The sequence below is a fragment of the Bubalus bubalis genome, chromosome 1 (genome assembly GCF_019923935.1).
Source record: "Bubalus bubalis isolate 160015118507 breed Murrah chromosome 1, NDDB_SH_1, whole genome shotgun sequence".
In the NCBI taxonomy this organism is placed as follows: Eukaryota; Metazoa; Chordata; class Mammalia; order Artiodactyla; family Bovidae; genus Bubalus; species Bubalus bubalis.
The window spans coordinates 117465630-117709422 of NC_059157.1; the positions used below are offsets into that span (position 1 = coordinate 117465630).

A 243793-nucleotide genomic window follows, 5' to 3' on the forward strand; every position below is an offset into this window, starting at 1 on the left:
TACCACAGCCATGTTTTATTTCTTGAGCTCAATGGGGAGAGATAGCACATATAGGCCCATAGCTGTCTACCATGAGATACTGTTATCTGTGCGTATATCTTACATCGGACACTGACCATGACCATGAACCTCTCGAGGAAGGAGAGGTCTCCAGGAGATTGAAGAGCAGGTGTAGTGGGAGTAACTCAGTGGGAAGCTTAGAAAACTAGGAGTCATGTTCTAAGAGTAGGGTGTATGCATTTGTCATTTCACAGGTCAATTCTGGCTCAGGTAAGATTCAGGGCATGACACCTATAAACTGACTCCTCTTGTTTTTAGAATTTTTGTGAGTCTCTTTTAAGGTGTCATATTAAAATGTTTAGAGAGTGAAACATTTTACTTCTCCAAAAGACTTTCAAGTCTTTTCCTGAAGAAGACTTTCAAGTCTTCCCTGAAGAAAATTCAGTCTTCAGGGACTGGAAGAGTAAAAAATAAACAAATCTCCCTCCAAAAAACCTTTCAAAAACTGAGTGGATTGGATGCTAACGTCTAGCAGTAGAATTTCAGGCATTGAGGACAGGTCAGGGGAGAAAAATTCTAGTCATAATACATAGGCAGTCACCAGCTGTACCTACCTTTAATCCAAGCCTTCTGTCTCCAGCCCTTCCCAGGTCAAAAGAGTTACCAGCGCTCTGTGAGTCTGCTCTGCCCCCAGGAGGTGACAAATGGGCTCAGAAGCTCCCCGACCAGAATGGGTACATGGAAAAGCAGTTGGTCACTCCTTTGTCAGCACAGTTTGGCTGTGACTAAGCGCATATTCATTCTTTGTCTGCAGCCTGGTCAGAGCAGGACTGGTGAGCTTAGGGCCTGCACAGAGTCAGAGGACTGCCTGTGTCCACCCTCCCCAAATGAGGGATTGGTTGGTGATGACCAAGACCAACCCTACTGGAGGATGCTATGGAAATCTGACATCTCTGCATTCTGCCTAAAGGCACTGTGTCAACAAAGTGTTCTGTGCATGGGAAACAGACTACATGGGTCATTTTTGCACCTATGAGTTATTAATGTGAATAATCTCTCTACTTTGCCAGGCTTAGAAGCTGAGGTTGTTGGCATATCTTTTGACATTCATTTCTCAGCTCAGATGGCATCACAACAGCCATATACCTAAAGATGATTGCCTTAGTTACCATCCATCCCATATGTTTTTAAAAATTTCTTACTTACCACTTTTCACAATCTGCAATTATCATGTTTACTTATTTGCCTAAGTATTTATTATCTATTTGTCCCACTAAAATATGGTTTTCCTGGACTTCCCTGGCAATCCAGAGATTAAGACTCCACACTTCCAATAGAGGGGGTGTGGGGTGTGGGTTCAATCCCTGGCTAGGGATATACAATCTCACATGCAGCATGGTTCAGTCCCTGGGTCGGGAAGATCCCCTGAAGGAAGGCATGGCAACCCACTCCAGTATTCTTACCTGAAGAATCCCATGGACAGAGGAGCCTGGCGGGCTGTTACCGTCCACAGGGTCACAAAGAGACATGACTGGAGTGACTTAGCATACATACTCACATGGTGCAGCCAAAAAAAGAATGTAGGCTTTCTGAAGATGGGAACCTTGCTTTTTGGTACGTTCTTGCATCTTCAGAGTTTAGGATGATGCCTGACACAGAATAGACACTCAAAGTAAATTTTTATTGAATGAATGAGGGAATGAGCAAATGAATAAATGCCCTAGGGCCCAAAAAGAATCAGTCATGGAAAATGAAAGTAGAATCCAAATAAATACAAATATCCTAATTAATGTGCTTTGACATATTCAGCTAAGATTGCCTCCAATTTGCTGTTTCTGCTACATTTCTACAATTTACTACTGGAATATCATCCCCCTCATATGCATATTCATTCTCCAAATAGAGAAACTGATGCCCAGCAAAGTGAAAGGACTTGAACAAAACTACATGGTTAGTTACAGTGATGACTTGAATTTGAGCACTCATTTCTACCACAGAAGAAATTTACAGGATAATTTTTTTTTAACTTTTTCTGTTCCTTTTGCCACAAACAACAACAAAACATCTGCTATGAGAAAAATATTTGGGACAAAGTCAGTGTTACATTTGAGAAGACAATAACTTCTCTATATGGGGCTGTAGTCAAGGAATAGCTACTATGGCGGGACTTTTGGCCAAGATTGGTGATCCTCTATGTTATTAGAGACTAGAGTAGGATGTCCTGCTTCCCAGGGCTACCAGACACATGAGATGTCAACAACAAGGAAGTTTTGGACTCAGACTCTGGTTATTTTTAGCATTAGGAATATGGTTTCATATGGCCAAGCGGCAACTCTACCAGGAAGCAGGGAACCTACTGACTTCATGAGGCCTTCCCAGCATCTAGAGCCATCTGGACAAAGACAGGACAGGAAGCATGAAGAACAGAAGCTTTTAACACCCCCTCTTCCCTTGAGTGTCTGAGGCCTCCTCTTGATTTGAGGGACAAATGCCGATTTTATGTACTTAATGTGTTGATTGGAAAACCATAATTTCTTACTAAATGTGAATACTTTCTCTGTGTTCAGCTCTCCCTTTGCACATTACAGAAGGGTTTCCCTGATGGCTCAACGGTAAAGAATCCGCCTGCAATGCAGGAAACGTGGGTTCAATCCCTGGATCAGGAAGAGCCCCTAGAGAAGGAAATAGCAGTGTTTCCCAGTGTTCTCACGTGGTAAATCCCACAGACAAAGGAGCTTGGCAGGCTACCTGGGGTCACCAGAGTCTGACACAATTTAGTGACTAAACAACTGCAACAACGCTATAGAAAGTATACCTTGCTCATTCATTCACTCCTTCTTACTTTTTACTCTGAAACTGTCATTCCTTCTGAAACTTGTTTTGAATTATAATAGGAAAGTATGATTGCCATTGAAAGGAGAAGGAATTTTTCCCTTTCAAACAAATAAAAGCCCTGAGGTACCAGATCTTCTTGTAAGTAAGTTCACTGCCAACCTACAGCAAAAGAGTTACCCACAGTAAAGGGAGACTATGAACACTAGTGTTTTACAGAAGAATAGTCTAACTTAGAGACTCTTTCTTTGCTCTCAAACGTACCTTACCTTCATTGATATTGTTTATCAATAATGTCTAGTATTGTACCAACCACTTCCACCACCATCTTAAAAAAGACAACTCCCTTAAAGTCACCAAGAACAGCCAGCAGGTGGCTACCTGAGAGAAAAATTTTCAATACAGAATGATGGTTCCCTAAATGTTAAACACAAACTGAAAAAAAAGTAATTACAAAGCAATTTAAAATTAAGAAAAAATTGTTATTTCAGCATAATAAAAGTTAACTATTCAGGGAGTAAAGAAACCTTGCGAAAACAGAATCAAAGAACATTCCAGAAAACATGATTTTAGGCCACCAAATTCAGTATGGTGAAGAAACAACGTGATAGTTTTCTGCCTGAGGGACAAAGACTGGTAACTCCTGCAATGTGTTCAGTTCTCTGCTCAGGGGACTGGTTTGACTCATTATTAAAATTATGCCTAAGAACGCCAACAGCTCACTTATTAGCTTTGACAGGAAAGCAGCTCTTCTTGTTCTTAGGATTACTGACTCCAAAGACAAATCCGATGTGTCAACGCTAAATAATCTCCTTCACTCCTAGTCATTGGTTGGCCTTTCCCACTAGATGATGAGGGCCTTAGCGCAGGGATGCAGTCATTCAGTTTTGTTTCCCTCACTTCTAGTACAGAGGAGTGGAGTTAACACATGGACAGGTGTGAAGCCTGCCTCAAAAGTCAAATTCCCTTTAAATGATACAAGTGAACTTACAAAACAGAAAGAGACTCACAGACTTATGGTTGCTTCGGGGAAGGGAGAGTTAGGGAGTTTGGGGCTATCACGCACACACTGCTATATTTTAAATGGATAACCAACACGGACCTACTGTACAGCACATAGAGCTCTGCTCAATGTTATGTGGCAGCCTGGATAGGAGGGGGATTTGCGGGAGAATGGATACATGTACATGTGTGGCTGAGTCCCTTCACTGTTCTCCTGAAAGTATCATAACATTGTTCATCAGCTGTACCCCAATACAAAAAAAAAGTTCAAAGTGTGGGGAAAAAAATCAATTCCCTTTATTTTAAAATTTTATTTGTTCTATTCTTTATACCTATCTTTTTGGCATTTGAAGGACTTTTTAAACTATTTTGACCAAAAGCACCTTAGACTTTAGCTTATAATAGATTTGCACCATTTATGAAGGATGATATTGTTAGTTCCCTTGGGGCTGTTATTTTTCTTTTATTTACTATGAGTCAAGATCTTCAAATTGCTAAATAATATTCTGGATTCTGAAATGTTAATTACAAGTACTGCTGCTGCTAAGTCACTTCAGTTGTGTCCGATTCTGTGCAACCCCATAGACGGCAGCCCACCAGGCTCCACCGTCCCTGGGATTCTCCAGGCAAGAACACTGGAGTGGGTTGCCATTTCCTTCTCCAATGTGTGAAAGTGAAAAGTGAAAGCGAAGTCGCTCAGTCATGTCAGACTCTTCGCGACCCCATGGACCACAGCCTACCAGGCTCCTCCATCCATGGGATTCTCCAGGCAAGAGTACTGGAGTGGGGTGCCATTGCCTTCTCCAATTACAAGTACTACAAATGATAAAAACGAACTTGTACCAAGTATTATGGATGACTGAGAGCAAGTTATTTCAAGTATTTACAATTAGAATCCACCCACAGACAACGGTTTTCAGAGAGTCCATATAACCTCCACATCTCATCCGCAGCTATGTGTCCAGCTGCCTGCAAGGGCTCCATCCCCACCTCACTGGGGCTTTGCTGCTCAGGCTTCATCAAGGGAAACTGCCAACATTACCTATTTGAAGCAGATTGTCTTAGAGTACACCTCTAACGTCTGTGGGAATCCAGCAATTCCATCAAGAATAAGCAAAACAAAAATGTCAAACATTAGGCCAAAAAAGCAAAGGATGCCTCCACAGGTGCCAAGAGTGCAGTGCTTTGGGTACACTGCTTTTAGGAGAATCGACGTGGAGCCTCATTAAGTTGCTCACAGTCTAGAGAGGAAGATAAACAAGAAAATCAACCATTACAATGTAGGATTAAGAAGCCTCATAGGATTAGGAGCTGTAATCGAGGTGAGAATTGGGCACTGGGAGCACCAAGCAGGGGCACCCAACCCCAGCCTGAGGGGTCAGGGGAGGTTTCTCTCAGGAGCAAATCCTGATGCGCCTTTGGAAACACAAGCTGAAGGCAGCCAGAAATAGAAGGATGAAGAGGCGGCATCCCAGGCAGAAGAAAGACTGTCACTCGAGAGAACTCAAAGAACTCAGTAGATCTGGGGCCCATGGTCTATGGAGGAGCAGTGGAATATGAAGCTAGGTAAGTGACCAAGGTCAGATCACCCACAGCCTTGTAAACCACGACAAGGAGTTCCGATGTCAATTTGAAGGTGAAGGGGAAGGATTGAAGGATTCAAATCTAGGAAGTAATAGAACTTGCATTAGAAAAATAAAACCAGAATGCCAGCTTACTAAGCCACAGTGAAAACAGTCCCTAAAGAGTAGATCAGAAGCTGGAGTCCTCTGGGAAGCTAGTGCTCTGCCTTCAGCTGGCTGCAGGGGATGCCAGGGTGTGATGAAGAAGTTGGTGAAATTCAGACAGCAGGCTAAGACCACTCCACACATGATGTGGTCATATTGGATTAGGGTCCACCTTCACACATCTACCTACCACCTCCCAGACACCTTCCTCCTGGGAAGGACACTGTTCTGAGCTGAGTGATGGCCCCGGCAGCAAAGGAAGATGGAGAGAGACAGGTGAGCATAAAAGTGGGATCTTCTGTGGGGTGGCTGTTGCACTAATGTGTGTAATGTTGAGGGTCTGAACTAAGGCAGTGGGTATGAAACGGACAAGGCAGACTTAGGATGTTCTTAGCAGGCAGAATCAGATGGACTTAGGGACCAACTGGATGTGGGAAGTGATGGGGAAGTAGGTGTCTAAGATAAATGGTTACCAGAAGGTGTAGAGGGAGAGTCAAGGTGTGAAGGCATGTTTGTATGGGAAGATAACTAGACTCATGACCTGCTTCCTGCTACCTTTTAGGATTACCTCTTGCCACTGCTGAGTATAGATCCTTTTCACCTGCTTGACTGAATCACTTGCAGTTTCCCAAAGGTGCTTACCCTTCAGATCTTAGTCCCTTTGTACACATAGCTCCAGATGACATGATACGCTCCCCTTCTCCCTTCCTGGATGACTGCAACTTACCAGCTCACCAGTTCTGTCCAGCCAGCCTTCTCTGGCCCTTCCCTTGCTTTCTTTCCTACCCAACTGTTATGAGTTGAATTGTATCCCCCCAGAAGATACATTGATAATTCTAACCCTCAGGACCTGAGCATGTGAGTTTATTTGAAAACAGGGTCTTTGTCTATTTAATCAAATTAAGATGAGGTTATTAAAGTATATCCTAATCCAATACAACTGCTGTCCTTATAAGAAGAAGAAAATGCCACATGAAGACAGAAATACATGGGTAGAACACCATGTGACAATGGAGGCAGAGATTAGAATGATGAAGTGGCCTAAGGAAAGCTAGGATTGTCAGCCACCGACAGAAACCAGAAAGAGCTAAGGATGGATTCTGCCCAGAGTCTCAGAGGGCACACAGCCCTGTTGACACCTTGCCTTCAGACCTCTAGCCTTTAGAACTGTGAAGAATTAAGTTTTGCTTTTTCAAGCTGCTTGGTGGTACTTTGTTACAGCAGCTACAGAAAACTAATATACCAACTATTACTTTGTGCTCATATTTCCATATTTATAAATGCTATATGTCTGTGCAGGCATTTACTATCTAGTCTGGTTCTTAAAACTATGAGCTTATCTTTAAAGATAAGAATTCTTACACATCTTTGTACATACTGCACACTGGAACAATGAAGGCTTAATAATGAATATTTCTTTCTTTTCATTTATTTATTTTTGGCCATGACATGTGGCCTATAGGATCCTAGTTCCCCAACTGGAGCTAGAACCTGGGCCCCTGCCGTGAAAGCATCAAATCCCAACCACTGGACCACCAGGAAATTCTCAAATATTTCTTATATGAGAAAAAAAAAATGAGTCAAAGTTCTGGATGCAATTTAGAGACTGGCAGGAGCTTAGGAGATGGCTGCAATTGAAAGGGGCAGACAGAGTATTTATCTGATATTTTAGCTGATATGAGCCCGAAGGAGTTTTTACCTTGGGGTACGGGTCAGGGTAGTGGGAGTGATGATAAAGGAAGCAGCCTTGAGAATCAAGGAGAAAGGCCCACCCTTCCTTCCAATCCCAGGGTTCCATGACACATGGGTGAGCTGCCAGCCATGACTTATAAGAGCTGCGTGGGAGAGAAAAACCAGAATTCCGCTAAGGTGATGAATGCAGGCAATATTCTGGTAAAGTCATTTGGAGTCTCAGGCCAACACTCAGCATGTATGCCATAACAACAGACCTGCTTGGTATACAGCCACTCTTCTGAGTCTCCAGACTGTTCCCCATCACTTGGCCGTCCTTAGGTCCCCCAGTGAGCCCAGAAACTAAAGGAGGAACACTTGCCTACCTGTACAATGGTCATTTTTCTTTCTGCCTGTTTGGAGCTAGTCCACACCGTTTTGGTTATCCAATATTCTGAGCAGCTTGTTTGTGAGGCTTGGAAGCTAGAGTGCCAGCAGCAAAGGCAGTGGAGGAGAATGAGCACTGAGATGCCTGAAGGTGACAGTGGGGAATGAGGTCTCAGGTCCAGGGAGGCTGGGGGTAACAGGCTTGCAGGCCAAGTGAGTGGAACTGGCCTTGGGTGTCTAACAGCTGGTCCATGGTGCCATGTGAACTCTCTAAAAGCTGCCTGAGCTAGGAGAGAAGCATGCTAGCCTACTTGGCTCCTGGAAGCAGCTGGCTCAGAAAGAAAGGGTTTGGCCAGGTCCCAGAGCCTGGGAAGATTGGAAATGGAGTTTGATGCCTGTGTGGGGGAGGTGGGAGCAAAAGACATTTATGCTAAATTCCACTGAGAGTTATTTTAGTACTGACTTTATTACATTCTAATTCTTCAAGAAATATAATCTTATATTTAATAAGTGTGCTAACTTGATTAACCAGAAGACTTTATTCCTGCCCACTCTGTATAAATTTTCTTTATTTCTGTGTTCTGCTATGGAAGGAGAAGAAATATGAAACAAAAGCAGTTAATGTGTTTATGTGTTCTCTTTGACCCTGAAAGAGCTGGAAGGAATTTATCCTGCAGGCTTAATTCATTGTTTCCTATTTAGAGGGATTTAGCAAGATCAAAGTGAGTTTCAACTATAGTCACCCATGAGGTCTACAATCCTGCACTGTAGCCATTTTAGCACAGAATCAAATATGCTTCTGGACTTTCCTCTGAGATGTGGCAAATATAATTCATTGCCTTTGATAAGCTCAGCTGAGCATTGTAATTAGGAATGTTAGAGTGTTAGGGGTACAGTGGATCTTCATAAAATTAAGATAAAGTCAATGTTTGCTACTGCTGCTGCTGCTAAGTCACTTCAGTCGTGTCCGACTCTGTGTGACCCCATAGACGGCAGCTCACCAGGCTCCCCCGTCCCTGGGATTCTCCATGCAAGAACACTGGAGTGGGTTGCCATTTCCTTCTCCAATGCATGAAAGTGAAAAGTGAAAGTGAAGTCACTCAGTCGTGTCCGACCCTCAGTGACCCCATGGATTGCAGCCTTCCAGGCTCCTCTGTCCATGGGATTTTCCAGGCAGGAGTACTGGAGTGAAAGTCAATGTTTACTATGGGTCTATCTTGGGCTTCCCAGGTGGCGCTAGTGGTAAAGAACACACCTGCCAATGCAGGAGACTTAAGAGATGCAGGTTCGATCCCTGGGTTGGGAAGATCCCCTGGAGGAGGACACGGCAACAAACTCGAGTATTCTTGCCTGGAGGATCCCATGGACAAAGGAGCCTAGCAGGCTACAGTCCATGGGGTTGCAAAGAGTCAGACAAGACTGAAGCAATTTGGCATGCATGCAAGGGTCTATCTTGGACACAGTTGGGTTTCCAAGTAGGTCAAACATTAATGACAAGCAAGTAACAAGAACATTCTAGTTAGTTACCTACAATACAGCAGCATAGGTGCCACAGTTTAAAAACAAAGCTCTAGGGACAAAGCTAGTATTCACTTTGGCTTCATTTTTAGTTCAATTCAGTTCATGACGCTAGCTAGAAAACCCCACATATGAGAAAAAGTGAAAAGAAAATTCCTCTGTGCCCTAGAATGTTCTTGATAGGAAGTATTTTTTTAAAGAAAATTGTTGGCCATCTTCAGTGTTTCCTGCTTTATGTTTCACAGATGAGAACGTTTGCACTGAAACCACCCACTAATGGAGGCCCACTGCTGGCTTCCCAAATGTGAGCTTTTCTTGCAGTCTTCCCATCCAGCTTTCCTGACTGCCAGTCCAGGCAGAGGAAACATCTAGTCACCAGACACAAAGCTCTTGTGAGGGCTTTGTGGTTCCTAGTGAGGGTCCCCTCTCCACTTGCTTTAGCCACAGAAGAATGAAGAGGGTCTGGACTCCCAGACCACAGGCCCACTTCATAAGAACACCTGATGATGCAGGGGAAGATCCTTTATGAACACAGCAATACTGCTCTCAAAGAGTACAGATCAAATTAAAACTGAATGCATGTATGTGGGAACAAAGAATTTTTTTAGAAAGGGTTCTAAACCTAAATTAAAGAATAGTTGCTGTCGTTCAGTGTATGAAACCAAACCATTGGTGGCACCTAGAAAAGGACCTGGCACATAACAAGCCCTTGATAAAGATTTTTGACAGACTGTTGTTGACAGACAACCCCTCCACACACTTTAATGCCGTCTCTGCTTTATTCAGCAGACTCGCTTATCTCAACTGTTTCTAGCATTATAGCTGGTTAATAACTCACTCTGCCATGTGGAGCAAGATATATAATCAGATAGAGTTCCAAGAAACTGATATTTTTAAGGGAACCATTGATTGAGGAAAATTTCAGAAGTATTTATTCTATTTATTCACAGATTTGACCAACATTCATAGGGTGCTGCTCATGGGCGGACACGGCATCTGTTACGTTATACTGTTGTGGAGCTGAGAGAGGAAATGCTCCTGAAGAGGCCACTGTGGGAGAGACAGACAGGCACTTGGAGAATTACGATACCACAAGACAGAGGCAGGCAAATAGTTCCTCAGGATCCAGGTGGAGGCAAAGACTAATTGCCTGAGTGGAGCGGGAAGGAGGTGACCCTTGAACTGGGGTAATTCCAGGGCAAGAATGGGGGATGGCACTTCACACAGACTAGTAGAGCATGAAAAAGTGAAGGAACATGGGGTGCTTTTGTTACTGAGCCATGTTTGTTCTGCCGGTCCTGCAGCAAGCCAGACCACTAAGACGATGAGGTCTGTAGCAGCAAGAATTGATTTGTAAGGCATCCAGGAGACGAGCCAAATCTCAGATATGCCTACCAAATGCTTGGGGCTCCGGACGTTTATGAAATAAAACTGCATGATATCTTGAGGTGTGGGAAGTATGGGAAAAGGTGATTGGAAAGGGGTGGTAACTGTCTTTCTGTGCAGGTGTAAATAAGCTATGGGCCTCTGCACATTCAAAAATGAGGGCAGTGAGCACCATTTGAGGGTAGAGTGCTTGACCCTGTGATGTCAGAAGGTCACTGAGTGGACACTCACTTATGTCCAGCTCAGCTTAGACTAGATATAGCTGACTTCAAGTTTCTAGAAAACAACTCTAGCAAATACCTTATTGTTTAGGCTACATGCTGCATGGAGGACAAGCGAGTCTTAAAATAACCTTGAATTAGTGAAGGTAGGTGAAATAGATTTGACTCATGGCCACAGTTTCTTTCTAGCACCTTGAGAATGGTAGTGAGACTGGTCTGAAGAACATAAAGAGAAAGAAAATGGATGTGAAAAGACAGGGGGCCTAGGAAGACAGATAGGGCCAGATAGTGAAGGCCCAAGGAGTTTGGACTTTATCCTATGTCATAAGCAGTCACTGAAGACTGAGCTCTTTGAGTAAAAGACAAAAGGGGGGAAGGGTCTAATTGCTCCATTTCTAACACTGCATCTGCCAAAGCAGAGTTGATTTTATACATTATATATCATTACATAACATGATTAATTTTTTTTAGCATGACAGCAGTAGTAAGATGAATGGACTGTAAGGAAAAATGGATATCAGGCCCAAGACCAGTCTAGAACTGTTAACAACAGTCAAATAAAAATAATTAAGATTATGGGGTGGGACGGGGAAGGAGGTTCCAAAGGGAGGGCTATATGTATACTTATGGCTGATTTATGTTGGTCTTTGTCAGAAAACAAGAAAATTCTGTAAAGCAATTATCCTTCAATTAAAAAATTAATTAATTAAAAAATAAGATTACATAGTTGATAAATTTCAAAGTAGAACAGATGCAAGTGAGCATAAATACAGTTTTTAAAATAAGAAGTCTTCCCACTGTAAACAAAGACTATAGGCTTCAAAATATATTTAGGGTTTTCCATGAAGTATTTATACCAACATCACATGTATTCTGAATCAAAAGTCTATACTCTTTATTCCATTATGAGTTCACAGAATAATAAAATGCAATAGAATCTGGCAGTATTAGCGCAACAAAATTACAATATATGTCATTGCTTGCTTACTACGCACAGTAATTTACAAACCAGATCCATTGACACTTACGGAAAATTTACAATGACAAAAAAGCTGAAAGATTTTTGGCAGGCACAAGAGACATTTGTAGCCTAGCCAAGAAAATAATTCACATTTCCTACTTACAGTTTCAGGGTTCTTCATACTACTTATCCTGCCTTCTTTTTTCTTTCTACTTTTTTGTCTGATAGGTTTTGAAAAATATAAGTACTTTTCTAGACTTCCTCAATTTAACTAGTTTTTACAGTGTCAGGAAAATATCTAGGAACTAATGAAACCTTGTGTAGTTGACAGGTGTACCTATGCTATGCGGATCTTCTCAGAAAAGTATCTTGGCAGTGTTTCGTGGTGTGTGAAAGACATCCTTTTCATAGGCATCTTTGAAGAGATGACAGACAGTGCGGAGTTGTAACTCAAAGCCATTTTTAAAGTAAAAAGATGATTAGTCTCTATCCTTGGTTTTCTTTCTCTCTCTTGAATCCTTTGGTATTTTTGTTTAAATAATCTTGCCCCTGCTACCCCAAATTTCTACCAGGTACTATAAAATCTGTGATTTCAGATGGTAAAGAATCTGCCTGTAATGCAAGTGACTGGGGTTCAATCCCTGGGTTGACAAGATCCCCTGGAGAAGGAAATGGCAACCCACTCCAGTATTCTTGCCCAGAAAATCCTTTGGACAGAGGAGCCTGGCAGATTACAGTCCACGGGTTGCAAAGCATCAGACATGACCAAACAACTGATACTTTCGCTTTCACTATAAAATCTGTGATTTTTCTTGTCCCATGGAGGGATTACAGGAAATGAAAAAAAAGTGCTATTCTTGACAAGTAAAGAGCTGCTGCTGACTCAGTGGTCATTAAGGCCCAAGCCTTGGGTATTTTTCCAGAGGTTAGGGGCAGGCACTAGTGCTCCTCTGCTTAGTGAGCCCTGGTGATGACGTAGGCAGGCTGGTCACAGAAGCCACTTCTAGCTTGGAATACTGTTCCTGGTGGGAAACGAGGTGGTATTGGCCTCAGTGGCCTACTCCAGTGAGAAGAGAGCCAGCTGGCTCAGCTACGCAAGGAGGTACATTCAACACGGCTCCTCTTCTCCTCTTTATGTGTAGCACTGAATCAGCAACCACGATGAGGTCTTCAAAAGAAGAGCAGAGGTAACTAACAGGTAATTCTTAAACATGTAGATATTGTTAAATATATATTTCGCTTCAACAGCTATCTCTAGAAACTGAAACCGGAATAGAAGATTCCATCCACAATCCATCTCTTGGCAGCCAAACCCACACAAGAAATTTAACACAAATACAGCCAAATTCAGTGCTTGGGCTGTCATTTGGAAACCTTCTTTGGGCCACACTAAAGAGTGTTGTTGTTGTTGTTCAGATGCTAAGTCATGTCCAACTCTTTGTGACCCCATGGACTGCAGCACACCAGGCTTCCCTGTCTTTCACTATCTCCCGAAGTTTGCCAGATTTATGTCCATTGAGTCAGGGATGCTATCTAACCATCTTATCTTCTGCTGCCCTCTTCTCCTTTTGCCTTCAATCCTTCCCAGCATCAGAGTCTTTTCCAATGAGTTGGCTCTTTGCATCAGGTGGCCAAAATATTGGAGCTTCAGCTTTAGCATCAGTCCTTCCAATGAATCTTCAAAGTTTGTTTCCTTTAGGATTGACTGGTTTGATCTCCTTGCAGTCTGAGGGACTCTCAAGAGTCTTCTCCAGCACCACAATTTGAAGGCATCAGCTTTGGTGCTCAGTTTTCTTTATGGAAGAATCTGCCTGCAATGTGAGAGACCTGGGTTCAATCCCTGGAAGAAGGGAATGATTACCCATTCCAGTATTCTTACCTGGAGAATTCCATGGACAATGAGCCTGGCAGGCTACAGTTCATGGGGTTGAAAAGAGTCAAACATGACTGAACAAGTAACACTATACTAAGGACACTATAGTAAGGAGTAAAGTGGTTCAATTATTCTAAAATATAAAGAAAAACTGTACTGGCATTCATAATCTTGCAGTCAAGCTAATATTTCATTAATGTTTTTACACAAGAAAGTCATCTTCATCCACATTCACTTTTAGTGGGGTTGGGAGCAGAAGAAATAATACAAGAGGCAACAGTTTGACTTTTGATGATGGAAATATTTTTTCAAGATTCTTCAGAGAACTCTATATCATTCCCTGTTCCAGTGTTTTTTATTAACTGTAATAAAACACATTAGGTCACACTGTGCTAGCCCTTTTCATGAGTGTCTCAAAGCAAGGCAGTGCTTAATTTAGAGCCCAGTCATGTTAGGTCCAGGGAGGTGACTGCAGGGTCCAAGCAGGAACCAAGCAATCTGCCCCAATCTGCCCAATAATTTACAACATGAAGAGAAGTTTTGTGTATTCCTTTGAAAACAGGATTACCACCGCGGAGCGGGGCTCCTGCTGACAGAGAGGCAGTGCAGGTGTTGGAAACTTGGATGGAAAGAACTCAGGAAGGGAGGTGACCATCCAGCTTCCCCCTGGATGAGAAGCCTCTCTCTGCCCCAGGGGCTGGGCAGGGCCATCGGGGTGTAAAGAGCACAAATCCACCGGGCAGTGGAAGACCTGTGCTTAGGAACAGAGGTGGCTCCAGGAGAGGAGGTGCCAAGAGGGGCTGTGGAGGCGTCTTCGGAACACAGACAGCTCTGACTAGCAAACTTGTTGCCTTCCTGCCCTTCCTACTCACTCCCCTCTCCACTGTCTGCATGTAGTAATTATTCCTTTACTGAGGCCCTGTTCCAGGCCAGAAACACAGCTACAGGCTGGGGCCAAGGCAATGAAAACAGAGTAGCTTCCCTGGTGGCTCAGTGGTAAAGAATCTGCCCACTAATGCAGGAGATGCAGGTCTGATCCCTGGGTTGGGAAGATCCCCTGGAGAAGGAAATGGCAGCATTCTTGCCTGGGAAATTCCATGGACAGAGGAGCCTGGTGGGGTACAGTCCAGGCATTGCAAAAGAGCTGGACACGACTTAGCAACTAAATAGCAAGTTTTCAGGAATCCTGCAGTTGTTTCTGAGGAGCTAAGTTCTAAAGTAATGAACTAAGTGTTGCTCTTCAGGGCACAGAGCCTGTGTTAAGGGAGACTAGGTTTGGGGCCAGGAATAGGAGACCTGAATGAGACCATTGCCATCGGGGTATGAAACAGTATCTTTACCTTCTCTCCTCTCATTCCCCATGCCAGTGGCCAGATGTTGCTGAGAACCAGGGTGTCAGATCAATCTAAGGAAGAACTTTCTGACTCGGAGCTATCCAAAGATAAAATGAACTGTGTTGAGGGGTGGAGAGCTCCCAGCCACTGGATTTGTTGATGAGTCTGGATAGCTAACTGGTGGATTAACAAGGTCCCTTCTAGACCTAGTAGTCTGTGAATCCACAGGGGGCTGGTCCACTTGAGGAGGTGGCAACTCTGGATGAACTAGTCTGCTGCTCGGACCTGTCATGAGGATAATAAGAAGGCCTGATCAAGGAAAGGGTGATGGGCTGCTATATTTAGGATGGATAACCAACAAGACCTATTGTATAGAACATGGAACTGTGCTCAGTGTTATGTGCCAGCCTGGATGGGAGGGGTTTTGGGGGAGAATGGATACATGTATATGTATGGTTGACTCCTCTCGCTGTTCACCTGAAACTACCACTATATGTTGATTGACTATACCCTAATACAAAATAAAAGTTTAAAGTTTTTTTTTAAAAAAGGCAAAGGGTGATGGGAAAAAGCCTGGTGATGAGGGAGCTGGGGATGAAATATAGGAGCAGAAGGGGAGGAGTATATACAGCTGCCATAACAAAGTACCACATACTGGGTTGGTTTTAAACAACAGAAATTTAATATATCACAGTCTGGAGACTAAAAGCCCTAAATCAAGGTGTCAGCAGGCTGGTTCCTTCTGTGAACTCTAAAAGAGAATTTTCTCCATGCTTCTGCCAGCTTTGGGAAGCCCCAGGTGGCCCTAGGCTTATAGATGCATCGCTCCAGTCCTCTGTCTTCACATGGCTTTCTGCCTATAAGGACACCAGACATACTGGATTAGGGGCCCACCCTACTTCAGTACAACCTCATGTTAACTAGTTACATCTGCAGTGACTGTATTTCCAAATAAGTTTAGATTCTGAAGTATTGGAGGTTAGGACTTCAATATAACTTATTTTAGAAGTGAAGTGTTAGTCGCTCAGTCGTGTCCAACTGTTTATGATCCCATGGACTGGTGGTGGTTTAGTCGCTAAGTCGTGTCCAACTCTTGCAATCCAATGGACTGTAGCCTGTCAGGCTCCTCTGTCCATGGGATTCTTCAGGCAAGAATACTGGAGTGGGTTGCCATTTCCTTCTCCAGGGGATCTTCCCAACCCAGGAATCAAACCCAGGTCTCCTGCATTGCAGGCAGATGATTTACCAACTGAGCTATGAGGGAAGCCCATGGACTAGAGCCTGGCAGACATCTTTATCCATGGAATTCTCAGGGAAGAATACTGGAGTGGATAGCCTTTCCCTTCTCCAGGGAATCGTCCTGACCCTGGGATCAAACCTGGGTCTCTCACATTGCAGGCAGATTCTTTACTGTCTGAGCCATCAGGGAAGCCCTAACATTTTTGGGGTGACATAACTTAATCCATAAAAGGAGGCAACTTGCTTAATCTGAGCCCTCTGCCTTTCCCACCTGTACAACTTGAGTGCTGGCGCTGCACGGAGAGAGCCTGTGTAGCTGGAGTGGATACCACCCGCTCCGCTGGCCTGAGCTTGACTTGAGATACGCCTGAGTCCTAAGAGTGTTCCCAGGGCTTTAAACTCCTGCCTTTCCCTAGAACCCAATTCTCACAGCAGCCACAGCACCTACAACCAGGATATACACATATCCTGGCCCATTACAGCGTTGAGTTCTCTTTTCCTCTCTCATCCAAGTCATCCCTGGTATCTTTCACACCCAGGCAGAGATAAGGTGAGGAGACTGTGTGTGGGAGGGTTTTTTTTTTTTTTTTTTTGTATTTCTCTTTTGAGACTCATCTTACAAAGACCTAGACAGTCTCAGAATTTTTTGGCCTATTTCACAGTGTTGGATGGCTCCTTACACTGAGTTCCCAAGATTTGGGGGGCGGCGGAGACAGATGCTAAACCACCATTCTAGGAACTTCTGCCAGCGACCCCTTCCATGGGATTACCAACACAGAGGCAGAATGGGGTAAAATGGAGAAATATCAGACCAGAAGCATAAGTCTGAATGAAGTTCTACGACCACACACTACAGATGGGTCTTGTAATAGTGGTGGTTAGGTCACTTCTCTCTAGCCTTCAGCTTTTCCAATGGTAAAAAATGTTAGACTATTTCAATGTTGATGTTCTATGATTTCATAAAAGTCAATATTCTATGATCCCACAATAGGTCTCTAAGGACCGTTCCAACGCTGACATTTCATGACTTTATAATGGAGAGTTAAGCTTTTTATGGTTGTTAAATGGAAGGAAAGAAGAGACACTGCATTTCTCTGAAAGTCAGTTAATGTCTTTGGGGAATGATGTCACCTTTGAGCCTCAATTTTCCGATCTACAAAATACAGAACTAACAATAAGAACCTCATGAAGTGGTGGGAGCGACGGTGCTTGGAGAGATTTACCATTCGGTACAGAGTCAAACTGTAAACCTCTCCTAAGGGTCTATCAAACAGCTCTCAGAGCCCCAGCCGCGGTTGGCGCTAACTCCCCGAGAGGGCTCGGGGAGGGGGCGGGGCGAGGAGGTTGGCATTGTTCTTGTCCCGCCCCCACCCCCGCCCCGCCCCCGCCCCGCCCTAGATATCGCGAGAGGGCGGGCCCGCTTGGCATTAGCGTCGGCGTCGTTCCGGCGCTAGGCCGGCTTCTCTCCGCGGGCCACGGTTAGAGTGCCGGTGGCCAAGGGCTCGCGGAGGGCCGCCAGCCACGCGGCGTCGGCTAGACGCCAGAGCGTCCGAGTCGTTGTGTCGTGACAACAACTCTGGTGGCTGTCTCCGCGACAGCAGGTGCGGCCGCTTCAGCCCCAGGCGGGCTCGGCGGCTGCCTGGCGAGTTTCTGCTCGCGCCCAGCCCTTTCCTTCCTGAACTCGGCGCCAAGCAGCGACGCTGAGCCGACCGCCGGAGCAGCAGGCAATGGCGGCCTCGACGGCCTCGCACCGGCCCATCAAGGGGATCCTGAAGAACAAGAGCTCTACGACTTCCTCTGTGGTGTCCTCGGCCGAACAGCCCGGCAAGAGTGTCGACGAAGAGCTGAGGTGAGAGCCGAGAGGGGCAGCCGCTCGTCCACCGGGTCAGCCTGGGAAGCCCCACCTTTCCCCCGGTGCCGTTGCAGACCCCCAGCCGGACCAACCCCAGATCCCGAGCCCGAGCGCGGCCGGCGGGCGGGGCGGTTGCGTAGTTGCGGCCCCTGCGCGGCTCAGGTCTCCCTCCGCCGGCCAGGCTTAGGGGTGGAGTGATTATAAAGAAGGCAAGAGCCATGACGTTTACTGTGTGTTTGTGTGTGTGTGTTTAACATATATACATATATAATAATTTTAAAACATACATCAGGATCTTTAAGCTTTTGGAGATTGGGAATATTAAAGAATCAAATTGAAGTTGTAAAGCTTCACCTGTTAAGAGTTATTACTTCACTTCGTATCCGAGTGTCTAAAATTCAGTAATTAAAGTGCATTTTCCTGGATTGGAAATCCTTTAAGATGCAGTCGTAGACTAATAAGAGACTCCTCCGTAAAAGAGATTTCTCCATTTTTCTAATTGCCCTTCCTCCACGGTCATTCCTTTTTAGGTGAACATTATCGAAAGAAAAGCATCGTGCCACATTCACTCCCTTGGGTCCTGGTTTGTCATTAGCTCTGCATTAAAAGAAACAGACATTTCCCCAGTCTGATCTATGTTTAATGGAAAGCTACTTATTGCTAATTATTTTTGAATCTGCAACAGGAATTTGAATGTTTTCTAGTCTTTGTTCCTCTTGAAAGACATATTTAAACTCAGAACAGTTCAGAAAGTATCAAGTTAAAATGATGCCATGATAATTTAGTTGCTTTCGCATACTCGCAAATACGTAAGTGAAAAGATGTTGACCTATAGTATTGTATGTGATAGTAAATAATTGGTAACAACCCAAGGTCCATTAAGAAGGACTAGTGAAATATTAATTATAGTACATTAGTATAATGGGAAAATAGACCAGCCTTTTAAAAGAATGAAATAGATGTTAATGGCTCAGAGAAAGATACCCAAGGTGCAGTCCTCAGTAGGAAAAAAAAGGATGGAAAACTGATAATATATAGTGTAAAATAAAACACTAGGTTAGAAGTCATAGAGGGGATAGCATATAAGGACTCTTACATACTGGAAATAAGGCTTAAGAAAAGTTGTTGAAATCTGTGAAGTCATAAAGCTAAAATTAGGATGTTCCCGAAAACTTTGAATATTGGAACTAGGGCACACCTGTTTAAAAAGATCATTTTAGAGCTCTAAAAGGAACTACAGTTTAGTGATGGTGTTGTCTTGAGGAAAACATGAAGTAAGATCATAGCTTAGAATCGTGGCCTTTGGGGGTTGGAAAGGACCTAGCAACTCTCCTACTCCTGGGTGTTTGACTCTTACATTCTCCGACATGCAATTTTCCAACCTCTATTTGGGGTAAGCTGCTTCAGATTGGGGGATGTAATGGGACTAAAAAAACAGAATCTTACCAGACATAGCTGTAACAGGAAGACTAAGATAGTCTAAAAACCAAACTATGGAAGGCTCTTACATGACTTCAGGGTATTCGGCGGCAGCACTGTGGTTCTCAGTAGCATTTAAATTATTTAGTTATTCTCCAACGTGAGCTTCTTTCTGTTTGGCTACCAAGTAGCTGCTTAGATTTTCTTCTGTCTTTCCCTACTTCTGTTTATTCTCAACCTGTCTGCTGTAATTTCTGGTGGCCCCACTCTGTGTATTGGCGTCTTTATATAAATTGATTAGGATTTACCTTCCAAGTCCTGCCTGGAAAGCCACTTTACTAGACTAATTTACTTACACAGGGCTGCTCCTTCTCTAGAAGCTGCTACCAGGGCAGATTCATTTAAGAGTGGCCTTTTTCAGGGCGGTTGGCCTTGACTTGTCTAAATTAGAAGGTTATAGTCCTATCTTCAAAGGGAGCTGCCAAGCCCTAATTGATTGAGGTTTATGATGTTTGGTTCTAAGTAGTAAAAGGCACGGGTTTTTTCATGGTAAGTGTTGTATGACTATAAAAGAAATAAAGTAATTCTTTTGGTAATACAATGTACATTGTTATTTATGTCACAGTTCATACAACCAATATTAGTGACTTTATGAGAGCGTCTTTGAATGCAAACAATGAAAGTATAGTTGAACGTATTTGAAACAAACTTTTTGTAATGTTTAACTTTAATGACACCCAGTATTTTTCCTTTTGTTTATAAAGGACTGAAATAAATAGCTCTTTCAATTACAATGCACTTAAACTTAAGAAACTAAAAAAATATAGTGTAATGTTCTGTCTGTAAATGTTGGAACTAGAGTTTAAGGCAAAATAATCTTATTAATTAATGTGAAAATGACTAGGAATTTAAGTCAATTCTCAGTGTCCTGAGTAATTACGTTCTGTAAAGTCACCACAAACGCTGGATTAGTTCATGCTGAACTGTTAGTCCTAGAAGAAATATAAAAATAGGTTACTGTAAGCTGGTGGTCACAGCATTTTCATCACCTTTTAAAAATTTGTTTGTTTAAAGACACCTAATTTAATATATATTGATTCATTAACATGGAACACATGGCCAACAGCGCTATAACTCATACCTGAATGAAGAAGTTTGTCTAACGCATATTTTCTCCGTAAAGCACTTCACAGCTTTCTTGGGCTTAGGAGCACTAGATGGCAGTTAAGCACTATCCTTGGGAGCCATTTTGAACAGCCAGTTCACCAAAAAAGCAAAAAACATGGCACTAAAGAGGACTGTGAAAAGGACACATTTACAGTAAGAGAGCTGAAACAAGGTTTAATCTCAGCTGGGAACATGTGCATGTTCAGCTACTCAGATTTTTCCCACTCTATGCATGTGTGAAAGAGAGAAAGCTCCTCCAGTATTGATTTTGAAGTTACAGGTAAATTTTAGCAAGTAGGCAAATTTCCAAATACAGAATCCATGAATAACCATTCCTTTTATTGGTGCCTTTATCATGTGAAATACAGTGGTGGTTTCCCTTTTCTGCACAAACCACTCCCCCACCCCATCAGTTGTAAGAGGGTATAACTTAACGTTTATGTAACACAAAGAGATGTTACTAAGGGGTTTTTAAGTCATAATTGAGATGTGCTATTCTGTGGTCTCTCAACTTTTTGATTGTGCATCATTTATTAGGAAAAAGATAGGAAAAAAGATAGGAAAAAATGAAATATGTTTCAAATATGTTTGTTTACAATTAGATAATATGTCAAGGTTCAAAGTATACTTAAAGTGAGGTTTATATACTGCCATATTTCAAATAGTCTTCAGGACTCTGTTAATACAGTGCTTGTCAAACCATCTTTTTTAATGTCACAGTGCTGTTATTTTCTTATTCTTTATACTTTGCATTGGTACTGTTATCCTCAATGAGTAGTTATTTCAGGTACCCCTTTCTGAGGGTTAGTTCAATTAAAACTGGATAGAATCCACATAAAATTAGGCATAGATAATCTCAGTACACTGTAGCACACTGCTAGTGTTAAAATACCACTAGTTGGAACACCACTATCATCCCCATTATTGTGGGATTCCCATTCTTTCTGAATACTTTGAATATTGTAAACAACCTGTGAATGTCAGACGTAACAGTTACAGTGAGTAAGTACATGTACTTCATCAAAACAAGACATCATTGATTTTAAGATGTACCATGATTTTATGTCACAGCAAGAAAAAAAAAATGCTGCCAATTATAAGATGTCATCCATTTTAAGATGTATTTTGTTTTCAGAAATATTAAAAAGTGAGAAAAATGTGCATTTGGGATTGTTGAAAATATAATGTTAAGTGTTACTAAATTTTGTCTTATTAGAAGTGTTTAGGGTTACTGTTTAGTAATGGGGCCGGACGCCTGGGTTCAGATCCTGTTTACTACTTACTAGGTCTGTGACTTAAACAGTGAGTTATTCATTATAATCCTGCCTAGTTGAATTATTAAATGAGTTACTAAATGTAAAATGTTTAACACAGTACTTCAAATGTTAGTCTTATTCTATTAAAAGTATAGAAACCTAATTTTCTGTACTTACAGGATTGTGTACACAGCATGCTTTGGATTCACTGTGTTTAATTCATATTCAGTAGTAGTCTTAGGTAATGTGGCAAATTCTGCTTGGAAAGATTGTGCTTAATTTCCTTTAACATAATTTTATGTAATCATACTTCAGCTTTCTCATTTTCTGCCTATAAAGGGATATTGAATATGGTCAAAGGCTCACTGACTAAAGTTTTCCAAAAGTGACTTTTATTTACTAATTGCTTTTATTGTTAAGTCTTTAATTGTTCAACCTTAAAGTATTGTACTTTGTCAACCTATAGAAGTTGAATCTTCATTTAAGAAAGAACCATTTTTTGAAATGTGGGCTTAAAGTTTAACACATTGAAGTAAAATCCTGCTTCCAAACTCGGATAAAAATTAGAAAGTCACAAGCAACAAGAAGTATGTAGGTCTTTGAGATGGCATCATATGAGTTATCAACGTGAAAGTGAAAGGTGGTGACTTTTTCTGGTGCAGACTGAGGCTGCAGGGAGCCAGTCACCCGAGAGGGAGCAGCTGAAACCAGCAGGGCTGTCACCCCCCGGCTGGTTTTCAGTGTAAGTGCTTGTGCCACTGTTTTTCCTAAGTGCTGTTAATGGCCCGGTGAAGGTCATAGGAATGGTTGTGGTAGTATTGGGATTAAACTCAAATTCACTCCTTGGATTTTGTTGCTCAACTGATGTTAATTCTACCAAAACTTAAGAGATGCTAATTCCGGTATTCTTTGTCTTCGCAGTTTCTCTGGCTTCACTACTTTTCCTCCTAAGAATTTCTAACGTTCTTTGGAGCCTGTTGTTTTATGCCCTTATTTAAATTCATGGTTTTGCAAGATATTTTTCTCGATCTTGCCAGTGTAAGGATTTCTTTTTCTCATAGTATTGTGTTGAAGAAGTAGACTGAAGCTTTGGATATATAAAACTTTAATTCTGTTTATAGTAGAAAGTAAATGGCAAGCAAAGTACAAAAAATAACCCAACAAGGTGGTTCTTTATAATATGGTTTATACCTTATATATACCTTTGAGTTATATATAATGTGTTTAAACCTTCTCATAAATTTGAGTGTGTTCTTTACATTTATGTAGCTATAAACAACTCAAATTAATGAGAATGTTTCCAGCAAATAGGCAAAGGATGCAAACAGTTCACACAAGGAAAGTAAAATAAGCATTTTTTTCCATTATTTATTAGGTAATAAGCAGAGAAACCAGACATAAAGCAGTGTTTAAATATCAATTTATACCTGCTCGGGTGGGCAAAATACCCAGATACCCAGTCCTGGCAAAGTTTTAGCAATTATTTGGGGACATTACAAACAGCGCTCTCGTAAAAAAGAAAAAGGCTATGTGGCAACATAGAGTGATCTACAGAGCTCTTCAATTTGACCCAAATATGCTTGTCCCTAGTGAAGTGAAAGTGAAGTCGCTCAGTCGTGTCAGACTCTTTGTGACCCCTTGGACTGTAGCCCACCAGGCTCTTCTGTCCATGGGATTCTCCAGGCAAAATACTGGAGTGGGTTGCCATTTCATTACCCTAAAAATATCACTGAATAGAATATGCACAAACATTTCTGCTTTAAGTAGGAAGACATTGGATCTAATCTAAACATTTAACATTAGGAGAATCGTTTATTATTGAATATTATGCATGTAATACTAAAAAGGTAAAGACTAGAAAATACAAGCAGCTTATGATAAAATACATATACTGATGTAGGAGCTATTTTTATGTATACTATATGTACTGTTTTGTCTATACTTTTATATACTGTGATAGCTTGGGTATTTTTTCTTATGTTATATGGAGTGGAAAGAATATACAGAAGTCAAAATTATTAGTGGGTTAAGGTGCTAAGGTTGTGCTTATTAAATTTTATCCTTAATTTTAGGAAAATATGTCTTATATCCTACAGTTCTTTTCTTCTATTGTTTATCTTGCAGAACAGATTTACAGCATTTGAGGGGTACCTTTGTAACTGCAAGGGCCATATTCATTCTTCTAATGATGAGAAATTTGTTGTTTTTAATTAAATATTGCTAGCATTATTTATTTTTACTGTGAGATTAGGACACACTTAACAAAGTCATTTTGTATATGTTTATTTTTAAAATATTGTAATGTAATATAGATACATCTGTCTCTCTTTCATCGACTACACTAAAGCCTTTGACTGTGTGGATCATGACAAACTGGAAAATTCTTAGAGAGATGGGAATACCAGACCATCTCACCTGTCTCCTGAGAAACCTGTATGCAGGTCAAGAAGCAACAGTTAGAACCCTGTATGGAACAACTGATTGGTTCAAGATTGAGAAAGGAGTACAACAGGGCTGTCTGCTGTCACTCTATATAACCTATACGCTGAGCACATGATGAGAAATGCTGGGCTGGATGAGTTAGAAGGTGGAATCAAGATAGGTGAGAGACCCATCAACAAACTCAGATACATGGATGATACCACACTAATGGCAGAAAGTGAAGAGGAACTAAAGAGCCTCTTGATGAGGGTGAAGGAGGAGAGTGAAAGAGCCAGCTTAGGACTAAATATTAAAACTAAGATCATGGCACCCAGCCCCATTACTGCATGGCAAATAGAAGGGGAAAAGGTGGAAGTAGTGACAGATTTCCTCTTCTTGGGCTCCAGAATCACTGCAGATGGTGACTGCAGCCATGGAATCAGAAGACGACTGCTTCTTGGCAGGAAAGTGAAGACAAACCTAGACAGTGTTGAAAAGCATACGGTTGTACAATAATATGAATGTACTTAATGCCACAGAACTATACACTGAAAAATGGTGAACTTTGTATCATGTATATTTTACCACAATAAAAATATGAAGGAAAAAATTGCTTAGTTTTAAATGGGGACACTGTGGGCATTTTAGTGTAGAAAGCAAAAGAATGTAAAGTCAGGCTCACTTGCCATGAGTGGGCCCATGTAATTTTTAAGGTGACTTAGAATATGAAGAAAAGAATATGATACTAAAATTTTAAGTGTGTCATTCTTCAAGAGCATTTGAAGATCAGGCATTGGAAGATCTAGGAAAATTGAAAATATCTGCAGTAAAACATCACCAGTGTGGAACAAATATGGAAAGGATGATTTGAATCAGTGTAAAATCCACATTCTTTTTAAAGTAGTTTTAGTTTCAAGTATATAATCAAGTCATAAATTGTATATGTAACAATGTTGTTGACCTGCAGAGAGGTCGTTTTTGTCCTTTTTAATGAGTAGATAAGGGTTTGTAATTAAGGCATTATTGATCATCTTAGTAGTTGTGCAAGTTATTTTGTTGGATAGATACTAATAAATATTCATAAAACACTTAGAAAGCATTTCTAGTTTTCGTAAGTAGATTTATCTCAGGTGATCTGAATATACCATTTCTTAGCAAATTAAAAAAAATGAAAATAAAAAGATAAAATCTTAGAAAACTGAACTGTAAGTTTATGTACAATCTAAATCTTCATTAATAGTATCTGAATTTAGTGAGATTTTCTCTGTAGTTTTATGTTCTGATTCTTTTGGTTGTTATGGTATCGGTGGTGGTTTAGTTGCTAAGTTGTATCCAACTCTTGCAACCCCACAGACTGTAGCCTGCCAGGTTCTGTCCATGGGATTCTCCAGGCAAGAATATTGGAGTGGGTTGCCATTTCCTTCTCCATTGATTGTTATGGATACTGCTAAAAAAAAAATTAGGCCAAGAAAAACATTCCTGTTGTGTTTTTTTCATCAAACTGTTAAAAATATATGATGGATCCAAAATCCTTAACTGTTGAGATCAAGCAATGTATAAATTCCAGTTTTTGCTGTTGTTCTATAGGCTAGATGAAGATGAAACATGTCATAATAGTTTTTTATAAATGCCCAGTGAAGAATCTGAGTATTCCTGTGTATCCACAGTTTCTGCATCCTGAGATTCAATCAACCATGGATCAAAAATATTCTGGAAAAAAAAAAAATTCCAGAAAATTAAAAAAAACAAAAGTTGAATTTACTGTGTGCCAGCAGCTATTTATTTGCATAGTTTTTATATTGTATTTATGACTATTTATATTTATTAGGTATTATAAGTAATCTAGTAATGATATAATGTATATGGGAGGGTGTATGAGATTATCTGCAGATACTCTACCATGTTATAGAGGAGATTTGAGCATCCTTGGGTTTTGGTATCCATGTGGGTCCTGGAATCAGTACCCCAAGGAACAACTGTGATGTGTTTTTAATATATGGGCACTAAGTATTCTATGAAATATTTACTTACATTTTATTATAGTTACTTATAGCATTTACCCAAGTTAGTTTCTATTCCAAGAAAGTAGATGTGAAAATAGAAGTTAGCAATCAAATAGAAATTGAAATGTGATATTTGGGTGTTTTTTGTCTTTTACTACATTAAGGAAAATTTAAAAAATTTTATTTTAGTAAAAAGTCCCAGAAGTGGGATGAAATGAACATCCTGGCGACCTATCATCCAGCAGACAAAGACTACGGTTTAATGAAGATAGACGAGCCTAGCACTCCTTACCACAGGTAGTGTTTGTGCACAGCATTCCTTTTCTCAGTTGGTTTTTTTTTTATATTTGTTACTGGAACACTAATTAATAACCTACCTGCATATTTTTGTGTAATAGTATAAATAACATGGAACTTTATGAAATCCATTTTTTATGTTACAGTTATAGGATTAGATGTATATTTATTGCACCTCAGTCGTCCCTAGCTGCTAATGATAGGCTGAGATTAGTGACTTCTGCCTTCCTTAAAGTAATCTATTTGTAAAAAGGAAGACAAGAGTTGGGCTTGTTTACTTCTTCTTAAGTAGATAGCAGGGCCTTATTCATTCTCTTTGCAGAAAAGGGATAATTTCACAGATGGTTAACTCTTTTTTAACCCATGCAAAAAAAAAAGTGGACATTACTGCTATCTCATGTCCTTATTTTTTAACTTAAATGATATTGTAGTTCATATAATTGCATTGGAATTGTTAGTTTTGAGTCTTCCCAGAATTTTTTTTAATGAATATTAAAATGATAGTGTGTGGCTATAGTAAGTATGAAGACTAATGCACCAGTAAACATAATGGGTTTCTAAATAAGTTAGAAATACTTAATTCAGATCATGCCTAGATTGTATAGAAAAAAGATTTTCAGGACTAAATATTTATGTTTGTCACTGAAGTAAGACAACAGAAATCCAGAAGTTACTGTTAAAACAGAGTTAGAGGGACTTCCCTGGTGGTCCAGTGGCTAAGACTCTGCACTCCTAATGCAGGGGGCCCAGGTTTGATCCCTAGTCAGGGAACTAGATCTCACAACTAAGACCTGGCGCAGCAAAATAAATAACTAGATAGATAAATTAAAAAAAGAAAATAGAGTTAAATTATGTTTTAAGTCAATGGACGAAACTTTGGAAGATGAAATAAATTGATGATAGCAAAAACAGTAAAAACAAGAATAAACATGAAGATTGTGACAAAAGGAGGACATAATGAAATAGGAGTACAGATACTGAAACAATAAATCTTGAAGGAAGAAATAGACATATCATTTATGAAAGTGATCCTCCTAATTTGCCCCTAATTACAGATGTATACTTTAAAACATATCTTGAGTTTCATTGTACCAGAATCCAAAGTCAATGCTTTCTTCCTTTTCAGTAAAGGTAGTAGAAATCCCTTATCTGTGTTGCTTGGAGATACATATCCTAAAAAAGTTAAGATCGAACATGATTAAAAAAAAAACAAAACAGGTCACACAGAGTTGGACACAACTGAAGCGACTTAGCAGCAGCAGCAGCCATTATTTTAAAACTGTTTATATTTAAATAATAAAGATAACCATTTTTTTTGCCATTAAGTGGAGAGCACATTTTTCATTAGAAAGTAGATTGGGAAAGCTAAATAACTTTTAAACTTCCTAGGTCTTAGTATCTAATTTTGTTATTTTACTTAACCTGTATCTGCATAGATCCTTTGTGTCTTATCTTCAGTGAAAAGAAAAGTGTTAGTTGCTCGGTCATGCCCAACTCTTTACGAAACGTGGACGACACGTGGACTGTAGCCCACCAGGCTCCTTTGTCCATGGAATTCTTCAGGCAAGAATACTGAAGTGGGTGGCCATTTCTTTCTCCAGGGGATATTCCTGACCCAGGGATCAAACTGGGTCTCCTTCATTGCAGACAGATTCTTTACTGTCTGAGCCACCAGGGAAGCCAGGTTAATGTGCAAATACATATTCTAAAACCACATGGGATTTCTTTTGAATTAATTGTTCCCTCCTACTGTATAGAATAATTGAAATGTTGATTTCTTTTTTTCCCAGGTGATTTGTTTTCAATATTTATTTTCATGATTGCAGTAGTTTGGTTTTTTTAAATTATTTGGAGGCTTTTCTTGATTGGTGCTATACTTTTAAGTATTTGCATTTAATAGAAACAATTTAAAATTAAACTTCAAAGATGACAACAGAGCCATAAATATATTGATAATCTGGTCAGTAGCATTATGTTCTCTAACTTGTTTTCCTGCTTAAAAAAGTATAGTTCAAGTATTAATTTATAGTGTGTTTGTCATCTTAGTATGGTAGCTGATGATGAAGATGCATTGAGTGATTCAGAAACCACTGAAGCCCTGACCCCAGATATCTTAGCTCGGAAGTAAGTATTGATAACTATAAAGCATATTCCACAACTGTAAAGCTGTGTTTAATTTTGCAGAGTTAAAGACATTTTACTTTACTTGTACAAGTGTAAATAAAAAGCATGTGCTAAATGAATTAAGTTTTATCTAGATTTTTCATAGCAACCTGTATAGTCTTATTTCTAGGTTAAAATCAAAGTATGTAGATGAGTACCAGAAGCTGGTACACACATTCTCTATGTTAATTTCCTGCATAGAGGTTTTTTTTTTAATATCCTCTACCTGGGTATTAAAGATACAAGTGAGATAGGTAAAAATAAGTTGAATTCCTAAAAAAGTTCTGTTCCTTTGCTGTTCATAGATTTGTCTCCACTTTTCTTGTTTATTATTTTCTATACCTATTACCATTCTCTGGCTTTTTTTTCCCCCTCATGAGGTTATGGCTAGCATACTAATATTCTTTAGATGCTTTTATGAGACTCAGAAGTTGAATAAGACACTCAACTAATATAAGGCAGTCATAATGTTGATTGCTTTGTAAATTGTTATTATATAGATTAACTGCTGCTGCTGCTGAAAGCTTGGAACCAAAGTATCGAGTTCGTGAACAAGAAAGCAGTGGAGATGAGGATGGTGACCTCTCACCGGAAGAACGAGGTAGTTTCTTTCTTTAACTCAGATTCTACTCATGTGGGTTTATTGTATGTCAGCTTTGTCCCCCCTCATTTCAAGAAAATATTGCCATCTCTGAAGTGACTACAAGTGTTCCTTTCTTTGTACTAAGCATCTATACTAGGTAGATGCTCAGTAAATGTTTATTAAATTAATGTGTTTAGAGTCATTGAGTATTTGGATAATCTTAAAGTGGATCGCAGTAAGAGCTAATTGCTTGTAGTTTTTTCTGTATTAAGACAGTGGTGAAGTTTACCAGATGAATCAGACTTGGAGTAAAGATTTTTTATTAGGTCCCATTGAACAAAAAGAACAGTAATGTCATAGGAAAGGAGATAAAAATAGTCCTGTCAACATTGATGAAAAAGGCTCTTTTAGTCCATATGGTGCATACACAGTTAAGCATTGCTACCTATTCATGTTCCTGTTTTTACAAGTATTAGTGCTTATCTGTAGAGGTAAGGAAAGAAGAAAGCTGTTTCACTTTGTTGCTTTTAGTAATTTTGAAGCATGTGAATGTGTGACCTCAAGAATTAAAAATTGCATATATAATTTGTTTTCAATACTTAAAAGGGAAACCAAGCCTATGTATAGGGTGAAAGGATGCATGAAAAAAGAAAAAAAACCTTAAAAAAAGAAAGATTATTACTTGAAGCCTTGAAATGTGGAAACTATCTGTACTGTAAAGAAATTTAGAAATTCTAGAATTAAGATTGCAAATATTTGCTAGTTAGCTGTCAGGATTTTTGTCATGCAGCTACAAAGGTAAAATTGGCTATTCCCTCCTATCGTATTTAGAATGTAGTTTATTGAACTAAACAATCTGAGCCAAAAAAATAAAAACCAACAGCAACAGTCTGAGCCTAATTGCTATACAAGAGAGAAATCTTATATACAGCGTGATCTCAGGTTGTATTATATTGATGATACTATCTATCTTCTGCCCTTGGTGACTTCCTATTTTCCGAAAATATACCCCATGAGGCCCTTGAAAAGAGTTTTCAGATAGAAATTGCTCCTTGATCTTGCTAATTCCTTATTCTCTGAAAACATGATGTATTGAGAACCAAATTTTTTTATTCCGTCACCAGCTTTCATTAAGGAATTTTCCCCTCAAATTGTAGTTCCATGAGTTAACCAGCAGGGGGAACCATTTTACCAGTTAGAGTTTTCACAAGTTTTTCATGTTCCCAGTAGTAGAATTACTGATACCGGTGATTTTAATGCTTTTAAACAAACTATGTGTCTGAACATCCTTGTTTATTGAAAACATTTTCAGAAGATTTTATCTTGTAACTAGTTGCATAACCATTAAAATATTGGCTATAGAATCAGATAAATCAAAGTTTACACTCCAGGTATGTCGCTTATCTAATTTGCTTAATTTCTCTGACCCTCAGAAATGATCCTCATTTCTAAATTGGAGGCTTTAAAATATTTAGATTCATTAAATGAAATAAAGAATTTAAAGCACTTAGCACTAGTTCTGACATACTGTTGCTGCTGCTAAGTCTGCTGCTAAGGCGCTTCAGTCATATCTGACTCTGTGCGACCCCACAGACGGCTGCCCACCAGGCTCCCCCGTCCCTGGGATTCTCCAAGCAAGAACACAGGAAATACTAGATTTTAATAACTTAAAATAATTGGTATATTCTGCATTATATTTTGGAAAACAATAAAGGAAAGTATAAAAAGGATAATTTACTTGCCAGGTTCAGTGGATAGTTGATTATCATTATAGCCGGGCCTGAAACCTTAAAATTTTTGTTTTGTACTCTTTTGTATTATGTTGCTCTGCCATACAAAGATTATAAGTAAAATTAATACTCAAAGAAGGTTGAGACCACTTGTGTTAGCAGCTTTCTATAGAATGAATATATAAATCATGTAATAAATTTTGAGTATTCCAAAATGAAAAATATCTCTAACAAGCGAAACCCAAGTTTAATATCTCTTAGAATTATGCATAGTTGACCTTGAACAACATGGGTTTGTTCTGTGCAGGTCCAATTATACTAAACACCTGCTACAGCAGTAGACAATCTGGTTGAATGCACAGATGCAAAACTGCAAATATGAAGGGACAACTGTAAGGTTAAATGTGGATTTCAACTGTGATGAGAGTAGGTGCTCCTAACCCCACATTTTTCAAGGGTTACCTGTATATTACATCATTAAAAAAACAATGAAAATACAAAGGGGGAAATCAGAAACCTTTGACCAAGGGGATTAAGTTATAACTCATTACTTAATAACCTTTTAAAATTATGTAGTAAATCTGCTGTGTATGTGGCAGAATTTTACTGTATCTTCATATACTTTATTGTCTAAATTCTGGATCATTTTAAGAGCGAAAGAGTCACTTTTATAGTTCCACTAGACAATAGGCATAAACTCAGCTTCCTGGGATGTGGCCATTCTAACTAGTGAGAAAACAACATATGCAACAAAATATAATTCATCTTAATAAAATACACATTTTTAGAAAAAAGTCAAATTATAAAATGTTAGTGATTATTTAAGGAAATGGATGTGTTTTAAGATTGTACTATTAAAAAAAATTTTTTTTTCCAAGTTACATTAAAGAGAACGTGTATTACTTTGTACTGAGAAAAAGTCTTATCTTTTTAGTAAATATATCTGGTAATGGAGGCAGTTAGAACCAATTTTTGTTGTTTTTTAGTATTGGCTTTTACATTGTCTGAAATTCATCACTAAAAATTTAGTCATAAGGATTTGGTCTTTTATTGATTTTTTTTTTTTTAATTTTACTTTCTTCTAAAATATGATACTCTCAGAGAGTAAAATCAGAAAAGTAACTTAGAAAAGAAGAAAGATGCCTGGCAAGATCTTGGTAATTTGAAACAAATGTTTATGGGATGATAAGATGGATATTGATTTCAGAACTTTCCTCTCCCAACCCAAATAGAGGCTGAAAAGTATTTGATCAGTAGTGACATGAACTGTAAATACCTGTTTTTAAGACATAAATAAGTGTAGATGATAAAAACTTAGAGGGAGTGACTTGCCTGATGGTCCAGTGGTTAAGACTCCATGCTTCCACTGTAGGAGTTGAAGGTTTGAGAGGGAATTAGAGGACATTTAGAAAGTACTTTGAATAGCCTTATTTAAAGAGATTTCTCTTATGCCTTTTTGGCACTAAAATACATTTATGAATACGCTAATAAACCTATGGTGAGTGAATTTTAACGCTCTTTACAAAATGAACAGTGGCAATTTTATGTCAATCCCTTTTTTGTTTTTTAATTTACAGGTCTAAGAAATTGTAAAATATTTCTTGATAAACAATAGATCTTTAAAGTGCTATCTATTGATAAAATTGGTTGTGTTGATTTACAGCTATTTTTATGCTTCTGTGATGACTTCATGGACAATAAGCACTTTTAAAAGGAAGTTTTTCTTAATTGTAAAAATAGAAAATTGGAGAATACTAAAATCACCCCATAATTCCTTGATCCAGAATTAATGACTGTTAATTGCCGGGTCTTATTTTGTGTGTGTGTATATGCACATGTGCATTCATGCAGCCTTTGTACATAGTATACGTATATGGTATTATAGTTTTCCTTTATTCCATTCAACTCTGGAGAATTTTCCTGTATCTTTAAGTTTCGTTCACAAATATAACTACTAAAAGCTCTTAGTCTTCTATTAAAATGGACATATGAACCATCTAAGGCAAAGGTTGGTAAACTTTTTCTGTGAAGAGCCAGGCAGTAAATATTTTAGATTTTGAGGGCCATATAGTCTCTAGTGCAGCTACTCAACTCTGCTACTGAATACAAAAGTATATTTAAGCATTGCAAAACAAACAAGTGTGACTGTGTTCCAGTAATATCAATACTTTACTTACCAAATAGACACAGGCTGTGGTTCGCCAGTCTTTGAGCTAAAGACTTCCTATGCCTACTTTTTTTTTTTTTTTAATCTTGTAGAAAAAAAGCGACAGTTTGAAATGAAAAGGAAGCTTCACTACAATGAAGGACTGAATATTAAGTTAGCTAGACAATTAATCTCAAAAGACCTAAATGATGAGGAGGAGGATGAAGAAATGTCAGAGACTGCAGCTGGAGAAAGCATGAATATTGAAGAATCAAGTCAAGGTTAGATGTTTTGGAAGTATCACTGAGACACTTGTGATCGTTTGTGCCTAAGTAATATATTTTGTTTTGCTTGAAACTTCGAAGAACCTCAGAAAATTTTGCTATAATTTACTTTTTATGCCAAAGGGTAGAAAACTTCAACCACTATGGGCCAGTTTGAAAAAAATGTTTTTATGCTCAAGTTGTCTTAAGTACATAGGTTGTGCTGTATGTCTATGTTGTTTGGTCTACTGGCTTTAAGCAGTGATGTCTATCTTCATATTAAGATATACTTTATTTTTAATGTTTCAGATCATATTTTATTTGTTGTAACAATGTCAGTTAAAACTTTTAAAAGAAACAGGTTTTTAACATAGAAGATCTGTTTTGACATCCCTTCAGGTATAAAGTATGTCATATCCTTCCAGTGTTGACTCTTGACTGTTGGGTTGACAAGTTATTGGCCAGTTTTTGTTTAAGTCTCAAACAACCTGCTCCTGAAGCCTACCAACTCTTGATCAATCATAGGAAATCTGTTTTTATTTACTTTTAATAAACTTATTCTGGCATTCAACAAAGGTGAATCTTCTATACCATTAATGCAGATTTTATGCCCATCTGCCTACTGTGTACTGCAGACTGGTACTTTTGAATGAATATGTAACTTACTTTTATGTGTTGTGCCTTAGATGGTTAAGTCTTAAGAAAGTAAATAATTATTATATTATGGTTTTGGTGAGCATATGAAATGTAAGTGATTTTTATGGAAGAACCCGATGACTGTCTCTCATTATAACATCAAGATTACAGTATTTTTTTGTTACTCCATGTTATGCTTTTGCTTTTCAGTTTGTTTCCTTTTGATTAGCACTTCCTTTTGATTTTATTCACTATATTCTGTTCAGCTTGTATTTAACGTGAACAAACTCTTATCTTGAGTGATTATTGCTATATGTTTCTCTTTACTCTCTTTTTAAATTTATTATCTATTTTTAGGTGACCTATTTCTATATCTTGGTGATTTCTTTTGTATGTTGTATTCAGCATAAACATTTCTTTGGTTATAAGTTTTCATCAATTTCTACTCCCACTTTCAATATCCATTTGTAGCAGCTCTAACAGAGCACTGGGAATACCCCTCATTTGCTATTGGAAATTTGTGCTGGCACTGCTGTGTCAAAGATTAAAGGGATTTCTTTTTTAAGCCACAGCTTTTGAAAAATAACTTTGGCCTTTGTCTGTGGTATATTTAAGGAAATATTTTGCCATTTTTATATTGTAAATGCAAATCTTCTATAACTTTGAATATTTGAGTTGTCATAAATTCTTAGCTTTCCATTTGTGACTTACTCACAGAAGTGTTCAGTGTGAAACCTGTTTGTCCTACCACTAAGCAGATACACCTATTCTGCTCTTTATTACAGGGTATACAGATTCTTTGATATTGTTCAGTCTGCATGAACTATGTCTTGTTTTTTAGATTTTTTTTCTATTCATTTATCATCTGTAGCAGTGGAAGGGAACTTTAGCTCAGGTGGTTCCAAGTTTGGCAATACTCAACAAACAAATGATGTTGCTATTTTTTCTTATATCATTGCAGGATCTGCTACAAGTGACCAACTGCAAAACAAATCACAGAGTTCATAGAAGAGATTTTTTTCAACACAGTAATTGTCAAATACAAACTCTGTTACTATAATATACTGCTTCTTGTTCTCTACAATTCATGACTTAAGTACCAAAATACGTACCAGTTATTATATATTGCCAAGAATTAAATAACTTAAGAGACTAATTAGACTTAAAATGCCTAATTGATACATATATTCTTGTGCCTAGTACTTCACCACAAATACAGCATAATGTCATCCAAAACTACGTTACTTTTGTAAGAACACTGGTTAATTTGTATAAGATATATAGCTTTTTATGCTTTAGAAATTAATATCTTTTGGGGAGGGAGAGGGGATCTAATTTATTTTCTTCACTTCTAGATGTGATAGCTCTTATAAAAGGTTGGGTTTTTAAAAAATCAAGATCCAGTTAGAACAGCAGATCATATAGGCTGATAAATATATTCAGTCTGAAAAGTATTTTAACAACGTGTCTTCAACTTGTCTGTTTAATTGAAAAGGAGTATGTTATGAGTTACTGTTGCATTTTCTGGCATATTACCTTTAAAATTCCTGTTGAGTTTCTTTTATGTTTACAAGGAAAGGATTAAATTTTTTCTCATCAAAACTAGTTTTTTTCCATAAATAAATTGTCAGGTTAAATTTGCACTAACGTCTGCTCTGACTTTTTTGTACACTCCATGGGCAGACTTCAGATCAGTCTTTCAATAAATATAATTCTAATATAGTTTCAGCATTCCCTTTATATACCTGTGTTAAACTCCTGCCTTTGTCTCGTACTCCTTTCCACACATACGCACAGAATTCTTTACCTTTATAATGGATCATAAAGATTGTCATGACATTGGAAACTTTTCCTTTTCTCACATACTCTGTCATTTGCTGCAACAATGAAAATCTTACTTTGACTATTAATGCCTATTCATTCTTCTAATACATGGAGAAAATGAATAGCATCGGTACTAGACAGGAAATACAATTCAGCTGCAGAATTTTCTACATGTCTCTGACTTACAGCTTGCTAATTAAAGTGCTATTATTAGTTTATTGTTTGACTTACTTAGACCTTAGAAAACAACTGAGGTTTTTTTGCATGATGAGAGAATTGTGTGTAACCAGTGATATGATAGTTCCTGAATGTATAAACAGAATTCTGAACACTTTTTAATTTAAAAGCTTAAAATAGTTCCTGCTTTAAGGAAATATGATAATGTATACTATGACAAATGTTCTTTATTCTTCTAACACAATAAGATTTGGACTTTTTCCCCCTAAAATGAAGTGCAGTTCCTGTGTATCTTAGCTTACATTTCTAGTCAATTATTTGTATTTTAATTTTTTGTTAGTACCGAAAGAATCCATTATATGAGCAGACTTTTTAAGTAATTTCTGTATATTGTATGTTTGAATTGGCTTTTATTGAGCAGCTTATCTTCCACTTGCAAGCTTATGGAAATATCAAATGTCAAAATAAGTAAAAAGTGGGAGAATTATTTACTGTTAGAAGAATGTTTTTATTAGTTTGGATGTCTTCTTTTTTAATGGAATCTAATCAGTACTTCTGAACTGCAGGTATAGTGTTCTAACTAAAACATAAGCTAGTAGTACCACTGATTGATAAACTAAATGGTGTTTATCCCTACTTTCTGAATTTAGAATATTGAGGTATTCTCTGTTTAAACTTGTCTGGGGGTATTTAAGCTTATACATATATGTGTACATATGTTCATACACACAGATCTCTGTTTTTGGTTTTCTCATTTCAAGTTCTTAGGAAGTATTCATGTGCTCTTTATTTGTAGAAATAGCTGCTATACAAAGAAGAACAGGTAGGAACTTTAACAACTGATCCTTTGGTGTTTTCTACAAATTATTTGTTGAAACTTCAATCACAGGCAAACTTGCATTTCTGGTTTCTGGAAATAGATAGTTATCTCTGAGGAATAAGACATGGCAAATAGCATGCTCAGTAGAATTTTAGGTAATTGAATGTGACTGAGTAAAATTGTTATCATTGTCATGAGTTTCTAATTGATGTGGTATTGAACTATACAAAAAATGAACCTTTATGACTCAAGTTATATTTTCCTTTGGAGAAAGTTATCTGTCAGTGTTCAGTTCTAGCCAAAGTAGATTTTACTTTCAGTTTTTTAATCAGTATCTCTTCTCTGCTTAACTCTTGATGTCATCTTTTCTGTGTATTCATTTTTCAGTCTGAAATTCAGCAGTGATGCTCTTTAAAAACTGAGACATAAAATGGTATAAATGGATTGTTAAAAATAACTTCAAATTGAAGATTAAAGCAAAGTGCCATTTTTCCCTAGACTTTCATTTTGTTTACATTTTTTCCTCTTAACATTAGTACACTGAACATATTGTAATAAAATACGGTCATATGACAATTGCTTGTGTGTGGATTTTCTTTTCTTCCTGCCCAGGTCTTGTGTTGTGGATACCAGAAGAGGGTCTTGGACTACACTGTGAAAGTGATTTGTTTAGTTGCCCAGCATTGTGCTTGGTGTCTTAAGATATAATCCTCAAAACAACCATGCAGAGCAGGTATCTTACTAAGTGAGGAAAATATTCTTGGCCAAATTCTTTGGTTTCAGTGTTTCATACATGCCAAATGACAGGATATAACTAAATTTCATACTCTCTATTCATGCCTTTTTAGGTGTAGAAATTCCTTCATTTTTGAAGTTGTACCTTACAAGTAAACTTCATTTGGATTTTTGATACACATCGTGTGCTTTAGGAGTAACATTTTTCAGGTGTTTAGTTTGAGTTTTTATATTACTTTAATCTGAAGGAATTTGGAAATTTTATTTGAGGTTTACACACCATTTAGGAAAAATCTTAAAAGCACAGTTATACAGTGGCAGGAGATGTGCAAATACATGTGATTAGGTTGTGTTCCACAAGTTTGTTTCTAAACAGGATGTTTCAAACACAAAGCATGATTTTTTTTCATAGACTCTGTTACAAAGTAAGTACCAAGCTAGCCTGTATAAACATATGCCTAAAGCAGCATTTTTCAGTGTGTTCCATGAAAAGGATTCTGTGAGCCAAATATGCTTTGCACTTGCTGTAGGCCTTATTCCCCTACCCCCCAGATTTATAATAATGTACCTCATCATATTAAAAGAGTCTGAGACATCCTGCTTAAGGAACCTGTTTAAAATTTGATTTAACTTAGTGTTTTTTAAAAACATTTCACAACTACCCCAAATTCCCTTTTCCCTCAAGTAACATCCCAGATAGGAGTAAAGAAATCAGCTAGAGCCTCTAATACATGAAAATTGAACTTATTCCTAAAAGAAGAGACCAGTGTATCATTGATAGAGGGAAGACATGGTAGCAATAACTGCATATTATGGATTGTATGTAATTTGCCAGGCCTAAGACTTAATTTTTAGTAACTTATGCAAGAAACTATAGAATACATGTCCAGGACAGATGAGGGTGTGGTTGATGTGGTTGGTTATAAGCTGTTGTGGTTTAGTATTGATATGACTGTTGCTGAAAGACTTGGTGCTTTAAGCAGATTTCCTGAATGCCTTGTCCTCCCCGTCAGCTCACATAACTGGTTGACAGGAGCACATTTGCTACTCACTGGGAAAATAAAAGAGCAAATAGCAAGTGTGTCTGGTCTGTGGCTCACACCCCTAAGCCTTGGTTAGCTTCTCTAGTGTTTAGGGGGAGAAGTGTTAGGGGTTTTTGGCTCCTACACTTCAAATTTGGGGTTGACTCATCTAGTTTTTTATTTGAGGAATTATTTGGGGGAGGTAATGCTGAGAAAGGAGGTAAGTGAGGGTGGATTTGGCAAGTGTTTAGTCATGATTTTATCTCAACTGCCCAACCTGAAATTTTTAGTAAGTCTGCCAAGTGAGTGTTTTGCATTTCAGTTCTATTACCAATGGAAATTAATTGGAAGAAAACTATACATTTTTTGTTCTTTGTTTGATTCCTTTGGATTGATGACTGTTGAATAGAAATAGAAGAGGATTGTACAGGCTGATCTTTGGCATCTTAACATTATTTGACCTCACTTTTTAGGCAAGGAATTATAAGCAACTTTGCAGTATGCCTTGATCTAGTAAATGATTCAACCTGAAAAAGTATTAACCGGTAATAGACCCTACAACCATAGAAATGAGAAAGTTTAGTTATATACTTGTTCAGTTACACACCCTGGTAAAAGATATTTTCATCTTCCTTTGTAAAAGAGATGCCCATGTGAAAAATACTCAAGCACTTTATTGTAGGGCATCATGCCAAGCTAATTGAGAAGTATGGACATAAGATTTGCCCTGCCTTTAAATATATTGAAAGTTACACGTATTTACGGAGCAGAGAGCACACGTTGGGGGAACAAGGAAAGAATAAGCTACACACTTACCTAATTCTGAGGAAGCCTTTCTTGTAGAGTAGCTTAGGCTAATTATAATTAGCACCACCTTGTTATATGGCAGATTCTTATGCAACTTTCTTAAAAGTAAAATTTCTATAGTGACCTATAACAAAATTGTTACTAAGCAAGATAGACACCACAGAAATCAACAATGTTAAATGATCTTTTTTTTTTTTTTAAGAACTCAATCTAAAATGTTGAAGTTGCAATCTAAAATTGCAGAAGTTGAAGCAGATGTATGGATTGTTGCAAATTAAGCTTCTGCTGCCATTTTATTTTTTCCTGAGTCTAGTTGTTGGGGGAAAGAGGTGGGTTGGGAGGGTCTGAGTCAAGACCACAATTAACAGGACCCCACTGTAGTTTGGAACTATCAGGAAATGTGCTGTGGTCCAGTGCTGACTTTGAAAAGCAGTCCGTCCTTCCTCAAGTGGGAGCATCTTGAGTTGGTGTTTTTTTGTTGTTGTTTTTTGATAAATCAAAATTTAAATTTTAAAACCAGCCATGGGAGTGGTGGGGTAGTGGGAAGCTGGCTAGACTGCAAAATGAATTGGACCCAGATTAGTATTCTTTTAAGTTTCAAACACTGTTCTGAAGACCTAGACTAGAGACATCTGAAGTTTTACAGTCTGAATGAGGACATACTGATACATGTAATGTTAAGAGGAAAGCTTTATTTTTGAGAAGATTATTAAATATGTATGAAGTACAAACTGTCCAGCCCAAGCTGGACAATGTACATAATTGTCATTGTATAATTATGTACATGTTGCTGGGTAATGTACATAAAAAGGTAAATAGAAGATGGTTCTTAGTAAAAAAGGTATGCAATTACTGTGGCCAAGATCAAAAGGTAACAACAGAGGGTTCGGATGTCTATTGCTTACAAATGATGTCTCACATATATCAAATACACATCTAAAATTGAGCTCTTTATCTTTCCTCTATTAATTTCTCTGTCCTCTGCACATTCTCCCCCAAATAACTTAGCACCAGATTATTTCTCAACTTTGATTCCTTTCATTCTCTTATATAGGCGAAATCATCCATTAGTAAACCCTTTTGACTCTACCTCCATTATATATAGACTTCGCTGGTGGTGCTAGTGCTAAAGAACCCTCTTGCCAATGCAGGAAACTTAAGAGACTTGGGTTCGATCCCTGAGTGGGGAAGATACCTTGGAGTAGGGCATGGCAACCCACTCCAGCATTCTTGCCTAGAGAATCCCATGAACAGAGGAGTCTAGCAGGCTATAGTCCATAGGGTTGCAAAGAGTCAGATATGACTGAAGTGACCTAGCATGCACATACTCTTGGTAGATCCATAGCATCCTTTATTCAGGGACTTATTAACTCCATTACTAAAACATTATTACTCTTGCTTCCCTGGTGGCTCAGTTGGTACAGAATCAGACTGCAAAGGACACCCAGGTTCGATCCCTGGGTTTGGAAGATCTGGAGGAGGAAATGGCAACCCATGCCAGTGTCTTGCCTAGGATAATCCCATGGACAGAGGACCATGGGGGGCTATAGCCCATGAGGTCGCAGCAGTAGGACATGACTTAGCGACTGAACCACCACCACTATTCAGTTCAGTTCAGTCGCTCAGTCGTGTTCAATTCTTTGCAACCCCATGGACTGCAGCACACCAGGCCTCCCTGTCCATCACCAGCTCCAGGATCATGTCCTGGAGTCATGTCAATACTCAAACTCCTGTCCATCGAGTTGGTGATGCCATCCAACCATCTCATTCTCTGCTGTCCCCTTCTCCTTCTGCCTTCAATCTTGCCCAGCATCAGGGTCTTTTCACATGAGTCCGTTCTTCACATCAGGTGGCCAAAGTATTGGAGTTTCAGCTTCAACATCAGTCCTTCCAATGAATACTCAGGGTTGATTTCCTTTAGGATGGACTGGTTAGATCTCCTTGCTGTCCAAGGGACTCTCAAGAGTCTTCTCTAACACCACAGTTTAAAAGCATCAGTTCTTCAGCGTTCAGCTTTCTTTATAGTCCAACTCTCACATCCATATGTGACCACTAGAAAAACCATAGCTTTGACTAGGCAGACCTTTGTTGGCAAAGTAATGTCTCTGCTTTTTAATATGCTGTCTAGGTTGGTCATAACTTTTCTTCCAAGGAGCAAGCATCTTTTAATTTCATGGCTGCAGTCACCATCTGCCGTGATTTTTGAGCCGTAAAAAATAAGGTCTGTCACTGTTTCCACTGTTTCCCCATCTATTTGCCATGAAGTGATGGGACCAGATGCCTTGTTCTTAGTTTTCTGAATGTTGTTTTATGCCAACTTTTTCACTCTCCTCTTTTACTTTCATCAAGAGGCTTTTTAGTTTCCTCTTCACTTTCTGCCATAAGGGTGGTGTCATCTGCATATCTGAGGTTATTGGTATTTCTCCTGACAATCTTGATTCCAGCTTGTGCTTCATCCAGCTCAGCGTTTCCCATGATGTACTCTCATATAAGTTAAATAAGCAGGGTGACAATATACAGCCTTGACACTCCTTTCCATATTTGGAAGCAGTCTGTTCTAAGTCCAGTTCTAACTGTTGCTTCCTGACCTGCATACAGATTTCTCAAGAGGCAGGTCAAGTAGCCTGATATTCCTATCTCTTTAAGAATTTTCCACAGTTTGTTGTGATCCACACAGTCAAAGGCTTTGGCATAGTCAATAAAGCAAAAGTACATGTTTTTCTGGAACTCGCACTTTTTCGACCGCCACTATTATGTATCTTAAATCTCTCCCCTTCTCCAATCCCTACTGCAGTATTATTGTCAAACCACCATCAGACTTTGCCTGTACCTCTACCACAGCCTCCTAAGTAATTGGTTTTCCATTTCCATTGTGTCCCTTTCAGTCCATCTTCTATAACAGCAAGTATTGCTGCATTACTTAAAACCCTTCAGTGATTCCACTGCCATCCTTAAGAATGAGTCCAATTTCTTAGAATGGGTTAACAAGACTGCATGGAAAGACCCCCAAATACCTCTTTAAATCTTTTTGTTTCACTCTCCTACTTAATTATTATAGTTGTACTGGCTTTTTTTTTCCCCAGTTCCTCGAGTTCACTAAGTTTTTCCCCTTTTCTAGTGCTTAGGCACTAGAAGATTACGCTGCCTGAAATGCTCTTCAATAATTATCCTTATGGCTTTTCTTCTCATTATTTAGGTTCAGACATAACCTATCCAGAGGTGCCATTCCCTGACCATCTTATTAAAAAAGATGTCTTTCCTATGGTTTTCAGACTCTTGTTTTCTTATCTGGTTGGTTTGCTTTGTTGTTGCCTGACTCCCTTACTAAACAGAAAGCTCAAGGCAGGATCTCTTTTATGCTTACTACACAGTATTCTCAGAGATTGGTATAGGTCATCTCTATAGAAGCCTCAATGAATGTTGAATGAATAAAAGGAAGATAGTTGTTTATAATGTAATTTAACTTTTCTTTCCCATTACTCTTTAGCATCTTCATATACTTAATGTTTGAATATTAGAACTGGAAAAAATTTTAGAAATCAACTAGCCTAATGTCCTTGTTTTTTCAGAGAAGTCAACCAAAGCAAAGAGAAGGCAAGATTACCCAGCTGGTTTTTGGCAGTTCAGAGTCTAGAATCTAGTTTCTCTGACTCTGTATTTTCACAAGAAATCTCACCTTGGATTGAACAACTGTGGCCCTGTCTCCTTGGTGGTTGTATTTTTTTCATAGCGGAGGTAGTTAAGAATTAATTCATTATTCGGGATTATCTGAAAATGGGTTTATCCACCCAAGTAAAATTTCTCACAACTGAGTTACCCAAACTCTGACTTTTTGTTGTTGTAATTAACATACAATATTGTATTAGTTTCAGGTGTACAGCATTGTGATTCTATATTTTTATACATTATCACTACAGTAAGACCAGTTACCATCCACCACCGTACAAAGTTGTAATATTATCGACTCTCTGCCCTATATATACATTACATCACTGTGACTCATTTATTTTGTGGCTGGAGCTTTGTACCTATAAGCATGTTGGAAGTAAATCTTGCTGAAGAATGATGGATTTTCCAATATTCACATACCAAGGACCCCAGACATAATCTTTACTCACTGACTCTGGTTTGTTCATATCAACATTGATTATTGTACTGTCTGAAATACTGCCTTGCCCTCAAGAGCACGTTGAATGGATTTTTCCCAAGCCTTAGCATGCTGTTCTTTTTCAGAAGTAAGGCATCTGAGGGTAGTAACCAGCTTCTTTCTGGATGTGGCCTTTGTGACTGTTTTCTTTGATGCCAGGAGGCTTGTTTCATTTCCAGCTTCCTGTCTTTGTTTCTGGCTGTAATTGCCAAAAAGCTCACACCACAATAAAATGGGTTATTACTGTAATGCAATACTCCTTGAACTGCCAGCCCTACCTATCTTAGGAAAGTCTTTAACACTTTTGAAAAGGTATCAACTGTTGTGTTATGTGGTCCAACCAGAACGTGAATTTAAGAAGTTATAAATTTTGAGAACGAAGCTGGATACTTAGTTTTCTCTTCTGCACACATTCCAGAAAATTATATATGCTGATGAGATTCTCCTGAAGAGTTAAAATGGAAGAGCAAACTTTACCTTGTTCTTTTACCTGTTTTTCTCGATTAGTTATATAAATATAAGTAAAAATGTGATGACTTCTCAATTATTTTGAATGATGGAAAGATCACTTGCTGGATTTACACATAGAAGATACCAAGAAAAGATAGAAGTTTGGAACATATCTTGAATATTTCAGATATATGAATATTCAATTTCAATTGAATATTTGAATATCTTCACTATTTCAGATACTAAATATATTAGATGAATTAACACATTTAATCCCCCAAACAAGAGGACTAACAGTGCAAAGTCTTCATTTGATTTAGGGTAACCTAGATCATGATGATCTTCATGAGAACTGACTTCATTGGCCTTGTGAAGGTGGAAGCCACGTTGCAGGGGGCTGAGGAGTGTGTATATAAGGTGTAGAAATTAATATTGCATGTGTAGGCAGCTTGTTTAAGAACTTTAATTGTGAAAGGGAAGAGGGATAAGACAATAGATGTGGAGCAAAGATTTGGATGTTTATAACTGTATTTTAGAAAATGAATAGTATAGACTTAGAAAATAAGGAGAGAAGGTTCATCTTTGTTTATAGGTAAAAAATGCACATGACTAGATAAAGTTTAAAAATTAATCACTAGCAATAAAATTTGAAAAGAGACCTATGAAAGTATCTAATAAATAATCATGCCTTACGGTTCTTGAAATAACTACCTCCCTGTCCGTACACATTATAATGTACACATAATGTTCATTCAGCATCTCATGGCATCATCTCAGGCTGTTCTTTTAATGTAATGCCTAAAGAGTGTAGGTTTATGAGATCTATATTAGTATTTTCCACTATTTTCATGTCATTTGCCTTCAAAAGATCATCTATTTTTAAGCCATTAATTAGTATATAAACAGATGGCACAACAACTAAGAGAGCTTTTTTAGAGTCAGAGGTTTTGGTGTATATTCAATTAGAACCCCAAATGGTATGCTTCTTTGTTCACACATTAACAAAAGTTATTGCATCCAAAATTTAGTTACAATAATTAAAATATCTACTGACAGCAAGGGAAAAAAGCCTACTGAGAAAAATATTTAAAATTATCATTGCCTATCTTCTGTTAAATGAAATTTTGGAGAGTAAATGTGGCAGGTCTTAGAAAAAGAGGATGTTCTGACACCCCAAGACAAAATACTTGAGCACAGAGCTAGACAGCTCAGGGCTAATTTTGGAACTCAAGAGTCAAAGCAAAATTTTTCTAAAGGCTGAGAAAAAGCAGATTTTAAGTTTACATTCTTTTGTTTAAAGTCAATATGTACAAAAGTAAGCTCATAAAATTTCCCTATCAAACAAAGCCATAATTGTGGAGCAATGTCTTCCTATCGCCCATACTATGCAAAGTCATCTTTCATGCCCTCCCTGTCCTTACCCTAGCATCTTCTGAATTGCTAAGCTCTGTTAATTACCTTCAAAATACCACTTGAATCTGTCCTTTTCTAACTTCTGTGTAACTCTTCTCACTCTTATTCTTTCCCAACCAGTCTCATTCCTTCAGTTTTTCCTCTGTCATCCTTGCTAATCTATATCCATCCTATTCCTGGATGTTAATTTCCTTTTAAGACAAATGTAATCATGCATTAAAATATTCCTGATTCGGAGGGCCCTTGGTCCCTATAGCCTACCAGATAAAATCAGTTCACCCTTAGGTCCTTTCTTCCTACCCTCTATATATTCCCTGGGTTTGCATGAAGCTGGACTGTTCTTTTTTCACTAAAATTCTTTTTCTTTTTTCTATCAACCTCTGTCATTCTATTCTTTTTTTTTTGAATTTTTAAAATAATTTTTATTTATTAATATTTTTAGTTTTGGCTGTGCTAGGTCTTCACTGCTGTGCAGGCTACTCTCTAGTTGTGGCGCGAGGGCTTCTCGCTGTGGTGGCTTCTCTTGTTTTGGAGCACAGGCACTAGAGCACGTGGGCTTCAGCAGTTGTGGTTCCCAGGCTGTAGACAACAGGCTCAATAGTTATGACGCATGGGCATGTGGGATCCTCCTGGGCCATGGACTGAACCCATCTCTCCTGTACTGGCAGGCAGATTCTTTACCACGGGAACTCTGGCAGGAAAGGAATCAGGAGATCCTGCTCCAGCACCACCCTCTTCTTCATCTTCTTCAAATTCCAAATTCTCTTCTTCACCAGGTGCTAAAATTCTTCTTAAAGGGACAGGCTGAACATCAAATGGGAATTCTTTATTGTATGTAAGAATATTCTTTAGGATTGGTTTTAGCTTCTTCAGATCTTCCAGTTTAAATTCTTCCTGGGACTGTGTGGACTGTAAAGCTGCACTTCGTAATTCCAAGCATGTTGCAGTTTTGCCTGTGGTTTTCTTTTGTTCTTCTGTGAATTCAGAATTATTGTGTTGAGCTTGGGCCTCTTTTTGTAGGTGTCTTGCTAATATCTGATTCTCATCTATCGCCTCCACCAGCTGGCCCCAAGAGTCGAAGTCGGCGCCTCTCCTAAAACTGGCGCCCCAGCGCTGCAGCAGACTTCGGGTCACCTCTGACATGGCCGGTCCCCACCCGTCCCCTCCCGCCCCTACCCCCAGGAAAGGCTGGGCTCTAGGGCGCCATCCTCCCCGGGCCTGGCCCCGACATAACAGGGCCAGGAGGAACCACCTCGGCCACCGCCGCCGCCCGCCAAGGAGCCGCCCAAGCCCATTTGCCGCCACTGTCATTCTGTTCTATTCTGTCTTTTAGGTCAAGAGTCACTTTTTTCATTAAGCTTTTTCATGTGGTTTTTTTTTTTTTTTTTTCTTTGAATTCCTGTAATGTTATTTCTCCCTTAGCACATTCTGTGTTATAATTGTGTATGTATCTGTCTTCTAGTCCCTTGGACTAAATATGTCTTGTATTTTCTAACATATAGGAAGGTGCATGACATGTTTTAATTATTCTTGAACCTTGAAGTATATTGACTAATGAAACATTAGATTGTGATTCCAATCTGTAATGATGGTACCCTGGGGTCAATTTAAAAGGAGATGTGAGTAGAGGGACCAAGTGGAAAATTTGCATAGGTTCCAGTGTTTTGGATCTGTTTCTCTGTTGGATGTAAGAAAACATTACAGCTGTACTGCTTTTCCTTCATCTCTTGATCTGGGCACCAAGCAAACTTGCTGGATTGCTAATGTATTTACATATGCAGATCCCAACAGATGGGACTTGGGCTACCACAGACCCACCAATTCATATTTGGTTTACTTTGAGCTGAGTTTATTCACCCTATGTGAGGCCTTACCATATTCAAAAGATATATGGGTTAGTGATAACAAGGTCCTTCTCTCAGAAGACTGGAGTAGATTTGGCTTGAACAGCTGTCTGTGTCCAAATGCTGGTTAGCAGAAAAACACAATGATATTTTATATTTCTCAGGGACATGTGGGTCCGTGGAGATAAAAATGGTAATTTCAGCAGATGTGTTGATTTTACTCAGGGAGAAGGTGTCAGAACACTGTACCAGCACCAAAAATAGCTTCTTGAATGTCTGAATTTAGAAAGATTAAAAATAAAAACATTTTTACATATTTTTCAAATGGTGGTAAAATATGCTATGCTTTACACAAGGACTTTTTCAGTGTGCTTATTTATTATTAGGACTTTCTTGCATAACCTAATTGATAAACATTTCTGCCAAGTTTTCATAAATTCCCAGGGATTTCTCATCTGCCTCTTTCTTCTCAAATTATTTACTGATATGGAAAGGTTTGTTTAACAGCATTTTGTTATCCACATGCATCTTAATCCATTTTTGAAAAGAATTTGGTTTTGGCTGCTATTCAATTTCAGGAGAGCAAATTAAGCAAGGTGGGTGACTGAGTAGCTGGTTGGCAGCTGGGTTTTAGAATGGCTTTGTTCTTAATCTGGTTTGCTGCAACTGCATATTACTCCAATTTCATTCTTACATTCAAACAACAAAAATAAGGTTTTGCTAAACACTGTGAAATTAAGGGAGATATGAAATAATGTGACTTCTGGATATGGAATCCCATTAGACTGTTGAAAACATATGATACCTTTTTATTATTACACAAAGATGAAAGAAATATACATTGTAATACCACATATATTAGATTTTACTGAGACTGAAGTCACTTTTCCTGGAAATTGACAAGTAGAATGAAACCATAATATGACATATGTCATTCCTAAAGTGCCTCTAATAATTAGCATGAGGTCCATTATAGAACTGAAAATATGGGTTACCAAAAATATTGACAAAATCTGTCCCTTGGGTTATTAGCTAACCTGACAAATGATTTCTACCTTTCATCCTTATATATTGTATAACATCTGTATTGATTTTTTTTGATCAGGTTCTTGAAGTGTCTTATAAAGAATGTTATATACATACAGACTATTACAGATACCTTAGAAAATCAGAGAGCGTCTTTCATAGAAGGTATGTATATCAAGTCATTTGGTGCAACGAAACCAAATCCTCAAGCAAAATGGGAATTTATGGCTCACAGAACTGTAAAGTTGCAGGGGTAGATAGGTCTGACTTTAGTTGTGCCTGCATCCTTGGCAAGGCTGTCTCCACCTTTTGAGTCTGCTTCTCTCTGTGCTGGCTTCATTCTCTCCACCTGATGGTAGAGTTGGCTGCTGCTTCCTGATCTACATCATCCTTAGAGGCTTGAGATGCTAGAGAGAGAACACCCTGTGCACAAATTCCAAGGAGGATTCTGACTTGGCCCAGTCTGGATCCTGTGCTTCTCCTTCTTGGAACAGTCACTGTCTATGTATATTGGAGAGAGGGGGCAAGAGTGAAGCTGGTCGACTGCAGATGTAGAACTCCGGGCAAACCTGGCTCTCATCTTAACTCCTCATCAGGGCTACATGGACCAAGAAGAGTCACTGGGGAAGAGGGAGGGCTGGTCCCCCGGAGGAAGGAACCATAGGCAGATAAAAATCTTCAGTGTGCTTAGTCAAACCTAAGCATATTCAGAACATCGGAGGAGGCTAATTTCATTTATTGTTTGAATTCTTTATTTTTTAAGAATTACTTTTTTTTTTTTTTTTTTGCTGTGCTGGGTCTTCATTGCTATGCATTGATTTTCTCTAGTTTCGACAGGTGGGGTCACTCTTTGTTGCATTGTGCAGGCCTCTTCTTGCAGTGGCTTCTCTTACTATGGAGCACAGTCTCTAGGTTCTCGGACTTTGGTAGTTGCAGTGCATAGGCTCAGTAGTTTCGGTTCAGGGGCGCTAGAGCACAGGGCTCAATAGTTTTGGTGCTCGGGCTTAGTTGTTCCGGGGCATGTGGAATTTTCCTGGACCAGAGATCAAACCTGTGTCCCCTGCTTTGACAGGCAGATTCTTAACCACTGGACCACCAGGAAAGCCCCAAATTCTTTATATAGAAGAAATATAGATTTAGTTTTTCTGTTTAAAAATATTTTTCATTTATATGTAAATTTTTCTGTTTTAAAAAAACTTGCAGATTCTGAGTTAGTAAAGTCTACCTTAATGAGCTCAATTGGTTGTATAACGGTTCGGTTCAGTTCAGTCACTCAGCCGTGTCTGACTCTTTGTGACCCCATGGACTACAGCATGCCAGGCTTCCCTGTCCATCATCAATTCCCAGAGGTTGCTCAGACTCATATCCATCAAGTCAGTGATACCATTCAACCATCTCATCCTCTGTCGTCCCCTTCTCCTCCTGCCTTCAATCTTTCCTAGCATCAGGATCTTTTCCATTGTGTCAGTTCTTCACATCAGGTGGCCAAAGTAATTTAGAGTTTCAGCTTCAGCATCAGTCCTTCCAGTGAATATTCAGCATTGATTTCCTTTAGGATGGACTGGTTGGATCTCCTGCAGTCCAAGGGATTCTCAAGCGTCTTCTCCAACACCACAGTTCAAAAGCATAAGTTCTTCGGCGCTTAGCTTCCTTTATAGTCCAACTCTCACATCCATATATGACCACTAGAAAAACCATAGTTTTGACTAGGCAGACCTTTGTTGGCAAAGTAATGTCTCTGCTTTTTAATATGCTGTCTAGGTTGGTCATAGCTTTTCTTCTAAGGAGCAAGCGTCTTTTAATTTCATGGCTGCAGTAAGCATCTACAGTGATTTTGGAGTCCAAAAAAATAGTCTCTCATTGTTTCCATTGTTTCCCCATCTATTTGCCGTGAAGTGATGGGACCGGATGCTGTGATCTTAGTTTTTTGAATGTTGAGTACAATTTGGTAACTGAGGGTAATAATTGTTAACATTTATTGAGCACTTTAGTTCTAGAAATTATTCTGAAGATTATCTATGTAATATCTCACTTAATCTTTAAAACAATCCTAACATGGTAACTATTGAACCTGATGCTCCAATTCTTTGGCCATGTGATGCAAAGAGCCAACTCACTGGAAAAGACCCTGATTCTGGAAAAGATTGAAGGCAAAAGGAGAGGACAGCAGAGGATGAGATAGTTAGATAGCATCACTGATTCAATGGACTTGAATTTGAGCGAACTCTGGAAGATAGTGGAGGACAGAGGAGCCTTGTGTGCCAAAGTCCATGGGGGTCACAAAGAGGCACGACCTAGCAACTGAACAACAGAAACAACTATTACCACTACTATTTTACAAGTGAGGAAATTGAGGCACTGAGAAATGAAGTAAGCTGTCCTAGGCTACACATAGTAAGTTGTGCATCCAAGATTCCAACCCAGGCAGCCTCTAGATCCCATGCTGTTCTTAACAGATGTGCCATATTGCTGCCCAAGTCCATGTTATACCTCCATTATCTACTGTGTGTGTTGCTGTTTGCATAGCTTTGCTTTCATTATCTTCTTACTACATGCATAATAAAATCCCAGCTCTCTGCCATGTCCTGCAGAGCTATGCATGACCTGGCGCTTGCCTACCTCTCTAGTATCATCTATTACTATTCTACTTTGCTCACTTCTGGCTATTCCTCGGATATGAATCCCAAATTCATTCTAACCTCAGGAACTGAACAAATTCTGTTCCCTGTGGCTGGACTGCCCTTCCCGCAGCTCACTGTCTAGTTTTCTGGACTTCCCTTTCGGTCCAGTGGTTAAGAATCTGTACTTCCACTACAGGGAGCATGGGTTCACACTCCCTGATTGGGGAAGTGCCACATGCCTTGTGGTGCAGCCAAAAAAAGAAAAAGCTACATAGTACATAATTAAATTTATGATACTGTGGAAAAGGTAGAATTGTAGTTATAGAAAACAAACAGTCTAGCTTTCTTTTTCTTCAAGTCTCTGTCTGGTGTTACCTCCTCCCTGATCATTCTATAATCCCTGTCCTAGTTTATTTTTCTTCATGGCACTTATCACTGTTGAAATTATCTACTTATTTGTTCTTATATTTCTCAATCCTCATTTCCACTACAATGCAAACCCCATGAGGGAAAGGATTTTGTCTCTTTTGTTCATGACATGTTGCTGGGATCTAGAGCAATGCCAGACACACAGTAGGTGCTTTGTAGTTACTGAATGAATAAATTTAGTTTATCCCAAGAGTCTATGGGGTAGTAAGGCAGAAAATATTATATCCTTTTTATAGTTGAGATGGTCTCAGAAAGATGAAATAAATACCTTAAGTGCATTGGCTAATGAGTGAATGGGACTAAGGCGAAACTGAAATCCCTCCCTCTTCACTCTCAGGTCTGGACATTTTTCACTGTGCCCCCATGGTCTGCCTGATGTCATCTGTTTTTCTCTTCTCTGCCTCCAGATTGGTTATAAAGCATTTCTGAAATTACTGTCTGTGTAAGTCATCACAATAGCTAAACCACAGCTAAGATGGACTATAGTTTGAGAATTCTTAAATTATTGACACTAACACTTGTTGTTTCTTGACATGACTTTTCTTCAGCTAAAACTTGGAAATATTTGTAAATCTGTGTCCTTTTCTCTCCCACTCCATATGTGGTTAGAATATTTAGCTAAACCCAAATGTTTGCTTAACTTGAAAGAATTATTTCATTTATTCAATATGGATTTGAGGTCCACGCATGTATTTACAAGCTCAGCCCTAGTGGCTGAGATGGTAAAGAATCTTTCTGCAATGCAGGAGATGCAGGTTCAATCCCTGGGTCACGAAGATCCCCTGGAGAAGGAAATGTCTACCCACTCCAGTATTCCTGCCTGTAAATCCCATGGATAGAGGAATCTGGCAAGCTACAGTCCATGGGATAGCAAAGAGCCCAACAGGGCTGAAGTGACTTAATATGCAAACTTGTATTTACTGGTAGAAGTCATTTCATCTCTCTGGGCCTCAGTTTCCTCATTGAGTAAATGAGGATAATAATAGTACCTACCTCATAAGGCTGTTCTGATGATTAAATGAGATTATGTTAAGTGCCTGAGACATAACAATGGCTCAATAAATGGCAGTTATGATCTGTTATCACTATGTTCTGTGCATTCCTTGATGTGAGAATATAATATCGAACAAGCGAGATTTGAGCCCTTCTCCCTTAGAACTTTCAGTCTTACAGGGAAGATAATTAAACAAATAAATACAACATATGTCAAGTACTCTAAGAGGGTGGGGGGAGTGTCATCCTTGGAGTTATCCTTGATACCCTCCTCTCATAGCCCACATCTAATCCATCAGCAAATCACGGCCCTTCTACCTGAACAAAACATCCAGAATTAGACCACATTTCACCACTCTACTGCTGACACCCAATCCTTGATCTCCTCTCACCTGGGTTACTCTATTAGCCTCCTACTTGGTCTCCCTGCCTCCATCCTTGTCTCCTACAGTTCATTCCCCACAGGGCACCCAGGGTCATTCTGGTAAAACCTAAATCAGATCATGGCATTTGTTGTAGGCAGAATGATACCCACCCCCCTCAAAGATGTCCATGTTCTAATCCCTGAAACCTATGAATATGCTACATCATATCACCAAGGGACTTTGCAGATATGATGAAGGACCTTGAAATGCAGAGATTATTCTACATCATTCAAGTGGTCCAAAACTAATCACATGACTGCTTAAAAGTGGATAACCTTTCCTGGCTGTGGTCAGGGAGACAAGTTTACAGAAGAATAGTCACAGAACTGTACATTACTGGCTTTAAAACTGTACATTACTTCCTCTATTAAAAATAGAGGAAGAGGAATGATGCAGAGGCTGACTATACTCTTATTTGCAGAAATGTTTTCTATACGTTGTGTTAGTCATTCAGTCGTGTCTGACTCTTTGAGACCCTGTGGACTGTAGCCTGCCAGGCTTCTCTGTCCATGGGATTCTCCAAGCAAGAATACTGGAGTAGGTTGCCATTCCCTTCTCCAGCAGATCTTCCCAACCCAGGAATCAAATCCAGGCCTCCTGCATCGTAGGCAGATTCTTTACATCTGAGGCACTAGGGAAGCCCATGTTTACTATGTGCCCAATTAAAAATGAGCTAGATGGTTCTAAATGAAATAGCACATGGAATTTTTTGCCTCTTCAAGAAGCTTCCCCAGTAGCTCAGCAGTAAAGAATCTGCCTGTAGTGTAGAAGACTTGGGTTTGATCCCTGAGTTGGAAAGATCTGGAGAAGTGTATGGCAACCCACTCCAGTATTCTTGCCTGGAAAATCCCATGGACAGAGGAGCCTGGTAGGCTACAGTCCACGGGGTCACAAAGAGTCGGACACGACTGAGCGGCTTCACTTTCACTTTCATGGCTCTTTAAGATCGTGACTCCTGATTTAGGAGGTCCTCCCTGTTTGGTTATGTGGCCAAATGTCTTGCTGTGACCTCTAGTGAGTCAAAAGGGACAACCCAAGGAAGCAGTTGGCAAAGCATAAGCCAGAGCAGAGCAGCTGTGGGAGGCTGATTTCAGATCCTAAAGTACCTTGTGTTTCCAAGTTTGGGAGTGGGAGGAAGGACGGGGAAGTGTGAATTGCTTATCTCCATAGTGCCACCCACCTCTGCTGCCGTCAAGAGTCAGTCTACAAGCTGCCGACAACTCTGTGGCAGTGCCCTTGCCCACCCAGGCCCCTTTCAGCTGCTAATTATGGAATCAGCTGAGGAGAACAGTGAGGGCTGGTGTGTCCATCAGAAGACTGGGGGGGGTCTCTGCATGCCTGATGATCATCTCTGTGGAACTTCTTTGCCAGAAGTTGCCTGGCAGGTCAGCTGTGTCATGGGTGGAAGGGAGGGCTGACTCTGGCTAATTATATGTATGTAGCAATCATGCCAGTGGTGATACACACCCCTTTGGTCAGTGGCAGCATGCCACTGATGCTAGCCCACCCATTAGTTTTGCTCTAACATGTCTTCTAATTCTCTGACAGAGGTTAAGAAAGCTGGAGTCAGAACTGTGAGGAACAGGAGCCGTGGTGGCTGGTACAAGAGGTGTTAGACAATTTCTGTTCTTTGAGTGTAGCTAGCTGCTGCTGTTGCTGCTAAGTCGCTTCAGTCGTGTCGGACTCTGTGCGACCCCATAGATGGCAGTCCACCAGGCTCCCCCATCCCTGGGGTTCTCCATGCAAGAACACTGGAGTGGGTTGCCATTTCCTTCTCCAATGCATGAAAGTGAAAAGTTAAAGTGAAGTCGCTCAGTTGTGTCCAACTCTTAGCAACCCCATGGACTACATGTACCTTTTTGGTATACATCAAGATTCAGCAATGATGTACTATCTTTTTATTGTTTAATATTGCTTCATTAATTACATTTTCCAACAAGAATGTAAGCTCCACATTCTTGAAGACGTGGAGTGTAGCTATGTTGTGACCAATCCTGTAGAAACCACAGTTCATTGAAGAGCATTACAGGAGGCTCTGAGGCCCCAGGTGAGGATAGGGTGGTTAACTCTTGTACTCCTGGGCACTGCTACTTCTCTAACAGTTTATTCCTTGTTCTTGATATTTTAGGGTTCCCTTGTGGCTCAGCTGGTAAAGAATCTGCCTGCAATGTGGGAGGCCTGGTTTTGATCCCTGGGTTGGGAAGATCCACTGGAGAAGGGAAAGGCTACCCATTCCAATATTCTGGCCTGGAGAATTCCATGGACTGTATAGTCTGTGGGGTTGCAAAGAGTCGGACATGACTAAGCGACTTTCACTTTCATTTGGTATTTTACTAACTTGAAGCATCGTTTTAAATTAAGTAATTTAAATTAAAAAATTTTTTTCTTTGGCTGTGTGGTGAGGCATGTGGGGATTTAGTTCCCCAACCAGGGCTCAAACCCATGCCTCCTACATTGGGAGTTCAGAGTCTTAACCACTGGACTGCCATGGAAGTCCCACATTATCCTTCCCAGAGCCCACACATCTGGATGTGTAGTTTCAGATTTATAGCATTTGAATAAGCATTTGTTTTGGTGCAAAGGCTGTTAGTAATGTTAACATTACTTTTTTTTTTTTTTAACATTACCTTTTAAACAAGAATACTTCCCTTGTAATTAGATCTGTACCTTCATATAGGACAGTGTCTTCAAAGGAACTGATAAATAGGTAAAATTCATCAGCTCTTCCCTCCTCTTTTACTTTTTTTAAGCAACATCAACAGCAACAAGCCTCCTTGTCGTTAGGAGAGATTAAGAAGTGAGATATGTAGCTTCTTATCTTTTCTAGAAAGGGACATATTTGGCTCTATTCCTACTGTTGATAAAAGCTGAAAAAAAAATTTTAATTTCAGTCATGGAAATAGCTTGGTTTTACCTATCAGTATAACTTTAGCACATGAAGGAAGAAGATAAATCTACTTGGTCACTTTCTACTTCCTTAGCACTTCTGCCAAGAGGCAGTTAAAGGCAAAAGACAGACATTCGGATGAAAAGCTCTAAGTGTTCTTCTGAAGGTCATGGGTGGCCATTGGTAGGTACAGAAAGAATCAGTGAAGCCCAAGAGTTGAGTGCCCCTAGCATCAATGGCAGCAGGAAGGAGACCTGCTTTTCACTGCCATACTCCTTTGCACATATGCAAATGTTCAAAGTATTTAAATCATAAATGATAGTAACAAAACCAAAGTCCTCTAGTATTTGTATTAAAGCTGTATTTTCCTATTTGGAGATACTAAACTTTCTTTAAAATAACAAAAGTAAAGAAAAGAGAGTAGGTGTTTTGAGGCCATTAAAAGAAGTACCAAAATGTCCTTGTTATAATACCACATCCTCATGTGTAAGCACTTGTAAAGACATGAATTCAGCACTAAAGAGAGGGTTCAGGGTTATACATTAGTTGGCTAACAGGTAATAGGAACAGAAATTAAGCTTAAATTTCTCTTGGAACTCAGGGAAATGTTTATCTTTCCTGACTTACTGGTATGAGTTCTTTCCTCTGTTAGTTGGAACAACGTAACAGTGTGTTTTATTTTTAACCTTGTCAAAAAAAGAAAAGGAGCCTACGTTCTTAGTACAACTTTTTATTCTCTTCCCCATAGTTTTCATTTAAAAATTTTTTTCATTTTAAATCTTATTATTTTCTTAATTTAAGAGGCATGCAGGATATAAATGATTAAAATAGAGCAAATAGGTAAAATTTAAAACCCTTTAGGATTCATTTTTCTTGGAATAATAAATCTGAATACTTTTTTCCAATTATAAAAGTAATATATATGTTTACAAAGAAAAGCGATAAAACATAAAGGAATAAACCAAAACAAATAATCATTGCTAATACTGGATTTATTTCCTTCTCTGTTTTTTCCCCAAGAAGGACTTAAAATTTTGAAGTATTCTACTGTATGGATATAATTTATTTAACCTAACTATTAGTAAAAATTTAGGACATTTCTCTTTTTTTCTCCAGAAATAACATTTCAACAAACATGCATATGAACCTATCTGCTATCCTTTTCTTAAGATAAATTTAAAAGATAAACATATTTAGTACTGTGATTGTTGTTGTTCAGCTGCTCAGTCTTGTCCAATTCTTTGCGACCCCATGGACTGCAGCACACCAGGCTTCCCTGTCCATCACTTCCCTGTCCACTGAGTCAGTGATGCCATCCAACCATCTCATCCTCTGTCATCCCCTTCTCCTGCTTTCAGTATTTCCCAACATCAGGGTCTTTTACAATGAGTCAGCTCTTCACATCAGGTGGCCAAAATATTGGGGCTTCAGCTTCAGCATCAGCATCAGTCCTTACAATGGATTATTCAGGGATGATTTCCTTTAGTAGGTTGACTGATTTGATCTCCTTGCAGTCCAAGGGACTCTCAAGAGTCTTCTCCAACACCACAGTTCAAAAGCCTCAATTCTTTGGTGTTCAACCTTCTTTATGGTCCAACTTTCAGGCCATACATGATTACTGGAAAAACCATAGCTTTATATGAACCTTTGTTGGCAAAGTAATGTCTCTGCTTTTTAATACGCTGTCTAGGTTTGTGAAAGCTTTTCTTCTAAGGAGCAACCATCTCTTAATTTCACAGCAAGCACTGTGGTAACTGTTGTGAAATGATCCTTCAGATACATTCTGTGCCTCTACAGTGTAGGAGAACCTCTATACACAGTCTCACCAATGTTTACTTAATTTTTTCCTCCTTATACGTGTTTCCTGTTTCCTTTTTGAAGGTAGTTTATCTTTCCATGAACCAGAGCTTTCAGAACTGTGTGGCATAGCCAGTTATACTTCTTTAAAGAACATGTGCTTTCTTATGTGTTGTGTGGCAGAGGGAAGCCTGCAGGGCTTGGATTTTCCTGCCTCCTTGTGCAATAAGGAAAGCCCATCTCTCACAGGTGTGCTGGTCACTTACTGAATATTAAATATTGAATGGCCCTGACTATCTGCCAGGCTCTGTGCCGCACAATAGGGATACAATGGTGAGCAAAACAGAAGTCTTTGCTCTTGGGAGGTTTACACTTTAATGGGTTGTTTTCTAAGACAATCTTTTCTATCTTTACCATCTGAAAGGGGAGGAAAAGGTATGTATCCTTCTAATTTGCATCCATTTGATTTCTGAATTCAGTAATTTTTTTGTCCATTTGTATTACTTCCATTCTTAAAAATATGACCATGGTCTTTTCCTTCTTTTTATTTCTTATTTGTCAGGGTTAGTCACATTGATCCTTTGCCTCAGTGGCAGACATCAGTGCCCTCTTTCGTCCTTGCTGACTGGGCCCTGACTGTGTTCAGGGGCTGGATGACCAATGGCAGTGGAGCTGGACTTGGTGCCAGGGCTTTTAGGACAAACAGGAAGCAGTGCACTGAGCCTGGGCTCTGGCATGGAATCCCCATGAGGTCTGATAAGTACACAGATGACTCTTGCTGTGCCTCCGTTTCTTCAACTATAAAGGAAAGGAGCTAGGCAGGACAGTATTTTTAGGTTCCTCTTCTGTCTATGACTTGAGGCCAAGTCTGGGGTGGATGTTTCTCACTGGCCCAACCTAGGTCACAATCCCTCCTCTTCTGTGTGAGGAGGGCTGAGAAAGAGAATGGCAGCCATCTTCTGGCTTTGATGGTGGCATGTTGGCTCTGCTAAGTGGAGGATTCCCCAGATACCCAGAGCCATTCAAAGACAGAGTGACTCTATTAGTTTGCTAGGGCTACCATAACAAAATACCACAGGCTAGGTGCCCGAAACCACAGAAGTTATTTTCTCACAGTTCTGGAGTCTGGAAGTCCAAAATCAAGGCGTTGGCAGGTATATCCTGAGGCCTCTCTCTTTGCCTTGCCCACAGGTGTCTTCTCCTTGTGTCCTTGCTTGGCCTTTTCTCTGTGTGTCTACATCCCTGGTACCTCTTCCTCTTCTTGTAAGGACATCAGTCACACTAAGTGAGGGCCCCACCCTTATGAGTGCATTTAACTTCCTAAACGCCCTGTCTCCAATTCGGTCACATTCTGACATACTGGAGACAGAGCTTCAACATATAAACTTCACAGGAACACAATTCAGCCTACAATGAGCAAGGAGTCCAGTTATCTTATTTAGAATAATTCTGGGAAGGGATATTGAAGGCCGGAACCAAGGTTGTAGCGTTGAGGATTGGAAGGTGGGCAGAGATTCAAGAGCAAGAAAAAGTTAACAGGATCTGAGGCTGAATTAAATGTGGTGGTTATGAAATAGACCATAGTCAAATCAAGAAGTTAGGAAGCAAATGCTTAGAATCTTTGGTGTTTTGGATCTATAGGGCTCGTAGCTGGGCAGAGAGTAAGTCTTCTTACTATGTAATAAAGGCGGGAAGATGGGAAGAGGGTGGAAGGAAGAAAAACAGCAGAGGGTGCAGACTGTACTGAAGTACAGACCCAACAGGGACTGTGGTAGGTCCTGTGGTTACAAAATGAGCAATAGGTAACATTTATTGAGTTTCAATTATGAAGATTGTGCATCAGAATCATCTGGGGGACTTAAGCCCCAGCTCACCTCTGGAAAAACTGATTTAATAAGTAGGGCCCACATGTCTACATTAAAACAAACAAACAGAACAGGTCTAAAGGGAATTCTGTTGTACAGCCTGGATGAATCAGACATTGTCGAGCACTGCTATGTGTATCTTATTTACGGAGGGAGCATCCAGGCTTTACAGGGCCTGATTGCAACTACTTCCCAAGGTCCATGGAAAGCCTGCCATCCCCATTCCAGGTGAAATCATCCCATTTTATCATGAGCTCTTTACTTTTGCCTTACTCAAATAGTTTCTCTTACAACAAAACTGATCTTTTTGGATACAGAGGATGTATGCTTCTATTTCTTTCAATGGAGAGAAAGGGTGAGGATAAGAGGAGACTGGGAAGGGTGAGGAGGGTCAGAGCACAAGGAAGAGATACACTTTCCTCTGAGACAGGTGGGTAAGAAGTAAGCAAGATGGGAATGCAGATGAGTATGCTGGGCAGTTCTGGAAAGGGCATTCCTACGTAATGATTCCTATTTACCTTGAAGGCAAAATTATCTACAGATCATGGAGGGGTGGGCCACAGCTTGAGTGGCAAAGTTTGGGAAGAGTCATTGCATCAGTGTGCCAGAGATATGGCAGCAGATAAATGGTACAAAGACAGATGAAACTCTTTAGAATGTAGTGTTCAAGTCTTGAACTACTGAATACAGTGATATAATCTCAGACCTACTGATAAGGTATAAGAAACCTTATTTTCTTCCCCAGGAGAAATGACCATCAGAGTTGAGTAACCCCTTGTGCATGCTCCTGGCCTACAACTTATCACATGTTCCCCACTCTGGTCTGACAGCTCTAGACAGGAGACACTTGTTTATTTCATCTGTAAACCTCAGTGCCTACCACAAGGTTTGGCCAGAGTACACTCAATGGATATTATTGAATGAAGAAGGAATGAGTGAATGTTGAAATCACCTTAGCTGAGGGTAGGAGTTGGGGTGGAACACTGTGAGTCAGAGGCCAAAGTCTTAGATGAGCGTTTATTAGCTGTATTTTATGAGACCCAGTCATCAACACATTCTTTTAGGGAAATTGCCTTGTCTAGTAGTCAGCTCTACCACATCCCCCATCCTGACCCCATTCCTGTACAAGTGATTCAGTTGAGTTATCCTGCCTTTCTATCAGCTTGCTAGGGACCTGTGTGACCTGTCATGAAAAGATGAACTGGGTTAATCGGATTTTCTCCTGGGATCTGGGAATTGGAAAACAGATTAAAATGATAAGCTCCAGGAGCATAGGTTGAAAGGATACATCAAGAATTGTCAAGAAATATTTAGCAGATGTTGTACAGTGATCCTGAAACATTTTTAGGACTTGTGAAATGTTTTCTAATATTTTGAACGTGTTGCCTGCCTTTGAGGATTGGAATGTTTTATATTGAAATCTGACTCTCTGGTTTCTCTAGTAAAATGTGAAAATCTGAAAATGGCAAAAACTGACTGAAGCTACATAGAACACAGGGCACATGCTTTCCCCTTCACTGTGGCCTCCCCCACTCCATATGCTTACACCTGGTCAGCTTCATTCATTTACATTATCTGTTGGCCCCTATAGCCATCTGACAACCAACCTGTTGAAGGAACAAGTAGCAATAAGGGCTTATATATACAAGCCAGGTTCACAGGCGAACAGAATCTCTAAGAGAACAAAGAGGAAACTGGTGGGCGTTGGGGAGTAGGCGAGAAAGAGAGAGGATACAGCTGTTAAGGAGAGGGGAACCAGTGCTCAGAAATGCCTGGGTTTCTGGGCTTCCCAGTTTCAATAGCTGCTCATGGTTACCTTCATCATAACTCCGTTTTCTTGAAATAATTTGCAATACAATTAGCCAGGCTAATGAAGGGAGTTACTAGGAAATTGGTGGGCAACAGCAATGAAGAAAGTAAGAGTGGTTTAGTTAGATGATATTAGCCTCAAAGGAGAAGAAATTCTTCCATGAAGGTGGAATATAAATTATAAGTTCCTGTCAAGAGTTAGACTCTTGGTGATTATGTATTCTGGCCCAGAAGGATCAGAGAAGGAGGACTGAATAACCTCTGCTTGAGTCAAAAGTGTAGTCAAAAGTATTCTCAGATGAAATCAGAAGCATTCTGGGAAGGGCTACTGGTATTCAGGATTCCAGGGGGTTCCGAGGAGGGAACTGGGAAGTCCAGGGAGAAGAAAACTGAAAGAAATTTAAGTTTTGATCATATTATATCCTCTAACTGGGCCTGGAAACTGACTTTCACTGTGTTAAAAAGAGTGGTCTGTATTTTGGCAAATAGAAGGCTTCCTGAAAGAGGTGGCATATGAGCTGCACTTTAAAGAAGAGATGAAAAGGAAGTGCTTCACACGCAGACCGAACCACAACTGCAAAGGCTGAGTTCTAAAGGGAGAGTGGACAGTTTGCAGTTGGTGGGCATCATGGGGCCTGAGTCACCTGCAAATTATTTTTATATCTTGGGGCCTTGGTTTCCATTATTATAAGAGAAATAATATTGTATTTCTTCTGTTCTAGCATTCAGTGTTTATACCCTATCTCACTTTTAATATTTCTTGATTTAGGACGTATCTTACAATTGACACCCCAAAATGCTTGCTTTATAGGGCAAAGAAGAATTGTGACAGTGTTATCACTAACTCAGTTCAGTTCAGTCACTCGGTCGTGTCTGACTCTTTGTGATCCCATGGACTATATAGCACACCAGGCTTCCCTGTCCATCACCAACTCCTGCAGCTTCCTCAAACTCATGTCCATCGAGTCAGCGATGCCATCCGACCATCTCATCCTCTGTCGTCCCCTTCTCCTCCTGCCTTCAATCTTTCCCAGCATCAGTGTCTTTTCCAGTGAGTCAATTCTTCACATCAGGTGCCACAGTATTGGAGTTTCAGCTTCAGCATCGGTCCTTCCAATGAATATTCAGGACTGATTTCCATTAGAATAGACTGGTTTGATCTCCTTGCAGTCCAAAGGACTCTCAAGAGTTTTCTTCAACACCACAGTTCAAAGCCTCAATTCTTTGGCACTCAGCCTTCTTTACAGTCCAACTTTCACATCCATACATGACTACTGGAAAAACCATAACTTTGACTAGATGGACTTTTGTCGGCAAAGCGACGTCTTTGCTTTTTAATATGCTGTCTAGGTTGGTCATAGCTTTTCTTCCAAGGAGCAAGCATCTTTTAGTTTCATGGCTGCAGTCACCATCTGCAGTGATTTTGGAGCCAAAAAAAAAAAAGTCTCTGTTTCCATTGTTTCCCCATTTATTTGCCACGAAGTTATGGGACTGGACCGGATGCCATGATCTTAGTTTTCTGAATGTTGAGTTTTAAGCCAACTTTTTCACTCTCCTCTTTCATTTTCATCAAGAGGCTCTTTAGTTCTTCTTTGCTTTTGGCCATAAGGGTGGTGTCAGCTGCATATCTGAGGTTATTGATATTTCTCCCAGTGATTCCAGCTTGTACATTTCGCATGATGTACTCTGCGTATAAGTTAAATAAGCAGGGTGACAATATGCAGCCTTGATGTACTCCTTTCCCAATTTGGAACCATCACTAACTGGGTATATGCAAATTTAGCTATCCACAGAAAGTTATTCATTTTATAATAAGCTTAGTTGAGTTATTTGCATTGATTGTGCCATGCAGTTTAATTTGAATCTCAAAGTGTCATGTTAAGTGTCTTACAAAAGGTTACACTGGTGTTGAAGCATAGACGTTATACATACAGATGAGTTGTCATGCATCAGGAATACAATTATTGTAGAAATGGCCAACTCTCTAAATTTGACATAATGGTTACAAATCTAGAAGAGATTGTCCTGACTGAAGTGCCTGAGGACACCAAACATTTAACTGTCAATAGTTTCTAGTTATTAAGATAAGCTGTGTAGATTCTAGGCATGTGCAATGTAATTAAAAAAAAAAAGAAACCAAGCTTATAAACAAATAAGAAACATATATAACACTGATATATTCTTTGAAACATCTCAAAAGTATGCTGTTAATTTCTAAAGGTGATAAAGAGATCAAGATATAACTAAGTTATGAAAACCAGTATGCCATCATGCTATACTTAAACAGATGGTCAAAGGGTTATATAAGACTTTAGGCAGTGAAAGTGAGAAGACGTAAACTTAACCTCTGATTATGGTACTGAAGATGAAAGTGGTACAATTATGATAATAGGCAACATTTACTGAATGATTACAATGTGGCACTGTGTTAAAAGCCTTTGGACAGCCTCAAGACAACGCTATCAGATCAGTGGTGTTATCTTTATTTTGCAGTGAGAAAGGTGTCTTCCAAAAGGTTACATTGGTGTTGAAGCATTGACATGTTGTACAAACAGATGAGTTGCCCTGCATCAGGAATACAATTATTATAGAAATGGCCAACTCTCTAAATTTGACATAATGGTTACAAATCTAGAAGAGATTGTCTTGACTAACTGAAGTGCCTGAGGACACCAAACATTTAATGAGGCAAATCCAGCTTACCTCCAGAACCATGATGTTGTTCTAACACCTTCCCTGTGCATTTTCACAGATATGATTTTTAGGTTGGGTTTAAAAGTATATACTTAAATACAGTGTAGCCATGGTACTTTTTACTTACATGCCATGAATCCATGGCACATTACTTTGCCCCCTAAGTTCCATCTAGTCAAAGCTATGGTTTTTCCAGTAGTCATGTATGAATGTGAGAGTTGGACCATAAAGAAAGCTGAATGCGGAAGAACTGATGCTTTTGGACTGTGGTGTTGGAGAAGGCTCTTGAGAGTCCCTTGGACTGTAAGGACATCAAACTAGTCAATCCTAAAGGAAATCAGTCCTGAATATTCTTTGGAAGGACAGATGCTGACGTTTCAGTATTTTGGCCACATGATGCAAAGAACTGACTCATTGGAAAAGACCCTGATGCTGGGCAAGATTGAAGGCAGGAGGAGAAGGGGACGGCAGAGGATGAGATGGTTGGATAGCATCACTGACTGGATGGACATGAGTTTGAGTAGGCTTCCGGAGTTCGTGACGAGCAGGAAGGCCTAGCGTGCTACTGTCCATGGGGTCACAAAAAGTTGGAGACAACTGAGCGACTGAACTGCTGAATCCATGGAATCTAAGAATCAGAAGTATGGGACTGGGGGTTATTATAAGGATCAGATGATGATCTTACAGCGGCTCCTAGAAAAGTCGTGTATCGGGGGTAGGTGTTGCAAATTGGAGTAAATGAGCCTGTATTCTTAGAACTCTCTCATCTTAAAACTGGCAAAGGCTACTGAGAGAAAGGCGTCAGTAAGGAGGAATGTCTTCTGTGGTTTTGAAAGCGGTTCCTCTACACAGAAAGCCCTGCCTTTACATACCTGTCTAAATCCTTCTGATCTTTCCATGCCCACCCCGAATGCCAGCTCCTTCAGAAAGCAGTCTCTGGTTATATGAAAATATAAACATGGGAGATACTTTCAAATCGTTAAGTGATGAAGCCAGTAAGTGAAAGATGGACTGTATCATTAAAGTTATCCGCGCTCCTTTCCTGGCCTCAGTTTCTGTAAACTGAAAGGAAGAGGTGGCTAAGCCTATCTCTTGCCTATCTCTTCCTTTTATAATCTCGACTCTTAACCTTTTCAGATTTCTGCCAGAGCTGCCGTCAAAATCAACTCTTCTTCCTTAGACCTGCAGGCGGCGGCTCCTCCGCGTTGGCAGCTCAGCAGGGCGGGGCTGGAGAAGCAGGAGAGGAGGAGGGGGGCTCTAGGGGAAGCGCGGCGCGCAGCCACGTGACTTCCTTCCCAAGGAGCCTCAGCTGCAGGCCTCCCAGCAACCAATGCGTCCCGCCTAACGACGCCCGTGCATCCTGGTTGGCCTTCGGGAATGCTTGTGGCAAGGCGGCTCCCACGGTCGCGCTGCTTATTGGCTCGCTCTACCGTCGCTCAGGCGCGTTGCCCGAGCGCCTGCAGGCGGTGCGGTCGAAAGCCCCTCCCATTGGCCGCTGGGTTTGTGGCTGGCTGGCTGAGGCTGTCAGTCCTGGGCCGTTTCCCCGAGGCAGACGCTCTGCTGGGGGCGGGAGGAAGAGGGGCCGGACTGGGGCCTGACTAGCAGTCGCTGCCGCCACGGTCTTCGGGGCTGCTATGATCAGCGGACGACTCGCCCTCCGCAGCTCCGCGCAGCGCTAGTCGCGGCCGTGCGCCCGCTGTAGCCGTCTGCGTCCCCAGCTCAGCCGCTCCCGCGGCTCCCTCTGCTCTTTCAGTGTCCCCTGCGAGGCGAGGCGGAGGCAGGATGAAGATGACGGTGGATTTCGAGGAGTGTCTGAAAGACTCGCCCCGTTTCAGGTAACCGGCGCAGCCGCCCGTCTCCGGGCCGGCGTCACCCGGAGCTGGCTCCTCCGGCGGTGGGGGCGTGAAAGCCGGCCAGCGGAACACGCGGGGGGCCCCGCAGTCCGCGCCCTCCGACGGGGCGTGCGGCCGTTGCTGTGGTTCCCACCCGGAGAGGGCTCGACAGCCCCGACCAGCCCTTCGTGAGGGGCGAGGCTGGGCCAGGAGGGGCACGTCGCTTCCTTTTGCCCCTTCCTCGGCCTCTGCTCAGGGCGGTGCGCCCAAGAAGCTGGGCGCACCCGTTTCGAGGAACTGGTGTGCAGCCGCGTCCCCGAAGACTCGTGCCCTTTGCGGGCGCGCGCTCTCCCCTTCCTCTGGCCGCTCGTCCTTTCCCCTTCCTTCCGCCCCTTCTTCGTTTCCACCCCCACCCCTCTTTGAGGGAGCTTGCAGGGCACCCTCCTGCAGTTCATTTAGTTCCTCTTCGCGCTTTTCCGCTCCCCCTATCCCTAGGAAGAAGGACTGGGGGGCGAACTGGAACATCGATTTCTGCTGCTGGCTTGTCCCCGGCCAGGGGGGCTTCTAGGAAGGCGCTGGCGGTTGATTTGTACGGGAGTCGGGGGTGGGAGTGTTTGACCAGCCTTATTCTATCCACTGTGGTCCTAGACTCGTAGGCTTTGCTTTCCACCTAAGCTCTTTGAAGGGGGCACCGCTGTCGAGAGTACCGGGCTGAGGGGTGAGGACTAGGAGAAACAGTGCATTTCTGTTTTGAGAACGGAAGTAGGAGGGCCTTGAAGATTGCATTTCTGTTCCTCTTCCAGCAGCGTCGGCCCGGGAGGGCCCCGGTCACCATCGGATGCTCCCAGTGGATCTGTCACATAAACTGACTTGATGGCACTCCGATTTACATGGGCTGGCCTCCCTCCCTGGAGAGCCGGCAACCCTGAGGGTGTCCAGAGCCCAAGCTCTTTCGGTTGGGGGCATCTTAGAAAACTCTTGAATTGTTTTGAAGAATGGGGTTTTGCTAGGTTGTGTTTTACACTGCATTTATAGGGCTGTCCTTAGGCCTTAAAAATAAGGCCTTCAAAACTTCCGTTAGAACAGTGACATGTCTTGAAAGCGTCTCCTGAGCATTGATGCCCGCTGATCTTTAGGGCAAGCCTGGGTTGTAAATTCCTGCATCCTCTGCCTTGGAACGAACTGTTCTCATCTTTATCAATGTTAATTTGATTTGTCCCCGCCCCCCACACTTTTTTTTTTACCCCAGTAAAAAGCAAAGTATTGTAAAACTTAATGAACTCCTACTTCTAAGACAGTGTCCTTTGGTTTTTGTTTATTTTTTGGTGTTAATTTTATTTGGAACTTAGGGCTATGCTTGTAAAAAGGTACACATGGTGGGGTGGAGAGAAGGATGTTGTTGGTAGTTTTTAAAACTTTATGTTTTGTGTGATTAGACAGACTCAGGAGGTACAAATGGATACTTTACGACAGCTTTGCAAGTTAGATTTCAGGACTATGTGGCAAAGGAAGTAATTTTTAAAGTGTACCTTAAAAAGTTCTATTTTTTGGTGGAATTTTTATTAATGTGACCCAGCTATTACTGAGTAATGATGTAGTCAAATTTTTTTTTTTTTTTTTTGGTCTAAGGAATGTGACTTTGTGCTCAGTTTGTTTTGCATTTTAAGTTTCATTAAAAAAAAGTTGAGAAAAGTTATTTGGGAATGCTTCTAGGTACTGCTTTTGGTCATAAACCATGTTCTGTCTTTGTTTTTGAAATAAAAGAGTAATTGAATGTAAAGTAAGAGGAAAAGATACTGATTAAGTTGTATGGAATATTGTAGTAAGCGTTTGTTAACCTTTAGTATAATATCTATTCTGTATTAATTAAGACATTAGGGATTTTCAAGAGTTGTTTCCAGTATTCCATTTACTCTTGGCTGCAAATTGGGAAGAGAAACCAAGATTCACAGAACTCTAATATATTGTATACGTTTGTGAGACTAGATCAGATTTGCCAGGAAATAAAAGTCTCATCATATATATTCCTAATTATAACTCCATTACTGTGTAGGTTTCTATAGCATTTGAAAATAATATTTCAGAGGTCTTTATTCATATGCTTATGTATAAGAGAAACTTTCAAGAGCATTGTGTACTTTGATATTTTGAAGTATTTGTATCAGAAAATTTGTGACAGTTGGGCTTTTTTGACAGCAGGGCAGCTGTACTATTTATTCCTTGTAGTGTTCTGATCTGTTGTGCTGTTTTAAAACTAATTCCTATTTTTATTATCTTTCACAAATGAATTTGTGGCATTTAAGTCTGGTACGTGGACATAACTGTCTTGAATGTTGTAGAATCAATGTAAATGGCAGCTCCTGCTGAAGAAAATTTTCACCAGTGGTCAAGCTTTAAACGTTGATTTCCCTGTTAAATTGATAAGGAAAACAGGAGGAAAACTGGTTGAAATAGGGAGAGAAGGATATTGAAGTTGCAACATTGTTTTTAGTAATTTGAATAAAGTCTGTGGTTACATTTTACATTCCTGTGAACATTTTGTTTTGTTTTTAGATTGGAAGGCACATTTCTTTGTATAATTTTGGGTTCTCTTAGTTTTTTAAAAGCCACTCTAAAGGTCAGAATCTTTCATTTAAAATCTACAGGAAAGTGGATGCATTTAACTAAGTATACTTTTTAAAAGTATGTCAAAAAAAATAAAGTGGAAATGAACCATCTTGACTGTTTGTTGAAGAACTTTGAACTTGTTTGGGTCTGCCCTAAATTGTATGTGTAAGTGTGCTTTAAAATTTTATAAAAATTTTATAAGAATTGTGCTTTTTCTTTATATAAACATATGGTTCACTCAGGAAGTGAATATTTTGTTTGAAATAAAGAGTCGAATTAATTAGTGGTTTTTGAATTGTGGAAAGAAAGAAAGATAGTGCTAAGTCGTGTCTGACTCTCGCTATCCAGTGAACTGTGGCCTGCTAGGTTCCTATGTCCATGGGATTCTCCGGGCAGTCCACTGGAGTGGATCGCCATTTCCTTCTCCAGGGGAGCTTCCCGACCCAGGAATTAAACCCAGGTCTCCTGCATTGCAGGCAGATGCTTTACTGACTGAGCTACATGGGAAGCTTTGAATTGTGGAAGATTTGCTCTAATTTATTGCCCAAATACAAAAATGTTGCGTCTTTATATGGAACATTTATTGTTTATCCTTAACTGTTTATTTTGCACCATTCTGAAGATTTTTTGTTTGATTCTGTTTCAGATATGATGCTTGATCAGTAACTTAGGATAAAAATCTTAAAAAGATGTTTTAGGGTGAAAGGTTTTAATATGTGAAAGACATCACACGTGTGTGTGTGCACGTGCATATTCTATTTTGCTATTAAGCAAGTGCCAGTCTTGACTGATGTGCTACTTATCCTTCCATATTTAGAACAAATACACTCTTAATAATTGGTAATTTACACATGGAAAATATAGTGGGCAAGAGATGAAGCAAAATGTGTTCTTATTTCAGAAATGGTAGAATGGTGTTTTAAAGTAGTTCTGTCATGAACCAAAATATAGGAATCCAGCTATTCCTTATTGCAGCTTCTAATTCTTCATTTAATGTAGTATCAGCTTAAGTTGAAATAAGGAAGAACAAGCTCTTTGCCAGATCTCATACTCTAGTATGTTTTTACAACTACCATCTCATTTAATGTTAAAATATATTATGATGGGGAATTATAATTTTTGTTTTTAAAGTGTTTAAAAAGATGCCAAACTGGATATTTTGAGAAGTTAAATTGACTTTCTTAATGGTGGACTTTCAAGTGGTGGACTTGGAAGTGAATTCACTCTTTTACTGTGTCTTTCAAGCTACAGGCTCTGTTACAATTGTGTTAACTGTGTGTATGATGTCTTTTATTATACAGATATTTAAAAACTGGCTTTCATGTATTGCCTAGAAAAGTGTTCCCATTCCCATTATTATAGGATATGTTCCATTTATAGCAATTTTTAGTTTCATGTAATGCAACTGGATTTAGTTCTGAGTATGAGGGATAATCCTATTTTATTTTCTTCCTAATGGAGGTCCTTGTCCAGATACCTTTTACTGAATAATCCATCTTTAACCATTGCTTTAAAATTATACACATATGTGCATATACATACAAGTATATGAACATGGGTCTTTTTCTGGATTCTACTCTTTTCTACCAAAGTAATTGTCTGTTCTTCTGCAAATACTGTTAATATATTAGCTGTAACATTTTATAGTTTGTTATGATATCTGGTGGGTCAACTTTTCCTTTATTACTGTTTTTTTCAAAAAATATAATTCTTGAATATTTTGTCTTTATAATATTATAGCTGCCTTAATATCAGAAGATGGTATGTCTTTCTATGTATTTTGGCCTTATATATTTAAAACTTTTTATTGTGTAAAATTTCAATGATGATCCACCTACATGCTGTTTATTAGAGAATTACCTTAGATTGAAAGATACAAATATTAATAGGTTGAAAGTAAAGGATAGAAAAAGATAAATAATGCAAGCAATACCCACAAGAGAGCCGGAGTGGCTATATGTAAATAGACTTTATGATAAAAATTACTAAAGATAAAAGATATTTTATAATGATAAAAGGGTCAATCCATCAGGAAGACATATACTTATAAACATATACACTTAGCAGAGCCTCAAAATACAGGACAGAGAAGGAAATGGCGACCCATGCCAGTACTGTTGCCTGGAAAATCCCATGGACGGGGGAGCCTGGTGAGCTGCAGTCCATGGGGTCGCTAAGGGTTGGACACGACTGAGCGACTTCACTTTGACTTTTCGCTTTCATGCATTGGAGAAGGAAATGGCAACCCACTCCAGTGTTCTTGCCTGGAGAATCCCAGGGATGGGGGAGCCTGGTGGGCTGCCATCTATGGTGTCGCACAGAGTCAGACATGAATGAAGCGACTTAGCAGCAGCAGCAGCAGCAAAATACAGGAAGCAAAAAAGGGAGAAGTAGAAAATCCAACGATAATAGTCAGAGACATAATACTTTCAAGCTAGGCAAATGGTCAACAGGCAGATATGAGATGTGAACAATACTATAAATCAAAAACAGATTTAATAGATTATTCTATAGAATACTTCAGGCTTCATATTCTTCTCCAGTACACATGAAAACATTTTCTATAAATAAATTAAGCCACTAAACAGGCTTCAACAAATTTAAAAGGATTGAAATCATGCAAAATAAGTTCTTTGGCCACAATGGAATGAAATTAGAAGTAAGTAAAAGAAGGAAATCTGAGAAATTCAAAATTTGAAAAAACCGAGTAACACACTCTTCAATAACTGGTGGATCAAAGAAGAAATGACAGGGAAATAAAGTATTTTCAGACAAATGAAAACAAAACCACAACATACCAAACTCATGGGTGCAGCTAAAGCAGTCCTTAGAGGGAAATTTATACCTATAAACACCTATATTAAAAAGAAGAAAAATCTCAAATCAGTGATCTAACCTTTCATCTTAAGAAACTAGAAAAAGAAGAGCAAACTAATCTCAAAGCAGGGAAAGGGAGGAAGTAAAGAAGACTAGAGCAGAAATAAGTGAAAATTGAGACTAGAACAATGATAGAGGAAATCAATGAAATTAGAAGTTGGTTATTAGTGAAAGTGAAAGTGAAGTTGCTCAGTCATGTCCTACTCTTTGTGACCCCATGGACTGTAGCCTAGCAGGCTCCTCCGTCCGTGGGATTCTCTAGCCAAGAGTACTGAAGTGCGTTGCCATTTCCTTCTCCAGGAGATCTTCCCAACCCAGGGATCGAACTTGGGTGGTCTCCCACATTGTAGGCAGACGCTTTACCATCTGAGCCACCAGGGAAGACTCTGTAGCTAGACCAAGATATTGAAGAAGAAGACTCAGTCTTTTACTTTTCTCAGTTTTCTACTTTTCCAATTTCTTAATCTAGAAGTAAATAGATTTAGTACCGAAAGAGGGGACATCAATGCTGTCTTATAAAAATAAGAGAGATTATGAGAGTGCTATGAATAAGTTATTATTTAGATAGTGAGTGAAAGTCATTCAGTCGTGTCCGACTCTTTGCGACCCCATGGACTATACAGTCCATGGAATTCTCCAGGCCAGAATACTAGAGTGGGTAGCTTTTCCCTTCTCTAGGGGATCTTCCCAACCCAGGGATCGAACCCAGGTCTCTGGCATTGCAGGTGGATTCTTTACCAGCTGAGCCACAAAGGAAGTCTGTTATTCAGATAATAAATTACTTAAAGGAGATGAAAAGGATATATATATATTCCTCAGTTCAGTTCAGTTTAGTCACTCAGTCGTGTCCGACTCTTTGCGACTCCATGGACTGCAGCACGCCAGGCCTCTCTGTCTATCATCAACTCCCGGAGTTCATTCAAACTCGCGTCCATTGAGTCGGTGATGCCATTCAACTGTCTCATCCTCTGTCGTCCCCTTCTCCCACCTTCAGTCTTTCCCAGCATCAGGGTGTTTTCCAATAAGTCAGTTCTTCACATCAGGGGGCCAAAGTAGTGGCATTTCAACTTCAGCATCAGTCCTTCCAATGAATCAGTCCTTCCAAATCATTCAGGACTGATTTCCTTTAGGATGAACTGGTTAGATCTCCTTACAGTCCAAGGGACTCTCAAGAGTCTTCTCTAATACCACAGTTCAAAAACGTCAGTTCTTCAGCGTTCAGCTTTCTTTTATAGTCCAACTCTCACATCCATACATGACTATTGGAAAAACCATAGCTTTGACTAGATGGACCTTTGTTGGCAAAGTAATGTCTCTGCTTTTTAATAAGCTGTATAGGTTGGTTATAACTTTTCTTCCAAGGAGCAAGTGTCTTTTAATTTCATCGCTGCAATCACCATCTGCAGTGATTTTGGAGCCCCCAAAAGTAAAGTCTGTCACTGTTTCCATTGTTTCCCCATCTATTTGCCATGAAGTGATGGGACCAGATGCCATGATCTTAGTTTTTTGAATGTTGAATTTTAAAGCCAACTTTTTCACTCTCCTCTTTTACTTTCATCAAGAGGCTCTTTACTTCATCTTTGCTTTCTGCCATAAGGGTCGTGTCATCTGCATATCTGAGGTTATTGATATTTCTCCCTGCAATCTTGATTCCAGCTTGTGCCTCATCCAGCCCAGCTATTTTCATGATGTACTCTGCGTATAAATTAAATAAGCAGGGTGACAATATACTGCCTTGATGTACTCCTTCCCCGATTTGGAACCAGTCTATTGTTCCATGTCCAGTTCTAACTGTTTTTTCCTGACCTGCATACAGATTTCTCAGGAGGTGGGTCAGGTGGTCTGGTATTCCCACCTCTTGAAGAATTTTCCACAGTTTGTGGTGATCCACATAGTCTAAGGCTTTGGCATAGTCAATAAAGCAGAAATAGATATTTTTCTGGAACTTGCTTGCTTTTTCGATGATCCGACGGATGTTGGCAATTTGACCTCTGGTTCCTCTACCTTTTCTAAAACTAGCTTGAACATCTGGAAGTTCACGGTTCACGTGTTGTTGAAGCCTGGCTTGGAGAATTTTGAGCATTACTTTGCTAGCATGTGAGATGAGTGCAATTGTGCGGTATTTTGAGCATTCTTTGGGATTGGAATGAAAACTGACCTTTTCCAGTCCTGTGGCTACTGCTGAGTTTTCCAGATTTGCTGGCAATTGAGTGCAGCACTTTCACAGCATCAGTTTTTAGGACTTGAAATAGCTCAACTGGAATTCCATCACCTCCAGTAGCTTTGTTCATAGTGATGCTTCTTCCTAAGGCCCACTTGACTTTGCATTCCAGGATGTCTGGCTCTAGGTGAGTGATCACACCTTTGTGATTATCTGGGTTGTAGAAAGACACAAACTACTGAAATGATTCAAGAAGAAATTGAAAATCTACGTGGACATAAGACATTGAATTAGTAATCAAAAAGCTTCCTCAAAAGGAAAACCCAGACCAAGATGGCTTCACTGATGAATTCTGTCAAATATTTAAAGATGAATTAACAACAATCCTTCATAAACTCTTGCAAGAAGTAGAAGAGGAAGTCTTGCTTCCTAGCTGATTCTCTGAGTCCAGTATTACCCTGCTACCAGAGCTAAAGATATGTTAAGAAAACAAAGATATAAGAAAACTACAGTTCAATATCTGTTATGAATACAGGTACAAAAATCATCAGTAAAATATTAGCAAACCAAATATAACAACATATAGAAAGGATTTTACAGCGTGACCCAGTGGGACATATCGCAGGAGTGCAAAAATCAATGTAATTAACAATAGAACAAAGGATAAACACCATGTAATTGTCTAATAGATGCAGGGAAAGTATTTGACTAAATAAAACCCATTTTTATGATGAAAATACTCAATAAACTAGGAATAGAAAGCTTCCTCAGCCTGGTAAAGGACAGCTGTAAAACATTGTGAGCTAACATCTTATTTAATGGTGAAAAAGTTTTTCTCTAAGATCAAGAAAAAGTTTCTTCTTCATACTTCTATTCAACAGTGTAGTGGAGCATGTAGCCAGAGCAGTGAGGCAAGAAAGAAGAATAAAGGAAAAAATATAAGGAAAAAAGTAGTAAATTCATCTCTACTTAAAAGTAGATTAGATTATATACTCTTGTGTCTTGATATCCATGGGAATTGGTTCCAGGACCCCTGCAGATATAAAAATCTGTAGATGTTCAAGTTCCTTGCAAAAAATGGTATAGTATAGTCAACCGTCTGTATCTGTGGGTTCTGCATCCAAGGACATGGAGGGCTGACTGTATTTTGTATGTAGAAAATCTTAAGGAATGCACACAAATCAAACAGAACTAATAAGTTCAACAAGGCCACAGAATACAAGACCAATGTCAGGATATACCACAGTTTATATATTCTCCTATCAAAGGACATCTTGGTTGCTTTCATGTTTTGGCAGTTATGAATAAAGCTGATATTATATTTAAATAAAGGTTTTTGTGTCGACATAAATTTTCCTCTCATTTGGATAAGTACCAAGGAGACAATTGCTGGACTGTATGACAAGTGTTGTAAGAATATGTTTAGTATTTCAAGAAACTTCCAAACCGTCTTCCAGAGTGGCTGTGCCGGATACTTTATCAAGAACAGTGATTGAGAGTTCCTATTTCTCTACCTTCTCACCAGCATTTGGTGGTGTTGTATTCTGAAGTTTGGGCATTCTGATAGGTATATAGTGGTATCTCATTTTAATTTGCATTTCTCTGATTGTGTATGATGTATAGCTTCTTTTCATATGCTTATTTGTCATCTGTGTTTCTTCTTTGTCAAGATGTCTTTTAAGGTCTTTGAACCATTTTTTAATTGAATTGTTTGTTGTCTTTTTTTGGCTGCTTGTGGGATCTTAGTACCCCAATGAGGGAACCAACTCACATCCCCTGGACTACCAAGTCCTGATTTGTTAGTTTTCTTACTGGGTTTTAAGAGTCCTTCATACATTTTGAAAAACAGTCCTTTATTAGATATGTAGTTTGGAAAATTTTTTCCCCAGTCTGCAGCTTGTCTTTATTTTCTTGATTACCTTTATTTTTTATATGGAAATTCCCTCTGTCATTCATGTATTGGATTTGCTTTTCTTGATTTTCATGTTGTTGTCTTTTCTATTTGCTTATTTTGGCAGAGTGCCATTTCCATTACTCTCCCTCAAAAAGGTGCATTTTTTGTTTGTTTGTTTTAGACTTCACCTGTATGGAAATGTACATAGGATTGTAGGCTGAAACCATTTTCTCTCAGAATTTGAAGGCACTGCACCACTGTCTTCTGGTTTTCAGTGTTGCTGTGGGCAAGTGGTGCTGTTTTTATTTCTTGATTTTTTTTGTTGTTGTTGTTTCTGAAGTTTTTTTAGATTTTTTTCTTTACTCCTGATATTCTGAAATTTCATAATGATATGCCTTTAGGTGGGTATTTTTTATTTATTTTCTTGGACACTTACTCTCAATCTGGAAACTCATGTATTTTAGTTCTGAGGAATCATATTATTTCTTTGATAATTTCTTTCCCTCTTTTTTTATCTTTTATTCTTGTATTCATATTTTGAATGAATTCTTTTTCTCCCATTTCCTATTTATCTTTTTGTTCTGGATGATGTATCCAAATTATTTCCTAATCTTAGTTTTCAAAAATTCTTTGTTATTCTGAATATATTTATGTATATGTGTGTGTGTGTATATATATATAATGAAAGTGAAAGTGAAGTTGCTCAGTTGTGTCCGACTCTTTGCGACCCCATGGACTGTAGCCCACCAGGCTCCTCCTGGAATTTTCTAGGCAAGAGTACTGGAGTGGATTGCCATTTCCTTCTTATGTGTGTATATATACATATATATACACACACACACATATATATATGTGTGTGTGTGTGTATGAATACATATATATATGTATGTATATGTTTTAACGTCAACCTATTCTTCAAGGGGCTTTCCAGGTGGCCCAGTCGTAAAGAATCCTCTTGCCAATTCAGGAGACGTGGGTTCAATCCCTGACCCAGGCTTCGACCCAGGATCCTGGAAAAGGAAATGGCCACCCACTCTAGCATTCTTGCCTAGGAAATCCCATGGACACAGGACCCTGGCGGGCTACAGTTCATGGGTCACAAAGAGTTGGACAAACTTAGCTACTAAACAACAAATTTTTCAAGAGCTTTCCTTATGCATCTGAAGAAATTAGTCATAGTGAACAGAAATAATTCAGTTTCTCTGAATTATTTTCCTCTAAAGTTTTGATTTGTTTGTTGTTGTTTGTTTTGATCTTCTTTTAGAAATTTTCTGTTGATCTTTGGCTCTCTGTTTACATCAAAGAGGCACTTAAAAAGTTACTGGAAGTATGCTGTATTTTGTTATGGGTTGTCTGATGAGTTTTACTACAGGGTAGTATTTTCATTGGGACCACTTCAAATGTCAGTATTTTTAGGACTTTTCTTATTTATCTTAAAGAGCCATCTTCTATTCTTGGTAGATAGAATGTAAGTGCTGAATTTCAGGAAACTAGCTAGGAATATTCTTAATGAGATGGGAATACTAGACCACATTACCTGCCTCCTGAGAAACCTGTGTGAAGGTCAGGAGCAACAGTTAGAATTGAATATGGAACAACGGACTGGTTCAAAATTGGGAAAGGAGTACGTCAAGGCTGTGTATTGTCACCCTCATTATTGAACTTACATGCAGAATAGATAGTGATAGTGAAGTCGCTCAGTCGTGTCCGACTCTTTGCAACCCCATGGACTGTAGCCTACCAGGCTCCTCCATCCATGGGATTTTCCAGGCAAGAGTACTGGAGTGGGTTGCCATTTCCTTCTCCAGGAGATCTTCCTGGCCCAGGGATTGAACCCGGGTCTCCTACATTGTAGGCAGATGTTTTACTGTCTGAGCCACCAGGGAATATATCATGTGAAATGCTGGGCTGGATGAATCACAAGCTGGAATCAAAATTGCCTGGAGAAATATCAACAGCCTTAGATATGCAGATTATACCACTTTAGTGCCAGAAAGTAAAGAGGAACTAAAGAGTCTCTTGATGAAGGTGAAAGAGGAGAGTGAAAAAGGTGGCTTAAAACTCAGCATTCAAAAAATGAAGATTGTGGCATTTGGTCCTATTGCTTTATGGCAAATAGATGGGGAAGATGTGGAAACAGTGTCAGATTTCATTTTCTTGGCTTCTGAAATCAATGCGGATGTTGACTGCATCCATGAAATTAAGACAGTTGCTCCTTGGAAGAGTAGCTATGACAAACTTAGCATATAAAAAGCAGAGACATCACTTTGCTGACAAAGGTCCATATAGTCAAAGGTATGTTTTTTCCAGTAGTCATGTATGGATGTGAGAGTTGGACCATAAAGAAAGCTGAATGCCAAAGAATTGATACTTTGGAACGATGGTGCTGGAGAAGACTCTTGAGAGTCCCTTGGATAGCAGGGAGGTCAAATCAGTCCATCCTAAAGGAAGGCAACCCTGAATATTCATTTGATGGGCTGGTGCTGAAGCTCCAATACTTGGGCCACCTGATGCAAGAGTTGGCTCACTGGAAAAGACCCTGTTGCTGGGAAAGATTGAGGGCAAGAGGAGAAGGGGGCGACAGAAGATGAGATGGTTGGATGGCATCGCTGACTCAGTGGACATGAGTTTAAGCATACTCAGGGAGATAGTAAAGGACAGGGAAACCTGGCGTGCTGCAGCTCATGGGGTCGCAAAGCGTCGGACTTGCCTTAGTGACTGAACAACAATAACACCAAGCTACAGAAGGGGCTGGAGAGGGCCTGTGGTGTAGGGACTTCTCACTGGAGTTTCTCTCTCATGGGGAATTTTTAACTTAGTTTTAATTAGTACTTTAGATTTTAGTATATAAACCTTTACAGAAAACAAAGCTCCCATTTTTTGTCAGGATGGGAGAGGGGTAGTCATATCAAGTTGGAGGACTGGAGTGGGGATCTGAAGAGTCTGGTTGCTCCTTATGAATATAAGATTTCAACTAATTCTGTCTTCACCCTCCCTCCTCCTCCCAACTCCACCCCTGTATTTTGAGGCATATGCCATTTTCATGCCTCTAACCATTTGGGGCTTCTATATGGTGAATCTTCTTTCTTGAAATTGGCTTCACCAGTGTACTTTGATGTCTCAGGGTTTGGCTTTTTCTGGTCTGAGTTACTGTTCTTTTATTTGCCTTTCAGTTTCTAGAATTGTGCTGCTAACCATTACTGTTTCTATTTTTTGTCCTTTGTATTAACTCCCCACCTTCTGTCATTTTAATTAGATTTTTTTGAGAAAATGGAGATAAATGGGTGTATTTTATCTGTGATGTTTAACTGGAGGTTGTGTGCTGTTGGTATGCAAAGCACAGCTTCTACTGGAGAATACTCTTTTATGGTAGTGAATGTGGACCCAAGTAGGTGGGTTCTGGAGGCTGATTACCTGTTTCACTTCTCTTTCACTTACTGATGTTGAGACCTTGGGTAGGTTTCTTCTACCTAGGCTCAGGGAGAACAACAATGCATTACTGCAAATTCAAAATGCCTTTCACGGAAGTAGGTGAAGAGTACACAGTTAATAATGCTGAGGCCCCTTCCTCTATCTCTTGTTTTCTTGAAGAGAAGCTTGAATGGTTTACTTAAGGTTGCTGGCATGCTCATGTGGTAATAATAAAGGGTTGGAAGAATCTAGTATGTATGAAGGATTAGGCATGTTACTTGGAAACATGAAAATCATCTGTGCTGTGGATGATGAAACAATGAAAGTAGAAGGATAAACTTCGCTTTGTAGAAGGAGAGCAGTAAAGGTCCTTAAAAAGCACCAGAGGTAGATTTTATGTATAGAGTATTTAAGAAGGAAGGTTGAACAAAAGAATAATAGGAGGAGGAGAAAAACAGCCAAGGACACAGTGCCTTAAGGATTTAAATCCTAAATGATGACCAGACAGAGGAAAAGCAAAGAGATAGGTGGTGGAAGAAAAGTACTGTGAGGAAGTGCATGTATTTGAGAGCACATGACTCCTTTTCCATTGAATTATAGCTAGGCTTTGGAGGTTAGACAGGTGAGATGACGCAATTTAAACATCTATAAAGATTTGGGTAAATAAATACATGAGGAAATTCTTATAGAAACGATTGACTTGATTATACTTTTGTAGTAATTTGTACCTGAAATACAGCAGGATTCTTTGTTGAAATATAGTCAGTTTTTCTGTTTGAAGTTTTTATATTTTCTGTGATGCCACAGACATACTCAAATTTAAATATAAATTTTTTTTTTCACTGCCTAAAAAGTTACTCTTCAATGTTGAAGTTTAAAAAAATGGTAAAATGTTGGGAGAATGGCATTGAAATATGTATAATATCATATATGAAACGAGTCGCCAGTCCAGGTTCGATACACGATACTGGATGCTTGGGGCTGGTGCACTGGGACGACCCAGAGGGATGGTATGGGGAGGGAGGAGGGAGGAGGGTTCAGGATGGGGAACACGTGTATACCTGTGGCGTATTCATTTCGATATTTGGCAAAACCAATACAATATTGTAAAGTTTAAAAATAAAATAAAATTAAAAAAAAAAAAGGTAAAATAGTTCAGCCAAAAGCAGGCACTAGGACACTCAACTTCACGGGATTTAATTTGTACGTATTTTAGCGTCACTTTCAGATGAGATGTGGGCAGGGTGTGCATACTTTTTAAGTTGACTCGTGTAAAATTAAAGTTGATGGAACTAATAATTTTGATATTTTATTTCTAGTCAGAAATGTGTTCTGTTTTTGGCTGCACCTTGCTTCTTGTGGACTTCTGTGGTGTCTCAGATGCTAAAGGATTGGCCTGCAGTACAGGAAACCTGAGTTCAGTCCCTGGGTTGGGAAGATCCCCTGGAGAAAGGAATGGCTACCCACTGCAGTATTCTTGCCTGGAGAGTTCCGTGGGCTGAGGAGCCTATCGGGTTATAGTTCATGGGGTTGCAAAGAGTAGGACACAACTGAGCCACTAATACTTACTTACTTGGGTCTCGTGAAATCTTAGTTCCTTGACCAGGGGTTGAACCTGTGCCCTTGACAGTGAAATTGTGGACCATCAGGGAATTCCCCATGTTCATTTTTAAATAAAACTTTCCTTGTTTTAAAAAATAGTTTTTAACTTGGTGATATATTGTTTTACTTTGATTTTCAGTTTTATGTTCAAAGGGAAGCTTTATAGTAAGTTAATCCATTTATATGAATTTTTGAATCAAAGTATTTAATTATAAGGAGACGAGATGTTATTGGTTATGGTCATATAATAGTTTTATATGAATGAAATGAATTAAGATACTTCTTAGCACGTTTATCATTTACTGTGTGAACCTCCTATGGCATTTATCTACTGGGCTAAGAGCCATCTCTGTTGGTCTGAAAAAGCCATTGTTTTTCTTTGATGTTTGAAAGCTATTTTCCCAAAGCATAGAATAATAGGTTGGCTTTTTTTTTTTAAAGCACAATGTCATTTCATTGTCTTTTGTTTATATTTTTATCATTTATGTTGCAAGTTTGTTTGTCTTATTATTGCTCTTTGGAGCATAATGTGTCTGCTTTCCTCTGGCTGCTCTTAAGCGTTTTTTTCTTTGACTGATTTTCAGTTTTAGCTTGATATATGTAGACATGGTTTCTATTGTGATCGTGCTTAGGGCTTGTAGGGTTTCTTCAATATATGGGGTTTGTAGAGTATCTTTCATCCATTTGTAAAATTCCTGTTATCTCTCTAAATGTTGCCTTCTACTACACTCCTCTTCTTCTAGGACTCAGCTCCACATATGTTAAATTTTTTTTTGCTGTGTCTTACATGTCTCTTGCTCTTTTTTGAAATATTACTCTTAATGGAGAAATAGGATATTTTAATTGACTTGTATTCCCTCATCTTCTGATGTTTATAAACTGCTGTTAAACCTATCTGTGGAGTTTTTAATTCATCTTTTTACTTTTGGACATTTCATTTGATTTTCTTCTGTATAGAGTCTTGTTCTTCGGTGAAAATTGCTAGCTTTTCATGTATTTCTTGCTAGTTTTTCTCTCGTTTCAAGACTGTATTAATTATTGCCACTTTTAAGTCCCTATCTAATAAAACCAGTATCTGGCTCATCAGTGATTCTGTTTCTTCTGTTTTATATTTCCTTCTGGTTGTTATTTAGTTCTTTCTTTTGGTGGGCCCGGTTTTTAATTTAGTGCTGTATACTGTGAAAAACTGTAGATGCTTTGGATGATATCTTTCTCCAGAGAGGGTTAATTCTTTCCTTTGTTAGGTAGACAGAGTGGTAGATGATCATCCTAGTCCAGTCTCTGAATAAACTTTTAGCTTCCTATTGCTGCTACAACAAATTATCCCAAATTCAGTAGCTTAGAACAACACAAATTTATTATCTTACAGATCTGGGGGTCAGAGTTTCAATACAGGTCTGTCTTAGTTAAAATCAAGGTGTTGGCAGGACTGCAGTTGTTTCTAGAAGATTCAGGGAAGATCATTGCTTTTGCTTTTCTAGTTTCAAGAGTCTGCTCATATTTCACAGTTCATGGCCCTCTTCTGTCTTCAAAGCCAGCAATGACTCTGACAATCTGTCTTCCTCTTTCACTTATAAGGACTCTGGTAACATTGGACTTACCCAGATAATCCCAGGATAATTTTCTCATCTCAAGGTCACATGATTATTAATTAACCTTAATTCTGTTTGCTGCTTTAGTTCCCCTGTACAGCATAACCTTACATTTTCACAGGTTCTGGGGACGAGGATGTTGACCTCTTTGGGAGGCCATTATTCTGTCTACCACATCCTACCTTCTGGCTCCTAAAAGTCTCACCTCTTGTCTCACATGGAAAATTTATTCACGTCATTGCTATGCTAAGTCGCTTCAGTCGTGTCCGACACTGTGCGACCCCACAGACGACAGCCCACCAGGCTCCGCCATCTCTGGGATCCTCCAGGCAAGAACACTGGAGTGGGTTGCCATTTCCTTCTCCAATGCATGAAAGTGAAAAGTGAAAGGGAAGTCGCTCAGTCGTGTACGACTCCTAGCGACCCCATGGACTGCAGCCTACCAGGCTCCTCTGTCCATGGGATTTTCCAAGCAAGAGTACTGGAGTGGGGTGCCATTGCACGTCATTGCAGCTACCCCCAAAGTCTCATCTCAGTTGGGTTGCGATTTTGCCAAAAGTCTCATTTATGTTCATTAGTTTACTTATTACTGTTGTAAAATCCTAGTGCAAACTTTTGGTAACTGTGCTATATTTTTATTTAGTAGTATTTATATATTTTCAGTATTACTAGGAAGGTTTTATGATTTAAGAAAAATGGTTGTATTACATGTTTTATCAAGATGTTATGGCATAACACTTATTGCTTATTCCTGTATTCTGTGTGATGATCGCCCACTTTTCTAGATTATGGATATATGATAACAGTCTCTTGTTATTTACTCTTTTGAAGAAAGTAGACAAATTATCTTGTACAATTTTCCACTTTCTGAAATCATCTGGTTTTTTTTTTCTGGATCAATTCAGTTTAACATTTTTGGCAAGAATACTTTTAAGTGGTGATGTATCATTTTCACTGGGAAACCCATGACATTTGGTTGTCTTTTGGTTGATAATACAGAGTTTGATCTCCTTGAATTGGGAACCAGGGGGAGGAGAGGCTTGTAAATCAAAAGCCTTGAAATGGGAAGGTGCATGATCTTCACAGAACCGAAAGAGGCCAGTGTGGGCTGGAGCAAAGTGAGGAGGAACAGTGGTAGGAGGTAAGAGAGATAAATAGGGATCCGATCATGTTAGGCCTAAGAAGTCATCTGTAGTATGAAGTTAGGATTTTATGATTAGTGCAATAGGAAGCCATTAGAAATTAGTAGTGAGAGATGATAAGACTTATATTTAAAATATATTTTGACTACTGTTTGGAAAATGGGTTGTACAGGGGTGAGGGTGAATCTAGACAGACCAGTTAGAGGAAGCCGTTGCAGGTAATTAGTTATTAGGTTAGACCAGGCAAGAGAAGACTTGGGGAGCTAGTGGAGGTAATTTCTGCGGTAGAATCAAAAAGAATTGCTGTTGAATTGCTTGTTAGGAAAGATAATAAAAATAACATTTTTACCTTTAGCAACTGGAAGGATAGACGTATTGTTTGCCGACGGGGGAAAGCAAAGGAAGAACAGGTTTTGGGTAAGAAACTCAAGAGTTCCATTTTTGTACTTGTTAAGTTTGAGATACCTAGTAGACACCAGATGGAGCTGTTAAGTAGAATCAGCACAGAAGTGTAGCCTTTTGTAATTTTATTTTGCAAACTGATTAAGATCTCATCCCATACTCCATTTTAGATTATAAACTCTTTGGTATGAGACCTCCAATGACTGTTTCCTTTTATTCTCAGCATAATTCTTTTGCACACAATAGTTAGGCTACAGACTTTTATTTGCCCAAAATTTCATTCATTAAAATAGTTATAAGTTCTCCATTTTTACATAAAATACTGTGTTTATTTTAGAAATCTTTCTATTGTTGTACTACTGATGAATTTCCAAAACCAAAAGTAATACATGCTAGAGCTTGTTTAACTTATCTTTGACAACATAGTAATTAAATCAAACCGAAATCTTTAGATCCTCTTCGGTTCAGTTCAGTTCAGTCGCTCAGTCGTGTCCGACTCTTTGCGACCCCATGGATCGCAGCATGCCAGGCCTCCCTGTCCATCACCAACTCCCGGAGTTCACTCAAACTCACATCCATCGAGTCGGTGATGCCATCCAGCCATCTCATCCTCTGTCGTCCCCTTCTCCTCCTGCCCCCAGCCCCTCCCAGCATCAGGGTCTTTTCCAATGAATCAACTCTTTGCATGAGGTGGCCAAAGTATTGGAGTTTTAGCCTTAGCATCAGTCCTTCCAATGAACACCCAGGACTGATCTCCTTTAGGATGGACTGGTTGGATCTCCTTGCAGTCTAAGGGACTCTCAAGAGTCTTCTCCAACACCACAGTTCAAAAGCATCAGTTCTTCAGTGCTCAGCCTTCTCCACAGTCCAACTCTCACATCCATACATGACCACTGGAAAAACCATAGTCTTAACTAGACGGACCTTTGTTGGCAAATAATGTCTCTGCTTTTTAATATGCTGTCTAGGTTGGTCACTCCTCTTAGGTAGATATAATTCTTGAGAGCCTAATCTGTTTGTAGGCCATCAAATACGTATATGTGGGGTTTATAATAAAATAGTTAATTTCACAAACAAAACTATTCAAAAATTAATGCTTATTGCGATTGTATAGAAAAATTTTAAAATATCATCTTCTTTTTTTTTTTTTTTAATTAAAAGAATTTGCCTCTTCCAGCTTGAGAGACTTTGGGCTCTCACTAGTAAAAGTGTGGGGTCCTAACCACTGGACCATCAGGGAATTCCCTGAAATATTATGTATGTTACCTGATAAAACCATTGATTTTTCAGTTGACCATCTACTTAGAATATCTTATCAGTCTTTTGGAAACTTGTTCCTGGAAAACCTGATTCAGAATGAGATATTTGAAAGAAATAAACCTAAAACTAGTGACTTAAAATGACTGTTTTATTTTGCTCATGATTTGTGGGTCAGGAGTTTGAAAAGGTCTTGGCTGGAAGGATCATCTCTGATCCATGCAATGAAAACTGGGTGGCTGAGGCTGGACCATCCACTTCCAATGTGGCTTCTTCAGTCACATGTCTGATGCCCTTTTGTTTTGTGGTCCTTTTGTCCTCTATTCACATGTCATCTCATCCTTGAGGCTGCTTAAGCTACAAGACCAATTAAGGGTCAAGCCTGGAACAAGTTGAGCATCATTTCCCCTGTATTCTGTTAGGGCATCTTGGTGGGGAAATGGCCAGGTCATATAAATAATCTGCCATATATTATGTCTAAAAGTGCCCTTGGCAGTGACGATGAGGAAAATTAAAAAGATGCAGTAAGATTGTTGTTTAGTCACTAAGTCGAGTCCAGCTCTTGTGTGACTGCATGGACTGTAGCCCACCAGGCTCCTCTGTCCATGGGATTTCCCAGGCAAGAATACTGGAGTGGGTTGCCATTTCCTTCTCCAGAAGATCGTCCCAACCCAGGGATCTAATCCCCATCTCCTGGTTGGTAGGCAGATTCTTTACTACTGAGCCACCAGGGAAACCAGTAAGATGGCAGATTTAAAGCTAAAGTGAGCTATTTTTGTCTGTCAGGTTGACAGTGTTGAGAGTTCCCCTTGCTAGGAAAGGTATAGGGAAACAATCCTCATAGTGTTGGGAAGGGTGTGGTTTGGTAGAGCTTTTGTGAAGGACAAAGTAGTAAAATATCTCAGAATTAAAAAATACATATGCTTTTACTTAGCATTTTTTACATCTAGAAAGTTCTCTAAGGGATGATAGGGAAAATTTGCAAACTTACATGAACAAGGATGTCTTTTCAGATAAATTGATCACATCACTTATTGATAAGAGGAATTGTGCAAGTAGAATATTGGTTAGGTAGAATTTTTGTTGTTTTGGTGCTCACTCATGTCTGAATCTTTGCAGCCCCATGGATTGTAGTACTCCAGGCTTCCCTGTCCTTCACCATCTCTCAGAGCTTGCTCAAACTCATGTGCAGTGAGTCTTGTGATGCCACCCAACCAGCTCATCCTCTGTCATCCCCTTATTCTCCTGCCTTTAAACTTTCCCAGCATCCGGGTCTTTTCCAGTGAGTGAGTCAGTTCGCATCAGGTTGCCAAAGTATTGGAACTTCACCCTCAGCATCAGTCCCTCCAGTGAAGACTCAGCATTGATTTCCTTTAGGATTGACTAGTTGAATCTCCTTCCAGTCCAAGGGACTCTCAAGTTTTTAAAATATAGTGATAGCTAACAATTAAAATTCTTAAAGAGGTGGGAATACTAGACCACATTACCTATTGAGAAACCTGTATGCAGGTCAAGAAGTAACAGTTGGAGCTGGACATGGAACAACAGACTGGTTCCAAATTGGGAAAGGAGTACATTAAGGCTGTGTATCAAGGCTGCAGAGTACATCATGCAAAATGCCGGGCTGGATGAAGCTCAAGCTGGAATCAAGATTGCCAGGAGAAATATTAATAACCTCAGATATGCAGATAATACTACCCTTATGGCAGAAAGTGAAGAGAAACCAAAGAGCCCCTTGATGAAAGTGAAAGAGGAGAGTGAAAAAGTTGGCTTAAAACTCAACATTCAAGAAATGATGATGAGTATGGCATCGGATCCCATCACTTCATGGCAAATAGATGGGGAAACAATTGAAACAGTGACAGAGTTTTATTATCTTGGGCTCTAAAATTACTGCAGATGGTGACTGTAGCCATGAAATTAAAAGACGCTTGCTCCTTGGAAGAAAAGCTATGACAGACCTAGGCAGTGTAGAGATGTCACTTTGTTGACAGAGGTCCTTATAGTCAAAGCTATGGTTTTTCCAGTAGTCATGTATGGGTGTGAGAGTTGGACTGTAAAGAAGGCTGAACGCCAAAGAATTGATGCTTTCTAATTGTGGTGTTGAAGAAGACTCTTGAGAGTCCCTTGGACAGCAAGGAGATCAAACCAATCAATCATAAAGGAAAGCAACACTGAATTTTCATTGGAAGGACTGATGCTGACACTCCAATGCTTTGGCCACCTGATGCAAAGAGCCGACTCTCTGGAATAGACCGTGATGCTGGGAAAGATGGAAGGCAGGAGGAGAAGAGGGCAGAGGATGAGATGGTTGGATAGCATCACTGACTTACTAGACATGAGTTTGAGCAAACTCTGGGAGATTGTGACAGATGAGAAGCCTGGCATGTTGCAGTCCATAGGGTCGCAAAGATTTGGACACGACTGAGCAACTGAACATAAAAAATCATAAGAACACTGAAAAAGTGCTGTATATTTATTAGGACCATTCTGTATACTTCATATAACTTGTGCAGTCATGGAGGGCCTCACTCTTAGAAGGGCCCTGTGCTTGATTTAATGCTGCGCTGTCACTACTTTGACGTTCTTAATTTTTAAACAAGAGGCCTCGTTTATATTTTTGATTGGTCCCTGCTAATTGTGTTGTCATTTCTACTTGTAAAATAGGCTTTTATATCTTTAAATGTTAAAAAAACCCAAAAGGTAATTTTATGGCATAATGAACAGTATATAAGATTTAAATTTTAGTGTTCATAAATAAAGTTTTATTGGAACACAATCATGTTTATTTGTTTACATATTATCAATGACTTTTTAGCTACAACAGCAGAATCGAGGAGTTGGAACAGGGACTGTATGTCTGGCTCTGTGTGGAAAATTTATCAGTGCTTGCTCTGTCTAAGGTACTACTCTATTCTGCCTTTTATAAAGGAATGAGAAAAAAATAGATTTCAATTTATGGAGATAATGTCCGTGATATATTATGTGAAAAGGTAGTATACAGAACATAATTTAAATGTATGACATGACACCGTGTATATCAAAGGGGCTATATATTGAAAAGTTTGGAAAACTATTAACCTATAAAAAAGATAAAAATCTTTGGGAGTATGCTTTCTTGCCATTATTTTTGAAGTTTTTACAAAAATAAACGCTGTTACTAAGAAAAAAAAAATATTACAGGGAAAAGGAGGCAACACATTCTTTCCAAATGGTCAAGCTTAGTGAACTGTTGAAAGAATGTACAATGAATACCTACCTAACCTTCATCCAGATTCTCCAATTGTTAATATTTTGGCACGTTTGCTCCCTCTGCCTGTCTTATACACACACACAAACACGTACATACATACTGCGTGTACATTTTTATTTTATTCATTTCTTTTAAATTTTCTCCTGCCATGCTGATGGCTCATGGGATCTTAGTTGCCTGACCAGGAATCGAACCTGGGTTCTTGCAGTGAAAGCCCTAACCACTGGACCACCAGGGATTCCTCAGCATGTACATTAAAAAAAAAAAAAATCATTTGAAAGTTCAGCATGCATCTTCTAAAAATAAGGACATTCTCCTTTATAACCACATTTATAACACTAAAAGTAATTATATGTTCAAATTTTCCCAATTGTTCCAGTAAGGTCTTCTATAGTTTTTTTTTTTTTTCCCCCTTTGATTCGGCACTCAGTTAATGTTCATGCAGTGGATTGTTTTTTCATTACCTTTATTTGAGTATATATTCTTGATTCTCTTAAGTTCATTATCTCTCACTGGGGTGACTTACCACTAAGAAAATACTAGTTTATTGTGGAGTTAGGAGAGGTCTGAGTCATATGTCTCAGGGGTGTAGAAAGTCAGAACATGCAAGATTTTGTACACCATTAAGGACTTTGGTGGATTGTTCTGGAAACATAGTGGGGCGCTCTTAAAGAGATGTGACATGTTCAGATTTGGATAGTGCATAAAACGTTAACTTTTGAGGCAAAATATTAGTATCACATTTGGTACAAAATGATACAGCTTTGAACAAAACTATAAGAAATACATTTTTGAGACAATCTGTGAAAGTCAAACATGAAATGCTTATTAGATATTATTAAGGAATTACTGTTATTATGTGTAATAGTGATTTTATCAAAAACTTTTTATCTAGTAAAAGTCTATTAAAAATATAACAGCTGGTATTTAAAGTATATCAGCATAAAAGTAGGACAGGATTACATGAAACAGGAATGGCAAAGTTTTGATAATTGTGATGGTATGTGGGAGTCCATCATATCCTTCTCACTATTTTTGTGTGTGTTTGGTTAATTTCATAAGGGGTTAAAGAGACACAACCACCGACGCCTCATTTTTGACTTGAAAAATGAACTAGGAGGGTAAGTTGTATGTGAAAGTTGTATGGTATCTAAAACTTCTGTTGCTTTCTATAGGAGTTCTTTATATAAAGTATGAGATACATGAAAGAAACATTTTTAAACATTTCATTAGAAAAATAATTCCTTCCTTGTCTGGTGCCTGAGAATGATTTGAGATCTGAAGAAAGAACAAAGCACACAGGATGGAGTCCAGTGTGGAAGATATCAAAACTGAAAGGTCCTTGTGCAGATTGCTTGTTCAGATTAGCATACAATCATTTTAGCCTTCCTAAATAAAAAATTTTTTAAACCTTCAAAAAAAAAAAAGAAAAATAATTCTTAGCAAAAATAATTGTATGTTTCTCAGTCTCTTTTGAGAAAACAGTCCAGCATTTTAAAGTGTTAAGAAACAGTCTTGCTCTTACAGTATGTATTTAAAAACTGCGATCTTTTTAAGTATGATGGAAAGCTAGCTATGAAAATAGAAAACGTCTGTACAAATTACAAAACTGTTTAATTCAAACTACCACTCACAATTATAGAACACTATTGTGGAGATTTCTTGCTTATCAATCAGCTATTGTGTAAATTGTGTGTAATCTTTCCTGTAATTACAGCACTAATACATTACTAGTACTGCTTTCCTATGATTCCGAGAGGTGTTAAACAATGGCATCTCTTTTGATTTGAATCCAGCCAGCTGTATTCTGTCCACAGGTGCTGGTTGCAGTCATTGACGTAAAAATATGACAATGTTTTGAAGGTAGATTCTGAGAAAGTTAACAGATGACTTAATGTCAAAGTCTTTGTCCTCTATATTAGCAATATGTTAGTTTTCTTTTTATTTTAATGTTTGATTATTTGAGAAGCCATCCGTGTAGGCAAATAAGTAATTTAAACCAGAGGACCAAGGGGCACAGCAAAATCACCTGGGAAGCTTTATCCAAACCATCTTTGTTTGGATTCTCCTGCAGGTCAATTGAATAAGAACTTTGGGGGAGAATAGGACCCAGGCATCAGTCTTTTAGGTGATTCTGATGTGAGCCTTTTTTCAAGGCCTATTCAAGGACTATTGTTCTAAGAATGTCAGATTTCTTCTTTAATATATGTAACTAGATAATAAAGCACAGTGATTTTCAGTCTTCTTGTTTTTTAACCTAATGGTTCCAGGCAAGGTATAGTTTCCCACTGGTTGTCTGTAACTCCATTCCTTATTCTTGCACGTGATGTGGTAACATTTATATGCCATTTATTGTTGTTGTTGTTCAGTCACTAAGCTGTGTCCAATTCTTGAAACCCCATGAACTACAGCGCGCCAGGCTTCCCTGTCCTTGACTATTTGCTGGAGTTTGCCCAAACTCGTGGCCATTGAGTCAGTGATGCCATCCAACCACCTCATCCTCTGTTGCCCTCTTCTCCTGCCTTCGGTCTTTCCCAGCATCAGGATCTTTTCCAGTGAGTTGGCTGTTCGCATCAGGTGGCCAAAGTATTGGAGTTTTAGCTTCAGTATCAGTCCTTCCAATGAATATCCACAGTTGATTTCGTTTAGGATTGACTGGTTTGATCTCCTTGCTGTCCAAGGGACTCTCAAGAGTCTTCTCCAAAACCACAGTTCCAAAGTGTCGATTGTTCCGGTGCTCAACCTTCTTTATGGTCCAACTCTCACACCCATACATGACTACTGGAAAAACTATTGCTTTGACTGTAGGGACCTTTGTTGGCAAAGTGATGTCTCTGCTTTTTAATATGCTGTCTAGGTTTGTCATAGCTATTTTCCAAGGAGCAAGAGTCTTTTTAATTTCGTGGCTGCAATTATTTTGTCACATCTCAGGCTGATTTTGCAACTCCCAGTGTAGACAGCCTCATTATAGTTTTTCCCTAGATATCCTGTTCCCTGCCCAACCCAACATTACCTATTATTATTGTATTAACAGTAGTCCTCCTGAGATACTAATTTCATTGTTTTTACTTTAATACACAAAAATGCTTAGTGTCTTTACACTGCCTTTGAGGTTGACTTTGCTAAGGCCTTCTAATTTACAGCCTTTTGTCTTCTACTCTGATTTTTTCTTTCATTGCCGCCTGAATATTGATTTAGTGAGCCCTTGAGCGACTGATCTGATCTGATCAGACTTATATAGTGCCCTTTTCTTTATAGTCTTTAAAAAGAAACTTTGTTTTTTTCTTATGCAGGTTTTAAAAACAACTTATACGAATTAGAAAAATAATACATTTTAATTCTAAGTGCTAACAACTTAGTGTGTATGCTTTCAGACATTTTGCTGTATTTATGCTAACACTTATTTTTTTCTTTCATGAATGAGATCAGATCATCTTCTGTCTGCTTCACATAGCTCTTTTTCACTTAATGTAATGTTCATATTTCTTTGTCAGTACATAAATACCTGCCTTACTCTCTAAATGGCTGCATACTCTTTAAGTGGCTGTGTACTAATTATTGAATGGCAATTTGAATAACCAGTCTCCTGGTGAGTTTTTTATTTTTAGTTTGTTTATTTTTCCTGTGAGCTTCCTTCTCTACTCCTGGTGTATTTGCCTAAAAGGATATACACTTAAAATTTTAGAAGCTGTTGCTACATTTTGCTCCAATAAAAGAAGAAAGATGAGGGAGGAGTAGTCCAGGCAAATGTTAGTGCGTGCTTCTCCCTCCCTCCCTGTTCTCCCCACTTCCACTGCCTCCTCCACTCTGTGTGTGTGTGTATGTGTATGGTCTTAAAGATGTAACTTTTTTTTTAGCTATGCCATTGTCTTGTGGGATCTTAATTCCCTGACCAGGGATTGAATCTGGGCTCTTGGCAGTGAATGTGTGGGGTCTTAACCACTGGACCACCAGGGGATTCCCAAGATGTAATTGTTTTTTAAGTAAATAGATTTATAAATCAGGAATGGATGTTTAATTTTGTCCAGTGCCTTTTTGTCATCTGAGACTATTTAGTCATTTTGGACTGCCATGTCAGATTATACCATAGATTGAGTGGCTTAGATACCAAACATTTCTCACAGTTCTTGGAAGTTAGAAGTCCAAGATCAGAGTGTTAGCATTGCTGAGTTCTTGATGAGGACCTTCTTTCTGGTGTATAGAGAGAACTCTGGTCTCTTCATCTCCTTAAGGACACTAATCTCGTTATCACAGTTGTGACCTAATCTAATCTTTATTTCTTCCCTAAGACCCTACCTCCAAATACCAGCAGGTTAGAGGTTAAGGTTTCAACATGTGAATTTTGGAGGGATATCAAGTCAGTCTTTAACAGAGATAATCATGTTACTTTTCTTCTTTGATTTAGTAACATAGTAAAATTAATGGATTTAAAGTATCATTACAGTCCTGTAAACTTCATTTAGTCATAATTTTAAAAAACAGCTGGATTTCATTACATTTTATTTATGAATTTGTATTAATATTTAGAAGTTATAATGAGCTATTGTTCTGTTTTAGGTTTTGGTAACACAGTAGTTCCCACCCTCATCAGTGGGAAATTCATTCCAAGAACCCCAGTGGATCCCTGAAACCAGCAGTAGCACTGAGTTGTATATATACCATTTTTCCCTATCCATACATATCTGTGATAAACTTGACTTATAAATTAGGCACAGTAAGTGACTAACAACAATTGATAACAAAGTATAATAAAAATTATGTGACTGTGGTCTCAAATTATCTTACTGTAATATATTCACCTTTCTTGTGTTGGGAGATGATAAAAATGAATTTGGCATTGTGATGAAGTGTTAGGGTGCTGTTTTCTGTTTTGTTTTTTTTTTGTTTTTTTTTTTTTTTTTGCCATGCCACATGGCTTGTGGAATCTTCGTTTCCCAACCAGGGATTGAACCCAGGCCCCAGCAGTGAAGGCATCAAGTTCTAACCACTGGGCTGCCAGGGTATTGCTGAGTTTTTTTTTTTTTAAATTAATGTCTGCCTTAGATTTCATAATACTGTTTTCTGCTTTTTTTTTTTAGAAAGAATAAAGTAAATATGGTATTTTGAGTTCATTTACAGCCTTTTGTCTAATACTCAGTATAAAGTCCTCAAGAGTATAAGTTTTTCTTTGAGCTTTTGTTGGATTTTGCTGTGAAGTGTTTTTATGATTATTTATCATATATTGTTAATATGTAGTTTTGATTTTATTTTTAACTTAACACTGTTTAGGAGAAAAATTTAAAGTTCCTAGGATTGGGATTTTTTTGTTTCCTTCCTTCTATTTCAGTTTTCATCACATAGTGGTTAATGAGTGTGATTAGTTGTATTTCTACTCTGTGAAACTTACGAAGTTTCTTTGTGGCTTAACCAATTTCTTAAAATGGTCCATGAATATTTAAATAGAAGGTGTATACTCGGCAGAGTGTAAATCTTGGTTGATAGTTACATGTCTTTTAGGTCAATCATATTAATAACCTTACTTAGTTCTTCTGTATCAGAGATTACAAACTGGCTGATAACATGCTCTTATTTTGCCCACAGATATGTATTTTGCTTGTCTTGCATTTTGTTGGATGGCATTATGTTAAAAATTAACATTGTTTAAAAGTGCGAATGTTAAAAAATTTGGACCTTAACATGTACACATGTGGATTTAGTTTCCTCGGAAGGTCTTATTTCAGCTCCTCGAGCAGACTGGAGGAGGAAACTCCATGCTGTTTGCTGCCTCCTCCAGGCTTTGAGCAGGCTGTTTGTTCTCTTTGCCTGGAAAGCTTTTTCCACTCCCTTTCACTAGTTTCCTCCTGTTCGTCCTTTTTGTCTTAGTGTCTGTATTACTGCCTGCCAGAAGCCATTCTTTCACCTCTCGGGAATAGTGAAAGAAGATGTAGGGTAGCAAATAAGCTTATGAAAAGATGTTCAACTTCTTTTATTATTGGGGAAATGCAAATTATTAATATCCTACTCAGTATATCACTACATACCTGGTATACTGGCTAAAATGAAACAGACGGATCATACCAAGTGTTGGTAGGTATGTGGAGCAACTAGAATTCTTATACACGGTAGTAGATATGTAAAATGGCAAAACTACTTTGAAAACCAGAATGACAGTTTCTTGAAAATTTAGCATATGCTTATCATATGATGCACACATTCCACTCTTAGGTATTTATCCACGAGAAAAGAAAGCATATGGCCATAAAAAGATTTATACCTGAATGTTTATAGCAGCTCTATTTGTAATAGTTGAAAACTGAAAACAACTCAAATGTCCATCAACAGTGAGTGGATAAATAGGTATATCCTTAAAACAGAATGCTGCTCAGAACAAAAAGGAATAAACTGTCGATACAGCATGGATGAATCTCAGAAAATGCATGCTGAGCAAAAGAACCCAGATCAAGGAGTTATATTAACATTTATATAAAATTCTTGTAATCTATAGCAACAGAAAGCACCTGAGGAGGGAGAGGAGGGGCAGGAGACAGAAATTACAGAGGGGCATGAGGAAATTTTGGGGGTGATAGATATGTTTATTATCTTGAGTGTGGTGATGCCTTTATGAATATGTGTGTGTGTATCAAATTGTACACTTCAAATATATGTGCACTCAGTTATACCTCAATGATTCTGTTAAAAAAAAAGCTCAGTCTAGAGAATGCTGTTACTATTACTCCCTAATCCGTCAATGAAAAGCTCAACATTCAGAAAACTAAGATCATGGCATCTGGTCCCATCACTTCATAGGAAGTAGATGGGAAAACAGTGGAAATGGTGTCAGACTTTTTTTTTTTGGGCTCCAAAACCATGAAATTAAAAGATGCTTACTCCTTGGAAGGAAAGTTATGACCAACCTAGATAGCATATTGAAAAGCAGAGACATTACTTTACCAACAAAGATCCGTCTAGTCAAGGCTGTGGTTTTTCCTGTGGTCATGTATGGATGTGAGAGTTGGACTGTGAAGAAGGCTGAGCGCCGAAGAATTGATGCTTTTGAACTGTGGTGTTGGAGAAGACTGTTGTGAGTCCCTTGGACTGCAAGGAGATTCAACCAGTCCATTCTAAAGGAGATCAGCCCTGGGTGTTCATTGGAAGGACTGATGCTGAGGCTGAAACTCCAATACTTTGGCCACCTCATGAGAAGAGTTGACTCATTGGAAAAGACCCTGATGCTGGGAGGGATTGGGGGCAGGAGGAGAAGGGGACAACAGAGGATGGGATGGCTGGATGGCATCACCGACTCGATGGACATGAGTTTGAGTGAACTCCGGGAGTTGGTGATGGACAGGGAGGCCTGGCGTGCTTCATGGGGTCGCAAAGAGTCGGACATGACTGAGCAACTGAACTGTACTGAACTGAACTACTTTCTCTCATCTTAGGCCAGTGTTTCGTGTTAGGCTGGTTGTTTATAGTATTTCTGTCCATTGGCATCTGGTGGTACAGTTCAGCCTCTGCAGAAATTTTCTCATTCCAGGACATAAAACAAGCCCAAGACAACTCCAAAGTAGTTCATATTTTTAACATGGGAAACATTCTCCTTGGCCTGCTATTGGTGACAGCAGCTACTTTGTAATTGTAGCTGCTGTTGCTGTGAGTAACTCCAATCAAATGCTTGTCTTCAGGTTTCTCAGGTTGAAGTCAGATAAAACCAGTCCAGCGTCCCTAAGCTGAACCAGAAGTCTTTTTGGTATCTTGTTACTATATGCTGTTAATAAGACTTTTCTGAACTCTGTTAATTTAAAGATCTGTACTTGGCTTTAGATTAGTGAAATTGTGGGGACTCTGCTTTTCATTTTTCCTTATTGCATGGTGCTGTGCTGTGCTCAGTTGCTTCATTTGTGTCCAACTCTTTGCAACCTCGTGGGCCATAGCCCGCCAGTCTCCTCTGTCCATGGGATTCTCCAGGCAAGAATACTGAAGTGGGTTGCCATGCCCTCTTCTAGGGTATATGTTCTTGACCCAGGGATCAAACCTGATCTCCTGTACTGGAGTGGGTAGCCATTCCCTTCCTCAGGGGATCTTCCCAACCCAGGGATCGAACCCAGGTCTCCCGCATTGCAGGCGGATTCTTTACCATCTGAGTCACCAGGAAAGCAATATAGGTATTGGACCTACATTCTTATCTGTGGTATGGAATTGTAGCCAATCCCTGGATTCACAGTAGGTGGAGTTTCCTATAATAATAATTTTTTAAAATTGATGTTTGTAAACTTTGGAGAAGGAAAGAAAACATGTTCTTACCACTCTCCCTTAAAAAAGAAAAATCTCCTTGTTTAAAGTAGTCATCTAGTCATTCTCCCATTGATTTCCATCTTCTCTAAATTTCTGTAGAATTTATTTCTTTGTAATGCTTATTTTTATTTATTTAGTGTTTTATTCTTTTGTATTTATTTTCTTTTTTTAGTAGAATTGATTTGGTTTCTGTATTTTTGAAATGGAACATTTAAAATGGGTTATCTTTGATAGTGCCTGACTCAGATTTTAGGATTCTCAAAGCTCCTTTGGGAAAAGTAGGATAAGTGATATTTGCAGTTTCATAGATAACGAATCAGTCAGATTTGAAGTGATTGGCCAGTATGATGTAGCAAATTAATGACAGTAAGGAGTAGAACACAGTTTATACCAACTCTATTCCGTTGTCTGGGTACTAGAAGTTTTAAGATTTTTCTACTGAGGAATGTGTTCCCCCACCCCTGCCTCCCGTAATTGGTTTATGTTTTGAGCTCAGAACTGACAGATGGAATATTACTCCTGAAGTAGTAGGTAATGTGGGAATGGGGATTACATTTATTAAAAGTCTCATTTATTAGACGTTTTATTCTCTACTATGTCATGCAGTGGGGTTATCAAAGTAATAGACTGATCAGTAATGACTGTAGTACCAATAAATTTACTCAAACCCCAGGCTAACTGCTTAATTGTGTGTATATTTTTTCCTTCTCTTTATTTTTTGTTTTGAGTGTATGAGCTGCAGAGTCTAATTTGAATGGTGAAAAAAGGAATTTTTTGATAAACTGTGTTAAGAGGTAGTCTGCCCTCATGAAAATTCCTGTGACATTGACTTGACTGTGGAAATTAAGTGAAACATTTAAGACATACAAGAATGTTGTCAGAGTAAATAGGAAGAAAAACAACAGGAAGAGATGCTGTCTTTTTGCCCTGTCTGCTAAGTTAGCCTTTATGTCTTAATCACAGGGAAGCCATTAGTGTACTAAGATTTACTGTGATCAGCATAATTAAGGTGTCATTTATTTTGATCTTGAGTCTCTGGTAGAATGATCAAATGAGTAAGAGGGAAAAGCAACAGGGTCAGCCTCTTTCTCCCAAATTAAGTCTAATACACAAATCATTTCAGATGGTTCACCACTGAAAAGATTTTCATGATTTTCCCCTCATAATTTATTCCAGACTTAGTGAGATTCCTCTGAAGGAGGTGTTTCTGTGGCAGGATGATAAGTTTCTTTTCTTTTTTTTTCCCCTGGGAAAACAAATATATGTTAGTTTGCGAGAGACATTTAATGTTTCAAAGTTAAGTAGTAAGTTGCATTTTTAGACTGAAAGCTGTGTCAGATGGATTCTGAGAACAGGGTTCTTTTCCTTTTGCTTCCATCCATGATCCTCTTCTCCCAAGTGCATGGCTGTGTACTTCTTTCTGCTATTTTTTGGAAATGTCTCTGGTCTTTCTTTTTTTTAATTGATTGATTAATTTATTTTAATTGGAGGCTAATTACTTTACATTATTGTAGTGGTTTTTGCCATACATGAATCAGCCATGGGTGTACAAGTGTCGGGTGTACAAGTGTCCCCCATCCTGAACTCTCCTCCCAACTCCCTCCGTGTTCCATCCCTCAGGGTTGTCCCAGTGCACCGGCTTTGAGTGCCCTGTTTCACTTGGACTGGTGGTCTTTTTCACATATGGTAATATACATGTGAAAGTGGAGAGTGAAAAAGTTGGCTTAAAGCTCAACATTCAGAAAACGAAGATCATGGCATCTTGCCCCATCACTTCCTGGCAAATAGATGGATAAAGAGTGGAAACAGTGTCAGACTTTATTTTACTGGGCTCCAAAATCACTGCAGATGGTGACTGCAGCCATGAAATTAAAAGCCGCTTACTCCTTGGAAGGAAAGTTATGTCCAGCCTAGATAGCATATTCAGAGGCAGAGACATTACTTTGCCAACAAAGGTCCGTCTAGTCAAGGCTATGGTTTTTCCTGTGGTCATGTATGGATGTGAGAGTTGGACTGTGAAGAAGGCTGAGCGCCGAAGAATTGATGCTTTTGAACTGTGGTGTTGGAGAACACTCTTGAGAGTCCCCTGGACTTCAGGGAGATCCAACCAGTCCATTATGAAGGAGATCAGCCCTGTGATTTCTTTGGAAGAAATGATGCTAAACTCCAGTACTTCGGCCACCTCATGCGAAGTGTTGACTCATTGGAAAAGACTCTGATGCTGGGAGGGATTGGGGGCAGGAGGAGAAGGGGATGACAGAGGATGAGATGGCTGAATGGCATCACTGACTCGATGGACGTGAATCTGAGTGAACTCCGGGAGTTGGTGATGGACAGGGAGGCCTGGCGTGCTGAGATTCATGGGGTCGCAGAGTCGGATACGACTGAGCGACTGAACTGAACTGAACTGAATTCAATATACATGTTTCAATGCTGTTTTCTCAAATCATCCCATCCTTGCCTTCTCCCACCGAGTCCAAAAGTCTGTTCTTTACATCTGTGTCTCTTTTACTGTCTCGCATATAGGGTCATTGTTACTATGTTTCTAAATTTCATATATATGCATTAATATACTGTATTGGTGTTTTTCTTTCTAACTTACTTCACTCTGTATAATAGGCTCCAGTTTCATCCATTTCATTAGAACTGATTCAAATGCGTTCTTTTTAATAGCTGAGTAATACTCCATTGTGTATATGTACCACAGCATTCTTATCCATTCGTCTGCTGATGGTCATCTAGGTTGCTTCCATGTCCTCACTATTGTAAACAGTGCTGCGATGAACATTGGGGTACATGTGTCTCTTTCCAATTCTGGTTTCCTTGGTATGCATGCCCAGCAGTGGGATTGCTGGGTCTTATGGCAGTTCTATTTCCAGTTTTTTAAGGTCTGATCTTTCTTGAAAAATTTAGCTTGTTGCATGTAGTCAGAGATGAATCCATTTTCTTTCTTTTTTCTTTTTGAATTTAAAATAAATTCATTTTGTTTTTAACACTCTCAGAATTCCCTGATGAAAAGAAAGTAACATGCAAAACAGTGCACGCTGCTCTCCTTTAAAGGAATGGATAGGTAATATCCTGTATAAAACAGTCTCTGGAATTATGTGTAAATGTTATCTCTGAATCTCTTCTGTTTTCTGACTATATTCTTATAGCCCTTTTTCAGCTTGTAATGTTTAGGTCTGATAAAGTATAAGGCAGATATAGTGAAAATGAACAAAACAATTCAAAAAGGACCATAAACATGGTTGTACAAAAATTTTCTGCATAGCAATTAAGTAGATAGAAATAAAGACAAGTTCAGGGAAATTAAGCTAGTGAAAAAATATATAAAATGAATAGAAATGAAGTAAAAATTATGTGGGGCTTTATAATTATACAGCAGCTAAAAGCTTGATGACAAAAAGGGAAAATATGACTAAGGAATCATGTCTGTTGCTTGAAGACTCAACATTGTAAAATTGTACATTTTTCCTAAATTAATTTATAAAGTTAAATTTCTACATGCAAGAGCAAATGTGTGAGACTCGCCAAGAAAACTTTGGAAAATAAGAGCAATGATGTCCTGCATCAGATTTTAAAATGTATTATTGGAATAACAAGATTAAAATAGTGTTGTACTGAGGTCAGGTTTGACAGATGAACAGAATTTTAAAAAATTCTGAGACAGACTCAAATGTATATGGGAGTTTAGGGTTTGATTAAGGTGGTATTTCAGATCAGTGGAAAATAGTTACCTGAGAAATAGAGGGAAAACTGGCTCACTACTTGGTGGAAAACAAGCTAGACTAGGTACATTTACTTCTACAGAATAAATTTTAGGTGGATGATGATTTGGATGTTAAAATTGAAGCTGTGAATGTAATAATGTGAAGTATAGGTGAGGTTATATATTAACTTGTACTGCATTTTGGACTCTTTTGTTTACTATGAGGGCCACTCCATTTCTTCTAAGGGATTCCTGCCCACAGTAGTAGATATAATGGTCATCTGAGTTAAATTCACCCATTCCAGTCCATTTTAGTTCGCTGATTCCTAAAATGTTGACGTTCACTCTTGCCATCTCCTCTTTGGCCACTTCCAGTTTGCCTTGATTCATGGACCTAACATTCCAGGTTCCTATGCAATATTGCTCTTTACAGCATTGGACCTTGCTTCCATCACCAGTCACACCCACAACTGGGTGTTGTTTTTGCTTTGGCTCCGTCTCTTCCTTCCTTCTGGAGTTATTTCTGCACTGATTTCCAAGTAGTATGTTGGGCACCTACCGACCTGGGGAGTTCATCTTTCATGTCGTATCTTTTTGCCTTTTCATACTATTTATGGGGTTCTCAAGGCAAGAATACTGAAATGGTTTGCCATTCCCTTCTCCAGTGGACCAAATTTTGTCATTATGAGAAGAATATATATTATTATATTATGAAAAGAATATAAAATAGTAAGATGAAATAATAGACAGAAAAAATATTAAGAGGAAAATGAGCAACAATCCCAGAATCACAGAATCAAATTGGAAGAAATCTTAGCAAATTGCTGAATGTCCAAACTGTTTAATGAAAGTAGAGCAGCTGTGTTTAGAAAAGCACTTTACATAGTATTTTATCTGCAGTAAAACATTGCAGCTTTCCAAGATTTGTAAACAGGATGCAGAAGAATACAAATTTAAGAGCATAATTGAAATGTTCAGGGTTTTAAAGTCAGTGTTCACACCATAAACCATTCTGGATAGTAAACTTGTGACACTGAAGCCCCTTCTACTCCTCAGTGGAATGAGCACCTCTCAAAATGATAATTCAACTCTTGGTCTAGAAGTCAAAACTTAGAGGCCTTGAGCAGAGACTGTGGTTCCATTAGCTAATTTGGTTAGTTAACAAGTAACACCCATGTTTACTGGATGGATGGAAAGATGCAGCATTTAAAACAATTTATATAATCTAGGGTCCAGGACCACCTGTGATTATTATACCTGTATCTCAGTGTACATGTATGTATATGTTAACTTTCCAATTCCCCTTCCAATTACAATTCCAGACTTTAATTATTCCAATTTGCCATAACCTCTCCAGCCTCACAGAGGTATTATTTTAAAAGTCTTTAGAGAAAATGAAATAAAAAAGAATACACAGACAATTCCATATACCTCAAAACCAATTTTTCAATGAAACAATGATAAAGTTCTTTCCACATACAAGGAAGAGTCTATACACCTTTAATGAATGATTACAGTACCTATAATTTCTTTTAAAGTTGAGAAAAATAGGATTTTTTTCACAATACTCTAGAATGTGGACTAATAGAGGATTTGGAAAGTGGCTTAAACTAAAGAGGATTTCCTCACAGACTACATATGGAGTGTGAGCATATGCATGCACGGATATGTCAGTAAGCGGACAGATGTGTAATTAAAGATTGATTAAAAGTTTTTGGCTGGAGCAACCAAAATGATACTGTTGCAACCAACTGAAATGGAGAAGACTATGGGCAGAACAGGTCTGGTAGAAAATATCTGGAGTTCAGTTTGGGATTTGACCCTGAAATATTTATTAGATACATATAAGTGGTGGCATCAGACAGGCAGATAAATATAAAAGTCTGGATTTCAGAAGTCTGAACTAAGGGAACAAGTTTAGAAACCATAAGCATGTCGATAGCATTTACAGCCAGGCACTGGACATTATCCAAAAAAAAGTGAAGATAGAAAAGAGAATTAAGGACTGAGGTCTGGGACACTCTGATACATAAAGTCAGGGAGAACAAGGGGAACTAGAAAAAGAAACTGAGAAGAAGGCAACTAATGAGATAAGAGGAAAACCACAGTGTGGTACAGAAGTTAAAAAAAAAGTTTATAAAAAAGGAAGGAGTGATCAACCATGTCAAAAGCTACTAACAGATCAAATAAGATAAGAGCTGAGAATAAACACTAATTTTATGACAAGTCAAAGTGGCTGGAAAACAATTTTTTTATGTTGAGAAACACCTCTAGCCTGGTATTTTGATGACCTAAGCGTATGTGACTATGTAAGGGATTAATCTATTATTTTAAAATAGAAGTTTGGAAAATCTTCTAAGAAAATAAAGTACCTGGAACTAAAATGAGAAAAAAAATTTCCCAACTAGAAATTTTGAAAATGCATATTAAAAATAAACAAGTATCTAGTTTCCTTGTACTCTTCTCCATTCTCAGTCCCTTCCTTTAAGCTAAAGCTAGTTATTACATGAAAAAGAAACTTTCCTATTCTTTCTCAGAAGTGCAAAGAAAAGTTCTATTGCCACTCATAACATTAAACACAATCTAACAGCTACAAATACAAGGACTGTTAACCTAGCTCTCTAACTTTCCATGAGACAAGTTACAGATCAAGATCTGTATTTTCTTATCTTTCTATAAAGTTGGGATATCTTGCATTCCAACTCTATGGTTCTTTTTGTATAGCTACAGTTACTGTTACTCTTTGCTAATAAATTCTCAAAATTAAAAGCAACACATATACACAAGGTAAGCTTAATTTCATTAACTGCTTAGGGATGGGTTATAATTCTGTCCCACAAATTTGCTAATCATATCTTTCAGCACTAAACAAAACTCTGAAGTCTGGGTTATCTTTGTTTAAACAATCTAGCAACAGTAGTTTTAAGTGCAGTCATATTAACTATTGCTAAAGAGCCAAGAGTCTTTATATTTCTTTTTTTTTTTTTTTAAACATTTTATTAACTTTGTATTTTATGTTAAAGTGAAAGTGAAGTCTCTCAGTCCTGTCCGACTCTTTGCGACCCCATGGACGGTAACCTACCGGGTTCCACGGTCCATGGGATTTTCCTGGCAAGAATACTGGAGTGGGCTGCCGTTTCCCTCTCCGAGTCTTTATATTTCAAGTTTTATTTTCTATCAGCAAGATCTCATCCTCCTGTTTAAAAATCCTTATACTAAAAAGGAGATAATGCAATTGACTATACAGTTGTTGTAATATATGCATTTAAGCTGAACACTAGGCTTCCCTGATGGCCTTCAGGGGCAAAGAATCCACCTGCCAATGCAGGAGATGTGAGTTCAATCCCTGGTTTGGGATATTCCCTAGAGAAGGAAATGGCAACCCACTCTGTACTCTTGCCGGAAGAATCCCTCGGACAGGGGAGCCTGATGGGCTACAGTCCATGGAGCTGCAAAGAGTCAGACACGTTTAGCGACTAAACAACAACAACAAGCTGAGCATTTATTCCTATTCTGTAGTTCATCACTAGTTCTAATCCACTGATTTATAATAGCTACAAATACAATGGATGTTCATTAAACACTCAGTTGATCTATTACATCTCAGTTGCACTTTCCTGGTGATACCTAATATTACCAACAGGAAACTAGTCATTCTAAGGGGGCTTCCCAGGTGGCGCTAGAGGTAAAAAACCCGCCTGCCAATGCAGGAGATGCAAGAGATGTGAGTTCAATTCTTGAGTTGGGAGGATCCCCTGGAGAAGGTCATGGCAACCCACTCCAGTATTCTTGCCTGGAAAATGTCATGGACAGAGGAGCCCGTTGGGCTGCATACAGTCCATGGAGTTGCAAAGAGTCAGCAAAACTGAAGCAATTTAACACGCATACAACTGGTTGCTCAGAATATGAAATCTGAAATTCTGAGTAATAGTACTGAAAAGAGATTTTAGCCCTTTTGATCTGCAAGAAGTCTTTGTAAAATCAGTTTCAGGTATAATAACAATTGAAGTTATAACAACTGCCTTAGAAATTAGCAGTGATTTTTTTTTTTAAGCTTTGCACTTTAAAATATAAGTAAGATTTTTTTATTCATTCAACAAATATTTCTATATCATTTACTGGATGCCAAGCTCTATACAGGGAACTTAGAATACAGTAATAAAATAAATCTCTGTTCTCATAGAATCTAAGTGGGATTACAACAAATAATAAAGTCTAAGTAGGACTGACTGTAAACAAATATGTACACATATTATGTCCGGTAGTATAAGCACTTTTTTAAAAAGCAGGATAAGAGGATACAGAGTAACGGAAAGAGATTCAATTTTAAATATATAAGAAAAATATTCATGGCTGAAATATACTAAGGAATGGAAAGAAATTGCTTCAACAATATAGTGAAGAAAATAGTTGAATAAATGTTGAAAATAGTTGAATAAATAATTTTTATTATATTGCATAGAGGGGAGTTCTGCATAAATTTAAATCTTAAAGCGTTCAAGTTTTATTCTTTATGGAACTAGTTTTAGTTGGAAGTATCTACTGATTTAAAATTGTATTGGTTCTGCCTTATTTTATTTGGTGTGCTACATCACAACCAAGATTTCTTATCTTAGGACACTAATCAGTCAATCAGAAAATTATAGTCCACAAACAAAAATGTCCGATGTTTGTTTATTTTTTTATTTTTTCCGATGTTTATTTAAATATAAATATTGCTTAAGAGAATAAAAAGACAAACCAGAGTCTAGGAGAAAATATTTTCAAAATATATATCTGATAAAATGACTGCTATTCAAAATATACAAAGAACTCTTAAAACTCAACAATGATCAAACAAACAACCCAGCTGAAAAATAGGCCTGAGTCCCTTTGCTGTCCACCTGAAACTATCACAACACTGTTATTAGCTATACTCTAGTATAAAATAAAAAGTTAAAAAAAATAGGCCTAAGATCTGGTGAAAGTGTTAGTCGCTCAGTCATGTCCAACTCTTTGTTACCCTATGAACTGTAGCTCGCTAGGCTCCTCTGTCCGTGGAATTCTCCAGGCAAGAATACTAGAGTGGGTTGCCGTTCCCTTCTCCAGGGAATTTTTCTGATCCAGGGATGGAACCTGTGTCTCTTATGTCTCCCGCATTGGCAGGCAGGTTCTTTACCACTAGCGGCACCTGAGAAGCCCCAGGTGATCTGGACACCTCACTAAGTAAGATACACAGATGGCATATAAACATATGAAAAGATGCTCCAGGATGCTCCACATCATATGCGAAGAAGAAATACAAATTAAATAAAACAGTGAGGGGATAGGGGATTAAGAGATGTAAACTACTATGTATACCATAAATAAGCTACAAGAATATACTGCACAACACAGCAAGCATAGCCAATGTTTTATAATAACTTTAAATAGAGTATAACCTTCAAAAATCATGAATCATTATGTTGTACACTTGAAACATATATCATAAATCATTATGATATGATATGATTAACTAATTTTAAAAAACAATGAGATATCACTACACAATTAGAATGGCCAAACTCCAGACAACACCAAATGCTGGTGAAAAGGTAGAGCAACAGGAGGTCTCATTCATTGCTTTTGAGAGTGCAAATGGCAGAGTCACTTTGGAAGACAGTTTGGGGGTTTCTCATAAAACTAAACATGTTCTTAAAATACATACTATACAATCCAGGAATTGTGCTCTTTCGTAATTATCCAAATGAGTGGAAAGTTTATGCCCACACAAAAACCTGTACACAGATGTATATAGCAGCTTTATTCACAATTGCCAAAAAACTTGGAAGCAACTGAGATGTCCTTCAGTAGGTTAATTGATAAATAAACTGTAGTACATCTACACACAGTGGAATATTATCCAGTGCTTAAAACAAAAGAGCTATAAAGCCGTGAAAAGACATGGAAGAAACTTAAATGGATATTACTAAGTCAAAGAAGCCTATCTGAAAAGTCTGTATGCTGTATGATTTCAGCTACATGACATTCTGGTAAAGGCAAAACTATGAAGACATTAAACAGACCTGTGGTTGACAGGGCTCCAGATGAAGGGAGAGAGGAATCAGCAGAGCACGGAGGGTACTTTGGGCAGTAAAACTGTGTCACCACAACAGTAAGTGCAAGTCGTTACTCACTTGTCAAAACCCAAAGGATGCACAACACTGAGGGCAGAGCCGGCCCCGTCCTTAGGCACATCCTCCCGTCCACCTGCTCGCCGGAGACATGGAATCCTGAAGGAGATCTGAACTCTTCAGAAGACCACACACCTGCTGTTAAGGAAGAACCCCTTCTGCCGCCTGGCAAGAGAAATATGTGTTCAATTCACTCATGGTGTGGACTTCAATTGGCAAGCCCAGGCCCTGTTGGCCCTACAAGAGGCGGCAGAAGCATTTCTAGTTCATCTCTTCGAGGATGCCTATCTCCTCTCCTTACACGCCGGCCACGTCACGCTCTTCCCGAAGGATGTGCAGCTGGCCCAGAGGATCCGAGGCATTCAGAAAGGGCTTGGCTGAGCTCTGGCCACCCGCCCAAGTCTCTGGTTGATACCAGAGCTTCTGCCTGTAGCCAGGACCAGATCCACGGAGTACAAGGTGTTGCCTGGACTTGCTCTCTCGAAGCAGAGCGTGCGAGTTGCTTTCGTCGTTAGTTGTTTTTTAGAAGAAGACTGCATGGCTTTCCTCTGTAACAGAGGCAATATATGAGAGAATCAACACATTCCAGAAATCCTGAGAATAATTTTCAGATGAAGAGACTCTAAGGTTGACTTCACTTTGCAAATTATTCATGTGACTGATGATTTGGAAGACATCAGATTTTCTAGGTTATGGGCAAAAAGGATATTTACTGATTATTTTAAATCTTCTTGTACCATTTAAATTTTTTTACCATATATATATATTTACTTTTATTTAAAACATGATGGAAAAAAATAAGAGAAAACCAGTCAGTTGCATGGAAGAGCCTGGTACATCCAGCGTACAAATCTCTGTCTTCAGATTGACTTCATCATTAATGGTGGAAGCAAGTTCATATGTGGACTGTACCTGTCAACAGATTATATAGCTTTTCAAAAACTCAATTGGGATGAAAATAGAAAATTGTTAAGGTTTGATGTTCTGGCTCCTTCTGGTAAATTCCTGCCAAAATCATTCAGAAACTCCAACTTGTAGAATTTATTTTATTCTTTATTTGCAAATCATAGACAATGTATCATAATTTATACTTCAGAATTTTTCATTCCAGGATTTTAAAGAGCCTTTTCAATGTTTTTACAGGTATTTTTATAACTTCTTTGTGGAAAGAGAATAAAAATAATTCTTAATGAAAAAAATTTGAAGCAAAGTTACTGTTATACATAGATTATACTATGTTCTTTGTGTGTTAGCATTAAATTCTTCATTTGGACACTTTGCCAACAACCACAATTTAAACAAGAGAATTGAGGGATGTATCTTTGCCTCCAGTGGAGTAGAGCATGAGCCAATAAAATCCTTGCCCTTCTCTTGTAACTGAAAGCAGTTTAAGAGACTTCCAGGGAAATAGGAAGTGCCATCCGAAGACGAAGACATTTAGATACTGTGTGTGATGAAAATGATTAGTGAGGGTGGATACTAATAACAATGCGTCAGCCAGCTGAATTCAAACTAAAGGGAAGGACCAAGTTCTGTTGTTTGATAAATTTTAACCCTTTGTAAAAACCTTTTCCTGTTCGACATCAACTCATTTTTATGTAAACATTGGAATAAAGCTTATCTATGAATAAAAAAAAAAATAAAAAAAATAAAAACTAAGATATGCATATATCCAAAATAACCAGCAAATGAAGCAGTAAATCTTAAAAGTCTCAAGTCACAGAAAGTGAAGTTTTAGAGTGGAAAAAAAAAATTAAAAAGTGAAGAGAAACCACAGATTGGGAGGAGAGATTTTCACTGACAATAGTTTAGTACATCTGTTCAAAAATTCCACAAATCAGAAAGAAAAGGACAAATTAACAGAGGATGGGAGTAAATATAAATAGGTCACTTGTAGAAGAGAAATCATGAGTGGATAGTTGACATGAAAAGATGCTCAACTTCACAGGCAATTAAGAAACAAATTTAAAGTCACAAGAAACCATTTCACACTCATCAGAATGACGACGATTTTAAAGTCTGATAGTACCTACCACAGGAGAGAAAACATACAGTCTCATACATAGCTAGTGGGAGTGTACACAGATACAGCCCCTTCATAAAGCAGTCTGTCAGCATCTGGTTAAATTAAAGATGCGTATGCCCTTCTGTCTGATAGTTCCACTCCCTAGCTCTCACATACGTGCAGAGACGAGCACACACGCTTCAGGTAACACTGACTGCGACGGCAGTGGCCCTGAGAAGAACAGGAGACAAATGTCTATCCACAGAGGAAGACACAAGCACAAGAAAGTGCTTCCTCACAGTGCATTTTAAGACCACCATGAAAACTGTAAAAATAAATGAAAGAACCAATTAGGTTGAATCTCACCAATTATAACAGAGGAAGTAAATACATGACCAACAAAACACTTTCAGACAGCCTGTTATTTGGCAAGCAGCTGTCTGAGCATAAACGTAGTCATGAAATACAAAAGGAAATTACCCCAACTTATAAAGCCGATTTACTCTCAAGGAAATAAATATCAAAATCTCAAATATTTATCTCCAGCTTGTTAACTCTCTCAGAGCTTTAGACTGCTATTGAACATATCTGTCTGAATGAACTATGAAAGGGAAAGTGTTAGTCGCTCATCATGTCAGACTCTTTGCAACCCCCTGCCAGGCTCCTTTGTCCGTGGAATTCTCCAGGCAAAAATACTGGAGTGGGTAGCCATTTCCTTCTTCTTGGGATCTTCCAGACCCAGGGATCTTCAGACCCAGGCCTCCTGATTGCAGGCAGATTCTTTATTATCTGAGCCATGAAGGAAGCCCTGGTAAACCATTGCTGTGCTGTGCTCTCTGCAGCCCCATGGACTCTAGCTCACCAAGCTCCTCTGTCTGTGGGATTTCCCAGGCAAGAATATTGGAGTGGGTTGTCATTTTCTTCTCCAGGGGATCTTCCCAACTCAAGGATTGAACCCATGTCTTCTGCATCTCCTGCACTGCAGGAGGAGTCTTTACCACTAAGCCACCGGGGCAGCCCGCCCTGCTTAACTAAAAAACTGGGCATTTATCTTCTCCACCAAATCTTCTAGTCTCTGTCTCAGTGATTTGTAACAAACAGTATTTGCACAGTTGATCAAGACATAGCTCTGGACATCATCTTGGCCTCCCTCGCCCCTCCTTCACATGCAAGCAAACACGGCCTGTCACTCTACCTCCTAAGTACTGTGGTGCTGTCCATTTCCATCTCGACTAACTGCCCAGAGCAAACCAGCATTTCCTCTTATCTGAACTGCAGCAACTTTCTAAAGGACTCTCCTGCTCCAGTGAAGTCAATCATATCAACACACTGCAATCAAAATGTTCTTTAACAAGCAAAAACATGATCAACCTCCTACTTAACATTTTCAATGGCTCTCTCCAATCCTCAGGTTAAAATCCTTACTATGACTCTAAAGGCCCAGGATCTGGCCCTTATTTATGCTTCCATCCTCATCATTCTACTAGCTCACTTACTTTTGGGTCATTCCACATATTCTGGCTCTCTGCCAGAAGCCCTTTTCAAATTCCTCTTCACCTTGGTAATTCCCAGTTTGTCCTTCATCTGTCAGCTTAAACATTCCCTATTTTAGGAAGCCGTACTTGCCCATGCAAGACAGAGATCTTTCTAATCTGTCCCCAGGATTTAATTTTATTGTCTCACTTAACACACTGTAATTTAAGTGTCCATTTGCTGCATAAGGCAGAGACCGAGTTTTTCACCACCAAAGCTCCAAAGCCTGGTTTAAAGGACTAACAGTTTGAACTTTATTTAAAAAGCAAGAAACTGCAAATTCTTGCCATTTGCAATTAACTTACTCTTGAGTGGTTGCTCAGTGATCCTGAAACCCACCTTGAAGATTATTGTTTTTAATAACTTCTCAACAATCAAAGAAACAAATAAGATGTCCAGATAAGAACATTCATTCTATAAAAGTGTTTTGCAGGGAATATTCCCAAATAAATAACGAAATAAACAAATACACATGGCTATTCAAAATATTGAGAAGTTATATAACATGGAGATACTTTGAATAGGCTATTAAGTGAAAAAAGCGAAGTTAATTTCTAAATGCTTTTTTTCTTACACAGTGATACACAGCCTCCTACAAAGCCTGATGAATTTACACTTCCACCAACTGTGTATGAAAGTGAAAGTGAAGTTGCTCAGTCGGGGCCAACTCTTTGCGACCCGTGGACCGTAGCCCACCAAGCTCCTCCGTCCATGGGGTTCTCCAGGCAAGAGTACTGGAGTCGGTTCCCATTTCCTTCTCCAGGGGATCTTCCCGACCCAGGGATCGAACTCAGGTCTCCCACATTGCAGGCAGACGCTTAAACCTCTGCTCCACCAGGGAAGCCCTAAATGTGTATGAATATACCGAAATCTTTGTCAATTGAAATAAATATCTTAAATAATAGCATCTTAATGTGGATTTATTCCCATTCACTAGCCATCTGCATTGTCTTTTTTTAATTACTTATTTATATTAGCCTGTTTTCCCTTTTTAATCCTTTTTAATTGAAGTATAGTTAATTTACAATGTTGTATTAGTTTCAGATGTACAGTAAAATGATTCCATTATACATGCATACATATATATGTATTCTTTTTCAGATTCTTTCATTACAAGATATTGAATATAGTTCCCTGTGCTATACAGCAGGACCTTGTTGTTTATCTGTTTTATACATAGTAGTGTATATATGTTAATCCCAAACTCCTAATTTAACTCCCTCTCCCACTACTATCCCCTTGGGTAACCATAAGTCTGTTTTCTGTATCTCTATGTCTGTATCTGTTTTGTAAGTCAGTCCATTTGTTTCAAATTTTTAGATTCCACATATAAGTAATATCATATGGTATTTGTCTTTGTCTGACTTACTTCTCTTTATATGATAATCTTTAGGTCCATCCATGTTGCTGCAATGGCATTATTACATCCTTTTTTTGGCTGAGTAGGTATTGGCCTATTTTCTACTGAGTCAGGTTTGCAATTTAAAAAAAGGTAACAGCTTTATTCAGAGAAGGCAATGGCACCCCACTCCAGTACTCTTGCCTGGAAAATCCCATGGATGGAGGAGCCTGGTAGGCTGCAGTCCATGGGGTCGCAAAGAGTCGGACAAAACTGAGCGACTTCACTTTCACTTCTCACTTTCATGCATTGGAGAAGGAAATGGCAACCCACTCCAGTGTTCTTGCCTGGAGAATCCCAGGGACGGGGAAGCCTGGTGGGCTGCCGTCTATGGGGTCGCACAGAGTCAGATGCAACTGAAGTGACTTAGCAGCAGCAGCAGCACATGCAAGCAAAGTAATGCTCAAAATTTTCAAAGCCAGGCTTCAACAACATGTGAACCATGAACTTCCAGATGTTCAAGCTGGTTTTAGAAAAGGTAGAGATCAAATTGCCAACATCCGTTCAATCATCAGAAAAGCAAGCGAGTTCCAGAAAAACATCTATTTCTGCTTTATTGACTATGCCAAAGCCTTAGACTGGTTGGATTACCACAAACTGTGGAAAATTCTTCAAGAGATGGGAATATCAGACCACCTGACCTGCCTCCTGAGAAATCTGTATGCAGGTCAAGAAGCAACAGTTAGAACTGGACATGGAACAACAGACTGGTTCCAAATAGGAAAAGGAGTACGTCAAGGCTGTATATTGTCACCCTGCTTCTTTAACTTATATGCAGAGTACATCATGAGAAACGCTGGGCTGGAGGAAGCACAAGCTGGAATCAAGATTGCCAGAAGAAATATCAATAACCTCAGATATGCAGATGACACCACCCTTATGGCAGAAAGTGAAGAGGAACTAAAGAGCCTCTTGATGAAAGTAAAAGAGGAGAGTGAAAAAGTTGGCTTAAAGCTCAACATTCAGAAAACTAAGATCATGGCATCTGGTCCCATCACTTCATGGCAAATAGATGGGGAAACAGTGGAAACAGTGACAGACTTTATTTTTCTGGGCTCCAAAATCACTGCAGGTGGTGCCTGCAGCCATGAAATTAAAAGACGCTTACTCCTTGGAAGGCAAGTTATGACCAACCTAGACAACATATTAAAAAGCAGAGACATCACTTCGCCAACAAAGGTCCATCTAGTCAAGGCTATGGTTTTTCCAGTGGTCATGTATGGATGTGAGAGTTGGACTAAAAAGAAAACTGAGCATGGAAGAATTGATGCTTTTGAAGTGTGGTGTTGGAGAAGACTCTTGAGAGTCCCTTGGACTGCAAGGAGATCCATCCAGTCCATTCTAAAGGAGATCAGTCCTGGGTGTTCATTGGAAGGACTGATGTTGAAGCTGAAACTCCAATACTTTGGCCACCTCATGCGAAGAGTAGACTCATTGGAAAAGACCCTGATGCTGGGAGGGATTGGAGGCAGGAGGAGAAGGGGACAACAGAGGATGAGATGGCTGGATGGCATCACCAACTCGATGGACATGAGTTTGAGTGAACTCCGGGAGTTGGTGATGGACAGGGAGGCCTGGTGTGCTGCGATTCATGGGGTTGCAAAGAGTCAGACACGACTGAGCGACTGAAATGAGCTAAACTGAACTGAGATAGCATATTAAAAAAAAGCAGAGACATTGCTTTGCCAACAAAGGTCCGACTAGTCAAGGCTGTGGTTTTTCCAGTAGTCATGTATGGATGTGAGAGTTGGACTCTAAAGAAAGCTTAGTGCTGAAGAATTGATGCCTTTGAACTGTGGTGTTGGAGAAGACTCTTGAGAGTCCCTTGGACAGCAAGGAGATTCCACCAGTCCATCCTAAAGGAAATCAGTCCTGAATATTCATTGGAAGGACTGATGCTGAAGCTGAAACTCCAATACTTTGGTCACTTGATTCGAAGGACTGACTCATTTGAAAAGACCCCGATGCTGGGAAGGATTGAAGGCGGGAGGAGAAGGGGATGACAGAGGATGAGATGATTGGATGGCATTACTGACTCACGGGACATGAGTTTGAGTAAACTGTGGGAATTGGTGATGGACAGGGAGGCCTGGCATGTTGCAGTCCATGGGGTCACAAAGAGTCTGACATGACTGTTTGAACTGAACTGAACATAATATAATGTATTCCATATCATGCATAAAGGTGCCATGCAAATTGTACAACACAGAGAAAATGTCATACAAAGTTATTCTAATTATGTATTAAAGTAATTTTTTTGGGGGGTAATGGAATAGTCCGGAAAGTTATATTGTAGGTGTGATTTGTCTGTTAACCTATGATGTAAGAGCTCTGAAAGGCTCAGTATGTATTGTAGTTACCTTACCTACCTTCTCTGTTCGCAGGATATCTTGTGCCTTTTAGTTCCTGGAAAGGGTAATCGGGAACAGCCATGAAAGGGGGAATATGACAGGTCTCTGATTAATATTTTTGATAGTCTTATCTGGATTGGCTCTGTATGTCCCTACCATCTTGCTTCTTTTTCTCATTGTGAGTTCGCTAATGCTAAGTTGCTTCAGTCATGCCCGACTCTGTGCAGCCCTATAGACGGCAGCCCACCAGGCTCCCCCGTCCCTGGGATTCTCCAGGTAAGAACACTGGAGTGGGTTGCCATTTCCTTCTCCAATGCATGAAAGTGAAAAGTGAAAATGAAATTGCAGCCTACCCGGCTGCTCCATCCATGGGATTTTCTAGGCAAGAGTACTTGAGTGGCTTGCCATTGCCTTCTCCGGAGTTCGCTAATAGTCCCATCTTACTTGAACTCCTTGGTCATGCTGACAGTAATAATGGTCTCAGTGTTCTTTGCTCATAGGAAGCTCCTCCCTCTCTACTGTGAACCATGAAGTTTACAGAGCTGCTTCTCCCTAAAGAATTGCCTTTGACACTCTACTAATATAATAGGCTTTGCGGTTTCACTGCTTTGGTTGAACATTTGATTTTAATCCTGTAAACAGTGAAAGTAGCTACTTTATTGTCCTGTTATGACAAGGCCTGCTACAGTGATAAGAATTCTTGGTACTGGACTGCTTTTGTAGAGAGTCAACTTAAAAAAACTTTTTTCTTGTTGACCTCAGACCTGCCTGAGTTTGTTGTGAAATCAAGACAGAAATACTTTTTTCTTTATCTTTTATTTTTTGGGGCCCACCTGAGGGCAGTATCATATAGCCTGTAGGTCTGTAGTTTTTTCGTTAATCATCTTTTTTTCCCCTCATGAAAGTGACCTTCCCTTTCTTTAGATGCCTAGTGCTTTCACTCCAGCTTTACATCTTCTGTGAAAACTGGAAGCGACTGTTACCTAGTCCTGTGCCTCTTATTATTGATCCCTGCATAATAGATGGGCCATCCCTTTTTCCACACTGCCTTCTTTTATGACACGGAAGAAGGAAGTTAACTCTTACTATAGTTAGGAGTCGGAGAAGGTGATGGCACCCACTCCAGTACTCTTGCCTGGCAAATCCCATGGGTGGAGGAGCCTGGTGGGCTGCAATCCATGGGGTCGCGAACAGTCAGACATGACTGAGCGACTTCGCTTTCACTTTCCACTTTCATGCATTGGAGAAGGAAATGGCAACCCACTCCAGTGTTCTTGCCTGGAGAATCCCAGGGACGGGGTAGCCTGATGGGCTGCCGTCTATGGGGTTGCACAGAGTTGGACACGACTGAAGCGACTTAGCAGCAGCAGCAGCAGTTAGGAGTAGGATGTGCATCTGCTTGGATATTGCTAACTCCGTGGACAAGAAATTGTTGGGGGTGAAATGGAAATAGGGCTGTCTATTGATTTTTTTTTTTTTTTAATGTGTGTGAGGAAAAAATAATTTCCAGATAAAACATTATTAGTATTTCCTTTGACAAGTTTCCTGTAATAGTGAATATTTGCCACTGCATGATAAAAATATAACTTTGTGTATGGTTCCTATCTGCTATGCAGAGCAAATTCTGGAAGTGATTATTGAAGTCGTACCCCTGTTAAGGAGAGAATCTGGAATCCTTGGGACAGAAGATCCTGTACTTCTTATTCTTTGTATAGGCTGATCTGGATAATATTTTAAGAGTGTTATCCACCACGCCACCCCCCCCCCCCCCCCCCCGCTCTGTTTTTTTAATAATGAGCTTTGACTGATAGGGTTACTGAAACCTGAGTAGTGATTTGAGACTGTGGTGTTCGTTCACTTGGACCTAGTGCTTACATCTGGATCTGGATCTTGGCTGTAACCTTTTCAATTACATTCTTCTCTGGGCTCAATGATTTTACTTTGGATACTGTGCATTAACTAAGGAGAACCTGAGAGGAGAGGAGGGATATGTTCTTTTAACTATCTTTTAAAAAAATGTTCTTTTTTTTTTTTCCTCTAAGAAATGGCAGAATAGTGTCTCAGTCTTTAAAAATGAAATATAATGGAGCTCACTCAGAAAGATACATGTGTGAACAGAAGATACAATTTTTTCCCCTGAGATGTGGAGCTGAATAAAACCCTTAAAAAAAACAAACAAACATTGTTTTCATCTGTATTCATTGTGTTTTTAAGTAGTATATAGAGGAGGTGTTTGAAAGGAATGAGTGCATTTTGGCAAGGATTTTCATGGCTTGTATGTTTTTTCTTTTTATTGTGTAACTCTATTGAAAGTGCTAGTGAGGGTCTGGAGGAAATCCTGCTTGGGAGAAGAAGATAATCAAATCCAGGTTCTGGCTTTCTTTTGAAAGCTTATTCCAGAATAAAAAAATGTTAAAATGTAGACGTGTTATTAAAGATGATTCAGTCTTTTCTTCACTTTTAGTGGATGAGAGAGTTGAGGTCTGGAGAGAATCAGTGATCTTTCCAGAGACTCATGTTAGTTGGTGGAAAGACTAAAATTTTGGTTTCCATTTCTAGTTTGTTTCTCAATTATTCTTTTTTCCATCACAGGACTGGCTTTCTCGGGAATCTTGCCAGGTTTGCTTAGTTGACCGCTCTGAGTGGATAGGAGCAGTTAACATTTCTGGTATAACAGAATTTGGAGAATGTCCTTTTAATTTCATTAAGACTTTGTAAAAATACAGACAAAGACTTTTCTTTAAAAGGTGGCTTATTATTTAATTTTATTGAGGCATAGTTAATTTAAAATGTTGTGTTTAATTTCTACTGTTCAACAAAATGACTCAGTTATGTTTGTTCTTTTTCCTATTCTTTTCCTTTATGGTTTATCACATACTATTATGTGATAGTGGCTTACAATTACTGTGTAATAAATATATATTCAGGGCCTTATTATTATTATGTAATATATATATATTGTGTAATATATATTCAATCCCCCTGATACTGATTGCAGTTGTTGGTTCTCCTCTCATTGTAGGTTAGCAGGGAAAACCACAAGGCCATTCAGGTATGACCTAAATCAAATCTCTTATGATTATACAGTGGAAGTGACAAATAGATTCAAGGGATTATATTTGATAGAGTGCCTGAAGAACTGTGGATGGAAGTTCATAACATTGTACAGGAAGCAGGGATCAAAACCATCCCAAAGAAAAAGAAATGCAAGAAGGCAAAATGGTTGTCTGAGGAGGCCTTAGAAATAGCTGAGAAAATAAGAGATGCGAAAGGTAAAGGGGAAAGGGCATTACATGCCCAACTGCATGCAGTGTTCCAAAGAATAGCAAGGAGAGATAAGAAAGTCTTCTTAAGTGAACAGTACAAAGAAATAGAGGAAAATAATAGAATGAGAAAGACTATAGATCTCTTCAAGAAAAAATACCAAGGGAACATTTTACGCAAAGGTGAAAACAGTAACAGGGACAGAACTGGCAATGACCTATGCTTAAGAGATTAAGAAGACGTGTGTATTAAAAGAGATTAAGAAGACATGTGTATTAAAAGAGATTAAGAAGACGTGTCAAGAATGCACAGAACCGTACAAAAAAGATCTTAATGACTTGGATAACCAGAATGGAGTAGTCAGTCACTCACCTAGAAGTGTGAAGACAGGCATTTTGGAGTATGAAGTCAAGTGGGCCTTAGGAAGCATTACTATGAACACAGCTAGTGGAGGTGATGGAATTCCAGCTGAACTACTCCAGATCCTAAAAGATGATGCTGTTAAAGTGCTGCACTCAACATGCCAGCAAATTTGGAAAACTCAGCAGTGGCCACAGGACTAGAAAAGGTCAGTTTTCATTCCAGTCCCGAAGAAAGGCAATGCCAAGGAATGGTTCAAACTACTGTACAGTTGTGCTCATTTCACATGCTAGCAAGGTAATGCTCAAAGTCCTTTGAGCTAGGTTTCAACAGGATGTGAACTGAGAACTTCCAGATGTACAATCTGAATTTAAAAAAGGCAGAGGAGCCAGAGATCAAATTACCAACATCCGTTGAATCATAGAAAAAACAAGAGAATTTCAGAAAAATATCTACTTCTGCTTCATTGACGATGCTGAAGCCTTTGACTGTGTGGATCATAGCAAACTGTGGAAAATCCTTCAAGAAACTGAACTACCACACCACCTTACCTGTCTCCTGAGAATCCTGTATGCAAGTCAAGAAGCAACAGTTAGAACTGGATATGGAACAATGGACTGGTTCAAAATTGGGAAAGGTACGCAGAGTACATCATGTGAAGTGCCGGGCTGGATGAAGCACAAGCTGAAATCAGGATTGCCAGGAGAAATATTAATAACCTCAGATATGCAGATGACACCACCCTTATGGCAGAAAATGAAGAACAATTAGGGAGCTTCTTGATGGAAGTGAAAGAGGAGAGTGAAAATGCTGGCTTAAAAGTTAGCATTCATAAAGCTAAGATCATGGCATCTGGTCCCATCACTTGATGGCAGTTAGATGGGGAAACAATGGAAACAGTGACAGATTCTATTTTCTTGGGCTCTAAAATCACTGTGAACAGTGACTGCAGCCATGAACTTAGAAGATGCTTGTTCCTTGGGTTGAAAGTATGACAAGCTCAGACAGTGTATTAAAAGGTGGAGACATCACTTCACCAACAAAATCCATATAGTCAAAGCTATGATTTTTTCCAGTGATCATGTATGGATGTGATAGTTGGACCATAAAGAAGAAGAGAGCTGAAGAACTGATGCTTTCAAATTGTGGTGCTGGAGAAAACTCTTGAGAGTCCCTTGGACAGCAAGGAGATCAAATGAATCAATCCTAAAGGAAATCAACCGTGGATATTCATTGGGAGGACTGATGCTGAAGGTGAAGCTCAAATACTTTGGCCACCTAATGTGAAAAGCTGACTCATTGGGAAGGACCGTGATGCTGGGAAAGATTGAGCAGGAGGAGAAGGGGGTGATAGAGGATGAGATGATTGGATGGTGTCATCAACTCAATGGACATGAATTTCAGCAAACTCTGGTAGATAGTGAAGGACAGAGAAGCCTGGTGTGCTTCAGAACATGGGGTCTCAGAGAGTCGGACAAAACTTAGCAACTGAACAACAAAAACAAAAAGAGTTAGATTGAACTGACCTTAATAACCTTGGAAAACCTAGTGGATTTTCAAGTAAATTTTATTACATAGTCATGCGGCCTAGATTGAAGTTATGAAGAAGTTAGGAGAAGACTCCAGTGTTTATTTGATATATAATTTTTGTAAGAGGTAAAAAGTATTGAAGTGTCTTCTCTTAAAGCAGTTTGAACTTACTGTTTTATCTGCTAATCATAGGTCTGTTGTAACTTTTTTTTTTGCTCCTTTTCATTTTTTAAATTATTATTTTTTTTAAGGTTTTGGTTTCGTTGGCTCTTCGTTGCTGCGTGTAGGCTTTCTCTTGTGGTGGAGGTGGGGCTGATCTTTGCTGTGATGTGCGGACTTCTCATCGCAGTGATTTCCCTTGTTGCAGAGCACAGGCTAGAGGCGCGCAGGCTCAGTAGTTACAGTGTGCGGGTTCAGGGGCTTGCACATGTCAGTCTTTGTGGCCCATGGGCTTTAGTTGCTCTGAGGCATGTGGAATCTTCCTAGACCAGGAACTGAACTCATGTCCCCTACTTGGCAGGCAGATTCTTACCCACTATACCACCAGGGAAATACTTTTACTCATTTTTAAACCACTTCAAATTCTTGTTGGGTATATGTAATAGCTTAATCTTATTACTACTTTCTTCCCTTTTGGCCCCATAAAATGAAAATGAAAAGAGACTGTGTATTTTCTTTAATAGAATAGATAATTATAGCTAACATTTGTGCTAAGGTTTTTATATGTATTTTAAAATTTATTCTCCTACATCTCTATGGAATATAACTGTTATTATCAGTGTTTTATAGATGAAATTTGTACACAAAGATCTTACTCAGTGTCATGTAGGTAGTAAGAAGTAAAATATGGATTCAAACCCAAACAGTTTTTAAAACTCCATTCCAGTGCCTCTTAAAAAAAGATATTACAGAGATCCAATTATAAAGGACTCAACTTATTGAACAAAACAATTCACAGTACAAAAGAATCTAATGAAGGATTTCTTTTAAAAAGTGTTCTCTGGTCAAAAACCCAGGGGGAGCCATCTCATTATATGGACGGTTTGGTAATCCAGTTTCACTCTGTTGAGCTATCGTGCTATCCTAGGGCCAGTGAGCTATCCCCTCATCCTGACATTGTCCTGTCTTTGCAAAGAATAGCCAGTACTGCCCACGGTGAGTAAAGCTCTTGAGCTGAGAAGAATTGATTGGGAATGGTAGGTCATGCTAGGCATATAGGCAGCTCCTCTGAGTAAATGGTTATTCAGTTTATATGCAGCTTTTTAGGCATATATATATTTTATAAAACAAGGAACATAGATGTTTCAAATTCTATACATTATAGTTTTTTATTTGATCTCTTTCATAATTCTTTAGGAGGTAGTTATGACAGAGCCTCAAATCCATGTTTAATGCTTTGAGGATATTTATGTGCTTAACAAGTGATGTTGAACACGCCATAGTTGCATTTTAGGTTGCATCATCATGTGACCTAATCTTAGATTATAAATTCCCTATTAAGCATATTGAAAAGCTGAAGTGGAAGTGTTTTGTTTTTTTTTTTTTAAAGGATCTCAAATGGATGGGTAATTTTTTTTATTACTCTTCCTGTTTATTTCAAATAATTTTCTGTGCAATACTCATGTCACACATACTATTTAGTTATTTTTATGGATAAACTCGTAAAAATGGTGATTTATAAAGTTTATTGTAAATCACTGTACTTCAATAAAAAACAAACAAAAACAAAAAAAGGTTATTTCTACATCAGAGATGTGCAATTATCTGGGTGGGAGAGTTCTATTTTTGTGCTTTTCATAGAGCTTTATTTAATTCACAGCCCAAAGTGATCATCATGTGACTAGAAATGTTGCAGTGTTAATACTTGCTGCTGTATTTTTTCCCATTCTAGTTTTATGTTTTTATTTTTAGTTAACTCTTTTGTGAGTTGATCAAAAAAACTGTGACACATGAATAGATAAAAGAATGATGTTATTATTAAAAATAAAGTGATTCAAAGAGCAATATCCCACTGTATAGCATATGTATGTATGATAATTGCTCAATCGTGCTTGACTCTTTGCAACCCTATGGACTGTAGCCTGCCAGCCTCCTTTTCTCCATGTAATTCTTTAGGCTGGAATACTGGAGTGGGTAGCCATTCCATTTTCCAAGGGGTCTTCCCGAGCAGGGACTGACCTTGGGTCTCCTGCATTGCAGGCAGATTCTTTGCCATCTGAGCCACCAGGGAAGCCCACTGTAGAGCATAGAAACTATATTCAATATCCTGTTATAAATTCAAAGTGTTAGTCACTCAATTGTATCTGACTCTTTCTGACCCCCATCGACTGTAGCCCGCCAGGCTCCTCTGTCCGTGGGATTTCTTGGGCAAGAATACTGGAGGGGGTTGCCATTTCTTTCTCCAGGGAATCTTCCCAACCCAGTTATTGTACCCCGTCTCCTTCATTGCAGGCAGATTCTTTACTGTCTGAGCCACCAGGGAAGCGTATAACCTGTTACAAACCATAATGGAAAAAGAACAGAATATATATAACTGAATTACTTTGCTGTACAGAGCTATTCAAAACCCTAAAGGATGATGACATCAAAGTGTTGCATTCAGTATGTCAGCAAATCTGGAAGACCCAGCAGTGGCCACAGGACTGGAAAAGGTCAATCCTCATTCCAGTTCCCAAGAAGGGTAGTACTAAAGAATGTTCTAGCCATCAGATAATTGCACTCATCTCCCAAGCTAGTAAGGCCATGTTTAAAATCTTGCATGCTGAGCTTCAGCATTATGTGAACTGAGAACTTCCAGATGTCCATGTTGGGTTTAGAAAGGCAGAGGAACCAGAGATAAATTGCTAACGTTCACTGGATCATAGAGAAGGCAAGGGAAGTCCAGAAAAACATCTACCTCTGTTTCATCGACTATGCTAAAGCCTTTGACTGTGTGGATCATTATTAAACTGTGGAAAGCTCTCAAGAGATGGAAATACCATATCATCTTACCTGTCTCCTGAGAAACCTGTATGTGGGTCAAGAAGCAAGAAAGGAGTACGACAGGGCCGTCTGCTGTCACCCTGTTTGTTTAACCTATACACTGAGCACATAATGAGAAATGCTGGGCTGGATGAGTTACAAGCTGAAATCAAGATAGGTGGAAGAAACATCAATAACCACAGATATGTGGATGGCACCACTCCAATGGCAGAAAGCAAAGAGGAACTAAAGAGCCTCTTGATGAAGGTAAAGGAGGAGAGTGAAAGAGCCAGCTTAAAACTAAATATTAAAAAAAACTAAGATCATGGCACCCAGCCCCATTACTGCATGGCAAATAGAAGGGGAAAAGGTGGAAGCAGTGACAGATTTCCTCTTCTTGAGCTCTAAAATAACTGTGGATAGTGACTGCAGCCATGAAATCAGAAGACGATTGCTTCTTGTCAGGAAGGCTATGACAAACCTAAACAGTATGTTGAAAAGCAGACATTACTCTGCCAACGAAGGTCTGTATAGTTAGGATATCGTCTTCCCAGTGCTCATGTATGGTTGTGAGAGCTGGACTATAAAAAAGGCTAAGTGTCAAATAATTGATGCCTTTGAACTCTGGTTCTGGAGAAGACTCCTGAAAGTCCCTTAGACAGCAAGGAGATCAAACCTTGCTTGACAAGGTTGATAAGATTGATAAGGAGATCAAAGATCAAACCTTGCTTGATAAGATTGACAAGGAGATCAAAGTCAATCTTAAGAGATATCAATGCTGAATAATTGTTGAAAGAGCTGAAGCTGAAGCTCCAGTATTTTAGTCATCTGATGCGAACATTGGAAAAGTCCCTTGCTGGGAAAGGTTGAAGGCAGGAGGAGAAGGGGACGACAGGAAGAGATGGTTGGATGGCATCACTGACATGATGGATGTGAGTTTGAGCAAGCTCCGGGAGTTGGTGATAGGGAAGCCTGGTGTGCTGTAGTCCATGGAGTTACAAAGAGTGGGACACAACTGAGCGACTGAACTGAACTGATGTCATTCATATATTAAAAAGCATTTTTATCCATGTTCTTGCATTTGATATTTATAGTGAGGAGTCAGTCAACTTCCTATAAAGGGTCAGGTAGTAGTAAATATTTTAAGCTTTTTAGACCATATGTTCTCTCTCCTACTGTTCAACTCTGCCAGTAGGATGTGAGAGCTTACATAGGCAATGTGTCAGTGGATGAGCTTGACTGTGTTTCCATAAAACTTTATTTATGAACACTGAAATATGATTTTCATAAGTCATTAAATATTTTTCTTTTGTTTTTTTCAACCACTTAAAAATGCAAAAATTTTTAGCTTACTGTTTGTGTGACGGTAGGTTAAGGGCCACATTGTCTGATAGGCTGTCATTTGCTGACTGCCTGCGTCTGGCTGCAGTGCGCGAGACCTGGGTTTGATTCCTGGGTCGGGAAGATCCCCTGGAGAAGGAAATGGCAACCCACTCCAGTATTCTTGCATGGAGAATCCCATGGACAGAGGAGCCTGGTGGGCTGCAATCCACGGGGTCACAAAGAGTTGGACACGACTGAGCGACTTCACTTTCACTTTCTTTTGGGCTTCCCTGGTGGCTCAGAGGTTAAAGCGTCTGCCTGCAATACGGGAGACCTGGGTTCGATCCCTGGCTTGGGAAGATCCCCTGGAGAAGGAAATGGCAACCCACTCCAGTATTCTTGCCTGGAGAATCCCGTGGACGGAGGAGCCTGGTGGGCTACAGTCCATGGGGTCACAAAGAGTCAGACATGACTGAGGGACTTCACTTTCTCGTAATAATCCTGTGATTATAATCCAGTCAGACTCTACTGACTGCCTTCTGTTTTTTTGCCCTTTATTTTTACCATCTTTTAACATTATTTTACATGTTTCTTGTTTTGCTACTTAATCATGTGTTTTCTTTCATTGTTAATGTATATGTAACTTTTAAAATTTAATAAATTTTATTACATTTAAGCTATGGAGGATAGGTTCAGTAATGTGTTCCCTTTAATGCCTTACACATTTTACAAAAATTATATGCTCAATAAGGGCTTCCCTGATAGCTTAGTTGGTAAGGAATCCATCTACCTGCAATGCAGGAGACCCCGGTTCGATTCCTAGGTAGGGAAGATCCGCTGGAGAAGGGATATGCTTCCCACTCCAGTATCTTGAGCTTCCCTTGTGGCTCAGCTGGTAAAGAATCTGCCTCCAGTGTGGAAGACCTGGGTTCAACTCCTGGGTTGGGAAGATCTCCTGGAGAAGGGAAAGGCTACTTCCTCCAGTATTCTGGCCTGGAGAATTCCATGGACTGTATAGTCCATGGGGTCCCAAAGAGTTGGACATGACTGAGCGGCTTTCACTTTCACTTTCATATGCTCAATAAGTATTTGAGAGAGTTGGAAAGGAATAATATCTGTCTTTCACTATTTGAAGGATTGTTGTGTAGATTGTTTTACCTATTCATTTGTATAGTAAAGATGTGCTCCAGAATGATTCTCTTGCATTATGAGTAGAAGTAATAAGAAGGTAAAATTTACCTCAGAATTCAGGGAAGGGAAAGCAGAGAAGGAAGTTCTTATGGATTGAGTTTTTTTGTGATGACATATGTACTGTGGCCCGTGATATGGACAGTCCCTCCTTTAACCTTTACTTAACCTTTATTTTAAATAGGTATTTCTTTACTCAGTTTACAGTGAAAAAACCAGATAAAATACCTTAGCCTTAAATATGAGTGGTAGGACAGAATTTGAACCCAGATCATGTTCTTTCCATATATTTTACTTTTTTATAGTAAGGATATACAGCAACTTATCAGGCTGCCTTAGACACTGACTATTTACTTATTGCTACAAGTTTTCTCAAACACATCTTAAATAACCAAGGACAGAGATTTTTTTCCTTAGAGAAGGTGAAATGTTGAAGAAACCTTCATGATAACCTTTTATTCTTTGAATATGTGATTACAAAGGGCTTTATTCTGAAATGATAGGCAAAACACATTTTCTCTCTTACTTTACATAACTTTTACCTCTTTAAAGAAGGGTGTTTAAAAGTGTTTCACAAATAAATTCATAGAATGCTACAATGAAATAAAATTGAGGAATGTACATGAAGTTTCTATCAAACTGTATGTTTAGTAGAAACCACTAATAAAATCAGATCCGACCCAGAGGGATGGAATGGGGAGGGAGGAGGGAGGAGGGTTCAGGATGGGGAACACATGTATACCTGTGGCGGATTCATTTTGATATTTGGCAAATCTAATACAGTTATGTTAAGTTTAAAAATAAAATAAAATTAAAAAAAAAAAAAAAGAATACAACAAAAAAAAAAAAAAAAAAAAAAAGCTGATTATTTTAGGTAATTTTCTTAAAGTTGAAGATTGAATCAAGCTAAAATAAATGAAGGTTAAAAGTATAAATGGAGAGAGAATGCCCTGGTGGTCCAGTGGTTAGGCCCTCATGCTTCCACTGCTGGGGGTCTGGGTTCATACCTTGGTTAGGGAACTAAAGATCTTGCAAGCCATATGGTGAGGCCAAAAAACAGTGTAAATGAAGAAAGTTTCTGACAGTAATTGTGGAGTTTCTTTTTTGGCTCAGCAGACATTTCGAATGTCTATACCACTACCTGGAGCTCAGACTAGTGAGAGAAGTAGACAGAGATAGAGATACCAAGAGGACATACCTCCTGGGAAGGGGATGTTGGAACTTACCCCCTTTATTAACTTTAAAATGCTATTTAAAATCATTGAAAATACTAAAACAGTCTTGAAGTGTAAGCATAAAAAGTGTAAATCCCTTTTTTTACTTTCTGCTCTCTGATGCCCATTCTTCAGATTATAGTTAACAGACTGGTAAATATGCTTCCAGATTTTTTTCATATGCATATACCAGTAGGTCTCCCCCCAAAGAAATTGGACTCACGCTATATATAATTTTGTAAATTGCTTTTCCTCCCTTGTGATACTCTGTAATGTACATGTTTCCATGTCAGTAGATACAGATCAATCTCATTTAAAAACCTTCTACCTTGGTGATGGGATAGGATCCCATCATTTATTTACATTATTTCTTATTGCTGGGCATGTAGGTTTTCAACCTGTTTACAAAAAATAGATATCCTTGAACTAATACGCTTTATTTTCTGAATTGTTTAAATGATGAGTAACATAGAGGCAGGTGAAGAGATGAAGCAGGGCAAAGGCTAATAGAGTTTTGCCAAGAGATCGCACTGGTCATAGCAAACACCCTCTTCCAACAACACAAGAGAAGACTCTACACAAGGACATCACCAGATGGTCAGCACCGAAATCAGATTGATTATATTCTTTGCAGCCAAAGATGGAGAAGCTCTATACAGTCAGCAAAAACAAGACCGGGAGCTGACTGTGGCTCAGATCATGAACTCCATATTGCCAAATTAAGACTGAAATTGAAGAAAGTAGGGAGAACCACTAGACCATTCAGGTATTACCTAAATCAAATTCCATATGATTATACAGTGGAAGTGAGAAATAGATTTAAGGGACTACATCTGATAGACAGAGTGCCTGATGAACTATGGATGGAGGTTCCTGACATTGTACAGGAGACAGGAATCAAGACCATCCCCAAGAAAAAGAAATGCAAAAAGGCAAAATGGCTGTCTGGGGAGGCCTTACAAATAGCTGTGAAAAGAAGAGAAGCGAAAAGCAAAGGAGAGAAGGAAAGATATAAGCATCTGAATGCAGAGTTCCAAAGAATAGCAAGGAGAGATAAGAAAGCCTTCCTCAGCAATCAGTGCAAAGAAATAGGGGAAAACAACAGAATGGGAAAGACTAGAGATCTCTTCAAGAAAATTAGAGATACCAAGGGAACATTTCATGCAATGATGGGCTCGATAAAGGACAGAAATGGTATGGACCTAACAGAAGCAGAAGATATTAAGAAGAGGTGGCAAGAATACACAGAAGAACTGTACAAAAAAGATCTTCACGACCCAGATAATCACGATGGTGTGATCACTGACCTAGAGCCAGACATCTGGAATGTGAAGTCAAGTGGGCCTTAGAAAGCATCACTACGAACAAAGCTAGTGGAGGTGATGGAATTCCAGTTGAGCTATTCCAAATCCTGAAAGATGATGCTGTGAAAGTGCTGCACTCAATATGCCAGCAAATGTGGAAAACTCAGCAGTGGCCACAGGACTGGAAAAGGTCAGTTTTCATTCCAATCCCAAAGAAAGGCAATGCCAAAGAATGCTCAGACTACCGCACAATTGCACTCATCTCACATGCTCGTAAAGTAATGCTCAAAATTCTCCAGTCCAGGCTTCAGCAATACGTGAACCATGAACTTCCTGATGTTCAAGCTGGTTTTAGAAAAGGCAGAGGAACCAGAGATCAAATTGTCAACATCCGCTGGATCATGGAAAAAGGAAGAGATTTCCAGAAAAACATCTATTTCTGCTTTATTGACTATGCCAAAGCCTTTGAATGTGAATCCCAAAGAACTGTGGAAAATTCTTCAAGAGGGGAATACCAGACCACCTGAGCTGCCTCTTGAGATACCTATATGCAGGTCAGGAAGCAACAGTTAGAAATGGACATGGAAAAAAAGACTGGTTCCAAATTGGGAAAGGAGTATGTCAAGGTTGTATATTGTTACCTGCTTATTTAATTTATATGCAGAGTACATCATGAGAAACGCTGGGCTGGAGGAAGCACAGGCTGGAATCAAGATTGCCGGGAGAAATATCAATAACCTCAGATATGCAGATGACACCACCCTTATGGCAGAAAGTGAAGAGGAACTAAAAAGCCTCTTGATGAAAGTGAAAGTGGAGAGTGAAAAAGTTGGCTTAAAGCTCAACATTCAGAAAACGAAGATCATGGCATCTGGTCCCATCACTTCATAGGAATTAGATGGGGAAACAGTGTCAGACTTTATTTTTTTGGGCTCCAGAATCACTGCAGATGGTGATTGCAGCCATGAAATTGAAAGACGCTTACTCCTTGGAAGGAAAATTATGACCAACCTAGACAGAATATTCAAAAGCAGAGACATCACTTTGCCAACAAAGGTCTGTCTAGTCAAGGCTATGGTTTTTCCAGTAGTCATGTGTGGATGTGAGAGTTGAACTGTGAAGAAAGCTGAGCGCTGAAGAATTGATGCTTTTGAACTGTGGTGTTGGAGAAGACTCTTGAGAGTCCCTTGGACTGCAGGGAGATCCAACCAGTCCATTCTAAAGGAGATCAGTCCTGGGTGTTCTTTGGAAGGACTGATGCTAAAGCTGAAACTCCCAATACTTTGGCCACCTCATGCGAAGAGTAGACTCATTGGAAAAGACTCTGATGCTGGGAGGGATTGGGGGCAGGAGGAGAAGGGGATGACAGAGGATGAGATGGCTGGATGGCATCTCCAACTCGATGGACATGAATCTGAGTGAACTCCGGGAGTTGGTGATGGACAGGGAGGCCTGGCGTGCTGCGATTCATGGGGTCGCAAAGAGTTGGACACGACTGAGCGACTAAACTGAACTGAAATGAAGAGATGAGGGTTAATGTGAAGGGGAAATGTTATCTAGGCTAAGGGAACAATGTGTCATTTGAAAAACTGCTGCAGAAGATGACGAACTTTTTAGTTTGAGAGAAGCATTTCTCTTTCTGTGCTGTGGAAGTATAGCGCCTTTTGTTTTCTTGAACTATATGCTAAGGTATTTCATTTTATAGAATTGGCATTTCTTTTCTGAGTAATTTATAGTTATGTAATTTTCTTATCTTGGCAGTTAAAAACTTTTTCAATAAATGTTGCCAGATAGAGAATTAGAAGGACTTCCCAGGTGGCGCAGCAGTGAAGAATTCGCCTACTAGTGCAGGAGACGTTAAGAGACATGGGTTCCATCCCTGGGTCAGGAAGAGTCCCTGGAGAAGGGAATGGCAACTCACTCCAGTATTCTTGCTGGGGGAATCCTATGGACAGAAGAGCCTGGTGGGCTACAGTCCATGCGATTGCAAAGAGTCAGACATGACTAGCAACTGAGCATGTATGCAGAAAAGTAGAACCACAAGCTGATAATAATGGTCATTCAAGAGGCCACACAGAGGTTAAGTGGGTACTTTTGGGAGTAGAGCTTATATCTTAGCTATTTTTCTCTTCTTAACACTAACTGAGAATTCTTGCCCAGAGTTCAAAAGGGTTTTGGGTGGCTACTCCTCCACTGTTATCCATTTGAAACAAATTTTGGTAAATGAAAAAACAGATATTTTGAAGTTGCTAGTTAATCGAGTAGTTGTCTGAAAATTAAACTGATAGCTTTAAGTAGATGAATAACATTTTTTAATTTGAATAATGTTTTTTTACTCTTCAGTATTGTTGTTGTTGTTCAGTCACTCATTTGTGTCTGACTCTTTGTGACCTCATGGACTGCAGCATGCCAGGCTTCCCCGTCCTTCCCCATCTCTTAGAGGTTGCTCAGACTCATGTCCAGTTGAGGTGATGATGCCATCCAACCTCTCATCCTCTGTCACTTTTTTAAGTATACAAAATCTTAAGTATAAAATCTTGCTATCCTTAAAAAGTTTTAGTTGCTGCTTTTCTTCACCCCTTAATTTCCAATTTTGGAAATGTTGCCCTACAGCGCATACCAAGTACTATGTTAGTGTTAGAGTTTTGTCATTCCTAGGGGAAAAGAATCTGCTGATTTCTTTAAAAATACATTGGAAACAAAATGGTGTATTAAATAAGGGTAATATATATCTTTCTGACTATTTCTAAAAGTAAAAGCCTTTATTTTTGGTTGCCAATGATGCTTTGCTGTTTGATTACATGTGATTTGTTGAATAGAAATACGAGTTTTGTAAGGCTCAACTTTTAAAAGTTCTTGCTTGTTTTAAAAAACCTAATGCTAAATAGTTCTAACTAGTGTTATTAATTTGAAGAGTATGAATACTTTGAGTAACTTAGCTTGTGTTCTCTCATTACCTTAAACAATAATCTTTCATCTGTTATAACCCATGATTATGAAATATTCATACTTTGTTCTAAGGGAATTAATACTTTACATGAAGTGTAGTTTTTAAGCATTCATACCTATTTTTTCACTTGGAGTTACTTTTCAAGAGTAAAGTGTACATTTAAACACAAAATAACTTATTTTTGTTTAATTTTTTAGGGCTGCTTTGGAAGAAGTGGAAGGAGATGTGGCAGAATTGGAACTGAAACTTGATAAGGTAAATTTTACTTTAACTTTTTAAAACAGTAGTTCCTGTTTTGCATACTGATTTGTGCCTACAGTGCCAGATGGGCCACGTGATTTCTTTTATATCCATGAAGGTAAATGCTAATATTATCCCGATTTTACACATACAGAAGTTGAGGCTAGAGATGTTAAGTAGTTGGTTGAAAATTTAATCTAAATGCCAGAGCAAGAATTTGAACCCTGTCTGACTAGACATGTTTTATAATGTTGGAAGTTTGTTTCCTTCTCCATCAAATAGATTGCAGTATAACTTTTTGTTGCTTAATGGATAGCATATGTAACCGAACCATTCTTGGTTTTATATTTGGGTTTGGCCGTGTTCAAATATAAAAATTTTAATACTCATTCCATTTTTTAAAGCTTAATGCCAGAAATACTGAATATGTATTTATTTAATAATTGATATTAAATTTTCATATTCTATGCAAGGGTAAATGTACATTGATTGCTATCTTCTGTGTTAATTATTGATAATCTCTTTTTTTGTCTCTATCTCAGAAATGTTACCTGTTGTATAACAGACATGTAAGAATGAATAAGACGTGGCTTCTGATTTTAAGTAACTGTTGTTGATTGTTAAAATTTCTGGAGACTAAATGTGTTTATTTGAAATACTTTTTCTGAAGATAATTTTCTGTTTATTTACTTATTACTGTAAATAGAATTGTTTTGGAAAGCAGTGCTTATCAAATGTTACTGTGCATAGGAAGATGTGGGGTTCTTGTGAGAATACAGATCCAGATCCAGTAAGTCTTGGTATCTGAGATTCTGTTTGTGTAGCCAGACTTTAGGTGACACCAGTGCTGTTGAATAGACTGCACTCTGAATAGCAGTGAGGTAAGGTACATTCATTAGACTGAAGATTTTCAAATGTTTTCAAATTATGCAATATGTATATATAATGTAAATAGTATAGGAAATACATAAAGCAGTAGCTATTAGTTATATATATAAGACAATAATTTCAGAAAATGTTTAGTAACAAGTTATTTTTGTGCAGTACTCTGTAATTTTCAAAGCACTTTGATACATAGTGTGTTTCGGATTTTTACAATGGTCCTGTGAGGTAGGTGGGGCAAGTGGATTATTTCCATTTTCTAGATGACAGTAGCCAAGCCCCAAAAGTAAAGAGGAGGTAGTTCAAATCACTGAGCTAGAAAAGGCAGAGCCAGGGCTAGAATCCCATCTGTTTTATTTTTAGTTCAGCGTTCTTCTTGGGCACCACTGTACTCCTGGGTCTGTGTTGAGGGGCATATGCTCCCTGAAAGTTTGCTGAGGAACCCTAGCAAACTTCAGGCAAGTGTTTTTAAAAACAAATGTTAGAATTTTTGGTAAAGATATTATTTTCGGAAACGTTATTTTCTATTTAAAATTATGTGTATGAGATCATTGTTACTGTTGTCATCTTTATTATTTTACCCTGATGTATTACATTTATTTTTGAGGACTTTATGAAACAAAGTTTTTAAACTCTTAAGGTAGATAGCAGAAGATGTAGCTTTGATTTTCTGGTAGATGTATGAGAGAATATGTAGAAGGATAAAGTTTCTTTCTTTCTTTTAAAAAGAATCACAGAGTAGTGCAATAAGGGTATCCATTTTCTCTGGGTAGATTTGCATCTAAATCAAACAAAACACTGTGTGTCAGGGGAGACCTCAGAATTTAAAATATCTAAACAGACTCCTCCTACAGTATTTTTGTTAATGATTTTGCTTTTATGAGCAGCTATTTTTTGGTTTCACCCCTTTATATCATTTGGTTGGGGTTGAGAGACTGGTAGAATCTTAAACGAAAAAACCCAAATCTAAAGCAAGTTGTCAAAGTATTGCTATTCAGTACTAAGAACTCTAAACCCTTTCTAGAGTCTGTATTAGGGCTTTCCAGGTGGCTCAGTGGTAAAGAATCTTCCTGCCAAGCAGGAGATGCCGGTTCAACCCCTGGGTTGGGAAGATCCCCTGGAGAAAGAAATGGCAACCTACTCCAGTATTCTTGCCTGGGAAATCCCATGAACAGAGAAAACTGGTGGGTTATAGTTCATGGAGTTGCAAAAGAATCAGACACAACTGAGCAACTAAACAACATCAACAGAGTTGGGCCAGTAAGGACATCATGGAAACTTTGACACTTTTTAAAATATATTTCTCTACTTTAAGATCTTGATCCCTTATATAATGTCCCTTACCCAAATTCTTAAGCTCTCATTGATCATTTTTACTCTAGAATTATGAGGAGGTACAATTAGAGAAGAGGCCTGTGAGGAGCAAGAACTGGTTGTTATTGAAGGTGGTGGCATTAGTTGAGGGGAAGGATTATCTAAGGCTAGTTTAGTGATTTCATAACTTTGTGCAGGGCAAGTTGTACCTGTAATATCATTGCAAATCATGGCACCAACAGGTTTAACTAGTTTGCTGACTTAGCTTATATTTGTTTTGCTTGTAAATATATGCCATTGGTAGTTATACTCTTTCTAATGAGTAATGCTCCATGAATGAATGGCATTATTTGACTAGGTCCAATTGTTTATCCATTCTGCCTGGTATTCTGGCATTGGCAACATCACAGAGCATCAAAGTTGCCATCTACGTATAATTTCCATATCTGTTTAATCTTCTCATTGAAATGGCTTGCTCCTTTTTAAGTAGATACCCTTTAAATTACAGCTCAAGTACTATCAAACTTAGGTTTTTTTTTTTTCCCCAGATATTACATTATTTCTTGCATTTTTACATTTCTTACATTTTAAAATTATACTTCCATTTAAATTATTATAATATTATGGTAATATTTGGTTTATAACATAGTCTAGAAGGAAAGAGCACAAAGCTTGGAGCAACACTGCCCATATATGAGTCAGGCTGTACCACTCACTAAGCCATATGGGCCTCGAGCAAGTTCCTAAACCTTCCTATGTCTGAGTTTCTTCATCTCCAAAATGGGGAAAATAAGAATATCTATCTCATAGGGTTATTATGTGAATAAGATGTGTTAATACATGTTAAGTGCTTTGGTACATGGTAAATTCTAAATGAATGTTAATGTTGGTGATGTCTCTTCAACAGACTTAGGTCTGTCTTGAAGACAGAGTGTCTTTAATGGGAAAAATCCCCTCATTTTAGTGTTAGGTAAAAATCTTCTCTCTTTGTAGATTGTATTATGTGATTTAGTTACAGCTATCTTCACTGGCATCTAATAAGGACTTTTGACAGCTGGCAAAGTATTTATCTATCTCCAAGTCAGTCCTTCTTCCAAATAACTGCAGTATATATTTAATTCAGCTATATGACACATTCATTTTCTCTCCAGCTCCTGTGATAGTGACCTTATTTTAATTTTGGTACCTGTTTCACCGGCCAGATGCTATGCCTTGTTGCTCAAAGTTGTAATCTCTGAAACTGGAATAATCTTTGATACCTTACTTTCTGATGGGCGTCTCTGGTCTTTTCAGTTCTCATCTTGGACTCCTCCTGCTTCTGTTTTTCAGGTTTATCTAGATCTCTAGTCTTTTAAGCCTGTCTACTTACAGAGCTCTTTTTTATTCAGGGTACTTTTTTAAAAATAATTTTTTAATTAAGATTAAATTCACCTAATATAAAATCTACCATTTTAAAGTTTGCAACTCAGTGTTTTTTAGTATATTCACAGTGTGTACAACTATTGCCACTACTTAATTTCAGAACATTTCTCTTACCCTAATAAACTCTATACACATTAGCAGTCACTTCCAATTTCCCTCTCCCTGTATACTCTGGCAACCACTAATTAACATTCTGTCTCTATGGATTTGCCTATTCTTATACATTTCATATAAATGGAATCATGCAATATTTGACCTTTTGTGGCTGGCTCCTTTCACTTAACATAATGTTTTAAAAGTTCATCTGTCTATGTTGTAACATCTTTAGTATTTCCTTTTTCATGGCTGAATAATATGCTGTTGTATGGATGTACCATATTTATCTTCTCATCCATTGATTGACATTTGGGTTGTTTCCACTTTTGGGCTATTATGTGTAATACATCTGTGAACCCTTCTGCTGCTGCTGCTAAGTTGCCTCAGTCGTGTACGACTCTGTGCGACCCCATAGACAGCAACCCACCAGGCTCCGCCGTCCCTGGGATTCTCCAGGCAAGAACACTGGAGTGGGTTGCCATTTCCTTCTCCAGTGCATGAAAGTGAAAAGTGAAAGTGAAGGCTCTCAGTCGTGTCCAACTCTTAGTGACCCCATGGACTGCAGCCCACCAGGCTCCTCTGTCCATGGGATTTTCCAGGCAAGAGTACTGGAGTGGGGGTGCCATTGCCTTCTCTGGTGAACCCTTCTAGTCTGCTCTTAATTTTATGTCATCATTTCTCTTCTGAAGACCTTCATTTTCCTTCCACAGCACCTATTCTGCAGAATTTTGACTGTATTTGTCTAATCTTCTATATTCTCTATCTCATATCTGGGCTACAGAGCCCTTCAGGAAAAGTTACACACTTGTTTGGTGAAACGGATTGGTGGGATTCTTGATGCAAAGCAGTTTTTTCAAGACTCAGTCAGGTTATCTTACTATCTTTCAGTTCAGTTCAGTTCAGTCAGTCAGTCATGTCCGACTCTTTGTGACCCCATGGACTGCAGCACGCCAGGCCTCTCTGTCCATCACCAACTTCCTGAGTTTACCCAAACTCATGTCCATTGAGTGGGTGATGCCATCCAACCATCTCATCCTCTGTCATCCCCTTCTCCTCTTGCCCTCAATCTTTCCCAGCATCAAGGTCTTTTCAAATGAGTCAGCTCTTTGCATCAGGTGGCCAAAGTATTGGAGTTCCAGCTTCAACATCAGTCCTTCCAATGAATATTCAGGACTAATTTCCTTTAGGATAGACTGATTGGATCTCCTTGCAGTCCAAGGGACTCTCAAAAGTCTTATCCACAGTTCAAAAGCATCAATTCTTCAGCGCTCAGCTTTCTTTATAGTCCAACTCTCACACATCCATATATGACTACTGGAAAAACCATAGTCTTGACTAGATGGACTTTAGTTAACAAAGTAATGTCTCTGCTTTTTAATATGCTGTCTAGGTTGGTCATCTTCCAAGGAGTAAGCATCTTTTAATTTCATGGCTGCAGTCACCATTTGCAGTGATTTTGGAGCCCCCAAAATAAAGTCAGCCACTGTTTCCACTGTTTCCCCATCTATTTGCCATGAAGTGATGGGACTGGATGCCATGATGTTAGTTTTGTGAATATTGAGCTTTAAGCCAACTTTTTCAGTCTCCTCTTTCACTTTCATCAAGAGGCTCTTTAGTTCTTCTTCATTTTCTGCCATCAGGGTGCTGTCATCTGCATATCTGAGATTATTGATGTTTCTCCTGGCAATCTTGATTCCAGCTTGTGCTTTATCCAGCCCAGCATTTCTCATGATGTATTCTGCATATAAGTTAAATAAGCAGGGTGACAATATACAGCCTTGAGGTACTCCTTTTCCTATTTGGAACTAGTCTGTTGTTGCATATTCAGTTCTAACTGTTGCTTCCTGACCTGCATATAGGTTTCTCAAGAGGCAGCTCAGGTGGTCTGGCCTTCCCATCTCTTGAAGAATTTTCCACAGTTTGTGGTGATCCACACAGTCAAAGGCTTTGGCATAGTCAATAAAGCAGAAATAGATATTTTTCTGGAACTCTCTTGATTTTTTGATGATCCAGCGGATGTTGGCAATTTGATCTCTGGCCTTTTCTAAAACCAGCATGAACATCTGGAAGTTCATGGTTTGCGTATTGCTGAAGCCTGGCTTGGAGAATTTTGAGCATTACTTTACTAGCGTGTGAGGTGAGTGCAGTTGTGTGGTAGCTTGAGCATTCATCTTTAGCAGCTCTTATATTCACTGTTCTCTCAAGATTTACCAGCTTATTCTTCATTCTTAGTAGAGGAACTTGTGTCTTCCTTTTGATGGGAACACATTCATTTCTTGCTTTTAATCTGGAAACTTAACAGAATCTGTCCTTAATCCATTCCACACACACACACATTTGAGTGATAAAAGCACCCCTTTTCTTATGCACTTCCAGACTTCTTTGAGAAAGACTTTGCTTTAGTCACCTCTCTCTTTTCCCTCTCTACATCTTTAAATTGTCCTCTTTTCTAATATAAAGCCATCATCCTCTGTTTGCCAGAGAGATGCCCTAAGCCATGCTTCTAAGATGTAGGGTGTCTTTATTGTTTCCCAGTTCCTTTTGTATAATATGTGAACACCTTTGCTTTGCCCACAGTGTTTTTCCTGATCTGGCCCTTGCAGTGAACTAAGCTCCTTAGTGGAGAAGGCAATGGCACCCCATTCCAGTACTCCTGCCTGGAAACTCCCATGGACAGAGGAGCATGGTAGGCTGCAGTCCATGGGGTCACTAAGAGTCGGACATGACTGAGCAACTTCACTGTCACTTTTCACTTTCATGCATTGGAGAAGGAAATGGCAACCCACTCCAGTGTTCTTGCCTGGAGAATCCCAGGGACGGGGAAGCCTGGTGGGCTGCCGTCTATGGGGTCGCACAGAGTTGGACATGACTGAAGTGACTTAGCAGCAAGCTCCTTAGCGCCTCTGGTTTACCCTGCCTTGTAAGCTTCAGGGTTAGCTCATGCTTTTCCTAAAATAGTGTCTTATTACCCTTATCTAATCGACTAATTCCTGTTGGTCTTCAGGGCTTTTCTCAAGTGTTTCCTTTTGCAGGAATCCTTCTTTGTTTTTTTTTTGTTTTTTTTTTTTTAAATTTTATTTTATTTTTAAACTTTACAAAATTGTATTAGTTTTGCCAAATATCAAAATGAATCCGCCACAGGTATACATGTGTTCCCCATCCTGAACCCTCCTCCCTCCTCCCTCCCCATACCATCCCTCTGGGTTGTCCCAGTGCACTAGCCCCAAGCATCCAGTATCGTGCATCGAACCTGGACTGGCAACTCGTTTCATACATGATATTTTACATGTTTTAATGCCATTCTCCCAAATCTTCCCACCCTCTCCCTCTCCCACAGAGTCCATAAGACTGTTCTATACATCAGTGTCTCTTTTGCTATCTCGTACGCAGGGTTACTGTTACCATCTTTCTAAATTCCATATATATGCGTTAGGATACTGTATTGGTGTTTTTCTTTCTGGCTTACTTCACTCTGTATAATAGGCTCCAGTTTCATCCACCTCATTAGAACTGATTCAAATGTATTCTTTTTAATGGCTGAGTAATACTCCATTGTGTATATGTACCATAGCTTTCTTATCCATTCATCTGCTGATGGACACCTAGGTTGCTTCCATGTCCTGGCTATTATAAACAGTGCTGCGATGAACATTGGGGTACACGTGTCTCTTTCCCTTCTTTCCTCAGTGTGTATGCCCAGCAGTGGGATTGCTGGATCATAAGGCAGTTCTATTTCCAGTTTTTTCAGGAATCTCCACACTGTTCTCCATAGTGGCTGTACTAGTTTGCATTCCCACCAACAGGGTAAGAGGGTTCCCTTTTCTCCACACCCTCTCCAGCATTTATTACTTGTAGACTTTTGGATCGCAGCCATTCTGACTGGCGTGAAATGTACCTCATAGTGGTTTTGATTTGCATTTCTCTGGTAATGAGTGATGTTGAGCATCTTTTCATGTGTTTGTTAGCCATCTGTATGTCTTCTTTGGAGAAATGTCTATTTAGTTCTTTGCCGCATTTTTTGATTGGGTCATTTATTTTTCTGGAGTTGAGCTGTAGGAGTTGCTTGTATATTTTTGAGATTAGTTGTTTGTCAGTTGTTTCATTTGCTATTATTCTCTCCCATTCTGAAGGCTGTCTTTTCACCTTGCTAATAGTTTCCTTTGATGTGCAGAAGCTTTTAAGGTTAATTAGGTCCCATTTGTTTATTTTTGCTTTTATTTCCAATATTCTGGGAGGTGGGTCATAGAGGATCCTGCTGTGATGTATGTCAGAGAGTGTTTTGCCTATGTTCTCCTCTAGGAGTTTTATAGTTTCTGGTCTTACGTTTAGATCTTTAATCCATTTTGAGTTTATTTTTGTGTATGGTGTTAGAAAGTGTTCTAGTTTCATTCTTTTACAAGTGGTTGACCAGATTTCCCAGCACCACTTGTTAAAGAGATTGTCTTTAATCCATTGTATATTCTTGCCTCCTTTGTCAAAGATAAGGTGTCCATATGTGCGTGGATTTATCTCTGGGCTTTCTATTTTGTTCCATTGATCTATATTTCTGTCTTTGTGCCAGTACCATACTGTCTTGATAACTGTGGCTTTGTAGTAGAGCCTGAAGTCAGGTAGGTTGATTCCTCCAGTTCCATTCTTCTTTCTCAAGATCGCTTTGGCTATTCGAGGTTTTTTGTATTTCCATACAAATTGTGAAATTATTTGTTCTAGCTCTGTGAAGAATACTGTTGGTAGCTTGATAGGGATTGCATTGAATCTATAAATTGCTTTGGCTAGTATACTCATTTTCACTATATTGATTCTTCCAATCCATGAACATGGTATATTTCTCCATCTATTAGTGTCCTCTTTGATTTGTTTCACCAGTGTTTTATAGTTTTCTATATATAGGTCTTTAGTTTCTTTAGGTAGATATATTCCTAAGTATTTTATTCTTTCCATTGCAATGGTGAATGAAATTGTTTCCTTAATTTCTCTTTCTGTTTAGGAATCCTTCTTTGAACTCCATAGTCCTGGTCAGATGTTCTTCCTTTATTCTCTCTTGCATAGTTTTGATGAGCATAGCAGTTGTGTTTGTGCTAAATAGAATTTACTTTTCTAATGGTTAGGATTTTGTTGTTGTTCAGTTGCTCAGTCGTGTCTGACTCTTTGTGACCCCATGGACTGCAATACACCAGGGTTCTCTGTCCTTCACCGTCGCCCGCAGCTTGCTCAGACTCATGTTCATTGAGTCGATGATGCCATCCAGCCATCTCATCCTCTGTCTTCCCCTTCTCCTCCTACCTCCAGCTCTTTCTCAGCATCAGGGTCTTTTCTAATGAGTCAGCTCTTTACATCAGGTGGCCAAAGTATTGGAGTTTCAGCTTCAGCATGAGTCCTTCCAGTGAATATTCAGGGTTGGTTTCCTTTAGGATTGACTGGTTTGATCTCCTTGCAGTCCAAGGGAGTTTCAAGTCTTCTCCAACACCACAATTGAAAAGCATCAGCTCTTTGAAACTGAGCCTTCTTTATGGTCCAACTCTCACATCCATACATGACTACTGGAAAAGCCATAGCTTTGGACTATATGGACCTTTGTCAGCAAAGTAGCATCTCTGCTTTTTAATACGCTGTCTAGGTTTGTCATAGCTTTTCTTCCAAGGAGCAGGCACCTTTTAATTTCATGACTGCAGTCACCATCTGCAGCGATTTTGGAACCCAAAAAAATAAAGTCTATCACTGTTTCCATTGTTTCCCCATCTGTTTGCCATGAAGTGATGGGACTGGATGCCATTATCTTTGTTTTTTCAATGTTGAGTTTTAAGCCAGCTTTTTCAGTCTCCTCTTTCACTTTCATCAAGAGGCTCTTTAATTGCTCTTTGCTTTCTGCCATAATGGTGGTGTCATCTGCATATCTGAGGCTGTTGATATTTCTCCTGGCAATCTTGATTCCAGCTTGTGCTTCCTCCAGCCCAGCGTTTCTCATGATGTACTCTGCATAGAAGTTAAATAAGCAGGGTGACAATATACAGCCATGACGTACTCCTTGCCCAATTTGGAACCAGTCCGTTGTTCCATGTCCAGTTTTCACTGTTGCTTCTTGACCTGCATACAGGTTTCTCACAAGGCAGGTAAGGTGGTCTGGTATTCCTGTCTCTTGAAGGATTTTCCAGTTTGTTGTGATCCACACAGTCAAAGGCCTTAGCATATTCAATAAAACAGAAATAGATTTTTTTCCAGATTAGAACAGGGATTTTTTTTTACTTAACGTTGCTCCAGATTCCAGGGTAACAGTTTTAAATTATACTCCCGAGATCCTTGTGTTGTCTTCTAAAGTTTTCCTCAGCTGTTTATCCTCTTCTTGGTGACCCCACTTCCCATGCTGTCATTACCCTTCCTTCTATATCAGCTCCACTTTCATCTTTATTATGTTTTACTTTCACCCAAGATATTGTTTGCTTAAAGAAAATGTTTTGTGTGAAATAAAGAAAAAAGAAGGGCTAGAAAAAGAAAAGGAATGGATAGGAAAAAGAGAAAGATTAAAAAGGGAAAGATAAAAAGAGGGAATGGGGAAAGGGAGAAGCCCAGTTCTGAGATTGGAGAAATATGGTTGATTAATCAATTCTGTTCTGATAGTCTGATAATAAAAGGACCAGCATGACTCGCCCACCGTACCCGTTTACCTCCCTTTACCATACCACGGTTGTGTTTTCAAAAAATCTTTTGTCAAACTGCTTGCTCTGCCTAAGTTTCCTTTTATTCTTTCCAAGAGATGCTTAATACATTTTTGTGGAGTTAAGTTACAGGGTTGAATTTAACTTGATAAAATTAAAAATTACCTTGATTGGTGGTTGGTTGTTATAAGACACCCTCTGCATCCTGAAAGGTCATCTTTTTTTTTTTTTTTTTGATACAGCTCTCTTATGATTTACTTTATAAGTCAAAGGGAAAAAAAGAACACTTTTTGTTTAGTTTCGATTTATTGATGAACTGTAATCTTAACTAGGCAAACTCATGTGGTTATTGATAATACTTGTTCAATTAATTAAAAAATTTTTTCAGTTATATAATGTGTTTCTTTTTCAGCTTGTGAAACTGTGTATTGCAATGATTGATACTGGAAAAGCCTTTTGTGTTGCAAATAAACAGTTCATGAATGGGATTCGAGACCTGGCACAGTATTCTAGCAATGATGCTGTAGTTGAGGTCAGTATTATTAAACTTAGTTAAAATGATCAATGCAACATGTTATTAAATAACTGTATCTATGTACCTTATTAATAATAGTGGTGGTCCTTAAAATCAGAAGTGGAAAAGCTAACACCTATTGGTGCTATCTTATATAATCCTGTGTTCTAAGATAGTTAGAAGGTGATGGTTGATCTATGTTGTAAATATCTGTTTACTATACTTGCTGATAGGTGAGCTGAAGCATCTAGAAGGGCACCTGAGCAGGTAGGGTAGGATCAAGTTTATTAGTGCAAGCAGAGAACATTAACTTAAGACTAGTATCTAACTGTACATTTGGGGGGCTGCATAGGAAAGTTCTGGTCAACCAGCTATGTTAGCTTAGACCCCCTGCTATATTATGTGGTATTATAATGTTTCTTTTATGAGGAATAATAGCTAGTGAAAAAAATGGTATAATTTGATAATTATGTGATCCATAGATACCTAAATGCACATAGTCTTGACACACTCACTTTTAACCTTTAGGTTTATATATGCCATTTCAATTAGTTAGTATAATAATATTGATAGACAGTTTAATTCTTTGACTGTTCTTGAGTTTCATGTTACTACCTGTAGACTTCTATGCAGACCGTATCTGAGAAGTAGTGAGATTGTCCTAGTGAGAAATAAATGTTACTGTTTACACTGTAACTTAATCTTTCTGTCACAAATGCTGAAATTATGTTTTTCTAGCATATATTAGTAGCTCTTAAATAACTTTGTTTTCTTTTGATTTCTTTCTCAGACAAGTTTGACCAAATTTTCTGACAGTCTTCAAGAAATGATAAATTTTCACACAGTAAGTGTTAGTAAGTAGGGGTTATTATGGCCATGCTAATGCTTTATTACTTTTCTTTGGTGCAATATTTTATAGAATTACTTAAGTTGGAATTCACAGACTTTGATTTATTAACAACTTTTTAGTTGGGTGGATCTAAAATGCGTGTGTGTGTGAGAGAGAAAAGATGGAACTATACATGTGTATTATTTCCCATCCTGTAATAGTGAACTTTAATTTCAATGAAGTGCACACTCATAAAAGTTAATTTTTTCTCTTTAAGTTGTGCCTTTGTAAATTTTTAAGCAGTTATTTCAAGAAGAAAGATATACAAGTCATCATTCTAAATTTGGCTATTTCTTTTAATTACAAATGTATCCCCTTTGTCTAATAAGTTGCTAATATTAAAGACTGTTGTATTCTTTGAGCTATTTATGTGTGTGTTTAAGATATGAGGACAGATCTTTAAGAATGAGGGATATATATTACTTTTGGAATGTGATGAAATGCCTTTATACATTTTATAAAAGTTTACTGAAAATATGGTACTTTGTAAGCTATATATTTTTTATAATTTTTAAAAAATCTAATATGCATGACATATAATTATTTATTCAGTGTTTCAAAATTTAACTGTTTGTAAGAGGGGAATATCAATACTTATATTCTTTGTAAATTCTGCTACTTTCTGGTTTTTAGTTAATTTGATTTTCTTGTTTTTTTTTGGGGGGGACAACATATTAAGGATGAATTGATCTGATAATATTTTAATTGTGGTTCAAATTTTATTTATACCAAAATTACCATGTAAAAGTATCTTCTTCAGTTTCTGCTGTCAGTTCTTTTGGTTACGTATCTAGATGTAGAATTGCTGGGTCATAAGTAATTCTATGTTTATCTTTTTGAGAAAACATCAAACTGATTTCCACAGAGGCTACAACATTTTACATTCCCATTTACATCCCTACTAGCAATGTATGAGTGTTCCAGTTTTTACATCTGGGTCAACACTTGTTATCTATCTATCTACCTAGCTATCTGTCTTCCTTCCTTCTTTCCGTTTTGTTATAGCCATTGTAGTAGGTGTGAATTGGTATCTTATTGTGGCTTTGATTTGCATTTCTTGCTTGACTAATGTGGTTAAGCATCTTTTCATGTGTTTATTGACCATTTGTGTATTTCCTTATGCCATTGTTACCATTGTTGTCCGCTTAAGTAATTTGCCCGTTTTAAAATTTATTTAAATTGAATTTTTTTGTATATTCTGGATATTAAACCCTTATCAGATGTATGATATGTAAATAATTTTTCCTATTCTGTAAGTTGTTTTTTTACTTTCTTGATAAATGTCCTTTGATGCATTAAAGTTTTAATTGTTTTACTGAAGTATAGTGAGTTCACAATGTTATGTTATTTCAAGTGTATAACAAAGTGATTCAGTTATACACACATATATATATATATTCTTTTTCAGATTTCTTTCTATTATAGGTTATTACGAGGTATTGAATATGGTTCCCTGTGCTATACAGCAGGTCCTTGTTATTTACCTATTTTATATGTGTTAGTCACTCAGTCGTGTCCAGCTCTTTGCGACCCCATGAACTGTCGCCCACCAGGTTCCTCTGTCCATTCTCCAGGAAAGAATATTGGAGTGGGTTGCCATTTCCTGCTCCAGTTTTATATGTAATAAGGTATATATGGTAATCCCAAACTCCTAATTTATCTTCAACTACACCCTCCCACCCTCTTGCCAACTATCCCCTTTGGTAGCCCAAAGTTTGTTTTCTGTGTCTTTGAGTCTGTTTATGTTTTGTAAATAAGTTCATTTATATCAGTTTTTTTAAGATTCCACATATAAGTGATATCATATGCTATTTCTCTCTTACTTCACTTGGTAATTTCTAGGTCTATCCATGTTGCTATATTTCATTCTTTTTAGTGGCTGAGTAGTATTCTAGTATTATGAGTAGTTATATGTGTGTGTGTTTGTGTGTGTGTGTGTGTATACCTACACACCACATCTTCTTTATTCATTTCTCTGTTGATGGACATTTAAGTTGTTTCCATGCTTGGCTACTGTAAATACTACTGCTGTGAACATTGGGGTGCTTGTATCTTTTGAAATCAGAGTTTTCTCTGGATATATGCTCAGGAAGGGGATTGCTGGGTCATATGCCAAATCTGTTTTTAGTTTTTTAAGGCACCTCCATACTTCTCTATAGTAGCTGCACCAGTTTACATTCCCACCAGTAGTGTATGAGGGTTCCCTTCCCTCCACACTCTCCCCAGCATTTATTGTTTTTGGATTTTTTTGATGATAGCCATTTGACTGATGTGAGGTGTTACTGAGATATTGTGATTTGATTTGCATTCCTCTAATAATTAGTGATGTTGAAAATATTTTCATGTGCCTGTTGGCCATCTTTGGAGAAATATCTGTTTAGGTCTTCTGCCCATTATTGATTGGGTTGTTTCTTTTTTTGATTCTTAGCTTTATGCGCTGTTTGTATATTTTGGAAATTAATCCCTTGTCAGTTGTAATGTTTGCAAATATTTTCTTCCGTTCTGTAGGTTGTCTTTTCATTTTGCATCTTTAAGCGGGTTTATTTCCAGATATTTCATTCTTTTTGATGCAATAGGGGTTGTTTCCTTAATTTCTCTTTCTGATATTTGGTTGTTAGTGTATAGAAATGCAATGAGTTTCCGTACGTTAATTTTGTATCTTTCAACTTTACTGAATTCATTCATGAGCTCTAGTAGTTTTCTGGTAGCATCTCTAAGGTTTCCTGTGTAGAGCATAGAAATGCCATGTGCAAACAGTGACAGTTTCACTTCTTTTTTTCCAGCTCAGTTTCCTTTTATTTCCTTTTCTTTAATTTCTGTGTCTGGGACTTCCAAAACTATGCTGAATAAAAGTGGTGAGAATGGGCATCCTTTGTCTTCTTCATTATCTTACAGAAAATGATTTCATCTTTTCATCATTGAGTATGATGTTAGCTGTGGACTTGTCATATATCACCTTTATTATGCTGAAGTATGTTCCCTCTATGCCTATTTTTGGACTAGTTTTTATTATAAATGGATGTTGAATTTTATCAAAAGCTTTTTCTGCATTGGTTGAGATGATCATATGGTTTTTATTCCCCAGTTTGTTAATGTGATGTTATCACATTCATTAATTTGCAGATATTGAAAAGTCCTTACATCTTGGAATAAATCCAACTTGATCATGGTGTATCATCCTTTTAATGTATTGTTGGATTGAGTTTGGATTCATATTTTGTTGAGGATTTTTACATTGTGTTCATCAATGATATTGGCCTATAATTTTCTTTTTTGATACCTTTTTCTGATTTTGGTATCAGGGTGTTGGTGGCCTCATAGAATGAGTCTGGGAGTGTTCCTTACCTTGCAGTTTCTTGGAATAGTTTCGGAAGGATAGGTATTAACTCTTCTCTAAATGTTTGGTGGAATTCACCTTAGAAACCATCTTGTCGTTGGCTTTTATTTGCTGGGAATTTTTAAATTACTGATTCAGTTTATGTACTGGTAGTTGACCTGTTTGTATATTCTGTTTCCTCTTGGTTCAGTCTTGTGAGAGTGTAGCTTTCTAAGAATTTGTCCATTTCTTCTAGTTGTCCTTTTTAATTGGTGTATAGTTGCTTGTAGTATTCTCCCTATGATCTTCTGTATTTCTGTGGTGGTGGTTATAACTTCCCCATTTTCATTTCTGATTTTCTTTATTTGGTCGTCTCCCTTTTATTCTTGATGAGACTGTCTAAAGGTTGACATAGAAATATTTGCAACAGTGACAGGTTTACTTCTCTTCCAATTTGGATTGCTTTTATTTCCTTTTCTTCTCTAATTGCTATGGGAAGGACTTCCAAAACTGTGTTGAATATAAGTGGTGAGAATGGGCATCCTTACTCTTGATCCTAGAGGAAACGCTTTCAACTTTTCATTGTTGAATTAGTTATCTTTTCAAAGAACCAAGTTTTGGTTTCATTGATCTTTCTGTTGTTTTTGAAGTCTCTATTTCATTTATTTCTGCTCTGATCTTTGTGATTTATTTTCTTTTTTTTTTTTTTTTAATTTTATTTTATTTTTAAACTTTACATAACTGTATTAGATTTGCCAAATATCAAAATGAATCCACCACAGGTATACATGTGTTCCCCATCCTGAACCCTCCTCCTTCCTCCCTCCCCATTCCATCCCTCTGGGTCGTCCCAGCGCACCAGCCCCAAGCATGCAGTATCGTGCATCGAACCTGGACTGGCAACTCATTTCATACATGATATTTTACATGTTTCAATGCCATTCTCCCAAATCTTCCCACCCTCTCCCTCTCCCACAGAGTCCATAAGACTGTTCTATACATCAGTGTCTCTTTTGCTGTCTCGTACACAGGGTTATTGTTACCATCTTTCTAAATTCCATATATATGCGTTAGTATACTGTATTGGTGTTTTTCTTTCTGGCTTACTTCACTCTGTATAATAGGCTCCAGTTTCATCCACCTCATTAGAACTGATTCAAATGTATTCTTTTTAATGGCTGAATAATACTCCATTGTGTATATGTACCACAGCTTTCTTATCCATTCATCTGCTGATGGACATCTAGGTTGCTTCCATGTCCTGGCTATTATAAACAGTGCTGCGATGAACATTGGGGTACTCGTGTCTCTTTCCCTTCTGGTTTCCTCAGTGTGTATGCCCAGCAGTGGGATTGCTGGATCATAAGGCAGTTCTATTTCCAGTTTTTTAAGGAATCTCCACACTGTTCTCCATAGTGGCTGTACTAGTTTGCATTCCCACCAACAGTGTAAGAGGGTTCCCTTTTCTCCACACCCTCTCCAGCATTTATTACTTGTAGACTTTTGGATCGCAGCCATTCTGACTGGTGTGAAATGGTACCTCATAGTGGTTTTGATTTGCATTTCTCTGATAATGAGTGATGTTGAGCATCTTTTCATGTGTTTGTTAGCCATCTGTATGTCTTCTTTGGAGAAATGTCTATTTAGTTCTTTGGCCCATTTTTTGATTGGGTCATTTATTTTTCTGGAGTTGAGCTGTAGGAGTTGCTTGTATATCCTCGAGATTAGTTGTTTGTCAGTTGCTTCATTTGCTATTATTCTCTCCCATTCTGAAGGCTGTCTTTTCACCTTGCTAATAGTTTCCTTTGATGTGCAGAAGCTTTTAAGGTTAATTAGGTCCCATTTGTTTATTTTTGCTTTTATTTCCAATATTCTGGGAGGTGGGTCATAGAGGATCCTGCTGTGATGTATGTCAGAGAGTGTTTTGCCTATGTTCTCCTCTAGGAGTTTTATAGTTTCTGGTCTTACATTTAGATCTTTAATCCATTTTGAGTTTATTTTTGTGTATGGTGTTAGAAAGTGTTCTAGTTTCATTCTTTTACAAGTGGTTGACCAGAGTTCCCAGCACCACTTGTTAAAGAGATTGTCTTTAATCCATTGTATATTCTTGCCTCCTTTGTCGAAGATAAGGTGTCCATATGTGCGTGGATTTATCTCTGGGCTTTCTATTTTGTTCCATTGATCTATATTTCTGTCTTTGTGCCAGTACCATACTGTCTTGATAACTGTGGCTTTGTAGTAGAGCCTGAAGTCAGGTAGGTTGATTCCTCCAGTTCCATTCTTCTTTCTCAAGATCGCTTTGGCTATTCGAGGTTTTTTGTTTTTCCATACAAATTGTGAAATTATTTGTTCTAGCTCTGTGAAGAATGCTGTTGGTAGCTTGATAGGGATTGCATTGAATCTATAGATTGCTTTGGCTAGTATACTCATTTTCACTACATTGATTCTTCCAATCCATGAACATGGTATATTTCTCCATCTGTTAGTGTCCTCTTTGATTTCTTTCACCAGTGTTTTATAGTTTTCTATATATAGGTCTTTAGATTCTTTAGGTAGATATATTCCTAAGTATTTTATTCTTTCCGTTGCAATGGTGAATGGAATTGTTTCCTTAATTTCTCTTTCTGTTTTCTCATTATTAGTGTATAGGAATGCAAGGGATTTCTGTGTGTTGATTTTATATCCTGCAACTTTACTATAGTCATTGATTAGTTCTAGTAATTTTCTGGTGGAGTCTTTAGGGTTTTCTATGTAGAGGATCATGTCATCTGCAAACAGTGAGAGCTTTACTTCTTCTTTTCCAATTTGGATTCCTTTTATTTCTTTTTCTGTTCTGATTGCTGTGGCCAAAACTTCCAAAACTATGTTGAATAGTAATGGTGAAAGTGGGCACCCTTGTCTTGTTCCTGACTTTAGAGGAAATGCTTTCAATTTTTCACCATTGAGGATAATGTTTGCTGTGGGTTTGTCATATATAGCTTTGATTATGTTGAGGTATGTTCCTTCTATTCCTGCTTTCTGGAGAGTTTTGATCATAAATGGATGTTGAATTTTGTCAAAGGCTTTCTCTGCATCTATTGAGATAATCATATGGTTTTTATTTTTCAATTTGTTGATGTGGTGTATTACGTTGATTGATTTGCGGATATTGAAGAATCCTTGCATCCCTGGGATAAAGCCCACTTGGTCATGGTGTATGATCTTTTTAATGTGTTGTTGGATTCTGATTGCTAGAATTTTGTTAAGGATTTTTGCATCTATGTTCATCAGTGATATTGGCCTGTAGTTTTCTTTTTTTGTGGGATCTTTGTCAGGTTTTGGTATTAGGGTGATGGTGGCCTCATAGAATGAGTTTGGAAGTTTACCATCCTCTGCAATTTTCTGGAAGAGTTTGAGCAGGATAGGTGTTAGCTCTTCTCTAAATTTTTGGTAGAATTCAGCTGTGAAGCCGTCTGGACCTGGGCTTTTGTTTGCTGGAAGATTTTTGATTACAGTTTCAATTTCCGTGCTTGTGATGGGTCTGTTAAGATTTTCTATTTCTTCCTGATCGAGTTTTGGAAAGTTGTACTTTTCTAAGAATTTGTCCATTTCTTCCTCATTGTCCATTTTATTGGCATATAATTGTTGATAGTAGTCTCTTATGATCCTTTGTATTTCTGTGTTGTCTGTTGTGATCTCTCCATTTTCATTTCTAATTTTATTGATTTGATTTTTCTCCCTTTGTTTCTTGATGAGTCTGGCTAATGGTTTGTCAATTTTATTTATCCTTTCAAAGAACCAGCTTTTGGTTTTGTTGATTTTTGCTATGGTCTCTTTTGTTTCTTTTGCATTTATTTCTGCTCTAATTTTTAAGATTTCTTTCCTTCTACTAACCCTGGGGTTCTTCATTTCTTCCTTTTCTAGTTGCTTTAGGTGTAGAGTTAGGCTATTTATTTGACTTTTTTCTTGTTTCTTGAGGTGTGCCTGTATTGCTATGAACTTTCCCCTTAGGACTGCTTTTACCGTGTCCCACAGGTTTTGGGTTGTTGTGTTTTCATTTTCATTCGTTTCTATGCAAATTTTGATTTCTTTTTTGATTTCTTCTGTGATTTGTTGGTTATTCAGCAGTGTGTTGTTCAGCCTCCATATGTTGGATTTTTTAATAGTTTTTCTCCTGTAATTGAGATCTAATCTTACTGCATTGTGGTCAGAAAAGATGCTTGGAATGATTTCTATTTTTTTGAATTTACCAAGGCTAGCTTTATGGCCCAGGATGTGATCTATCCTGGAGAAGGTTCCATGTGCGCTTGAGAAGAAGGTGAAATTCATTGTTTTGGGATGAAATGTCCTATAGATATCAATTAGGTCTAACTGGTCTATTGTATCGTTTAATGTTTGTGTTTCCTTGTTAATTTTCTGTTTAGTTGATCTATCCATAGGTGTGAGTGGGGTATTAAAGTCTCCCACTATTATTGTGTTATTGTTAATTTCTTCTTTCATACTTGTTAGCTTTTGTCTTACATACTGCGGTGCTCCCGTGTTGGGTGCATATATATTTATAATTGTTATATCTTCTTCTTGGATTGATCCTTTGATCATTATGTAGTGACCATCTTTGTCTCTTTTCACAGTCTTTGTTTTAAAGTCTATTTTATCTGATATGAGTATTGCTACTCCTGCTTTCTTTTGGTCCCTATTCGCATGGAAAATCTTTTTCCAGCCCTTCACTTTCAGTCTGTATGTGTCCCCTGTTTTGAGGTGGGTCTCTTGTAGACAACATATGCAGGGGTCTTGTTTTTGTATCCATTCAGCCAGTCTTTGTCTTTTGGTTGGAGCATTCAACCCATTTACGTTTAAGGTAATTACTGATAAGTATGACCCCGTTGCCATTTACTTTATTGTTTTGGGTTCGAATTTATACACAATTTTTGTGTTTCCTGTCTAGAGAATATCCTTTAGTATTTGTTGGAGAGCTGGTTTGGTGGTGCAGAATTCTCTCAGCTTTTGCTTGTCTGAAAAGCTTTTGATTTCTCCTTCATACTTGAATGAGATCCTTGCTGGGTACAATAATCTGGGCTGTAGGTTATTTTCTTTCATCATTTTAAGTATGTCTTGCCATTCCCTCCTGGCTTGAAGAGTTTCTATTGAAAGATCAGCTGTTATCCTTATGGGAATTCCCTTGTGTGTTATTTGTTGTTTTTCCCTTGCTGCTTTTAATATTTGTTCTTTGTGTTTGATCTTTGTTAATTTGATTACTATGTGTCTTGGGGTGTTTCGCCTTGGGTTTATCCTGTTTGGGACTCTCTGGGTTTCTTGGACTTGGGTGATTATTTCCTTCCCCATTTTAGGGAAGTTTTCAACTATTATCTCCTCAAGTATTTTCTCATGGTCTTTCTTTTTGTCTTCTTCTTCTGGGATCCCTATGATTCGAATGTTGTAGCGTTTAATATTGTCCTGGAGGTCTCTGAGATTGTCCTCATTTCTTTTAATTCATTTTTCTTTTATCCTCTCTGATTCATTTATTTCTACCATTCTATCTTCTAATTCACTAATCCTATCTTCTGCCTCTGTTATTCTACTATTTGTTGCCTCCAGAGTGTTTTTAATTTCACTTATTGCATTATTCATTATATATTGACTCTTTTTTATTTCTTCTAAGTCCTTGTTAAACCTTTCTTGCATCTTCTCAATCCTTGCCTCCAGGCTATTTATCTGTGATTCCATTTTAATTTCAAGATTTTGGATCAATTTCACTATCATTATTTGGAATTCTTTATCAGGTAGATTCCCTATCTCTTCCTCTTTTGTTTGGTTTGGTGGGCATTTATCCTGTTCCTTTATCTGCTGGGTATTCCTCTGTCTCTTCATCTTGTTTAAATTGCTGAGTTTGGGGTGTCCTTTCTGTATTCTGGCAGTTTGTGGAGTTCTCTTTATTGTGGCGTTTCCTCGCTGTGTGTGGGTTTGTACAGGTGGCTTGTCAAGGTTTCCTGGTTAGGGAAGCTTGTGTTGATGTTCTGGTGGATGGAGCTGTATTTCTTCTCTCTCCTTTCGAAGAGTTGGGCTGCTTTTCTGGGTGCCTGATGTCCTCTGCCGGCATTCAGAAGTTGTTTTGTGGAATTTACTCGACGTTTAAATGCTCTTTTGATGAATTTGTGGGAGAGAAAGTGTTCTCCCCGTCCTACTCCTCCGCCATCTTCTGTGATTTATTTTCTTTTACTAACATTGAGTTTTGTTTGTTGTTCTTTCTCTAGTTGTTCTTGTGTAAGGTTAAGTTGTTTGAGACTTTTCTTGTTTCCTTAGGTAAACTTGTATTGCTATGAACTTCCCTCTTAGAACTGCCTCTGCTGTATCCCATAGGTTTTGGATAGTAATTTTACTCTTTTAGGCATTAGTCTTTAGACATTTAAAATTTTCCTCTTTGATTTCTTCAGTGATGCACTGGTTGCTTAGTAGCATATTTTTTAGCTTCCATCTGTCTGTATCTTTTCAAGTTTTTTTCTTGTAGTTGATTTCTAGCTTTATAGCCTTTAGTTGGAAAAGATAGCAGCAATATTTGATTTAATTTCAGTTTTCTTAAATTCACTGCAGCTTGCTATATGTCCTAGCATGTGATGTATTCTGGAGACTGTTCCATGTACACTTGAAAAGAATGTGTGTCCCACAGCTTTTGGATGGAATGCTCTATAGATGTCAGTTAAGTCCATCTGGCCTAATGTATCATTTAAGTCCCATGTTTCCTTATTGTTTTTCTGTCTGATTAATCTGTTCATTGATGTAAGTGGGATGCTAACGTCCACCACTTTATTGTATTAATATCAGTTTCTCCTTTTATGTCTTTTAACGTTTGGCTTATATATTGAGGGGCTCCTATGTTGGGTACCTGTATATTTAAAACTGTGCTACCTTCTTTTTGAGTTGATCCTTTAATCATCATGTAGTGTCCTTCTCTGTCTATTTTCTTTATTTGACAGTATATTTTGTGTGACACAAGTATTACTATTCCAACTTTTATTTTGATTTCTAGTTGCACTGAATACCTTTTTTCCATCCACTTACTGTCAGTCCATATGTGTCTCTAGATCTGAAGTGAGTCTCTTATAGGCAGCAGGTGTACAGGCCTTATTTTGGTATTTATTCAGCCAGTCTCTGTCATTTGGTAGGAGCATTTATTTCATTTACATTTAAGGTGATGATAACCAATATGTATGTTCCTATTGCTATTTTCTTAATTTTTTGGATTTGTTTTTGTAGGTCTTTCTTCCTATTTTCTTTTTTTGTTCTCTTTATTGTGGTTTGATGACTCTCTTTAGTGTTCTATTTAGATTATTTTTCCTTCTTTGTGTGTATATCTATTATAGATTATTGTTTTGTGGTTACCATGAGATTTTTATATAGGAGTCTATATTTGTATGTGCTTGTTTTAAATTGCTGACCTTTTAATTTTCAAACACATTTCAGATAAACTTCATTTGTACTCGCCTCCCCTCATAATCACCATTTTGGGTATTATATTTTGCATCAGATTGTTTTGTGTATCCCTTAAGTGCTTATTGTGGATACAAATGATTTTTACTACTTTTGTCCTTTAACCTTACTATTAGCTTTGTTTTTGGATTGTTTCCTACTTTTTGTGTGTGTTTGCCTTTACCAATGAGCTTTTCTGTTTTGTAATTTTCTTGTTTGTAGTTGTGGCCTTTTCTTTTCTGCCTAGGGAAGTTCCCTTAGGATTTGTTGTAAAGCTGCTTTGGTGGTGCTAAATTCTTTTAGCTTTTGCTTGTCTGTAAAGTTTTTGACTTCTTCATAAAACCTCAATGAAAGTCTTACTAGGTAGAGTATTCTTGGTTGTATGTTCTTTTCTTTCATTGATTTAAGTATATCATCTCATTCTCTTCTGGTGGGTTAAGTTTTGCTGAAAAATTTGCTGATAGCCTTAATGGGAGTTCCCTTGTATGTTATTTGTTACCTTTTCCTTGTTGCTTTTATTTTATTTTTTACAATATTGTATTGGTTTTGCCATACATCAACATGAATCTGCCACGGGTGTACATGTGTTCACCATCCTGAACCCCCCTCCCACCTCCCTCCCCTTACCATCCCTCTGGCTCATCCCAGTGCACCAGCCCCGAGCATCCTGTATCATGCATCGAACCTGGACTTGCGATTCGTTTCATGTATGATATTATACATGTTTCATGCCATTCTCCCAAATCATCCCACCCTCGCCCTCTCCCACAGAGTCCATAAGACTGTTATATACATCTATGTCTCTTTTGCTGTCTCGCATACAGAGTTATTGTTACCATCTTTCTAAATTCCATAAATACGCGTTCAGTTCAGATCAATCGCTCAGTCGTGTCTGACTCTTTGTGACCCCATGAATTGCAGGACGCCAGGCCTCCCTGTCCATCACCAACTCCCGGAGTTCACTCAAACTCATGTCCATCGAGTCAGTGATGCCATCCTGCCATCTCATCCTCTGTCGTCCCCTTCTCCTCCTGCCCCCAATCGCTCTCAGCATCAGAGTCTTTTCCAATGAGTCAACTCTTCACATGAGGTGGCCAAAGTACTGGAGCTTCAGCTTTAACATCATTCCTTCCAAAGAATACCCAGGACTGATCTCCTTTAGAATGGACTGGTTGGATCTCCTTGCAGTCCAAGGGACTCTCAAGAGTCTTCTCCAACACTACAGTTCAAAAGCATCAATTCTTCGGCACTCAGCTTTCTTCACAGTCCAGCTCTCACATCCATACATGACTACTGGAAAAACCATAGCCTTGACTAGGACCTTTGTTGGCAAAGTAATGTCTCTGCTTTTTAATGTGCTATCTAGGTTGGTCATAACTTTCCTTCCAAGGAGTAAGTGTCTTTTAATTTCATGGCTGCAGTCACCATCTGCAGTGATTTTGGAGCCCAAATAAATAAAGTCTGACACTGTTTCCACTGTTTCCCCATGTATTACCCATGAAGTGATGGGACCAGATGCCATGATCTTCGTTTTCTGAATGTTGAGTTTTAAGCCAACTTTCCACTCTCCTCTTTTACTTTCATTAAGAGACTTTTTTGTTCCTCTTCACTTTCTGTCATAAGGGTGGTGTCATCTGCATATCTGAGGTTACTGATATTTCTCCCCGCAATCTTGGTTCCGGCTTGTGCTTCTTCCAGCCCAGTGTTTCTCATGATGTACTCTGCATAGAAGTTAAATGAGCAGGGTGACAATATACAGCCTTGACGTACTTCTTTTCCTATTTGGAACCAGTCTGTTGTTCCATGTCCAGTTCTAACTGTTGCTTCCTGACCGGTTTCTCAGAAGGCAGATCAGGTGGTCTGGTATTCCCATCTCTTGAAGAATTCTCCACAGTTCTTTGGGATCCACACAGTCAAAGGCTTTGGCATAGTCAATAAAGCAGAAATAGATGTTTTTTTTGGAATTCTCTTGCTTTTTCGATCATCCAGCGGATGTTGGCAATTTGATCTCTGGTTCCTCTGCCTTTTCTGAAACCAGCTTGAACATCAGGAAGTTCATGGTTCATGTATTGCTGAAGCCTGGCTTGGAGAATTTTGAGCATTACTTTGCTAGTGTGTGAGATGAGTGTAATTGTGCGGTAGTTTGAGCATTCTTTGGCATTGCCTTTCTTTGGGATTGGAATGAAAACTGGCCTTTTCCAGTCCTGTGGCCACTGCTGAGTTTTCCAAATTTGCTGGCATATTGAGTGCAGCACTTTCACAGCATCATCTTTCAGGATTTGAAATAGCAACTGGAATTCCATCACCTCCTCTAGCTTTGTTAGTAGTGATGCTTCCTAAGGCCCACTTGACTTTGCATTCCAGGGTGTCTGGCTCTAGGTGAGTGATCACACCATCGTGATTATCTTGGTCATGAAGATCTTTTTTGTATATGCATTAGTATACTGTAGTATTGGTGTTTTTCTTTCTGGCTTACTTCACTCTGTATAATAGGCTCTAGTTTCAAATACTCTCTCTTGTCTTTAATTTTTGTCATTTTGATTACAGTGTGTTTTAGTGTATTCCTCTCTGGGCTAATCCTGTATGAGAGTCTCTGCACTTCCTGTGCTTGGGTGACTCTTTCCTTCCCCAGATTAAGAAAGTTTCAGCTAGTACCTCTTCTAATACGTTCTCAGAACCTTCTCTTCTCCTTTGAGACCCCTGTAATGCGAATATTATCACACTTGTCCCAGAAGTCTCTTAAACTGAGATTTTGTGTGCACTCTTTAAGAGTGAAGTCTCTATTTCTCCCAATCTTGTGGAGGTTTTGCAGTCAAGCTCCACTGGCTTCCAAGGCCAAAGTCCTCATTTCTTTTCCTTCTTTTTTCTCTTCAGGGGCAGTGATTTCTAAGCAGGAATACTGGAGTGGGTTGCCTCATTTTGTCTAAATTGCTGTTTGTGTCTTTGTTTGTTGTACGTTCATTGGGTTTCTTGTCTTGGAAAAGTGACCGTCCAAAGGAGATGTCCAGTGTGTCCCAGCAGTGCAGTCCCCTCTCGTCACAAGGGACTAGGGACCAAGTAATCCTAGGGTAATGTCTGGCCTGTGTTTGTGAATTTGGCTTGCACACTGCAGGACCGTAATTTTTTTGCTTCTGGTGTCTGCCCTCTGGTGGGTAAGGCTGGTCTATAGGCTTATGGAGTCTTCTTGGCAGGAGGGGCCAGTGTTTACCCCCTGGTGGTGGGGCTGGGTATTTGTCCTCTGGTGGGCAGGGCCTTTCTAGGGGTGTGTCTGGAGGCTGCTGTGCTCAGGAAATCTTTAGGTAGCCTGTCAGCTGATCAGTGGAAATGTGTTCCCACTCAGTTTTTCGTTTGGCCTGAGGTGTCCCAACACTGGAGACTACAGGCTTTTAGGTGGGGCTGAGTCTTTGTGACAAAATATCGCCCTCCGGGAGAGGCCCCACAGGTCAGTGTTTTCCAGTAACGTTCACCAGCAGTGCTTGTGTTCCCAGGATGGGCCACATCCGTCCTGTCTCCCCAGAAGACACTCCAGAGATCAGCAGTGGATTTGACCCAGGCTACTATCCAGTTACTGCTTTTGCCCTAGGTCCTGATGCACCTGAAATTTTGTGTGCACTCTTTAAGAGTGAAGTCTCTATTTCTCCCAATCCTGTGGAGCTTTTGCAGTCAAACTCCACTGGCTTCCAAAACCAAATGTTCTGGGGTCTCTTCCTCCTAGTGCCAGACCTTGATCCAGGGGCTTGATGTGGGGCTCAGCATTCTCACTCTTGCAGGAGAATGTCTGTAATCTAATTGTACTCTAGTTTATGGGTTGCTTACTTTGTGGGGGAGGTGTGAGATTTGATCATATCACAGGCACACCCCTACTACCAGTCTCACTGTGGTTCTCTCTTTATGTCTTTAGTTGGAGAGACTCTTCCCTGGTAGGTTTCAGTTTTTTTTCAACGGTGGTTGGTCTCTGGATTGTTGTGAGTTTGGTGTGCTTGTGAGAGGAGGTCATCTTACGGTTCTACTCTGCCATCTTGGCCCTTCTCTAGAAGTTTTAATTTTGATGAAATCCAATTTATCTTTTTTTTTTTTCTTCTGTTCCTCTTACTTTTGGGGTCATATCCAAGAATCCATTGCTAAATCCTAGATCATTCATATTTATCCCTTTGTTTTTTCTCCAAGAGTTTTATGATTTTAGCTCTAACATTTTGCACCAACTTGTTTCTAATGACCCCTTATTAGTTTTCTTTTTGCCTTCTGTTGAATTTGGATGCTAATGATGGTATATTTGATTTCTTTTAATTCAAGGGATCTTTTGGATTCAGACTGCTTAAACAGTGTAATATAATGAGAATCAAAAATTTTTAAAAGTTACTGATTTTAAATTAACATAAGTTTTTTTGTAATAAAATATCCTTTGTAATAGTCCTATTCTTGATATTTTCTTTAAATTAGTAAGTCTTATATTATTGCTTTATATAAGACTGTCTTGCTCTTTTTATAGTTTTATATGTGAAAAGTTATGATTAAGATAAACTTTTGGCAAGGAAATAGTTTAAATGTATGTTGAAGTCTGTCCTGTCAAGAAATCTTAAGTTCAGAGTATTTTATAAATTATCCTGTTAGAGTAAATTAAGTCTTTAAAAATGAGGTTTGTTTGAAGCCAGGGCTAAAAGTATAGTTTGCTTCAAGGCGATAGAGATTATTAGTCTTTTTAGTGCTAGTGCTGTTAATGTGCAACTAGTTTCCTGAACTGATTCCAATAGTGTGTTTTTTTTCCCCTGCTGAAAGCAATCAATGTTTCTTGATTTTTAACATTGTAAAAGGAACATAGAATTTAGGTAGAAACACCTTTGAGTTTAGGGTTCACTATTATGAGCTGTATAATTTTGGTTAATTTTTAAAATCACTTCATTTTTCAGTTTACTGTTCTGTAAAAGAGGAATAGTAGAATTTGCAATAACAATACGTAAAAGGGTATTGTGATGAGTAACAGAAATTGTGCAACTAGTTCCTGGAGAGATACTTCTTCCTTTACTATATTGGTTGGTATCCATTTGGGACAACAGAAACCACATATGGTATTTCTTTCTTTTCTTTTTTTTTTTTTACATATGGTGTTACTTATAGAAAGGTTTTTATACATTGATTTAGTTACAAAGTATTGGGAGAGTTGGAAGAAAGAAAAAAGCCACTATGATGCCACCTAGAGATTATTCAACATGGGAAGGAGCTATCTATTGTCCTTAGGGCTGCAGGCCTCAGGGTAGACGTGATACCAGAGCCCCTGTGTGCTGCACTGTATACAGTTCCCAAGCCAAGAAGTCAAAGCTTGCCTGCTTGTTGCTGACACTCCTGGACTAGTCCCTGATGCTGCTGAAAGTTGGAGTAGCTCAGTTGCTCACTAATGGCTGTTGCAGAACAGAAAGCAGAGAGAAAAGTGGCTTCTCTTTATCTCCTGCCTCTTAATCTAACATCAGATCCCATTTGTAGAACCTGGCCTCTTAGCTTGCAGGGAGTTTGGGAAATATACTTTACAGATTTCTAGCTCCGCTCATCACAGAGGAGACAATTATGGAAGAGTGATAAATATAGTGGTGAAAGCCAGTAAACAGTTGGCACACCAACCACAAAGACTATAATTTTGAAAACATTTTTAGTAGGTAAATCATTACACGGTCTTAACAATTTTTATCCTCGAAACTGTGACTTTTCTTTTTCTCCTCACACTCTGTATCGCACACATTAACAAAATATACCCCAGGTCCTTTGTCACCTCCAAGTCTAAACTATAAACGGCTACCGCCTTTTGTTTAGGATTATATAACTTGTATCTCTGCTTCTTCTCTTGCCCTTCTACAATGCATTCTGTATACAGCAGCCAGAATGAACTTTTAAAAATACAAATTAATTCATACTACTTGGCTGCTCTGGCTCCTATTATACTCAGAATGAAATCCTGACCAAGCCCTGTATGATGAGGCTCCTGCTGGTAACTTGCTGATCTCATCTCTGCTCTGCCTGGTTGTGACCCCTTCCTTTGTTGTTCTTTGAACTTGCCAATGTAATTCTCACCGTAGGACCTTTGTACTCGGTATCTGTTCTGTGCAGAACGTTCTCCCCTTACAGCTATGTGTGATTGTTTCTCTATGATATTCCTTCTCTTTCTGTAGGTCTCTCTCACTTTAATAGGTTCCTTCCTCTCTGAGAAGCCTTCCTTGACCACCTTATGATTCTGTTCTATCAATTTATCATCTTTTATGTGCCACATTAAAAGATACACATACACATACCACATATATGTGTATGATCTTGTTCTTAAATATATATACTTACTTTATTGTCTGTTCTAAGTTTCATGACTGTAGGCACTTTGTTATATTTATCTCTTCTGCTGCTACTTGGAAGACCTTGGTAGGAAGGAGTTACTCATGGCAGGGTTGAGGAGACTGAGATTATGATAACCCTTGTTTTATTTTTAAGTCATTAAATGGATAAAGATGTGTTAAATTGGTAACAGTTCAGTGCTCAAATAGACAAATAAAAATATTTAATATTCTTTTCTTTTATTTTTTTATGTACTTGAAAACTTCAGGATCTCTGTTTTGACTATAATTCATGTTGCTTTAGAAAGATAATTTGCAAACTATTCATCTGTCTGTTGGCTTAGAGGTCAAAAGGCGATAGAGGTGAACTTGTGTGTATTTACATATGTACTTATATTAATATATATGTATATAGAGAACACTCTGTCTCATACTGCACTCAGATGTCTAGTGTCTTTCTAATTTTATTCCCATATTCCTTTTTAAAGCATCTCAGAAATTTTCTGCTAATAGCTGTAGGTATGAAATTGTGAGACTTTACTTTTTTCTTTCTTTTTATAGTTGCTGTGCTCTCTGGCCTGTTTGTTTCTTGTTAACAAATACTTTTAATGTTTTTGGTAGGAGTGACCTCTGTATATTGAATCAGAATTTTTGTATTTGTGGCAGAAGTTTCCCGCCCCCCATCATAATGCTATATATTTCACTTCAACTAGATAAAGATAGGGATGACACATATCTTGTTTACTGTTGTCTCCTTGGTACTTGTGTAATTCTTATCCTGGGGAAGTCATTTAATTTTTCTAAGCTTTATATTCTACTACTGTGTAATGAAGGGACTTCACTAGATGACCTTTAAGTATAAAAATTCTAAAGTTATAAAGTGTTAATTATTATAAGATTTAAGTGTGATCTCAGCTATTTGTTAAAAATGTGGGAAAAGCCTAGTTTAAAATGCTTTATTTTAGTAGTATTCTGTTCACTGAAATTTTAATTACATAGCATTACAGGAGAAAGGAGGCATTATAGAGTAAGACGAACTGCTTTCTAAAAGGTAATAAAACTGGCATCTGCTTTACATTCTACAGCCAAGCTCATAACACTTAGGTCTTGGTGTATCAGTTTGTATCAGGATAAAAGGCTGGATGTTATAGAGATTTATGAATAACTTTGTGGGCTTAAATAAATGTTTCAAATAATGTAACCGTTTGTGTTTTTAGCCAAGTAAAATTAAACATAGATTGGGCCTAGATTATCCAGTCATTTAAAAAATAAATTATTTGGATTCTTTTGTGATTTATTTTCTCTGTAAAAATGAATAGTATTGTTCCTTATTCTTTATAGAATGAGAATTTCCTAGAGTTGCTCTTTAACTCATGTATTTTTTATAAGATGCCAACTCATGACTTTTCCAAAGCAGGTCATATATATTGTACTACATGCTAGAGTTGATTTGACTACTGGTTGTTTTTCTGGAGCTCTGTTTATGTAACATTACTGATGACTCTTTTGAATTCTAATTTGCTGTTGGTATAAGGAGCTTAGACTATTGATTTGATTATTTGTCAAATGAAAGTTTAAAGTTGAATTGTTGCATAAAATGCCATGAAAACGTGTGACCCTTTTTGTTTTGTTTGTGAGTTTGGCTTTCCATACTGCACCTATCTACTCATTTGCTCAACAGATGGTTTTAGGTAGTGGGAATATAGTAGTTTGGTGCTTCTGTTCTCATCTCATGGCAGAAGTAGAAAAGGATGGTTGTGTTTGTATGAGACACTGGAGAGAACTGGTGGGGGACATGAGGTGTCATGTCATGAGTGTTGGTGAAAAATATTTATTTCTTTTTTATGAGCTTATGTTAATAGCTATTTAGTAAATAATTTATTTTTTATAGAATTATGTTAAAATAAAACTTAAAGTGTTAGGAGAGATATTACATATTGAATGTATATAGCACCTCCATATATTTAAAAAATATTTTAATGAGAAACTTCAGCTGGCTTCCCTGAATATAACTTTAAAAAAAAAAAAAAGGTCTTATATGTGAAATAGTTTCAAGCAGTTCCTGATCAAGAGTTAAAAATTGATGATCTTTCCAAGTTCTTGGCCATTTTCATTGATGAGGACTTTGTCTGCATAGGTAGACATACCAATGAAAGGCAGATGAACATTTATTACCCTTTGCACCTGATTGACAGGAATTGTTTTATCACTTGTAAGTGGAATTTAAATCATTTCATCGCTTTAAATTATCCCTTAAAGGAACAATCATTCATAAAGTGGGATTGCTCTTTTTTTTCTTTCATTGACACATGTAGTGTCATGTATTTCTGGGATTAAGTTGAATGGATTTTGAATGAAATAATAACAGAGCTTTCCTGCAGGTAAATGGAGAAGTTGCTTTACTTATGAAACCCATTTATACATTTTAATAATTTTCTTTGTGGATTCAGATTATAGCACTGAAAGTCCCTAATGACTCATTCTCAGTCTCTTGTTTACAACACTTTGAGTCCATAAAGATTGTTGGTACATGTTAGTTGTCAAAAATATCAAGGAATTGCTTGAAATAAGATCATCCATCAGAATACAGAACACCAGTTAAGTAAGCCACCTTTTAAAGTCAATAACTAGCACCAAGCAAATCTGCAAGTTGAAAGTTGTTCCTCCTAAATTTCTTGAATTCTACTTTTAAATTCTAAACCCAGGCAAAATTCTCCCTTTGGACAGCTAGTATTCTAGGTTGGGGGTTGGGGGGAAGCTGTACTGCCCAGCATACAGGATCTTAGTTCCCTGACCAGAGATCAAACCCGTGCCCCCTGCATTGGAAGCAGGAAGTCTTAACCACTGGATCACCAGGGAAGTCCCCAGAGAGTTGATATTATTGTCTCATGTCTATACAAAAAGCTGAAGATGAATGAAATATTTTGAATGTTTTGCTTAGATTCATGCATCGTCTTCATGAAATTTAATTTGGAATTTATATCTACCTGGAGCCTTTTACATATATGAGATCCTTTGTGAAATAATACACTAGTCGATCTTCACAACTTTCTAGATGGATTCTTTTTTTTTTTAAATTTATTTATTTTAATTAGAGGCTAATTACTTTACAATATTGTATTGGTTTTGCCATACATCAACATGAATCCGCCATGGGTGTACACATGTTCCCAATCCTGAACCACCCCCCCCCCACCCACCCACACCTCCCTCCCCATACCATCCCTCTGGGTCATCCCAGTGCACCAGCCCCAAGCTTCCTGTATCCTGCATCAAACCTGGACTGGCAATTTGTTTCTTATATGATACTATACATGTTTCAATGCCCTAAATGGATTCTTAATGTAAATTTACATCTTGCTGCCTTAGTGGCTGCATTATCAGTATGCAGAATTACAGTGCTTCCAAATTCATCCTCTTTGTTTTAAAGTTTTTTTTTCGGCATTTGAGTATTTCATCCCTAGGAATTTGTTTTGGTACTTAGAAAACCAATAAGTGTTCTTCCAAGATAATCTTAAACACAGAAATTTTAACTGTTGTTAATTTGAACAAGAATTATTAACATGTAGAATCATCACACAGCAATGAAAACTTTGATACCATTGTCTTCTGGTTAGTGATTATTACTGTGTTTACCTGACATGCCATCAAATGCATCTGTTAATTCTGTTATTTGAATGTGGCACATTTTCTGTTTCCTTTGCTTCTTTGGAAATTGCAAAGTTCTGACATTTTCCTTGCAGGTTGGTGTATTATGCAATTTTGCAATTTTATGAGGCACTCTGGCTTTAGCTGTTAATTGAGTAACCTTTTAAGCAGCTTGTTTATCTGATATAGTTATAACTAATATCATAAAAGAACTTTGTTTCTTATTTTGTGTTTGCAGAAGTTTAAAGTACAAACCTTTCTGTATAAAATGGGTATTTTGTGTTGAAGTCTTGTACCATTTACTCCTGCCATTGCTTTATTTAATAACTTTTTCATATACAAATACACTGTGGTTGAAGAAGAGAGTTTTGTAATGTGTTTGCCTTATGATTCTCAAATTGTGGTGCCTGGACCAGTAGCATCAGCAACACCTAAGGACTTATTAGAATGGTAGCTTCTTAGAGTCCATTCAGCTCTACTAAATCAGAAACTCTGAAGCTGGAAGCCAGCAATATGTGTTTGAGCAAGCCTTGCAGGTGATTCTGATGTATTCTAAACTTTGTGAGTTACTTTTCTAGAGCACGGGTTGGCAAACTATGGCTTGCAGGCCAAGTCTAGCCTGTTGCCCCTCTGCCTTTTTCATATAAATTTTTGTAGGAACATAGCCATATTCATTTGTTTTTGTATTGTCTATGGTTATTTTCATACAATGGCAGAGATGAGTAGATGTGACACAGACTACGTGGCCCACAAGCCTAAAATGCTGTCTAGCTCTACAGAAAAAATGTGGTAACCTTTGCTCTCAAGACTGTTTTTGTCCACTTCAGAGGACTGTATCTATCATGACATCCACTGAAGAGAGGCCGTTTCTGCTCTAGCAAAAGTAATTTAGTGATTTAACTACCTTGATGAATTCTTCTCAGTGGAGCGCTAGTGGGTTACAATCCAGACTAGTTAAAATCCAGTCCCTGGGAGTAAGAACCAGCTATCCATAATCTTTAAAGCTCCACACCACACATCATCCCAGTGTGCAGCCCAGTTTGAGAAACAGTGTGTTGCTTCCCCCAGACAAGCATTTGGAAATCTCGGTAAAGGCAGATTTCTGATAATGTAAGTCTGGGGTGGTTCTGAAGATTCTTCATTTCTGCCAAGTAGTCAGGTGATGTGGATAATGCTGGTTCACATCTGGGGAACTTCAAAAATATATTTCTGAGTCTCACCAGTTTTTATAATTATCTCACCATCAGAGTATTTAAAAGTTCCCCAGGTTATGATACTGTGCAACCATTTGAAAACCCCTGGTCAGAACAATTTGTCTCAATCTTGCCTGATAGCTTAGTTGGTAAAGAATCTGCCTGCAATGCAGGAGACCCTGGTTTGATTCTTGGGTCGGGAAGTTCCCCTGGAGAAGAGATAGGCTACCCACTCCAGTATTCTGGCCAGGAGAATGCCATGGACTGTGTAGTCCATGGGGTCACAAAGAATCGGATACGACTGAGTGACTTTCACTTTCACTTTGAGTAACACAGTCACCTAGTGAATTTGTTAAAAAATGCGGAAGAGTTCTATCCTTCTTTAACAACCTTGAATCTTTGTATTTTCTGTTAGCTTTGCAAATGAGTTTGATTCATACCCAGCCAGTGACAAACCATTGCATTAGAGAAATGAAGAAAGGGAGAAAGAAGAGATTAGATATTAATAAATGGATAAGTTAGGACAGGCAGAGAATATAGAAAAACAGTAACACATAACAGATATTCAGTTGCATATTTGGGGCCTATTTCTGATAAAACAAAGAAGAGTCTTCTTGATTATTATACGCCTGAAATAAGCAGACCTGATGAGACTTTAAAGATTCAGCGAATCCACAATGTCAGCAGCCATACCCCTGTGCCTATAGATTCTGAAAAGGGCAGGAATGATTATGTCATGCAGGATCGTCAGAAGAGACTGCTGTGTTAGCTCAGTAATATTTAAATGGATCATGAAGATTTTGCAAAATTTTATTCTCGGCCAAGGGGACCTAAATGGTAAGAACTGGAACTAGTTCAAAGCTATCTATGGATGTGTGGCCTATTCTTGTGTTGTGCTAAACTTCCTAGAGTGCCTGCCATCTGTGTAGTGTATTTCAGCTTTCGTCCTTTCCTGAACATCGCAGAGATAGTGTTGCTTTATCTTAGTACAGACATGAATGGGGAATAACTTGAGTGTAAGCCATTGGTTTTAAGCAGTCATGATATTTATGCACTTTAGTAAGATCTTTTTATAACTAGCAGATCAAATGACACTGTTGATTACTTGTCATGCATATGTTGGTAGGAATAATGCTGTTCATTTCCAAATATGGAACTGAATCTCAGCTTTTGTGTTGGTAGCCCCCTACCCCCACCCTGGCCAGAATCTGTCACTGTGACTTTATTATACCATCCCAGGTTTTGTGGTGTAGACCTGGAAGAGAAGCCCTGAGATGTACTTGATTCTGCTGCTACTGCTAAGTCAACTTCAGTCGTGTCTGACTCTGTGCAACCCCATAGATGGCAGCCCACCAGGCTCCCCCGTCCCTGGGATTCTCCAGGCAAGAACACTGGAGTGGGTTGCCATTGCCTTCTCCAATGCATGAAAGTGAAAAGTGAAAGTGAAGTCGCTTAGTCGTGCCCGACTCTTAGCGACCCCATGGACTGCAGCCCACCAGGCTCCTCTGTCCATGGGATTTTCCAGGCAAGAGTATTGGATTGGGGTGCCATTGCCTTCTCTGAGGATGATTGTCTTCTCTGAGGATGATTCTGAGGATGAAACAAATTTTGTTTTTGGTTTAAAGTCCAGATAAAAGTTTCTGGTGGTTGCTGAGTACTGTGGGTAAGATCTGGATCAGAACCCCCAACTAGTCAGGATAGTAGAACTGTACACAAGGAAAATGGGGAAATGAGGTAAAGGGCAAAATTTTAGGGAAGAATCTTGTACACTTCCTCGTCACCTAATTTCCAGGGACATTGACAAGGCAAAGTCTTAAAGGTTTTTGCTTTTGCACATGAAAAGAAATGCTGTGAAGTCTAACTTAGTGGGGTATAGATTAGTGCCCAATTGGGGCAGCTCTTTGTGACATTTTGTGGGGGGTGGGCAGTTAGCTGTTAGATAGCTGAAAGGCTTAAAATTGGTAAGTAGAAAGCAACAGTTTTACTTAATTGCCCTTGCATTGCAACATACTTTTCATTCTAATGGAGATGTTAAAAATATGTTGGCAAGATTATTGACATTTGCCTGAAATACTTCTCATACTATCCAAATGTATATAAACTAGCTAAATGCTATATTTTGGAGAATTTAGATAGTTATGTTTGTTATTTTAAAGCAACAGTAATAATAGATTCTATTTCTTTCTGTGAAAAATATATATATATATTTTTTAAACTGGGGAGTAATTGACATAAACTGTGTATTAAAGTGTACAATTTGATAAATGTTGACATATGTATTACTGCCATAAAATTGTCACCTCATTTAATTTAACGAACATAACAGTTACACCTCAAAAATCTTCTTGTGCCGTTTTATAGTTCCTCTTTTTCAATTTGCCATGTCTTTATTCCTTGTCAGTCACTGCTGGCTGTCATTATTGATCAGTTTGCATTTTCCAGACTTATATTTTTTTTGGTCTGATTTCTTTCTGTGTAATTAGTTTGAGACTCAATCATGGTCTGTGTGTCTATTCCTTTTTTTTTTTAATTGCTTGATAATGTTGCATTGTGTAGAAGTATCACAGTTTCTTTATCCATTCACTTGTTGATGGATATGTTAGTTATCTATTGCTGTATAACAGATTACCTCCCAAATATAGTGGCTTAAAACAACAAACATTATCTCATTGTTACTGGGCCTGGTACTTAGAGATTTAGCTGAGTGGCTTTATTTCAGAGTCTTTAATGAAATCTTTGCTAAGACTTTCACAGTGACTCAGCAGTAAAGAATGAACCTGCAGTGCAGGAGCCGCAGGAGTTGTGGGTTTGATTGCTGGGTCAGGAAGATACCCTGGAGTAGTAAATGGCAACCTTTCTAGTATTCTTGCCTGGAAAATTCCATGGACAGAGAAGACTTTGGGCTACAGTCCACAGGCTCGCAAAACAGTCGGACACAACTTAGCAAGTAAACAACTGTCATTTGAAGGCTTCACCACAGGGGCTAGAATCCAATTCTAAGATAAAAATAGTGAAAGTATTAGTTGCTCAGTTGTGTCTGGCTCTTTATGACACCATGAACTGTAGCCCATTAGGCTCCTCTGTCCATGGGATTCTCCAGGCAAGAATACTGGAGTGGGTAGCCATTCTCTTTTCCAAGAGATCTTCCTGATCCAGGGATTGAACTCAGGTCTCATGTATTTGGGGCTTCCCAGGTGGTGCTAGTGGTAAGGAACCCGCCTGCCAATGCAGGAGACATAGGAGATGCAGGTTCAATCCCTGGGTTGGGAAGATCCCCTGGAGGAGAGCATGGCAGCCCACTCCAGTATTCTTGCCTGGAGAATCCCATGGACAGAGGAGCCTGGCGGGCTACAGACCATAGTGTTGCACAGAGTCGGACACGACTGAAGCGACTTAGCACACATGCACATATGAGCAGTGTGTGTGAGTTCTAATTGTTCCACGTGATTGCCAATACTTGGTATGGGTAGTCTTTTTAATTTTCTTATGGCTTTAATTTGTGTTTCTTTAATAACCAGTCATCTGAAAAATCTTTTCATGTGTTTATTTGCCACCCATGTGTTCTCTTTGGTAAAATACCAAATTTTAGCACATTAAAAAAATTGAGTTATCTTCTTATTTCTTAGTTATAAGAGTTCTTTCTGCATTCCATGTATGTCTTTTGTCAGTAAGTGTCTTGAAGATACATATTTTCTCCCAGATTTTGGCTTATCTTTTTTATTTTTGTAGCCATAGCTTTTGAAGAACAATAGTTTTTAATTCTGATGAAGTTAATTTATTGATTTTTTTTCTTTCATAATTTTCTTTGTTGTGTACTATTAAATGTTTTCCTAACCCAAGTTTACTAAGATTTACTCTGTGTTTAGTTTAGATTTGTGATCCATCATGAGGTAATTTTTACACATGTTGCATGGTAAGAGTTAAGGTTCATTTTTGATCATAAGGCTGTCCAGTTTTTGTTCTAGCATCATTTCCTCAAAAAATTATCTTTTCTTTATTGGTGTCTTTTGTTAAAAACAGATGTTGAACCATTTGTATGTATCATTTCTGGACTCTTTTGTTTTATTGATCTTACTTTTGCCTATTTTTAATACTGCAAATGCCTTGATTACTCTAGGTTTCAATAATGAGTCTTAAAATCAGGTAGGATAAGTATTCCAACTTGGTTCAATTTCTTTTCAAAATTAGTTTGGCTATTTTTCAGTTCAGTTCGGTTACTCAGTCATGTCCGACTCTTTGCGACCCCATGAATTGCAGCACACCAGGCCTCCCTGTTTATCACCAACTCCTGGAGTTCACTCAAACTCACGTCCATTGAGTCAGTGATGCCATCCAGCCATCTCATCCTCTGTCGTCCCCTTCTCTTCCTGCCCTCAATCCCTCCCAGCATCAGAGTCTTTTCCAATGAGTCAACTCTTCGCATGAGATGGCCAGAGTACTGGAGTTTCAGCTTTAGCATCAGTCCTTCCAGTGAACACCCAGGACTGATCTCCTTTAGGATGGACTGGTTAGATCTCCTTGCAGGCCAAGGAACTCTCAAGAGTCTTCTCCAACACCACAGTTCAAAAGCATCAATTCTTTGGCGCTCAGCTTTCTTCATAGTCCAACTCTCACATCCATACATGACTATTGGAAAAACCATAGCCTTGGCTATTATAGGTCCTTTATATTTCGATATACACTTTTTAAATAAAGAAAAAAAATTGTTTTTGGCCACATCACACGACACACATGATCTTAGTTCCCCAACCAGGGATTGAACCCATCTCCTACAATGGAAGCATGAAGCACAAGGGAAGTCCCATTTCCATATATATTTTAGAGCCAAGTATTAAACTTCTGTAAAATGCCTTACTGGGATTTGGAGTGAGATTTCATCGAATCTAGAGATCAACTTGGTGAGAATTGACATCTAACTAATAGTGAATTTTCTAATCCATGAACACAGTATATTACTCCATTTATTTAGGTTTTATTTCATTTCTCTTGACAGTGTTTTGTGGTCTTTATTGTACAAGTCATGCATACCTTTTGTCAAGTTTGTCCTTAAGCATTTTCTATTTTTTGGTGCTGTTGTAGGTGATATTTTTGGAAAGTTCAATTTGCAGTTGGTCATTGCTGATGTACAGAAATAGCACTGATTCTTGTACATTGACTTTATTTCTACAGCTTTGTTAAAGTCACTTATTAGTTCTAGTAGTGTTTTCTGTAGTTTCTCTTTAGTTATGTTTGTTCATTTATTTTGTTTTTTAGATTCCATGTATAAATGAAATCATATATTTTTCTTTCTCTGTCTGTCTTATTTTACATAGCATAATACCCTCTAGGTCCATGCATTTTGTAGCAAATGGCAAATATTGGGAGTCCTAGACTCGACAGTCAGACAGGAAAAATAAATGGAATCCGTACTGAAAAGGAAGGTGTTAAACCGTCAGTGTTTGCAGATGCCATATGATACTGTGTATAGAAAATCCTAAAGGTGCCACCAGAAACTGCTGGAACTTGTCAATGAATTCAGTAAAGTTGTAGGATACAAAATTAATATGCAGAAATCTGTGTTTCTGTATACTAACATTGAAGTAATCCCATTTACAATTGCATCAAAAAGAATAAAATATGTGGGAATAAATCTAAGGAAGTAAAAGACTTCTACTTGGAAAACTATCAATGATAATTTTGACAGTGATCAAAAAATCACTGATCAAATAAATAAAGGTGACATAAACAGGCTCATGGATTGGAAGAATTAATATATTAAAAATAACCACATTACCAGAGGCAGTCTAGAGATACAGTATAATCCTTATCAAAATCCCAAAGACATTTTTCACAGAACTAGAAAAAAATAATTCTGAAATTTGTATCAAGTGCAAAAGACCCCAAATAACCAAAACAATCTGAAGAAGAAAGCTAGAGGTGTCACACACCTACATTCAAACTATACTACAGAGCTATAGTAATCAAAACAGTATGTCATTGACACGAAAACAGGCACATAGATCAAGGGATCAGAGTAGAGAGTCCAGAAATGAACCCACATTTATATGGGCAATTACTCTATGGCAGAGGAGGCAAGAATACACAATGGGGAGAAGACAGCCTTTTTAATGGATGGTGTTAGGAAAACTGGGCAACAGTATACAAAAGAATCAACTGACTATATTCTCACACAATATACAAAAATAAAGTCAAAAATGGATTGAAGATTTAAATGTAAGACCTGAAACCATAACACTTATAGAAGAAAATACAGGCAGTATGCTCTTTGACATCTGTCTTAGCAGTATTTCTTTTTTGCTGTCTCTGCAGACAAGGGAAATAAAAGGAAAAATAAACTAATTGTTAGTTGCTCAGTTGTGTTTGACTCTTTGGAATCCCGTGGACTGCCAGGGTCCTCTGTTCATGGAATTTTCCAGGCAAGAATACTGGAGTGTGTTGCCATGCCCTTCTCAAGGGGATCTTCCCAACCCAGGGGTCAACCCCAGGTCCCCTGCACTGCAGGCAGATTCTTTACCATCTGAGCCACCAGGGAAGCCCAAATTGGACTAAAAAAGCTTTTATGTAGTAAAAGAAACAATTGATAAAATGAGAAAGCACCGTGGTGAATGAGAGAAGATATTTGCAAATGTTATATGCAACAAGGGTTTGATACCCCCAATATTCAAGGAACTCCTATACCTCAACATAAAAAAAAAAAACCCAAAACCATACCCCAAATTAAAAAAAAAAAGGTCAGAGGACCTAAATAGACACTTTTCCAGAGAAGAGATGCAAATGACCACCAGGCACATGATAAGATGCTCACCACTGCTAAGGTATCAGGGAAATGCAAATCAAAACCACAGTGAGATATCACATCACACTTGTCGGAATGGCTTTTATCAGAAAGATAACTAAGTAACAAGCTTTGGTGAGGATGTAGACATGAGTGAATCCTTGTGTGCTATTGATGGGAATATGAATTGGTATAGACACTGTGGAAAACAGTAAGGAAATTTCTAAAAAAACTAACAGTAGAACTACCATATGGTCCACCAGGTTCATTCTTGGGTATTTAGTCAAAGAAAACAAAAATACTAATTAGAAAAAATCTAAGCACCCCTATGATCATTGCAGTTGTATTCACAGTAGGCAAGATATGGAAGCAACCTAAGTGCCTATCAACAGGTGAATGGATAAAGAAGATGTGGTATATCTACTATGTGTATAGTGTATATACAGGAATATTACCCAGCCATAAATAAGAATGAAACCTTGTCATTTGTGACAATATGGGTGGACCTAGAGGGTATTAAAGTTATTTTCAAATTCAGTTGTAACAAAATTGATTCCTTGTGGTGTACAGTTTTATGAGTTTTAACAAATGCATACAGTCGGGTCTCCATACCTCAATCAAGATACAGTTTCATTAATTCTGCTGCTGCTGCTGCTAAGTCGCTTCAGTCTTGTCTGACTGTGTGACCCCATAGATGGCAGCCCACCAGGCTCCTCTGTCCCTGGGATTCTCCAGGCAAGAATACTGGAGTGGGTTGCCATTTCCTTCTTCAATGCATGCATGCATGCTAAGTCACTTCACTCATGTCTGAATCTGTGTGATGCTAAGGACAGCAGCCCACCAGGCTCCTCCGTCCACAGGATTCTGTAGGCAAGAATACTGGAGTGCGTTGCCATTTCCTTCTCCATTCATTAATTCTAGAAATACTCTTATTAAGCATTGTTAGTCAGCCTTCCCTCCCTTCCCCACCATTGGAAACTGTTTATAGTTCTGCCTTTTCTGAAATGTCATATAAATGGATTCATTTAGCTTGTAGCCTTTTGAATATGACTTATTTTACTTATCAAAATGCATTGAGATTCATCTCTGTGATTGCAGTTATTAATAGTTCTTTCTTTTTCTTGATGATATAGATATTGTATAGATATACCATAGTTTGTTTCTCCAAGGAAATTTGGGTTGTGCCCAATTTTTGGCAATTAAGAATGAAACTGCTATAAATATTTGCATACAGATTTTGTTATGGACCTAAGTTTAAGGTGGATGAAGAAGGGGATGACAGAGGATAAGATGGTTGGATGGCATCACTGACTCAATGGACATGAGTTTGAGTAAGCTCTGGGAGTTGGTGATAGACAGGAAAGCCTGGCGTGCTGCAGTCCGTGGGGTCGCAAAGAGTCAGACGCAACTGAGAGACTGACTTGAACTGAACTGAATAAGTGATATCATATATGTCTTTTTCTGACTTAGTATGATAATTTCTAAGGGCATTCAAGTTGCAGCTAATGACATTATTTCATTCTTTTTATGTCTGAGAAGTATTCCATTTATCCATCCATCTGTTGATGAACATTTAGGTTGCTTCCATGTCTTCACTATTGTAGATAGTGTTACTGTGAATATTGAGATGCATATCTTTTCAAATTAGAGTTTTTTTCTGGAAGTATGCGCTGGAGTGGGATTGCTGGATCATATGGCAACTCTATTTTTAGATTTTTAAGGACTCTCCATGCTTTTCTCCATAGTGACTGTACTAATTTATTTTTCTGCCAACAATGTCAGGAGGTTTCCCTTTTTTCCACACCTTCTCCAGCATTTATTATTTGTATACTTTTAATGATGGCCATTCTGACTGGTGTGAGGTGAGATCTCACTGTAGTTTTGATTTGCATTTCTCCAGGAATTATCAGTGCCGAGCCTCTTTTCAGGTACCTGTTGGCCATCTGTATGTTTTCTTTGAAAAGATGTCTGTTTAGGTCTTCTACCCATTTTTTGCTTGGATTGTTTTTTTGTCATTACTGAGTTGTGTGAGATGTTTGTATTTTGGAAATTAAGCCCTTGTAGGGCACATCATTTGCAAATTTTTTTCTCCCAATCTGTAGGTTTTTTCATTTTGTTCATAATTTCTTTGTTGTTCAAAAGCTTATGAATTTGATTAGGTCTCATTTGTTTATTTTTACTTTTATTTCTAGTACTTTGGGAAACTGACCTAAGAAAACAGTTGAGTTTCATTAGTTTTTGTCTTTCAAAGAATTTACCCATCTCATCTATTGAATTCATCAGCATAAAGTTGTCCACAAATCCCCTGATTATCCTTTCTGAATACCCATAGGGTCTGTGGTGAAATCTTGTCTCTACTTATTGTAGGACATTGTGTCTTCTATTTTTCTGATCACTTTGGCTCTTGTTGTTTTTGCTTAGTCATTAAGTCATGTCCAACTCTTTGCGATGTCATGGACTGTTGCACTCCTGACTTCCCTGTCCTTCACTATCTCCCAGTTCAGTTCTGTATAGTTCAGTTGCTCGGTTGTGTCTGACTCTTTGCGACCCCATGGACTGCAACATGACAGGTCTCCCTGTCCATCACCAACTTCCACAGTTTACTCAAACTCATATCCATTGAGTCGGTGATGCCATCCAACCATCTCATACTCGATCATCCCCTTCTCCTTCCGCCTTCAGTATTTCCCAGCATTAGGGTCTTTTCAAATCAGTCAGTTCTTCGCATCAGGTGGCCAAAGTATTGGAGTTTCAGCTTCAGCATCAGTCCTTCCAATGAATATTCAGGACTGATTTCCTTTAGGATAGACTGGTTGGATCTCCTTGCTGTGCGAGGGACTCTCAAGAGTCTTCTCCAACACCACAGTTCAAAAGCATCAATGCTTCAGTGCTCAGCTTTCTTTATAGTCCAACTCTCACATCCATACATGACTACTGGAAAAACCATAGCCTTTGTTGGCAAACTAATATCTCAGCTTTTTAATATGTTGTCTAGGTTGGTCATAACTTTTCTTCCAAGGAGTAAGTGTCTTTTAATTTCATGGTTGCAGTCACCATCTTCAGTGATTTTGGAACCCCCAGAAATAAGGTCTGTCACTGTTGCCACTGTTTCCCCATCTATTTGCCATGAAGTGATGGGACTGGATGCCATGATCTTAGTTTTCTGAATGTTGAGTTTTAAGCCAACTTTTTCACTCCTCTTTCACTTTCATCAAGAGGCTTTTTAGTTGTTCTTCACTTTCTGCCATAAGGGTAGTATCATCTGCATATCTGAGATTATTGATATTTCTCCTGGCAACCTTGATTCCAGCTTGTGTTTCATCCAGCCCAGTGTTTCTCATGATGTACTCTGCATATAAGTTAAATTAGCAGGGTGACAATATACAGCCTGATGTACTCCTTTTCCTGTTTGGAACCAGTCTGTTGTTCCATGGCCAGTTCTGACTGTTGCTTCCTGACCTGCATATAGATTTTTCAGGAGGCAGGTCAGGTGGCCTGGTCTTCCCATCTCTTTCAGAATTTTCCACAGTTCTTTGGAATCCACACAGTCTAAGGCTTTGGCATAGTCAATAAAGCAGAAATAGATGCTTTTCTGGAACTCTGTTGCTTTTTTGATGATCCAGCGGATGTTGGCAATTTGATCTCTGGTTCCTCTGCCTTTTCTAAATCCAGCTTGAACATCTGGAAGTTCATGGTTCACCTACTGTTGAAGCCTGGCTTGGAGACTTTTGAGCATTACTTTGCTAGCGTGTGAGATGAGTGCAATTGTGTGGTAGTTTGAACATTTTTGGCATGCCTTTCTTTGGGATTGGAATGAAAACTGGCCTTTTCCAGTCCTGTGGCCACTGCTGAGTTTTCCAGATTTGCTGGCATATTGAGTGTAGCAACTTTCACAGCTTCATCTTTTAGGATTTGAAATAGCTCAACTGGAATCCCATCTCCTCCACTAGCTTTGTTCGTAGTGATGTTTCCTAAGGCCCACTTGACTTCACATTCCAGGATGTCTGGCTCTAGGTGAGTGATCACACCATCGTGGTTATCTGGGTCATGAAGATTTTTTTGGTGTCGTTCTTCTGTGTATTCTTGCCACCTCTTCTTAGTATTTCCTGCTTCTGTTAGTTCCATACCATTTCTGTCCTTTATTGTGCCCATCGTTGCATGAAATGTTCCCTTTTTGTCTCTAATTTTCTTGAAGAGATCTCTAGTCTTTCCCATTCCACTGTTTTCCTCTATTTCTTTGCACTGATCACTGAGGAAGGCTTTCTTATCTTTCTTTGCTGTTCTTTGGAACTCTGCATTCAAATGGGTATATTTCTTTTTCTCCTTTGCCTTTCACATCTTTTTTATTCTCAGCTATTTCTAACGCCTCCTTGGACAACCATTTTGCCCTTTTGCATTTCTTTTTCTTGGGGATGATCTTGATCACTGCCTCCTGTACAATGTCAGGAACCTCCGTCGGTAGTTCATCAGGCACTCTATCAGATCTAATCCCTTGAATCTATTTGTCAGTTCCACTATATAATCGTAAGGGATTTGATTTAGGTCATACCTGAATGGTCTAGTGGTTTCCCCAACTTTCTTCAATTTCAGTCTGAGTTTGGCAATAAGGAGTTCATGGTCTGAGCCACAGTGAGCCCCTGGTCTTGTTTTTGTTGACTGTATAGAGCTTCTCCACCTTTGGCTGCAAAGAATATAATCAGTTTGATTGCAGTATTGGCCATCTGGTGATGTCCATGTGTAGAGTCTTCTCTTGTGTTGTTGGAAGAGGGTGTTCACGTTCTCTTGACAAAACTCTTTTAGTTAGCCTTTGACCTGCTTTGTTTTGTACTCCAAGGCCAAATTTGCCTGTTACTCCCGGTATCTCTTGACTTCCTACTTTTGCAGTCCAGTCCCCTATAATGAAAAGGACATCTTTTTGGGGTGTTAGTTCTAGAAGGTCTTGTAGGCCTTCATAGAACCGTTCAACTTCAGCTTCTTCAGCATTACTGGAAGGGGCACAGACTTAGATTACTGTAATACTGAATGGTTAGTCTTGGAAATGAACAGAGATTCTTCTGTCATTTTTGAGACTGCACCCAAGTATTGTATTTCGGACTCTTGTTTACTATGAGGGCCACTCCATTTCATCTAAGGGATTCTTGCCCACAATAGTAGATATAATGGTCATCTATGTTAAATTCAACCATTCCAGTCCAGTTTAGTAGGCTGATTCCTAAAATGTTGATGTTCACTCTTGCCATCTCCTGTTTGGCCACTTCCAGTTTGCCTTGATTCATGGACCTAAGATTCCAGGTTCCTATGCAGTATTGCTCTTTACAGCATCGGACTTAACTTCCACCACCAGTCACATCCACAGCGGGGTGTTGTTTTTGCTTTGGCTCTGTCTCTTCATTCTTTCTGGAGTTATTTCTCCACTGATCTCCAGTAGCATATTGGTCACCTACCGACCTGAGGAGTTCATCTTTCAGCGTCCTGTCTTTTTGCCTATTCATTCTGTTCATCGGATTCTCAAGGCAAGAATGCTGAAGTGGTCTGCCATTCCCTTTATCACTGGGGTTTCCCTGATAGCTCAGTTGATATCAGTTATATGTGGAATCTAAAATACAGCACAAATGAATTTATCTTTCAGACAGAATGAGACTTACAAAGAGAAGAGACTCATGGTTGCTAACGGGGAACGGAGGTGGGAGATGGAAGAATTGGGAATATGGAATTAGCAGATGCTATTATATATTGAATGAATAAACAACAAGGTACTAATATATAGCACAGGGGCTACATTGAATATTCTGTAATAAACCATACTGGAAAAAATATGAAGAATACATATATATATATTCAGTGTATATATATATTTATATGTATATATTATATATATGTGTGTTTACAAGCAGAGTGGTTCAGTATACGTGTGTGTGTGTGTGTATACTGAATATATAAATTTCTGCTTGTAAACTAATTTACCAAAAACTAATACAGCATTGTAAATCAACTATACTTCAATAAAAGCAATTTTGAAAAGGAGATATCAGAAAACTAAACAGGCTTCCCTCGTGCTCTACTGGTTAGGGTTTTCACTGCTGTCACTAGCGTTCAGTCCCTGGTCGGGGAACTGAGACTCCACAAGCCTCATGGCATGACCAAAAAAAGAAAAAGAGAATTGAAGAAACCGAATCTGTATTGAAAAAGCTCCCATATACTGTAAAGTTAAAGCTACATTTACATAAAACCTAGCAATATGAACCCTAGGTATTTGCCCATACAGATTTCTCAATAGGCAGGTCCCAGAGTTTGCTCAAATTGATGTTCATTGAGTCAGTGATGCTGTCTAACCATCTCATCTTCTGCTGCCCTCTTCTCCTTTTCCTTTCAATCTTTCCCAGCATCAGGGTCTTTTCTAATGAGTCAGCTCTTCACATCAGGTGGTCAGAGTATTGGAATATCAGCTTCAGCATCAGTCCTTCCAAAGAATATTCAGAGTTGATTTCCTTTAGATTAACTGGTTTGATCTCCTTGCAGTCCAGGGGACTCTAAGAGTCTTCTCCAGCACCATGATTCGAAAGCATCAATTTTTTGATGTTCAGACTTCTTTATGGTCCAACTCTCAAATCCATATGTGACTACTGAAAAAACCGTATCTTTGACTGTATGGACCTTTGTTGGCAAAGTGATGTCTCTGCTTTTTAATATGCTGACTTAGGCTCTGAGTTTATCTATTTTTAGATCTTAAAAAACTAGCTTTAGGTTTCATTAGGTTTTGGCTGTTAATTTCCTGTTTTCTATTTAGTTACCTTCCAATCTGATCTTTATTATGTCATTTCTTCTGCTTAACTTGGGTTTAATACTTAGGGATTAACATTATACAAAACCTTTTTTCCTTTAAAGGTGAATTCGACAGATTTTGAAACCCTGTACTCAACCCAGACTGTGTGTGTGTGTTTGGCGTTTAGACAAGGACATAATACTTTGCTTCTAGCCAGATTCCATAAAGAGGGAAATATGTTGATGCTGTTTTTAGTTAGTTGAAGGACATAGGATTTTCTTTTTGTTTTGAATAGTGATTTTTCTGCCTATTTATATGCTGTTTCAAATTCTGAATGAAGTATATCTATAAATTATGAAAGTACTTGACATTTCCATGCCAAGCCTTATGAAATTTACCACACGTAGAGTTAAATATATGTGGCATCCGTTAAGTGGTGTAAAATATTTTTGTAAGAAATAAAATTTTATCCTCGTCTTTAGTCTTAGCAATCATTTAAGGGCTGTATAATATTTATTTAATTCAGAATGTAAGACATTGAAATCCACACGTCTTCCCAAATGAGAAATGTCTAAGGTATAAGGAAGTTCTAGTGTTTTCATTTCTTATGTTTTAGTATATTAGAATAAGAAATTCCTGTGGTGGATAGAGTAGAATTTGTATTAGTCTTTTAGGTTGTCTTCTAAAGCCTGAGTTAGAATCAAGGAAATAAATTGCTTAACTGATTGAAAATTGTATTTAAGTATTAATACACATTTGATTTACTCTGTAAATAGTAATTTTATTTTTTAACAGATTAAATTGGTTTGAGAATCAGTTTCTTTTTTAAATACTTATTTCTTATGCAATGTTCAGTAAGAAGTGTAGGTATTATTAGAATTGGAATATTGTTGGAGGGATGTAATATTTATAGAACTACATGAAAATTTTTTTCTTTCTTTACTTTTCTAATTATTTAATGTTCCTTTTCTTTTAGATCCTATTTGACCAAACCCAGAGATCAATTAAGGCACAACTTCAGAACTTTGTTAAAGAGTAAGTCAATTTCAGTGAAAAGAAAAGCAGCCAAGATTACTTCTGGGAGTTATCATTTGAGAGAACCTAGAATCATACTTTCAGACTTACTAAAAATCTGGGAGTTTTTTTTTTTTTTTTTTTTTTTTTTGCTTTGTGAATTTTATGTTGCATATTTTTCTGAATTACTCTGTAAGAAATCAGATTTCATGCTTTTCCATGAATAACTTATGGAATTTGTATTCAGGATACATAGTTCAAATTATTAATAGATAAAACAAATTTTTAATGTAAATAAATAATCTGATGACGTTTAAAAATAAAAGTAGATCCCAAAAGTGGTTGAAATACCATCAGTTATTCTAGTTACCTCCATATAGTATTTTCTCTGTAGAGAGGAGAATAGGCTTTATGAGAATGCGTTAAGAAGATGCACAATAAGTAATGAAAACAAGCCTTTTGTGTCACAGTCATCACATTTTGTGTGTGAAATAAAATGAAACTGGAAATAAAAAAAATCTGACCTTTCCAGGTATGGATGTTTGCCTTTTCTACATTAATAATTTCAGTTTTTCTCTTTTAATCCCTGACCGAGAATATATTATATTACATATAAGGTTGATTAGAATACAGTATTCAGTTCAGTTGCTCAGTTGTGTCCGACTCTTTGCGACCCCATGACCGCAGCACGCCAGGCCTCCCTGTCTATCACCAACTGCCAGAGTCTACCCAAACCCATGTCCATTGAGTCAGTGATGCCATCCAACCATCTCATCCTCTGTCATCCCCTTCTCCTCCTGCCCTCAATCTTTCCCAGCATCAGGGTCTTTTCCAATGAGTCAGCTGTTCGCATCAGGTGGCCAAAGTATTGGAGTTTCAGCTTCAACATCAGTCCTTCCAATGAACACCCAGGACTGATCTCCGTTAGGATGGACTGATTGGATCTCCTTGCAGTCCAAGGGACTCTCAAGAGTCTTCTCCAACACCACAGTTCAGAAGCATCAATTCTTTGGTGCTCAGCTTCCTTTATAGTCCAACTCTCACATCCATACATGACCCCTGGAAAAACCATAGCCTTGACTTGATGGACCTCTGTTGTCACAGTAATGTCTCTGCTTTTTAATATGCTGTCTAGGTTGGTCATAACTAATTCAGGTATTACAAGCTATAAATAGTGGCAGAGCTCATAATGCACTTCTGTCTTAGTAGATTAGAATTTGTTGTACTGGAGGTGATCTCTTACAGATTGTTTATAAATTGTTTCATAAAATATTCAGAATGTCCTTATAGTATATATACATGAAAATTCATCACTTCCTATAAAGAGTTTAAAGTCTTTGCTAGGCATATTTTATTATTGTTGTTGTTATTTTAAAGTTATTTGTCTTCAAATTATTTTGCCTAATTCCCTGGTAGAAGAAGTAAAAGCAAAGGGATGTTATTATTTACCTAAGGTCATTAATGAATGGAGGTTTCAGATTTTCAGACTGTTACCCTTTACTGGTACGTAATTCTTTTAGAGGGCTTCCCAGGTGGCTCACACATGCTCAGTCGTGTCTGACTCTTTGTGACCTTATGGACTGTAGCCCACCAGGCTTCTCTGTCCATGGAATTTTCCAGGCAAGAATGCTAGAGTGAGTTGCCTTTTGATTCTCCAGGGATCTTCCTGACCCAGGGATTGAACCCTTATCTCTTGTGTTTCCTGCATTGGCAGGCAGGTTCTTTATCAGTTGAGCTACCAGGGAAGCCCTCTAAAAGAATTATGTACTAGTAAAGGGTTATAGAGAAGGCAATGGCAACCCACTCCAGTATTCTTGCCTAAAGAATCCTGTGGACAGAGGAGCCTGGTGGGCTGCTGTCCATGGGGTCGCACAGAGTTGGACACGACTGAAGCAACTTAGCAGCAAAGGGTTATAGTATCCATTTCAGTAGTCTGAGCTTCCCTGGTGCCTCAGATTGTAAAGAATCTGCCTGAAATGTAGGAGACCTGGGTTTGATCCCTGGGTTGGGAAGGTCCCCTGGAGTAGGAAATAGTAACCCACTCCAGTATTATTACCTGGAAAATCCCATGAACATAGGAACCTGGTGGGCTACAGTCCAGGGGATCACAAAAAGTTGGGCACGACTGAGCAGAAGGTGAAGGGGAACTAAAAAGCCTCTTGATGAGAGTGAAAGAGGATAGTGAAAAAGTTGACTTAAAGCTCAACATTCAGAAAATGAAGATCATGGCATCTGGTCCCATCACTTCATGGGAAAGAGATGGGGAAACAGTGGAAACAGTGGCAGACTTTATTTTTTGGGGCTCCAGAATCACTGCAGATGGTGACTGCAGCCATGAAATTAAAAGACGCTTGCTCCTTGGAAGAAAAGTTATGACCAACCTAGATAGAATATTGAAAAGCAGAGACATTACTTTGCCAACAAAGGTCCGTCTAGTCAAGGCTATGGTTTTTCCGGTGGTCATGTATGGATGGGAGAGTTGGACTGTGAAGAAAACTGAGCACTGAAGAATTGATGCTTTTGAACTGTGGTGTTGGAGAAGACTCTGGAGAGTCCCTTGGACTGCAAGGAGATCCAACCAGTCCATTCTAAAGGAGATCAGCCCTGGGTGTTCTTTGGAAGGACTGGATGCTAAAGCTGAAACTCCAGTACTTTGGCCACCTCATGCGAAGAGTTGACTCATTGGAAAAGACTCCGATGCTGGGAGCGATTGGGGGCGGGAGGAAAAGGGAACGACGGAGGATGAGATGGCTGGATGGCATCACTGACTCGATGGACGTGGGTTTGAGTGAACTCCGGGAGATGGTGATGGACAGGGAGGCCTGGCGTGCTGCAATTCATGGGGTTGCAAAGAGTCGGACACGACTGAGCGACTGAACTGAACTGAACTGAGCACACAGTACACACAATTCTTTTAGAAAGCATTATATGTGTGTATTTTTAAAATTTATTCCTGCCTTTTGGCCTACTAATTTTCTTGGATAAGAAATAAATGTTGTTTCTTTAAACGTGGTCTATACCTTTGTAGGAGAAGGCAATGGCAACCCACTCCAGTACTCTTGCCTGGAGAATCCCATGGACAGAGGAGCCTGGTAGGCTGCAGTCCATGGGGTCACTAAGAGTCAGGCACGACTGAGCGACTTCACTTTCACTTTTCACTTTCATGCATTGGAGAAGGAAATGGCAACCCACTCCAGTATTCTTGCCTGGAGAATCCCAGGGACAGAGGAGCCTGGTGGGCTACCGTCTATGGGGTCTCACAGAGTCGGACACGACTGAAGCGACTTAGCAGCAGCAGCAGCATACCTTTGTAACGTATACTATTCCCCCGTGGCTCAGGTGGTAAAGAATTTGCCTGCCAATGGAGGAGACTCTGGTTTGATCCCTGGGTTGGAAAGATCCCCTGGAGAAGGCAGCCCACTCCAGAATTCTTGCCTGGAGAATCCCAGGGACAGAAGAACATAACAGGCTACAGTCCATGGGGCCTCAGAAGAGTTGGACAGGACTCAGTGACTAAAACAACAATAGGACCACCCATAACAGGAAATCAAGGACTTGTCTTAAGAAAATCCCTTAGATTTCTAGAGCTTATCCCCAAAACACAAAGAACTATAATTTCTGGGAGAGGACCCTTGGAACTTGCATTTTTAAACAAGTTCCCTGTGGTGTATACTACTGTTTAAAAAGCATTTGGTTAGATATTAGTGCAGGTCCCAAAATTTGTCTTTAGAAAAAACAAATTGCCTTTTATGTTTCTGTAATGTTAATTTAATAATTCATTTTTTAATTTGAATTGTATAGATTTAAGTCAGGAAATGCTAGTTGACTGTATTAGGGAATATTATGTGCTCATAGACTAATATATGTATTAGTTGGAAGAACTATTGAGTATCATTGCAAATAAATAAATAAATATGGCAACATAAGAATAAATTTTTCAATGTTATTTTGCTGAAGTGTTTGATCCAGAAAGTTTTATAAAAATTTCACTATTTTAATTTTTTTAGAGATCTCAGAAAATTCAAAGATGCCAAGAAGCAGTTTGAAAAAGTCAGTGAAGAAAAAGAAAATGCGTTAGTAAAAAATGCTCAAGTGCAAAGAAACAAACAGCATGAAGTTGAAGAAGCCACAAACATTCTGACAGCAACAAGAAAATGTTTTCGACACATAGCCCTCGATTATGTACTTCAGGTTTGTTTATTATATGTTTTCAAAAATTGCTTACTAAACATGTTGTCGGGCTTCCCTCATAGGTCAGTTGGTAAAGAATCTGCTAGCAATGCAGGAGACCCGGGTTTGATTCCTGGGTCAGGAAGATCCCCTGGAGAAGGAAATGGCAATCCACTCCAGTATTCTTGCCTGAAAAATCCCATGGACAGAGGAGCCTGGAAGGCTACAGTCCATGGGGTCGCAAGAGTCCAACATGACTTAACGACTAAACCACCACCACCAAACATGTCATTATTTTTGAGTGATTGCATTGAAGGGAATAAATTATGCTATTTCTTTTAGTTTAAAATTAAGCCATGTTCTTTTGTGAAAAATTTTCATGTGTCTGGGTGTTTATCTGCATATGCCCTATACATGTGTGTATACCTTAAGTTCTGATTTCTTCCCCTGGTCACTTAACATTATCTTTTTTCCTTTTCTAAATATCATTAAAAGGATTATTAATTGCTATGTTTTATTCTATGGGAATACTGTGTCAATTTAATTAATATCCAGTTATTAGATGTATAATTGCCAGTTTTTGCTGGCAATACTTAAAATACAGTTTTCAGTAAATATTTAATGATAATATCTTTGTATATAAATCTCTTGCAACACTTCTGATTATTTCTTTAGAGTGGATTCTAGAGATACAAAGGGCTCACCATATTGCCAAATGAAAAATATATCTAGAAATAATGTTCTCATATTTGCATTAGGTGCTGCTTTTGAAAAGTCGAGATCGATATTTGATAAGATGCCAGGTGATCTAAGACGGAGAAGTCCCTGTAGATTGTTGACTTAACAGTGGTCACAGGGTATTTCGCTAAAAAATCCTGAAGTAACCATATTGCAAATTAGTGATTAAAAACTACCCAGTTAACTTTGCAAAAATAGTAGAAAGTGACCTTATGATTTTTTTTATTAAATTCCTACTCAGTAAGTGGGAGGATAAATTTTTAGAAGTACCGTCTATTAATTAAAGACTTCTAGAACTTAGCAGCAGCAGCAGAATGGAGTAGTCTGTATTTCCTATTTCCTCTTATCTATCTCACACTTATACCACTTCCTGCTGTAATATGAGCACTGAGAGTCTGTCTACCCCATTCTTCTGAAATGGCTTGCATTAAGGTCTTATTAATTAGAAATATTTTACTTTTTAACCGACTTGACTATTGTGTTCTACTGAAATAGTAGACTACACTCTTTCTTGAGACCTACTTTCATCTTGATCTTAAGCCACTTTCAGGCCGTCATCATAACTTCTGTTTCTTTTCTGTTTCCACCTTGGGTTTCTCTCCTTTGTGCACCTTTGCAATCTGACTTTTAGGGTTCCATCTTTGGTTTTCCTGTTTTCTGACTTTATGATTTCCCTTATAGTTTCATCATGTCCTTTGCTTGAATTATTACCATATATAGATGATGAAATCTACCTTTCTCCTGAAGTACTTTGTCCCTTTTGTGTCCAAAACTGAAATCTGTCTTCTCAAATGGCTTCTTATTTGTTACCAAACTGAATGGTGTTACCCTCTTAATCATAGAAGCCAGACTTGGAGAATCATACTAGATATTCTCCTCATTGTTAGCTACTACAAGTAACAATCGAAATTGCCTTGAAAAGTTCTGTGTACCTCTTAAATCTGTTCTTTCTCAATTTGCTGCAGCCCGAATTCTTATTGTTTCTTTTCTGGAGTATTAAGATGTTCTCATAAAAATTGATCTTTCCTGCATTACTTTTAACCTGCTCTTTAGCAATCCATTCTGCGTTCTGTGGTCAGAACTACTCAAACTTCTCCCAGCAAATGAGTCATCTTGTCTCTGTTTCCTCTGTGCTGCCATATTATTGTCATACACATTGCTGTTAGAGCACTTCTCTCATTTATTGTGATTATTTATTAATATGTCTTTCTTACACCTAGATTATATCCCTTCTGTCTAGTCCAGTGGTTGGAAAATAGATAGGTAATGTTTTTTCAAAGAGTGGATGACTTAATTTAAAATTTTATTTGGAGAGGGACAGTTAGCTAAAATATTTATTATTGTCAAATTTACGCATTGTAAATGATCCATTTCCTTTGGTGTCCCTCTAGTAGTTTTAAGTTAGGACTTCACCTCTCTTGTAAGTTATTTGTTTGAATTTTTCTAATGAGAACTGTTGTATTATTTCATTATAAGGTCAAACTCTCTGTTTTAGAGAATACTAAGTAATAAATATTCAAATTTACAGTTTGTCATGCTTTAACTTCTCTAAATATTTTAATATACTTTTATTTTTTCAAGTGTATGCTGTTTTTCATTGTCAAACAGAGGTATTTTTAACATTTTTCTAAGCTTTTACTTAGAGCATTTGGAAGTTACTGTTTTAGTTCTCAAAACTGAATAGACCTTGAAACAGACATGCAGAATAAACTAGTGCTTAGGTAAGCAATGTTATTAGATTTTTGGGGGCCTGTTTTTGTTTTCTGATCAGTGCTTTAAAATTATAACAGGTAAAATAATTACTGGGAAGGACATATTAAAAGGATACATATTCTGTAATCTTTGGGAAGTTTTAGCAAAGAATGAATGATTCTTTTTTGTAAACGTTTAATTTCTCTAAGTTGATATATAATAACAGACAAAAATAAAATGCTTGTGAATTTCTAAAGTTGGGAGAGATACCGTAGAAGGCAACTTTTGTAATTACTGATCTTTCAATAGTTTGGTCTGATTAAAATATTTATTTATGGTCCATTAATTTGTTTAAGAAATATTTATTGAGTGCTTAATATATACAACTTGGAGAATACATCTGGGAATAAGACAAGACCTTGATCTCATGGAGCTTATGTTTTAGCTGGGGAAATGACATAAGTAAATAAAATGTAAGGTAGTTAAGAGTACTAAAAGGAAAATAAATAGGGTTGATACACTAAAGAGTGCTTGAAGGCCTAATTTGAACCTTTGTGAGGAGATAGTATTTAAGTTTGGACCTTATGGATAAGAGCCTCATGCCCGTTTGGGCAGAAATCATGACATGAGGACAAAACAAATAGTATGAAGGCCTTGAGGTGGGAATGAAAAGGGGAACGTACTGTAGTAGAAAATTAGGTTGGAGAGGTAGCAGGAGCCTCTTCACAAAGGGCCTTGTAGGCTACAATAGGGAGATGTAGGTTGGGAAATGGCAACCCCCTCCAGTGTTCTTGCCTGGAAAGTCCCAGGGACGGGGGAGCCTAGTGGGCTGCCGTCTACGGGGTCGCACAGAGTCGGACACCACTGAAGCGACTTAGCAGTAGCAGCAGCAGCAGGTTGGGAGTTGGAAGATTTTAAGATAAACATACACGATCTTATTTATTGTTCAAAAAAGCACTCTGGTTGCTGTGTGCAGAATGAAGTGTAAAGAGTCAAGAGTGGAAACAAACGAGTTTAGACTATAGTAACAGTCAGGAGTACATCATGCAGATGTACATTATATGCAGAGTATATAATGTACATTATATGCAGAGTCCATCATGAGAAACGCTGGGCTGGAAGAAGCACAAGCTGGAATCAAGATTGCCGGGAGAAATATCAATAACCTCAGATATGCAGATGACACCACCCTTACGGCAGAAAGTGAAGAGGAACTAAAAAGCCTCTTGATGAAAGTGAAAGTGGGGAGTGAAAAAGTTGGCTTAAAGCTCAACATTCAGAAAACGAAGATCATGGCATCCAGTCCCCTCACTTCATGGGAAATAGATGGGGGAAACAGTGTCAGACTTTATTTTTCTGGGCTCCAAAATCACTGCAGATGGTGACTGCAGCCATGAAATTAAAAGACGCTTACTCCTTGGAAGGAAAGTTATGACCAACCTAGATAGCATATTCAAAAGCAGAGACATTACTTTGCCAACAAAGGTCTGTCTAGTCAAGGCTATGGTTTTTCTTGTGGTCATGTATGGATGTGAGAGTTGGACTGTGAAGAAGGCTGAGCGCCGAAGAATTGATGCTTTTGAAGTGTGGTGTTGGAGAAGACTCTTGAGAGTCCCTTGGACTGCAGGGAGATCCAACCAGTCCATTCTGAAGGAGATCAGCCCTGGGATTTCTTTGGAAGGAATGATGCTAAAGCTGAAACTCCAGTACTTTGGCCATCTCATGCGAAGATTTAACTCATTGGAAAAGACTCTGATGCTGGGAGGGATTGAGGGCAGGAGGAGAAGGGGACAGCAGTGGATGAGATGGTTGGATGGCATCACTGACTCGATGGACATGAGTCTGAGTGAACTCCGGGAGTTGGTGTTGGACAGGGAGGCCTGGCGTGCTGCGATTCATGGGGTCACAAAGAGTTGGACACGACTGAGCGACCGAACTGAACTGAACTGACTGAACAGTCAGGAAAAGATAATAGCAGTTGGTGGTAGTGATGAAAGTGGTGAGAATTTATATTAAGAATGTATGTTGAAAGAGCAATTAGGTGAGGAGAGTGGAGAAAAGATGGAATTCTAAGAAATTTGAAAGTTTATCAAGGTGATAGTTTTATCAGTACAGTACAACATGGTACTGTACAGTACATGTTTTTCAGTACAGTACAAAAGTTTTTCTTTGAGTTGAAAAATGATGAGAGTTTCATTGGTATGTTTGTCTAAAAACTGTTTTTGCAAAAAGCGGGTCAAAAGCTGAAAAACTCAAACTTTGTTTTTATTTACATATCTGGAAAAGTATTAAACCATTAGAATAAGCAAATTTTACAACATTGCATTCTGGATTAGTTTTTTAAATAGTGTATAAGTGATTAACCAAGTTCGTTTTCCCTTCAGATTAATGTCCTTCAATCAAAAAGGAGATCAGAAATCCTGAAATCAGTAAGATATTTATTGAAATGATGTTCTATATATTTTAATATGAAGTTAAATGTATATATTTAAGTGTTTAAAATAGCATCATATGTGTGTGTATATATGTTTGTTTGTTTATTGACTTATTTATTCCAAGTTTATAATTGATCTTCTTAATGATGTTTGTATACTTCTTACATGTCACTAAACCACTTTTTTCGTTTGTTTTTTTTATATTACAGTTATTTATATATGTCTCATCCATTAATTTATTGTAAGTTCCTTAAAGCAGACATTTATATATTTGAGATTGAGAGCATACATAAATAGCATCATTTTATAGAATTTTCCCCTTAGGGTTGTTGATGTATCAGCTTTTTGGAATGCAGGTAGAAAACAAACGAGTTGAAATGTGAAGGCGTGAGAACAGTGATTTTCTTATTTGCCTCTTTTTTTTGGTCTTAAAGCTAACAAAGAGGTGGGCAGAGGATGGTCGTGGTATGGACACTATAGTCTTTTGTATTTTGAGACCCTAGAAATAATTTCTTCTTTGATTTTGTTCACTGAAATTTTTTTTCCTTCAAAAGGTTTACTGAAATTGTTCTTGATCCTTGTCCCCAGCTAGCTTTTTCCTAAATTCTGTTAATATTTATGTTATTTCTTATCAGATGAGTACATTATACTTCCTGTTTACATCCACTTCCTTTTCCAGACTGAGAGCAATGTGTATTATTTGTAGAAAATTAGAAAATAGAATGTATGAAGAAAGAATAAAAGTACTACAAATGCTACTACCAAGAAAGAACCACTGTTGTGGTTGATGTAATTTTTGTCTTTTTTATGTGTATGTGTATGCCTATTTGTGTGTGTACCTGAACATTTATATCTACCTTTTAAAATGCTGTTTAATTTTTTTAAAGCAAAACAAAATAGGAATCATTCCTACATATTCTTCTGTAATTTTTTTTTGTACTAATACACTCCAAAATCATCATGTGTTAGTAAATATTTTTTTATTTAATGATGACCTTTCTGGCTAGATAGAATTCTTCCTTGTGAATATAGTAGAGGTTCGTCTGGTCAAGGCTATGATTTTTCCAGTGGTTCATGTATGGATGTGAGAGTTGGACTGTGAAGAAAGCTGAGCGCTGAAGAATTGATGCTTTTGAACTGTGGTGTTGGAGAAGACTCTTGGACTGCAAGGAGATCAAACCAGTCCATTCTAAAGGAGATCCATCCTGGGTGTTCTTTGGAAGGAATGATGCTAAAGCTGAAACTGTAGTACTTTGGCCACCTCATGCGAAGAGTTGACTCATTGGAAAAGACTCTGATTCCGGGAGCGATTAGGGACAGGAGGAGAAGGGGATGACAGAGGATGAGATGGCTGGATGGCATCACCGACTCGATGGACGTGAGTCTGAGTGAACTCCGGGAGTTGGTGATGGACAGGGAGGCCTGGCGTGCTGCATTTCATGGGGTTACAAAGAGTCGGACACGACTGAGCGACTGAACTGAACTGAGCAAACATTTTTTTGAAGGGCCTGGTAGTAAACATACTAGATTTCGGGGTCCATAAGCCTCTTGATGAAAGTGAAAGTGGAGAGTGAAAAAGTTGGCTTAAAGCTCAACATTCAGAAAACGAAGGTCATGGCATCCAGTCCTACCACTTCATGGGAAATAGATGGGGAAACAGTGGAAACAGTGGCAGACTTTATTTTTCTGGGCTCCAAAATCACTACAGATGGTAACTGCAGCCATAAAAAGATGCCTACTCCTTGGAAGGAAAGTTATGACCACCTTAGATAGCATATTCAAAAGCAGAGACATTACTTTGCCAACAAAGTTTCGTCTAGTCAAGGCTATGGTTTTTCTTGTGGTCATGTATGGATGTGAGAGTTGGACTGTGAAGAAGGCTGAGCGCCGAAGAATTGATGCTTTTGAAGTGTGGTGTTGGAGAAGACTCTTGAGAGTCCCTTGGACTGCAGGGAGATCCAACCAGTCCATTCTGAAGGAGATCAGCCCTGGGATTTCTTTGGAAGGAATGATGCTAAAGCTGAAACTCCAGTACTTTGGCCATCTCATGCGAAGATTTAACTCATTGGAAAAGACTCTGATGCTGGGAGGGATTGAGGGCAGGAGGAGAAGGGGACGACAGAGGATGAGATGGCTGAATGGCATTACCGACTCGATGGACGTTGAGTCTGAGTGAACTCCGGGAGTTGGTGATGGACAGGGAGGCCTGGCGTGCTGCGATTCATGGGGTCACAAAGAGTTGGACACGACTGAGCGACTGATCTGATCTGATCTGATGATCTGTGTTGCGGTTGCTCAGCTGTGCTATTGTAATGAGAAAGAAGTCATAGACAGTATGTAAATGAATGGCATGACTGTTCCAGTATCAACATGGAAGTTAGAATTTTACATAATTTCTATGTCATTAATATATCGTGTCTTTTTTTTCCATTTTTGTTAACCATTTAAAAATGCAAAATCCATTGTTAGCCCATTGGCCATCCAAAAACAGGTAGTGGGGCTGGATATATTTTGTGGGTTACAGTTTTGACCTTATTCAGTTCAGTCGCTCAGTCGTGTTTTTTTGCGACCCCATGGACTGCAGCACGCCAGGCCTCCTCCCTGTCCATCACCAACTCCCGGCGTTTACCCAAACTCATGTCCATTGAGTCAGTGATGCCATCCAATCATCTCATCTCTGTCGTCCCCTTCTCCTCCAACCTTCAATCTTTCCCAGCATCAGGGTCTTTTATAGTGACTCAGTTCTTCGCATCAGGTGGTCAGCATGTTGGAGTTTCAGCTTCAACATCAGTCCTTCCAGTGAACACTGATTTCAATGAAGGACTGATTTCCTTTAGGATGAATTGGGTGGATCTCCTTGCAGTCCAAGAACTCTCAAAAGTCTTCTCCAACACCACAGTTCAAAAGCATCAATTCTTTGGTGCTCAGCTTTCTTCACAGTCCAACTCTCACATCCATACATGACTACTGGAAAAACCATAGCTTTGACATGACAGACCTTTGTTGGCAAAGTAATGTCTCTGCTTTTTAATATCCTGACCTTGAATATTACCATCGATTAACTTTACCCATTAATGGACTTTTGAGTAAGTTCCCTGTTTTTGACATGAAATGTAGCATTATATAGTGATCATCCTAATGAATAATATGATTATTTCCTTCAGATAGATTAAGGTAAGAGATTACTTAGAGAATTTAAGCATTTATTGAGACTTTTTAAAAAGTACTGTCAAGTTATAAGGGTTACAGAAAATTTTCACTAATAGTGTGTGAGAGTGAATATTTCTGCATCTTTTACCAACACTGGGTGCTGATTTTTCCCACTCTACCCATAATTTGATAGATAGAAAATTTCATCTTATTGTTTAATTTTGGATTTCTTTGATATAAATGAGTATGATTGTCCCCCTTCCTCCCCCCCCCCCTTTTTTCTTGGTCATTTATGTTTTCTGTTTATGTCCTTTGTCTCTTTTCCTGTTGGGATCTTCATGTTTTTCATATTAATTTGTAACATCTCTTACCTACTAAGACTATTAACCCTTTGTCATATGCTTTTTCCTAGTTTATTATTTATCTTTTAATACACTTATTATGCATTTTGATGTGCAGGCATATTGTACATTTTTATGTACTTGTAACTATCCTTTATATATAATTATATATATATATAAATTAAGCATAATTTTAAAAAATCATATTCACAAAGTTGTACAACTGACATTATCTAATTCCAGAATCATCTTTTAGTGAGCTTTGTCCTTTCGTCATTGTTTTTTATTTTATTGGTTTTTCTCTTTCAAAATAATTTTTTTTGAAGGATTCTTGAGTATTAAGGACCTTATGACCTATTTTAGATTTCAGAGAACTAAGCAGATGTCTCTTTTTGCTAAAAATAACATGGCTATTCAGAGGATTCTTTCAGTCTTGTGATTGAGTTATTTAATTCCTTCTAATGTGAAAACTTAACTAATAAAAATGAGGTTTTTTTTTTCTCTCATGAGTAGTTAAAATATAGGAAAACAGAAAAAATCTTAACCCATTAATGACAATTTTGGATTTTTGGAATGAATATAACAAAATCTCCATATTGGCAAAGCCTGTTGCCTCATTTTATTTTGGTATTTTTGAGAAAAAAATGAGCATTCCCCTATTTCATGTTTAGTGATCTACAGGTTGTAAAGTGTTTGTGATTGTTTTGAGAGCTTCTTATATCACCTTCTAATCTTTTGATGTTTTATTTTTAATTTAAGATTTGCCAATGAGTTTGGTTGAAAGATACATAGACATTTTATAATGTACCTGGAAAGATGGTGATGCTATTGAAAGCTTGATTTTTTGAATTATTGCAACCTTTTAAGAAAAATGTTTCAGCTTAATTTTAAATGGTTTGATATTTTGTGCTCTGGTGAAATAATTTTTTAACAATACAAAGGATCAGAATTTAAGTTTCAGAATGTTTATTTAAGAATTGATTCAAAAATGGTGATCATTTTTTCCTCCTTTAGATGTTATCCTTTATGTATGCCCATTTGGCTTTCTTCCATCAAGGATATGATCTGTTTAGTGAACTTGGGCCCTATATGAAGGATCTTGGTGCACAGGTAATGTGCTGTACTTCTCGTTTCTGTGTTATATGCCAATATCTGTATTTTTTTTTTTAAGTGTATATATTTGAGATTTTCATTTCAGGTATACAGTAAAATAATTTAATATGTTAGTATGTATATACTGCACAGTGATCATCACTGTATAAATCTAGTTAACATCTGCCTTACATAGTTATACTTTTTTTTTTTTCTGATGAGAACTTTTAAGATCTACTCTCTTAGCAACTTTCACATATATAATACACTATTATTAACTATAGATACCATGTTGTCTTTGACATCCCCAGGAGTTGTGTATTTTACAGATGGAAGTTTTGTACCTTTTGACCCTCATCTCCCATTTTGCCCACCCCCAAAACCCACCGCTAGCAACCTCCAATCTATTCTTTCTATGAGTTCTATTTTTTTTTAATTCCACTTATCAGTTCATTCCCATCACACAGTAGTTGTCTTTCTCTGTCTGATTTAACTTAGTGTAATGCCCTCAGGATCCATCCATGTTGCAAAAGGCAGCCTTCCCCGTTTTTTATGGGTGAATAATACTGCATTGTATATTTATACCACATTTTTGAATTCATCTATTGATGGACACTTAGGTTACTTTCATATCTTGGCTAAGTAATGCTTCAGTGAATGTGGGTACGCAGATAACCTTTTCAAGTTAGTGTCTTCATTTCCTTCAGATAAATGCCCATGAGTGGAATTGCTGGATCATATTGTAGTTCTATTTTTATTTTTTTGAGGAACCTCCTTACTGTTCTTAATGGTGGATGCACCAATTTCATTTTCCTCATCAGTACACAAGGGTTCCCTTTTCTCCACATCCTTGACAATCTTGTCTTTGATGAGAGCCATTCTAACAGATGTGAGGGGATATCTCCTTGTGGTCTTAATTTAGAAGTCCTTCATGATTTGTGACTTCTGGTCCCGTGTTTGCCATCTGTGTGTTTTCCGTGGAAAAATGTCTATTTAGGTCCTCTCCTCATTTTTTAATTGTATTTTTTTAATTTTTTTGCTGTTGCATTGTCTTGAATTCTTTATATATTTTAGATATCAACCTCTTATGAAGTATATGATTTGTAAATATCTTCTGCCATTTGGTAGGTTGCATTTCCATTTTGATGATGCTTTGCTGTGCAGAAACTTTTTAGTTTGATGTAGTTTGAGTTGTTTGTTTTGTAGTCTTTGTTCTAGTACCTGTATTTTTAAAGAGATTAAGCAAATTGGGAAATTTGACATTTTGTTTATGTAGTGTAGAAGTTTGGTGTTTTTATAGCAGATTTATGGGAGTCCAGTGTGTAACCAAAAATGAGATTAAAGTTAAAGAATATGTTGTAGATAGTTATATAAGGGTACTGAGAAGAAGAATTTTAAAACAAAGTGTTTGTTTTACAGTATACATAGCTGGATTTATTTTTTTGTTTCTTACATTTGGATTATTGAGTTACTGTCCTAATTGGTATTTTATTTTAGTTATAATTCTTTTTTTATTTTCAAAGATATTTGCATTTTGCTATTTTAAATAATAAAATTTTATTTTTAACGTATTTATTTATTTATTTGCCTGCCCTGGGTTTTAGTTGTGGCAGGCATATGGGATCTAGTTCCCTAACCAGGGATCACATCTGGCCCCCTGCATTGGGAGCATGGAATCCCAGCCACTGGACCACCAGGGAAGTCCCTGAATAATAATAAAGTTTAGAATTTTAAGATTAAAGAACTCTAGGTAACTTTTTCATTTTATACACACATAGACATGCATGAATTATATATAAGAATATTATATAGAAATTTTGTTACGTCCAAATTATTTTTGATTATCTGATCAGAACTTCAGGCTTCCCTGATGGCTCAGTGGTAAAAAGTCCACCTACCAATGCAGGAGACACAGGTTTGATCCCTGGGTTGGGAAGATCCACTGGAGAAGGAAGTGGCAACCCACTCCTGTATTCTTGCCTGGGAAGTCCCATAGACAGAAGAGCCCGATGGGCTCCAGTCCATGGGGTTGCATAAGATTCGGACACGACTGAGCAACTAAACAACAATAGCAAAAATCAGAATTTCATGTTAAATCTGTTCCCAGACGTTCTTTTTTTGCTGACTGGCGAGTTTTCTGGATTTCTATCAATTTTCAGTTGGTTTTCTTTCCCAAAGTGGTTCAGATTACTTTTCGAGGAAAGGGATTAAGGATGAAAAATAGAGTTTAGAGAAGTGGGGAAAAAGTAAGAGCAGAATGATAATTGCATTCATTGACCAAAAATAAATACGGTACATGCATGTGTGTGTGTTCGTGTGTGTTGGGCTGTTGTGGGGAAAGGTAGTGTGTAAGGTATATGTCATGAATTATAGAATTGCTCTTCCTTGCCTCTATAGAGCTTAATCTACTGGAAAAAAATAACAAGTTACCACACTATTAATCTCTGTGCTAAGTGCCCGATCTGGGTATATAAATTGAGATTAGATTTTGTTTGCATGTGATAGAAAACCACAAACAGCAGGAGCTTTAAACAGGATAGAATTTTATTGCTTTTATGTAAAATCAAAGGTCTAGTATGCTGTTGCTGCTGCTAAGTCGCTTCAGTTGTGTCTGACTCTGTGCGACCCCATAGACGGCAGCCCACCAGGCTCCCCCGTCCCTGGGATTCTCCAGGCAAGAACACTGGAGTGGGTTGCCATTTCCTTCTCCAGTGCATGAAAGTGAAAAGTGAAAGTGAAGTCGCTCAGTCGTGTCCGACCGTCAGCGACCCCATGGACTGCAGCCTTCCAGGCTCTTCTGTCCATGGGATTTTCCAGGCAAGAGTACTGGAGTGGGGTGCCATTGCCTTCTCTGAAAGGTCTAGTATAGTGGTCACTTAATCTGTAGGGACCCAGGCTTATTATATCTTTGGATTCTGCCTAATGGTTCAGAGTGGTTTATCAGGCTTTAGCCATCATATCCAAATTGTAGCCAGTAGGGTGGAGGGGAAAAGGAAGATTTGTTCCCTCTCTTTAAGCATAGTTCCCAGGGGTTGTATATACGACTTCTGCAAATGTTCCATTGTTCCATTAACACTATTTCTCAGCTTTCCTTGAAGCTAATGGGACAATGGAACATATGCAGAAGTGGCATATACAATCCCTGGGAACTAGTAGAATTTGGGGATTTTGTTGTTAAGAAAGGAAGAGAGAATGGATATGAGAGATGGATAGCTGTCTTCACCACATATGTTATTGCAACATATAAGTAGTATATCCAACCCAGATTTGGGAAGAAGACAGGACCTTCCTAGGCCCTTGGTGTTGTGTATTAGTTGCTCAGTTGTGTCCGACTCTGTGACCCATGGACTGTAGCCCGCCAGGCCCCAGGCTCCTCAACTACTACTTGAAAGTCCATGAAATTCTCCAGGCAAGAATACTGAAGGTCCACAAGTGTGGAATAAAAGAGAATTTGACTTGGGACAGATTCCTCAGAATGACCTACTTTTAAGAAATGGCTGGGTAAGAGGGCTCCATGAGAACATTGATGGGAGAGAGGTGGAAGACCAGGAGACCATGGTAGCAAAAGACAAGGAGAGAGTGTCTCAGAAAGATGTGGGTGGTTGTCAGTTCAAGGACTGGAAGGAAGGGCAAGTAAGCCTAGGACTGAGAATTGCCTCTTAGATTTAGCAACAAGAAGGTTATTTGTCACTTCTGTTGGAGTTGAGGGTCTAAGAGGTAAAAGCTAAATTACCATGGGTAGATGAATATGATATGGGCAAGTGGAGAATAGGGAGAATTTTTTAAGAAGTTGTACTGTGAAGGAAAGAGAGAGAGAAGTTGGTAACTAGAGAGGAGTGTGGGTTTTAGGAAGATTTTATTTAAGGTATTCTATTTATTACATGTGCACAAATTTAAAACAAGTGGGAATGGGAGAATTTGACAAGCAGAAGTAGTATTGAAATCTGAGGTGGTAGACGTGGACAAAATTCAGAACATAAGTACAGGATTGGGGGCACCTGGTTGGTTATAGGCGTCTATTAACCTCATATGTGCAATACTCACAGAAACACGGGACACATGCTGCTTTGCTCCAGTCTCTTCCTGATCCAGTATCCATCCCCTAGAGGACAGGACTGCCAGCCTTTGCATCTCTCCAACTCATTCGTCCTCCAACACTTCACCGTGTTGAAAGATATCTTTTTCCTTATGCGTTTGCTCCGACAGAGGGAGAGGAATTTTTTCTCTTTTCTGCTGCAGTAGCAGTGGAGTGAGATACAGTTGAGAAGTTTACTAGCAATTTGACAATTTACTACCATCACTGGCACTGTAGTACTGGTGTGGAAGGTGCCTGTGTGCGTGCAAGTTTTTAAATATCAGTTTGAATTTTGGAAGTGCCTTCTACTGCAGTTCAGCCTGAATGTATGAAAAACATTTATATGTCATTCAATTAAAGGCTGTAAAACCAGGATATAATGATTATTTCACTCATTCACTATAAAAAACCGTTGAGGACAGTTTCCTGGTGCAGCATTACCCATTATATCAGCGTGACATGTCACTATGGTGTGCGTGCCTTCAGTCCAAAAGTGGAGTAGTATAGTTGCCGTCTAAACAAAGTATTTTGTAGTAGTGATAGTTCTGTTTCCATATATCTTCTTTTGGTTCTTTATTATTATTCAGTGATATTAAGATTCTGTGGCCAGAATTAGTCTCCTGTAGGGAAAGAAAAAAACCATTTGTGATAGTCAATAAACATCACATAGTCTTTTAAGAAGGCCTTTTTCAGTTTTGTTTTTAAAGGATATCAATGAAAGCATCTTTCTCCATACTTTGTTGATATCAACAGATATAGTCATTTATCACACATCAGTCAGTTCAAGGTGATGGGTGTTCAAAGATGAAATGACGTACATCACTGTTTAGAATAGTAGACACACTTAATGGAATATTTTATTTTCTTTTGACATTTTTATTTTGTATTGGGGTGTAGCTGATTAACAGTGTTTTAATAGTTTCAGGTGAACAGTGAAGGGATATGTATAAACGTATTCATTCTTCCTTAAACCTCCCTCCCATACAGACTGCCACATAACATATAGCATTAACCATGTGCTATATATTAGGTCCTTGTTGGTTAACCATTTTAGATATATTTTAAATATATTTAAATATAGCAGTGTGTACATGTCCATCCAAAACCCCCTAACTATCCCTTCCCCTGAAAATAAGTTCATTTTCTAACTTTATGAGTCTCTTGGAATATTTTAAACCTAATTGTTACTCCAGCAAAGAAGAATTCAGGAAACTAGTACTTTTGTAATAATACTGGAAATCAGGTATTTCTCTTCTGATGGAAGGAACAAGAATGAAATGGGATTTTATGATTTCATAAGTTTTAAAATTTTTTTTAAAGAAAAATTGATGATTTCATACCTTAACCTAAGGAATGACTTCTTTCCTGTTTTATTCTACTCTACTCTATTCTATTTTCTTTCTCTTTTATCTGTTATTTTTTCTACCTTTTAGATTTTATTATAATACTAGGAAGCCAGCTTGAAAGCATCATGCATCTTGAGTGACTGGAAGTGTGTTATGTTGAACTTGTGAGTGCCAGCACACATTAAATTAGCTGCTAGATTTTGCTATTTGGGGGAAAAAAAAATCACCAGTATATCTTCTTTCTGTCTTTGATAGTAACTGCTAGCATTGCTGAGCCTATCAGCTGGCCACTTAATCTAGAGTCATTCTCCTTAATTCAAGGAGTGAACTCGTTATCATTGTTGTACCCTAGGCAAGGCCACCTGTCACAATTGCTTGACATGTGATTGTTCTCAGAAACATTTTCCCTAGAGGAGTTTTAGACATTCTCAAAGAGGATATGAAACCAGAAAAAAAAGAACTTTCATTTTTTGGTTGTAGCCAAAATGCCTTTTTAGGTAAACCTAAGTTGACTGACTTATTTGGAATATGATTTTTGAAAAGTAATTGTATCTTTCTTTTTCAACTTTTAAGTCTCTCTTATTTACTCTTTATTTTCTTTTGCAGTTGGATCGACTGGTTGTAGATGCAGCAAAGGAGAAAAGAGAAATGGAGCAAAAACATTCCACCATTCAACAAAAGGTACTTGAGGGGAGAAGTTAGAGGAGATTAATTCCCTTTTTACACGATTTTTTGGTTATTGGTTTCAGCAAGGTATCACATTGAAATAAATCCTTTGAATTGCCTTAATAATTAAATTGTATAGATGAATTCCTCCTTTTTTTGTAAAGTATAAAATATTTTTCCAGTGTTGAGGTATGTATTTTATTATTCTTTTATATCAAAATATTTGAGAGCCATGCTCTTGAACAAGTTTATAAAAACGTCAGTCTCTTAGGGCCTTAACTTGATTTAAAAGTGGCCCTTGCGTGCTAAGTCACTTCAGCTATGTACAACTCTTTTCGACCCTATGGGCTGTAGCTTGCCAGGCTCCTCTGTCCATGGAATTCTCCACACTAGAATACTGGAGTGGGTTGCCATTTCCTTCTCCAGAGCATCTTCTTGACCCAGGGATGGAACCTGCGCCTCTTAGGTCTCCTGCATTGGCCAGTGGGTTCATTACCACTCGGGCCACCTGAGAAGACCCTTCAGTTCAGTTCAGTCGCTCAGTCGTGTCCGACTCTTTGTGACCCCATGAATCGCAGCATGCCAGGCCTCCCTGTCCATCACCAACTCACGGAGTTCACTCAGACTCACATCCATCAAGTCAGTGATGCCATCCAGCCATCTCATCCTCTGTTGTCCCCTTCTCCTCCTGCCCCCAATCCCTCCCAGCATCAGAGTCTTTTCCAATGAGTCAACTCTTTGCATGAGGTGGCCAAAGTACTGGAGTTCCAGCTTCAGCATCATTCCTTCCACGTCCGCCCCTGACCTCGGACGTGGGGTAGCTCCTCTCAGCTGTTACCTGCGCTGTTGCAGCCTGCCACTCTTGGCCGTTGCCCCTGACCTCGGACGTCGGGTAACTCCTCTTGTCTACCGCCCCTCGGGCATGGGGTCCTCCCGGCTTCTGCTCCTGACTTTGGAACTGGGGTAGCTCCTCTCGGCCGCTCTCTGTGCTGGGAAGGCCCTTAGAGTTTAAAATGCTGCTTATAGTTTCAGCTAGGATATCACCAGGGCTTCCCAGGTGGGGCAAGTGGTAAAGAACCCACCTGCCAATTCAGGAGACACAAGAGACGTGGGTTTAATCCCTGGGTCAGAAAGATCCCCTGAAGGAGGGCACGGCAACCCACTCCAGTATTCTTGCCTGGAGAATTCCATGGGCAGAGGAGCCTGGCAGGCTACAGTCCATAGGGACGCAAAGAGTCATACATGACTAAAGTGACCTAGCCTGCATGCACGCAAGATATCACCAACCCCTGTAAAATGTGTGTGTGTGTGTGTCTGTATGGAGGGTAGCAGTGGTTGATGGAGGGTAGGTGGAGGTGAACAGAAGTTGAAGAACACCGAAGCACCTGTGTGTGTTACTAGGAATCTCCAGCTGCAGTCACTCTAAGGCAACACTTACCGTCTCAAGTGATGCTGAAGTTTCACTTGAATTTCTTGTTAACTTACCTAAGCCTAGGTAAAGCAATATCTGAAAAATATGTATTTAAAAATGAAGATAAAAAAAAGATTTAAATATGAAACCAGGTTTTATTTCTGTGTGCTAAAAGCTTTGAATATGATATACCTGGAACTCAGTATAATGGTATTTTATACAGTCATCAATGTGGTTTTTTTTGTATGTGTAAGTCATCTGAAAATAAACGGATAGAACCGGTGGTTGAATGTGTGTAAAAAATATGTGAAAAGATGTCTTCTGTACTTACCTGGCAGAGCAATACCACGATTATGAGGGTGGTTTTCCCAAGGGGAGGCTTATCCGTCCCTCTCCTGCAATTTCCCCAAGTGTGGGAAACATGACTGCATAAATTTTGGTAGTGGGGGACTGCCATCACAACCTCCCTAAAAAGACAAAAAAAAAAGATGTCATCTAGTATTGCTTTAAGAAATCTATCCTCTTGGTATTGAGCAGTCAAATCAACTTTTGTTATGGTTTTTTTTAGAATTTAAAATGCCAGTAAACTAGATCTAATATAGAAGATGTCAGTGAAAAAAAAAAATGAAAGTGAAATCAGTAATAAAAGTTAAATTTTTTTGGTGATGGGTTGTTAATACTCAAAGAGAAGCATTTTTTTAAAAGGGGAAGATAATGTTTTTTGGTAAATGTTTAATGGTAAATGATAATGCTTTTTGGTAATGTTTAATGGTAAACATTTTACCAGATAATGTTTAATTTATTTCTTCTAGTTATAGTCAGGTAAGACTGCCTCCATGTTTTATTTTGTTTAAAGTTGAATCACTTTTGGTTGGATAACTTGTTTTAATGACATTACTATGGAAAGATTTTTAAGAATTGGGACCAATCATTTTTAATTGAAATGAGAGGTCATGATATTTAGAAGCATGTTTATTTGTTTAAACTGAATTATTTAATGAATATTCAGTTCAGTTCAGTTCACTGGTTCAGTCGTGTCCGCCAGGCTTATGCATCTTTTAATACCTTTCCCTAGTGTATGTCAGTGTCATACTGAATGTCCAAGAGTAGTAGATTATTAAATCTGATTAATGAATTAGATTTTAAATAGTGGTCAGTTATTGTTTTCCTTAAAGAGAGTAATGCTGTTTTTGCTTATTATGAATACTTAATCTTTTTTTTTTGCCCTTAAATGCTGACCCAAGGCTGCATTACAGGTAAAAAAAGGATAAGACCTAATCAAACTAAAAAGCAAGGAAAAGTATGTCTAATGTAATTATTTAGATTTTTAGGAATTGAAATCAATCAGTTGAAGAAACAATGGTGCCGTGCACATTCATGTACATGCCTTTTGGATATGTGCACGCATTTCTGATAGATTTAGACCTAGGAATAAAATTGCTGGATCATAGCGTGTGTGCATGTGTGTATATATGTTCCATGTTCGTAGATAATGCTGTTATTTTTCAAAATGTTATACCATTCCTGGTAAGCAGAACTGTGTGAGAGTTCCCGTTGCTCCTTGCCACCTCATCATATTGTGAGAGTTTTCAATTTTTTGCCTATTTTGGTGGGTAGATATGGACATCTTGTGGTGTTAATTTATGCTTTAGTCACTAATGACCTTCTCTGATGTCTGTTGGTCATTTGGATACCTTCCTTGTTAAATGTCTGTTAGTCTTTCTCCCATTTTTCCACCAGGTTGTCTAACTAACTGTTGATCATATCCTCAAATATTCTAGACATTAGTCCCACTTTGGGGTATATACATTTTAAATTTTCACATAGTTTTAAAAATATCTTTTCTGTTAGGTGCCTTTTGTGTCCTTCCCAACCCAGGATCACAACAATGTATCTCCTGTAAAATCTTGTGTTTGTGCATGCGTACTAGGTCACTTCAGTTGTGTCTGACTCTTTGAGACTCTATGGACTGTAACCTGCCAGGCTTCTGTCCATGGGAATCTCCAGGCAAGAATACTGCAGTGGGTTTTCATGCTCTCTTCACAATCCAGGGTTTGAGTCTATGTCTTTGGCAGGAGGATTCTTCTTCCCAGTAGCAGCACCTGGGAAGCTTTGCTTTTTATATCTAGGCCTTTAATCAGTCTGTGATTTTGTGTGTGTGTGTGTGTGTGTGTGTGTGTGTGTGTGTAGTTTGAGGTAGAGATACAGTTTCCTTTTATTTTCCCATTGGTGGCTAAATGATTTGCTGCTGCTGCTGCTGCTAAGTCGCTTCAATCGTGTCCGACTCTGTGAGACCCCATAGACAGCAGCCCACGAGGCTCCCCTGTCCCTGGGATTCTCCAGGCAAGAACACTGGAGTGGGTTGCCATTTCCTTCTCCAATGCATGAAAGTAAAAAGTGAAAGTGAAGTCGCTGAGTCTTGTCTGACTCTTAGCGACCCCATGGACTGTGGCCCACCAGGCTCCTCCATCCATGGGATTTTCCAGGCAAGAGTACTGGAGTGGGGTGCCATTGCCTTCTCCAGCTAAATGATCTAGATTCGGTTATTAAAAAGTTTGTTTTTCCCCAACTACTCAGTGTTGTATACTCTTTTATATAGGACATTTCCATACATGTGAGGTCTGTTTCAGACTCTCTATTCTGTTTCATTGGTCTTTTTGTCTTAATTATACCAATACCATGCTATCTTAATTATTTTAGCTTTATAACGTATCTTGATAATCTGACAAAGCAAAGCCTCCTACCTTCCCTTCTTAAAAAGTAAATTGCTAAAGTTCTGTATTTCCATATAAATACAGCAGCTTTTCAGGTTTCATAAAAATAGCTTTGCATTGGATCTGTGAATGAATTTGGGGAAGAATTAATATCTTTATTTTAAATGTCTTCCAGTTCATGAGCCTTGAATATTTCTCTGTTCATTCATTTTTTTAAATATCCTTCACAAAATTTCATCGTTTTCTTTATCTTTTGGTAGGTGTATTTCTAGATACTTGTATTGGAAATGTTATTGTAAATGTTATCCTTTAAAAATATATTTTCTCACTGTTTACTTTGGTTGTATATTAGAATAAAATTTGATATTTGTGTGTTGATTTTTTAACCACGAATAGTCTTAAGCTCTCTTTACTACTACTACTAATATACCTTTGAATTCTTTTGGATGTGTACAGTCACATCGTCTGCAAATAATCCTTTCCTTTTGGTTTATCTTGCTGGCTAGGACTTTCAAAATAATCCTGAATCAAAGTGCTTATAGTGGTCCTTCTTGTCTTGCTTGCAATTTCAAAAGGGAAAATTGCATTTGAGTCCCTTCATTGTCTTGACTTATATTCCTTGGGCTCCACACCAAAGCTTCAAGTTCTCCTGATAAGACAAGCTCCTGATGTTACAAAGAAATCTTTGGAATGTTGCCAAACTTGATTATATCTATTGCTGATTTAATTTTGTCAGCATAATTAAATAAATTATAGCTCCAAATAAATTTTAAATGAAGGAATTAAAATTTCCCTGATTTTTTTCCCCCAAAGTAAAAGCAGAAAGAAATGTAGCAGTTCATTTACAGATTATTTCATTTGATTATTTTGGATGATCATGTCCTTCATGATTAAGTTTTGAGATATATCAGCAGTATTTGTGTGTAATTCTGAAGTGTGCCTAGCTCCTTTTCCCATCATCATGGACTCACAGATTTAGAAAGCTCTTAGGTGATTATCCGGAAAAGGCAATGGCACCCCACTCCAGTACTCTTGCCTGGAATCCCATGGACCAAGGAGCCTGGTGGGCTGCAGTCCATGGGGTCACTAAGAGTCGGACACGACTGAGTGACTTCACTTTCACTTTTCACCTTTATGCATTGGAGAAGGAAATGGCAACCTACTCCAGTGTTCTTGCCTGGAGAATCCCAGGGACGGGGGAGCCTGGTGGGCTGCCGTCTATGGGGTCGCACAGAGTCAGACACGACTGAAGTGACTTAGCAGTAGCAGCAGTAGGTGATTATCACTCTGCTTCTCCTCCAGTGCAGAGCCCCTGCATTCCAACATTCTTGGCAGATGGTCATCCAGTCTCTACCAAAATCTTTCTCAAGATGGAAGTCTACTCCTCTCTAATAGTATAGCATTCTAATTTTGCTTATTGGTCCAGAAGTAATTTTGAAGTTTCAAGACTGATTTTTTAGAGTTTTCAATTTGGAGATCACAATGATTTTTCAGTTTTGTTGAAATTACTTTGGAAAGTCACCAGGAAATATTTTAAATATAGAATTTCTGATTTTAAAATTTAGTGGCTCCTTGGAGGAAAACTGAAAGTTTGTATTGCATTCAAGTGAAAACTAGAATGGTTAGATGATTGAAGATGACTATGAGTGATTTTATAATCCTTATAAAAAAGTGAGCTCGGAATGCCTACTTTACACTGTGGTACTTCTTCTTTGCAAAAATAAACTTTTTATATTTCTTTTTTTGAACCCCCAAATAGTGGAGTTATTGTTTCTACCAAAAACAGTATAACAATATAAAACTACCATCATAGTAATATATTTAGAAAATAGTGGTAGATTTAACTAATTCCAAGTAGAAATACATATATTCCTTTAAAAAATTGTTAGCAGACACATCAATATTGGGATTAAATGAAAACATTTAAAACAACACCCATAGAATATCACATTGTTCCCTTTGTCTATTTTTATACATATTATTTTGTTCTTTTAATCACAGTGTGTACAATTTATTTATCCAGGTTATATAATTTATAAAATTTTTATATTTGCTTTTCTCTTTAAATGTGTATTCTGTATAATCGTTTGTGTTATTGCATAATAGTCCACTGAATTACAATATGTTAATATGTTGAAGCATTCTTCTGTTACTGAACATTTAGGTCTCCACTTAGGAATGTTGTTGATCTAACTATCCTAATACAATGCTTTTCTACTGTTTGAGCTGTTTCTCTAGGATAGATTTGTCTAGGGAAATCAGTAAAAACCATACAAACTTTTTAATGTGTTATTTTGTTTAGGATTTCTCCAATGATGATTCTAAGCTAGAATATAACGTAGATGCTGCAAATGGCATTGTTATGGAAGGTTATCTGTTCAAACGTGCCAGCAATGCCTTCAAAACTTGGAACAGGTAATATATTTCAAACACTGGTCTTGCTGTTTCCATATCTTCAGTTTTCTGACTTTTTCTATGGTTTAGTGACTCTTTCCTTCATAATTCTCTCAATTCACAGTCCCTAGTAACTTTTCTGAACTATGTGTATTGGAGATAAGTTGCCCCTCTAGGAATAAGGCCTTAAGAAGCAAGTGAAAAATAACACTAGCAAATCTAAATTCTAAAATTTAAGCAAAGTTTAAATCAGGAAGCAAGGAGAATTTTTATAATGCTTGGTTTGTAATGACTAGGTTACTACAATGAATAAGTTTTTAAATGTGAGCTTCCTCATATTTGTTAATATATATTTGAAATAGATCTGATTGCAAGTTATATATTGAGTATAATGGATGAATAAGACAAGTGGGCTGTTTTTCCTTTTTTGGGTTCCTCCTTTATATGTGTGTTTATGTACATATTTACTTAATTTTGGCTTGTGAATCTTTAAGTGAGGTGATCCTGGTTTTTAGATCTTTTCAATAACTTTAACCAGGCTTTTTAGAATATGGGATGAGTTTTATATGTGAAGTGTATGTGGCAGCTGGTGCTCCTTTTTTTTTCTAAACTGATTTTTAAAAATAAATGTTGATCAAGTAAATATCTTTAAAATGAATGTGTAAAATATTTTATTTCTCAGGTATTAATAAAGTGAAATCATTTCAGACATGAAGGCAAAAGGAAAGAGTGATTGTCTCGGGATCATCTTTCTGAATAGCAGTGATTAGTCTTTTATTCAAGGATAACTCCTTAGTGGAAAAAAAAAAATTATTTTGTAATACTTGAGAATAGTATCAGATTCTGGTTGATTGATTTAATTACTATTATATTATTGGTTGAATGTGTGTATTTTATTTGCTACTTGAACAGGATATGAATTCACTTAATGATAGAGAAGATTGTTTTCTTTTTTAAAAAAGTGGACATTAGCAAAATAAATAGAATTTTCTTGGTAAGTTTAATTTGGTATACATTTTTGTTAATTTAACTGGAAACCATTATGCTTGAATATTCAAAATATTGACATGGATTCTCAGTGCACTTATTTTGAGTTCTTGGTGATGAGGTTATATACAAAAAATATTTACTGATATTTTCAAATGTCATTTTAGTATCACTGTATCAATGTTATTTGTATCAATTTAGTGTCAATGTCATTGAGTATCTCTTTATCATTTGATATTGTCAGATGTTTAAATGGGACATGGTGTGTTGTATTTGAAGTATTTTTCTTTACCTGAGAATGAATATAAATGGGAAAGAATGGTGATTGTATTTGATATTAAGTTTCTTTGAGTGATGTAGGACTTTAAAAGTAATGCATGAATATAGGAGGATCTACTCAGATGGCCTAATTAAGAAAGAAGGTTTTAACGATTATAAAGTAGAAATGTAAAATTGAAATTTTGTTTTCCAAACTGTAAAAATTAAGCCAGTAATCTTTTAAGCCTTTCCTGGCAAATTTCCCTGGCCACAGTAGGAAATTAATATAAGAAATAGTGTGATTGTCAAATTTTTTTAATAAAGAGTTTTCAACCAGTACAATTTCATGAGGTGTAATGTTAGAATTGAATTTTAATCTTCAGATTTCAAAACAACCTTCTTAAAATTTAACACAGTGAAAATACAATAAATCCATAAAAACCATACCATTGTGTTAAGAAGAAATTAAATGAACTTCCATGGAGTACTCTTAATCAGAAATGCTCACAGACTTCAAAATGAAGCACATTTTCCCACAAATTTCGTGGAAAATTACATTCCCATTTAGGACAACAGAGGAAAATTAATTGATTCAGGCATGTATCTTTTTGTTCTTGTATGTTTCATGAATTTTATTAATTGGCATAGACATTAAACCATAACTAAAATTAAGTAGAGAATAGCTATTAAATTCTCAATTGCAGATAAGTTACCTACCATTTGCTAAGTAAGAATGATAGTAACTTTGAAAATGAGGCCACCTTTTAAAGGAGATGCCATTTCTATATGGTAGGATAGCAGTTATTGATTAAAATCATAGATTGTAGTTAACACCCTGATATTTAGTAAAGAAAATGGAAGTGCAGGGACATGTTTGCTCATTCAAGGTCACATACTTGGTTTGTGACAAAATTGAGGCTCAGAACCTGGTGTTTTAGGAAACTTGCTATGAAAATTCTAAACAATCTGTATTTTCATAAGATAAGATACAGCTTTGGTAAAAACAACAACAAAAATAGTTTAAAAACTATTTTTAAAAACTTCCCTAATGCATTTGCATTATTAGGAATAAATTATAGATAGCAAATTATTCATTTTCATATACCTTTAAAGACTATTTTGATGAAAACACTAATTAAAAGCAGACTTGTAAATAATATAGCATATAAACATATAAAACTCTTTTCAAAGACAGAAGTTAAAAACCTTTTAACAAAAGTCTTAAGTATTTTATAGGTTATAGGTGAATAACTATAAAAGGGAGAAGAAAGAGAAGTCTCTTAAATGTTACTTAGAATTCTCTTCTGCTTTTCAATTTTAAAAATTTGGAATGTATCTAAATTTTTTTTTATATGAGTTTACCAAAAATCTAGTCTTAGGAAATATTTGCAGATATTTTCCTTTTACCTATATATGATCTCAGACTCTTTCCTACTTGTCTAGTTAGTTCTCTGTCCAGCTTAATTTAATATATTTTATTACCCTCTGAATAAAAGACTGTGTATTTGTGATATTTGTGCCTTAACTACAAAAATTCAGGAATTCAACTGTTCAAGCATACAGATTTTTTTCTGCCCACTTTTTTTCTTTTTAAAGATTGTTTGTGGATTAGTTTTAGGAAACATACTTTCTTATAGTCACTCCGAGAGTTTTCAGTCATGACAAATTTGCTATTGTCTATAGTTTTATGGAATAGAAGCACACATATTTCAGAGTCAGCTTTAAAAAAAGATCTTCCTGAGAGAAATGTGAATTTGACTAGGAATTTCCAGTTAGTTTTAAAACCTGATGCTGTATTTCATAAAATCTAAGTATATTTTGAAAGCATCATTCTATAATCTGAAATTTAACCAAAGAGATGGTATTGTTATGTGGTATGAATGAAATGGTGTAAGATGTGAAACGTTTTATGTCTTATGTGAATTGTTGAGCTTGTTCCTGGTTGGTTTCAGATTTCTAATTTGTAGTGTCTCAAGATTTTTTAATGTCTGTAATATATATTTTTTGAAGATGTGATATCTATAAAATAGTCTTTCCAGGCCATCTTCTCAGTGTGGCAACTTCATTTCAAGCTCAAGTCAGAGCTAGATGGATTATTAATACCTATATTTCTCTTTTGCTTTTCATGATAAATTTAGAAAGTAGGAAGGAACAATAAAAATAATTAAATATTAGCAGTATTTAGTACTGAACTGTTAAAACTAATAAGGAAGTGGAATAATTAACACTATGCTCAGTCTTTGTTAAACTGGAAAATGTAGCTAAAAGCATAAAGTGCATTCATTATACAGTATCTTAAAGCAAAGTATTCTGTTTCTAGTACAGATACAAGTAAGAAGTGTATACTTAGATTAAAGATAAACTCTACTTACGTGTGGCCTTAGAGTGTCTGCTGTCATTTGATGAAAAGAGGGTGAGCTGGTGGGAGGAGCTTTTCATGTTGAAATGTTCTCATTTATTTCAGGTTTATGTAGACATAGCTGTAGTGATTGTTTCCTTTAATTTTTTAAGATGAAGAAAGGTATTATTTGTATTTTAGAGCTAAAACCATAGAGGTAGATAACTCCCAATAATAGTAGAGTGTGCGACTATTCTCAAGAATTGTAGACTGTACAGAATTTTCTCTGCCATAATGCTTTGAAGAATATTTTGAATATTTGTAAAATGTTAGCCTTTCAGATTCATAAGAGTTGGAATTAGTTGTATAAATGCATATATATATATATATGTATAATATCAGCAAAATGCAACAGATATTTTTGATTCTTTTGTTAGGTTATGAGCTTAAGCTGGTTCCTTTAATTCTTGCTTTATTTTCATATCATGCTAGTCCTTTGCTTATTTTGCACATTTGCATTTTCATTCTTTTACCACCTTTCCCTTATGTTTTAATCCTGCCCCATTTTTTCACATGACAGGAAAAAGCCCGATCATATCAGGTACCAAATGGCTTCCTTCCCCTCACCCCTGCCTTACTCCAACTTCCTCTTTGGCACGAGAAAGCTCGTAATTAACCTGCATTTCAGTTGGATTACTTGCAATGGATATAAAGTCTCTTTATGTTTTAAACTGAGAAGAAAATGTAAATATCTTATTTGAGGAACAGAATTATACCTTTTCATTGCTTATATCCTCAATTTGTTTTAATCTGGAAAGGAACATTTGATGTGTAAATAGTTGTCCAAAGAAGACATAGCTTCAGTAATACAAGTACTACGAGTATGTATATATGTGTGTGTGTGTGTACACACACACACATAGGTATGTATATTTTAGGGGAAATAAGCTAGTAAATGCTTTTTAAATTTTTGAAATAGTAATTAGGTATTAGTCTCTTTGGTAATCACCTGATTAATTATGTTTAAAGGAAACATTGCCAATTCCTAGCTTTTTTGTTTGTTTTACCACTTTGGTCTTTTTCCTTGTGAAAACTAAATTGAATTTTAAATAAAGGAACATATATATATTCAAGCTTTTAATTTTATTAAATGTTCACTATTTGGCACCTATATGAATCTGCACATGAACCCATCATTTGTATGATTTTAGTGCTAAAGCTTGTACTTTTAAAGATAAATAGTGATAAAGATTTACAAGTTTTGCTTTTACCCATGTTCTTGATTTTAAGTAAGTCCTGGGACTAGTGTTCAAAAATTAAAAAAAGATACTTGATTTATTTTTTGATGTATTCCCTCCCCAATTTTGTCATATAGAAGCTCTCATTGATATTTAAAAACTAATATTTGTTTATGAATGTATAATTTTGGTCTAAAATTTTTATTGAGTTGTCTCAATTTGAGATAGATATAAATTGGTGTCTTAGTTTTCTTAAAACCAAAAAAATTTCACTTTTGAATACTTATATTTTGGCTTTTTGGTCAGTTTATGAATCTTATAGAATTTAGTATAGTTGTCAGCATAATGCTTTCCAACATATGTCTTTTTTATTATTTAATTACCTTTTAAAGTATCCTCAAATTGCAAGTGGCGTGAGCTTGAAATATTAAATATTTTTCCATATCCTGTAGATTGTGAATATTTTTCCTTTTATTGGAGGTCTTAATAATAACTCGAGTTATTCTATAGGAGCAAAGATTATATTTTATTTTGCTTACCTGATTAAAGTCTTGATCAATATAATGAGTATAGTTAGCTCTTTTTTTTTTTTTTTTTTTTTAATGGTAGAGGAGGGGAGATAGTACCATAAGACATACTGAGTTTGGCAATTAAAATTTTTTTCTATCCAGGATAGTTGTGATTTTTTTCACTTAGGAAATATCAAATTAAGATGAATTCAGAGTGTCTTGAATTTATAATATAAACAAAAATTGATGATGTGAGAAAGTTCCTCATAAGCAGATAAATGGCAGGGGAACTAAGTTTCAGAAATATAAATGATCTATAAAGTTAATAATCAAACAGAATCTAACATAAAAACCATAAGTTTTTATCTAGTATTTTGTTTTTATGTTTAGAGGCTATTATTCTAAGATTCAGCAGGTCAAAAGAAATTTACTTTCTGATGACCTCAGAAGCATGAAAAGTTTACCTGGATGCTTTTCCATTGTTCAGTGAAATTCTTTGTAGTTTTTCATCAAATTATATAGTATTACTATATATAAAACTTAAGAATTTTTATTAATATAGTTTACTTCAAATGATTTTTTAATTAATACTTTAATCAATATCAGAGATTGTTTCCATTGCATGTCATCCCATGTGGCAGGGCTGCACCATTTTGTTTGTTTGGAGGTATTTCCTTTAACATTTCTAACCAACCATGTGTCCCAGAACAAAGAGACCCAGAAGTTCTTCCTTTTCTAGCCCATCTCTTGATGATTTGCGTTTAGAGGCAACCTACTTGGTTTTTACCTAGATGCTTGTTTAACAGATCTGTATTTTAATGGTAAAGGTGAATGCCTTTTTAAATAGCAAGAAAACCTAACAATCTGTCTAGCTTAAAAATAGAAAAGCATCTAATCATTTTCTCAGCCTTGGAGAATTAACTTAAATTTTTTGAAATAGAAGTTCTAAACATGTCTAAATACAATTTTTAGTGCTTTGTATTAGTATCAATGAAAAGGTAGAATCTCTATCTGCTAATAGATTAATAACTAATGTTTACAATAGAAATCATCTCACATGTAACTAATTTTAAAATAATGACTCAAATATTGTTTTACCTTTCATGCTTGATGAGAATTTTTGCTTCCTTTTATGAATGGCTTTTGGCTGTGATTTTTTTTTTTTTAAGTCTTCAGGTCTTTTATTATTTTAATAAATTAGAATTAGTAAATATGCCATACACAGGTTAGTTTTTTCTTCTAAAGAAGATTGCAAGTAAAATGCCAATTAATTTACAGTAATGAGCAGAATAATATAAATAATTGGGTGACTCATTTTTAGTAATAACTTTGACTTTTCTGCTAAGAAGTATTTTATATGAAAGTAAGGCCAAGTGAATTGGCGACAATCTCCTATTTGATATCATTTCTAAAAGGATGTTTGCTTTACAGATCAAATGCTTGTTGAATGGGGTGCAGAAAGGTTGAAAACAAAGCACCATTTGTTTCAGTCTTTTATTGTATACAAATAAATAGTCTTATTTATAATATAAATTTATTTCTACTTTATAACACAAGCAAATTATTTTGGGGGAAAGCTTTAGTTATTTTGGGGGACACTCAAAAAGCTAAATTTTTAATTAAAAAAAAATTATTATTGGTAATGGCACAAAGTATAACAACTTTTGTTAGGGTATAAATTTCTGACATAAAAATGAATAAAAAAATGGTAGTTTTATTTTCTTATTCTGTGGTTTTAAAATTGCCTGAAAATTTTAATTTCAGTAATTATCTCATTGACATCAGTTTATATAAAGCAAAACAAAACAATGCTCTTCTAAAAACTTAATCACTATAAACTGATTTTCTAGTACTTTCTCAAGTATTTTGTTTCTAACAACAACTGAAATAAATTATGTTTGTGAAAATGTAATCTATTTTATATTTATTTAGACGCTGGTTTTCAATACAGAATAATCAGTTGGTTTACCAGAAAAAGTTTAAGGTAAGTGTTTTGTTAAGTAGTTAAGTGAAAACCCATTGAATCCTCCACTTCAGTTGTTATTTGTTCCTCTTGGTATAGCAAGTTCATAAATATGTATGTGCACAAAATTATCATTTGTTAGTTTTATGTTTGGATATGTATAAAAGGACTCAGGAGTGGAAAGTATCAATATTGTTCCCTGAATTCTTAATTCCTGTCTTTGAGATGGATTGTTCTGTATTTCAGGATGACTACTTTTATTTCTTCACATATTTCTTTGTCCATTTGTGAGACAGGAATTCCCTAATACTGTTTTGGTGCTAAAGGAAAGGTTGTGATTTAAGAAATATCACTTTAGGGCCAAAAGTGGTAATAGAGAAGGGTTAACAATTACATTAAAATATAAGCTTGAATTAATTTAAATAGAAACTTCTAAATTTGTTAATATTATTTTTATGTTTTTGTTTTCTTGAGCCTGATTTTGAGTGAGGTATTTTCATTTAATGGAAAGGTATGATGAGATTATATGTGACTTGATAATGTTAAAGATAATTAGAGAAAAGAACTATTAGTTAATGATTTGATTTTTACCTAATTAACCTTTATGAATAATATGTTCAACTGTAAATTTCAAATACCCACCTACTTTGCTCTTGAGATGACACAATGTGAGATTTTACTTGCTAGGTTCTATGGTAGCAGGTTTATTCCATACAAATTCTTTAACTATTCAGTTCATGTTTTTTTCTACCCAGATAAGCTTGGTTTTGAGTTTTTATTTTTATTAAGTACTAAAAAATGATTTTAAAAATTCTCATTTTCTTAGATATTTTAAGAAGCACGTATAAGCTTTTTATTTTTCTTTCAGTTATTAAAAGTAGACTCACGAAAGGCTTCTTTTTTGGAGGAGAGTGGCTTTTATTATATGTGAGGGGATCAGGAGAAAAATCGATTTGAAAGAAAATGGAAGAAAATTAACAGGAAGCTAACATTTATTGAGCACCTGCTAATTAACTATGAAGTGTTAGACTAAGTTTATATGAACTATTTCATTGAATTCTTATACAGCAATTTTATGAGGCAGATAAAATTAACAGGACATAATTGCCTTTATACGGAATTAGTTATATCTATATTGATAACTCCTATTTCTGATCTAAAATAAGATAAATATAAACCTTTAAAATTAGACCATTTATTCCAAGTACTGTTTTTTAGTATGTTTTCCTAGGTATTGACATTTAAAGCCTAGGTTGATAAATACGGGAGTTTGTTTCCTTGTTGTAGGATAACCCCACTGTGGTGGTGGAGGACCTCCGGCTCTGCACAGTGAAACACTGTGAGGACATAGAACGGCGATTCTGCTTTGAGGTGGTCTCTCCAACAAAGTGAGCGGTTCCAAAGAATTTGAGAGTTGTTTGTGTGTTTCTACAGCTTGTCTTAAAAGAACTTTCCAGAATACAGAAAGATTTGTTACAGTTGTCACTGTAAGAGCTAAAGAGGAAAAGAGTGTTCTCAAATTAAATTTGAATTATGAATGATTACACACATATTAATGATTACAACAAGTCAGATACTTATGTAACCTTTACGCAGTATCATAGTCCTTAAATTCTGATGATTACTACGGCTATATGGAAACATTTTAACTGTCATGGTAATGAGCTGAAGTCATATATCAGGTAAATTTCTTTGATAACTTATTATTTCATATGTCTACCCAATGAAAAATATTAATGTTATTTTATGTGGCAAGTTTAAAGTTTATTTTTTTCATACACAGAATAGGTGATTTGTTTTCAGTAGATAATTTATTTCATTGACTTCTTGATTTCTTTATGAATATACTACCTAAAGATAGTGAAATAAAACCTTTCAACACAGTATTTTTTATTAGAAAATTATTATATAGCAAAGTTGATAAAAAATAAACCTTATTTTTTGGGTTAATTTAGTGTCTTTAAATGTCACTACCTATTATTAATGTTATTTCCTTTTAGAAGTTGTATGCTTCAGGCAGATTCTGAAAAGCTGCGCCAGGCATGGATTAAGGCTGTTCAGACCAGTATTGCTACTGCTTACAGAGAGAAGGGTGATGAATCAGAGGTTAGTAAACAGTACTGCAATACAAAGTGATATTTTGCCAAAGTTTTTAATTTTAATTGCAACAATGCATGCTTATTACATTCTTTTTTTATGGAGGATGATTTTTTTGTATTGAAATGGGTTTTATTTTTAAATTATACATTTAGTTTCTTGTTTATTTCTCTTGACTTTTCTTTTAATTCCAATATTTCAGTGTATGTTTAATCCAGTATTTGAATATGTGTCTCAGGTATTCTGATGCAAGTATTTTTCCTCAAATATTTTATTAATCTAATAAAACAGTGAATGTGAAAGGTAAACACTAAAACTGGGTGAAGAGCAAAAAAAAAAAAGGAAAGCTCATATTTTTTAGTTGAAATCTCCCTGGAGAAGATAAGCTGAATATAGAGTCTGGCGTTGTAGTCTGGTGTTAGCTACCCAGTAAGTTTACAGACTCTTTGAGCAAGGCCATGAGTGAGTCTTAAGAAATGAAAAATGTCTTTATTCTATCCTCACATTTTTAGTTTGGTTAAGTGTGGAATTTTTAGGTTGGTAGTGATGATTATTAAGAATTTTAATGGCAGTGTTTTCTTGTTTCCAGAGTTGCTGTTGGAGTCTTTCTTGTTACCAATCTTTAATATTCCTCCTCTCCAATTTCTTTGTTTTCTTTTTCTGAAATTTTTGGACTGGTCTTATGATTTCTTTTTTGTGTGTATGTGTGGTTTTTTTTTTTTTTTTTTTTGCTCTGCAATCTGGGAGATTTTACCAGTTAGTCTTCCAGACCTTCTATTGAATATTCCAGTTGTGCTAGCGCATATTTAATTTCGAAGAGTTTCTTTTTGTTTACTGAATGTTTATATACATAAACCTGTTCTTTTTTCGTGTATGCAGTATTAGATTTGTGTTTCTTAATCTTGACTGCACAGTATAATAATACAGGAAGTTTTAAAAAATCCCAGTGCTTAGGTACTACCCCAGAACAGTTGAATGGAGTTGGGGCCCAGGCATCAATATTTTTAAAAGCTTTCTACTAATAAGTGATTTCTCTGTTTAAGCAGTGTTGAGAACCATTTTATTAGGGGCTTTCCTTGGCTATCTTGTTACCTGCTCATGGTTGCATTTGCTGTAAGAACATAGGACTTTGTTGACCGTGAGCTTCACTAAAGTGTGGACCATTTGTTGAGGAGCAATTCGAGTTAGGATCTTTGGAATCTTTTCAGCTAAGATTCCCCAGAGGAGACTCACTGTTCTCCTGTGTAGAGGTAAAGGACAGGCTGGGAGTTAATTCCTGGGGAACCCAGCATTTAGTTATGTATATGTTCATTTAATCCTGTGCTTACCTCCTTTTAGGTAAATGCCATCTAGTCACTTTCTGTTTTCTTTCTCAGTGAATGAACCTCTTGTCATTTGTATGTCTTTGTAGAGAACAGTTCAGTAATGGCAGAATTGGGGAGGGGACCTCTGATCTAACTTCTTCTTAATAATTTCTCCTACTTTTCATCCCCACTTCCAAGATTAACTGGTACAAATCCTTGAGCCTTTTGTCTATTATGTGATGTAAATTGATGAACTCTTAGATTTTTCTTACTATTTCCTTAGATTTTGCCTTGGTCTACTCTGTTGCCATTCATCCAGCCACTTTGCAGCTCCCTGAATTTTGTTGCTCTTATTTTCTTTTCTGTTATCCATATTCTTATGGATAAATGTTTTGTTTTGTTTTTTTAAATTAAAAAACCTTGAGTTTCTAAAGTTCATTTCAGTTCAGTCACTTAGTCATGTTTGACTCTTGGCAACCCCATGAATCACAGCACGCCAGGCCTCCCTGTCCATCACCAACTCCCGGAGTCCACCCAAATCCAAGTCCATTGAGTCGGTGATGCCATCCAACCATCTCATCCTCTGTCATTCCCTTCTCCTCCTGCCCTCAATCTTTCCCAGCAACAGGGTTTTTTCAAAAGAGTCAGCTCTTTGCATCAGGTGCCCAAAGTATTGGAGTTTCAGCTTCAACATCAGTCCTTCCAGTGAACACCTAGGACTGATCTCCTTTAGGATGGACTGGTTGGATCTCCTTGCAGTCCAAGGGACTCTCAGGACTCTTCTCCAACACCACAGTTCAAAAGCATCAATTCTTCGGTGCTCAGCTTTCCTAATAGTCCAACTCTCACATCCATACATGACCACTGGAAAAACCATAGCCTTGACTAGACGGATCTTTGTTGGCAAAGTAATGTCTCTGCTTTTTAATATGCTATCTGCTGCTGCTGCTGCTGCTAAGTCGCTTCAGTCGTGTCCGACTCTGTGTGACCCCAGAGATGACAGCCCACCAGGCTCCCCCGTCCCTGGGATTCTCCAGGCAAGAACACTGGAGTGGGTTGCCATTTCCTTCTCCAATGCATGAAAGTGAAAGTGAAGTCGCTCAGTCGTGTCTGACTCCTAGCGACCCCATGGACTGCAGCCCACCAGGCTCCTCTGTCCATGGGATTTTCTAGGCAAGAGTACTGGAGTGGGTTGCCATTGCCTTCTCCAATATGCTGTCTAGGTTGGTCATAACTTTCCTTCCAAGGAGTAAGCGTCTTTTAATTTCATGGCTACGGTCACCATCTGCAGTGATTTTGGAGCCCCCAGAAATAAGGTCTGCCACTGTTTCCCCATCTATTTGCCATGAAGTGATGGGACCGGATGCCATGATCTTAGTTTTCTGAATGTTGAGCTTCAAGCCAACTTTTTCAATCTCCTCTTTCACTTTCATCAAGAGGCCCTTTAGTTCCTCTTCACTTTCTGCCATAAGGGTTGTGTCATCTGCATATCTGAGGTTATTGATATTTCTTCTGGCAATCTTGATTCCAGCTTGTGCTTCTTCCAGCCCAGCGCTTCTCATGATGTACTCTGCATATAAGTTAAATAAGCAGGGTGACAACATACAGCCTTGATGTACTCCTTTTCCTATTTGGAACCAGTCTGTTGTTCCATGTCCAGTTCTAACTGTTGCTTCCTGACCTGTGTACAGGTTTCTCAAGAGGCAGGTCAGGTGGTCTGGTCTTCCCATCTCTTTCAGAATTTTCCACAGTTTATGGTGATCCACAGAGTCAAAGGCTTTGGCCATAGTCAGTAAAGCAGAAATAGATGTTTTTCTGGAACTCTCTTGATTTTTTGATGATCCAGCAGATGTTGGCAATTTGATCTCTGGTGGTTCCTCTGCCTTTTCTAAAACCAGCTTGAACATCTGAAAGTTCACGGTTCACGTATTGCTGAAGCCTGGCTTGGAGAATTTTAAACATTACTTTACTAGTGTGTGAGATGAGTGCAATTGTGCGGTAGTTTGAACATTCTTTGGCATTGCCTTTCTTTGGGATTGGAATGAAAACTGACCTTTTCCAGTCTGTAGCCACTGCTGAGTTTTCCAAATTTTCTGGCATATAGAGTGCAGCACTTCACAGCATCATCTTTCAGGATTTGAAATAGCTCAACTGGAATTCCATCACCTCTGCTAGCTTTGTTCATAGTGATGCTTCCTAAGGCCCACTTGACTTCACATTCCAGGATGTCTGGCTCTAGGTGAGTGATCACACCATCGTGATTATCTGGGTCATGAAGTTCTTTTTTGTACAGTTCTTTTGTGTATTCTTGCCACCTCTTCTTAATATCTTCTGCTTCCATTAGGTCCCTACCGTTTCTGTCCTTTACTGAGCCCATCTTTGCATGAAATGTTCCCTTGGTATCTTTAATTTTCTTGAAGAGATCTCTAGTCTTTCCCATTCTGTTGTTTTCCTCTATTTCTTTGCATTGACCACTGAGGAAGGCTGACAGAATATGGTCCACTGGAGAAGGGAATGGCAAACCACTTCAGTATTCTTGCCTTGAGAACCCAACCCCATAAACAGTATGAAAAGGCAAAAAGATAGGACACTGATAGATGAACTCCCCAATAGGTGCCACTGGTGCACTCCAATATGCTACTGGAGATCCATGGAGAAGTAACTCCAGAAAGAAGGAAGGGATGGAACCAAAGCTAAAACAACACCCAGTTGTGGATAGGACTGGTGACAGAAGCAAGGTTAGATGCTGTAAAGAGCAATATTGCATAGGAACCTGGAATGTTAGGTCCATGAATCAAGGCAAATTGGAAGTGGTCAAACAGGAGATGGCAAGAGTGAACATCGACATTCTAGGAATCAGCGAACTAAAATGGACTGGAATGGGTGAATTTAACTCAGATGACCATTCTATCTACTACTGCGGGCAGGAATCCCTTAGAAGAAATGGAGTAGCCATCATAGTCAACATAAGAGTCTGAAATGCAGTACTTGGATGCAGTCTCAAAAATAACAGAATGATCTCTGTTTGTTTACAAGGCAAACCATTTAATATTGCTGTAATCCAAGTCTGTGCCCCAACCAGTAATGCTGAAGAAGCTGAAGTTGAACAGTTCTATGAAGGCCTACAAGACCTTCTAGAACTAACACCCAAAAAAGATGTCCTTTTCTTTATAGGGGACTGGAATGCTAAAGTAGGAAGTCAAGAAATGAGTAACAGGCAAATTTGGCCTTGGAATACAGAATGAAGCAGGGCAAAGGCTAATAGAGTTTTGCCAAGAGAACACACTGGTCATAGCAAACACCTTCTTCCAACAACACAAGAGAAGACTCTACACATGGACATCACCGAAATCAGATTGATTATATTCTTTGCAGCCAAAGATGGAGAAGCTCTATACAGTCAGCAAAAACAAGACTGGGAGCTGACTGTGGCTCAGACCATGAACTCCTTATTACCAAATTCAGACTGAAATTGAAGAAAGTGGGGAAAACCACTAGACCATTCAGGTATGACCTAAATCAAATCCCTTATGACTATACAGATCTGATAGACAGATTGTCTGATGAACTATGGATTGAGGTTCGTGACATTGTACAGGAGACAGGAATCAAGACCATCCCCAAGGAAAAGAAATTCAAAAAAGTGAAATGGCTGTCTGAGGAGGCCTTACAAATAGCTATGAAAAGAAGAGAAGTGAAAAGCAGAGGAGAAAAGGAAAGATATACCCACTTGAATGCAGAGTTCCAAAGAATAGCAAGGAGAGATAAGAAAGCCTTCCTCAGCGATCAATGCAAAGAAATAGAGGAAAACAATAAAATGGGAAAGTTTCTAAAGTAGATTACAGGTATCATGTCATTCCACACTAAATAGTAATTTCTTAATATCGTCTGTAACTCATTTCAGATGTCTCCAGTTATCCTAAAAATGTCTTTTACAACCTGTTTTACAAAGTAGGATCTTTTTTGTGACTGGGCATAGCATCTAGTCCAGTGTTCCTTGTCTTTCAATCTAGAATAGTTCCTTTTTTTTTTTTTCCCATGACAATGACTTGCTGAAAAGGTTAGACTTTCTGTTCCAGGAGAATTCCTTGTCATAGGTTACAATATAGGTGATGTGTATACTTCGTGTTACAATGAGAGAAATACACCCAACCATTGCTAACACTAAAATCTTCTTTGTGAAGATAAAGCAGACATGGTGGATTAGGGAGAGGCCAGTGTGATCCCTTCATTGTCATGGTACATTTCCTTTCTTGTTCCTGTCTATTAATACTTCATTGCTTTGTATAACAAATCTACTTTGTCTTACTTTAACCCTATAAAGTCTAGTCCCCATCAACCATTTATTTACTAGTTTTGTAGCTGAATTTGTAATTTTATTGGGAATTGTGAAATGATGATTTTCTAATTCTTTTCCAATACCCATTTATTAACTTGCATTCTTATGTGAAATGTAGGTTTTCTTTATCAGTGGAGCTATTTAGTTAGTTTAATAAGAGATGCTTAAATTTTTGCTTTTAATTACCGCATTTGGTTGATTTATTAGCTACCTGAAGTGAGGACAGATAAATGTTATGGGGGATATCATTATAAACTCCCGGATTTTTAAAAACATAATGGGTCCCAATTAATTGTGGTAATTACTCTTTTTTCACATTCAAATTATCACACCTTTGTCCAATAAGGACTCAGGTGATGCTTTGAAAAATTTCTCTAGTTTTTAGCGGAGTTGTGAGAGGGAACAAATTTAGATGTGTATCCAGATCATATTGATGAGGAAGCTGGTGGATTGCTGAAATGCCTGTGTTAGCAGAATTGTACACCAAGAATACAATTACAGGGATTACAGGAAAAACAGAGATAGGGCCAACCTAAAACCTACCTAAGTTTATAACTTGAATTTTAGGAACTTTAAAATCTCAATAAAAATATTAGCACAGTTGAATTCCTAATAAATAAACACTATAGTATAGAGGACAGGTAGGGCTTACCTTTAAAAACTGGTGAAGATAGCTCAAAGGAAGGGTACGGAAGGGCTGAGGCTTTGGTGACATGTGCAGAACACACAAATATCAGAGAGAATGGTGTAGTAAACACTTTCAAGTCATAGCACGTGGCCAAAATGAGCCAAGAAGAGTGAAGGGTGTGTGTCATTTGCAGTCCTGTATTCCTTGAGGTGTCCAGCCCAGGTTCTCCTGTGTTACTGTACTTTGCTTTCAGCTTCTCTAATATGGTGCAAAAGCATTAGAGGAATACTGAGAGTGAACCAGCGTGATTTGTGCATTGACATCCTTTTTCTGTGTAATTGCTTACGAGCTAATTCACATTATCAAATATGTTTTAGTAACATAGGTTTTATTTCTTTTTTTAAAGTTTAAAGTAATCTGTAACTTACAGAGAAGTTCCAAGTAATGCAAATTATTTTTCCCCTGAACTATTTCAGAGTAAGCAGCTAACATATGGTACACCACCCATTATTAGTTTAGTGAGTTCTTCTCATAACTAGGACATTTCTTCTTTATAATCATAATCAAGAAATGAGCATTGGTACATTACTGCCATTTAATTCTCAAATGTCAAGTTTTAATAGTTATCCCAGTAGTGTTCTTTACAGCAAAAAGATCTAGTGTAGAAGCACAGGTTTCTCTTAGTTGTCATGATTCTTCAGTTTCCTTCAGTTTTGGTAATAGTCCCTCAATTTTACTTGGACCTTCTTGACCTTGATTGTATCGAAGATCGCAAACTTTTACAGAATATCCCCCATTGTTGATACGTTTACTTACAAAGCTGTGTGTTGTTGGTAAGAATATTATATAAATGATGCTGTGTTCTTCTCACTGCATCTTCTCAGGTGGCCTGAGATTTTGATTTGTCCTATATTTGGTGATGTTAACTTTGATCACTTGATTAAGGTAGTGCATGCTAGACATCTCTACTGAAATACTGTCTTTGTAGTAGTATTTTGTATGTATGGGGTGTATGTACTTTGAGACTATGTAAATATTCTTTCCTATTCAAACTTTAATTTTTAAATTTAATTATATGAGGATACAACCCTGTTTTAGTCAATGTATTATGATTCATTACTATCATTATTTGTTTTGTTGCTCAGATTGACTCATTTCTCTAGTGCAGCCCTGGATTCTGTATCCTTTTGACATTTCCCCAACAATCTTGAAGTTCTTCCCTACCTTCTAGCATGATGAGATGTCCTGAGTTCATCTTCTTGTACTTTCTCTGCACCAGCCTTGAAATCAGCAGTTTCTTCAAAGTACACTAGTTCTTTTGGGTAGAGAATAGTTTTTAGAAAGCAAGATAAGGGAATATACATGTGCATATATTATTTTACATCTTTACTGCTTTATAAATCTATTTATATTAAAACCATTAGGGCGCCTGTTGTCATCTCCAGTCCTAATGTAATACAACAGGGTTTGTTCTAATTTTCTCCCTTTTCATATAAATAACTCCTTTCTCTGAAGTAAGAAATCTGACTTCCCTTTATTGTTAGCAGCTTTGCTTATATGCTTAGTCCCCCTGCTGTGACCAGTGTGCTTTCTCAGCTGCCATTTCCCACCTGCCAGACTAACACCTCACACCAGGTGGTGCTACCACTTGGTGGTTCCTCTCTGTCTTCAGGCTCTTGTTTCCTTTGTTGGACTCTCTCCCTACACAGAAATCCTTCTTCCCCTGCTTGGGAACCAACAACCTGCATGGGGTCACTCTCATCTGAGGGTATGCTCCTCACCCAGCTCAGTCCTCTCTGTAATACCATATCCCCACACTTTCTTTGCCTCGCCACACTTAATGGCTATTTTTTTTTTTTAATTTTACAATATTGTATTGGTTTTGCCATCTATCAAAATGAATCCACCACAGGTATACATGTGTTCCCCATCCTGAACCCTCCTCCCTCCTCCCTCCCCATACCATCCCACTGGGTTGTCCCAGAGCACCAGCCCCAAGCATCCAGTATCGAGTTTTCAAGAAGGGCAAGGTTATATTTGTGTGAATTCTGTTCTAAAATACTGGCTTATTAAAGTTGAAATGTTTTTAAACCAAAAGACTTTTTAGGCCATGTATTTATTTGCGTAGTATCCCCAAACTCTGTTTTTGTACTTGGTCATTATTGGTATGGTCTTTGCTGGGCACTTAAAAAGTTAGTGTTTTGCTTATCTGCCACCTTTTGCTTTTCTCCTGGTTTCTCATGAGCTTTTAGACATTGTGCATTATATTGTTGATTCACTCTGTAATTATAATTATGCAGTTGACCTGTTCTTTAGTAAAAGGCCATACCATTTTCAGTAATTCACTGCAGTGATTGAAACAACTTGCTTGCAGTTCATTGAATACCTTGGAAAAACTTGGTATAAAATAGTATTTATTTTATTCTTGAGTCTTAATAGTCTCATGAGTACTCTCTCTGTCTCTCATCCTGCATGCTATATTCCTGTTCCTCTTTCTCTTTGCCTTTTATCTTGTACATACAATCATTGTGTCAAGTTATTTTTTATTAATGTGTTTCTCTGTATAAGACTAAAGGCCAATTGATGGCAGATCCTTTATATTTTCATTCTTGAACCCCCAGTGTTTAGAACAGTGTCCTTCTTAGGCCCATAATAGGCCTTCAGATTGTTGATTGGCAGCTTTTGTTTGGAGCATGTAGTGTGCAATGTAGTATTACAATCCTTTTTTGTTTTTTTAAATCTTAATTCTTTTAGAAGCTGGATAAGAAATCGTCTCCATCCACAGGGAGCCTGGATTCTGGAAATGAGTCAAAAGATAAGCTATTAAAAGGAGAAAGTGCATTGCAGCGAGTCCAGTGTATACCCGGGAATGCCAGCTGTTGTGACTGTGGTCTGGCAGACCCACGGTGGGCCAGCATCAACCTGGGCATCACCCTGTGTATTGAGTGTTCTGGGATTCATCGGTGAGTAGGCCCGCCTGGGGTGAGAGGCTTCTTTTGGTTAAACACAGGTACATGTTTCTGTCCCAGGGGTTAGAGGACTTTCCCTTCTGCCTAATTTCGCTGCCAGTTTGTGTCTTTGTACCTTTTATGAAGTGGATAAAATTCTGGTTTGTGAAGTGATTTCGAGGACTTTGATTCACCATTAACCAGAGGATCTGTCCATATTTATATACGTGTTGAGGGCTATATTAGAGACTGCGTCACATTAAGATAGAAAAATAACTTGCATAATGTGCAAATAGAGATTTGAAAGTTTTATATATTGATGCAGTCTTTTCTTTTTCTGACTTAGGAGTCTTGGAGTTCATTTCTCAAAAGTGCGATCTTTAACTTTGGATACCTGGGAGCCTGAACTTTTAAAGGTAAAATAAATATTTGCTTTAAAATATTTTATGTTTTCACATAAAAGTCAAGATTTTGAAAATTTATTTATTCTTTTGCCACTTGGCTATGCAGGATCTTAGTTCCAATGAGGAATCAAACCTGTGCCCCCTGCAGTGGAAGGGCAGAGTCCTAACCACTGGACCACCAGGGAATCCCCAAAAGTCAATATTTTAGAATCTGGATTTGCAGATGTATGAGTTTCTCAATGCCAACAGTGAATTAAATTGTATTGGAATATATCTGATGTTATTTTGGCAAATGTGGTGTTTTCTTACTGTTTTTTTTAAGTTGCTAAGCTTAAGTAGCACTCTTAATTGTATGTCAGTTCACTTTTTTTTTTTTTGTCAGTTCACTTTTTTAAGGAGACTAGCACCCTTGCATTTTTATGTTTTCTCAAAAATTAGATTCTGTGCCTTAATTTTAATATTTTGTAATAATATAATTTTTTATTAAGAATATGAGATATTGTCATAGTGAGCTGCATAACAGATTGGTATATCATGTTATTATGGCATTATTTTAGCATAGGCACATTTGAAAATTTACATTTGTCAGGGGTAGTAGTCATCAAACTAAGACATCCTTTTTCCCTGTGTAAGGATTCATACCTATGAAAGTACCATAAATAATTTTAGATCACAACTGGGTTTTTGATAAGTGAAAGTAAAAGTTGCCCCATCATGTCCAGCTCTTTGCAACCCCATGGACTATACAGTCCATGGAATTCTCCAGGCCGGAATACTGGAGTGGGTAGCTTTACCCTTTTCCAGGGGATCTACCCAACCCAGGGATTGAACCCAGGTCTCTCGCATTGCAGGCAGATTCTTTACCAGCTGAGCCACCAGGGAAGCCTAAGAATACTGGAATGGGTAGCCTATCCCTTCTCCAGATATTCCCAACCCAGGAATTGAACTGGGGCCTCCTACACTGCAGGCGGATTCTTTACCATCTGAACTACCAGGAAGCCCAAGACTTTCAAAATTTATACTGATTAATAGTGTATCCATTTTAATTCCCACTGTTTAGTTTACCTATTGTAAAAAATGGTAGCTTAAAGGTTGTAGTGTATTCTACATTTATTTCTGTCTGAAAATTGTGTTTCTTAATGCATTTGTGTTTTTATTTCAATCCATAGATAAATACATAATCCTTTCAATTATGTAAAGTAAAAAAGTTTTCTTTGTGGAATTATTGTGTAAACCTCTAAATGGAAGTGATAAGTTGGCTCGTATGTTACAGCCCTATTTGTATAGATTCTATAAATTGATATGAAATCAAAGAAGGAGTAAGTGGGGGGGTGGGAGCTAGAAATCTAACTTCTGCGTTAACTGTGGGTAGATATGAACTCAGTGGATTCATTTTAGAAATTTTGGTTGAAACACAGCTGTCTGATACTTTTAAAAAAATATTGAAGCAGTATTTAGAAATGTAAATAAAATCTAAGGAGAAAATTTGTGTGTGTTAGTCATTCAGTTATGTCCGAATCTTTGCAACCCCATGGACTGTAGCCTGCCAGGCTCCTCTCTCCATGGTATTCTCTAGGCAAGAGTACTGGAGTGGGTTGCCATTTCCTTCTCCAGGAGATCTTCCCTACCCAGGAATTGAACCCAGGTCGCCTGCATTTCAGGCAGATTTTTTACTGTCTGAGCCACCAGGGAAGCCCAAGGAGAAAATAGTTTGCTTCAGTTATGAGTTGTTTAAAGCTTAACCTATATGGACTTAGGCTTCTTTTTTTTGGTTAACTTAGCTGATGTTGTGGGTATATAGCCTTGTGCTAACCACAGTGGAGGGATAGAAGTCTGGCAGGAGATGTGTGAGGAGAAACCCTGTCTTAAAGAGTAGTAATCTTCTAAGGGAGGTGTTCTGGTGAAAAATGGAAAAATGCTGATAATGCTCTCAGTCCTCATTTCATTTTGTTTAACTTTCAGCATCATTGTGATATATGCATTTTCAGAACTTGCAAAGAATTAAGTATTTGCTTAAGGATTAATATAGTATTTTTTAGGAAATTATAGCTTATTTTCTGTCTTTATGCCAAACAGCTTATGTGTGAGTTGGGGAATGATGTTATAAATAGAGTTTATGAAGCTAATTTGGAAAAAATGGGAATAAAGAAACCGCATCCAGGACAAAGGTACTGTTTCAGTTGTGTTAAAATGTTACTTGATCCCCCCCATCTTGAATATAGCTATTATTTTATTTCCCTTTAATTGATATGTAATATTGAAACAGAGTGGTTCAGAGAGATCATTACTGCTTTGGTTAAAATGTGGCTGTTTCTATCTTGGGTTTGTTAATTAGATTGTATTTGATAGTCAGATAATAAATTATAATCTCTAGATGAGAGAGAAGCTTAAAAATTAAGGCTCTGCAAAGGAATATAAAACCTCTTACTAGCAAGTAAAGTAGACAAAGTTCTACTAGTTGCAGGCCTTTAAAAAGACGTAATCTGTTCATTAGATTGTCTTGTCTCCAAAGGGTCAAGTTTCTATACCTACAATGAATAATTTTTGCATTTTTGACTTTGTTTAGCAAATACTTGTTAATTACATATTTCCTACATCACATTTTTATATTGAAGGATTACAGTTGAAAAGGGTGACTTCTGGTAAGGGGGGGTGCTTACTTAATTGCTGTGTTTTAAGTTTTACTTCCAGTCCTGTTCATGGAGACTTATTGAATGAAGTGGCAAAGAGTGCCTTCAATGTGGATAATTAGTTTTGTTGTTCATGTTATTTTTAGTCTTTATGTTTCTTTATATTAGATATGAAAACTTTGCCATAATCCTATATCTGACTATATCTTTATGATAATTTTTAAAAGTTATTGCTCTCTAAACCAATACCATTTAAATCAGATTCTTACTTTTGTGCAAAAGTATGGTTGTTTGAGTTATCTCAGACCTTGAGATATCCTATTTTAGCCAAAGACTTAGGCATTTTAGAAAGATGTAAGTCGGAAAAGGTATAGAAGAAACTTGACAAGTTTTATAGTTGTATCATAAATCAAAAATTTTAAGTGTGATACTTTTTTTGGTCCCCTTTAAGTTAAAAATGCCGTGTTGTGTTAAAGTAGTTGTCTTATGAAAACTTAGGGTCATGACTAGTGGTAATTCAGTGTGTGACATTATTTATTGGAGTAAAAATAGAATTGAAGTTAATTTCTGTAAATTTTAATCATGTTTTGGTATTGTTTTCATTCTTTAAAAAGCAACAGGGAATATGTGTAGAAATGAATGAGCATAGAAATTAAGAGAATAAGAATGCTATGTTAACACTTGTGACTTTTCAGTTGGTTGATTATTTATATTCATTTAAACATGAAATCATAGTTCATTAAATATTTGGAAGGAAAACATGTTGCAGAATGTTGGAAATACATAAAACGTTTTAACTAGTATTATGTTTAGTGACTTTCTTTGAAAAATTCAGTATGTAATGACTTCTTTTCACTATTGGCCGTGCTAAGAGATTAAGCAGAACATCATGACGTTTTTATATGTACCAACCAGACAGGAGAAAGAGGCGTATATCAGAGCAAAATATGTGGAGAGGAAATTTGTGGATAAATACTCTATGTCATCATCACCTCCTGAGCAGGAAAGAAAGATTGTCTCCAAAAGTTGTGAAGAAAAGAGGCTGAGCATTTCTAAACTTGGGCCAAGTGAACAAATTAGAGCATCTCCTCAGAGTTCAGGTATTAAAGTTTATTTGTTGTTTGTATAAGTCACTTGCTTAATTTCTGAATTAATAGCTGTTGTAGATTTTTTAAATGCTGAAAACACATCTTCTTCTATATATCCTAAGGAAAAATTGGATTTCTCTCTCTTTAAAATAGTTAAATATAAATAGTCTCCTGGTAATTCACATTCCTACATACAGTTGACCCTTGAAAAACTCAGGGGTTGGGGTACCAGCTCTCCACTCAGTTGAAAATTCACATGTGATTTTTAGTTGGCCCTCCATGTATGTGCTGCCTCCATATCTGCTCTGCAGTTCCTCTGTATCACTGGTTCCGCATCTGTGAGTTCTACCAATCCCAGATCATGTGGTACTGTAGTATTTTGTACTGAAAAAAAAATCTGTGTATAGGTGGACCACGTAATTTAAACCTGTGTTGTTTAAGGGCCAACTGTAATGTATCTGTCGTAGGGAATAAAACTGCTTAAAATGCAAGGGGAGATGGGAATTACAGATGTATCATGCAAAAAGCCCTAAATATCTGATTAACCACCTAATATCCTTCCTGTTTCTTTCTCCTAAAATTTTCCCAATAACGTTTTTTCCTGCCCTCTTCCCTTCTTACGGCCTGCTTTGTGCTTTGCTAACTTGCATGTCCCCAGTGGTTGCTGTAAATAGCGACGAGGCCAGGCGGGAGTCTCTCTTCTGTCCTGATGAGCTAGATTCACTCTTCTCCTACTTTGATACTTCTTCAAAACTACGTAGTAGTAAGTACTACTCTTGTGGAGCATTCCAAGTCTGTGCCAGTGGTCATTGTGTGGTGTGGCCATTTCTCTAGATGTTACCCATTGTCTCAGAATTGCACATTGCTTACCGTCATACGATAAATTAACGCTTTACTATCCTTGACACACTCTGGGGTAATGAGAATGAGATATGTTATGACTCTGAAAATAAGTTTATTTTTATTTATAGGCTTCATGATTGATTCATATTTTGATAAGTGAAGTGTACCAAAGAATTAAAATTGTGAAAAGTTTATTCTGGTGGTGGCTGAGTTCATGTTTATGTTTCAGAGTTCATTTTAAAATCTCGTTGTTTGTGGGACTTTTTTCTTAAAGGTTCAAAACTTTAATCTCTAGCTGGTTTTTCTTTAAAACAGTCAAAAGTAATGACAGTGGAATCCAGCAGAGCTCTGATGATGGAAGAGAATCTTTACCCTCCACAGTGTCAGCCAATAGTTTATATGAACCTGGTGAGTTTGGTGAAATTCAGTGTTAAATGATATTGTTTGCTGAAAAATGCATGTGAAATGTGAAATGCCAAGTCTGATTGAATAGTTTCTAAAGGAAGTGGTTAATCTTTTAGAAGGTACTAAGGGGAAGTGCGGAGAAGGCAATGGCACCCCACTCCAGTACTCTTGCCTGGAAAATCCTATGGATGGAAGAGCCTGGTAGGCTGTAGTCCATGGGGTCGCTAAGAATCAGACACGACTGAGTGACTTCCCTTTCACTTTTCACTTTCATGCATTGGAGAAGGAAATGGCAACCCACTCCAGTGTTCTTGCCTGGAGAATCCCAGGCATGGGGGAGCTTGGTGGGCTTCCATCTATGGGGTTGTACAGAGTCGGACACGACTGAAGCAACTTAGCACTTAGCAAGGGGAAGTTAATACTGCTGAATGAGAAAGCAGCTATTTCTTTTCATATTTGGAAGTTCTTTCCTAGCTGTGTATTTTTCTAAGCCTCATGACATGTGCTGAAAGTAACTTGTCAATAACTAAAGGTAATTTTTAATGCATGTGAACTGTATGTCTTATTACCTGTTATCTTTTGGGGGACTGTCTTTTTACATATATAATTATACATATTTATTTTTGGCTGCACTGGGTCTTCATTGCTTTCTTTGCGCAGGCTTTCTTCTAGTTGCTGTGAGTAGGGCCTGCTGTCTAATTGAGGTGTGCAGGCTTCTCAATGCAGTGGCTTCTCTTGTTGCAAAGCACAGGCTCTAGATCTAGCCTCTTGGGCTTTAGTAGTTGCAATTTGTGGGCTCTAGAGCACAGGCTCAGTAGTTGGGGCACATGGGCATGTGTACTTCTCAGCATGTGGAATCTTCCCAGACCAGGAATCGTACCCCTGTCCCCTGCATTGGCAGGTGGATTCTTACCCTCCTTGTAAGAGGAAAGTCCCTGGCTGTCTTTTCTTGTCAGGAGAAAGAGATTAGCAAATCCACCCTCCATCTCACAATTAGGGATGCCCACCCCCCTCCATCCCCCCAATTAGGTTTTTCTTCTAACTTGTACTTTCCTCCTATTTCTCTCCTTTATGATTTCAGCGGTTTTGATTTTGCAGAATACTCGATAGAAAGCATTCTTTATGTTATTTGAACTGCTTGTACTGCAAATTGTGATGGTGTTGGACCATCCCAGGAATAAAGTGAGGTTTGGTCTAGTAGTGAAATTCTTTCGAGGTTGTTACTGCATCTTCTGAGTCCCTAAGTCCAGGCTTATAGTCAGATACCTAATTGTAGTCTAATACAGAGTAATCTACCTACATGTCAGATACTGGCAAGATCACAGAGAGCTGATGTACTAGTCAATGTATTTAAAAGAGAAGGCGGCTGTGGGGAGTGATTAGTCTATAGGAAATAAGGTACCTTTGTGAAAATCTTACATCACAACTTCATACTGTGATACAAGTAAGAGTTTGATTTTTTAAAAAGCTGTGGTAAGTTACATATAACATAAACATTTACCATCTTAACCATTTTCAGGTGTACAGCTCAGTGGCATTAAGTCGTTCACACTTTGTGCTGCCATCACCACCATCTATCCCCAGAATTCTTACCTTACAAAGAATAAGAAGCAGTGACTTCCCATTCTCTCCCTCCCTGCCAAGGGCTCATTTTTATTTATTTGTGTTTGTTTTTCAGAGGCAGAAAGGCAAGATTCTTCTGTGTTTCTTGACTCTAAACATCTTAATCCAGGACTCCAGCTTTATAGGGCTTCATATGAAAAAAATCTTCCTAAAATGGCTGAGGCTTTGGCTCACGGCGCAGATGTGAACTGGTCTAATTCCGAGGAAAACAAAGCAACACCACTTATTCAGGCTGTATTAGGGGTATGAATTTGTAAATTCAGGTTTTCAGTGGTAATAGAACATAAAAAATCATAATTCATTTTGAGCATAACCTTACATTATTGTTTGCTTTAAGAGGTGGGTTGGAAAATAGAAGCAGCAGCTAGTAGTTATTTCTGAATATCGCTTTGTGTAAGTTCAATTTTTTTCTTCATGGAAGGGAATTCTAGTAATGAAAGTAGTGGGTTTTGCTAGATTGCAGACTGCAAATAGAATCCCAGTTAGAAGTAGTTCTTGGGAAGAAAATAATATAATTTATCATTTCTGTGCTTTTGCTGGGGGGCATTTTCTCTTTTTGGCTATTAAGTAAATACTCTGTTTTTAATAGAAATATATTGTCATTCACTTTTTGCCCATTGTTGTCTTCTTTTTTCCTTCTAAGGGCTCTTTGGTTACATGCGAGTTTCTCCTACAGAATGGTGCTAATGTGAACCAAAGAGATGTGCAGGGGCGGGGACCATTGCACCATGCCACCGTCTTGGGGCACACGGGGTAAACTATTGTGCTTATATATTTAAGTAGATTTTATTTGAAAAAATTAATTTGAAATAATGTTATGCTCTTCGGTTAAGATCGTTAGGTAGTTTGTAAGGTGATACTTTCTGTGACTTACATTGTCATGGTAGAACTTGAAATTTAAAAAAATTTCAGAAAAAAATATTGTTACTTTTCAATAAGTAACAATAATACTGTTGTTTGTCAATAAGAAAATTGACAGACTTAGTTTTTTTTTTTTCAACAATAATTATAATATTTATTTAAAATAATACATTTACAGCCGAAATAGTTCTACATTGTACATTTCAGGTTTAACCAACTTCATAAAAACACTTGAGAACAGCTGTATCCACAGATTTAGACTACTGAATTATTTCTTTGCCCGTTCTTCTCTCTCTTTTCTTTCCCGAATAACCTCTTTCAGATACGGTTCAAGGTAGAATTTATCCTCCTCATATTTTGTCCACTGCTCTTTAGGCAGGATCTGCTGCCTCATGCTGAGGTCCAGTGCTCTCTTAATGCGAAACACTGTCATTATAAAGGTTCTCAGGAAGCCTTCTTATGGCTTCTTTTACATCGTCATTCTCATATATTGTGTCATCTCGCATTAAGCCCAGTTTATTGAACCCAGCAGCGTTGTAATACCATTTTCGCATACCCTCCAGCCACCCAATTGATGCTGAAACAGCTGGCCGGCCCGCCATGTTGACCTGACACAGAAGCGTTGCCTCCTGACAGACTTACTTTGAACTTTACTAATTATTTATATAGATCTCTTAGAATTCAAAACTGTCACTGAAATTGTGGCAGTTTTAAAAGACAACTTAATGTGTTGGTATATATTTATGCATATAAATACATACATACAGTATTTCTGTATTTATACATTATGTACATAGGACACACATTTGGGGGAAATTTTGTAACTTTGTAAATTTTAGTTTTCCTACAAGGTAGTTAATTCTTATTTTGTGCTATTGATGTTGTGATTTCTGGACCAGTATTTAGATGCACAGAACAATAAAGCCATACAATGGGCTTTCTACTAGAGGGTACAAATAAACTTAAAATTTGGCCTTATATATATATTTGTAACAAAGGTCACTTTTTTTTTAATAAAATACCTCAGGATCTGCAGTTTTTATTACCTGGACAGGCAAGAAGCTGTCCTTTTTTAATGTTTATTTATAACTAGTCTTCTGTTTTCATCCTAGCTTGTTTTCTTTCTCTCTGTTAGCAAGAAGATTCAGTTCAATAACTTTATCATAAAAACTCTTCTTTATAAAAGCTTAGATTTAACTCATCCTTTTTATTTTATTTTTAATCATGATTATTCCCATTTTACTTCATAGACTCAGTTTATCATTTTTTCATTTTTGTCAGTTTCTTGAAGTTATGAGTGTTTGTGAGGAGTACAGCAGCAAGATTACTTCCCATTTGTTGCTATTGTATCAGCGTTAATATTTTATGATGTTAACATTGCCTTGGCTTCCTTCTTTTCCTCGATAATGACCTCGAGTGCTTTTTATTTAAGTTTATTTTATAAGTTTTATTTAAGTTTATCTGTGTATACCTTTTTATAATATTCTTTGAGGGTAGGGGCCATAATTTATACATCCCACTATACTATGTATTGCCAGATTAAATGTGAAAATACCTGAGAGTTATAAAATGTTGATCATGGTAGATTTTTATTATTAGAGTCAATAGTCAATAAAATAAATCTTTGTAGAATGAATCAAGAATTTCCTAATGAAGATGTTATATCTTTAAATAGTGCTTTTTATTTTTTAAGGTGAATACTAATTTTTTTTTAATTGGCAATATCAGGCAGGTATGTTTATTTCTAAAAAGAGGTGCCAATCAACATGCCACTGATGAAGAAGGGAAGGACCCTTTGAGTATAGCTGTGGAAGCAGCCAATGCTGATATAGTGACCTTGTAAGTGTTTTCACATGATTATTTCCCATACATTTTATTACTTATACAGGATTTTAACATAGAGTTTCCTGTGTAGGTGTGAAATTTAAACTTGGTTATTTACTAGAAGCCATTTACTTTGCTAAGCACATTAAATGTATGAGGCATGTTACATATATGAAATTACTTGGTTCCCACCTCAAGCCTATGAGGAAGGTTTTATTATTACGGCCCCATTTTATAAGGAAGGCAAGCTACAGATAATTTTAGAAACTAGTAAATGGTGGAGCTGAAATTTGAAACCAAGAATTCTGTCTCTAAACCTGTGTGCTTAGCCACTTTTGTTTTACTTCCTGGCCAGTAGGAATAGAATATCAGTGACTTTTCTGAACTGGGTTCTTTAACTCTCAGTACAGTACTGGGGTGAGAGTTGGATTGGTTAGTAATGGGCAATTTTACTACTGCCTCAAGAATTAGAGGATTATAAGCAGGGAATGCAATTGCATTGCCGTTGTGCACTGATACTTAGGGGACCTGTTTGTGATTATTTTTTAAAAAGAATTTTTCACAAGAGTACTCTATTTTGAGGTAAAAATATTTGTTTTGGAATGTTTGAATGCACATTAATATGACCTGTTAAAGAACCTTGAGTTGTTTGATTTTCATCTTAGATCAAAGTTGTTCATTACACTTGAAATCTAGGAATGTGGTTGTCACCTACCTTTTACTGTTATGTAGGAAGTCTTAAACATATGTTGTATGAATCACTTTTTCTTTCTATTCTGAATGAAGCCCATGATTGTTGGTTCTCTGTTAACTAAATAAAGACAGTTCCATTTACACTACTGAATTTCATTCAGTTACAAAGAGGAACTCCCTTGACTATCTTGAACTCCAGAGTTCCCACTGAGAATTCTTGCCATATATATCACCCCTCCCTGACCCCTGCCAGACTAAAACAAAACAAAAAACCAAAAGAGAAAAATGTATTTTCTCTGTACCTAGCTTCACTTCCTCACTGGAGGGTTTATTGATATTATGGAGACTATTATAGGAAAATGTAGATCTGTTAAATCATTATAGACTTAACATTGGAGAAAGCTAAGTGATTAAAGAAAAGATAGGAGTGATATAGCAGAATTACATTAACGCTGGCTGTAGCTTCCCAGGCAGTTCTTATAGTAGTGGCCTTTCTTTCCCCAAAATATGTTCCCAAATGCTCTAAATTTTCTCATTTTGTTTTACTTGAGGCTGTCAGTTTCGCTTAAAATTTATTGAAATAAGCAGCCTATCTGAAAGGTTCAAATACCAAAAAGGGAGACTTATTATCTTGCTATTATGAATTCACACAATGGTTGAAAAAGGAAATGGCAGCAACTTGTGGTACTTTGGAGATAAAAAACAGCCTGTCTCAGATGCTGCAGTTGCCAGAGAGAGCATATTAGAAGAAGGTGATGGAAGTCTGGGAGGGCAATGAGTATTTGGTGGCCTGAAGGACAGGCAAAAGAGTAGGAGAGGGGCACCACAGATAAGATTTGTGTTTCAAGATGTTGCTTGAAATTAGTAAGAAAATGAGAGGAAATTCACTAATTTTCTTAATCCAGTGCTATAGGTCTTCCTGCTGCCAGGTAAATAACCCAAAAAGAATATATAATCAATATGGTAACTGTGGGAAAATCTTAGTAGCCTATGGTCATTTATTATAATGTCTGTATGTCAGAATATATCCCAAGTATTTATAGATAACACATGCTGTTTATACATTTGGAACTACCATATCTCAGGATGAACCAGATTGAACTTATGACAGGCTATTGCTTCCATTTTATAGAAGCAATAATTTCGAAGGTTGGCAGTTAAAGTCTAACAGGTTGCACTATAAGTCAGGAATTCTGCGTGCCTGGAGGAAGCAAGCTGCTGGTGGTGCTGCAAGGAACCTGCTTAAAACTGAAACTCACTTTTTAAAAATCTTTTATTGTCTTCTGTGATAAGAATTGTTTACTTTGTATCTCAGATTGTTGGGTCTAATAAACAACAAGTCCTTTTGTTTCAGGCCAAATAACTGGTAAAAGAAAAAATTACATGAGTATGTGTCTTAGTTGTATATAATTCAGTAGTTTATGAATATTTATATTGTATAACTTACCTAAAACATTCTTTAATTTTAGGTTACGTTTAGCAAGAATGAATGAAGAGATGCGGGAATCAGAAGGACTTTATGGACAGCCAGGTCAATATTCTACTAATAACCATACTGAAATGCAATATAAGAAATGCATTCAGGAATTTATCAGTTTACAATTGGAAGAGTCATAGTTCTTTAGCAAACTAACAATACTATATAGAGTTTTTATAAATTACTTGTAAATTGTGAGTTGTTAGCTATGTACTGTACTTACTGAATTCTTGGGAGTGGCGCACTCTTGAGCCTTTAAAACTCCATAACTACTCTTATTACAGTACGCATTTACTTGCTGTATTTAATTCTGGCTACTGACTTCTTTATCTGCTGTACAGATGTCTTCCATATACATTCCAGTGAGGTGAATGGAATGATAATGTATCTTTATACACTTAAAGCAGCACAACAGTCATTTTCTTTTTGGCTGTCAAGTGAATATAACAGAATTGTTTTCTTTTGGTTATTCAGGGAATTTCTATAAATTGTGTTCAGGGAAAAAAAAGACAAATCACTATGTGTTGACATATAAAAAGTCAGTATGGAAAATACCTAGAAAACATTTATTGAATTAAGAGTTCTGTATTTGACCTAAAAATGAGTTAAAGGTTTAAAAATAAAGTTTACCAGTAGGTTAAAAAGTCCATAATGGGAATAGAGTTAGTTTAAAAGGTAGTGGGAAAAGGTCCAATTTTATCTTGTAGCTTTGCCCTAAGTAATTGTACAATATTTGTTGGATAAATGGAAGTATTTCAAGCAGCATTTTGTGAACTTGATGGCAAAGTAGATGTATTCTTATTAAGAGAAATCTCAGCTCAGGATCAGCTCAAGTCTCATTTTGTGTAATTTTTATCTTTGAGTCGAGATGTAAGAAATTAAGAAATGCTGCTGATCAGATTTCGTTCTTTGATGAACACATCCTGATTAGACATTCTTCACAAAGAAGAGAGTAATAATTAGATCTCCAGTTTCATGAATTTGAGTATATGAATTACTAATTTATCTGTTTTAAATTCATATACATGCTGGTTAAAAAGTTTAGGAATCCATGACTAAAATAATTGAGACTGTTCAGTTCTCAGTGAGTATGTTTAATTATTTTCAATCAGTACTAATATTTTAAAAGTGGCTTGTAATATCATCTATCTTTCCTGTTTAATTGTGTTTTGAAATTTCTGTACTTTATGCTAGCTTTAGCCAGCATTTTTACTTTACTTTTATTTTAACCCGATATAACTAAGATATATGGGACCATTCCTTTCTCAGAGGACTGTATTTATTACTTTTGGGGGGGTCTAATTTAAATAGGGAACAAGTAAGAACTTTGAGAATAGAGGCACTTCGGCTAGATACTTCTAATCTAGGGTGTCCCACTTTAATCCTATGGATCAAACAATATGACTGATTCATGATGTACCAAGATGTAAGAGTGCTGATAAAGGGTGAAATCTCAGCATTAATTCTGAATTTCACCCATTTGTTTTAAACTTGAATGTTAGACTTTAAAAATGTTATAATTTTGTAACAGATATACTTAAGTGATAGTATTACTAGGCCATTTTTGAGGCCTTTGTGTTTAAGCACTTTAAAATAAAAATTATTCAAAGAATATGACCCGATAGGCTAAGATAAGAGTGAATTTCAGGATTTTAGTTTAAACGGTTTTTTTTCCTTGACATTTTCAATGTAAATGTCTGGTCAGCTGCTCTTTCCTTAGGGTGTTTACTGATAAAGCTGCACCCAGCTGATTAGTCAGAAGGTCAAGGGGTGACTTTTCTCTGGAGCTGGGACTTTGAAATGACAGGACCTCTTATGTTCTTGCAGCTTTTATTTCCATCTAAACTGTTGGTCTTCTGCCCCTATCTGAGAGCATTCAAATGGTTCTTTCAGTGTCATTTTATGTGTAAGTTTATGAGTATATACCTTTTGCTCTGGAGAAGGAAATGGCAACCCACTCCAACATTCTTGCCTGGAGAATTCCATGGACAGTGGAGCCTGGTGGGCTACAGTCCATGGGATCTCAGAGTCGGACACGACTGAGCACACAGCACAGCACCTTCTGCTTAACAGTGGAAAAATAAGAGTTTTCCAATTTATTTGAATGAAAATTGGAAGGGAAAAAAAGGCTTATTTAAAAAAAAGCAAGGTTTCCTGCGATAGTCAAATCTTAGTTTAGAAAAGATTAAAAAAAAAGAGCAGAAGTCTGGAAATGGTATACCAGCAGAATAAAATGAGATTCTCATTTGGTAATAACTAGATTTTAAATTCATTTAGGTGGTCTCGTATTTAAAGCAAAACAACTTTATACTTATACAGGTGACATGGTGAAATGGCTCAGCAGTTACTCTCTGAGCCTTTTCCTTTGTGAGTCTTTGGAGAGCAGATATTTTTGCTCAGGCGGCAGGTCTCTTTTCCTCTTTGCTTATCACTGTATATTTCCCTCTCATAGATTTTGGTTGGTTGTTTTAGCTAGATCCTTTGTTGTTGTTGCCTAGCAATAGATGGAAAACCTCAGAATTCTGGGTGGTTTTAAAATGTAGGTATCTTCAGTCTTTTCATTATGAAGATGTCTTCTATTTAAAAGACTCAGATATAATCTTTGGGAATCATGGACCTGTTTCTAGGAAACTCCACTTTTGAACTTTCTGTCTACAACCCTAACGACCTGAGACTCTATTTTTTGCAATGTGACCCAAGAGCACTCATTTCCTGAGGGGAAGATGTATCCCTCCTTGTCAGTTCCTACAACTCTTAAGAGGACTAGGTGGATGCGTGCAGTATCACATCCTGCTCTCAATTGTTGGAAACTAGTTTGGTGGTTCCCACGGTCTCTGGCTCTATGACTCCTCTTGATTGTTGGCAGAGTTTCTCAACCAGTTGAAAATCACTGCTTTAGTGAACCACTACTAATTATATGAGTATGTTGCTGGTGAAGACTGATCATTGATCCAGTCAGTTGCAAAAAGGAAGCTGTGATCAGTCCCGAGGGGCAGGGTCATTCGCTGATCACCTGGGAGCAGGGTCTCCCATGCTGCCGGATCTTTGAGGGGAGTACATTTTAAGAGCAAAATTAGCAAAATCTTGGATCATAGCTGCTGTTGCAGTGTTTATTCTGAATACCAAAAATCAAACACTATTTTAAACCATCTGTGGAAATATAGCAGTCCACATTTTAAAAACTCAGAACTGTCCAAGCACATAGAAGAGTTAGCTTGCTGAAGAGAAATAGAATGTGATTAAGTAATTTAAAGAATTTAACTTAGTATTTCAAATATTGGGTGGTTAGTTGTTTATTGTTTATAATAAACTGTTAAATGTACTTATGAACTTTCCAGGGCAACATATTCTGGGTTATTGTTTATGTATTCTAGTGTAGACAAGTTATATTTGCCATGGGAAACATTCTGAATGATCAAAATTGTATTTAAAGAATCACATTGAAGTTCTATTTGTAGTTCAATTTGTGTTAACTATATTAAATATCTTAGTCACTATTGTTACGTCATGTTTGCTTTTTGACAACACATTTTGAGGCCTAAGAAAGGTATTATATTGATAGTCCCTTAATTAACATTTGGTTAGAAACTGAATATTAATGAAAAGTTTTGTGTATGTGTGTGAAGGTTAGACTTCCTTTTGTACTGTATTAACTCTTTTAAAATGTATTCAGTAAGTGAAACCAATGATTAGTGTAGCACCAACCCTTTCCTTCAAGGAAGCATTTAATTCAGTGAATAAAAAAATGTTATTATCTGTTTTGCATGGTACAATGGTTCTACTAAAATGTACTTGTGTAGTAGGTACTAGATAACTTAAAAACAAAAACTGGAAAACCACAAAAAGAAAAAAAAATCCCACAGCTTGTTATACAAAATATGCATTGCTAATAGTAGAAGCCATATATTGCCATTGTACTGTTGTAATACTGAAGATTGACTGCTCATCTGGTGCTATCTGTAAGCTGTTTGGCATTAGCGTCTGCTAGGTCCTTCTTCCTATTTCTTCTTGAATGTATAATGTGTGCCTTTTAAGTTCCTTCTGGTGTTGAATGGTAAAATCAGTGTGGTATTTTTGTATTATAATCTGCACTTTACACTTTCTTGGAAAGTAAGATTCCAGACTCTCCGGTTTAAATAGTATTTTTAAAATATTTATAATGTTTACAGTAAATATTTTAAATATTTGAATTCAACATCTAAGAATAAGAAAAACTTTTAAATATTTTGTATGGTTTGTTAATTGATGTTTAATGTTTGTCTCTTAGTTTATTTTATATATTTTAGAATGCCTAAAAATGGGAATAGATTGTAGTTTGTCTTCTAATGTGGAGGTAAACTTTTATGAAATGAAACATGGGTGTAATTGGATTGTCTTACCAGTTGTTCCAGCATATCACCCTTTATTATTTTAGTTACAATAATATACGAGTTAGATGTTACTCTTAGCCAACCTATTAGGCTTCTCTTCTTACTGCCTTTTTTCTTTTAAAAGTGATTGATTCAGGTCATGAGAAAATTTCCAGGGCTAAATGAAAAACTATATAGAGATTTTAATAACTTGCTTTTTACATTGACTAAATATTAAAAGCATTAAAAATTTTTTTATTGAAAATCTTGAGTTATGCTGTTAGACCTTTTTACTAGATCTTTATCACTTTCCCCTGATTTTTTTTCTAATTCTCTAGCTTTTGGTATGACATCTGTTGCCTCAAAAAATCTCACTTTTTAAAAGCTGACAAAACTTACTGCACTATTAACAACAGTTGTAGCAATGAGTGTATAATAAGATGGATGCAAGGTGTCTTTTGGGGAATAATTATAAAAACCATGCTTTAACAATAAACCAGTATTTGACAGTCTAAATCTTGAAAACAGAATTATGACAAGCCTCTGTATAAAAGTAATATGTTTAATGAAGCATTCATGATGAATGATTTAACTTGAAAATAAGATTTCATTTTATATAAATCTTTTGTCCAAAGAGTTAGCCTGTATGTGTGTGTATATTTAGTTTTTCATCACAAGAAAAATAGTCTTCAGTCTGCTATAATATCAGTATCTATAATCTTCTCTACAAGTGTATTGTACGTATATACACATGTATTCCCTGGAGTAGGAAATGGCAACCCACTCCAGTATTCTTGCCTGGAGAATCCCATAGACAGAGGAGCCAGGTGGGCTACAGTCCATGGGGTCACAAAGAGTCGGGCATGACTGAGCATATACAACCAACCAACATATGTATTATTCTAATTTAACAGATGTCTTTGATATTTAGTCCCCTTTTGTCATAGCATCCTTGCTCAAATGACCTACAGTAAATGAACTGTTGACTAAATGTGGAAGTATGATTTTAAAGTCATTTTCTAGGCTTTATTATTTTTAAGCTTAGTAAAGTAGATTAAGTGCATTAGTTTTAGTTAAGCATTAAAGTTTGAATAAAGACTTTTTCACATATTGTTTAAATTAAGATTTAGTTAAAATATAATATTAAAATTTCCCACCTGGTTATCAGTTTTGTCCTGTTACTAACTTGCATCCATCAGAAACATTAATATTTGTTTTTGATCTTTTCTTGGCCTTGATCAAAGGAAATATTGATTTAAAGATTTATTTAAAGAATGCCTTGTTATTATACCTCATTTAGGATGACTTTTATTTCTTGTGTGTTAATAAATGTATTTCCTTATTTGCTTTAAAACACTTGCATCTTTGCTCTTTTCTAACTCTGAACTTTCCTCTGTGGCTGCATCTGAGGTGCTTTTTTCAGGTATAGTTTTTTTTCCTTCCATTATATACTTATCCAGTACTTACATTTAGTTGGTCTTTTTTCTTCAAAAAATGCTCATCTGAACAAAGTTTTATTATCATGAATTGTAAAATAGTTACTAGTCATAAAATGAATGTTGTTTATTAATACTTTTTATATAAATTTTTTTAAGTGTTCTTATTTTACTTTCATGCAGGTGATGAAACTTACCAGGACATTTTTCGTGATTTCTCCCAAATGGCATCCAATAATCCAGAGAAACTAAATCGTTTCCAGCAAGATTCACAGAAATTTTGAATTTTTTTAGAATGGGGAAAACAGTAAATCTAGTGACCCCCTAATGTATATATCTGAAAACTCACATATTTTTACTGCTTTAATTCTACTTACTTATTTTTAGTAGCTATTGAGTGGTTTGGAGAAGAGATACCCATTCATTGATATTTTTATAAATCAAAACATAGATCTCTAGCAGTTGGGAGAAGAACCTACTTTAAGACTTATTTTATTTTTGTTTTTTAAAAAAAGCCTGTTTAAAGGGCTGTTTTTTATAGATGAAAGTTGAATCTGGACTTAGGCCATCTCTAGGTTACAAGATGCTAAGAATTTATACAAAATAATCTTTTTTTCCCAATGAATGATGGCATTGATGTTTTTCTTCTGTGCACTGTGCCCAGGATTGTTCAGTCAAGCCTGTCAGCATCAAGTGAGAGCCTGATGTCCTGCCTGATTCCAGAACGTGTCTTTGCTTTAGCTTCCTGGATGTTGGTGGTTCAAAATAGTTTTTGTTTTTATTTTTTCTTGGTAGCTATTATATACACAATATGTAATTTAATTATCAGAACTAGAGGATACATGACCCCGTTTCCTCATAAATATAGTTTATCCCTCATGTCCAGTACTTTAGCATGTATACAGTGGCTGTACAGATTGATATAACTCAGTCCTTTAGATTTATTCCATTTTATGAAGCAAAAAAGAAACCGTTGACATTTTTTTTTTTCAATTACCAAAAGGATCTCAAAGAAGTTATAGTTCTTCAATGTTGGGTTGATTTCCTAAAACCTTGACAATTTTATTGATGTAATAAAACTGTGTTTCAAAGGTTACTTGAATGTTGCAAAATTATGCTTTCATCAGATTGTAACTATCAAAGGAAAAGTTGACATAAAATAATGTAGAACATTTTTATATTTGAAATGTGTCCTTTTCAAGGTACATTTTTGCTGTTGCTCCTGGTGAAAGGAAAATCTCTCTGTAAAAGGAGAAAAAAAAACTCGTTTTTTAAGTTTATACTAAAATATACAGCAATAAATTGCTTTTTAATTCTTCTAACATCTATCCTATGTACTTACTGTACATGGTATACATTCTTTTAAATTATAGCATCTATGTAGGCTTCCCTGGTAGCCCAGATGGTAAAGAATCTGCTTGCAATGTGGGAGACCTGGGTTTGATCCCTGGGTTGGGAAGATCCCCTGGAGGAGGGCACAGTAACCCACTCCAGTATTCTTGTGTGAAGAATCCCATGGATAGAGGAGCCTGGGGGGGCTATAGGCCAGGGGGTCTCAAAGAATCAGACACGAGTGACCGACTAAGCACAGCACATATAGCTTTAGTATTTGGTTACATGAATCACAGACCCTTGAACGCCAAAATAATTATGGAATTGGATAGATATACTATACTATGGAAATACTAATTTTCTATGTATATGCTGCAAATTAGTTTGATTCCATCTTTGATTGACCTCTCTTGTCAGGAGTATAAAATAAGTAATTTGCCTTATGGTTAATTTTTAATATTGTCATAATTAAGTTTGATTTTCTTTTTCAAGTTATATGTAAGTAGTGAGAGATTTTTAAACTTGAGTTACCAAATAAGTAGAGAAATTATATTTCATTGGGTATATAATACATTTTCTAACATTTGCCCACCAGTAAGTAGAGTTTTCTAAGTTGACCAAACATCAAATCAGAATCTAAACAGGAATTAGACTGAAATAAATTCACATCACAGAAAAGGTTCTGTATTTGTTTGATCAAATTGCATGCATATAATGCTTATTTAGTAATAACTGCTGTGTATTAGATAAAGATAAAAAATATATGTATGGATTATGTCTAAGGAAAGGCTAATTTTCCAAAACCTTGTATTTTAATCGCAACAATAACAGGAACACCCTGTTTCACCTCTGAATCATAGATCACCCAGCTTTGCAAAAGTCTGATTTGTAGCATTTTTGTTAGTGTACTTTGAAATTAATTATCCAGAAAGCTCAAGGAGAAAGAAATATATTGAGATGAGAAAGAAAGAGACAAAGAGAGGAAGAAAGAAAGAAGAAACAAGAGCCTCACTTTTTGATCCTCGGAATCCTTTTGATCTTTATCTGAAGAAGCCTAGGTAGTTTTCATTTTGGATCCAGGCTTTGGTCTCTAGATCACCTCTGGGGTCTCTGGTTGTAAAAGCAGTTCTTAGATACTCTTTTAACTCCTGTGGCTTCAGTCATGAGTTGTTAATGTGGCAGTAATTAGTATCTACCTAAATTTAATTGTTAGAGATGTATTTGAAGTACACTAAAGATGATCATGGTTCTGAATATCTTCAGAAAATCTTCAAAGAAAGTGAAAATTAAATCTTTAACAGTGCAGGGAGCTTGTACATTGAAAAATACATTTCTATGGCTTGGTTTCTTGACTATGCCAAAACCCAATTTGGATTAAATTTGGCAGAAATGATGCAGTAGTAACAGCAAAGTTTTAAAGTAAATTAATGGTTACAAGTAGTTACAGAGTAGGTTGGCTTTTAACCAAGGTGAATTTAACTGTATCAACTAATAGCTTTTCTATAGTATGTAACAAATCTGAGTTTTATTATGCTGTGAATTATTCAGTACAATATGGTCAATTACAGTGTAAACAATGTTAGTTATAATCTTGGGCTTCAAAAATCAATGTGATTGTCCTTTGTTTTCTTTCCCTAAATGATCTGCTGGTATTTAGTTTCAGATCTCTTATTATTCCATTAATCATTATTAGCTCATTAGTTTAAAAGTTTGATTTAAAATAGACTCAAAATAAGAGTACCAGTACTGTGAGGAATTTATACAGTGCAGTTTCATATTAGAACTAGACTAAAGGTAATTGTGTAGTTATTTGTAATTTTTCATGGTAACACTTAACATGTTTAAGATTTCTAATGTTTTAAAAAATTACCTTTGGTACAATTCTTAGAAATTCAGAGATTTCCAGGGATTCACTACATATAGTGTTTGCCTAATTTTATACTGGTCTTCATTATGTATTTTAATCAACTTTAGTGTTTACTTTGTAAAACATATGTATTTGATTTGAAATATTACTTTGATTCTTCATGAGTCAATTTTGACAAAACACATACTTTTACCGTCTGGACAACTTAAATTTGTGTTAAGCAGTATTTTAAAAATATA

The 243793-nt window shown here is 37.8% G+C and overlaps 2 protein-coding genes, 1 non-coding gene and 2 pseudogenes across 9 annotated transcripts; 4 read left to right on the plus strand and 1 right to left on the minus strand.

Moving 5' to 3' along the window:
• The first annotated feature begins 17562 nt into the window (after positions 1–17562).
• On the plus strand, positions 17563–47651 carry PPP1R2 (protein phosphatase 1 regulatory inhibitor subunit 2). Of its 3 annotated transcripts, none has more exons than XM_044943282.2 (6): positions 17563–18000; positions 26459–26566; positions 28613–28690; positions 29230–29333; positions 33302–33469; positions 46545–47651. In XM_044943282.2, the coding sequence occupies exons 1-6, from the start codon at positions 17879–17881 to the stop codon at positions 46577–46579; spliced, it is 615 nt and encodes a 204-aa protein (XP_044799217.1). In that variant the 5' UTR covers positions 17563–17878; the 3' UTR covers positions 46580–47651. The 3 variants fall into 3 exon arrangements, with proteins under 3 accessions (XP_044799217.1, XP_025141853.1, XP_006047590.1); XM_025286068.3 differs by lacking the exon at positions 46545–47651 and adding an exon at positions 35049–37484 and having other exon boundaries at positions 17564–18000; XM_006047528.4 differs by lacking the exon at positions 46545–47651 and adding an exon at positions 35049–37484 and having other exon boundaries at positions 17567–18000; positions 29230–29330.
• On the plus strand, positions 27265–27337 carry TRNAR-CCU. Its single transcript has one exon. It is a non-coding gene; the product is annotated as a tRNA-Arg (tRNA).
• A 17720-nt stretch (positions 47652–65371) lies between the features above and the next one.
• Positions 65372–241679, plus strand: ACAP2 (ArfGAP with coiled-coil, ankyrin repeat and PH domains 2). Of its 5 annotated transcripts, none has more exons than XM_044943303.2 (24): positions 65372–65707; positions 129614–129671; positions 140436–140555; positions 141328–141381; positions 177852–177910; positions 181897–182080; positions 186874–186918; positions 191430–191525; positions 197535–197609; positions 204022–204134; positions 208277–208297; positions 211376–211427; positions 212694–212794; positions 213407–213512; positions 222529–222737; positions 223069–223138; positions 225203–225294; positions 226672–226856; positions 228003–228095; positions 229771–229958; positions 230359–230468; positions 232305–232415; positions 234563–234624; positions 240539–241679. In XM_044943303.2, exons 1-24 carry the CDS (start codon positions 65655–65657, stop codon positions 240637–240639), a joined length of 2358 nt encoding a protein of 785 aa, XP_044799238.1. In that variant the 5' UTR covers positions 65372–65654; the 3' UTR covers positions 240640–241679. The 5 variants fall into 5 exon arrangements, with proteins under 5 accessions (XP_044799238.1, XP_044799233.1, XP_044799245.1 ...); XM_044943298.1 differs by lacking the exons at positions 65372–65707; positions 129614–129671 and adding exons at positions 130217–130259; positions 130902–130996; XM_044943310.1 differs by lacking the exons at positions 65372–65707; positions 129614–129671; positions 228003–228095 and adding exons at positions 130217–130259; positions 130902–130996.
• Positions 199329–199474, plus strand: LOC112587503 (annotated as a pseudogene).
• LOC102397917 lies at positions 230831–231178 on the minus strand (annotated as a pseudogene).
• Positions 241680–243793: the final 2114 nt, after the last annotated feature.

Bases quoted from the DNA above. Each gene is read 5' to 3' on its own strand.
- ACAP2 (XM_044943298.1), top strand. From the start codon at position 130,232: ATGAATAAGACGTGGCTTCTGATTTTAA. The intron at 223,139-225,202 runs GTAAAATAAATA...TATGCCAAACAG, and splicing joins GGGAGCCTGAACTTTTAAAG to CTTATGTGTGAGTTGGGGAA. The intron at 228,096-229,770 runs GTGAGTTTGGTG...TTTGTTTTTCAG, and splicing joins CAATAGTTTATATGAACCTG to AGGCAGAAAGGCAAGATTCT.
- PPP1R2 (XM_025286068.3), top strand. From the start codon at position 17,879: ATGGCGGCCTCGACGGCCTCGCACCGGCCCATCAAGGGGATCCTGAAG. The intron at 18,001-26,458 runs GTGAGAGCCGAG...ATTTTATTTTAG, and splicing joins AGTGTCGACGAAGAGCTGAG to TAAAAAGTCCCAGAAGTGGG. The intron at 28,691-29,229 runs GTAAGTATTGAT...GTTATTATATAG, and splicing joins CCAGATATCTTAGCTCGGAA to ATTAACTGCTGCTGCTGCTG.